Here is a 284,283-nt window from a genome sequence, read left to right as displayed (position 1 = left end):
GTTAGAGAAGAAGTTGCTACACCACCTCTCAGATCTCGCCTTAACCTTGCCCACTGATGCTGTATCCATCCGTCTTGCCATCTCTACGGTAATAACCTGATAAAATTGGAATTTATCACACATTTGCTTTTGTTCATGGTGTCTTATGGTCATCTCCTTTCTTTAGCCAGATGCACCTGCCACTCAAGATGGGGTAGAAAGCCTTCTACAGAAATTTGCTGCCCAGGAGTTGATTGAGGTAAAGCGAGGTCTCCTACAAGATGACGCACATCCCACTCTCGTAACCTATGCTGACCACTCCAAGCTGTCTGCCATGATGGGGGCTGTGGCAGAAAAGAAAGGCCTTGGAGAGGCAGCAGGGACTATCACAGGGCAGAAACGGCGTGCAGAGCAGGACTTGACTACAGTGGCTACCTTTACCAGCTCTTTAGCATCTGGTCTGGGCTCTTCAACATCAGAACCAGCTAAGGAGCCAGCTAAGAAATCAAGGAAGCACGCTGCCTCAGATGTTGACCTGGAGATAGAAAGTCTTTTGAACCAACAGTCAACTAAGGAACAGCAGAGCAAGAAGGTAGGGATTGTGTGAAAACACCCACATTCCTCAGTTACAGTCCTGACTTGTTACTGTTTGCACAAGGAATATTTCTTAGAATTAAGACATAGAGCAGTGGTTCTCAACGGGAATGATTTTCCTCTTCCCCAAGTGTTTAGTGGTGTCTGGGTCCAATGTTAACACAGTATGGTAGAGTGCTATTGGCACTGAATAGATAGAGGATCTGGAACGTAGGGGCTAAAACTTTTGCTAAACATGCTACAATGTATAGTAGGACCCCTTCTGTTCTTCCTTCCCCAAATAAAACTGTCTAGTCTTAAAATATCAATAATGCCATTTTGAAGAATTCCTTATTTACAGAATCTGGATGAATCCTCAAAAGAGGATTCAGAGAAAGCAGAAATTCAAATAAATACTCATTTGGACCAAGTTGGAAGTTGATGAAATTATCAATACAGTGGTTCTGATTTGAACTACATTGAATTCTTGTTTGCTGCTGACTTTTAATGTAGTTTTAAATAGTTTGGCCTTTGATGATGATAACCAGAGTTCTCCTTTACAGAATTATTGAATAGACTGAGTTAAGCAATAGAATACTCGCACTGTGCCTTTCTTAGTTACCCAGTCAATACTAATTAGCTTTTTTGAGGGAAAGTTACTCTTTTAGGGAGGTAAGATCCGCTTACTGCTCAGTTAAAGAAACCAGGCTTTTTGCATTTGAATTCCATTCTAAATGCTTGTGAGGAGGACGGAGCCCATTCCAACTCTCTACATGGTTTATTCACCTTATTCTTCAGACATTATGTGATTAGACTTGTGGAGGCAGTTCAAGGGCTGATTTATCTACAAACCCTTAAGACCAAGGCTACTTCTGTCACAGGTCAGTCAGGAGATCCTAGAGCTATTAAATACCACAACAGCCAAGGAACAGTCCATTGTTGAAAAGTTCCGCTCTCGAGGTCGGGCCCAGGTGCAAGAATTTTGTGACTATGGGACCAAGGAAGAGTGCATGAAAGCCAGTGACGCTGATCGGCCTTGTCGCAAGCTGCACTTCAGGTCTCTTGGGAGGGAACGAGGTGGGGAGGGTTTTCCAGAAGCAGTAACTCCTTTGCAGCACATTCTTCCTGCCTTTGGAATGGCTACTGTATGAGAAGGAATACAGGCTCACTTGCAAAAAGGAAAACTTTCTAGTCGAGCATCTGGGTCTCTGAGTAACGATGAAAGCTAAAGTCTGGAAGGAAGGTAGTCCTAGGAGAAATCAGGAACCTGGGCTTAGGGCCAGTGTTTTACCCTGAAGTAATGAGCCAAGGTCCTTCCTGGACTCTCTTCTTTCCTTTAGTGAGAGAAGAAGTCTGTATTCTGGTGTTGAGACAGGGTTTCATAGCTCAGGCCGCCGTGCCGAGGAGGACCTTTCTGATATCCGGCTCTAGTTATCAGTGCTGGGATGATAGCCCAAGCCACTGCCCCCCAGATAAGTCTTCATTCAGAAAAAGCTAAAGTGCTTTAGTGTAACAGTACAGAAAATTGGGGGAGAACAAGAAATTTTGCACTTGAATTGTATACTCTACTTCTGAGTACTGTCTTGATTCTGATTCCGTTTTATTTTCCCAGACGGATTATCAACAAGCACACTGATGAGTCTTTAGGTGATTGCTCTTTCCTGAACACCTGCTTCCACATGGACACCTGCAAGTATGTCCACTATGAAATTGACGCCTGTGTGGATTCTGAGAGTCCTGGCAGCAAGGAGCACATGCCGAGCCAGGAGCTTGCTCTTACACAGAGCGTTGGGGGCGACTCCAGTGCAGACCGACTCTTTCCACCCCAGGTACCACATGTCTGCACAGGCTGGGAAAGCCTACTTGAAGCTAGATACTTAAACTGAGTGGGATAGCCATACGTGTAGAAAAACAGGGAACAAGTTAGCAATCTGGCTTACTGATGGGAGGGGATAGGAGTGCTTGAGTTAGAGGGCTCGGGACCGTAGTCTGTGAAAGAAGGAAAGATGACCACCTACTACCTCATGCAGTGGATCTGTTGTGATATCCGCTACCTGGACGTCAGTATCTTGGGCAAATTTGCAGTTGTGATGGCTGACCCACCTTGGGATATTCACATGGAGCTACCGTATGGGACGTTAACAGATGACGAGATGCGCAGGCTCAATATACCAGTACTACAGGATGATGGCTTTCTTTTCCTCTGGGTCACAGGCAGGTAATATAATCCAGATATGTAGGTACGGGCAGAGTGAAAACTGGGTAAAACCCTGGGGCTGTCAGGCATTCGATTAAATGTGTCACAGACTTAGGAGGCCTGCCCCTTCCATGGGGTCTGATGTTTATAGCACTAATACTTGGGATTCTTGATTTTAGAAAAATAAGGTCTCTCAGATTAGCTGCTACTTCGTCTTTTCATTCTACTCAGTTGCCCCAGTGGTGTAAATGCTTCTGACATTTATAATACATAAGATATTCTGAAGGGAAATTATGGAAACATGGGCAAACTGTTTAACCTTCCATCTTTTAGGGCCATGGAATTGGGCAGAGAATGTCTGAACCTCTGGGGGTAAGTAGAAACTGTGTTTCCCTTTTTGAGGGAGATGTAATTTGAACTGTGAGATGCATGTCCCTTCTCTCAGTGCCTCTGCTTCTAGTGCTGTGCCTCAGTTGTGAGGCTGGTTAAGCTCACGTTCTCTCGTATGCTCCACAGTTACGAGCGGGTGGACGAGATCATCTGGGTGAAGACCAATCAGCTGCAGCGCATCATCAGGACAGGCCGGACAGGCCACTGGCTGAACCACGGGAAGGAGCACTGCTTGGTGAGTAACAGCAGGAGGAGGAACTGCTCAGGACAGAGAGCTGTGGCTTCATAAAGTAACCATGTTCTCTGTGATGAACAGGTTGGTGTCAAAGGAAATCCCCAAGGCTTCAACCAGGGTCTGGATTGCGATGTGATTGTAGCTGAGGTATGTGTCTAAAGTTTTCAGATTTTCAATTCAATACTCCTGTCAGATAGTCTCATTTGGATAACACAGACCAGGCTAGAATTGCAATCTTGAGTAACTTTTTAAAAATTTATTTCATGTGTATCAGTATTTTGCCTGCATGTATGTCTTTATGAGGGTGTCATGAGCTGCCATGTAGGTGCTGGGAATTGAACCCGAGTCCTCTGGAAGAGCAAGAAGTGCTCATAACCGTTGAGCTATTTCTCATCTATTGGGCAATCTTGAATAACTTAAAGTAGCTTGAGTTTTTATTTTCTAGGTTCGTTCCACCAGTCACAAACCAGATGAAATATATGGCATGATTGAGAGACTGTCCCCTGGCACCCGAAAGATTGAGTTATTTGGACGACCACACAATGTGCAGCCCAACTGGTAACATTACTAGACAACAGGCTAGTGCCTTCCCACCTCTGCCTCGCCCCCCCCCAAAAAAACCTGTATAGTCAAAGACAGAAATCACTGAGTTGTGTAATTTCTGGTAGTCTACAAATGGGCTTTAAAAACTCAGATGGCTTAAGCTTATGTTTAAATCATTTTACTGGAATCTACAACATTCATTAGAACGGAAAGGGCTGTTCTTAAAGTTATAACTGCCCAAGGATTTTCAGCTATTCTGTCGCATATATTAAATCTGCCCCCTAGTGGCTACTAAGTATTTAATCTGTCAGTTTTAATGCTTGACTCCAATGGCTGGCTTTTTTTTTTTTTTTTTTTTTTGTTCTTTTTTTCGGAGCTGGGGACCGAACCCAGGGCCTTGCGCTTCCTAGGCAAGCGCTCTACCACTGAGCTAAATCCCCAACCCCAATGGCTGGCATTTTTAATTATCCAAGGATTATTCACTAGCAATGACTGAATAAAATAGGTCTGGCTAGCATCAATTACTAATCCTTAGATATACAGATCCCGATCCAGCTGGATCTCAGGGCATGAGACTGAAGCAGGAGGATTGCAAAGTTAAGGTCTGCCTAGGCTACATAATGAATCCAATTTAGTTAGAAGTCTCAAAAGGGAAGGGGGCTGGCTGTGTAAGATGCCTAGGTTCAACCCCTAGGACCACCACCAAAGAAATTAAAATGAAAAATCCAGTCAGTTTTTCTTTTTTCCTTTTTCCTTTTTCTTTTTTTTTTCGGAGCTGGGGACCGAACCCAGGGCCTTGTGCTTGCTAGGCAAGCGCTCTACCCCTGAGCTAAATCCCCAACTCCGCTATGATCTTTTTAAAAATTGACATGGGCTGGGCATAGTGGAGTCTACCTTTAGCCCCAGCACTTGGGAGGCAGAGGCAAGTAGATCTCTGAGTTCAAGGTTAGCTTGGTCTACATGGAGAGTTCTAGGACAGCCTAAGAATACATAGAGAGACCCTGAGAGCTAAAGAAACAAAACCTGGCATGGCCATTTGGTGGCAGGAGGTGTCACCAGAATATTTTAACAGTATTAAGCCCTTACAGATTTGTTTGCCTTTTGTTCCCCCGTTTTAGGATTACTCTTGGAAACCAACTGGATGGGATACACCTTCTGGACCCAGATGTGGTTGCCCGGTTTAAGCACAGGTATCCAGATGGTGTCATCTCTAAACCTAAGAACTTATAGGAGACATTGAGAGCCGTGGCTCCACAGGCTGCCTGAAGAGAAGTGCTTATGCAGTGTCCCCCACCCTGTACATAAATAAAAGTCTGTATTATAATTGGCATTTTTGAAGTGAAATTCTGGTTTTCTACTTACTGTGTGTCCTTGTGCCACTCTTTTCTTAGCACGATTCATTATAAGTAAAAGAGGAATTCATTAGCTTTGAGTGTTCAAACTAGGTATATGGAGCAGCATTAGCATGTTAACTGTTGTACACCAGACTACACAGGTTCACAGCGCTCAGCAGTTAGTGCCATAAGCAGGGTTAGTTTGAATTCCACCATGCATATGATGTCCTACTTTTGCTGGTTTGTTAGTCGGCAGCTTCTTTCTAAGAAAGAATACCTTCAACTAAAAGAGCGGCCTATGCAGTATTGTAAATGAATGCACATTTAAAAGATGTTTCATCAAACACAGATTCTTTACTTTGTAAACCTCTTATTAGGGTTATAGAGTTCTGCTTCTTACATGCAAAACTGGTAACCAAGTCAGGTAAAGAAATACTTATAGAGAGAGAGTTCTGGATGATATCTTTCCCCTCTAGTTCAATGTGCTAAGACTGAGACAGAAGCAGAATTTGTTTCTGTCAAGGGCAGGGAGGGCAGGGAGGGCAGGGAGGGCAAAGATAGGACCTCACTAGGTAACCCTGGCTAACTTCAAACTCAGAGATCCAGCCTGCCACTGGCCTCCCAGGTTCTAGGAGTAGAGGAGAGCGCCACCACACCCAGTCTGTTTTTTGAGACAAAGTCTACTATGTAAGTTCAGATTGGCCTTTAACTCAAAAATCTTCCTATAGCCACCTCCAAAGTACTAGGATTAAAGGCATGGGCCACCATGTTTTGGATGACCTTGAGCTCCTGATCTTCCTGCCTGGGGTCTGAACTCAGAGCTTTGTAGTGCTAAGCCATAACTCCAGGTCTATAAGCCTTCATCCTTGAATCACTGTGTATATTAATAATAGTAGGTTATTACACATTTTATTTTAAATCAGTATTTTCATTTCTCCTTCATTTGGGATTTAAACCCAATGCACTTTACCACTGAGCTGTAATCCTAAGCCTTTATTATCTCAGTGCTGTTTCCTCCTAGAACAAAGCTAAGCACTCTCCCAATAACATTTAGTCAAGTCTTCTGACAATTTTACTGACATTTCTTCTAATAACCCCTATGATCTGCTCCCATCACCCTTCCCTGTGCTTGTGATAAGCTGGTAATTTTGTTTACAGTTGAGTAAAAAGCAATTCTAAATTACAGTAAATTTGCTGGCTCTGCGACATAGTCTGGCCTCTGCTGAAGAAAGAAAAGGGAGGTGGAGGCATGAAGGACTATTGGTAAAGGTCAGGCACTACCAGAAGCCCAGCTTATGTGTCAAAAGCAGGCTTTGGGACTCATGTCCGGCAGATGAATCTTCAAGGCTTGGAGAAGAGGAAGGCTACTTCACAAATACCACAGAGTTTGGATTTCTAGAGGCCACCCAGGCCAAGAATACATCCCTAAGAGAGAAAGATATACACAAACTTATTATAACAAAACCATATCCAAACATTCCCTACTCTCAAAAGTATAACATCATCAGGTAGCCTAAAAGGTACATGTGGTGGGTGGTGTTCGTCCTTCTCGTAGAGGGCACACATGCGGTTTCTCGGATATAGTACTTTCCTTGGGATATATTTGGTAGAAGGGCAAAGTTTTCACTTACTACTCTTTACACTTAGCATTTACTCTGCTGCTTTCCCCTTAACCATCCCTCACCAATTTCTTTGACACTGGTAACTGAAATCAGGACCTTACCCATGCCAGGTGAGCAGTTGTCAGTTGAGCTAAATACTCATCTCTAAGCAGATGGGAGCATCTCTAATCAGATATCCACCCATCCACCTACCCACCTACCCAGCCACCCAGCCAGCCACCCACATATATCAAGTGGCTCTGCCTAGTAAGGTCATGCCCAGTACACACTCACGGGTACCATGCTCCCCACCAGTTTAGCTTCCCTAACTTGAGTTAGAAGGACGGTTAGACTCACCTGCAGTGCTTCACCACACACTCATTGCTGCAATATTCGTTGTCCCAGTCCTTACTGATAACAGGAGGGTTCTCGCAACCAGACCTCACACATCGAGGCTGAGGGGACAGTGTCACAGGGGATCCACTCACCAATTCAACATCCATCTGGGAAGGGGACTCCACCTTAGAACAGGGAGCATGACAAGAACGGATTAGAGTGCTACTACCTCGTCAGAACATCTGCTACACCCCTTGTAGAAGGAGTTTCTCATTTATAACCAGGCTTACAGCTCCAGGAAGCAGAATGAAGTCTTATGAATTTCGTTTTAAAATAACTTTATAAAGTGAAGCTGACACGCAGAGGCAGGAGAATCAGGTTCAAGTCTATCTTTGGCTACACAGTGAGTCCACATGTCCTGGCCCACATGGGACCCTATCTTAAAAAAAAACCAAACAAACAAAAAAATTAAAAACAAACAAAAGAAAAACCAAAATAAGACTTACCTCAGGAACTACATCTGCAATCATTTCACAGATTGTCTCAGGAGAGGTTGCCTCTACTGTGTGGGCCTCGGGGCTGCTGTTCATAGGCTGCTCAGGGCTGCTTTCTACAGTTGGAGGGAGCACTGTAGCCTGCATTTTCAGAGCGGGTGGAGGCACGATCTTGCTCTGCAGAGGAGGCGGCTGCTGCTGTAGGTTGATTCTAACTTTCTGAGGTGGAGGCTGCTGCATGGCCTGAAGGGGAGGAGGTTGCTGGAGAATGGTGACTTGCTGTTGAGTTGGGGGCTGAGGCATCTGTTGCAATGGAGGAGGCTGCAGGCGGGGTGGAGGCAGTTGCATAGAAGCAGCGGCAGCTGCTGCTGCCTGCAACACTGACCGAGTGACAATCTGGGCCTGCTGGCTTGGCTGAATAGTAGCTGTACTTGTTTGGCCCAGCTGGAGCCCACGGGAGGTAACCACTGTGGCTGGGATAACAGTAACCATTCCTCCTTGAGACATGGTAATAGAAGAAGGCAACATTTGTTTGGTAATAATCAATTTGGTGATATTGGGCTGACCTCCAGGCCCAGAAGATGCCTGGTTTGCCACGTAAGATGAAAGCGTGGAATTAACTACAATGCAAGGGGACAAAGCAGGGGACTCCGTTGAGGCTGGTGCTGGAGATGCTGGGTCAGCAGTAGTCACAGGAGGTGGTGAAGGAGTCTGTGACTGTGGCACAGGATCCAATTCCACTGTTTCCACAGTAGCCTAAAAAAAAAAAAAGATCAAAACAAAAAGGCAGCAAGTAATTTACTCTCCACTGTAGCGCACATTCATTCTCATCACAACATGAAAAATTATCATGGAAAAATATTTTAAGTAAACACTGGAAATAATGGATAAACTAAAAGTGATTGTGCGTGTGTGTGTATGAATGATTTACCTGTAACAATTAGAAAAAAAGTAATTGCCTTAAGGCATGTATTTATTGTAACCTTACCTGACACTCCTGGTTGTCTTTATAAGCAGCTAGTGCCTTGAGATACTCTTTCTTGGCAGCTTCAGTTTTCCGCTTGTACACCTACAGGAAAGAGTGTTTCAGATGAACCCCTGCTAAGTCTGGTAAGTGTATTGTCCATCAGGAACTCAGTTCAACCTCTCACGGAGGTGAACAGCTCCATGGTCATATAAAGTGTAAAACCATTTCCAATAATTTACTTAGCTCAACACTGCCCAACTCAGGAACGTTTCCCCTAGGACATGTGTAAGCTGTCGACGATGACCGCGAGAGTCCTTACCTCTTGTATGTCTCTTCTCACACCAAAGCTGAAGGCTGTTTTCCCTGTTACTGAATCTGGGCTATCTCTGTGACTTGTTTGATCATTAGAATGTTAGATGTCTATGAATTTGAGGCCAGCCTGGTCTACAAAGCCAATTCCAGGACAGCCAGGATCCCACAGAAGCCCTGTCTTAAAAAACAAAACGCCCCAAAGCCACACGAAAGGCTACAAGGAATAACAACACAGCAACTAACAGATGGACGGAAGTATCTGCCAGCTCTAGCCAGCCACACTCCATCGTCTGCTTAAAACAAAGTCAGCCTTCTGTTTAGATATTGAGGATTTGCTTTGACAGAAGATACAGGCACAGAGGGTAATGATAATTACAGCTATCTTCAGTTTACATGCCTTGATGATTCATACCCTCAACCCCCGTCAACACACATACTCCACAAGCTAGCCTCGAAACTCATGATCCTCTCTCTGCCTCTGCCTCTGCCTCTGCCTCCTAAGTGCTAGAACCACAGCAGTTTCTCTTTCCTAAAGGCTAAAGAGATGGTGTATATGTGTCTCAGTGTTGTTGACGCCAAATAGCTATTCGACCCTGCCCTCCCCTCCCAAGTACAACTGGGACTACATGCATATGCCACTATTACCAGTTGATTTTTTTAAAATTCTGTTTGAATCTAGGGAACACACACACACACACACACACACACACACACACACACACACACACACACAAGGACACAAGGGAAAACACACACACAGTTTTCAAGCTTACACTTGATGAGAATACCATTAATGAAACTATACCTGAAACTTTGAGGGACAGTTTCAACGTGTAACTTACCAAGAAATATCTTAACTTTACAAATAGAAAAAACACAAGGCTTTGGAAAGTTAGCCTAAAAACTGAACAGTTAAAGACAGAAGAGCAGAAGAGAAATCAGGCACTACTGGATGTTATGTGGAATTTCAAGTTAAGGGGACAAGGCTGCCCAACTGTACCATTTAGAAGCTCTATGACCTTAACTGGGCAGAGAACCTCAGAACCCCTCTTTATATCTTTTCCTTCCTTCCTTCCTTCCTTCCTTCCTTCTCTCTTTTTTTTTCTTCTTTTTGAGACAGGGTTTCTCTGTGTAGCCGTGGCTGTCCTGGAACTTACTCTGTAGAGCAGGCTAGTTCAAACTCAAAAGGTCTGCTTGCCTCTGCCTCCTGAGATTAAAAGCATGCATCACCATACCTGGCAGAATTCACCATTAGTAAAAGGAGAATTATTTTACAGCTTTGGAAAGATGCAGTATTTTCATAATGAAATTTTATTAGTTACTTATTCTGTGTGTACATGCGTATGCTCTTGGGTATGCATGTAGAGATTAGAGGACAAGGTAATTCTTCCCTTTCACCATGAAGAATATTGGGTTCAAGATCATCAGATGCCTTTACACAGTGGGTGCCAATTTGCAGTCCCACGTACAGTTGGGATTTTTAGGGTAGAGATTTAGCTCAGGAAGAGAACAGACACTTAGCATGTATAAAGCCTTGGGTTTGTTATCCAGCACAACAACAATAACCAAATTAAAATGATTTTTTTTCCTGAATCTTCTAAGATAAAATGTGTGAGCCAGGCAGTGGTGACTTACAACTTCAATCCCAGCACTCAGGAGGTAGAGGCAGGTGGACCTCTATTTTAAGCTAGCCTGCTCTACAGAGTGAATTCCAGGACAGCTAGGGCTATACAGAGAAACCCTGTATGGAAAACAAATGTGTTTATGCCATTAACAAAGAGCCCTCTGACAGGTAAAGATGTGTGGTAGTTTGAATCAAGAATGGCCCTCATGGGCTGGAGAGATGGCTCAATGGTTAAGAGCACTGACTGCTCTTCCAGAGGTCCTGAGTTCAATTCCCAGCAACCACGTGGTGGCTCACAACCATCTGTAATAAGATCCATGCTCTCTTCTAGTGTCCACTGAAGATAGCAACAGTGTACACACATAAATCTTAAAAATAAATTAATCTTAAAAAAAAATTGTCGTGTCCCCCCCCCCCCCCCCCCCCCCCGCCACTTGAATGCTCACTTAGCCACCAGAGACTTGCACTGCTTGAGTAAGACTGGGCAGTGTGGCCTGTTGGAGGGAGCATGTCACTGGAAGTGGGCACTGAGGTTCTAAAGGCCAAGCTGGGCCCACTGTCCCTGTTTCTGCTGACAGCAGATCAGGATGTAGAACTCTCAGCTACTTCTATGCTGCATGCTCCATGATGAGAATGGACTAAACCTCCGAAACCATAAGCAAGCCCCAATTAAATGCTTTCTTTTACACGAGTTTTCTCATGGGCCGAAGGGATAGCTCAGTGGTTGAGAGCACTAACTGTTCTTCCAGCGGTCCTGAGTTCAATTCCCAGCAACCACATGGTGGCTCACAACCATCTGTAAAGAGATCTGATGCCCTCTTCTGGTGTATCTGAAGACAGCTACAGTATACTTATATATAATAAATGAATAAATCTTAAAAAAAAAAACCAAAGTGGGCTGGAGAAATGGTTCAGAGGTTAAGAGCACTGGCTGCTCTTCCAGAGGTCCTGAGTTCAATTCCCAGCAACCACATGGTGGCTCACAACCATCTGTAATGGGATCCAATGCCCTCTTGTGGCTCCCAGGTGTACATGCAGATAGAGTACTCATACATAAAATGATTAAATAAAAAATAGTTGCTGTGATCATGATGTCTCCACACGAACAGAGTACTGAATAAGGTTCTGTCCACTTAAAGATGTTTACTACCCACAATTCACCTGTTTTTGCTCTTCTCCAAGACTGTCCCACATGGAAGCCACAATCTTGGAAACCTCCCCAAAGGTTGCATTTGGGTTCTGTCCCTTGATGGCTGCCTGAGTATCTCGGAAGAACAGTGCATACGCAGAGACTGGCTTTTGAGGTTCATTAGGGTCTTTCTTTTTTCTCTTCTTGGGAGCCTTTTGCTTTTTCCCTGTTTCCACTACCACTGTCTTCTGGGCAGGAAGTTGCTGTCGGAGAAAAATGGAGAGAATTAAAAGTCAGCAGAAGGGGCTGGGGATTTAGCTCAGTGGTAGAGCGCTTGCCTAGGAAGCGCAAGGCCCTGGGTTCGGTCCCCAGCTCCGAAAAAAAGAACCAAAAAAAAAAAAAAAAAAGTCAGCAGAAGGGAAGAACTGGGTCTGGAGACCTTTAAGAAAAGGGTTTGGGGGGCTGGAGAGATGGCTCAACGGTTAAGAGCACCCGACTGCTCTTCCAGAGGTCATGAGTTCAATTCCCAGCAACCACATGGTGGCTCACAACCATCTGTAAAGAGATCCGATGCCCTCTTCTGGTGTATCTGAAGACAGCTACAGTGTACTTATATATAATAAATAAATAAATCTTAAAAAAAAAAAAAAGGGTTTGATAGGAGCAAACTATGCTGGAGATGGCTCAGCAGTCGGGGGGTGGGGGTGAGCACACACAGCCGTGGCATCTAAGAGAAACGGAAGCCATGGTTCTGAACGTCCTACTTGAGGCTCACTAAGGACAGTGATTGAGATGGGAACCCAGAACCAAGGACAGATGACTGGCCTTTGCATGACAAGCATTTCCCTAGAGTAACAGAAATTACTTTGGCAGGGAAGGCCTCACCCTCCGGAAATCATCAACACCATCCTCATGAAGTGAATTGGTAGGTGAAGGAGTAGTTGAAAGACGATCCTCAGGTGACTGGGCGGGTGGCAAGATGGTGCCACCTCCTAAACTCAAACCAAGTTGAGAACTCAGTTCTGACTGATCAATAGTGGTCAACTGGCTGTGTCCCATTAAGCCAGATGTCATGTCTGTCATCGGTACATCAATTGTAACAGGTGGGTTGGCACTATACTGAGTTCCTATGGAATGGTCCAGGTCCTGAGAGAAGCAGAAGGACTAATTAAACGCTAAGTATTAAAATACAATGTCCCCTCCTTATAAATCCCTGGGCTTATGTAGACTCTCATCATTTAAATCCTACAGAACAGGAGATAATCTGTCTGCATAAAAAACATGTTAGGGGCCAGGCTTGGCGTTACCGGCCCTGAACTCCAACACTGGGAGATAAGAGCCAGATGGTGAAAGCTCTGAGTGTGAGGGGCTAAACCCACTTGTATTTCTGAAATAACAGTTCTTGAAGTTGTAATGCATGGGCAATGACAGCAGAGAAGCTGAAGTGGAGACAGATGTCTGTTATCAAACAATAAGATGGAGACGTGCTACTGACGAACTGCTGGATACCCTAAAAGTTTATATTAGAGTCTACAACTGCTATATTTGGTTCAGCCCATTTTTTAATAAATCACTCAATGCGACACTTACACATTAGAATTCCAGAATATGAAGGCTATTACGAAAAACAAAACCCTTTTAAAACTTAAATAATTTTCATTACAGAATATCCAACATTGGATATTTTACAATTTAAAATTATTTTTTTCAAGAAAATCGCAATCAGGTAAAATGAAGTCTTTGTCGTTCAGTCTTTAGCTATAACACTAGGAAAGAGGTACCACCCATGTTTAGCAGGCAATAGGGATTAACTTTTGTCTTCCTTAAACCACTCCTATGAGCTTGGGTGAGCTTACCCCTCTGTTACTTCTTACCATAGTCAAGCCCCCACTCAGGAGCCCCCCGCCCTGCTCCATCAGGCCATGGGTCATGCCCACAGGCATGTCCAATGTCTGGACCCCGTATTGAGCTGAGAAGCTGCCATCCTGGGAAGAGGAGGGGTCTGCCAGGTCATCAAAGTGGCCAACCACATCTGAAACAGCCAGTGAGGGATCAGAGTCCAAGGAGATAGGTGGGATTTCAAATTCCTCATCGCCCAAGCTTGGTGTATGGAATGTCTGCATGAAAAAATGGGGAAAGAATTAGTAGGAAGAGGAGAAATACATCACTTTGTAACAAGATTCCGTAGACCACGGTTTACAAATAAAGCTCTTTTTAACCTTCAGATCTGTGGCCATGTCATACACCTGAGAATCCAACACCATTCACAATGGTCATTTATTTCCTCTCTTCAGCCTTTGCTAGCTTTGTCTTAAATTACTTCTCCTATTCTAGTAAAGTCAGCACAAAGAAGGAAACCGTCTACGATGCTTAATATCCACTACCGATGCTAACAGACGCCAGTTATTTCACAATGGTTACAACTTTAGACCACAGAAATTCGCTGTTCACCAACCAATCACTTTGTTGTTCTAGGGTTCATTTAGAGCAAATCCTAAAAGATAAAGCCATGGAAAACTTACCTACTCTGAAATATTTGCACTGAAGAGTTTCTTAGGACCTTACCATTATTTCAGTGTTAGCAACACAATTCTTAGTACATGATAATAAAAAGAGGATGGATATGAGCTACAGAGTGAAGTGAGGCCAGCACGCCTCACTCAACACAGTAAGACCCTGTTTAAAAAACCAAAAGGTAAACAAGGAGGAAAGATTAGTGCACCTGGCTAAAGACTGGTCCCTTCCTAAGTCAGACTATAAAATCAATCCTTTCTAGGTTTTGGGTTTGTTCCACTCTACCCTCTTTTTCTCTCCTCTCTCTACCCGCTCCTTCCTTCCTTCCTTCCTTTCTTTCACTTATTTATTTATGTTTAGTTTTTGTTTTTTGAGACAAAGTTTCTCTGTATCTTTGTATCTCTTTGTTCTTTGAGACAAAGTCTCTGTAGATAGCCTTAGCTATCTCAGGACTCATTTTGTACACTAGGCTGTCCTCAAATTTACAGAGATCCTCCAGCCTCTGTCTCCCTAGTGCTGGGATTAAAAGCATGTCCCATGACACCCAGGTTCTTTTAAAGACCTTGTCTTAAATGACAAGCTTCTTGACTGCTGGAATTATAATTCGTGTCATTACACCCAACTTCACCCCTATTCTGAATGGGGTCACTATTCCCAGAACTAACAGCAAATATACTACGATATATTAGACAGTTTCCTTGTGGCACTAAAAAACGGAAACAGAAGCATTTGGAGCAATAAAATGTTTTAAGTAACAAGCAAGAGGCTTTGTAGAAAGAGCTGTGGCTCACCAAGCTCATGACCTTGAACAGGTTTTCCTTATCTATAAAAATAGAGCCTATGGTCTGAACAATGTTGCACACTGGTTTTAGCCTGCAAGAGACGGAGCCAGGGAGGTGACCATGAGTTTCCACCCAGACAGGGCTGTATAGTTTGTTTCAAGCCATCCTGTGAAAGACCCTATCTCAAGAAAACAAAACCAAGCTGAGTGTGGCAGCACATACCTTTAGTCCTAGCACTCCAGGGGCAATGCCCTTAGTCTAAATGTTCCTAGACTCTGGGCTTCTTTGAGGGAAAAGCCAGTTTGAGGATTACATTTATAAGAAAGATGCCAAGGAGCTAGTGAGATAGCTCACTGGGTAAGGTGCATGCCACTATGCCTACCAACGTGAGTTCAATCCCTGGTCCTTAATGGGAGAGGGAGGGAGAGAGATGATGGGGGCGGGGGAGAGAGAGAGAGAGAGAGAGAGAGAGAGAGAGAGAGAGAGAGAGAGAGCACGTGCGCGTGCGCTCACCTGCCCTCCACCCCTCATCCCCCTTCAGGACATGTGAACACATATGTAGTAAGTAAATAAAATAAAATGCTATTAAAAATAAAAATAAAGATGATTATTGGTTGAAGGAAGGCAGAAGAGATGACAACAGTTGAGAACGTTTGCTGCTCTAGAAAAGGACACAGACTCAGTTTCAGCACCCGCTCTGCTCACAACTATCTTTAACTCTAACTCCAGGAGATCAGATGCCTTCTGTCCTCTGCATGCACACTTAGACACACAAAGCATGAAAACTAGCATTCCTCCCCTCTCCTCATCCTACCTCCTGGTGCTTCTCTATCCTCCTCCCTTTGTCTGGAGGCTCAAACTCGGAATCTTCCCATTACTAAGCAAAAACCCTTAAACTGACCTATATCCCAGTTATCTATTATTTTAAAGAATAGTTTCTTAGAGCTTCGTGGTTTAGAGCATTTGCTGCTCTTCCAGAAGACCAAGAAATGGATTCCCAGCACCCACATGGTGGCTTACAATGTGTATAAATGCAGACCCAGAGGAATCTCTTGCCCTCTTCTGACCTCCACGGGCACCAGGCACATGGTGCACAGACATAGATGCAGGCACAACACCCATACACATAAAACCTCCCCAGCCCCTATAATTATGTATTTGATATAAGTTCTTTTTTTTTTTTTCTTTTTTCTTTTTTTCGGAGCTGGGGACCGAACCCAGGGCCTTGCGCTTCCTAGGTAAGCGCTCTACCACTGAGCTAAATCCCCAGCCCCTTGATATAAGTTCTTAACTGGAACACAGCCAATTTTTTTCTATTATTTTATGCTCCATAGGGGCATTTTCTTTCTGATAATATAAAAACAAAAACCAAACAAACTTGAAAAATGACTGTTCTTCAGAAAGAATTGCTTTAAAAGGATCATCTATTTTTTAACTTGTCTGTGATGGCTCAAAATAAGGCTGGAAACACAAAACCCATACATTCATTAGCATAGAGGTTAAAAGCCAGGCATGGCGGTATATATTTTAATCCCAGGACTCAGGAAGAGAGGCAAATGAAGGCCAGCCTAGTCACACAGCAAGTTTGCTGTCAGCCAAGTGAAACAATTCCCCCTAAACAAAACGAAAACAAAGTTTAAAAATTCACTGAGAGGCAGAAACAAGTAGGTGGACAAGTTGTAAGCAACAAGAACAGAGTCCAGGCCTAAAGGAGGCTACTGAAATGGAGCTTAAAACTCAGCTGCATGTCCTCTCTTCTCAACAGAAACGTCACAAGCCGTAACAAAACAAAACAAAGGGCAGGAACAAGCCTGGAAAATCCTTCCTTTTTCTGCCAGTGCTGGATCAAGGGTCCAGCACACAGTAGGCCAGTGCTTCTCTCCCTAGTCCCTGGATGTTAAAAGTGCCATCACTCACTTTCCTATTCCCTTCTCTGCCTTTATAAAAATAAATGATTTGTGCAACTTGTAAAAAAAAAAAAAAAAAGTGCCATCACTCATGGAGTTAGTCTTTGATCAACTTCAGACACAAGACTAGTAGGAAAAATTGGAAAGCTGTGTTCACTTTTTTTCCCTTTTCGGAGACATGGTCTCTCTATGTAATTCTGGAACTTAAAGAGATACACACATGCTTCTGCCTCCCGAATGCTGGGATTACAATTATGGATGTGTAACACTACACCCAGCCTTGTATTTACTTTTAAAATGTACTTTCCTATAAATAAGGACAGTGTGACTTACAGCACTCCAAACAATGAAATTAGACCATAGAAGACCTCTTGGAAGGAACTCGAAATAAAATCACCAAGTGCAAGACTCAGTTTCTTTTCTAACTTTGCCATTCATTTGTGCCATCCCTTTGTTTAGGAAAATATTCAATAATAATAAGTTGAAAAAATAAACCAGCAGCCAGGAGAGCACACCTTTAATCCCAGAAAAGAGTTCTGTTTTGAATGGGAAGAATTCTTTACTGGAAAGGCAGAAGCAGGAGGATTTCTTTGAGTTTGAGGTCAGCCTGGCCTATATAGTGAGTTTCAGGACAGCCAGAGCTATGTAAGACTGTCTTTTATAAAAAAAAAAAAAAAAAAAAAAAAAACAACAACAACAAAAACAACCCAAAAGCAAACTAGCAATTACTTACTGTCAATCATCTCTCAACCATAGGATAAACCTACACAAAGGCAATGGACAACTACTTTTGGTGCAAAAAAACATACAAATGAATTCACAGCACTTTGGGGGGGGTAGTATATAATCCTCAAAAGAAGGACCCTGGCTCAAGTTCTCAAAAAATGGGAAAATTTCATACACTGCACCTTTTTTTTTTTTTTTCCCCAGAGCTGGGGACCGAACCCAGGGCCTTGTGCTTGCTAGGCAAGCGCTCTACCACTGAGCTAAATCCCCAACCCCACACTGCACCTTTTATACACTTTCATACACTGCTTGCCCAAATAAGTGTTATTATGCTTATAGTAGGAGAATCTGTCAACCAAAAGTTTTTCAGAATATCTTAGAGAAGTGGCTCTCAACGTTCCTAATGCTGCATGGACCCTTTACCACAGTTCTTCATGCTGTGGTGACCCCCAACCATAAAATTATTGTCGTTGCTATTTCATAACCATAAGTTTGCTACTATTATGAATCATAAAGTAAGCATGTTTTCCCATGGTCTTAGGCGACCCTTGTTGAAGGCCTTAGAACCTCTGACAACCATTATTTTCTACTTTACACCATCTTTAAAAAGCAAAACAAAACAAACAAACCCTCTTATTATGGTCATTTGACAACTGTAATCCAAAGGGGGAAGTAATCAGTTTGTGAAGAGAAACAGGAAACTGGGAAACAAGTGCTCTCTACTCCTTTTATGTTCTCTAGCAGCTATCTCTTTCCCTCGGTCCTTCCATAGCAAAGCAAACAGAAGCCACGTCAGTTAAGGTTAACCACTTCGATCAGAGAAGACCTTTCAAATGAAAGAGACCAACATAGAGTTCAAGAATTAACAACTGTCCGAGGTTAATCCCTGCTAGATAAACTACTTTCTATATCTTGATTTCTTTACTGAAAAAAATTTTTTTTCTTGCTGTCTCCCAAGACTGTTAATTATTTCACCCCAACCAAAGAACAATTCCATTCGTTCTTTCTACTCGGAACAGAGAAACTCTTTAAGGAAATAGGCTGTTTTTTCAACATCCTGGTTTTCTGATGACAGCCGCTTTCCGTTCTTCCCCCGTCCACAGTCCTTAGAGGTGCTCGAAGCCTCGGACACTGTCCCCCTTCAGCTCCCGCCAGCCCCCGCGCTCACCTCACCGTCCACCCCAACCGCTGCCTAGGCCCTCCGGCGCCCCAGCATCAGCAGCTTTTGCTCACCTCGGCCCCTGACAGGAAAGGGTGCGAGGGCCCAGTGATCGTCAGGTAATTGTCATTTCCTCCGGGAAACTGTAAACCAAAAGAAAGCCGCGGGGATAAGTGAGCGGAGTAGGGGCGTGCTGAGACTCCAGTCCTCCCAGCACTCCCGAGCCCCCCTCGCTCCTCAGCATTCTCGCTTCTGCTTCCACCAGTCGGCCACGAACCCTCATTAACCCTCCAGACTTAGCCCCTACCTCCATCTTCACAACACCACCACCAGCGTCTCAGCGACTCCGCGTCCGCATCGCTCCCACCGCCCCCACTAAGTTCCGAGAGCGTCACTTCCTCAAGGAGTAGCGTCGCTCTCCGGTGATTGGACCGAGTCAAGGGACGCAACCAGTCGCTAGCCGAGCTGCCCGAAGGTCGCTGTCGCCCCCTGGAGCTTGGTGGGATAATGGCATGTAGAAGAGCATGGGGCGGCCCTAGAGGCGGTGTCCTGGATTCGGGATCCGGCGAAGATTTCTGGGGAGAGCAATAGAGACGCAGCTTGAGCTAGAAGGGCTGGAGTGGAGGCAAATAAGGAGATCCGTAGATTGAGCGGCTAGAGAGGTCGGAGGTAAGTGGCTGTGGAAATCGGGAGGACCCGGAACACCGACACCTCGGGACCATGACTTACGCTTATCTCTTCAAGTACATCATCATCGGAGACACAGGTAACCCGCCAACGGACCGCCTTCGGGGCTGGGGCGGGGATCCTACCTCCAAAATCGGCTTGCGGGCGGGGCGGGGCGAGCGGAGTTGAGTGGAGGGGGCGGGGCGAGCTCCGGGGGCGGGGCTCTGCCCCTCCCTTAGACCCTGTGCCCCTCCTGGGAGCTTGCGGCTTCCTGGGTGACCTGCATCTAATGCACACCGTTATTTTTCAGGTGTGGGGAAGTCATGTCTCCTCCTTCAGTTTACCGACAAGCGGTTCCAGCCTGTGCACGACCTCACAATAGGTAAGCTTATCTCCTGGTCCCAGAACAGATAAAAGCTAGCTCGCAGAACTGCGAAAGGAGAAAGCTAACAGTCTCGGTATTCTAAATAAAAAGTTAACTTCTCGCTACCTTTGTCTGAAGTCATGGTATATGAAAAACGATAAAAGCTGGTAAGTGGAGAGTAAATGATTGAAAGGTAACTTTAGAGATGGGTGTAAGATACATACTAGTCGTAGGGTTTTTTTCTTCAAATGCAACTTGAATGCTTATGGAAAAATTCCACAGAAACATGCTTATTAAACTCATCCGTAGTTTGTGGTTAACTACCAGCCTCACATGCTTTTCAAAGGAAACACCGACCGATCCTTTTAGGACTGGAGAGGTAAAAGCCAATGTAAGGATCTTTCCAGTTCTTCCTCCACCTCTACCTCCTTTTTCCTCCACCTTTTCTTCTTTTGGAGGCAAATTCTGGCTATTTAGTTCATACTAGCCTCAGATTCACTATATAACCCACACCCGGCACGAACTCCCAGAAATCCTCCTGCGTTAGCCTCCAAGCACTGTGATTACAGGCATGTACCATCTCATGGGCTTTCTTAAGTTTATTTTTGTCCCGAGACTGGCTTTGAACTCCATGGGTAATCTGACAATGACTTTAAATAAGTCTTGATCTTCCTACCCCTACATCTTAAATGCTGGGATTAGATATGAAGCACTGTGCTCAGCCTGTTTTTTTTAGTTTCTTTCTTTTTTTTTTTTTTCTTTTTCTTCTTTTTCCCTTTTCTTTTTTTCGGAGCTAGGGACCGAACCCAGGGCCTTGCAAGCGCTCTACCACTGAGCTAAATCCCCAACCCCGTTTTTTTAGTTTCTTACTCATTGAAATTACATTCTTATTGTTCTAAAAAAAAAAAAAAGTTGACAGTGATTTTTCTTCAAAAAATATCTTTTGATTTTTGTTGAGGTAACAGGTATTTTATACAGCACCTTAAAGTAAAAATATTTATATAGAGAATATATTTACATAGGATGACTGAATCAGTACTGTATCATATCTAAAAGCAAGCTAGATTAGTAATCTTTCTTGGAAATATGAATTCAAATGCTATGTGCAAAATACTATTTTGAAAATAGAAAAGGGGATGAATTGTCTGCTTATGATGCAGTGAGGGTTTTTTTTTTGTTTGTTTGTTTTTGAAATATTGTCCTTGAAAGAGATGAATTTTTGCCTTGAAATAGAAAAATGCCAAAAGCTGTATCAGTTTTTCAATTTCTTTTTTTTTTTTTTTTTTTTTCGGAGCTGGGGACCGAACCCAGGGCCTTGTGCTTCCTAGGCAAGCGCTCTACCACTGAGCTAAATCCCCAACCCCAGTTTTTCAATTTCTATACTGCTTTGAGAGAGGTTATTACCAATGTACTCTGGGAATTACTGATGGTTGAAGATATTTTGTCCTTGAAGACCTGTTTCTTAGGCAGCTTCCTTAATTGCAAATGAAAATAGTTTTAGACTTGCAGTTAAGAAGTGCTACTTCAGACACAGAACTAGTAGTCAGCACTCTGAGACACTGTGAAGAAATGCTTTCAGCGGGGCTGGAGAGAGGATTCAGCAGTTAAGAGCACTGATTGCGCTTCCAAGGACAAGGGTTCAATTCCCAGCACCCACACTGAGGCTCATAATCATCCGTCCTTTAAGTTCCAGGGGATCTTTTGCTTCCTTCTGGCCTCCACAGGTAGCAGCCACATATGTTACACATACTGACAGGAAGGCAAAACCCATTTATAAAATTAAATAAGTCTAAAAAAATACTTTCAAACAGTTCAGAAGTTGTTTGGAAAAAAAAATAAAGAATTAAATATTATCCAGTCAGGGTTCAGAGTTCACCTCTTTTAAGTTTTATCTGTCCTGGAATTTTCAATTTTCTAGAATATTTTTCTATGAATTGTAGCTTTGCAATTCATTTTATGGAAACTGGTTGTCACAAAGCTTTCTTATAGTGGCTATACCGTTTTTTGTTTGTTTGTTTTGTTTTGTTTTTTGAGAAGAGTTTTTCGGTATAGCCCTGGCTGTCCTGGAACTTGCTTTGTCCTGAGTACACATTCTTCAGATACTATTTGTAAATCATTACAGTAACCGTGGTGCCACTTTTCTTAAGGCTAAGAAAAGATGATCAGCAGGGCCTGGAGAGATGGCTCAGTGGTTAAGAGCACTGACTGTGCTTCCAGAGGTCCTCAGTTCAAATCCCAGCAACCACATGGTCTTCAAAAGGCCTTAAAGTAAATCAACTAATTACATATAATCTAATAACTAATTACATATAATCTAATAATCTAAAACTAATTACATATAATTATATGTAATTAGTTGATTTACTTTAAGGCCTTTTGAAGACCTTAAATAAATCAAAGACCTTATTGAATAAATTGAAGACCTTAAATAAATCAAACTTAATTTATTACCAGAATTTGTAAAACCAGACATAGGAAAAGAACTAGCTCTGGCAACACATATGTGGTGTTTTTCACTCCTCAGATTTTTTAAATCTTTGTTTGTATGTATGTGCATATGTATTTGCACATGTTCATACAGGTGCCTGCAAACGCTAGAGATTGTCGAACCCCCTGCAGCAGGAGTTACAGGTAGTTGTGAGCCCCTGGACATGGATGTTGGGAATCAAACTCTGCTCTGCTCCTAACCACTGAGCCGCCTCTCCAGCCCCCGCCTTCCGTGGTCTTAATACAGCAAATGTTACCCTGACTATAAAATCAGAACCGAGACTACTTGTGTTTATTTTATCTTAATTAGCTCTGTTCCCTTATCTGCATCTGGGTATTCTCCTTAGGTCACTGTCACTTAGAATCCACTTGTTTCTTTTTGGTGCAGGGGATTAAACCTAGTGAGTTTTGCACTAAGCACTTGCACTGTCACTGAGTTCTACCTGGCGCTGTAGAGTAGCCTCAGGCCAACCTTGAGTTTGCTGTACATGTGATAACAACCTTGAACTCCCTAGCACTCCTACCTTTACCTCTTGAGAGCTGGGATTACATGCACTGCCATACCCGGTTAAGGGGTTCTTGGGGCATGTGTGTGGGCGCGCATGTGCATGAGTGCGCAGGTGCCCATTGAGCCCGGGAAAGGGCATTGGATCCCTTGGAGTTGGAGTTACAGCGATGAACTATCTGATGAGGGAGACCAGTTCCAGTCCAAGAAGATCATACACGCTTTGCTTTTACTGCTGAGCCATCTCTTCAGTCCTGTGCCCGGTTTTATGTGGTGCTGGGGATTGAATCCAGGGCTTCCTGCATTCTAGGCCAAGCACTGTGTCAAGTGAGCTATATCCCCCGTCCGTGGATTTTTAATTCTAGAAAAGAAACTAAAAGGAACACAGATTCAATTGGAGCAATAAGCATATTGGACTGGATGTCAGTGAGTGAAGACAAAGGACTTGCTATTTTAACAGTGGGGAACAGTATGAGCCTCTAGATTAATGTGTGTGTGTGTGTGTGTGTGTGTGTGTGTGTGTGTGTGTGTGTTCATCGAGGTCATAGTCATTCTCTTGACCTTCTCTGACAGGTGTGGAGTTTGGAGCACGTATGGTCAACATCGATGGAAAGCAAATCAAACTGCAAATCTGGGATACGGTAAGAGAAGGCAAAACAGTTTAGTACCAGACCAAGACCCAGCTATACCAATAAAAGCTAATGCAGCCATGTGCAGTGCTAAGACACCTGTAGTTTTTTGTTTGTTTGTTTTTTTGTTTTTTTGGAGCTGGGGACCAAACCCAGGACCTTAGGCAAGCGCTCTACCACTGAGCTAAATCCCCAACCCCGACACCTGTAGTTTTAAAACTGTAGGATGAGGCAAGAAGCCCAAGAAAGCCAGGAGGGATTACATACTGAGGAGATACTCAGGTCAAAAACCAAAAACCTTTTTTATTTTAAATGATTTGACTCACAGGAAGGTAGAAGCAAGTAGATCTCTAAGAGCAGCCTGGTCTACAAAGTGAGTTCCAGGATAGCCCAGGCTATACAGAGAAACCAAGTCTTAAAAAAAAAACAAAACAAATTAAAAAAGAATTAATACAGTAAAAAAAAAAATTAAAAAAAAAACAATAAAAGTGTATATAGCCAAAAGTGAGCATCCTCTTACATAGGCCCTTTTCCTTGTCACGTTGGTGCTATTCTGCTGGAAGAATCCACTATGATTCAGTGTGTATTCTTTCGCACTTCTGTGCATTGAAATTCCTAAGTAGTAGAACTTGTCACCCAGGCACTGGTGGCACTCGCCTTTAATCCCAGCACTGGGGATGCAGAGGTAGGCAGATCTTTCTGTGTTATTTTTTGTAGGACAGACTAGCTTACAAAGTGAGTTCCAGGCCAGCCAGGCTACAGAGTTAGACCTGTCTAACTTAAATAAAATGAATAGATACATAAAACAAACAAATAAATAAATAGGTAGATATAGATAGGATAGATAGGTAGGTAGATTAGAACAGATGCAAGTAATGTGTTTTTTTTTTTTTTAAGATTTATTTATTTATTTATTTCATGTAGTGGGTACACTGTCACTGTCTTCAGACACACCAGAAGACAGTATCAAATCCCCATAACAGATGGTTGTGAGCCACCATGTGGTTGCTGGAAATTGAACTCAGGACCTCTGGAAGAGCAGTCAGTGCTCTTAACCACTGAGCCACCTCTCCAGACTTTTTTTTTTTTTTAAATTAAAAAAATGTATTTTTTGCTGATGTGTTTGACAGTTTATGCATGTGACCCGGTGTGAGTGGAAGTCAGATGACAGTATTGTGGAGTGGGTATCATTGCATCTTTTCAAGAAAGGGTTCCGGGCTGGAGAGATGGCTCAGTGGTTAAGAGCACTGACTGCTTCATGAATTTGCGTGTCATCCTTGCGCAGGGGCCATGCTAATCTTCTCTGTATCGTTCCAATTTTATTATATGTGCTGCCGAAGCGAGCACTTCCAATTTTAGTATATGTGCAAAAAAAAAAATAAACAATTTAAAAAAAAAAAAAAAAAAAAAAGAGCACTGACTGCTCTTCCAGAGGTCCGGAGTTCAAATCCCAGCAACCACATGGTGGCTCACAACCATCTTTAATGGGATCCGATGCCCTCTTCTGCTGTGTCTAAAGACAGCTACAGTGTACTCATGCATAAAATAAATGAATAAATCTTTAAAAAAATTAAAAAAAAGAAAGGGTTCCAAGGACAATCTCAGGCTGTGTGGTTTGCATGACAAATACTTTGCTTACTGAGATATCTTGCCAGCCCAAGGTTTTTATTTTCATTAGTATTAATATGTATAGAATTGTGACAAGAGTAGACATAGGTGTGTTGTTTGTATAGTAGTTTTGATATTTTGGAGACATTTTCTTTTTTTTTTTCCGGAGCTGAGGACCGAACCCAGGGCCTTGCGCTTGCTAGGCAAGTGCTCTACCGCTGAGCTAAATCCCCAACCCCCTGGAGAAATTTTCTATCGGTAGTGCAGATCTGACTCTCTTCTTTTAACAAGCGCATAGTCACAGAGTGTATGTACCATGTATTTATTTATCTGGCCTCCGCTGCATTGATGGACATTCATTTTGTGTCGAGTTTTCAACCACCGCACAGCTTCATTAAACATTCTAATTTATGATTACAGTTTCATACAAATGTTTGGGAATCTCTGTGGACTATTTGCCCAGAAATGAGAATTGAAGGCAAAAGTTGCCGGTGTTTTAAATTTTAATCAATGCAGGACTCTCAAAGTTTGGCATGGTGTAGTGTAGTTTTGTCTAATCTCGATGGATTTTTTTTTGTGCGATATTTCATTTAATTTATATTGTTCTTTCTCCAAAGGAAACCATCATAGTTGCTGTTCTAGATAAAGAGAACTAGAAAATGGTTCATAGTATTTAGCTAAAATCTCTTCCTTTTTTGTTTATTTCTTATGATTTTATCACGTTTTTTCCCTCAGAACTCAGAGCCAGAACCTTCATACCTACAGGCATGTACAAGTTATTTTTCCTTTTCTTTTTTCTCTATTGTTTTCTTCTCTGTTCCAACCCTCTCTTCCCTGATCATAGACAGCCCTCTGTGGGCCACTTCCGGCAGAGCCCTTTTCTGGGAGTCTCCAAGTTTGCTGCCACTTTCGGATGCTTTATTAATCATGTGCTTTACACTTGGATGTAGTCTTTAAGTCTGTTGGCTGTGTCTCCACTGGTCAGGCTTTTTCATCTCACCCTTTTGGATCGCACTGTAAGATCATGGCTCACTTCCTGTCTGTCTCTAACAGTGTGTAACTCCAGACAGACAGCCCTAACTTTCAGACTTTGCCTCATTTGGCCAGATTTTCTTTTTTAACACTTTCCCCACACAGCCTAAGAAAGCTCACTTTATTGTCAGGGTTTCCGCTGTCTCTCCAGTCAGTTGTCAGGCACTCCCTTTTTTTTTTTTTTTTTTTTTTTCTTTTTTCTTTTTTTTTCGGGGCTGGGGATTGAACCCAGGACCTTGTGCTTCCTAGGCAAGTGCTCTACCACTGAGCCAAATCCCCAACCCCAGGCACTCCCTTTCTTCAGTGTTGTGAGTTAGGTCATTGTTATAATTCTCCCCCAACTAGATATTGCAGATATCCGTATGTTTTATTTCAGGTTTTATTATCTTTTAATTTTTGTATTTCTAAGAATGAACACCCCCTCCTCCCCAGGTCAAGATATAAGTTCTTACAAACTATCAAAGGGTGAAACCAGTGGGTATAAATTAGCTTCTATGTCTATTGCTGTGAGAAGACATTATGACTAAGACAACCCTTATAAAAGAAATACTTCGTTAGGGGCTTCTTTACCATTTTAGGGTCTATACTCAATGATCATCATGGTGGGAAGCAGACAAGCATGATAGTGGAGCAGTAGCTGAGAGCTTTACATACTGATCAGCAGGCCAAATGTCAAAACCCTAGTGATACACCTCCTGCCTCAAGGCCATACCCCTAATCCTTCCCAAACGTATGAACCTGGGAGGGGCCATTCTCATTCAAACAACCATAGGCCAGTGCTGAAAGCAGAGGGAGGAGCAACATGAATTCAAGGCTGGCCTGAGCTACATCAGGAGTTGTAAGCTAGTCAGAGCTACAGAATTCCACAAAATGAAACCAAACACGAAAACCCCACGTTAGCTATTTGCTGCTTTAGACATTTTTAGCTGATTGAGGACAAGAATATTTGAGGTCGATATGGACCCACTAAGTTGAACTAGACAGTCTTTTCAATCCACTGGCTCCTAAGTGCTCATGAACATGACTGACGTGAAAAAAGTGAAGTGTTGCTTTTCAAACAAAATCTCAGTCTTTGGATTTTACCAATGAAGAGCTCAGGAGTGAGAGGTGAAAACCCGAGAGCTCAGAGGGGCAGAGAAAGCGCCCAGAGGACCGTCTCCTCAGCCAAGGTCCCAGGAGGCATGCCCCTCTGTCAAAACTTGCTTCAAACGGACTGTCCCTCCTTTCCGCTTCCTGTGCATCTCCCTATCCGTTCCCCTGACTCCCTCTGACTCTCTATGGTTATTTCTTAAGAATCCTTTGTTCACTCCCTGTCGACTGTTTAATCTACTTATTTACAATATTCAGGCAGAAAGCTCTTTGATTACTGTGTGTGCTAAGGCTGAGCCACACCCCCAACTAAAACCAGGTTTTTCCCGTAAATAACCCAATCTCGGTGGTTCATAATGTGATCTAATAGCCTGGAGCAGTAGAGATTTGATGTTAAGTCTCCTGATTGTCAACTGGGAGCCGTCCCATGATTGTCTTTGTGTTTGTCATAAGCCCCTACCCCCACATCCTCCCACCCTTGCCTCCATTTTTGGGACTGGCTCACTGTGTAGCTTAGGCTGGCTAGGCGATCTCCTTTCCGTCTCAGCCTCCTAAGTACTGGGCTCCCAGTGTGTGCCAACTCACCCTATCAGGAGGACGGAGGAAGATTTGAGAGTAGAGCAGAAGAGAACAAAAGTAAGAAATAAAAGCAAAAACAGGACCCCAGAAGAGCAAATATAAAATTCTTCAGAGTTCTTGGTGGACAAAAGTGCTTTCCAAATCTTAAACGTGTCTCCAGAATTAATTCATAGTAATTTCTGGAAGATGTAGTAATTATAGAACTATCAGAATCCTAACAGGCTAAGGAACTGTTTGATGCCTTCAGAGGTGTGTGTGGGGAGAAAGTCCCTGGAAGTTAGTTAACATTTATACCCCAGTTTCGATTGAAATGCTTCTGTGCTGTGAACACCATGGCCCTGCATTTATAGCTCTACTGTGTGCTTTTTGGTCAGTTATTGAACTTGCCCCTTTAAGCCTTTTTCCCCCCTCCACTTTTGAAGAAGAATAATATCAATCTACTTTAGGGCTCCTAGGAGAGTTAAATGGGATAATTAATATATGTGATTATCTCTTAAGGTTTATGATACACTGCTAGGGAAAAATAATAGTTTACATGTTATTGTAGAGGCGAGGATGACTCAGTGTTTAAGAGGACTTGTTGCTCTTTCAAAAGACCTAAGCTTGATCCCCAGGACCCACGTGGTGGCTCATAGCTATCCATCTCTTTAGTCCCAGGGGAGGCAGTGCCAGCGTCCGAGCACCAGGGGCACCAGACGTACACATGATGTACACCAGGCATGCGTGCAAACACTCATGCATGTGAAGTTAAATAAAACGCAAGCAGCATTTTAATGTCACTGTAGTCTCAGCACCATTACCTGTTGATGGTGTACAATAAAAGCCACTTATGTTCCCGTGTTTCTATTACAGAATTCCTGGATAGAATAAGGATGACTTTTATTTCCTGAGTTTTATGAGGAGAAATTATTCCAAAAGTGTTAAAACTTTTCTAACAGGATGATTGAACATTTTGTGTGGCTTTCTGTTTTGTTTTTTTTTTTTTTGAGGCAGGGTCTTGCTTTGTAACCCAGGCCGGCCTCAAACTCAGGGTTCTTTGGCTTCAGTGTCCTAAGCTCTATGATGCTATATAACTTCTAGTGGTAGAAGCTGGCCCCAGCACACCAGGCTGTGTCCACGTGTGTGTGTGTGTGTGTGTGTGTGTGTGTGTGTGTGTGTGTGTGTGTGTGGTGTGTGTGTGTGTGTGTGTGTGTGTGTGTGTGTGTGTGTGTGCATGTATGTGTGAGGTGTTCATATAGGCCACACAAGTGCATTGGATCCTGTGGACCAGGACTTACAGACATTTGTAAGCTGCCCAGTGTAGGAACTGAGATTTGAACTCCCATCCTCTGATAGAGCAGTAAGAACTCTCAATACCTGAGCCATCTCAGCAGCCCAGTGTTTTTACTTAAATGACACCCGAGGTTCCACTAAACAAAAATAAAATAAACGAAATACTATGTTAAGAAAACAAAAGTAGGCCTGGAGAGATGGTTCAGTGGTTAAGAGCACTGGCTACTCTTCCAGAGGTCCTGAGTTCAGTTCCCAGCAACCACATGGTGGCTCACAGCCATCTGCAATGGGATCTGGTGGCCTCTTCTTGTGTGTCTGAAGACAGCTACAGTGTACTTATATATAATAAATAAATAAAAATAAATAAATCTATCTTTAAGAAAGAAAAGGTATCTAGTGTACAGGGGGTGAGGGTAGGGTGGGAGGGATTAATTGCTCAGTTATATATAAAGTAATATTTTGGACCCATCAAACATAAGATGAAATTATGAACAAATTTCTTTTCCTTTTCTTTCTTTTTTTTTTTTTTTCCTTTTTTGGTTTTTCGAGACAAGTTTCTCTGTGTAGTCCTGGCTGTCTTGGAACTCGCTCTGTACACCAATCTGGCCTCAAACTGACAGAGATGTGCCTGCCTCTCCCTCCTGAGTGCTGGGGTTAAAGGTGTGCACTGCCACCATACGTCCTGGGCATCATTTCCTATTGATGCCTTCTTGTTACTTCCCACCGCAGACAGGCTCTCATCGAGGAATGTCCAGATGTGCTTGCTGTTATCATAGAAGTGCAGGGATTACTCAGCATACGCTCAGTTGCTTAGCTCTTTGTTTCCGCATTGTTACATTGGAATTTGCCTTCCATTGCATAGGGTATTGGCATTCTAAAATTTTTTATAGATAATAAAAATAGAACAAGTAATAAAATGTAGGGCTTGGAGAGACGGCTGTTAAAGGCTAGGCTCACAACCAAAAATATAAGAGTAATGTAGTGTACTCGATGTCATATTTGGGATTGAGTTTCCAGTCCCATTTCCAGCTTGTCGGGTATTGGGAAATGTGTATGAAGGTCGTTGGTGTCATGCTCTTGGCATCGGGTGTATGGGACCTAAGGATAATAAAGATGTAACGGTTTGATGGACAATCTCATAAGTAGTACTTGACCTACCTGCAATCTCAGTCGAGTTCTTACTGAAAAATAGTCTACTTGGGCTTCTCCCTGTTCAGGCACCTTTTCCTCAGATGATGATGGTAGTTAGTGGTGGTGGTGGTGGTGGTGGTGGTGGTGGTGGTGGTGGTGGTGGTGGTGGTGATTTTTAACCTAGCACAAGTTCTTTCTTTAGTTAAACTCTTTGTTTTAGGGTGGCATGTGAGCAAGTCACTTCTTTGGAAATAACCTAGTTTTACTGGGATTTTTTGTTGCCATGTTGATGGTAAAGGCTGGGCAAGAGTCCTTCCGTTCTATCACCCGTTCCTACTACAGGGGAGCAGCTGGAGCCCTGCTGGTGTATGACATCACAAGGTGAGCTGGCTGGCATGTGGGAGGGTTCTTCCTGACTCCCCGAAGCTGTCCTCTGTCTATGGCCTCTGCTAAGGACATGGGGTTGGCCAGCTGCTTTTTGGCATCCATGTGACCACCCACTCTTTCTCATGCATTTGGAGCAACTTTGGCCTTTTGAAACAGGCTCCTGACCCACATTCTAAATTGTTCTGCTGCAGACGTGAAACCTTCAACCACCTGACCTCATGGTTAGAGGATGCCCGCCAGCACTCCAGCTCCAACATGGTTATAATGCTGATTGGGAATAAGAGGTAAATTCTAGCTTTGTAAATACCAGTTACCAGGAGGCATCGAACTTTCCCTGTAGATACTGAGTTTCTTTCTGCTCTGTTCTGTTCTGTTTGGTTTTAGAGACCAGGTCTCTGTGAAGTAGCCTTGGATGGCCTGGAACATGCTGCCATCCTCCTGCCTCTACCTCTCAAAGGCTGGGACTGTAGGCTTGTGCCATTTGATTGATATTAAATTTCTTGATACCCAGATTTTCTTTTTTTTTTTTTTTTTTTTTTTGGTTCTTTTTTTCGGAGCTGGGGACCGAACCCAGGGCCTTGCGCTTCCTAGGTAAGCGCTCTACCACTGAGCTAAATCCCCAGCCCCCCAGATTTTCTTAATATACAATCTTAGTAAGAAATGTTAGTATGGTAAGATATATATATATTATATAACATTTACAATTTTAAGTACTTCCTAGAGTATTCTATAGCCCTAAACATATAGAGTGGTTCTGCAAACCTTACCATTATTCATCTTAACAACTTTTCATTTTCTCAGATTTTAGAATCATTGAATCCATCCTGCCCTCAGGGTCTTCCTCAGCATCTTCTGTCTGTCTGTCTGTCTGTCTCTGTGTGTGTCTGTCTTTTTCCTTCTGTTATTTTTGAAACAGGGCCTCGTGTAGCTTAGGCTGGCTTCAGTCTCGCTACCCTAGCCTCACTAGAGAGCTGCACCATCACACTCCAGGCCCTACATTCTTTCCTTATAAATCCCTCATGTGAGTAGAGTTACACAGCACTTGTGCTTTTATGAGAGGCTTGTTTTATCTAGCATGGTGTCTTTGGAGCTCTGTACATGCTGTAGCATGTTTTAAAACTTGTTTTTTAGGGGTTGGGGATTTAGCTCAGTGGTAGAGCACTTGCCTAGCAAGCGCAAGGCTCTGGGTTCGGTCCCCAGCTCCGAAAAAAAAACAAAAAAAACAAAACAAACAAAAAAAAAAACCTTGTTTTTTGGGGGATTATACTGTGCACTGTTACCAGATTTCATTCATCCCTCTCTCTGTAGACACTTTGGGCTGCTGCCACTTGGCCAATATTGTCATGAACATGGGAACAAAGATATATATCTGTTCAGTTTTCTCCTTGTAGTTCTTCTGGCTACAGAATCAGCAGGATTACTGGATCACGTGGACTTTGTGTGTTGAAATTTTGAGGGACCACCACAGTGCTTTCCCTGCAGCAGTCCCATGTTGCATTCCTCCCAGTAGTTCACCAGCATTCCAGTTTACAGTTCGGCCACACTTTGTAGTTCTAGTTTCAGGGGAAAAAAATGTATTTATAGGACAAAAGAAACCCCTGGCTTAGATTTAATGTAGTGGTGCATATCTGTTTGCACTGTGGGGCAGAGGCATGAGATTCACAAGTTTGAGACCAGCCTGGGCTATATAGTGAGTTCTTGGCCAGATTGCCCTATATATCAAAACTCTGTCAGGGTCAGTGAGATGTTTTGGGGGCCTGCTACCAACCATGACAACCAGAGTTCAGTCCCTGGGCCCTGTATGGTATGGGCCCAGTTCTTCAGAGAACTGACTGCTGAAGGTTGTCCTATGATCTCCACCTGTACACCATGATGCAGATGATATGCATGTGTACACACACACACACACACACACACACACACACACACACACACACAGAGAGAGAGAGACAGAGACAGAGACAGAGTCAGAGACAAGAGACAGAGAGACAGACATAAATAGATAAACAAGGAAGTATATTTAAAAAAATCAAATCAATAGCCAGACACCACCATGTAATCCCAAGATGTGGTAGGTGGAGGCAGGTGGATCAGGGTTTTAAAGCCATCTTTGAATACATAGAGAGATGGACATTAGCCTGGGCTAGATGAACCCAAAAGCAGGCTGGAGAGATGGCTCAGGGCGTGAAGATTTCTTGCTCCTCTTCCTGAGGATCTGAGTTCTGTTCTCAGCTCCTTATCAGATAGCACACCATTGCCTGAATCTCCAGCCGCAGGAGATCCCATACCCCACACCCTCTTCTGGCCTCCCGGTACCCACACAAATGGCATTCACACATAAACAAATGCATACACATAATTTTTAAAAATGTCTTAAAGATGAAGTAAATTAGAACTGAGGCGCAGTTTGGGTTGTTGTGACAGTTCAGTAGCTGATGACACTTGCTGCCAAGCCTGATGACAAAGTTTCACCCGGATCATACATGGTAAAGAGAGCCAGCCTTGGGGTTGGGGATTTAGCTCAGTGGTAGAGCGCTTGCCTAGGAAGCGCAAGGCCCTGGGTTCAGTCCCCAGCTCCGAAAAAAAGAACCAAAAAAAAAAAAAAAAGAGAGCCAGCCTTGCCACATGCTGCCTTTTGACCTCTACATACATGCCAAGTCACATGTATGCCCACACAGGGAAAACATACACACACAACAAACAAACAAGTAAATAAATAATCAATAAATAAAATATATTGAAATTAACAGGCTTCTTTGGACACAGACTCAGGTGTTGCAAGCTGGCCTTGAACATACTAGCTGTGGGTAGTCTGGGTCTTCTATTCCTCCTGCTTTTATGTTCTAAGTGCAAGCTCCACACAGCTAGTCCTGACATGAACCCCGTTCTTTGTACGTGTTAGTCAAGCTGAGTTTAAAGGCATGCTCCAGCACACCCGGCATGGGACAATTTCTTAATAATCAATGGGAGAGGACTCAGGCCTTTGTGGGTGGTGCCATCCCTGGGCTGGTTCTAAAATACAGCGGTCTGAACAAGCCATGAAGAACAAGCCAGTAAGCAGCGCCCCTCTGTGGCCTGTGCATCAGCTCCTGCCTCCAAGTTCCTGCCTTGTTTAAGGAGTTCTGACTGACTTCCTTCAGTGACAGAGGATGATGTGGAAGCTTAAACTGGATAAACCTTTCTTCTCCTTGCTTATGGTCATGGTATTTCGTCACAGCAATAGTAACTCTGATTAAAGCAATAAACAACAGCAACTGTTACTACTGTACCACTTTCTCCTCCCTCCTCCTCTTCTCCCTTTTCTCCCTCTTCCTCTTCTTCCTCCTCCTCTCCCTCCTCTACTTCCTCCTTCTAAATGATTAAAAGGCTAGAATCTTCTTGGCAGAAATGTTGTACATCTTTAATCCCAGCTCTCAGGAGGTAGAGGCAGGTGGATATCTCAGTGTAAGCCAACTTGGTCTACAGTGCAAGTTTCCAGACAGCCAGAGCTACATAAAGAGACCCTGTCTCAACCAAACAAAACAAAATACAAAAATCCCATTTGAAAATAAAAGCCAGGGGGCTGGAGAGATAGCAATGACTAAAAGCACTGGATGCTCTTCCAGAGGTCCTGAGTTCAACTCCCAGCAACCACATGGTGGCTCACAACCATCTGTAATGAGATCTGATGCCCTCTTCTGGTGTGCCTGAAGACAGCTACAGTGTACTTATATATAATAAATAAGTAAATCTTAAAAAATAAATAAATAAAAAAGGCAGGTCAATCTTACTGTTTCCACCAGCTTTTTTAAAAAAAAAAAGTCTCGTATATATTACGTTCTTACCACAGTTTCCCCTCCATAGAGCTCGTAGTTCCCCCACTCCATCCACTCCTGTGTTTCTTCAGAGGGCAGGTCTCTCATGGATATCAACTAAACGTGGCATATCAAGTTGCTGTAAGAGTGGACAAGGCAGCCCAGGAGGAGGAAAAGAGTCTCAGAAGCAAGCAGTAGACTTGGAGATAGCCCCTGTTCCCACTGTTAGGAGAACACAGCACAAGCTACACAACCGTAACATGTATTCAGAGAGTCCAGGTTAGCTCCATGCCAGCTTCCTGGTTGTTGGTTCGTCTCTGTGAGCCCCTATGAGCCCAGGTCATTTGATCCTGTGCGTCCTGTGCGTTCTCACTAACTTGTTTGTCTTTCCTGGACTCTCCATGCAACTTTACTCATTTCTGGTTTGGGCTCCTTTTCTCCCTATATCACATAATTCCATCCTATCACTTTCTCTAATTCCGAAGTGCTAAGTCTTTTCCATACAAAGTAGAAACAAGACTAGCAAGAGTTAAGGTGACTCCTCTCTTAAGTCCTAGCTTAATCTCTCATGAGTTTATGCTAGGAAAAGAATCAGGCACGAAAGGGCATGCGCCTTTAATTGCAGCACTTGGAAGGCAGAGGCAAGCTGATCTCTGAGTTCAAGGCCACCCTGTCTACAGAGCAAGTTGCCAGGTCAGCTAGGGCTACACAGAGAAACCTTGTCTTGAAAAGAAAACAGAAAAGAACCCAGGAAATAGAAAAGAAAGAAAAAGAAAAGCGTCTTCTCTAGAGGATGAGAAATCCTTAGGCTTGAGCTTCTAGTAAATCACCACCCCACCCCCCCATCATCTCTGCCATGCTGTCCTTGATCCCACCTGGAAGGACATAGGGAACCTTGAGTGACTTGGGTTCTCTAAGCCTGTTCTCTGTAACAGAACGGTATTATCTTCAGTCATGCAGAAGCGATTATGAATATGAACATTATCTTCCAAGAGACTACAGAAGTCAATTAATTCTACACAAAAGAGTGTCATGTATGATCTACATGTTTCCAGCATCATTCGGCAGTTTTAAACTGCTGTGGGATCCTTTTAGAACTATGGTTACCCCCTTCTCTTAAATCTTTAAAGTGTCCTCCCTTATTAATGTCTTACAGTGATCTAGAATCTCGAAGGGATGTGAAAAGAGAAGAAGGAGAGGCCTTTGCTCGTGAGCATGGCCTTATATTCATGGAAACATCAGCCAAGACAGCCTGCAATGTCGAAGAGGTATTATTACAGAAGTGGGGAGTGTCTCAGAGGTGACACTATTCTGTTCACCATAGGACATGGGTAAACAAGAATGTACTGTGGTCAGAGTGACCGTCTCCTTCCAAGGGATTGCTCCCATTCTCTTTCACCCGAATTCCTAAGGCTTTACTTTTGCCTTAGATAAAATTAATTGGTACATATGGATTAGACACCACTGTTATTTACAAATCACCTTACTTGGGATCTGACAGAAACTATCCTGGTCGTGACAACGGGTGTTGACTGTATTGTCCAGCTGAGTGTATTTGTTTTAGTTGCGAGGCTGCTAACCTTATATGACCTAGGAACATCAGCACCTGTAACTATAGGATCACCTTTTTCTAACTGTACTCAATGTGTTTTATTGTGGTGGTGGCTTTGTTTCTTCAGGTGCTCTGTAGATCAGTCTACGCCAGAACTTGCTGTGTAGGGCAAGCTGGCCTCAAACTTGCATCCTCCTGCTTTAGTCCCTGGAGTATCGGGATGACAGGCATGCAACACCACATCTATTCAATGGCTTTTACAAGGACATTTGTGGAGATAAGTTTGTGTGGGGGTGGGGATGTGTGTTGAGACAGCCCTGATTGTCCTGAAACTCACTCTGTAGACCAAGCTGGCATTGAACTCAGAGATCCACTTGGCTCTAACCTCCCTCGTGCTGGGATTAAAGGAGTAGACCACCACCATCTGGCTGAGATTATCTTTTTTGGATTGATTTTTGTTGTTTTGAGACAGGATTTTACTGTGTAGCTGTGGTTGGCGTAGACAGGATTTTACTGTGTAGCTGTGGTTGGCGTAGACCTAGCTATGTATGTAGAGCAGGCTGGCCTTGAACTCACAGATGCACTTGCCACTACCTCCTTGGCGCTGGGATTAAAGGCATGCTCCATCACCATTTCTAGCTGGAATTCTTTGTATTACTCCTTTCTACTGTTTATTAATTATTCTCAGGTTTTATTTAGTCAGTTTGAGATAGAGTGTTTCTGGCTAACCCTGGCTGGTCTGGAATTCACTGTGTAGACCAGGCTGGCCTCAGACGTGTGATCTCCTTACCTCACCTCCTCAGTGCTGAGGTTCCAGATTCTTAATTCACCTTAGGAATCCAAATAAAAATATTTGTATTTCTCTCATTTCTTTACTTAAATTTAAGACTGATAAATGATTCCTATCTCCTCCAGGCCTACATTAATACAGCCAAAGAAATACATAGGAAGATCCAGCAAGGTTTATTTGATGTCCACAATGAGGTGAGAAGGATTTGGTGTTAGCCCTGGCAAATTTCTTGGTAGCAGCTTCCTGGAATGTCAGTATTCCTGCCCAATGTCACACTAACCACAGATTTTTTTTTATTTATTTTTATTTTTTTTTTAAGTACAGGGATCTAAGAACCCATCATTAGTTTCTGTTTTCTCTCAAGTCTGAACGTCATAATGTTGAAAGAGATGTTAGCAGTCTATAGACTTATGTAATATGAGAGTTTTTCTCCTTGACCTCAGTTTCTTTTTTTTTTTTTTTTTTTGGTTCTTTTTTTTTTTTCGGAGCTGGGGACCGAACCCAGGGCCTTGCGCTTCCTAGGTAAGCGCTCTACCACTGAGCTAAATCCCCAACCCCTTGACCTCAGTTTCTTACTAGTGTAGAATATATGAGAGAGAGAGTGAGGAGTTGGGGGAGAGTGCTTGAGAGGGAGTGAGAGGGAGTGAGCTCTGGGACAAAACCAAGAAGACTCATATGTTAATTTGCCACTTCTTCTCTTTTGCTTTGCTTACTCTTTAAAAAGAATTTTTTATCTTGTGTGTGTGATATGTATGCGTATATATGCATGTTCACATATGTGTAGGCAAAAGTGTGGGTGTCCATCTGGAGGCCCAAGGTTGGCAACAGGTGTCTTTCTCCATTGCTGTTCACCTTACATGTTGAGGGAGGGTTTGCTCTGGGAACTCCCTGTGTGTGTGTCTTTCTTCCAAGGACTGGGATTGCAGGTGAGTTGCCATGCCTATCTGGCTCCTGTCGGGTTTCTAGGGCTCTTAACTTGTGGTCCTGGTGCTTACGTGTGATGCTTACATGGCAAGCATTTCCCCTGCTGAACTCCCCCTCTGTCACACCTGACTTCTGCTGACAGCTATGAAATCTGTGTGCAGCAGTGACCTTGAAACAAGCAAACCCCACCCTCGTCAGCTGGTTCTCCTCACAGCCAGTCACCTCACTCTTCCTGTTGCATGTCATTCTCCCCCAGCAGCTGGCTGGAGAGCACCATTATGAGAATTTAAGTAAAGCGTTCTCCTTTATCTCTGTCTGTCCTTCCCATTCCCCTCAACTCTCACACAAGATTGTTGCCTTTTCTCTTTTATAGGCAAACGGCATCAAGATTGGGCCCCAGCAGTCGATCTCATTGGTGGGGCCATGCCCCTCTCAGCAGAACTCCTCCGACATAGGGCCTGACTCTGGCTGCTGCTGAACACCTGGCCTGAACTCTCTGTTTTTCCTCTCCTGGAACAGTTTCAGATCAGTCAGCTTAACAAAAGAGGTCTTCCTTGCTTTGGCTGAGAGCAGCCTCTTTTCAGTGCGATTTCACCCTTCCACTTAAAACACGAGGAGAAAACTGGGCCCTTTCAGACCTGTCCTCCTTTCGGGACATGAGCATTCTGCCTAGACTACGACTCTTTCATCCTCTAGTTTCTAAAATGTTAGGATCAAAGCTGATTGTCGCGGTAGTCAAGCAAACAACCTACTAAGATCAACATCTATCTGCTATGCGTGATGGCACATACCCATAATTCCAGCACTGGGGACTTTTGGCGGAAGGATTGCCAGGAGTTTTGAAGTCAGTCTGGACTACATAAGTTTCACTAGGCCATATGTTTAAAAAAGCCAAAAAGAAAAAAAAAAAAAAAAGAAAGAAAGAGAAAGTAAAAAAGAAAAAATACATATTTGTTCCTCACCCAATTTTTAGTAACTAAGGTGGGGGAATGTTCTGATTGAACATTTAGAATTAGGGATCTGAGTAGCCTTTGGATGATAGATCTATATACATAGTTATCTCATTACATTTATTTCCTTGCCTTGGAAACCTGCTCGTCATTTCATAAGCGTTTCCATAGAAGCTGAGGGCCTCCATACTGTCTCACTGCTAGTTTCTTTTCATTTGGTGTGTGTGTGTGTACAACCTTAAGCATCGTTCCTTAGGAGCCCACATCTCTTACAGGGACCTGGAGCGCCACGCTTAGGCTAGACCTGCTGGCCCTTTTCATTGCTAGTTCTGTTTCTTAACTACAGAACTTTGAGAGCAGTGGAGTTGGTACTGGACCTGTTGCCACATACCCTTACCTAAGAAAACACTAATTGTTCATTTTGCTTAAAGGACCAGTTCTAGCATTACAGTTTCTTTCATCAAATTGCTCTCTACTGTGTCATCATTCTTGTGCGTGCGTGAGCCATGTGTCATAGAAATTAAGATAGGTTCTTAAACATGCTAGGTAAGTGCTGTACCTCTGAGCTTTCCCCTCAGGAGCCTTCTCTTCTACTTTTTGTTTTGAGACAAGTTGCTGAGGCTGGCCTTGAACTTACAGGCCTTGAACTTGGGGTCCTGAGGCTTCAGACTCCCAGGCAGCTGTGCATTCTCCCTAATCAGATCTCTATTGAACGTTTACTCTAACCAAGCTAATTTGTCACTGAATATGACATATTTATACTAGCTTCTGTACCTTTGCACATGCTCTACCCTCTTACCCTCTGCTAACATTATACTGACACTTTTTTCCTTGAGGAAATGCTCACTGACTGACATAGGGAGCCCTAAGCAATTGTTAACACAATACTTGTTAGCATTCCTATGTTATTCATATGCATATTTATTTGTATGTGTTTTACTTTGTAAATATGTTTTATAGTGTTCTTTTGAGGAGGGTGAAGGGGGAGTATCTGTCTCCTGTAGGTTGTAAGCTCTACGAGAGCAGGTCCCTGTCACCTTAGTCCATACCACCATTCCGTTACTGTGCCCTGTGTAACTCACCATCTGGAATTTAAGTGACATGCTTTAAAACTTAAGACTTTAGAAGAAACAAAAGGCCTTGGAGTTGTCTCTGTGTAACTGTATCCTGGTTTTCCCCATCTCCTTACCTGGGTTCTCATTGCTCTTCTGTCCTGCCTCACTGTAACTGCCTTCATTCTGTGTGGCCTACAGTAAGAATGCCTGCTACCAAGACTCAGATAAGTAGGGACCTTTTTACCCACACCTTAGAATCTGTAACCCTGTCAGCCCAGTCTGCCTCTGCTTCACTCCTTGCCTGCTTCACCTCCTGGGACACCTGTCTTTTTTACTTGTCTCATTTTCTTTCACAGAACTGAGGTCTCACCAAATTTTCTAATTTTTATTGTTAATGACCATTTTACTATTAAATATATGCATGATCCAAGCTGCTTTTATTTCATGTGTCATTTCTGATTATACACTGAGTGTAAGTGGATACCATCCTCCTAGAATATCGCACCAAAGATACTTCCCTCCTAGAACTGGTGTTATTCTGAATACTACTCCTTATAGTAGAAAAGAAGTAGAATGCTACTCCGTATAGCAGTAAAGTTAACTCTATACCACAGGAAATGAGATGACATTTGACCATTGAGGTGATTATGCTTCTGGTCTTTGGGTTTTAACCTTACCTGATTTCACAAAGGTTTAGTGGTTGTTGAATTTATATTCAGCCTGTGTTTTTTACCAGGCACAAAACTGAGCATATAATTTAGCACTTTTCATTTTCCTTCTTTTCTTCCTCCTTTCTTTTCTCTCTTCCTTTCTTTTTAAGTCTGATTAGGTAGCCCAGGCTATCCTAGAACTCCTGATCCTCCTGTGTTAGCCTCCTGAGTACTGAATGTGCCAACTCTCCCATCAATGTTGTAGTTTCTGTTGAAAAGGTTTTGTTTTTCATTTTAGATATTTGTTTAATGTATATGAGTACACTCTTCAGACACACCACAAGAGGGCATCAGATCCCATTACAGATGGTTGTGAGCCACCATATAGTTGCTGGGAATTGAACTCAGGACCTCTGGAAGAGCAGTCAGTGCTCTTAACCACTGAGCCATTACTCCAGCCCAAAAAGTTTTTCTTTACTGTTCAAAATTTTTTTAGCAATTCACAAGCATTAGAAAATTGGCTGAAGTCAGTATTTTACCTACAGCTGTTACCCTCTGAGTGATGAAAGGGGACTATTCTCACTTTTTTTTTTTTTTTTGGAACATTAAGAAAAACCTAATTCTCAATCTAATTCTATTATATTTTATAACCTCTTATACTTGGTATTTTTGTCATTTTGAAAAGAAACAGAAAAAAATATGGCTATAAATTCATGATCTGAGTCAAGTGATCATGAATTAATACAGAAACATCTCCCACCCCATGTGCTGAATGGTAATTATGAGACATTTTAGGTGTCAATTGGCTTTTGAAATCATGAACTCTGAAAATCATAATTTATAGCAACAAATCAGTGTAATTAGCAGAAATCACTGGATCAGACACTCCAGCTTCCTACAATGCTTATAATGACTTCCTTTGTTGGCGGGTCTTACATTCTGTACCAGAAAATAACCAGAAGGATAATAGGCTCTTATTATAGAAACCATTAATAACTAAGATTATACCTCTTTGCATGTACACATAAACAGATTATTCTGGTAAATCCTAACAAATTTATACAGTGGTATTTAGAGCTAGGAAAGAATTTGACCAACAGATTATGTTCAGTATAGTCATATCTCCTCATAAAATATTGATTCAAACCCCTTTGGTTTTGTTGTTGTTTTGTTTTCCAAGACAGAATTTTTCTGTGTAGGCCTGGCTATCCTAGAATTTGCTCTATAAACCAAGCTGCCCTTGAACTCAATTTATTTGCCTCTGTCTTCCTACTGCTAGAATTAAAGGTGTGGGCACAGTTATGTTACTGCTTGGGAAATTATTTTAATTGTTGAAACGACTCTTGAAAAAAAATATATTCTAAAGATTTTTGAGGGGTGAGAGAGAGATGGCTCAGATCCTGAGCATGTTCTGGTCATGCAGAGGACTAGAGTTCAGTTCCCTGCCACATATGGGGATGGCTCATAGTACCCTGTAACTCCAGTCCGGTGGGGAACCCACACCTCTGCTCTCTGCCCCTACCAGTGCTCATGCACATACATATACACATAATTAAAAATATAATAGAAAAACTATTTTTCTTTGTGTAGCTCTGGCTGTCCTGGAACTAGCTCTGTAGAACAGAGGTTAGCCTCTATCTGCCTCCAAAATCCTAGGATTAAAGGCATGCCCTGAAATAAATCTCTTTAAAAACAAATTTTGTAGGTCTTGCCGTGTTGTTCAAACTTTCTGGAGTTTTCTAATACTGTTATTTAAATAACAACAACAAAAAACTTCTGGTATAGAAACGTAGTCGGCAGAACTTTAGAAAAGGCAGGAACACTTTTCTCAGTGCAGTTTGACCTATGATGAAATTTTCCTTCTTTCCAGAATAAATGACTCTTCTCAGTGTCCCTCTGTTAAGTCTTGTTTGCCCATTGTGTATTCGTGAGTAGTTTGGAACTATTAGTGAATTTAAGGTCCTTTGCTCTTTAAGTAAAATTCCCCACTCTTGTTATTACTAAATGACTCAGTATTTTGGGTTGCTAAAATCAGAACACCGGGCTAGGGCGTGGTAGCTCATGCCTTAAATATCATAGTAAAGCCAACCTTGGCGATATATCGAGACCCTGTCTCAAAAAAACTAATACTGAAAAATCTGTAACGTGCATAGACAAGCAAGTGGAATGGCTATATAACCTGTGTCGTTTATGTGTTGATAATCCTGAGTGTAAAGCATCACCCTAGCAAGTGCCATTCGAATAACTGTTGGCTTCCTTGATAAACCAGCATCATTCCTACATTTAAGAGGGTAGTGGGGCTTGTTTCCAGGAACGTTCAACATTTTTCCTGAGTTCCTGTCCCTGATTGACAGGTATCCTGAGTACATGAGAGGAGGGCATGTAGGGGCTGGGCCAAAACGGACCAACAGAACTCCAAAAAGGGCTTCACATCCCTATAAGTAATCGTGAGAGATCACCGAGCCAGTCGACCCAAGATGGCCTCCCGAGACAGGTAGCAGGTGCTGTCCTGGTTTGGAGCGCCCCCAGTGGTGGGGGTCAGAGGCGGGTCCTGCCATTCCGCCGCCGGTTCCTATTTCCAATCAGGCATATCTGCGGTTGCCTACGTACCCTTCCCAGCCTCAGGCCCGCCCACCCTTCTGAGACTTCCTGGATGGCGCCCGGTTCCGGCCGTACCATTGGTGGGTGGAGGGCGGTGGGCGGGCCCAGGAGCATGGAGGACTAGCAAGCTTGCTTGCGGCGAGGGTTGGCCGTGCTCCGCCGGAAGGCGCCTTGTTCTCCCGGACGGTGGGTTGCAACTCTTGCCCGGGGAAGGAAGCTGCAGGACTGGCTCAGGTAAGCCTGCGGCACACGCGCGGCTCCACCAAGCCTCGTCGGATACTGGGCGGGTAGTGGGTGGGGTAACGAGGTCCTCGCTCGCACCCATGCGGGTGCAGTTCTGAGTGATCAGGTGCGGGATGCTCGGGGCTGAACCACTCTCTTTGTGAGAGGCAGGCGCTGGGGACTGTACGGGCCGCGGGGCCGTGCTGGGACGGGCCGCGAGGGAGCTGCTGGGGCCAGCGTGGAGTTTCGGAGCTTGTCATTGCACCGCTGGGCGAGGCGCACATTCCAGGCAGTTGCCTTGTTCTCCTTCCTCCTTCACAAGAAGAAAAACTCCCCTGCTCGGTTAGGTTACTCCATACGTTGGAGTCCGAAGTGTGAGGCCAGGGTTTTATTTTGTTTGGCTGGATTTTAACCCCTCTCCCATCTTTAATGTTTTAGTAAACGTGGGTAGGGTAGCCTGGGGTGAACGTGTGCGGATTTATTATGTACCTCGTTTCTGTGGGGCTGTTGCAAAGTAGAGGTGATGGGGAAACTGCTCAAGTCTTGTGTCTTCCTTGACAGGTCTGCAGAGCTCTTTGGTTTTCTGACACATTATGTAAACTCTTCACTAGGAGAGGACCGACTCTTGGCGAATATTATTTAAAATTGTGTTTTTGTTTTGTTTTTAATTTACCTGTTTCTGATGTCTCAAAAAAATATGCCTGCCATTGCTGCAGCTGTGCATACGCAGCAGCGCCTCTTTAAGGGGCAGTCCTGACGTCGTTAAAGGCGTCCCAGAAGAGGTATGTAGTTTTGCAGTGAGTGAGCAAAGTGAGGCAGAAGTCGGCTGGTAAACACTACGTAATTTTCTTTCAAAGGCTAGACAGGTGAGATATCTTAGACACAAGTGAGCAAGTTGCTTTATCAATTTTGCAGCATTCTGCCATCAATCACATTGATGCCCACGGGATCTCTGTTCTGAGTTTGTGAACTCAGAGATTCTCATACTGGCTTAGTGCCAGTTGAGGTCGTTTTTGGAGCACATCAGATTCTAGATAGTGGACTTGCAATTTGACTGGTTTCCCTTTTGTTGTTGCTGTTGTTTTGGCTTTCCTTTTGTAGACCAGGCTGGCCTCTAACTCCCAGAGATCTTCCTGCCTCTGCCCGGATTAAAGGCATGCACCTCCGGCCACTGCTGGGGTATTGTCTTCTTAATTAGAGTGTGCCTTCTGCCTAGAAATATCTTTTTCTGGTCACCCAGCAGGTTCCACAATAAGTTGTAGTCAATTTCTTAGAGCAGGAAGTGGGTAACTTCTTTTTGTTAACTTGTTTTTCCTTGGGTGACATATCCTTTAGCAATGCTGGCCATTCCCAGCGGGGGACGACTCTGAGATGAGGGATCCAACGACAACCCCTGATCGGTTTTCTTCCTTCCTTCCTTCCTTCCTTCCTTCCTTCCTTTCTTTCTTTCTTGATCGATTTTCTTTCTTTCATTTTTTTTTTTTTTTTTGAGACCGTCTCTCATCTCTCAAAGTCCAGGTCGGTCTCCAACTCACCCTTCATGGAGATTGACTTTGAAGTCTTGTGTCTCTACCTCCCAAGTTCTTGGATTATATAAATTCACTACTACCAAAATCTTGAAAATGGAAAACATTACTTGAACTCTTTTAGAGTTATTCCAGCCATTAAGATAAAGATTATAATAAATATAGCATAATTCCACTTAAAAGCTGTTGCAAGAAATAGTGGTGTGACAAAGACTCTACCAGACAAGGCAAAGGATACTGGTTAGTGGAGAGAGAGGGAGAGGGAGAGGGAGAGGGAGAGGGAGAGAGAGAGACAGAGAGAGAGAGAGAGAGAGAAAATATGAATATGAATGAATTGTGTTCAGTCCTCTGAACTCTCCCCTCACCAAACAAAAGAGAAAGAGAAAAAGATAGGCTCACAGAAGATTTAAAGCTGAAACCACAGAAGAGCAAGAATAAAGGATTTGGTGGAGGGATGTATGGGTCCCAGCATAGCTCAGTGTTTGGCTCCTGGATTTTTTTCTTTTTCTTTTTTCTTTTTCCTTTTTTTTTTTTTTTTAATTCTCAGACTGCCCAAATCCTTTTAGAAGTAGATGGAGAATATATCTGCTGAACTGGTTTTGTATTACCAGGAAACGTACATCTAGTATTTCATAGGACAACCTTTTCTGTAATACTTCTGGATGATGGGACATGATACCCACTGGGGCAGAATTTTCTGTGAAAAATGACATTTTGTGTGAAGGAGTTGTGTCTGTTAGGTAATAGAGGGTAGAGAGGGGATTTTTTTTTTTTTTTTTGGTTCTTTTTTTTCAGAGCTGGGGACCGAACCCAGGGCCTTGCGCTTCCTAGGCAAGCGCTCTACCACTGAGCTAAATCCCCAACCCCGAGAGGGGATTCTTTAAGGGAAACCTTTATATATGTCAGCTTTGAAAAGAGAATTTGCTTAAGCAATACTGGGACTGAGGGTTAACTTGAGGCTTCCCGTTATTGAAAGAATAAGCTTAGGGGTTGGGGATTTAGCTCAGTGGTAGAGTGCTTGCCTAGTAAGCATAAGGCCCTGGGTTTGGTCCTCAGCTCCGGAAAAAAACAAAACAAAAAAACCTTGAAAGAATAAGCTTTAATGCTTTTATCCATGGAAGAACTACCACATTAAGGTGAATGTTAAATGGCTTTGTGAAATTATTTATCCATAGCCCTGAAATCTTCTATCTTCTGGGCTGAAATTCAGCGTAATACTTGGGAGGAAAAAAAAAAAGACAAAAACCTTTTCCCTGAGGCCTTGGGCTCTCCCTTAGAAGTCACCATTTACTCTGCTTGCCTATGGTCTCTCAGGTCTTTGAATGACCCCCCCCCCCCCCCCCCCCCCGTTCTTCTGTGGCCACTGTAGTGCTTGCTGTCTTTCCTTGGCGTTTGATTCACGGGTAGGTGCTCATGTTTCCTGTGTCACTCGGTTATGTTTTGTTCCCTCTCCAGTGATTTCTGCAGCATCCACGGTCTTCCTCTTAGGGTTTTGTTCACTTTTTATCATAATATACCAGTCGTGTGCTTCAGTCTAATCCCTAAGTGGCCGTTGTATTTTTATGTAAGAGACAGCAGTTATTTCCTATGGCCTAAAGACTTTATCCAACTCTGTACTGCATTCCAGACATGGTCCTAGATAACCTCTTCCCTTTTAACCTCGAATTTTGTTTTATGGGTATTTATGAAACCTAATTTAGCTCTTGTGTTTTCTTGCTCTACATTTTAAGTTTTTCATTGTAAGAGGTGAGGGATATAACTTGGTAGAGTGGGTGCTGGTCATATACAAAGTTAAATTCCGGGCTGGAGAGATGGCTCAGTGGTTAGAAGCACTGACTGCTCTTCCCTAGGTCCTGAGTTCAAATCCCAGCAACCACATGGTGGCTCACAACCATCTGCAATGATATCCGATGACCTCATCTGGTGTGTCTGAAGAAGGCAACAGTGTACTCACATACATAAAATAAATAAATCTTTTTAAAAAAAAAGTTAAATTCCGATAATACCTAAGAAGCCCCAAAAACCCAAAACTAAAATTTTGTGTTTTTGTGCAATATGTCTACCTCTGCAGAGTTACAGATGTTTACAGTTTAAGCTGTAGAGCATGTTAGTGCCGGAAGTTTCTTATTAGGCTGTTCTGAGCAGTTCTGTAGGTAATTTTCCTCTCTTTTAATTTTTTTATAATTTCATACTTATGCTCTGTATTTATATAATTTCCATCCTTCCTCTCTCCCAGTACCTCCCATTCCTTCCTTCGGCTCCCTCACACTATTGACCTTCTCTTTAATTATTACGTGTGTGTGTGAGTGAGTGTGAGTGTGTGTGTGTTTGTGAGTGTGTGTGTGAGTGTGAGTGTGAGTGTAGTGTGTGTATGTGTGTGTGAGTGTTTGTGAGTGTGTGTGTGAGTGTTTGTGAGTGTGAGTGTGGTGTGTGAGTGTGTGTGTGTGTGTGTATAAACCTACTGAGTCCATTCAGCCTTGCTTGTGTTATATGGACTCAGGACTGACTTTCTGCCGATGGCTAACCTCTGAGACTTGTCTTTAGACAGTCTTGATTCTACCTCTTTTAGCAGACATTAATTGCCTATAGCCCTTCATCAAGGACAGCAGGAGCTTGACTTTCTGGGGGCATTTTGGTTTTTTTGTTGTTTGTTTTTTGTTTTGAGACAAAAAAATAATATAGGTTAGGGTGGCATTGAATTCTGCTATATAATTCTGAGACTGGCTTTGAATTCCTAATCTTCCTGAATGTCCCTAAATATCAGCAAAACAAGTCTGTACCACTATACCCACCCTCTTCCTTTTCTTTTTTCTTTTTCTTTTTTCTTTTTTCCGGAGCTGGGGACCGAACCCAGGGCCTTGCGCTTCCTAGGTAAGCGCTCTACCACTGAGCTAAATCCCCAGCCCCCCCCCTTTTTCTTTTTAATTGAACATTATTTCCTGTCATTCAGCAGGATCCCTGAGTTATTTAATGTCACATGAAGCAAAATGTTCAACCTAAAGTATCTTATATTTAGCCTTCAGATTGTAGCAAGTCTTTAAATACAGAAACACTTAAATTCTGTCCAGTAATATCCATTATTTTATCCAGTTATCAAAGGTCCAGTAGGAGGGGCTGTGTGTAACACTTGCCTAATGTAACACTTGCCTAAAGGCCACGAGTGGAGTCTATATCACCACCAAAAACATCCAGAAAACATAGATAGCATAGATGTCATAGACTGCAGTGAACTGGCATAGACAATCGCTTCACATTCTCCCCAGGAGGAGATCCCAGGGTACATTCTTAGCAAGTGGAATACTTTGGGGAACTTAGACAGAATTCTACCCTCTTCAAGTTCAGGTTATCAGTATATGATCCAACTAGTTTATTTGAAAAGATGTCCAAAAATAATTATTTATTAGTATACATAATTACTAATAAGTTCTCTTTATTGTTGAAAGAGTGAAATATACCTGATTTTATTTCTTCTGCCTATCTCCAGAGAAACTTGTAATATATAACTTCATTGGGAAATGATAGTTCAGTAGCATTGTACTGAAATTACTTAGAAATAATTTCTAGAATTGTATCCTTCCCCATATATCAGCACCTAAAATGTGTCAGTGATAAACTTTTTAATTCCCCAACAGTCTAGTACAATGATTCCATAATAACCTTTTTGTTGTGAGAGTCTATAACTTTTTTTAAAAGAACATTAAGGTTTTAAATGTTATTTTATTTTATTATTTGTGTGTTTGAGACAGTCTTTCACATAGCTCTGCCTTTAACTCATTACGTAGACCAGGCTGACCTTGAACTCACAGAGAGTTCTACCTGCCCTCTATCTCCCAAGTGCTGGGATCGAAAGCATGTACCACATGCTGGGCACTTTTTTTTTTTTTTTTAAGATTTATTTACCTCTGTATGCGTATGTGTTTGTCTGTATTTGTATATGCACATATATCCCTGCTGTACACTTACAAAGTCCAGAAGAGGGCGCTAGAATCACAGACCTTTGCAGGAGGCCTGCCTTGTTAGGTGGATGCCGGATTTGAACTGTGGTCCTCTTGATTGTGCTGCAAGTGTTTTTAACCACTGAGCTATTACCATACAAACACCCATCTCCAGCACAAACACAACCCTTTTTTTTTTTTGGCAGAATCTCACTGTGTTACCCATGTTGGTCTGGAACCACTAAATAACCTAGACTGGCTTGTTTTGTTTGTTTGGTTTGTTTTGTTGTTTTTGGTTTTTTTCTTTTTTTTGGAGCTGGGGACCGAACCCAGGGCCTTGCGCTTGCTAGGCAAGCGCTCTACTGCTGAGCTAAATCCCCAACCCCTTTGTTTTGTTTTTAAGATTTATTTATTGTATTGTGTTTTTCTGTGCCTTAGAGAGAGAGAGAGAGTGTGTGTGTGTGTAATATATATATATATATATATATATATATATATATATATATATATATATATATATATATATATTACTTGCATGTTGGTGCCTGTGGAAGGCCAAAAGAATGCATCAGATTCCCTGGAACTAGAGTTACTACTAATTGTGAGCTGTTCAATGTGGGTACTAGGAATCAAATCCAGGCCTTCTGCAAGAGCAGCAAGTGCCATTAACCACAGAGCCATCTTTCCTGCCCCGTCTTGGAATTTTTAGCAGTCTTCCTGCCTCATCTTCCTGATAGCTGGGAAAGCCACCATGCTTACTCAGTTTATAACCTATGATATTAGGTCAATAACATTGTGAGAGCAGTTATATAGTAAGTAAATTCCTTTTATTTTTGGTGTACTCAGAGGCTGAACTCATGCTCTTGCTCTACTACTGAACTGCACCCTTAGCCATAGTAACTGAATTTAAAAAATATTATGTAGCTGTGCGGTGGTGGTGCATGTCTTTAATCCTGGCACTCAGAAGGCAGAGACAGGAGGATCTTTGAGTTTTGAGGCCAACCTTGTCTACCTGGTGAGTTCCAAGACAGCCAGGGAGCGCTACACAACCCTGTCTTGAAAAACCAGAGCCAAAACAAATAATTATGTATATGAATGTTGCCTGCATATATGTATGTAAGCACATGTATGCCTGATGCTCCAGGCAGCCAAAAGAAGGTGTTGAATCCCCGAGAACTAGACTAGATTGTAGGTGGCTGCGAGTTGCCTTGCGTGTACTGGGAACCAAACTAGGTCCTTTGTGAGAGCAACCAGTGTTAATAACCTCCGAGCTGTCCTTCCAGCCCATGTGAGCGAAGTCATAAATTCATTTGTGAGGAGACTCAGGCTATTGAACAGTAGTGAATCTTCAGGGTATTTTTGTTGTTGTTGTTGTTGGTGGTGGTGGTGGTGGTGGTGGTGGTTTGGTTTTTTTTTGTTTGTTTGTTTGTTTTTTGTTTTGGAATTGTCTCTCTCCTTTTAATTCCGCTGTATATTTTGAGAATGCAGTGCAGACATCTTTGAGGATTTTTTTTCCCCTGGGATGTAAGTATTTGTAAATATATTGTTCCATTAGAGATAGAATTGCTTTTTGGTTGGTTCTTTGAGAAATTAGTGTTTTTTGTAGCTTAGTTACTCATTTAGAGTTCAGATAACAAAATTTGGGGGGTTGGGGTGGGGGAATGTGGGGTTTGCCTAAGTGAAGGGTATGAATGAGAAGCTTTTTCTGATTTATTTTTACTTTTTGTGTGGTGCTATATAGGTGTGGGACCCACAGCCTTCCATGTGCTAGGCCACTGCTGTCTCCGTGAACTAGATCATTTATTTATGAATTTTCTGTTTTCCTTTTGTCAGTGTTTTGTTTTTGTTATTGTTTTATAGGGAAGTAGGACGTTTGGAGACAGGGTTACTTCATATCCTAGCTGTCCTGGAACTTACTGTGTAGACCAGGCTGTCCTTGAACTCACAGAGATCTGAGACAGCCTCTGCCTCCTAAGTGTTAGGTTTCTTTCTTTCTTTCTTTTTTAAAAGATTTATTTATTTTATGTATGTGAGTACACTGTCTCTATCTTCAGACACACCAGAAGAAGGTATCAGATCTCATTACAGATGGTTGTGAGCCACCATGTGGTTGCTGGAATTTGAACTCAGGACCTCTGGATGAGCAGTCAGTGCTCTTTAACTGCTAAGCCATCTCTCCAGCCCCAAGTGTTAGGATTTAAGGAGTGTGACACCAAGCCTGGTGTAGCTAGGGATTTTTTTAAACTAGGGACTAACAAAATCCAGGAGACAGAATTTCGGTGTTTTATTCTTCCTTGTTTCTCTTCTTTTTTTTTTTTTTTTTATTTTTTTTATTAACTTGAGTATTTCTTATATACATTTCGAGTGTTATTCCCTTTCCCGGTTTCCAGGCAAACATCCCCCTCCCCCCTCCTCTTCTTTATGGGTGTTCCCCTCCCCATCCTCCCCCCCTTGCCGCCCTCCCCCCAACAATCTAGTTCACTGGGGGTTCAGTCTTAGCAGGACCCAGGGCTTCCCCTTCCACTGGTGCTCTTACTAGGATATTCATTGCTACCTATGAGGTCAGAGTCCAGGGTCAGTCCATGTATAGTCTTTAGGTAGTGGCTTAGTCCCTGGACTTGTTTCTCTTCTATACTATTTTTTTTTCTTTCTGTAAAGATTTATTTTAACTTGTGTGTCTGTGTCTGTATGTAGGTATGGACACAGAGTGCAGGTGCCCACGGAGGTCAGGGTGTCACAGCCTTTTGGAGATGGAGTTATGAGTGATTGTGAGCCATTTCCTATGGATGCTGAGATTTTCAAAGATTTATTATTTATTTTATGTATATGAGTACACTAGCTGTCTTAAGACACACCAGAAGAGGGCATCAGATCCCATTACAGATGGTTGTGAGCTACCATGTGGTTGCTAGGAATTGAACTCAGGACCTCTGGAAGAGGAGCCAGCTCTCTTAACCGCTGAGCCATCTCTCCAGCCTGGAACTTTCTTTTAATGAGGCATTTAAGCAGTCTGTACAGGTTTGGCGGTTCCCTTTCACTTCTCTCCTGAACACTGACAGAGGCTCAGTCTGCTGGAGATGGGCCCGAGATCTACAAGGGACAGCCTAATAAACTGAGGAATTATAGTTTACCACAAAAGAGGTTTTGTGAAGTAAATGGAATAGCTACAGAATAGACGCTGAGATATTCCTGGAGATCTAAAAATGATGCATTGAGTTCCTCACTGGTGCCCTTTCTGCATATTAGTACCAGGGTCCCTTCACCCTGCTTCTCCAGCTTCAAAGCCTGTTTGTATGTTTTGGTTTCCCATCATTCTGCTTAGCAGATCAGCTCTGCTAAGTCTCTCATGAGTTGTGGTTGTTATTATTTGTTAGTTTGGCTTTTGAGACAGGGTTTCTTGGTAGCCCTGGCTGACCTGGAACTCTCAACCAGGCTGGCCTAGAACTCAAGAGATCTACCTGCCTCTGCCTCCTGAGTGCTGGGATTAAAATTTTGTATGATACAAACTTCCAGTGGTGCTATTTTAAAATATTGGCTAAGGAATGAATTCCTCTCTGTTTGCGCACTATGTGCCAAACATTTCATATTATCTTTTGCCGTGTAGGATTACTTTGAAATGCTCCAGTTTTATAGCATGTGATTCAATTAAGTAAACATTCACATTCTCTCCCAGGCCGAACACATGTAAGAAAAATGGCTTATTTAAAATAGGGAAAGCCGGGTTTCATGAAGGTAGAGACCACGGCGCTTACGCAGTGTCTGTCATTATTTACGTTGTATGTACATGGTAGTAACTATGTCGATCAAGCTAGATTTCTCCCCTGGAACTCAGCATCAGTTTCTTTACTTCATCATCGTCATGATTATGTGGGTGTTTATATCATGTGTATATGTGTGTGTGCATGTTTCTGATGTGCGTGGAGGTCAGAGGACAACCTCGTGGAGACAGTTCTCTGCTTCCGTACATGTGTTCCAGGAGTTTGAAGCCCTGTGGGGTCTATACTGTTGACATTCACTCTTTGCCTCATTCGATTGTTACCACTGTCACCATTCTGGACCTAAAAGAGATCACCGCGGCTTCCTTACTTCCAGTAGCCGTTATCGCACAAAGTCCTTTGGTTTTCATTTTATGTGTGTGCGTTTTGCCTGCATCACTTTGCTTGTTTAACTGTGGAGGCCAGAAAAAGAGCGTTGGACCCCTTGAAACTGGAGCTACAGACAGTCGTGAGCCTTCATCTGTATACTGGGGATTGACATGCAGCCAGTGCTCCTGAGCCATCTCTCGAGCCCTGTGTCTTCTTTTGCTCTATGTAAAGCAGTGTCTGCTACTAGTCCTAAAAAGTGAAGATACTTTTATGATGCCTTTTCTGAATGTTTCTGGAGGGAAGCATGTCCTTACTCATTTGTTGTCGTTCAGTAAGGGGACATTGCCCCCTCACACCTTTGGCTGGAAGTTTAATACGTTCTTCACCCAAGTACATTGAATGCCCATTACCACCAAAACACCTATTACCACCATGACAGGTTATAAATACTCTTTCCAGTTGAAGAACTTGCATTCTAATGGGGGAGGGAAAAACATCAAAAACAGCCCTTGGCGATGTAGCTCAGCAGTAGAGCAACTGGTTTGCAAAAACTATGTAATTGGTTATCCTGTCTCCACTTAAAAGGAAGAAGTATTGGCTATTAACAGAGACGCTATTGATTATTAAGTTGCTCTTGTTTTTTGAGTTGGGTTTTTCTTGTAATCCTACTTGTGGCCCAGGCTGTCTGCCTCCTGAGTGCTGGGATTATAGCCATAAACCATTGTGCCTGGCTGAGAGAAGTTATAGTAGGGCATATATGTAGGACACAGTATATTAGGGCGGTTGCAGTTAACATTGCCTAAATTTGAATCTGACACTGTTTTTTACTACTGTGGGATATTGGGCAAATGTCTTCTTTTTATTAGCTCTGGCCTTCTATTTCAGACTGCTTTGGCCTCCAGCTGAGTGTTGTTTAGTCTGCATAGTATTTAGTTGTCTGCACTTAAACATATGGATTATTCACATACAACTCTACATGTATAACTTTTGAAACATATGAATTTCTCCAGTTCGGATATATATTCCTCATAGTAGCTACTGTGTTTAAAACGGACCTAGGGAGGCCAGGTATGGCGCCCTAATGTGCTGTTTTACCTCCCAAAGCTAGGCAAGTGGATCTCGGAGTCCCAGGCTGTCTAGTGAAATCCTGGTTTCTCCAGTTCCTCATAAACACGTTTTCTAATCTCCCTTCAATGATAATAGAGCAATTTTTTTTTCTTTTTTCTTTTCTGTTTGTTGGCTTCATTTTTCAAGATAGGGTTTCTCTGTGTAGCCCTGGCTGCCTTGGAAATCCCTATGTAGACCAGGCTGGCCTCCAACTCAGAGAACTGCCCGCCTGCCTCTCCTCCTCAGTGTTGGGATTAAAGGTGTGTACCACCATGCCCAGCTTAGAACAGTTTTTCTTATACTTTGGTCTACTGCTCACATTTCTTAGATAATCTTCTTACACCTACCATTTAGAGAGTTAGGACAACTCTAAATCTGTCACCAAACTGGACTTTTCTGCAGCCGTTGAATATCACAATTTAACATGCTATATAAACAACTCATTTAGTATGGCTAAATTCCATGTCCTACTAATTTTATGTCAGTATTTCTGCTCTGGGTTCTGTTTCTCCCTCCCATAACATTTTGAATCACATTGCTATAGTTCACACCTTAGTCATCTTGTTAGGTAGTATTCAGAGGAGAAATTTATTGGAAGGTTATCAGGTGGGGTCTCAAAATTAAGAAGGTTTAAAGGTGATCTGAAAGCAAGGGAGGTATGCCCACAGAGACCAGAGTCATAACGCTCATCAGTCAGGCTCTGTGGGCGGAGCTTTCCGTCCAAGGTCTCATGCTCCGTTATCTCACAGAAAATAACAAAGGAGTCCATCTCCAGTGTCTGCCTCTTTTCTGGACTCCATAGCAGCCTCCTGACTGGCCCCATGTCTTCTGTTCTTCCATTCCACAAAGCCAGAGTTAGAAAACTAAACTTAGTTCTGTTGTGTCATTCGTTTGTCTCTGTGGCTTCCTATTAACCTGGAAGAAAATACTCTATAATGTCTGGCCCTTACTAGCCTCCGACTTTATCTCTGTTCAGTCTTCTGTGATTAATACTGTGGCAGGACTGAACCACAGAACCATGTGACTGACACACACTGCCTTTCATTTTCATGCTTTTGTTTCGCCTTCCCTCCCACCATCTCTGCTGCTTGAGTATTCCTTTCATATGGTCCACTTTAACCTATCTCTTACAATTTAAGAAACTACTTCCTGATCTTGTTCTCTTCAATTAATTCCCTTCTCACGTCCCTGCAGTGACCTCTGCTGTTATATCACCGTCTTGTGTTATAACTGTTTATACTGCCCACTTGGTATTTTTCTTATGGTGCTTACTGTTTACCTTCTTCAACATATACACGAATCTAACAGGAACAGGGATTATATCTTTTTCTTTCATCTTTCTCCTCTCCTCTCTGTCTTGTTTTTTGTTTGTATTTGGTTTTTTTAAAAAACAAAAAAACAGCAAAACAAGATCACATTTAACTCAAGCTAGCCTTGTTGCTGCCTCCCTCTCACGAGCTAGAATTACAGGCATATAGCATCGTGCTGATGGGCAGGGATTATTTATTTTTGGGAATACTATTACTTAGTAGTATACTGTCTACTCAGTAAATGTTTAGATAACTGGGCACAGTAGTTCTGAAATTATGGCTATTATCTCAGCACTAGGGAGGCTGAGGCAGGAGAAGTTTGTGGCAATCTTGAGATGCAATAGTGAGTTCCAAGGCAATCTGGACTGTGTACTGTGAGGCCTTGATTCAGACAACAAGAGTTGAGGTAATGAAAGAAGAGATGGAGATCTCAGGACATAAGATTTTGATGCAGGAAATGAAGGGTGGTATACAATTTAAATACAGCAGTATTGACTAGATCTGAAAGAGAAAAAATAAAGATATTGCAACTTCACATTTTGACTAGCATGTAAATGTATATATCAAATAACCGTGGAAGCTAGGACAAAGAAGACAAGGTGTGCTATTACATTTTGCTTTGTTTTCACTTAGCATCCTGAGTGTAGACTTGCCTCAGACAGCTACAGGAATAACAGGCCCTCTTTACAAGTTCTTTCTTTTTTTTTTTTTAATCATGTCAAGCCAGGAGAGGAAGAGAGGAAGAGAGGTAGAGAGGGAGGGAGGGAGGGAGGGAGGGAGGGAGGGAGGGAGAGAGAGAGAGAGAGAGAGAGAGAGAGAGAGAGAGAGAGAGATCTTTACAAGTTCTTAAGCATGAAGTTCATTTGGTCAAATTGTGAACTAGGGAATTAATGCAGTGACAGGATGGATTAGAAGGAAGAAAGATCAACTTTGAGACTTCTACGTAAGGAACTCAATAAAAAGAGTAGGCAGCAGAGTTAGAAGCCACAACTTTGCTGCTTAGTTCCTTAGTCGGATCCTTCCATGGCTCGGTTTTCTCGTCTATTCAAAGTGGTTGACTTATATAGCGCATTGCGGGCCCTGAAGTCTGTCCTAGTACATTGCAGTAGTGTCAGTAGGACTTGGCAGTTAATTGGATGCTAAGTACGAAGGAGGTTTCAGAGCCAAAGTGAATAGGAAGTCTTAACACTACTACAGTCTGAGAGTTCCTATTTAGTGGTAGTTAACACTGGGATCTTTAAAAGTAGCGGGTCTAAGTTCAAGTTGGTCCTTTTTTTTTTTTTTTTTTTCTGGTTCTGAGCCCAAAGTACAGAAAAATAAGATTCCCGTGTTCTTTCAGAGTAAACAGTGGTCCTGAGTGAAGCAGCTGTTTTTTTTACTTTGGAAGACTTAAGCTTCGATACCCTCACTATGGTGCTAGTCTGCTTCTCCACACCAGGAGTGGGCGGTGATAGCTAAGTCAAATGGACTGTTTGGAGAAAAGGAGGATGGGAGTAGGACTGGGTGTGTATTTGGGAGGGCACCGAGCCAGAGAATTGTTAGAGGCACCTGAGCTAACTTTATGGAAGCATAAGTGTCAGGCATGCAAGCCAGCTTCCTGGATTGTAGCACATAGTGTCTTATCTTGGAAAGGCGAAAGTCTGAGTCCCCAACTGTTCCTCCCCCACCCCACCCCAGTAGTGCCTGGGCACCTTGTGCTGGGGAGTGGGAGGGAGTGACAGGGCCGCCGGAAGACAGGGGTTCTAGAGGGAGGCGGAGCTGGCCTGGTGCAGAACACCTCCCTGGAGTTCTACTCGGATATTTGAGCGGTGTGGGTGTCAAGAATCAATCATTGGGATTGCTCTCCTGCACCTTCGTTTTCAGGCAAGCTGCAGGCTTGGTCTTGGCCCTAGAAACCGGATAGGCCTCTCTGTGCACTCTCAACCTAACCTGCGGGGGAAGGGAGCTGCTTCTAGTCCCGCCCTTGCGCTGTTTTGCGTTTCTGCGCCTTTGGTTGAGTGGCAGTGGGTCTTAGCCAATGAGAGTGTGGGGCGGGCAAGCGCATCAAGTTAGGTTGCGTAGAAGGAGGGGAACTGGTGCTGGAGAGACAGCGAGAAGGGAACCGGCCCCACGGCCACCGCAGGTAAAGCCACCTTTGCCTCCCACCGGGGTGAGGTGCAGGGCTTTTTCACCTTCAGGGCTTGCTCGGCCTCTCAGACTGCAGCTTGCGCCCTAACCTTGCTGCTTCCCTGGGCATCACACCCCCACCCCCACCCCTCGTATCTTCTCGTCTTGACCATCCCCACCTCGGAGGATGCCCCCGATAGCTCCCTCGCTCAAGTGCATGTACTTCAACTCCATTTGGTGGCTCCAGTTGCCCGAAGTCTTCCGCCGGAGCCTCTGCCTGCCTCTGCCGTATGGGCCTTAATGGCACTAACCCCGGCAGTGAGAGCAGGTAATGTACCCGGCCCCCTTGCCACCCCCACCTCCAGTAGCGTTTTCCTCTCCATCAATTCTACTTCCTTTCCCCTTCTGAGTAACATAATTTCTACAGTTTCCCTCTTGCCCTTTGAAAATACATGCTTTTAGGTTTCATGGTTGGCTATTTGGCTTTCCCTGTTTTTAACGAAGTGCTCTCTGTTACCAGCCATATTTGCCCTCAAATATCTACACCCTTAATTTAGTTGTGTCTTTTCCTTCAGTTATTAGAAAACAGAAACAGAGTTGCCACTCATTTGACAGAATGAGAAGGCAGAGAAAATGGCCCAAGATCTCCATTTATTTGAGGAAGCCTGAGGGCTCCAAGTTAATAGCTCCATTTCTTGTGTTCTGTGTCTTTCCATCCTGATCATTCTTTGACCTCAACTTAATAATTTCATTCACTTGGGTGTCTCTTGCTCATTTATCTTTAAGTTTTGAGATTCTCTGAGTTGCACAAATGTTTCAATGCTATAGTTTGTTTGTTTGTTTGTTTGTTTTTTAGTGCTCCCCTGCTATTACATATTTTTTTTTCTGCTGTCGTTATTTTATTTTCAAGGTATTTCTTGTTTAAGTCAAGCTTCCCCTATCTGTCCTGTGTTTTAATAGCTGGAGTTTATGTCTGTCTCTAGCTCATCCTTCTGAAAATGATTAACAAAGCTTATATTTTGAAGTAAAATACTTTTCCCCCTCTGAATCTGAGCACAGAGGTTAGGTAGGCATGAACAGTGCTTTCTAAACCTGTATACCACGGAAAAAGTATTGCTCAATGTGACATCTGTTCATTATTTTCTAAGGATGGATAGGATAGAGAAGTCTATCAATGGAGAATCTGTATCTGTAGTTTATATAAATGTTGAAATGATTTCTTTTATAGTGCTTCTCTTTCTTTGTAACAATCAACTATGATAAACGTCCTCTTGGGATAATGTAAGAACTCTTACCCCAGCCCTGAGATACTAGTGACTTTCTTCATGCAGCTGTCTTTCTTTCTACTTACATCAGCTCCCTGTTTACAGATCTTACAGATCACAATTTTGTACACTCGTGTTGCCAATAATTGAAACCACAAAATATAAAACTGCAAATACACTTAAAAACTACGCTTTTGACCACACCTTCCTGTGCCATAAGCCCTTTCTCGGTGCACATAGTGCATGTGCCTTCTACCCTATTTGCAGTCACTGTTTTGCTGGAAAGAATGAGGATGTTAGACTAGAATTTAAAGTCTGTTGTGATAAGACAGGCAAGGTTGAGGCAAAACACAAGGACCAGAGAGTTGGAACATGGAGGCTCCAGAAATAAAAGAACTGTGTGGAAGGTGGTAAGCCTGTAGAACAAGGACCTCCAAGACAACAGATACTGTTCTGCCAGTATCTGTTTGATTTAAAGTGTATAGATAGGTGTCCTTGGATTTCAACTGAACTTTTGTTCTTTTTCTTCTCCACTTCCAATCCCCAGGGTTTGTGTCATACAGGCTGTATACTAATTTTGATTATGGGAAGTTATTAAGTACAGCCACTAAATCCTAACTGTCCTTTAGGGCACATACATGTGCTTCTCCTTTGGCAGTGGTAGGTTAGGACTGTTGTCATTCTTAATAAGAGAAAAGTCTGATGTTACTTCATTCATTACCTACTAGTTGCTTTACATTAAAACCTCTACAACATCCATTCATTTTTATTTTACCAGTGTTTGAACTGTAGAAAGAAAATTCATAAAATATATATGCTTGTAAGCTAAGTTACATATTGTTGCAGGCAGGATGACACACAGGTAATAAAAGATCGGGAGCAATGAATAAAGTTAGAAGTGTGAGGAGTTTGAGATGGGAGCTAGGTTTTGCTTTGGTGCAATTGAAGGAATTGAGATGTAATAATACACTATCCTGTGGGATTATGTAGCTGCAAGGATTTGAGCTAGGGTTGTTTTTGAGACACTTTCGTTATATACCCTTGTCCTCAAACTCATAGAGGTCCTCCTGTCTCAGCCTCAAAAGTTCTGCAGTTGCAGGGTAAGCTACCACACCTGGCAAGACTTTTGAGTTCTTGAATCTAGACTGACCAAGTAGAGAGCACAAATTTGGTTAGAAAGCCAGGTAAGGGCTCATGCCTAGAATCTTAGCACTCAGGAAACTGAGGCAGGTGGCTGATTGTGAGTTTGTGGCTCCCCTGTGCTACAAAGACCATGGTTGTTTTTTTGTTTTTGTTTTGTTTTGTTTTGTTTTTAATTAAAGCCCAGCAGTGGTGGCAAATGTCTACAGAGTCCAGGACAGTTAAGGCTACATAGAGAAACCCCTGTCTCAAAAAACAAACAAAAAGAAATTGTCTCAAGGAATCTCATACCTGTGCTTTCTAGTGTGACTGTCTTTCTCTCTTAACCTTCATGCTTAAGCCTACACTTAAACATCTTTATTTCACACACACAAGTTTGGGAAGCAAGAACCAATGTTAATGCACTGATTTTTTTAAAGCTTAATAAATAATTGAGTCATATGTAGGTAAAGAAGTAACTCAGAAAAAAGTGCAATTACTGTTTCTTATTAAAAAGTGCCTTCTTTTTGCGGGGTGATGGTGGTGCACACCTTAATCCAGCACTTGGGAGGCAGAGGCAGGTGGAAATCTATGAGTTCAAGCCCAGCCTGATCTACAGAGTGAGTTCTAGGACAGCAGGGTACACAGAGAAACCCTGTCTTGAAAAACAAACCAAACAAAATAAAAAGTGCCATCTTTGGTCCTGTCTTGTAGTGCAGACCTGAAATCACGGGTCCTTGGGAAGCACATATAGGAAAAGCACAAGTTCAGGGCCTGCCTAGTCTACAGAGTGAGTTCAAGGCCAGCCTGTACAACTCAGTGAGAATGTCTAAATAAAGTCAAATGAGGGATGCAGACACAACTCATTCAGTAAGAGCTTTCCCGCTCCCACATGGAGTCTTACAGCTCCAGTTTCAAAAGATCTAATGCCCCCTTCTGACCTGCAGGCAGCAGGCATGCACGTGGTGCAGTGACATACATATAAACACAAATTTTAAAGAAATATATATTTTTGAGTCAGATCTCTGTTTAGCCTTGGTTATTTATCCTGGAATTCACTGTGTACAGTGGCCTAAAAATCAAAAATATCTTCCAGTCTCTGTTTCCCAAGTGCTGGGATTAAAAGTGTATGCTACCATTCTTGGTCCAAAATTTAAATTTAAATTTAAAAAAAAAAAAAAGGTCAGATTAGCTCTGTGGTGATGTTCTTTCTTGATGTCCTCAAAGCCTAGGTTCAGTTACCAGTATTGCAAATTGAAAAATGAAATTTCTTCTGGACAAAGTGACAGATGTATACTCTTAGACCTTTGAAGACCGATGCAGAAAGATTGTCAAAGCTCAGAGTCAGGAAGACTGTCTTACATAGAGTTTTCTTTTAAAGACCTTTGCTTGAATTTGGCCCCTTACTGGGGAGGTGGGAGTAGAATGCAGTAACAAGGTATTACGAAGTGTATATCTTTATATAAATTATCAGTGTGTAAAGTGTAGTTAGTAGAAGTTTTCACTGTACTAGTGTTTATGTCAGAACTATCAGCATACCCACCATACGAGTTCTTGTTGCTGTTTTAAAACAGCATTTAGCTAGAGGTGTCTACTGTAATTTCTCTGAGAGTGAGTAGATCTAAGATCATAGATGGCACAGTGGGGTATAACTAGTTTACAGAAAGGTGAGACTTAAGGAAATGTGTGAAATGACTGAATAGGTTTTTCATTAACTAAAGAAATATGCATAACTATGCTTGTTGCCATTTTGGGTAATTTGTGAGCAAATATTAGAAGTTGGAATGAGCTGCTGAAATATAGTTTGGCCAAGAATAGGAATTGATACAGATCTTAAGACTTGAAAAGTGTTCAGTTAATGCAAGCCCAGAATAGATACTGACCTACATTATATTTTATAAAGATAACTGGAAACCTATTATCTCAACACTTAGGAGGCTGAAGCAGGAGCATTACAAGTTTGAGGCTATCCTGGGATATCCTCTGTCTTCCCACCCCCACACACATGTGCACACCCACATACAGTTTTACTAACACATGCACACAGATAGTTGGAAATTATATTTATTATATTTATATCATTATATTTCTGACTGATTTCTTATTTGATGCCTTTAGATAGCTAGAAAAAGGATCTTATCAAGGAATGTTTTCTTGTAATGTCATCGACATTATATGCTCTTTTAAGAAATGCTTTAAAAGGTTTATTATTGTTATGGATGTTTGTGTGTGGGTGTACAAGCCATGGTGCATGAGTGGAGGTCATAGGACAACTTTGTTTAGTCAGTTCTCTCCTCTTACCTTTAAGTGAGTTTGGGGGATTGAACTCAGGTCACCAGGCTGTAGAGCAAGTACCTTCACCCACTGATCCATCTCACCAGCTCAAGGACAAATACCTTTTCCATGTATGTTGCTGTGCATATATTTCAGTTATTTGTTTTCTCTGTGTGGGTGTTTTGTCTCCATGTTTGTCTGTGCACCATGAGCATGCCTCATGGCCACAAAGGCCAGAAGAGGACAGTAGACACCCTGGGATCGAAGTTACAGGTGGTGGTGAGTCTCCTTGTGAGTGCTGGAAAACCTCGGTCCTCTGGAAAAGTAGTCAGTGCTCTTATGAGTCACCTCTCTCTCCTCTTTACCGTTTTTTCTGTATTACGTGGTTTTATACATTTCCTTTGTTTCTCCCTAAATGTTCATGAACTTAATGCCAAGGATATGGAATTTATCAATATATCATTTATGGGGCAGTTTTTCAAGATAGGAGGATTTTAAATTCTCATGTTAGTATCAAAGAATACAGTGAATAGTCAAGGATATCTGTGAAGACTGAATAGTTTATTCCAGTAATATGAACAGATATTATCATTGGGTCACTCCTGTGTGTTGTCCTGCAGCTTTCTTGGGGATCCACAGGAAGTAAGACAGTTTTCACCATCAAGGATCTTTCTCTTAGGAGCTGGGTCATAGCACATTCTTCTGGAGGGTGACCCATAATTGCTCATTTTTATAAACTTATGACACTTTCCTCAAACATGTCAGACAAGCCTCTTGAGAAGATGGTAATTTCTATAACTTGTACAAAGGAATGGCTTGGGCATTCTCAGAATATGGGCAAGAATCTCAAGTCACATATGCTTTGCTTTAAATAAGATGTACTGCTGTGGTATTTAAAGCGAGTATAAGATAGGGTCATCACAAATTGCTGGGTTAAAGAAGAGCTTTGGGGACTGGAGAGATGGCTCAGCGGTTAAGAGCACTGACTGCTCTTCCAAAGGTTCTGAGTCCAAATCCCAGCAACCACATGGTGGCTCACAACCATCTGTAATGGGATCTGATGCCCTCTTCTGGTGTGTCTGAAGACACCTGCAGTGTACTCATATATAATAAATAAATAAATCTTTAAAAAAAAAAAAAAAGAAGAAGAGCTTTGGGGTGATGGCTTCCTCTCCTGGGAAGGCCGTGTGGAATGGAGGGAAGGCGCGGAGGAGGCTGTGTTTCAAGTATAGACCAAAGTAGGCACAAGAATTTATCAAGTGAACTGTGCCAGGTAGGGATACAGGATATGTATAGGTAAGAGTTAAGAGAAAAACGTTGGGTATATAAGTTAGGATTGAAATGCTGAGTCTCTTGCAAAGAAAATTTTTAATCTTATTGGCACAACTCTAAAATATATAAATAACATTTCTATAAAGGTAGATTAAAGTTTCTGGATATACTGTTATAAATTTTCCTTTTGATCCAAGTACTTCTACCTATGACTGGTAAAACTAAGCCACCCATTAGGTATGTAAGAAAGACATTGAAAAATACATTAGCACAAAGTGCTGTATATAAACGTTCAGTAAGCAGTGTTGGGGAAACTATCCTGGGTTCAGCTCACATTGTGTTAGAATCTTGGTTACAGGTGGCTTTTATCAGTCTAGAAAGAAAGAAGTATCTGGATCAAAAGGAGAATTGATAACGGTATTTCCAGAAACTTTAATCTATATTGAAATGTTCTCGATATTTTTTAGAGTTGTGCCAGTGTAACAGTGGGTGAATATAAACTTCCTTATCATCATCATCTTAAAATAATTGTAGAAAGAAATGGACAAACAAATTTAATGTTTTTGGGGGGAGTTGGGGGAATTTTTTGTTTTTATTTCTCTGGCTTTTTGAGACAGTGCCTCACTTTGTAGCTCTGACTAGCCGACCTGGAACTTACAGGGAGCCTCCTGCCTCTGCCTCCCAAGTAATGAGCTCAAAGCATGGGCCACCACACCCAACAAGCTAAATGTTCTTGATAGACAGAAACATCAAGATGTGGAGATGTAAGGGTCTAAAGGGGGTTTGTTTCTTCTTAGTTTTTAGTTTTGAGACAGAAATGTGGGTTCTCTTTACCGTGTGTCCATCTACACAGTTCCTCATATTGTCCTCTTATTACTTTAATGTAAATGGATATTAAGGTGGTACCATAGAATTTTTCATTGAAATCACCAACTTTTCTTGTTTTTCATTTATATTCCATCACAGGAGTTCCATCTTCTCCCTCTGAAGACTTAGCTGTCTTGCTCCATGAAGTTCAGGACAATCTGACATGCCCTTGATTCTTGTCTCTTCATTTGAAGAATAGTCCTCATCCATTGTGTACATTTTTTTGTTAATAGGGAAGGGGAGGGGAGAAAGAGTTCCCCCCCTCCCCTTCCCTCCCCAGAACTTCAACAAATATCCTTTATTACTTTACCAAGATGGCAGACCCCATCATGGATCTGTTTGATGACCCAAACTTATTTGGCCTGGATTCTTTGACTGATGACAGCTTTAATCAGGTCACTCAAGACCCCATTGAAGAAGCACTTGGACTGCCAAGTTCTCTGGACTCCTTGGATCAGATGAACCAAGATGGTGGAAGTGGTGATGTGGGGAATTCATCAGCAAGTGACCTGGTTCCCCCACCAGAGGAAACAGCTTCCACTGAACTTCCCAAAGAATCCACAGCTCCAGCTCCAGAATCCTTAACCTTGCATGATTATACCACTCAGCCCACCAGCCAGGAGCAGCCAGCCCAACCTGTCTTGCAGACATCAACACCAACATCAGGACTTTTGCAGGTCTCTAAGAGCCAGGAGATCCTGAGCCAAGGGAATCCTTTCATGGGTGTCTCTGCCACAGCTGTCTCCCCCAGTAATACTGGAGGACAGCCATCTCAGTCAGCTCCTAAGATTGTTATTCTTAAAGCTCCACCAAACTCCTCAGTCACAGGTGCCCATGTGGCACAAATTCAGGCCCAAGGTATCACCAGTACAGCTCAGCCCCTAGTGGCTGGCACAGCCAATGGTGGAAAAGTCACTTTTACCAAAGTGCTTACTGGTACACCCCTCCGACCAGGTGTATCCATTGTCTCTGGTAATACAGTGCTGGCCACGAAGGTCCCTGGGAACCAGGCTGCTGTTCAGCGCATTGTCCAGCCAAGCCGACCAGTAAAGCAGCTAGTTCTCCAGCCAGTTAAGGGTTCCGCTCCTGCTGGAAATCCCGGGGCTACCGGGCCCCCCCTGAAGCCTGCAGTTACACTGACATCTACACCTGCCCAGGTGACTTGAGTGAAACAGGGAGGTGAATTGTTGTTTCATAGAGGACCTCAGAACAGTGATGGTGGGAAAGGAGGAACATAGTTTATAAGAACTGTTTATAGGAAAGTCTGTTTAGATCTGTCTTGCAGGGTATGAGGTGTTTGGGACAGTCTTCTAGCCAGGGCTGCTCTCAAATCCATGGCAGTCTTCCTGCCTTAGTCTCTAAGTGTTGGGGGGTTATAGGCACTAACCACTATGCCTTACTGCCTTTGTTTTTCACCAGTGAGCTTGGACAGTCACTTCCTTAATTGGTAGGTGGAGTAGTTAGTGTTAATGTGCCTCTCATCTCTTATCACATGCTGCACTGTACCTACCTGGTACTGTATACAGTGCACAGCTTAGTCTTCAGGGAGACATGGATATTAAGCAAAAATTCACAGTAAATGTATGCTGTAAGTTGTCATTGAAAATAGAGGATGTTCTGAGAACATATATTTGCAATACTTATAAGTGCTCTATCTTCCATTTATTGATTTATTTATTTATTGAGACAGATTCTTGTGGTGTAGCCCAGGCTGGCCTGGAATTCTATATAGCCAAGGAAGGCTGACCGCAAACTTGATCGACTTTCCTCCACCTTCTTACTGCTGGGATTAGAGGTGTGTGCTGTCACACCAGCTGTGGGGGTTTTGGTTTGTTTTTGAGAGGTTCTCACTATGTAGGAATCTAGGCTGACCTCAAGCTCGGCAGTCCTTCCTCTCAGCCTCCTGATGCTAAGATTACACACGCACAAGCCATTGCACCTTTTTCTCCTATTCTCAATAATACTCCTCTCCTCTTACTACTCAGCATCATAGAAAGCTCTGAATAGAGGATCAGAAGAGTTGGGAACTGTCGTGAGCATTAAGGCTAATGGAACCGATGTGGAGGCATGGTTTCATTTCACTTTATGGATTTTTGTCCTGATTTCCAAACATTAAATGACAGCCTTAGATAGCTATCAAGTTTTGTGTGTGGGGGTGTGTGTGTCTGTATCTGTGTCTGTGTATGTGATAGGCTTAATACCTACTGGGCAGAGGTGTTACAGAAAAGATGCTACTTTTCTGTATTCTCTGTAGAAAAGAAGAGATACTGGAAGGGCAACAAAAATTGATTTTCTGACATTCTGTTCTATGAGTCTCAAATGAAGAAAGCTGGTATAAATAGTTCTGTATGTAATATTCTTTAATGTTTCTCTTTGATTTCCTTTTTCATTGTAGGGTGAATCGAAACGCATCACTTTGGTCCTTCAGCAGCCACAGTCCGGAGGTCCCCAAGGACATCGGCATGTTGTGTTAGGGAGTCTACCCGGCAAGATAGTGTTACAGGGCAACCAACTGGCAGCCTTGACTCAAGCCAAGAGTGCTCAGGGGCAGCCTGCCAAAGTAGTCACCATCCAACTGCAGGTGCAGCAGCCACAGCAAAAGATCCAGATTGTACCACAGCCCCCATCATCACAGCCACAGCCACAGCCGCCACCCTCAGCCCAACCATTGACCCTGTCCTCTGTACAGCAGGCTCAGATAATGGGACCAGGCCAAAACCCAGGACAGAGACTTTCTGTACCGCTCAAGATGGTGCTGCAGCCACAGGTGAGTGACTTGAGAAGGAAGAGAAAGGAAACACCCCTTACTCTCTTGTCACTGCCTTCAGTAACCGTTGTTGCTTACGACAGGAAGTTCTAAACACCTTGGAACTGAGGTGTAGATTTTTACTTCACCCATGGAAACCTTGTTTTGATTAAATCATGCAAAGATTAAGAATTATTGTTGAGTTTGTGGTGATGATTTCTGTAATATTTGTCTTTAAAATATGTGTAGTCTTTTCTTTATTATAATACTGTGGGGGTTCGGAGGGGAGACTGGGCTTGAGCTGTTTTGCATAGAATGACTGTGTCCCCTCAAGAAAAAAAGAGGCAGGCATGGTCCTTAATTCCAGTCTTCAGTGGGGAGGCATAGGCAGATGCATCTGGGTTGAGGCCAGCCTGACCAATATAGTGAGTTGGAACAGCCATAGCTACATAATAGATTCTGTCTCAAATGAATGAATAGGTAAAAAATTAAGGAAAGGGTGATTTGAAATTACCTCTTGACACAGTTGATGGAAAAAACAATGCATTCTGTACAATGTGAAGAAGTTTGGATCTCAAGCACTAGTGTGAACAGCCTGTGATCTCAGCACCAAGGAGATGGTGTTGTGAGGGTCCACAGCGCTTTCTGGTCAGCTAGTCTAGCCAGTCAGTGAAGTGCAGTTAGAGAGCCTATCTTAAGTGAGGTGATTCACACCTTTAATCCCAGCACCTAGAAGGCAGAGCTCAGAGTACAAGGCCAGCCTGGTCTACATTTTATGCTCTAGGCCGGTTAGGACTATATAGGGAGATCATATCTTTTTGTTTTGTTCTGTTCTGTTTTGTTTCAGACAGGGTTTCTCTCTGTAGCCCCAGCTCTCTTGGAATTTACTTTGTAGACCAGGCTGGCTTTGAACTCAGAGATCCACCTACCTCTGCCTGAGAACATATCTTTAAAAAGAAATAAATAAAAATGGAAAGCAATTGAGGGAGACACAGAAAGGAAAGTTGTCCTTTAGTCCCCCATGTGCATGTACACACTCAAACATGTATGTACACATATAGCACACACAAATATATAAATGGGACTGAGTAAATGACTCTGTGGGTAAGAGTAATTGCTGTGCAAGCATGAGGGCCTGCATTCAGATGCTTAGCATCTGCAATAAAACTGTGTGTGTCAGGCAGTGGGGCACACGTATCTAATCCCAGAATTCAGGAAACAGAGGCAGGTGGATATCTGAGTTTGAGGCCATCCTGGTCTAAAGAATGAGTTCCAGGACAGCCAGAGCTACACAGAGAAACCTTGACTTAGAAAAAACAAAACCAAAAAAAAAAAAAAAAAAAAAGGTGGGTCTAGCAGAGACATAGACAGGTAATCCCTGTAGGAGGTTAAAGAGAAGATCTTTGGGACTTAGTTACTAGCTTATCTTCAGGTTTAGGGAGAAGCTGTCTTGATGGGAATTAGATCAACAAAGAACACCCATCATCCTAGTTTGTACCATGTACAAATTGATTTTTTAATGTAATTATGTCTAATTTAAAGGATGAAGAAATATTTAACAAGACTGGTAAAATGACTTAGTGATTAAGAGCACTTCCTGCTTTTTGAGAGGATCTGAGTTCAGTTCCCAGGACCCACATCAAGTGGCTGTAACTCCAGCTCCTAGGGATAGAATATAACTCTAACTCTGAGGGCACCTGCACAAAAGTGCATATGTACACACACACACACACACACACACACACACACACACACACACACACACACACGATAAAAGGACTCCAACGGAATGATTCGGACTTTTGAATATTTAGGACAAAGATCTCTGTTATTGTGTAAGTTGTAAGTCTTCTAAAATAGTGAATATGAAAACAATGACAAAAGCAAAAGAATATATAAAGTTCAATTTACTACAATTTTTTTTTTCTCATTGGAAACCACATGTTATTTTCAGATGGATCTAGGTTCAGTGAGTCTTAACCCTGGGCCTAATTTTTAAGCATATATACCTCGTTTGTGTTTTGTTCGTATGAGTGTGCATATGTGTAACAGACAGTATATCATCATGTAACCCTTTGCTGGCCTGGAACTTAACTATAGAGACCAGCTTGACCTTGAACTACTGGGCAATCAATTGTCTTTCCTCTGTCCCAAGTGCTGGGATTGCAGGCCTGTGCCCCCTTATCTGGCTGAGTATACCTAGTTTTATTTAGGCCATGATTTAAATTGCAAACATGTTGAAACTGTAGTGTCTTTGTTTTTCCAGGCTGGCTCTTCTCAGGGAGCCTCTTCTGGACTCTCTGTGGTTAAAGTTCTAAGTGCCAGTGAAGTGGCAGCCCTGTCATCACCAGCAAGCTGTGCCCCTCACACTGCAGGGAAGACTGGAATGGAGGAGAACCGCAGGCTTGAGCACCAGAAAAAGCAAGAAAAAGCAAATCGGATTGTGGCAGAGGCCATTGCTAGGGCCCGGGCCAGGGGTGAGCAAAACATACCTCGAGTCCTGAATGAGGATGAGCTGCCTAGTGTCCGGCCAGAAGAGGAGGGTGAAAAGAAACGCAGGAAGAAGAGCAGTGGAGAAAGGCTGAAGGAAGAGAAGCCAAAGAAAAGCAAGACTGCTGCTGCCTCCAAAACAAAGGGCAAGAGTAAGCTAAAGTGAGTGCTCCTGCTGCCCCTTGGTGCCGGGGAGCACCCTGCTGTGAAAACATCAGGACAGGCTGTGTACAGCAGCTACACAGCTCCCCGCAGGCCCATAAGAGAACCCAAAGGTGCAGGACACATCAATAGCTCAGACGCCACTTTGCACATTGCCAATATTTTATCACTGTCACATTAAAGAGATTTCTCAGTGTCCCTATCACCACCTCATAAGAGAGCTGCTGGACACTGCTTTCCTAGCCTTAAGGCTCAGTCACTGTCCCCAGTAGACCTCGTTTGAGGGAGTGTGACTTGTTGGTTCTTGTTGCAATCTTGATTTGTTTTTTTGTTTTTTTTTTTTTCTTTTATTACTTGGAGCTACTTTCTTATTAGCTTCTGCTCTGTATGTTCTTCAGGCTGTATAGCCTTTTCCACCTTATTAAAAAACCACGTTGGGTAGGCTGGAGAGATGATTCGGCAGTGAAGAATGCCGCAGCTCTTACAGACGTCCGGAATGCAGTTCCCAGTACTGTGTGGCAGCTTACAACCTATAACTCCTAGTGAGGGGATCTGATGCCCTCTTTCAGCTTCTGCAAGCACCAGGCATGCAGCTGGTACACCTACAGATATGCAGGCAAACACTTTCCATATAAAATAATACATCTTTAAAAAAGTAATAAGAAATAAAAGAATTAAGTTTCATCCCTGTTATTTGGTCCTCAGTAAAAAGTCAGGACAAAGTTATCCTTACAAGCTGAGGGCTACCTTCTCAGACAACTGTACTCTGCAGTGTTTGTACCATATAGACTGGAAAGTCAGATGTTTTTATTTTCTTTTAGACCCAGATGTTTCTGTCTGGAAGTTTAGTATATGACAGTTAGATTAATAATGTCTGCTTACCCATAAAGTATCCTTGCCTTCACTGAGAATGGACTTGGTCTTTCCTCTTAGCACCATCACTCCTGTAGTGGGCAAAAAGAGAAAGCGTAACACATCGTCTGACAACTCTGATGTGGAGGTCATGCCTGCACAGTCGCCCCGGGAGGACGAAGAGAGCAGCATCCAGGTAAGGGACCTTCAAGAAGGGTTGGGGATTTAGCTCAGTGGTAGAGTACTTGCCTAGCAAGCACAAGGCCCTGGGTTCGATCCTCAGCTCCGGGAAAAAAAAAAAAAAAAAAAAAGAAAGGGACCTTCAAGAACTTAGTGAAACATAATCATTCTGTCTCCGAGGGTCTGACATAAAATTAGTCAGTTCTCACTCCCCAAATCTCTTGTGTTCCAAAAACTGACAGACCATGCAAGTCCGTGATGCAGTGCAGGTGGCTGTAGGGAGTACTTTTCCTCCCTTGTAGAGCCGTTCAGCTATCCCTTTGCTGCACGTTTTCTGCACTTGCTGTTTCTGACAAGAGCTCTGGGTGGTTAGGCACAGAGTTTGGGTTGTCTGTCTTTCTGTCTATGAAGATGAAAGACAGAAGAAATGGAAAGCCAGACAGAAGAAGCTCAGCCTCCAGTTCTCATTTGCTGCCTGGCAGTGCTGTCTGTGGCTACAGTTTATAACCACAGAGAGAATTGAGATTTGCTGATTAAGACTGTTAGCATTGTGAAGTCCTTCCCTGTTGAGTGTGAGGTTCTAGGGAATCAGTAGGGCTTGTCCTCCAGTTTCTGGTCCTTGCTAATAGAACTCAGCTGGATTGAATTCAACATTAGTAAGAGGAAGTTTGGAGTAAATGAACAGATCGTCTCTCTTAACTTAAAAAACAAGTTATTTTATGTATATGAGTGCTTGCTTGCATATGTATATGTGTGTCTTGTGAATGCCTAGTACCCAGAGAGGTCACAAAGGGGAGTTGGGTCCACTGCAGTAGGGTATTACAGAATGCGTCACCATGTGGGCTGGGAATTGACTATGGGTCTTCTGGAAGACCAGCTAGTGCTCTTATAGCCCCTTTTCTGCTTTTTATATGGAATGTTTATTTTTCGTTTGTATGTACGTGTGTGTGTGTGTGTGTGTGTGTGTGTGTGTGTGTGTGTGTGTGTGTGTGTGTGTGTGTGTGTGTTGAAAAGACATAGGAGGATGTTGAGTGTCCTGTTCCTTTGAGACAGCATCTGTCAGTAACTTGAAGCGAAGGATAGCAGCCAGCAAGCCCTCTGCCCGCCCAGCTTTTTATGTGAATGCTAGGGTCTTGAATTCAGGCCATCATGCTTATAAGAGCAGCAAGTACCCTACCACTGAGCTGCTTTTTCAGCCCACATTTTCCTTCCTTTCCTTTTTTATCTTTTTCCCTTTCTTCCGGGCTTTGGACTGGTGTCCCACATCCCCGACTCTGCATGAAGCAGAGGTAAATGTGACCTGCCGCGTCTGCTCTCCTTCCAAGGCCAGGCGTAAGCCACCCTCCTGGCTGATTTTACACTGAAGTGATTTCCTGCCTCAGCCTTCCGCAGCCCTAGGTTTACAGGCTCGAGCCATCACATCCACCTCTCTCTTTAGACAGTCTTGCTTTGTTGCCCCCACAGGCCTCAAATTTATAATCTTTCTGCTTTATCATTCTAAGTGCTAAGATTACCCACGCCTTCTGGCCTCCAAGGTCACCAGGCACACACATGGTGTTTATAATACTTACAGACAAACACTCATACACACAAAATAAGAATAAACTTTTTAGAGTATTTTATTTTAGAGTATTTTATTTTTAGAGTATTTATTTATTTTTCTGTGTATTGGTGTTTTGTCTGCATGAGTATCTGTATACCACATGTGGGCAGTGCCAGTGGAAGCCAGAAGAGGTGTTACATCCCTAAAACTGGAGTTAGAGACGGTGGTCAGCTGCCATGTGAGTACCAGGCACTGAACCCAGGTCCTCTAGAAGAGCCACCAGTAACCACTGAGCCACCTCTCCAGCCAGTCTAAGATCAAGAAACGTGACTCAAAGAAAGATTGTTAGCTAAACTTACAGTTAGTGGCGCATGCCCATGATCTCTGTGCTCGGGGGCAGAGGCAAGTGGATCTCTGTGAGTTCAAGGTCACCCTATCTACAGAGTGAGTTTTAAGACAGCCTGGGTTATGTAGAGAAAGATCCTGCCTCAAAACAACCAATAAACAAAACTAAAAAGTTAAGAAATGAAGAAAGGAAAGAAGGAAGGAAGAAAAGAAAAAAAGAGAAAGAAAGGAGTGTTAACTAAAGAAGTGACATAATAGTACATATCAATTTGTATTTTGTCGAAACCTCAAGGACCAATGAGATGGTTCATAGGGTAAAAGTTTGCCATGCAGGCCTGACTACCCGAGTTTCACACCTAAACCCATGGTAGAAGAAGAGAACTGACATGCACATCCACAAAAGCTGTTCTCTGACACCTGAACTTAGACACACACAATATAACAAAAGTAAATAAGATACAGGAGAAAAAGGAAACAAAACCTCTAACTACAAACAGATGTGCCCGACGAGCTCCTGCTCTGTAGCATGTAGGGAGTCACTGTGGCGAGGCTCCTACTTGAATTCCTTAGAGCCCCTTAGCAGGCACTGACAGGGTAGGCTTCCTGACTGTTGTTAAAACAATCGTGCAGAAGTCTGTGTGAAGGCATAACTATGTCATTACCACAGTTTGGTTTATGTTTTCATGAGACTGTTGGAATCAAATGTACATCTATTAGCATAAGCAAATTAATACTTTTAAAAGTGTTTCCTTGGAAAGGTTGCATAGGTGTAATAACACCAGTACATGGGAGATAAGAGGCCTGAGAGTTCAGGGCTCACCTGGAGCACAGATACACAGCTCACTCTCTCAAAAACTGTTCTCACCTTGAGAGTCTGAGCAATTTACTATGTGTCCTCTACAGAAGAGACGTTCAAACCGCCAAGTTAAGCGAAAAAAATATACAGAGGACCTGGATATAAAGATAACAGATGATGAAGAGGAGGAGGAGGTCGATGTTACTGGTCCAATAAAACCCGAGCCCATCCTCCCAGAACCAGTGCCAGAGCCTGATGGGGAGACTCTGCCTTCCATGCAGTTCTTTGTGGTAAGCTGACGTTGGCTGTTTCAGAGCTTGCCTGTGTCTGTTTGTCTGTCTGTGTGTCTGTATGTCTGTATCTGCAACCCAGGCAGCAGTTCTCTTGCCTTTGTCTCAGCCTCTTACTGGAGTGAACTACCACACCCAGTTTTGTTTTTTCATCCACTAGTTGATTGACAGCATCTTTTGCCACAGGAGAATCCCAGTGAAGAAGACGCAGCTATTGTGGACAAAGTGCTTTCCATGCGAGTTGTGAAGAAAGAGGTGAGGCCTATCTGTCTTCAGTGTCATTTACAGTATCTTTAATGTAAGTCTTTACTTTTAAAGATTTACCTATTTTTCCAATTATGGGTATTCTCTACTAGTGAGTTAACATTCGTGGTTCCTAAGTTTTATTTAACGAGTACCTTTGAATCACAGAATAAATTGCTAGTGTGTAGTTACAAGAGATGCTATAAGGGCAGGTTGGTGGTGGCGCACACCTTTAGTCCCAGCACTAGGGAGGCAGAGGCAGGTTCTCTTGAGTTCAAGGACAGCCAGGGCTACACAGAGCAAAGCCCAGTCTTGACCCACCACCTTCCAGTAAAGCAGAGAGATGGTACATGAAAACCAGCTACAACAGTGTCATGGCCTCTTTCACTACTCCGCTGACAGTGCATGAAAACTTTATTTCTCAGCTCTCAGACCTTTAGTACTGGATTAGTTCCTTGACCAATGAAATATTCAGGAAACATGAGGATGAAGTACTGCCATGTGTAGGTGAAATTAAAAGATCTATCTTTGATAAGTATATGACTATCATTTCTGTATTTCTTCCCAGCTTCCTTCTGGACAGTACACTGAGGCTGAGGAATTCTTTGTCAAGTACAAGAACTAGTAAGTTACATGTAGTCAGAGCTGTTCACCCTGAATGTAGAGGCTATGGGAGGGCCTCTCATGGAGACTACTGCTCACTCTAAATCCACAGGCTGTGGAGGCCTTCCCTACCCCCTTATTTTATTCTGTTACAGTTTGTTTTCTAAGAGCTGGTCTGAAATTTTCAGTAGTTGCAATGAAAATTTGCAGAAAGTGGGGTGAGAGCAGTTTTAAAGGCCTTATTTCTCTGAACTGTAGTTTGGAAACAAACAGAATCAGCAACACTTAAGTGTGCTAATGTGGTATCTAGGTGTACCCCAGAAAAGGTGGTTTGTATGCATTCAGGTTTAAGGAACACTGACCTAAGCCGTCTCCTATTAAAGCCCACGTTTGTCTCACCTGTCGGCGAGGTCTGTGTGGTCTCCAGATCACAGTGCTAGAGTGCTGGGTTCCACTTCTCACAGAATGACCGGCTGTCTCCGCCCACTGCAGCTCCTATCTGCACTGTGAATGGGCAACTATCTCCCAGCTGGAGAAGGACAAGAGGATCCATCAGAAGCTAAAGCGCTTCAAGACGAAAATGGCTCAGATGAGGCACTTCTTTCATGAAGTAAGCAGACGGTGTCGACGTTCCATTTTAAGCTTTCACTGGTTTTGTTTCTGCTTAGTTTGGTTTGGGTTTGGGTTTTGTTGGGACAACAGGGTTTCACTGTATCATCCAGGCTGTCAGAGTTGCCTTCCTGCCTTTACCTCCCAAATGTTGGTACAGAAGTGTACACGTGGCCTTCCCTTTCTTTCCTAGCACAAATTAATTACCAGGCTGTCAGCCTGCAGAGACATGCTCTGTTTGTGTAGATTGTGTAGAGGTTTCCTTGTAATCGTTGCCATGCTTTTGTTTTCCTAGGTTTAATTATGGTCTGGATTAGCTCTAACAGTTCAGTACTGTGAGACAGTAGTAAGTCAGGCCGGGTGGAGTGTTTTTCAGGAGGAATGGTAAAGTAGCCTCGTCTTCAGCAGCTTCTCCTCTCTCGAATACTGCACTTAGCTAGCTTAGGCTCTTTAGAGACAGCTATCTTACTTTGAGAAAACATTTTTTTGTTTGTTTGGTTGGTTTGTTTATTAATGAGACAATCTTGTGTAGCCCAGGCTAACTCACTGACTCCCTTCTGGTCCTCTGTCCTCCGGTGTCGCCTTTACCTTACTGCTAGGATCATAGGCATTGCCCCGCCATTCATGCGTGGTGGGGATGTAGCCCATGGCTTTCTGCATGCCGAACAAGCACTCTATCAACTGAGCTTCCTCTCCAGTCTGAGAAAGCTTCTTAAATCAAATTTCTAATCTAGTATTGGTAAAAAATAGTAATAAAGGAACTTTAATTTCTTATATCTTCAGTTACTACCAAATAAACTTTGAAACTACATAAACAAGGAAATATATTTAACAATTTAGTAGTGGGTTTGGAGAGTTTGACTTTCAATCACAGTGTGTAAGCAGAAGAGGGAGTGAAAAACAGCTGAGGAAATGGAGGTGGCACTGCGGGAAACACTTGGGAAAGCTTGGATCTGAAGAAGTGTTAATTGCTTTATGAAATATATAGACACGTTTGTACGTTTCAGGCACTGTTTCAGCAGACAGAATGCTAAGAAGGCTAGGAGTCCAGGTCTTGTATGGAGACAGTAGCCCCTGTTAGGGAAAAGAGTCTATCTCTGGGAATAGGTGAAAGAATTGGTTTTAATGCTGTGAACCTACACAATTCCCATTAGTTTTTGTTTTTGTTTTTTTTTTTTTTTACCTGTAAAGATAAAATAGAAAGGTATAGGCAGGTTACTGGACAGTGGCAGTGGCTTTGCTGCCTTACCGTGTGGCTTCATAACTCACTAGGATGAAGAGCCTTTCAATCCAGACTACGTCGAGGTGGACAGGATACTGGACGAGTCTCACAGTGTGGACAAGGATAATGGTGAGGTGAGTTGGGCGCAGAGAGTATGAGAAGCCGCTGCAGATCTCGTCTGTTTGCTTGCCAATCCTTTATTTTTCAGATGTGGCCGAAAAATCCCTTGGACTGAAAAGGTATTTCTGAATTTCTTTTGTGGGTTTCTTAGCAATAAATACAGTGGGAAGGCAAAGGAGTAGAAGAGGCAGAAGTAGCTGTGCCAGGGATCTTAGAGCCTCCTCTAGGCTCTGAGGAAGATGCTCCACACTGATTCTTAAATCATTGAGTATAAAAGCACTTGAACAGGTTTCTAGCTTCTGTATTTCCTGATCTCACATTCGTCAGTACCTTTCATTTCTCATTTTGGCCCCATCCACATACTGTTTCAAGTTGCTTTTCTGGGAATTTTTTTTATTTTTCATAAAATGGTTTGGATTAAATCTACAGATTGAGGATATATTCTTTTTATTTTCAACTACTTGGAAGTCTTGTAGATTTCCTGTTTGATTCTCCAAAGAGTCACACAACATCTAAGCCAAAGATGAGCTCACTCATGTCTTAAAATTACAGTTGGACAACAAACTTCCTTTTTTTGAAAAGCTTCACTTTTTGCTTCAAGCCATTGCTGACTTAGCTTCACACTTCTTGTGACAGTGACAGAGAAGAGTGCCATCAGCACTAAGTTGTAAGCTAGATTTCCTAGCTATGCAATTCTACCACGTCACTCCAACAGGATCTGTAACATTTGCATGTTTTACGTTTCTCAGTCTTAAGAATAACTCAGAGCCTTAGATACACTGGGCCTGTTAATATTTTAATGTCTTCAGATTCTAGTAAGTATAGAATGTATATTCTCCTCATGGGTTGAGTGTGCACGGTGTTGTGTTCTGGAAGTGACTGGAGAATAGGCAAATCGTTAGGAAGTTTGCTGCCCCTAGATTCTCATCATTTTCAGGATCTCGACTTTTCCTACCTCGGCAGTCTTACGTTCCTATTGCCACACTTAGCCTTCCAAAAGTAATGGCCTTTTGTTCAAACCCTTAAAGTGCAGTTGGCATGTTACTAAAAGTGTTTTGGTGTTTTGATATTATAGTTAATGTTCCCAATATTTGACAGTAATATTTTGTGTATCCTTTCCCTCCTAAAATAGATTTGATTTTCATCTGTTTTGTATTAGCTAACAGTGGAACTAGTATATTCTTCACAAAAATAAGCTAATATGCTGGAAATAAGTGATTTATACAAAAGGTTTTGGCCAAGTGATGACTAAAATCATTGTAGTAAAGAAAGAAGGAGCCATTGGCACTCCTGTGACCTATGCCTGTTGAGGTATTTCACACTTAGTGGTAGCTATTTCAGAGAGGATCCTGTAAATTGATAATTAAGAGATTCCTATTGAGCACACTATGCCTAACACCCTGCTTCCCTTTGACTTTTTTGTTTTTGTTTTTTCTTTTTTTGAGAATGTGTTTCTTTGTCTCCTTGGCTGTCCTACACTTAGCTCTGTAGACCAGGTTAACCTAGGACTCATATCCTGTGTGCTGGGTTAGTGGTGTAGGCTATGCTTAGTATGTCTAATTGCTTTATATAAGCCTTTAGTAGAAATGCCATCACAGGAGTGAACGATCATCTTTTATTTTATTTTTGTAGTACCTGGGATCAAACCCAGGGCAGTAAACATGCTGGGTCCAGAGCCCCACGGTGACTATCTTGAGTTGCAAAAGCAGGAGTGGTATTACAAATACACACATCTGAGCACTTCCTGCAGTGGATGTGTAGGACAGGACTGGTTGGAGTGTCAGCATCTCTCCCTGGAGCCTGTGATTGGTGGATTCGGCCGGCGTTTAGCACTTTAAAACTGATACTTTGGAATCTGGTTTAGAGTCAAGTCTTACCCTTTAATCACTGCTGCACTGGCTTTCTTTTCTCCTAGCCTGTAATCTACTACCTGGTAAAATGGTGCTCTCTGCCCTATGAGGACAGTACGTGGGAGCTAAAAGAGGATGTTGACGAGGGCAAGATTCGGGAATTTAAACGGATCCAGTCAAGGCATCCAGAACTCAAAAGGGTGGTAGGTACATTTGGATTTAGAAGACAAATGTAGTGTAAAGGACTATTATATTAAGACTTTATTTTTCTTTTCCTATGTACAGAAGTTTTTATTGGTTTAGCTTTCTGTTATGGAAATTCTCTTAACATGTAAGAAAGGGTTATACCAGTCATTAAGGAAAAATTAATGGATGTTTGATCCTGTATCTTATTTTAAATCAAATTACACATCACATCTAGAGCTTCAACAGGCAGAAGTGGAAGACCAGTAAGCTTGCTCAGACACAATGGTCTTTACTTCAGTTTGGTTGTATTTTGTGATGTCCTCACTGTCTAGATTTAAGCTTTATAGCACATGTCTGCCTTTCAGCTACTTGAGATGTTGAGATGTTAAAAGCATAAGGTCAGCCTAGACAGGATAATGGAGATACTGTCCCCAGAACAGGGCACAAAGTGTCTTATTTATTTGGTTCATTGATTGTTTAGTTTTTAAGACAGGGTGGCTCTGTGTAGCCTTGCTGTCCTGGAACTCGCTCTATAAATCTGGCTGACCTAAAACCCAGAGATCCAGCTGCCTCTGCCTCCCGAGTCCTGAGATTAAAGGTGTATGCTATGAAGAGATTCTTCAAGGCTTGGAAACCAGGGTCCCTCCTGGTTCATCCCTGTGAGTACAGGGATTACAGGCATGCATCACTGAACCCAGTTTCCTTTAAGGACTTAAATTTCTTTCTTTCCCCTTTTTTTTTCTTTTTTAATATTTATTTTATGTATATGTGCGATTTCTCTGCATACCAGAAGAAGGCATTGAATCCATGGCTCTACAGTTATAAACTACTGAGAGCTGCTGTGTGAATGCTAGAATTCAATAAACTCAGAACCTCTGGAAGAGAAGGCAGTGAGTGGTCTTCACACTTGAACTCTCTCTCCAGCCCTCTAAATATTTTAAAAGTAGTTTTCTGGCATCATTCTGAAATATCCAGTGGGCTGTCTTTCTTTTAAAAATAATATACATTCATGAATACAAATGTATTTCACAAGTCATAACCCACTGTTCCACTAATTCAAAGTTTTTACTTTTTAGAATCGTCCACAGGCAAATGCCTGGAAGAAATTGGAGTTGTCACATGAATATAAAAACAGAAACCAATTACGGGAGTATCAGTTAGAAGGGGTCAACTGGCTTCTCTTTAATTGGTATAACAGGTAAAGAACAAAGTGAGCTCATAACATGGAGGCTTAGTCTGGGAATTATTTTTAGACATTTTCTAAAAATAATTTTTCCCTAGGTAGTTTTTTTAAAGATGATAAATTTTTGGCATGTTCTTCTCCCCATTCCCCAAAATCTACAGGCAGAACTGCATCCTGGCTGATGAAATGGGATTAGGCAAAACCATTCAGTCCATTGCCTTCTTGCAGGAGGTATATAATGTGGGCATCCATGGTCCCTTTTTGGTCATTGCTCCATTGTCCACCATTACTAACTGGGAGCGAGAATTTAATACCTGGACAGAGATGAACACTATTGTGTACCATGGCAGCCTGGCCAGCCGGCAGATGATTCAGCAATATGAAATGTACTGTAAAGATTCACGGGTGAGTTGTATGCCTTGGGAATGCTGTGCTTAGAGAAAATAAGGCCAGGGCCCAAGTGTCTCGGGGCCTACATGCAAGTTAAGTAAGGGTGCTCACTCAGGCGCATGATTCCATGATTTAAGGTCTTCTGTGTGGTGTGGGCAGACGTGGCATGTCACTGAGCATTCCGACTCAGTACATGAATACATTACTTAGGAGAGCTGGCTTGTTTGCTTTGAGTCAACCATCCTTGCTGTACAGCCTAGACTGGCCTCAGCTTCCTGAAGGCTGACGTGAAGGCGCCACAGCACCCCGCCGATACATGTGTTTTCAGTAGAGTTCTGGTGACATTGCTGTGTTTTGAAGTACTTTTTAGAGAAATAAGCTTAAGCATGGAAATAAACTAAAATGTGCATTTGCCCTTTATTTTTTAAACAACTGAAATTTTAACAGAAGATGCTTTTTCTAAGGGAAAAGTTTTGAATTACCCATTTCGTATTAACAGCAAACTTGATTAATTACTGCTTTGTTTCTATCATGATTTTTTTTTACTTCTAAGCTAAATTTTTCTCATATTGTACTCCTTTGTTGAAATTATCTGATTTTTGTCAGAATCCCATATTAACATTCTGTATTGGCTGCTACTACTTTATTTTTATTAGTTTTCGTGTTTTTTGAGATAAGGGCTCAGTGTGTAGCTCAGATTGGCCTCAAACTTGAGCTCCTTTTGTCTATGCGTCCTAAGTTAAGGTTACAGGAAGATACCTGGCCTCTGGCTTGACTTCCATTTTTTTCAGCATAGTTCAACATTTTGTGTATCTTACTGTTAACGAATGCACAATCTAGTACAGATTTACAGCAGCTAAGCATACAACAGTCAGAAATGTTAAGCTTCACTCAGTGAGGTAGTCCTGTTATTTTCCCAGGAAGCTGAATCTGTTGAGAAAAATGCGTATCGTGTTCAGTGACTTGGCACTGCCTATTGGGAGTGACAGACGTTGGTGGTACAGTGGTAGTTTATATTAAACTTTCTTAAATATAGCAAGGAAATTCAGAACTCTGCAGGTGGGCATGTGCTTCAGAGGCACCTCTTCTGACTGCACCAATTCCATGATTAGGGTCGCCTCATCCCAGGTGCATATAAGTTTGATGCCTTGATCACCACTTTTGAGATGATTTTGTCAGACTGTCCTGAACTTCGTGAAATTGAATGGCGTTGTGTTATCATTGATGAAGCCCATCGGCTAAAGAACCGTAATTGTAAGCTACTCGATAGCCTCAAGCACATGGACCTGGTGAGTTCCCAAAGTACTTGTGGACACTCTTGAAATTTAATCAGATTCACTGGGAAATGAAATTGTTCTAACTTAGCAGAGAACAATGGAACCTTGTACTAAGGGCCCTGAAGATCACGTAAACACTAAGTTTTAGATTTGGAAATGAACTGCGCATGGGTGCTTCTTAACCATGAGGAACAATAGAAACATACCTTAGTTAATCATCCCAGAGATTAATATTTTAAAAAAAAGTCTATTTTTCATGATTCCCTAATTGAACCATTTGAGCCATATTCATATAGTCTTTTCTTTGTTTGGTTTGGTCTTTTGGGACATGGTTTCTCTGTGTAGCCCTGGATGTCCTGGAACTCATTCTATAGAACAGGCTAGCCTTGAACTCAGAGATCCTGTGTCCCCAGTGCTGAGATTAAAGGCCTGCATCACCACATGCAGCCTTTCCTAGGATATTAATGTTGCTGCACCTGGCTGTTGATACTAGTTATTTTTTGGAGCACTTAGATTATATGCATGATACCTCTCATCTTCTAGTGGGCCAGATTAGGTGGGCTTCCCTACAAAGTGATCTCAGGACAGTATTGAAAAGGATCAAGTGGAGCTGCAGAGCCCTTGAGCTCTGAGACTCAGTGCATTCTTTTTATCAGAGGCAGCCAAAAGGGAAGCCTGAATTCAAGGGGGGTGAGTCTTATTGCAAAAACCTACGGATTCTTTAGTCTGGTATATTAGGATTTCTTTACGTAGTTAAACATGGAGAGACACGAATTTAGAAATAGTGTAATCTGAGTTGCTAATACTTTATTTGGTTTAAGTCAGTATTTACTTAGTTTCAATATATTAGATAAGGGCATTTCTTAAATGGTTTTTTGTTAATAAGTAAGCAAGAAAAAGAAAAGTTAAGACAGAAATCTGATCCATTACCTGTAGATAAACTAAAACTAACTGCATACTTGATAGGATCTCTGCAAATTCTGTCTTCTCGCTTACAGGAGCATAAAGTGTTACTTACAGGAACACCATTGCAAAATACTGTAGAGGAGCTGTTCAGCCTACTTCATTTCTTGGAACCTTCTCAGTTTCCCTCAGAATCAGAATTCCTTAAGGATTTTGGGGATCTGAAGACAGAGGAGCAGGTAAGACGTCTGTCTGATGAGGTATTACCTGAGGGCCTTCCTGAGGTTTGCCTGTATCACTTATCTGTAGTGATATTTTCAGATAGTGGGAAGCTATTTGTCTGCTCTCTCTTGATGATGTAAATAAGTGGTTTCTTTTTCTCTTTATGAAATAATGTAAAGTTAGTGATTTCTTTTCCTCTTCATAATGAACCACAGGTTCAAAAGCTTCAGGCCATTCTAAAGCCAATGATGCTGAGAAGACTCAAAGAGGATGTTGAAAAGAATTTGGCTCCCAAACAGGAGACTATTATTGAAGTAGAGCTGACCAACATCCAGAAGAAATACTACAGAGCTATTTTAGAGAAGAATTTCTCCTTCCTTTCCAAAGGAGCAGGGCATACCAATATGCCTAACCTCCTGAACACGATGATGGAGTTACGCAAGTGCTGCAACCACCCATACCTCATCAATGGTGAGCGGTGAAAGCCTTGAAGTGAAGTGCATCAGCTGAGCCTTACTGGGATGTGGGCGGTGGCTCAGGAGTCCCACATTATCTTAGTAGTTCTGGTTATTACATGTTTCAGCTAGTGTGTGTGTGTGTATGTGTGTGTGTGCGCGCATGTATGCGTGCGTGCGTGCATGTTTGCGTGTGCACACATGCCATAGCATACATGTGGAAGTCAGAGGACAATCCTGTAAAGTCTGTTCTTTCCCTCCACTGTCCTGTGGGTTATAGGGTCCAGACCCCAGATGTCAGGCTTGCACAGCAAACACCTTTATCTACTGAGCTATTTTGCCAACCCCTCTCTTATCATTTCTATTTCCTTGGTTTTACATAATCCCCCAAATTGAAAATGATTTTTTTTTTTCCTTTCTTTTTTTCGGAGCTGAGGACCGAACCCAGGGCCTTGCGCTTTCTAGGCAAGCGCTCTAGAAAATGATTTTCTATGTACAATTTTATGAGTTTATTACTCAAGTTATTCTGGATAAAATTTCCTGCACTTCATTTTGGATTTGGGGTGGGAATAGGTATTTTGCATTTTATTTCTTGTCCCTGTTAATTATATGTTTTGTTTTTTAAGACTTATTTACTTATTTTATGTATATGTGTACACTGTAGCTGTCTTCAGACACACCAGAAGAGGGCATAGGATCCCATTACAGATGGTTGTGAGCCACCATGTGGTTTCTGGGAATTGAACTCAGGACCTCTGGAAGAGCAGCCAGTGCTCTTAACCTCTGACTCTCCTCTCCAGCCCTATTTACATGTTCTTAAAATCCAGTTTACTCAGGAAAGCCTTACCGTAGGATGCTTTATATAAGAAGAATAGAAGATTAGTTTGAATATTTTGTTGATGAGCTTTTTGTGAGAAATGTTGATATTACTGTTAAAGGCGATGGATAAGAACATTTGCTGCACAAGCTTCAGGGCACAGATTTGAATTCCCAGTACCCATATAAACAAATTGGGCATGGCCACTTACACTTTACGTGCCACATGGAATAGCAGTAAGAAGACTTCACGTGCCAGCCTAGCTCCAGGATGTTCTGTATGAGACCCTCTGTCAGTAGACGGTGACAGAACGTGGTAGAGCAGAACACCTGACATCCTACTTTGACTTCTGAGTGAATTTAGACACACTCCCGGGCTCAGAGTCACATGGGCATGCAAGTGCTTGTATGTATGCATGTGTGTGTCTAGAGAGGTAGGAAAGAAGGGAGGGTAAAAGATCCTACTAAGCTGGGTCTGGTGGTACACACCTTTAGTCCCAGCACTCTGAGGCAGAAGCAGAGGCAGGAGGATTGCTGAGAGTTTTGAGGCCAGCCTGGTCTACAAAGTGAGTTCCAGGACAACTATGGCTACACAGGGGAACCCAGGGGCGGATAACAAAAAAGAGATCATGCTACTTTTTTCTTTGCATATTTCCTTCAAGCCACCGTATAAATAATACTATATGTTTTCACTTATTCCCAACATTAACTCTGTCTTTTTTTTATTTGCAGGTGCAGAAGAGAAAATCCTGATGGAATTTCGGGAAGCTTGCCATATTATACCTCAAGATTTCCATCTGCAGGCCATGGTTCGGTCAGCTGGCAAATTAGTTCTTATTGACAAGTTACTTCCAAAGCTTAAAGCTGGTGGCCATAAAGTTCTGATCTTCTCCCAGATGGTACGCTGTCTAGATATTCTGGAGGATTATCTGATCCAGAGGAGGTAGGACATGACTCATTCTACAGTGTCCTGTGGACATTATAAATGTTCATAAAGCCTCAAGCATAGATGGGGATAGCTCAGTAGTAGAATGTTTGCTCGGCACATGCAAGACCGACTTAGCCACTCTTATGACACCCTGCCCCCCTTAAACAGGTACTTATACGAACGCATTGATGGGCGAGTTAGAGGCAACCTTCGACAAGCTGCTATCGACCGCTTTAGCAAGCCTGACTCAGACCGCTTTGTCTTCTTGCTATGTACCCGTGCTGGTGGACTTGGTATTAATCTTACAGCTGCTGATACCTGTATTATTTTTGATTCAGACTGGAATCCACAGAATGACCTGCAGGTAAAGGAAATTATCCTCTTAAACTATCTGTTGTTTGTATTAGCTACTCACTTCTGCCCCTTTGGCACAAAAGCAGCAGTGGACAGCATGTAAGTGAATGGATCTATGTTTGAAATAAATTTCACTTATCGAAAAAGATAAACGCACAAGGTAGTTTGCTGACTCCTATTCCACAAGCTATGGCAGAGATTTCTTTTTGAAATTGACTTGGTTTTGAGAGTTGGAGTGTGAAGAACTGATTAGTATTCTGTATCTCTTTGTTCTCTTTTTAACCAGGCCCAAGCACGTTGTCATCGCATTGGACAGAGCAAAGCTGTAAAGGTGTACCGACTCATCACTCGCAATTCCTACGAGAGAGAGATGTTTGATAAAGCTAGCCTCAAGTTGGGGCTGGACAAAGCTGTGCTTCAGTCCATGAGTGGTCGGGATGGCAACATTACTGGAGTACGTGTATAGATAAGTCGGTGGTGGTTCATAGTAAAAGCAGGAGAGAGAAGCAGTTATTTAAGTATGATTACTGGGTATGCTGGTACGTGTGCATGCATCCAGAAGCTAGAGAGCTAGAGGACAGCTTGTGGCTTCAGGTCTCCTTCCTCCTTTATGGAAGTGAGTTCAGATCACCAGGCTTGCCTTGCAGTCAGCTTTACCTGTGAGGCATCTTGCACAAAAATGTGATTATCTTGTTTAGATTATCAATAATTGTACTGCTGATTATTTCTTACCATACAATAAAATGTCAACAAGACTTTATTCTTTTTGTAAGATTTTTATCTTTGTCTTGGATTTTGTAGATTCAACAGTTCTCCAAGAAAGAGATTGAAGATCTCTTAAGGAAAGGTGCATATGCAGCCATAATGGAGGAAGACGATGAGGGTTCTAAGTTTTGTGAAGAGGACATAGATCAGATCTTGCTGAGACGGACTACAACCATCACTATTGAGTCTGAAGGGAAAGGGTCTACTTTTGCCAAGGTACATTCTGTGGCAGATCCTACCTGTGCAGACAGAGATGAAGACAGCAACCTCCAAGATTTAATGTTTTTAAATACTTGTTAATTTCCCAGTGTACATAGAAGCATTGCAGCTAACTTTAGTCTATCTTTGTTTCTCCCTAGGCAAGCTTTGTTGCTTCTGAAAATAGGACAGATATTTCCCTGGATGATCCAAACTTTTGGCAAAAATGGGCCAAAAAGGCAGACCTAGACATGGATCTGCTGAATAGTAAGGTGAGCTCCCCTTTCCTTTGAGGGGAGGTCTGTAGATGACAAAAGCACTTGCACTCTTAAACACTTCCAACTCTCTAATGCTAACTGGAATTTAGGGTACAGTATTATATGCAAAGGATTTGGAAACTACCCTGGTACCCTCTAAACATACTTAGATGTTATCCGGGTGATGGTGGCACATGTCTTTAATCCCAGCACCCGGGAGACAGAGGCAAGCTAATCTCTGAGTTGCAGGCCATCATGAGTTCTAGGACAGCCAGGGCTACACACAGAGAAACCCAGTCTCAATTTATATGTTGTCTTAGTCACTGTTCTATTGCTGTGAAGAGACACCATGACCACAGCAACTCTTATAAAGGAAAGCATTTAATTGGTGCGCGCTTACAGTTTCAGAGGTTTAGTCCACTATTACCATGGCCAGAAGCGTGGTAGTAAGCAGGCAGCATGGCAGCTCAAAAGTTCCAAAAGGCAGCAGGAAACAGAGACACTGGCCGGGCCTAAGCTCTTCACTCTCAAGCTCATCCCAAATGACACACTTTTCCAACAAGGCCACATGTTCTTACCCTTTTTCATAGTGCCATTTCTCAGTTTCGGTGTTCAAAGCTATGAACTCACCTACACGGGCCATTCTTACTTAAACTACCAAAGATATCTACCGCTTTTTCTTCCTGAGCCTTGTAGATTGTTGTACAATCTTCTGAGTACATTGATGACTTATATTCAAGTTTGTCATATGAGCATATCATATCATATCTCCTTTTTCTATATAGAATAACTTAGTGATTGATACACCACGAGTTCGGAAACAGACTCGACACTTCAGCACTCTAAAAGATGACGACCTGGTTGAGTTTTCTGATTTAGAAAGTGAAGATGATGAACGTCCCCGTTCCCGAAGACATGACCGTCATCACACCTATGGGCGCACTGACTGCTTTCGGGTAGAAAAACATCTCCTGGTATATGGGTAAGAATGCAACGTGCCGTGAACAGAAAGGCATCTGCGTGCTGACTGACTCCTGACTCCCTCTTGACTTTCATAGTGGACAGTGTAGCCAAGAAGCATCACAGAAAAGACACTTTGCCATAAGGGAGCGTCTGTTTATTTTTTACTTTTGGAGGAGATGACAATTCTGGGAGCCAGGGAAATATCACTGAATTTGAATCTCTCCTAAAACATTTGTGTTGTTTGCTCCCCCTGTTTTGTTAGTTGGGGACGTTGGAGAGATATTCTGTCTCATGGACGATTTAAGCGGCGCATGACTGAAAGAGATGTGGAGACAATATGCCGAGCCATCCTTGTGTACTGTCTTCTACACTACCGTGGGGATGAAAACATCAAAAGCTTCATTTGGGACTTGATTAGCCCTGCTGAAAATGGCAAGACAAAAGAATTGCAGAATCATTCAGGTAATTATCAACTCCCACCTTTTCATCTTTCTACAGGGTATCTAGTCCTTTTCAGGTGTCAGGGTTTTTCTCAATCCAAGTCTTCCATGTCTCCCCTTTCCCAGGTCTGTCTATCCCTGTGCCCCGTGGGCGTAAGGGGAAAAAAGTGAAGTCACAAAGTACTTTTGACATTCATAAGGCAGACTGGATCCGGAAATATAACCCTGATACTCTGTTCCAAGACGAGAGCTATAAGAAGCACTTGAAACATCAGTGTAACAAGTAAGAGAGCTGTCCAGATGGTCCCCCGTGAAGGCTGGTTACACAGTTGCTAAGGTGTCTCTGTCCCTCCCTTCAGGGTACTGTTGAGAGTACGGATGCTGTACTACCTGAGACAGGAGGTCATTGGAGACCAAGCAGAGAAGGTGTTAGGGGGCGCCATAGCCAGGTAAAGCTTCTTTCTTACTTGAACATATATTCATTTATTGTCTGACTATCTATTACTTTGTGTTGTGGGAGGACAGGGACATGCACAACATGCATGTGACACTCAGAGGAAAAGTTGCCAGGGTAGTTTCTCTCCTGTGCGGGTTCCAGAGACTGAACTCAGGTTGTTGGACCTGGTTGCAAGTGGCTTTACCTACTGAGCCATCTCACCAGCCTTGCTTTTTTATTTATTCATTCATGTATTTTGTTTCCTTCCTTACTCCAGGAGTGACTGCTTTGCTTCTTCCTATACATACTGTTTTGTTTTGTTTTGTTTTTTTATACATACTGTTTTTAAGATATCTGATAATTAAATCTCTATGCCAGGCCTTTACTCCTACATTTAGCACTAGTTCATGGAAATAGGGCAAAATCGTAAACATTAAAGTAATGTATAAAACAAGCAACCTTTAATAATCTTTTGAAGGATTATCACTTCCTTTTCTAACATTGCTTTACCGACTTACACATTTAGTGAGATTGACATATGGTTCCCAGTAGTGGATCAGCTGGAGGTTCCAACAACATGGTGGGATAGTGAGGCTGACAAATCCCTGCTCATTGGCGTTTTTAAGCATGGTAGGTACCTTCTCCCATATTGCTTTTGTATTGAAGATATGTGCCAAGTAATAATACATTTAACAAAATGTTTGTTGTGAACTCATCACTAGAAATTTTTGTTTAAGTAAGAAACTAGTTCTTAAATGTCTGTAACAAACTAGTTAGTTCTATAATCAAGTGTTTAAGGAATTCGAGATGGACAGCTAAATCAAAGGCAGGAAGCCTTTGTTGTCCTCTAACCATGGTTACTATAATGTTACCTCCCTATGTATTATGGGATCTACATTAAGACTCTGCATGTCGGGGTTGGGGATTTAGCTCATGTCAGACGAAGTAATATATGTCAAGCCTTATTAATAACCATACTTAACTCCAGCAACTTTTCTTTTCTTTTCTTTTCTTTTTTTTTTTCTTTTTTTTTTTTTTTTTGGTTCTTTTTTTCGGAGCTGAGGACCGAACCCAGGGCCTTGAGCTTCCTAGGCAAGCGCTCTACCACTGAGCTAAATCCCCAACCCCTTCCAGCAACTTTTCTTAACGCATGCCCAAACAATCCTTTTTAATGTAAATCTCTCACTCATCTAAGGTTTAGTGGTCTGAGGTAGCAGTGAGTAGTAATTTCTTAGTAGTTTTTGCCTAATAAGAAATTCCAGGCATTAATATCAGTGAATATTAGCTTCATCCTTTGATGTATTTGAATGCATTTTCTTAAACATACTTTTTTGTTTACTTCCTAAAATAAAGGTTTTTATTTACATGTTCTTGAGAAGTCTAATGGGATTAAAAAAAAGTAAGCTAGGCAGGCATGAAGGTGCACACTTTTAATCACAGCACTGGGATACAGAGACAGGTATACCTCATGTGTTTTAGGCCATCTAGGGCTACACAAAGTGACCCTATCTGAGGGGGGGGGGGGAGCAAGCATTGATTTACTAGTAAGACACAGAAATGTAGAAGAGTCTGTTTCTTGTTCACTTGAGAGTGTGTGACAAGCCCCATAGATTATTAGCCTACTACTTCCTTCATCTTTGTGCTAAGAATGGTGACTTAAAGACTGTCACTCAAGTGACCAGTCACGTTAAGATGAGTTATTAAATTTTTAGCAATCACTACATGAAAACTCTAAAAAATTATAAATACAGTACTAATAACACTTATCCAAATTTTTTATTATGAGCAAAGTAGCCCACATACTCTAACAGAGAAATCTGAATTTCTTTAATCTTTGGCCCTTGGTCTTCTAGGCTATGAAAAATACAATACCATGAGGGCAGACCCTGCCTTGTGTTTCCTGGAAAAAGCTGGCAGGCCAGATGACAAAGCCATTGCAGCGGAGCACAGAGTTCTGGATAACTTCTCCGACCTGGTAGAAGGGTAAGCATGGTACTGCCTGTCTTCACCTCTGGAGCCGCTCTGTGCTGCTCGTGCTGATACTACCTAACTCTACCCTTGACTGATGAAGGAGGATTCCTTTTTGTTTGGCTTTATTTTTATTTTTGTTTTTGTTTGGGGACAGGGTCTCAAAGCGTTCCAGGGCTCTCTGGCAGTCTGTAACCTGCTTTGTTGACTAGGCTGACCTCAAACTCAAGAGATTTACCTACTCTGCATCCTGAGATCTGCGATTAGAGGCATGTGCCCCCATGCCTGGCCCATCACTAGGATTCTAAATGGTCATTATTTCTCTGTGTGCTAAAAGTTCTTACTCAAGAATAGGGCCAGCAGGGGTTGGGGATTTAGCTCAGTGGTAGAGCGCTTGCCTAACAAGCACAAGGCCCTGGGTTCGGTCCCCAGCTCCGGAAAAAAAAAGAAAAAGGGGAAAAAAAAAAAAGAATAGGGCCAGCAGATTGGAGTTCAGACACTGGCCTAGATCACACATTGCCATAACTACAGGCGAAGATCTGTGTTACTCCCAGAAGGTTTATACTGTGGACTCTGTGTAGCTATGTTCTAGTGACTGTTAAGAAATGGCAGCAGTTTTCAGGTCACTGACGCTGCAGAGCTCTAGACAGTTGTGGCCCTAACTCGTCATCTTCCTGTGGGGTCTGACACAGAAGTGCTCGTTTTGCCTGGGAATATGTCCCGATGATGAGTTGCCATGCTAATACTGAGTCACCAGGCAGGGCAGTGTTGCCCTGGTTTGGGTGCCAGTGAGTTTAACAAAACTTCTCATGTGGAGACCTGAGGGACATTGTGCAATGATGAGTTTTGTTGAAGATATATACATTTTGGCGCAAACAAGACTGTTGATCACATCTTTACTTTGGTTGGTATAGGAACAACAAAAGAAATATATTCATTGCAAATTATTCTGTCACCCTTCTGCTTATGAGCAAAGTAGAGAAAATTAATACATTTTTAAAAATATGAATAGGGTATGGTGGAGTGGGGAGATGGTGTCTTAGTTGGGGTTAGGATTGCAGTGATGAAACACCATGACCAAAAGCAACATAGGAAAGGGTTTATTTCACTCATAATATGATATAATAGTTATCCTCAAAAGCTCTGAGAGCAGGAACTCAAGCAGGGCAAACACCTGGAGGCAGTCCACCCAGTGTGGACTGGACCCTTTCCCATCTTCACTACTTTAAAGAAATGCCCTATAGGCTTGTCTGCAGTCTGGTCTGCGTTTTCTCCATTGAAGTTCCCACCACCCAGATGAATCTAGCTTATGTCAAGTTGATATAAAACTAGCCAACACAGGGGGTTGGAGATTTAGCTCAGGGTAGAGCGCTTGCCTAGCAAGCGCAAGGCCCTGGGTTCGGTCCCCAGCTCCGAAAAAAAAGGGGAGAAAAAAAGGGAGAAAAAAAAACCAACTAGCCAACACAGATGGCTCAGTAGTTGAGAGCACTTTCTGCTCTTCTGGAGGACCCAGTCTTGGTTCCAGCACTCATGTGGAAGCTCACAGTTGCCTACACATCCAGTTCTAAGGCATTTTATATCCTTCCCAACAACGGGCATTCACATGCTGCACAAAGGTGCATGCAGGTACTCGCACATAGACATAAAATCGTTCTGTAAAAGGGGGAGAGGGGCTGGACAGATGACTCAGCAGAGTTAAGAACATTGGCTGCCAGAGAACTCAGGTTCAGTTCCCAACACCCGCATGGGACCTCACAACTGTCTGTAACTCCAGTTCAGGGGATCTGACACTCTTGCACCAATACACATAAAATTAAATAGTTTTTTTAAAAAACACGTACACCATGCAAAATTAATAGATGTTGTGAGGAAGGGAAAAAGTAATTAAACAATAAAAGGGAAGGGTGTGGATTAGGGTGTTTGACTTCCTACTAGTTGTGGATGGCATGGACCTATAGTCCAGGAAGTCTGGAGGCTTAAATCAGAAGGATTATCTGAGTTGGGGATTTAGCTCAGTGGTAGAGCGCTTGCCTAGCAAGCACAAGGCCCTGGGTTTGGTCCTCAGCTCCGAAAAACAAAACAAAACAAAACAGAAGGATTATCTGAGCCTGACTGATTAAGACTAGTCTTAGCAACTGTTTGGCAAGATTTTGTCCCAAAAAGTTAGGGCCAGAGAAAGAGAGATGCTCAGAGGCTAAGAAAACTAATGGCTCTTCAAAAAGACCCAGATTCAGTTCCCTATGGTAACTACTATCTGCAACTTCTCACATAGTACACAGGTGTGCATGCAGTCAGAATACCCATACACATAAAAACTTATTTTAAAAAATGGTTAAAAGTTTTGTTTGACCAAGTCAGGCAACTTGGATATGTACTTTGTCAACTTCAAGTTATTTGTTGTTCCCTAGGAGAGGTTCTAAACATAACCACAGTTTTGAAGCTCGCCTACCCTCCATTCTGTAAAGCATGAAATTAAAGAACACTCTTTGTTAGACTGTATGCTTGGCCGGATCTCCTAGTGTAGAACACATATTCTTTTTCTTTGTTTCTGAATACTTCTAGGATTGACTTTGATAAGGATTGTGAAGATCCTGAATATAAACCCCTTCAGGGTCCCCCAAAGGACCCGGATGATGAGGTAAGAAATTGTTTTGAGTCTAACTTTTATCTATTAGTAAATCTTTTTACCATATCCCATTCTCTGAACCTTGAAGTATATTATTCTAATTATATCTGATGTATGTTAATTGCACTAATGTGTGTGTATATGGAAAATACATAAACTATAAAAAGGTAAATTACAAGGACTGGGGAGATAGTTCAATAGTTAAAGAGCTCTGACTGCTCTTCTGGAAGACTCAGATTTGATTCTCAGAACCCACATAGTGGCTCACACCTATCTATAACTCCAGTTCCATGGAATATGATGCCCTCTTCTGGTCTCCACAAACACCGGGCCATATGTAGTGCACAGATTTACTAGCAGACAATCACCCATTCATTTAAAAATAAATTAATCTTAAGAAAACAAAAGAATGTAAATTAAGAATGACAGGGATTATGGTGCCATCATAGGGCGTAGCTAAGCTAGTTATGGAGGAGCGGGACTGCAGCTCGTTACCAGCAGCTGTTATCTGTCTAGTCCCTGAGAACTGGCTGCTCAGGTTCTGCTTGTTCTGTTCTTCAGTTGCTTTCTGAGTTTTTGAGAGTTCCTTTCATTAGAAACTTTTCTTATCCCTTGGTGCCTCAGAAGGACATACAGCAGACAGTGATTTCAGAGTGCCAACTTCTCCCTTTCATTCCCTCTCCATCCTGTGGGGTGGATCTCCTTCTCTAGGGTGATCCCTTGATGATGATGGATGAGGAGATCTCAGTCATTGACGGAGATGAAGGTAAATTCTGGATCAAACAGTCTACCTTTTAAGGGTTAGGTTGGGGGATCATTGACTATAAAGTATGTCCTATCCTGGGATATCTAAAAAGCTTTACCTATTCATGGGTATTATCTCTACTCTTCTTTCTATGCTTCCTTCTTCCTTCTGCTTTCTCTCCACAGCCCCGGTGACTCAACAGCCAGGGCATTTATTCTGGCCTCCAGGCTCTGCCCTCACAGCTAGGCTCCGCCGCCTGGTAACCGCCTATCAACGCAGCTACAAGAGAGAACAAATGAAGATAGAGGCTGCGGAGCGTGGGGACCGGAGACGCCGACGTTGTGAAGCGGCCTTTAAGCTCAAAGAAATTGCAAGGCGGGAAAAACAACAACGGTATGGCATAGAAGTTTGGACTGACCTCTAAGTTTGTCATGAGCTATGGCTCCTGTACTGAGAAAGTGTAGGAGGAGTGAGTTCCTCGAAATGCTGACAGATGGAACATGTTACTGCCTTCATCTCTCCCTGGTACTGAAGAACTTCGCTGTGGGCTCGGGGTACTCTCGCTCAGGGGCACAGCCTGTAAAGGAAGGCCTTGGGCTCTGATGTCCTCCACTGACATAGAAACAGAGAAAAAGCTATTTGCTTAGGTTCAACAGCCAAAACAGCAGGAAAGTGCCTGTGTGGGTATCTGTTAGGATCTCTTTATTACTTCTTTTTCCAGTGTGTGTCTGTAGTTACTCATGGGGGCCAGAAGATGGCATTAGACGTTCTGGAGCCTGAGCTCTCTATGTGGCTGACACTGGATGCTGGACTTCCGCGGGCCATCTTAACTGCTGAGCCTTCTTCAGCCTGGTGTCCGGGTTGTTGTTGTTGTTGTTGTTGTTGTTGTTTGGTTTTTGTCCTTTTTTTTGTTTCTTTGTTTTTGTTTTTTGAGATGGTAATGTAGCCCCAGCTTGCCTGGAACTTACCATATAGACTAGGCTGTCTTTGAACTCACTAAGATCTGCCTGCCAAGTACTGGGATTAAAGATGTGAATGATCATGCCCAGAAAAAAAATTTTTTGACACATGTGCCTGTTGCCCAACAAGTTCAGGAGTGGCAGGCCCTTGGAACTGGAGTTATGAATAGTTATTTCGTATCGTGTAAGTGCTAGGAACCAAACCCATGTCGTCTGCAAAAGCAACAGTGTTCTTAACCACTAAGCCGTCTCTCCAGCCCTTTTTTTAATTTATTTTTTTACTAGAGCAGAGATGGAATTCATTATGAAAAGGATTTAGGGGGTTGGGGATTTAGCTCAGTGGTAGAGCGCTTGCCTAGGAAGCTGAAGGCCCTGGGTTCGGTCCCCAGCTCTGAAAAAAAGAAAAAAAAAAAAAAAAAAGAAAAAAGAAAAGGATTTAGTGTAGGTGTAGGCACTGTGTCTGAGCAAGAAGGGGATGGACAGAGGCGTGATAATGAGAGGGCAGCTGTACACCTGGTGGTCGGCATGCACCGTGTAAGAGAGTTGCCTGCTGTCCTCATTGAGTTTGCCTGCATCGTTTCCTGTTCACCTAGTAACTCACATGTTATAAACTGTCCTGCAAAGTAACCAGGTTTCTTCTGACACTTGCTTTACTTCCCTGTCACAGATGGACACGGCGCGAGCAAACTGATTTCTATCGAGTAGTGTCTACCTTTGGGGTAGAGTACGACCCTGACAACATGCAGTTTCACTGGGATCGCTTCCGTACTTTTGCTCGCCTGGACAAAAAAACAGATGAAAGCCTTACCAAGTACTTCCATGGTTTTGTGGCCATGTGTAGACAAGTGTGCCGCCTTCCCCCAGCTGCTGGTGATGGTGAGATTGTAGAGTCTAGGGTAAATGGGTCTGTGTAGTTAACAGATCAACCTTTGGTTACTTTCTTTTTTACCTGTTGGTTGCAGAACCTCCAGATCCTAATCTGTTTATTGAGCCCATCACTGAAGAGAGAGCATCACGGACTCTCTACCGAATCGAGTTGCTTCGACGCTTACGGGAACAAGTTTTATGCCACCCCCTTTTAGAAGATCGGCTGGCATTGTGTCAGCCTCCAGGTCTTGAATTGCCCAAATGGTGGGAACCTGTCCGTCACGATGGGGAGCTCCTCCGAGGAGCAGCCCGCCATGGGGTGAGCCAAACAGACTGCAACATCATGCAGGACCCAGACTTCTCTTTTCTGGCTGCCCGTATGAATTATATGCAGAACCATCAGGCAGGAGCATCAGCTGCATCCCTGTCACGATGCTCCACTCCACTGCTGCACCAGCAGTGTACCTCACGCACTGCTTCACCATCACCCCTGCGCCCAGATGTTCCTGCTGAAAAGTCACCTGAGGAGAATGCTGTTCAGGTCCCCAGTCTGGACAGTCTGACTTTAAAACTAGAGGATGAGGTGGTGGCTAGGAGCCGACTCACCCCACAAGACTATGAAATTCGTGTAGCCTCTTCAGATACAGCCCCTCTGTCCCGGAGTGTTCCGCCAGTCAAACTGGAGGATGACGATGATTCAGACTCTGAGCTGGACTTGAGCAAGTTGTCACCATCGTCCTCTTCATCTTCATCCTCCTCCAGCTCCAGCTCCAGCAGTGATGAGAGTGAAGATGAGAAGGAAGAGAAGTTAAGTGAGTGCATGTGACAGGTTGTGGGCCCTCCCCATTCCTGCTCTGCTCCTTCCCTTCTTTCTGTTAAGTACCGCCTCTTCAGAGAGACTTCACTTTATATTTGATAAAATGTCAGAGCACCTCTATTATTGGTCGGGCCTACTTCACATAATACCTTTCCAAGTTAACATTGTTCTGTTATCTTTGCTCACATATGCTGTGTGATCTCTAGCTGCTGACCGGTCCCGCCCAAAGCTCTATGATGAAGAGAGCCTTCTGTCCCTTACTATGTCCCAAGATGGATTCCCAAATGAAGATGGAGAACAAATGACCCCTGAGTTGCTGCTGCTGCAGGAAAGACAAAGAGCCTCTGAATGGCCCAAGGTACCAGTCTCATTTACATATACAGAGTGCAGAACAAAGCAGTGCTAAGGGGAATGAGGGATAGTGTTGATGCTTTTGTTTCTCCTTTGTTTAGAATTACCTATGTTTTTAAGAAACTCTATAGTTTATGTATGGATGTGATAGTATTTATTAATTACATCCTTTCAGTCTTCTCATTGCACCTGGTATAGTAATAATAGCATGATTATGCAGCTGAAGATTCTAAAAGGATTCAGACTCTAAAAATCTTATATCCTTTTTTTGCCACTCAGGATCGTGTTCTGATAAACCGCATTGACCTCGTCTGCCAGGCTGTACTCTCAGGGAAATGGCCTTCTAACCGCCGGAGCCAGGAAATGACAACAGGAGGAATTTTGGGGCCAGGAAACCATTTATTAGACAGTCCCTCTTTGACCCCAGGAGAATATGGGGACTCTCCGGTCCCCACACCACGAAGCAGCAGTGCAGCTTCCATGGTAGAGGAAGAAGCATCTGCGGTCACCACAGCAGCAGCCCAATTTACTAAACTTCGGCGAGGCATGGACGAGAAAGAGTTTACAGTTCAGATCAAAGATGTAAGCTCAGCATTTAGGCACCAAGAAGTCAGGGAGGAGGTGGGACTTGTTAACTAGTTTCATTAATAGCATGCTAGCACTTGGAAGGCCAAAACAGGTGGGTCACTGTGAATGCAAGGCTAGCACTTATTGAGTGCCATCCTAGATAGTGTGACCCTCTCTCTAAAAAAGAAAAGAAAAAGGGTTTAATCCCAGCACCTGGGAGGGAGAAGCAGGGGCATCTGAGTTTGAGGCCAGTCTGGTCTACAAAGAGATTTCTAGGACAGCCAAGGCTACACCAGGAAACTCTTAGGGGGAAAAAAATAATAAAACTTTATACACGTTTTGTTAGCTAATTTTAAAAATCAGAGCACATAACAATCCATTTAGGAAAAAATCTTTGGAGTAAAGGAAGGACGAATTCCTAAAAATTAAATAAAATCATAGGTTGTTCAATTAGAATCATTTTTTGGGGAAAAACAACCATTTTACAAGGGTTGCCTAAGACCATTGGAAAACAACGATATTTACATTATGATTCATAACACTAGCAAAATTACATTTATGAAGTAGCAACACAAATAATTTTATGGTTGGGTGTCACCATAACTTGAACTTATAGGAAGGCTGAGAACCACTGACATGCACACACTTAAGTACGCACACGCGCACACGCGCGTGAACAAGAGAGAGAGAGAGAGAGAGCGCGCGCACGAGCAAGCGAGCCTATACCATAAAGCTTCACCAACAGGACTAGCAAACAAGGAGGGCAGCAGGGAAGGCCCACAAGGCCTCAATCTTAGACCAAAGAACTGTAAACAAGGAAAGGCTGCTGAGGAATTGAAGAGATTTTAGTTCTTCCCAGGGAGCTGCACACGGACTACTTACCCAACAATAAATGATTAGCCCTGAAAAACATCTAAACAACATACATGCTCGTAACAACAATTAATGAAAAAGGAGGCCATGAATTTGAACAAGGAAAAATCTATCAGAGAGTTTGGAAGGAGGAAAGGGGAGGGAGAAATATTGGTAGTTATGTTTATAATCTCAAAAATAAAATTTTACAATGGGAACAAAAAATCCTGTATGGAGGCTGTTCGTTAAAAGGAAGGAATCTTTCTAAGGAACAGGTTTCATTCTATATCTGATTTCTGTTCTTCAGTCAAACAGCCAAAGTTCTCCAAGTCTAATCTTTACTTATTAAAAGAATGTTTCATGTGATGACTTGGATGGGTGCTTGTCTTCATAGGAAGAAGGATTGAAGTTAACATTCCAGAAGCATAGATTGATGGCTAATGGTGTAATGGGAGATGGACATCCACTGTTTCATAAGAAGAAGGGGAACAGGAAAAAGCTAGTAGAGGTAAGTGGTAGGGAACCAGTTACCTCATGATTAAATTACCTTGTGACTAGATAAGGTCTTTTTATTGTCAGTAATTGAAGGCAGTTGGGATTGAGGGACCAAAAGATTAAGTTTCCTCATGACTACCATTGGCCCTGCTTCCCTCCTTCCCCATTTCAAAGAAGTGTATGTGCTCATGGGGGTGGATTCTGGGTTTGCAGCTGGAGGTGGAGTGCATGGAAGAGCCTAATCACCTTGATGTGGACCTGGAGACCCGGATCCCTGTCATCAATAAGGTGGATGGTACTTTGCTGGTGGGTGATGAGGCCCCTCGCCGGGCGGAGCTGGACATGTGGTTACAGGGTCATCCAGAGTTTGCTGTTGATCCCCGATTTCTAGCGGTGAGTGGCAGTTCCATCCAGCCAGATTTAAAGTCTCTTGGTGCATGAGATCAAAAAAGCACGCCATATTTTATACCACTGTTTCTGCATCTGCAAAATAATACCCAGCCTTACTTCCTGTAAAGTCTCAGAGATTTAAAACACTAAATATCCAGGTACTTCTTAAACTAAGTGCTTAGAAAGTCTTACTGTCAAACTGTTCCAGAGATCACCCAGTTTGGAGTAATAGAACCCTTTCATAGCAGTTTTCCCCTCTGGACTAATCTAGATTTATAGAAGACAGGTTTATTGTCAAAACAGAAGGCAGTGGTATCAGAAATCAGTCCTGACATTTCCATTTCTCTTCTTTTCTATTACAGTATATGGAGGAACGTAGAAAACAGAAGTGGCAGAGATGTAAAAAAAATAATAAGACAGAATTGAACTGTTTGGGAATGGAACCAGTCCAGCCAGCCAACTCTAGAAATGGGAAAAAGGTGAGGCAATCGCACATTTTACTCTGCTGTCTCCATATTCTTAGAGATTCGATGGTGCTTGGCCTGTTACCCTTTTCCCCTGCGTGCTTTGGGTTTCAGCTCCCCAGAATGCTACTGGTGGTGTTTTCACCTGAAGTACTATTTTTGCATTAGAAGCATCAGGACTTAGCCTTCTCGTCTACATAATTATGGAATTTTTTTAAGTGGGTGTTTGAGAGTAAATACTAAAGATCGAACCCAGTACCTTAGGCTTACTAGGTAAAATACTTTATTATTGAGTTACATCATCAATTAAATAATCTTAAGTTTAATGGAAAAATTACCAGAAACCACATTTTACTTAATTTTATTTTTACCTTAAGTATATGATTGTTTGTCTTTATGTGTGTCTGCACCAAGTACATGCCTGATGATCTTAAAGGTCAGAAGAGGGTGTCAGATTATCTGGAACTGGGTCTCTGGAAGAGCAGCCAGTGCTCTTAACTACTGAATCATCATCTCTCCGGCCCCAAAAACATATTTTTCAAGTTAATACCAATTTTAGTCAATGACTATTTCATACTAAGCTTATATATAGACCATTTTGTAGATTAAGTGTGTATCATTTCTGTTTTCTACCAAAATATAACTCTGAGAATTCCTCTTTATCACTTACCTTAGTCTATATAGTTTGTTGTTATATATGTGTATGTATGTGATATGTGGTATATATGCTATACATGATGGGTACAGTTTATGATATAGTTATATACTATCATGTTATATATACTACATAGTGGTTATTGATATATATTATAGTCATTTAAAATGTAAAGGAATTAACTTTGATCATGTATGTTTAGTTTAACATGTTAACACATCGGGCTGATGGTAAAGTGCTTGCTGATAACCTAAGTCTGACAGTCTGTTCAATCCTCAGAGTACAGATAACGATGGAGAAAGAGAACCAACTCCACAGTTGTCTGTCCTCTGACCTCCATATGTGTTTCTGGTAAACTCCCATGGCCATATACATCATAAATGTATATAATAATTATATATACAAGATTGTAGCACACCACAGAAATATAAGTGTAAGACTACCTTTTTAAACTTTTTACTTTTTTGTTTTATGTTCATTGGCTGTTTGCCTGTATGTGTATCTGTGTGAATGTATCAGAAGTCTTGGAGATGGAGTTAACCCAGTTGTGAGCCTCTCATAAGGCTACTGGGAATTCAACCCCAGTTCTCTGGAAAAGTAGCCAGTGCTCTTAACTGTTGAGCCCCGCTTCCATTTTTTAAAAAAGGAAAAAAAAGATATTACTGTGTTGTCCAGGCTAGCTCCAAACTTAGAGGCTACAGTGACCCTCCTCCCTGTTTGCTCAATAACTGGGACTATAGATATATACCTCCTTGGCCAGGTACAATTCTTAGTTCTACAGCTCTTAGCTAGTGTAAAGTTGGCAGGGATTCTAGGGCTGTATTATTACTGAGGCCTGCAGGCATCTAGGCATTATTGTGCTCATATTTTGAAAGTATATGCCATAAGTGTTAAATGTGTGCTTTTTCAAGAATGTTTGCTTGTTCCATGTCAGGTGTTAGGTTTGGATTTTTTTTTTTTCCTTTTCTTTTTTTTTTTTTTTTTTTTTTTTTTTGGAGCTGGGGACTGAACCCAGGGCTTTGCGTTTGCTAGGCAAGCGCTCTACCACTGAGCTAAATCCCCAACCCCTAGGTTTGGATTTTAAGTCTTGTTATGTCCAGCAATATATATACCGATTGTTTGTGCTTAGTATTTAGTTCATCCTGTATGACACTTGGGCCACAAGGCAAAGGTCCTAACATAGTAGTTTCCAGTCTTGTTAAAAGTAATAAAAATAGGGGGAAAACATTTAAAATTCAGCAACTATATGATTTATTTTGTTGTAGAGGTTTGCGGGTGCTCTTTGTCCCTCTTTTGTTTGTTTTTGAGATAGAATCTCACTCAATGGCTCAATCTGGCTTAGAAACAACTGTAGTTGTGCGCAGTGGGGCATACACCTTTAATCCCAGCACTCAGGCGGGCATTGGCAGGTTCTCCGTGACTTTGAGGTCCACCTGGTCTACCCTGTTTTGAAGAAAACAAAACAAAACAAAAAGAAAAAGGCAAGGGAAAAAAAGAAAAAGCTGTATCCCAAGTTATCTTTGAACTCTTGGCAGTTACACTGCCTTACCCTCTAAAGGCCTGAAGCATGAGCCACCACACCCAAAAGATAATGTTTTTAATCGATGAGGAAAATTTGTATTAAATTTGGTAAGAAGTTTCCCATAATCTTCTTGGATATCCTAAACCCACCCTGCTCCTAAGTAATAATAAAGATAAATGTAAATGTCTTATGTAGTTGTGCTGCAGTCACATAAGATCATGCCAACAACCTGCTCTCAGCCTACACTCATGTACTGATTCATTCACTGTCTTACTCAGGTCCCTTACTAGCAAAGGAGAAGACATTTGTGAAAAAGTTGCAGAAAAGTATGTCATATGAAGCAGGGGAAAAACCTTACAGTTCGCATGGCTATCAATATCAAATTATTGATTTCAGCATCAATGATACCTCCATTAACACCAGTCAAAAAGCCAAATCTGATTATTGGGCAGTCATTTCCAAGCTAGGACACATGTGGTTTCTGGGTCAGGTCCTTTTTTCCCCTTTTCTCCCTCCCAAACCTCCATCTTTTTACTGTCTTCTTTTGTTTCTACCTCACAGGGTCACTATGCTGAAACTGCGTTCAACCGGGTTTTGCCAGGGCCTATTGCACCAGAAAACAGCAAGAAACGGGTCCGCAGGACAAGACCAGACCTTTCTAAGATGATGGCCCTGATGCAGGGTGGAAGCACTGGGTCCCTATCTCTGCATAACACCTTTCAACACAGCAGTAGTAACCTACAGTCTGTGTCGTCTCTGGGTCACAGCAGTGCCACTTCTGCATCTCTGCCTTTCATGCCGTTTGTGATGGGTGGTGCAGCAGCACCCCCTCATGTAGACTCCAGCACCATGCTTCATCATCACCACCACCACCCCCACCCCCACCATCACCACCATCACCATCCAGGCTTGAGAACCACTGGCTACCCTTCTTCACCAGCTACTACCACCTCTGGTACTGCCTTGCGGTTACCAACACTGCAGCATGAGGACGATGATGAAGAGGAGGATGAAGATGATGATGATTTATCTCAGGGCTATGATAGCTCAGAAAGGGACTTCTCACTCATTGATGACCCTATGATGCCAGCCAACTCAGACTCCAGTGATGATGCTGACGACTGAAGCCCTAATATAGACCCGTGCTGGGTGGCTGCTGGAATCCCTTACTCTGGCCCTTGGACTTTGGAAATGTGGGAGGGGCAGGGAACAATATGGGGAAACCCAAGACTTCAGGAGGTGAAAAGGAAAAGAAAAAAAAAAGGAAAAAAAAAAAAACAAAAAACTCGTACCCGATTGCTCCCAGTTTTGAGAGGATTGGGTGGGCAGGGGAACTCCTAAAAAATAATAAATGACCACTTCCTCGTTTCTGGGGGAGCAAAGGAGCTTAGAGCAGCTGGTGTGCTCACCCCTCCCCAGACACCTCCATTAACCACAGACTATGTAGCGCTGGCCCTAGCCTCTGGCAGAGCCTGTTCCTGGCCAAACTGTGGATACAGCTGGAGGGTCAGGGACTGTTACCTTCCTTCCCCTTGGCATTAATAAATTTAAGTTAATCCTTTTCCATTCTTCCTATGTTCTGTTTCCTCAAACAATATAAATACTAATTTTTTTGGGGTAATAGTGTAAACATCATTCTGTATTCAATACTGTTACCACGAATAGAAAAGTCACTTGTACCCCTCTAAAGGCATATATAATCAACCGTGGATTGTCCAGTTTGCTTAAGCCAGGGAAATGATACAAGATAAAGAGGTGAAATATATTGAGTTGTGCTCCACATTCTTAGACGAGGATGAATTTCAAGGACCATATATATTTTTCTCAATTAACCAAGATGACCATTCTCTTGGGGAAAACCAGAGGACAATGTTGCTTTTTATGAAATACAGCAAAGTACCCGCTGACAAAAAAAGGTGCCTTCATGACTTGGGTCCCCAGGGGGCTGGGAAGAACTACAAAGTTTAGGAGCCACTCCAAGCTATTTGTTTCCTTCCACCCTACCAGCACATCTCTTAAAGGAAACCTGAACATTTATCTTCCTACTCTGCTTCTGCCTTCCCCGCAGCTTATTTGCAAAGGTGGGCTCCGTTCTCTTGGGATGCAGAGTTTGGTTAAAAGTGCCTTCCCCTTGGCGTTCAAGGCCCTGCCCTGGGGCAGAGGACTCACTCCTCAGCGCTTGGTTGCTCGCGGGTCCCGCTCTTTCTGCTCCCCTCCCACCTCTGCCCGCGGCTTAGAGCGCCCCGAGCTCGAAAAGTGGGCGGGTCACGTGACGGTAGCCTCTGGCGGCGGAGAGAGGTTCCAGATCCCGCGAACCAGCTCTGCAACAGTATTCTGTTGATTTCTCCACTTTTGCGTCCTTCTCTGTTGCCTTTCCCCTACTACCCTACAGAGCGAGCTGGGTGGTGGGTTTTTTTTTGTTTGGGTTTTTTTGCTTTTTAAAATCTTCGACGCTATAGGGACCCGGAAGCGGAAGGGGATACCGAGCGGTCGGTACTTCCGGGTCACAGAGAGTGCGGGATTCCGGGCCGAGCGCGGGTGGCGGAGCTGGGACCTCGCGTGATTCTCGGAGCCCGACGGAAAGCGGCGTCCAGGGCTATGGCTGTGACTCTGGACAAAGACGCGTACTACCGGCGAGTTAAGAGACTGTACAGTAACTGGCGGGTAAGGAGCCCGGCGCCCCCGGGAGCCTCACATCCCATAATAGCCTGCTTCCCGGCGCCCTTTTCCCCTCAGCCAGAAATCTCCGGCTCCGCCGCGCTCCCGCCTGCTCCGGCAGCGGGAGTCCCGCTCGCCGCACAGCGCCTGCGGGGTCCGCACGCGCCTAGCCTGTCCCGCCGCCACACCGGCCCACCCAGGTCCCGCCAGAATTACCGTTTGCGGGAAAGGGGCGCGAAAGCTGTGCCCGGAGCTCTTGGCGCTCTCCGCTTGCGGGCCTCTGCTGGAGTTGAGAAATGCTGCTCCCGCGCTCCGCTGCTTCACGTTAGGCCCTGCGTGGGTAATAGACCCAGCGCTGGAAACCTGCGGGCTCTCATAAGAATTAAATTGATAGGACGCCTCAGACCTGGTTTCCCATGTCGGCATCATACCGGGGGCACGTGTTGAGGAAATCGTTGTGGAAGTTCCAGGGCTTCTCCAAAGATTGGACAGTTTCCCTGTTTTATAATCGCTCATAATTTAAAACTTACTTTTTTGCTAGTTAACTTCTCAAATGTTTGATTAATTTCATACTGTGATACTGTCTGAAACAGTCTATCATAGGTCTGGGCTCTGGACCTTGTGAGCGAGGGAAAATATAACTGCTAAAAAAGAAACCCGAAAACGTTCTGAAAAAATAACCAACTCTGGTTTCAGCGTTGTAACCTATCTTACCGATTGATCCTCTCCATTCTTGGCTCCTGCCTATAATCCCATGATTTCTGAGGCTGAGGCAGGAAAATGACTAGTTTCATGCCAGCCTGTGCTTCAAAGTGAGACTGTATCAATCAGCTCGTGGCTTAGTAAATAAAATTGAACCTTTACTGAAGTCGGTTGTTTACCTGCCTCATCAGAAAAAAAAGCCTGTGTATCTTTTAAGCAGGATGCATTGCATGCTGGAAATATGTTCTCTGCCACATTTTACTAAAAGCCATACTAGATAAACGCTGGCTTTTTTTTTTTTTTCACTTTATTAGCTAACTTTTTTGAAGATTTACTTATTTATTATACATAAGTACACTTGCAGCTGTCTTCGGACACACCAGAAGAGGGCATCAGATCTCATTACAGATGGTTGGTTGTGAGCCACCCACCATGTGCTTGTTGGAATTTGAACTCGGGACCTCTGGAAGAGCACTCAGTGCGACTTAATGGTCTCTATCACAAAATGATATTTGATCCAAAATAAGTTTTTGGTCCTGAGAATTGGTCCTACCACCTAGTGCTTTACCAGTAAGCTATATCTGCAATCTAGGGATATTTATTAATAGTCATTATATTATGATATATGTAATGTTGATAATCAAAAGCTCTCGTTTCCACAATCAACCCTGAAATAATGCACTGTTTTTAAAGCTTTTTTTTTTTTTTTTTTTATGCTTATGGGTAGTTTGCATTCATGTATGTATACCTTGCATGCGTTGCCGGAGAAGGCCAGAAGAGGGCATCGGATACCCTAGAACCGAAGTTTCAGAAGGTTATTAGTTGATGTTTGGGTCCATATGAATCCTAGTCTTCTGGAAGGACAACCAGTGACCTTAACCACTGAGCATCTTTCTAGGCCCTTAAAAAATACACTATTGGTGTATTCTCTAGTTCCAGAGTTCATCAAGCTATTTAAAGACTGTTTCAATAACATGGTTTTTAATTATAATTTTCATAACTTATGTCCCACATCAAGCACAGCATATCATCTTTTGAGTAGAAATGCCTGACACATTAAGCCTCCATCCTCCTTCAGTATTGGGTTCTTGGGGGTTTATTGTAGGAAGCCCTCCCAGATCAAGTGTGGTACATAAGTCTTTTAATGGTGAAATATTTGCATACAGTTTATGCACGTGTGCTATAAGTCATCAGGATACCAACTACGATGTCAGTGATGCCTGAGTGGATATAAGTGCCAGTGCTCACGGATAGGGGTCAGAAGATATCTTTGTCCAGTCATTTGTCTTCAAGTTGGGTACCTTTATCTGGGCTCTGGAGATCAAACTCACGTTGTACAGCAAGCACCTTTATCTACTGAGCCATCACCAGTCTGCTTTACATCATTCTTGAGACATTTGAGTCTAGTCCAGTCCTACCTTTTCTATTTTCAACATCAAAATAGGTTTTCAGTGCCTGTCTTGTTTCTGCTTTGGGAAATCCTAGGTGGTAGTGATAGATTATGAAAGTGGGTTACAGGGTCGTCCTGTGGGTTTTCTATTTATGGGATACATAGTTAGAGATTTCCAGCCCGTTCATTGTTGTGGTTGTTTTTAATCACTAAATCAATTTATTCTGCCTACTGGAGGGAGGTTAAACAAAGTTCCTCCCTAGATTTTTGACTATTTTTGAGGAGTAAGGGACACTGGATTCAGGCATTTCTACTAATAATTTGAGAGTTATTTTATTAAATCTTCCTGTGAACAGACCTCAACTCCTTTCTCTGCTTTTTGTCTTGAAGAGTTACACAAGGTGCCAGAATTGCAGCTGTTTTCAAAAGAAATAATAATCCAATGCATTTGTTTGCCAGCTGCTATGCTTGAGGTAATGGGTAGCTGTGACCCTTCCCCCAAAAGAAGAGTCCATTGCAGTGAGAGTGGGTAAGCTGTAGTATCAGGTCTTCTGTACTGCTTCCTGCTGTTTGCTGAGATTTGATTATGACTCTCTTTTCTTTTTCTGAATTTTCTCTGAGAGTAGGCAGTTATTTTCATAGTTACCTCCATTTCTCTCTGTTTTCTGTTAAGCATGCCACTGGTCTTAAACTCTCATAAGTCCTCCCTTCAAAGTGCTGGGATTAAAGCACCACTCCTGGCACCATGACAGGTTTCTTCTCCATCGTATTCTAAAATCCCTAGATTCTGTTTGATTTATTTACTTTCTTAAACTCCTTTTTCATGCTGTTTCCTCAGCCAGGTTGCTCTTTAGGCCTGTTGAATCATCGGATGTAACAGGCTGAATTGCCTCTATTCTTTTGCACCTGGTGTTGTTGTTGTTGTTGTTGTTGTTGTTGTTGCTTCTGCTGCTACTGCTGTTTTGATTGTTGTGTGTATAGGTTTTTTGCTTGCATGTATGGTCTGTTCGTGCGCCAACTTTGTGCAGGCAGTGCTGTGCTCATGGTGGCTTTATAAGGGGCATCACATGCTCTGGATCTGGAGTTTCAGACTGTTGTGACTACCATGTGGTGCTAGGAACCAAACCTGGGTCCTCTGCGGGAGCATTAAGTGCTCTTGGGGGAGCATAGGGGAAGGGAAGGCTTATGATTTTATTGTAAAATCTTATTAATAAGTAAGTTAAGAAGTTATTTTATCATCACAAAATCGGCTTAGAACTGGATTATCACGTGACCCTTTTTCTCTGGTCTCCTAGTTCAGATGCTTGCATCTCCTACTAGTGGCATTCACTCCGTTTGGCCTGCAGTTGGGCTCTACACACTCAAGTCTCAGCGATCTTTGCAGTTTTACCCTTTTTGTGGAGAGTAGGCTTAGTCTGTCCACCATAGACACTCCATATCCTGTTATAACACCACTTTCTCTGGGCATACAAAGAATCCTTGCCCTTGTACTATGTCACTCTGTGGGGCCAGTGCTTGCTATATTTCTGGCAGAAAGTCTCTGCAGGTCTTGGCAGGTCTTAGAAACAGTTCACCATGCTTTTGGCACAGAAAGTGTGACAACCACTAAGCTGTCTAGCCCCCTGACCTCTGCGTTTTGTTTTGAGAACATTTTAACCAAAAGTCTTAAAAGTAGAATAGGTAAAAAGAAAATCTCATGTCATATCTTCATGTGTTATTTTCATATCTTAAATGTTATTTTACGATAGGTAGATTTCTACCACTGTAATAAAATCTGAGATATAATAAGGAAAGGCTTACTTTTGGGTTCATGTTCACAGAGGTTCTATTTCATTGCACTTGGTCTGATTCCTTTTGGTATTATGACAAGTGAGTGTACACCAAAGCCAGAATACATAACCAAAGAGGCAAAGGAGGAGGGATCAAGGTTAAAATACTCCCTTCAAGGGTACACTTTACCTCACTTGCTTCCACTAGACCTATCTTCCAAAGGATAATGGAAGGAGGAGATCAGGCCTTTGGCACAGGGACTTTTTTGAGATTATATTTTTATTTTATGTGTGAATACATGTATATTCTGTACCATTTGCATGCATGATGCCCACAAAGGTCAGAAGAGAAGTTTAAATCTTTTGAAACTGGAGTACAATGGTTATGAACCATCAGAAGCTGCTGTAATTGGACTGCATTCTCCAGAAGAGCGGCCATTGCTCTTATATGCTGAGCTGTCTCTTCAGCCCACTTTGGATTAAAGAATTCAGTGGCCAGTTAAATGCCTCAGTAAATAAGACCATTCACTGACTGAGACTGACAACCTGAATTCACTCCCCAGATCTTACCATGGAAGGAGAGAGAATGACCTTTGAAAAGTTGTCCTCTGATCTCCACACCTGTTCCATCTATAGCACAGTATAATTATCAGACCAGTGAGAGCGCCCAGTGAGGCACTTGCTGTGCCAGAGTGGCCACCTAAGCGCACTTCCTATGCGCCACACAAAAGTGGAGGAGGAGAACTCCACAGATTGTTTTCTGACCTCCTCACTTGTGCACCATGGCATGCCACACATATGCACACACAAATACAGAAAATAAAATCTTCAGTGAAGACCTTGCCCTAGGGTGTTGCTGTGGCTTACTCAAAGCCAGTCTGAATTGTCTACACTTAAGCATTATTCCAGGGTTGAGCTGGTTTCCTCCAGATCCTTGCTGAGAGCCCTAAAAAAAATGATTCAGGATTGGGGATTTGGCTCAGTGGTAGAGCACTTGCCTAGCAAGCACAAGGCCCCAGGTTCGGTCCCCAGCTCCGGGAAGGGAAAAAAAAAAAAAATAAGGAAAATGATTCAAAATGTCCAGATTGGTAGCTTCAGAAACTCACTGTTAAAAGAAGTAGTGCAGGGCTGGAGAGATGGCTCAGCGGTTAAGAGCCCCGACTGCTCTTCCAGAGGTCCTGAGTTCAAATCCCAGCAACCACATGGTGGCTCACAACCATCTGTAAAGAGATCTGATGCCCTCTTCTGGTGTGTCTGAAGACAGCTACAGTGTACTTATATACAATAAATAAATAAATCTTTAAAAAAAAAAAAAAAAAAGAAGTAGTGCAGAATGTTGGTGGCCATTGAAGTGTGGGTATGGTTTTTATATTGAAGAGATCATAACCAGGCAAAATGACAGAGTTGTTGATAATGTTCAAAGTCCAAACTTTGACTTCTGATAATATTTGACTTATTTGAATATTCTTAGGTGGTAAGCAGATCTATCCTGAGAAAAAGAAAAATCGGTAGATGACATTCCTAAGTTGAGCAGGACATGGTGGCTCGTGCTTTTTATCCCAGCACTTCGGAGAGGCAGATGCAGGCAGATCTCTGTGTTATTCGAATAGGCCCCCTTTTAATTTTACTTTTTAAACTCTTGTCTTCTACTGTTTATTAATTTATTTTCATCTTTCAGTGATTGCTTTTTACTTGTGTTGTTTATTTCTGCCAGCTCCCTTATTCATGCCTCATGTGACTACTACACACTCCTAGACTCATAACAGTTGAATTGATCCTGAACTATAATGCAGTGCTCTTCATAGAAGGGAGCTCAGCTGGAAGTCCTGTCACTGAGTGCCATTGTAGCTTTTGTAGTGATGCAGCACACTGCTTACACAGTTTTACATGTCTGTAGTGATATGAATAAATAAATCCAGGCGGTGGTGATGCATGGCTTTAATTCCAGCTCTTGGGAGGTAGAGGCAGTCTGATCTCTGAGTTTGAGGCCAGCCTGGTCTACAGAGCCAGTTCCAGGGTAGCTAGGGCTACACAGGGAAATCCTGTCAGTCAATAAATAAATCCATATGTGCAGCTAGTTCTGTAAAGTGCAGTGTATGCAGTTCTGTTTAGTAAAAGACACCTGATAGTTGCTGATTGTGGTACTGGTTGTGAATTGTTGCACTACGTTTTTAGTGGTGTTTTGGTGTCCTTTTTTTTCTTTTTTTGAGACAGGAACTTCAGAACTCACAGCTATCCTCCTGCTTCTGTCTCCTAGACTGTTGAGATTAGATAAGCATGATCCAGCCACCCAGCTGTTGTAAGGCTTACTGGTGCTTAGATGGCTCAGCACTGGCTGCTCTTCCACAGGACCCAGGTTGGGTTCCCAACAACTGCATGACAACTCTCAACCAACTCTAAGTCGAGTTCCAAGGGATCCAGTGCCCTCTTCTGGCTTTCATGGGCACTGGTACAAGCATTGTGCAAAAACATAGAATAGAAGCAAGCAAAGTGCCCTTACTTTTTTTTTTTTTTTTTTTTTTTTAATCTCCCTGTAGCCAGTCGTGATGGCTCATACCTGTGATCTCATGTCTTGGGTTGTGGAAATGGGAGTGTTAGGTGTTCAAAGTCATCCTTAATTACGTAGGAAGATTGAGGTTACCTTGGGCTGCATGAAATCCTGTCTGGAAGGAAACTCCCTGTAAAACAATGTGTTTCTGTACCCTATTTTATTTTGTGTGAGTGTTTTGCTTGCATATATGTCTGTGTACCATGTTCATATCTGATGTCCGAGGAAATCAGAAAAGAGCATTGGCTCCCTTGTGGATGCTGAAAATGAACCTTGTCCTCTGGAAAAGCAACCACTACTCTTAATAACTGAGCCATCTCTCCAGCACCACCACCCTTCTTAATTATAGCAAGAGGCCATGTTCAGTGTTGTACTTGTACTGTCTATACATCACTAGCTTTGGAAGAGTGTGCTGTGATGTTCATACAACAGTGACATCACCTAGTGCTCATTTCTCATCAGTTTTATCCCTGTGTTAGTTCTTTCTTTTGCAGAGGCTTTTAATGAAAGATCGCCAGCTCTCCATCTTGTTTGCTTCCTATAGGCACGTTTGGCATTTCTCAGATCTAAGAAACCAAATGAAAGCCAAGCATGTTTGTGTCTCCCTGTGATCCAGCACTTGGGAAGCTGCGGATGGAGAGCCATGCGCCACATGGGCTACATACTATAAGACTCTGTTGCAAAGAAGAGAATAAGTTAGTTTCCACATTTAAAGTAAGGCAGAAAGGAACTGAACACTGCCTGAAGGGGACCTGTCATCTGGAAAGGGTAGATGGGCTAGGATTATTCCATAGAAATCCACCAGATGTCAGTATTAAGGGTTTTGTTTTTCTGTATTCAGTAAGAATGTTCAAACTTGAGCATTTCTTATCTTGACTCATCTTGTTATTTGTTTAAAAGTGTTGTTATCTGGAAATATGTAGAATTTTCACTTTCTGATAATTTAGAACATTTCTTCTACTAGGTCTAGTATTTGAGTTGAGCATTTCCAAACACATTTAGTGCTTCAATGGGTGCTTTCTAAAAAAAAATTAGATTATTTTGCAAAATGATTAGATGAGTGTTTGTAAGAATTAGAGATATGTCTGACCCTGTTAGTCCTGCTCTTATCTGCAGACTCCATTCCCCTTCTGTGGTGCGTCTATCTGTTCTGTGAGACCCCTTAGCATCTCTTCCCAGTGACAGCTTGTTAGTCACTTAGTACAGGTGTAGCTGGTTCTGCTTACTTAGTCATTTACTACTGCTGTTCTTGTGGGGGGAAAAACAGTGAACTCTTTAAATTATTTTTAAATGATATTGTGTATCAGTATAAGCAGAAAAGTGTATCATTTGTCAAAAATAAAAGTGATAAAAGTGCCAACAAATTATAGCAAGGGTTAGGGTGCAGCTCAAGCATATACATTTTTTATTCTCAATATGTAAGTCCCCAAAGAGCCCACATTGTACTTGTGATCAGGATCTTGTTTCTGGAGCTGGGAAACTGAGGTCTTATTCGTCAGGCTACTGCACGGTTCCCCTCTCAGACACATAGATACCATCCAAAAACTTCCTGATTGCCTTGTTTTAACTGTTGTGGCTTGCTGAATCAGAGCCGCTGGATTTGAAGCAAGTTCAATATCATTTCCTTCAAGGATTAGTTCATCCTTCTGGGCTTGAGAGACAGAACAGGCAACACCTGTCCTCATCCTAACCCTCCGGATGTATTTTTCACCCAAGAAATTTCAGATTTCAACCAAAGACCCGTTCTCCTGAATAACGACGTTGATAAGGAAGTGAGCATACACAGACCTCATCTTGTAATGGAAGCCCAGTGTCACACCCTTGATCATGTTCTGAACATGACTGCAGATGGTTCTAACAGTGGCCAGTTCTTTCTGTTACCCTACCACTTGTCAACACGGAGCCTTTTCTTTTTCTTTCCAATAAGACTCAGCACCACATTGATGTGATTGAAGTCCCTCCTCAGAGTTCCTCTGGGGCCCTTCACAATGGCTGTGCGCCCCTTCAGAGTGATGCCGACATTTTCTGGAACATGACAGACAGTCTGATTGCTGAAAATGGTCTTCGTTCTCACAGTAGATGGGGCAAAGAGCAAGCATATGCATTTTTATTTCGGAGCTGGGGACCGAACCCAGGGCCTTGCGCTTCCTAGGCAAGCGCTCTACCACTGAGCTAAATCCCCAACCCCAAGCATATGCATTTTTAATGTGGCCAAGATTAAGAGAAAACTGGAAACTGTAACTTTTACCCTGAATTTGAATACTTAAAGTCATGCGATTTCCTTTTGAGCTCTACAGGTTTTCAAAACCGGGGACACTATTTTGTGCTGGTTATATATCATGGCTGATCTTGATGGCAGTAACAGTAGCGTTCTGATTTGCACTGAGAGAGTTAAGCACTATTTTTTATGCTTTATTTATTTTTACACTCCAGATTTTATTCCCCTCCTTGTCCACCACCACCACAACCACCCCACCTCCCTACCTGCCCACACTCTCTCCCCACCCATCTCCAAAAAGATGTCCCCACCTCACCAGACCTCTAAACTTCCTGGAGCCTCCAGTCTTTTGAGAGTTAGGTACATCTTCTCTGACTGAACCCAGACCTGGGAGTCCTCTGCTATATATGTGTTGGAGGCCTCATTTTAGCTGGTGTATGCTGCCTGGTTGGTGATCCAGTGTCTGAGCGATCTCAGGGGTCCAAGTTAGTTAAGACTGCTGGTCCTCCTACAAGGTTGCCCTCTTCCTCAGCTTCCTTCAGCTTTTCCCTAGTTCAACCAGAGGGATCATCAGCTTCTGTTCATTGATTGAGCTAAACACTATTAAAGGCACATTAAATCTTACAATTCTCAGCATAATACTTGAGAAGGTAAAGACTATAGAGTACAAAAATTTAGGTCACAATTAAGTGGGGTTAGGTTTAAAACAAGAGTAGTCTGATCTTAGGAGTGTTTGTCCATTACACATATTGGTTCTCTAAATATAGAATACACATCAGCAACTTAATACCCATTACTTGGAATTTCTAAAAGGAATTATTCAGGATGCTAAGGTAGAGAATCATGAAGTTTAAGCCAATCTTAGCTACAAGTGAAATCAATCACCGTTGTTAATGTCCTAGCTGATAAAGCTTGTCAGAAACCTTTAATCCCATCACTTTGGAGTCAGAGGCAGGCAAGTCTGGAAGTTTGCAAGCAGCCTGATCTACAAAGAGTTCCAGGACATCCAGGTTTACACAGAGCAGCTCTGTCTCCAAAAACAAACAAGCAAAAAATGTAACAAAACAAATCAGAAACCTCCCAATAAAGCTTTTCAATGACTTTCATCTTTCATATCTCTGATAAAAATTCCCTGTTTGTTAACAAAGAAGAAAATGGTAACAGAAGAATAATGCCTGTTATTCTGTGTTATTTCTGTCTCTAAAAGTTTTAGGAGTGTATGTTACACATCTGCGAGAGGCCAGAGGTTACACTTGTGTGTTATTCTTTAGGTGTTGTTCACTTTGTTTTTTACAACAGGCTTTGAACATACTAAGCTAGGCTTGAGGAATCTACCTAGCTTTTGGTACAGATCCTTGGATTCAAATTCAGGCCCTCATGATTGTGTGGCAAACTTTTTACTAAGTTAGCTCACCATTTATATTTTAAACTTAGCATGTGTGGTTTTATTAGATTTTAACATTTTACTAGTTATCAGGAAAATTATACACTAAAACCCTGTTCCAGTTAGGATGCTATTAAAAATGCAGTATTCCATTAACAATGGGGAGGCAAAGGAAGTCAGATAGTGTTGGTAGGAATGTGAATTAATGTGGTCATTATGCAAAATAGTATCAAGATTCCTCAAAGGTTAAAGATCTGCCAAATGATGCTGCTATTCTTCCTGTAAGGATTATGTCTAAAACAAAGGCACATATCAAGGGAATACCTGCACTTGTGTTGAGATACTGTTCACAGTAGCTAAGATATACAGTGAGTCTACTTGTCTATAAAGGGATAAATACGTAACAAAATATGGTACATAAACACAGGGAATATTACTCAAGCCCAGAGAATAAACTAGGTATGGTAACACACAGTTGTAGCACTCAGTTGCTAGAGACAAAAGTTCACATCTAACCTGAGCTATACAGCATGAACATGTCCTTAAAAGGAAATAGAGGGACTAGAGAGATGGTTCGATCAGTGATTAAGGTATCTTGCTGCTGTTTTAGAGAATTTGAGTTTGGTTTCTAACACTTAGAATCAGGCAGCTTATAACTACCTGTAACCAGCTCCAGGGAATCTAAACATTTAAAAAGAAGAAGAATTAAATTTTGCCGTAGAATTATTTGACTTAACATTATGGTAAGTGAAATAAGCTGTGCACAGAAATCACACATTCTGTCATGTGGAAGGAAGCTTAAAGGTCCACCTGAATAATGTGTAGTGGTAACTTTTGGTTCAGAAAGGCAGAGGAATATGGACAAATTGAAGTTGGATAATAGATACCAAGACACAGAAGGGATATGGTCTGGTGCCCTACAACATGGTGACATGGTGAGAGTCAATCAGAATACCTGTATATTTTAGGAAGATGTGTTTTTAGTTGTTTTTGTTTTTTGTTTTTTTTTTTTTTTTTTGGTTTTTGTTTTGTTTTGTTTTTTAAAGAGGTTGAAAGCTCTAATGGGGAAGCCATGATTGCTATTCATTTGTTAGTGTGGGACTTTCCAAGAGTGGTTAGTAGACAGAAGAGCCTATATCTCTTGTCAAACTACAAAACTACAGTACAATGTGTTGGACAAGGGAGTCAACACAGTTCAGGGAGGAACTGAATGAGTGTACACATGCAAAGAGTTAAGTTGGACTTTCCCAACTATCATAAACATTATTTCAGAGTAAGGGGCTGGAAAGATGGCTGCATGGTTAAGACAGCTCGCTGTTCTTAAAGAAGACCTGGTTTCAGTTCCTAACACTACTCAGTTCATAAAGCCTGTAACTGCAATTCCAAGGGATCTGACACCCTTTCCTGCCTTCCCTGGGTACCTAGTCACACCTGGTTCTTCTGTAAACATTCTTTCAGTCATACACAAATACTCAAGAAATAAGTCTATTTAAGAACATTTGAGGGGCTGGAGAGATGGCTCAGCGGTTAAGAGCACCCGACTGCTCTTCCAGAGGTCCTGAATTCAATTCCCAGCAACCACATGGTGGCTCACAACCATCTGTAATGGGATCCGATTCCCTCTTCTGGTGTATCTGAAGATAGCTACAGTGTACTTATATATAATAAATGAATAAATAAATCTTAAAAAAAAAGAACATTTGAGTAAATTGCATCTAAATCTAAGAAACAAAAATAAACAATAAAATTCTTAATTTTTGTTTTTATATGGGAGAAGGGTAGTGTGTGTACCATGGTGCATTTGTGGAGGTCAGTGACAACTTGTGAATACCTAGCACACACATTGTACATTTAAATGCATGCAAAAAAATTAAAATACTAAAACCCTTGTAATTCAGTAACAAATGATAAATTATATAACAATCTAAATAGGCCTTCCCCCCACCACCACCACCAAAAAAAGGCACTGTCATAGATACAAATCATTAGCTACCAGGGAAAATTAAAACAACAGTAAGATACTAATTTATACTTAACAAAAAGATAGTATGGGCCAGAGAGGAGGCTCAGTGGTTAAAGGTGCTCACAGACAACTCTGATGACCTGAGTTCTAGAAGGAGCAAATCTTTATACAGTCTTGTAAAGAACATAAAATAGTGTAGTGGTTATGGTTCCTCAGAAAGTTAGAGATACCATATGACCAAGCAATTCCTCTCCTAAACATTTACCCACAATAACAATGCAAACAAAACCCTGTATACAAAAGCCATGGTAGTATTAGTCATAGTAGCACAAAGTGGAAACAATTTGCAGGATGGTTTAGGAGGCAGAGGCACTGCTGCACAAGCCTGGAAATCTGAGTACCATCCCACATGTATACTCCAGCCCACATTTGTCTCACACATGCACACACAATAAATAAATTTTAAAGCAGGAATAACTCAAATGTTGAAGCAACTACTGATTGGTTAAATAAAATGAAGTATGTCCGTATATTGGATATACAATTTGGCTGTAACAATGAAGTGTCAAGAGACTAGGGAGGTGGCTCTATTCTTTAAGTGCTTTCTGTGCATGCATGAGAACCTAAGTTCAGATTCTTGGCATCCAGGTAAAAGACAACGCAAGAGTCTGTGTATCCCAGTGCTGGAAATGGGGAGTTTAGATAGATACCCCTGGAGCTCATTGTCAGCTAGTCTAGCTGAATCAGTCAGCTCCAGGTTAAGAGAGAGACCATGGGGGCTGGAGAGATGGTGGTTAAGAGCACTGACTGTGGGGCTGGGGATTTAGCTCAGTGGTAGAGCGCTTACCTAGGAAGCGCAAGGCCCTGGGTTCGGTCCCCAGCTCCGAAAAAAAGAACCAAAAAAAAAAAAAAAAAAAAAAAAAAAGAGCACTGACTGCTCTTCCAGAGGTCCTGAGTTCAATTCCCAGCAACCATATGGTGGCTCACAACCATCTGTAATGAGCTCTGGTGCCCTCTTATGGTGTGTTTGGAGACAGCTACAGTGTACTTACATGTAATAAATAAATAAATCTAAAAAAAAAAAGAGAAAGAGAGAACATGACTCAAAGAATAAGTTTGCACACTCGGGAAGCAGAGAAGTAGAAGGACCTCTGTAAAAGTTTGAGACCCAGCCTGGTCCACAAAGTTCTGGATTAGGAACTTTGAGAACAGTAGGGAATGACACTGATATCTTGACCTCTGGCCTCCACACATACCCAGTGAAATACTGATAATACCAAAAGCTGATGAGCACAGAAAAGCATATTAAGTGAAAGGAACCACAAACAAATGCTGTATACTAATATGTCCAGAGTAGGCAAATCATTAGAAACAGATTACTGATTTCCAGTAGCTGGAGAGGGAGCAAAAAAGAGGATGAGATTATTGCTAATGAGTAAAAGTTTTCTTTTGGGATAAAGATGTTCTCAAGTTTGATGGTGATGACGGCTGCACATCCATCTGAGTGTGTTAAGGTGGCACTATAATGCAGGTGGGTGGCTTTTACTGTGTGTATCTCAAAGCTGAGTTTTTCTTTAAAGGTGACTAATAACTGTTGTTACTAAGCAGGCACTCATGTCAGATTACTGTTAGGAAAAATTATATGCTGAAATCTGTATTTCTATTACTAGTGTATAAAAAATAATAAGGTGATGGAAAGATGCACTTTTTCTGCACATGTGAGAACGTGAGTTCAGATCCCCACCACCTACATAAGAGGTCATCATAGAGCATTTAACTTCATATTGGGGCACAGAGACAGGTGGGTCCCAAGAGCGAAGAGCTCACTTTCTGGCCAGTCTAGTCAAATAGCAAGTTTCTAGTTCATTGACAGACCCTACTTCAAAGCAGTGAGGTAGAGAGTACTAAAAGATACCCCATACCCTGCTCTGCTCTGGCCTCCACGAACGCAGATAGGGGGAGCAATTAAATTACCCTCTCTTTTCAGAAAGGAGAAGATGAGTATGCCAGTATTGATGCCATTGTTGTATCGGTGGGTGTTGATGAAGAAATTGTATATGCCAAGTCAACTGCCTTACAGGTAAGTGGCTTACTGCTTCGTGGGTCTAGTGTGTAGCTCAGTAGTGAAAGATGGGCTTGGTATTTGAGAGGCTCTGTACTTTCTCTCCAGTATAGTCAGTTACTCAGTCCCATCCCAGGTCTGAGGCTCTCGGTGGTCCTGACTTAACAGGTGAGTAGATAGAGAGTGTCTGCACCATCACATAATTTCCATTGGATTTACCATTGAGTAGACTAGAACCTAAGGAAGAAAGGAATTGGTAGGAAAAAATTATTTAATTACATATAACAAAAATACCTAAGAACCAGTGGGTTGAACAAAGAATTTTTCTTTATGCAATTTTCAGGAACCCAGGCTTTTTCAATTCCCTGGTACTCCATTTTGCTTATATGAAGTAGCTGCTAAAATTCTGATCACTCTTTGTATAAGCTAAGCAGAAATACAGACAGTGACCTTCCTGTTTTAAAAAGGCTTGTGACATGGCATATTCAAGCATAACTCTCCCTGGACTTCTTTCATTGCCAAGGAAAAGTAGTTGAAACACAAAGTGTCCAGTTAGATGTTTTTAATCTATGAAATATTTTAAGCATATAAAAGCCAACGGAATCCTATGTCACATGTGTGCGCACACACACCACTCAGCCCCCATTATTCATCCCCTGATCCAGGTTGGTTTATTTCCATCCACATCAAAGTTACTCCATCCCAAATCTTAAAGTTAACTCAGATATTTTATCCTAAAATACGTTTATTTGTAATCCTTTAGTTACTATTGTTTTTTTCCATAGACGTGGCTCTTTGGTTATGAACTAACTGATACAATCATGGTCTTCTGTGATGACAAAATCATCTTCATGGCCAGCAAAAAGAAGGTGGAGTTTCTGAAACAGATTGCCAATACTAAAGGCAATGAGAATGCTAATGGAGCTCCTGCCATCACACTGCTTGTCAGAGAAAAGGTTGGGACCAATAAATGTTGTTACAAATATGGGATAGAATGTTAAATGTTGAGCACAAGTGCCTTTGCACTTTTAAAATGCTTGAAAAAGGATGACCAGACATGGCAAAACATGCCTTTAATCCCAGCACTTAGGAGACAAAAGCATACAGATCTCTTGAGTTCACGACCAGCCAGGGCAACATAGAAAGCCTGTGTTAAGGTGGGGGCTGGGGGGTTGTGACTCTGATTACAGAGCTGTGTGTTCAGTTGAGTAGGAAAAGGGCTCTGGAGGGGTTGGTTTGGTGGCAGTGGAGTATGAGCTGTGGGCTCTGGTGAGCACCACTACTTTACTGACGGTTTCTAAGGGCGCTACTTGTTTACATTGCAATAATTAATTACAACTCGTCACCTAGAAATCCTAAGAAAACTTAGATGTGCTCATTTCTCAGAATTTTGAGTATTTGAGTTTTCTGCTTCTTCCTAAAGCAAAATAATGTCTTGTCTTGTCAAAATACACAAAGAAAATATCTGTCAGCGTTCAGTATATGATAATCTGCCGTGAAGAAATAGGTGGAGGCTCAGAGAACTCATCCTCCATGGTTTAGGATATTACTCTCTGCTTACTGTTAAATAGAAAATAGAAGTCTAATTCTTGAAGTAACATCTCTTTTTCTATGGGATTGATAGAATGAAAGTAATAAGAGCAGCTTTGACAAAATGATTGAAGCCATTAAAGAAAGCAAGAACGGCAAGAAAATTGGAGTGTTCAGCAAAGACAAGTTCCCTGGAGAATTCATGAAGAGCTGGAGTGACTGTCTTAACAAGGAGGGCTTTGACAAAGTAAGGGTTCTGCTGGAAGCAGCACATTGAAAAGGAGACAGGAGGTGGAGTGGGGATAGCAGAGGATTTTCATTTGGGGAAATCCATGCTCATTCACATTTCATGTCTTTTGGCTAAATAATCCAGTTAGTTTTCAGTCAGAAAATAAGTATGTCAACCATATTAGACAGCTCATACTAGGTAACTGAGGAGAATCTCTTGTTCAAAATATATTTTGGGGTCATCTTTTTCCTGCCTGTCTTCCTTTGGCATTATAGTTATCTCTAGAAAGAAATTTGTTTTAAGTAGTGCATTAGCTTAATGTCATAGAATGCATGCGTTATAAATGCGTACTCACTTTGGGACGAGACTGAGCATTCTGAGTAGATAGCTTTACTGGTGAGTCGCAAGGGGTGTGTGTGTGTGTGTGTGTGTGTGTGAGCTCTGTGTGTATTAGAAGGCTATCACTTTGCTGCAGGTAGACATCAGCGCTGTTGTGGCATACACTATTGCTGTGAAAGAGGATGGTGAGCTCAACCTGATGAAGAAAGCAGCCAGCATTACCTCTGAGGTCTTCAACAAGTTCTTCAAGGAAAGAGTCATGGAAATAGTGGATGCAGATGAGGTAATGAAAGAGGGAGGCTCTTATTGGTGTATTCATAAAGCAGTCCTGAGTCCTGCTTGGCTTGTTTCACTTTTTGTTTTGCTTTTGAAATTGGTAACTGCCATCTCCTTCAAAGTAAATAAGCATGTCCTGTGGTTTATTGAGGCTGTTACTTGACTCAAACATAGACACGTGTTTTCAAAACATGAAAAGCTATGAATTCCATGTAAGCTCCACATTTCTTTTGTATATTGATATACTATGGTATATACACCAAAGATTATATCAGCATGTGCTGTGACTTTAGATGACTCATTAAATATCATGCACAGAATTCTGTGTACTACCCTTCAGTGAGTGTTACTGTATTCCTACGTCTCTAGAAAGTTCGGCATAGCAAATTGGCTGAGTCTGTGGAAAAGGCCATCGAAGAGAAAAAATACCTAGCCGGGGCAGACCCTTCTACTGTGGAAATGTGTTACCCTCCTATCATTCAGAGTGGTGGCAACTACAATCTCAAGTTCAGTGTGGTGAGGTAAGTGTGGACACTGCATAATAAGATGGCCTGTTTTTTCTTGTGACTTTTTGAAAAAGTCAAAAGAGATAAAATTATTAATCTGATTTACATATAGTCTTATATATGTGTATCTTGTTACTTCTTACATTAGCATTTGGTAATATTTTTTTCCAAATTATTAAATATGCTAGAAAAGTGGGGCTGAAGAGATAACCCGGTGCTAAAGAGCACATATTGCTGCTCTGTCATGAGGACCAGAGTTGAAATATCATCATCACCCTGTCAGGTGTCTCACAAATACCTGTACCAGCTCCAAGGGTCAGAGGCCTCCCTCCTCCTAACCGCATTGGCACATACATATAGCTAAAATGTTTTTAAACGATAAAAAGGTCAGGTGTAGCAAATGCTCTTTTTTTTTTTTTTTTTCTTTTCTTCGGAGCTGGGGACCGAACCCAGGGCCTTGTGCTCGCTAGGCAAGCGCTCTACCCCTGAGCTAAATCCCCAACCCCAGCAAATGCTTTTTTAGCGTTCAAAAGGCAGTGGAAAGTGGTTCTCTTAGTTCAAGGCCAGCCAGAGCTACATAGGGAGACCCTGGTGCCTCAGAATTGAGAATGGGCATGCTAGAAAAATGCAAAGTAAACTAAAAATAAACTAAAAGATTAGATATGCATCAGGTAATGTCTGTTTTAATTCTAAGGCATACTGTGTAGGAGACCCGTTGAGGCTGTAACTGTGCAGCAGAGCATTGCTCTATTTTCCATTTTTATAGTGCAGTATTCATCTTCCCTGATTGTGGATGTGTACCAATGACACTTTGCTGGATTTAGTGATAAATGCTTTCTTTCTTTGATCTCTAGTGATAAAAATCATATGCATTTTGGAGCCATTACTTGTGCCATGGGCATTCGCTTTAAATCATACTGCTCCAACCTTGTTCGCACTCTGATGGTTGACCCTACTCAGGAAGTTCAAGAAAATTACAACTTTTTACTTCAACTTCAAGAGGAGTTGCTAAAGGAATTAAGACATGGTAAGATTCCTCAGAAAAGATCTGGAAGTCCTGGTATTTCATGGAACCCCTGGACCAGTGAGTAGTGACTTTCAGAGACTGGGGATAGAACTTGGTGCACTCCTGTGCAAAGCCTGGATTCCATCCCCAGCACTGCCAAAAGAGGCTGACTTAAGTCTTCAGTACCACAAGAGAAACATGTGATTACATGCTTTCTTTTAAAAAAAAAAACAAACAAACAAAACTGTAGATTCCTAATTCCTATCATGGCAGACACTCCTCCTGAGAAACACAACTTTAAGGGACTTAGAAGGTGAAAACAGCCTGATTGCAGCATGATGTCATTTTGTTACTGTTGCCCTCTGAAAATTTCTTAATGTCTCTTTTCTATCTTTTTAGGTGTGAAGATATGTGATGTGTATAACTCTGTCATGGATGTGGTTAAGAAGCAGAAGCCAGAACTGCTGAACAAAATTACAAAAAACCTAGGGTGTGTTAGAGTGTGTGTTGTTTTTTCAGGACTAGCAACCTGTATTCTAACACTGATTTGGGCAGTATTTGGGCGTGTTTGGTTGTGCTTGGTTTTTGTGTTTTGAGATGGGGTTTCCAGCAATAACTCAGACTGACTTCCAACTCCTTATGTAGCCCACACTGGCCTTGAATTTCCAGACCCTCTGCCATCCTCAGTGACACAAAACTTCCCAAGTACAGAGGTTGCAGGCATGTGCCGTCACAATCGCCTAACCCACAGTTCTGTTTGCTTGGTTTTTTTCACCAGTATTTTGTACTAACAAGTTTGTGTATATTAATAAGTAAATGGTTTTACCAGAGAGAAAGATTTAGTTGCTTCCTCCAAGTTAATAGGATAGACTTTTCTAGACCATTAGAGGAATCCAGACCGTACTCTAGGATCAAATTAGCTTGTTTACAGTTAATGACCACAGGATGTCCAACTATATTTATTTTGAATTTAAAACATTTGCCTCTGCCTCCTAAGTGCTGCGATTGAAGGCTTGTGCCACCACTGCCCAGCTGAGGAACTTTTTCTGTCTTGATTTTTTTTTTCACATTTATTTGTATGTTGTGGAGGAGAATATGGTTGTGTAATGTTGTGCACGGGAGGGATCAGAGGGCAAATCATTAGGTACTTTTTTTTCCTTCTGTAGATATGCCCTCTCCCAGTGAACCACCTCACTGGTCTTGGGAATTATTCTTTAATATGAGATTATATAACTTTTAGAATCCTAAAACTGGTGTAGGTGTGTGCACGTGCTGTGCGTACTGTGTTTTTTTTCTGCTTTGTTTTGTTGTTAAACAGGGCCTCAGTCTGTACCCCAGGCTAATCTTGGACCTATGTTCCTTGATGCTCCTGCCTCAGCTTCCTGAATGCAAGCATTTCGAGCACGAGTCATGACACCCCATTTATTTTTCATTTCTTCCTCTGCTAATAGATGAAGGGCAATCACCCCCACCTGTTGACCTGCTGTATCTGAAAGTTGAAATTACGTCTGGGCCAAGTTACTGATGTTCTGTCCTACTGCTTATATTTAACTTTGTTTGTTTTTAGATTTGGGATGGGAATTGAATTCCGTGAAGGCTCTCTAGTGATCAATAGTAAAAATCAGTACAAGCTAAAGAAAGGTAATTTTTATATGCATGCAATAAGAAAATAAATTTTTGAATGCTTCACTGTCATTCCTTTTCTGTTAAATTTTACTCCTTTCTACCCTTCTGTAGCTACTGATTGATCCCCATGTTATTATTTTAGGGATGGTTTTCAGCATCAACCTAGGATTTTCAGACCTGACTAACAAAGAAGGGAAAAAACCAGAAGAGAAAACCTATGCCCTGTTTATTGGTGACACTGTGCTTGTAGATGAGGTGTGGTAATTCTTACGCTTTTGGTGTTCATGAACTAATCTTTGAATCTGTTGTGAACTCGGGTACTTCCAGTCTTTTTGTTAATGGTTGCTCGGTGGGGTAGTCCATGACGTGGACTTAATAGAACAGTTAAGAAGGAAGGGATTGGATGTCCTTATCACTCCCGTGTATTCCCTTGGAGCAGCGTTTCTCCTTGGATCTAGAACTGAAGTTTTACTGACTAGGCTTAGTAACAGCAATTCCCTGGAATCCTCTTGTCACACTCAGAACTGGGGTCACAGATATGCATGACTGTACCCAGCTTTTTTATGGGTTCCTTATTAACATGTACTGTCTAGCTGTCTCAACCCCAGAATTGATTTTTTTTTTCCCCAAGTATGTGCATGTATAGGGAGTACCCATGGAGGCCAGAGACCTTATCCACAAAGCTGGAGTTGCAAGCGGTTGTTGTTGCTCTGTGGGTGTGGTGTGTACTTGCACGCTCACGTTAGGACCTGAGCGCAGATCTTGCCTGTGTAACAGGAGTGTGCACGCTAAGCTGCTGAGCCTCGTCTCCAACCCCAGAAATGATTTGTAGTAATGATAAATTATTCCATGTTCATAGTAGAAAGGCAAACATCCGTTGTCAAATCTTTAGCACTCTGTCTGTATAAAGAAAGCAGTTTATTATTCCTATATACAAATAAAGACTTGTAAAAAGCACGGGTACCAGAGCTAAGTAAAGCCAGACTTGAAATAAAACATTGCTCAGGCTACAGCTCCTAAAGAGAAGATGGGAGAGTTAAAACTATTTGTTCCTCTTTAAAGTTTTTATAATCTAGAAAGTTCTTGATATTGCCCAGCTATGTGCCAAGTTAAAAGCAAGAGTTCACTTTAAATTGGAGGCTTAAATTCTCCATTTCTTCTAGGATGGTCCAGCCACTGTCCTTACATCTGTGAAGAAGAAGGTAAAGAACGTGGGCATTTTCCTCAAGGTAAGAAGATGAGACGTCACTGTTCAGGAATCGCAGTACAGTGAAGAAGTGAAGCAGCGTAGCTCTTTTAAAAAGTAAACAGTATTTTATTACACCTTGTTTCCACAGAATGAGGACGATGAGGAGGAGGAGGAGGAGAAAGATGAGGCGGAGGACCTTTTGGGAAGAGGTTCTAGAGCAGCGTTACTTACTGAAAGAACACGGGTGAGTTTCCTGTTTTAAATCGCATTCACCGTGTGCATCTGTGAATCCCAACACTCCGCAGCCCAGAGCATGAGTGTCACCAGTTCAAGTTCGTCTGGGGCCATGTGGAAGACTCGGGGAAACCATGGGGGCAGTAGGAAACTGGCAAAAGCACTGGTGCCCTTTCATATGTTCCACATGTTCTGGTGACTTGGTTCTCACTTTGCTAGAATGAGATGACTGCAGAAGAGAAGCGAAGAGCCCATCAGAAGGAACTGGCAGCACAGCTCAACGAGGAAGCGAAGAGGAGGCTGACAGAGCAGAAAGGGGAACAGCAGATTCAGAAGTAGGAGTCACACTGTGTGAGGCGATTGTCTAGAGATGGAACTGTAGAGATTTCTCAGTTGTCTTTTTTGCTTTGTTTTTAACCCCACTCCAGGGCTCGAAAATCTAATGTGTCCTATAAAAACCCATCTCTGATGCCTAAGGAACCACATATTCGGGAAATGAAGATCTATATTGATAAGAAATACGAGACTGTGATAATGCCTGTGTTTGGCATTGCCACACCCTTCCATATTGCCACAATCAAGGTACCAGTATTCCTCAAGTATCTAAGATTCCAGTGTGTCTGTCTAATTATCTCTGCTCTTCTTCCACCCTGACCTTTGACCCTCCACATCAGCCTGCCGATTGTCTCCTTTATCTCCTGCTGTTGCTCTCCTTCTCTTCCAGTGTTCACTCTGTAGGAAGCTAAATTAGTCCAGGAAAGGAATTTGTTTACCAGTTATTTGGGGTGGTGGTGGTTGTTGTGGTGGTGGTGGTGGTGGTGGTGGTGGTGGTGGTGGTGGTGGTGGTGGTGGTGGTGGTGTGCTGTATGTCTGACTGTGTGTGTGTGTGTGTGTGTGTGTGTGTGTGTGCCTGTGTGTGTGTGCCTGTGTGTGTGTGTGTGCCTCTAGGGGTATAAGATGCATGTACCATATGTCACTGTCTGGTGTCTAAGTTTATAGAGAGCGCGTGCTCTGTTTCTCTCTGTGTGTCTGTCTCTCTTCCACCCTCCCTCCCTCCCTCCCTTACTTTTTGAGACAGGATCTTTTATTGAGCCTTGAGCTCAGTGATTGGCTGGAGTCGTTAGCCACCAAGCTCTGGAAGTCCCTGTGTCTGCCCACCTTTAGCCCTAGGACTATAGACATACACATCACACTTGGACTTTATGTGGGTGTTAGGGCTTCAAACTTGGGTCCTTGTGTTTGTGCCATCTGAGCCATCTATCTCTCCAGGCCCTATTGTGTGTGTCTTTCTTTGAATTAGTAACCATTATTTAACCCTAAATTGTATTCCTGTCACAAGATACTTTTATAACTAGGTGATGGTTTTTTTTTTCTTCTTCTTTTGAGAAACAGTTTCTTTGTTATGTGAAAAGCATTGCTGAATATTTATATCTCAATTTTGCTTCAGTTTCATAGATTCAGCTCAAAGAACAGCCAGCTCTGGCCATTTTGTTCTGCCGCTAGGAATAGAGCCAAGACCTTGCACAACTCTAGATAAATGCTTTGCCCTCTTAGACCCTCAGACTCTTAACTGCTAATTTAATTTTAGCATCTTTATAATCTAGTACCAAAGCTAACTTACCTCTCTTTCTTTGAACAGAACATAAGTATGTCTGTCGAAGGAGACTATACTTACTTGCGAATCAACTTCTATTGTCCAGGAAGTGCTCTGGGCAGGAACGAGGGCAACATCTTTCCTAACCCTGAAGCTACTTTTGTCAAGGAAATGTGAGTCCCTAGGAAACAAGTGTCTCCAGCCTGCGCTTGTGGGGCAGTGACCTCACATGTCAATTCCCCTGCGTCCTTTCCCAAGAAGCCACTGAAAAGCCTTCCTTGGTGGCGTTTGTTTAGGATTACATTGCTCACTTTGTAATGTGTTAAGTGTGGATCCTAATTTACCTTCCTCGTACCTATTTACATTCACAGTACACATTTGACAATAGAACCCTCAGGTAAAGTACATGTGTGGGCCGACTGTGGCAACACACGGCACAACTTGAAGTGACTGAGGCAAAACATTTACAAATTCATCCTGGGCTACAAAGTTAATTCCAGGCAACCCTGAACTATAGTGAGAACGATCTCAAAATAGAAACATAACAAAGAAAGAAGAAAGAAAACGTGTGCTGAATTAGATTGTCTTCCATCATGGAGTGAGTGGTATGGAATATTGGAAAATACTATATCAAATTTGAAAAAATAAAAGTGTAATTTCCCTACTCCAGGGAATTAGCTATTAATACTTTCCACTTTAAAGAAAAAAAATTTTTTTCTGATTTCCTACCATTCCCATATTTAGTGGTAGTTTTTCTCTTTTAAAAAAAAAAAAACAAGCCATCTGGGTATGGTAACACTTAGGAGGTGAAGCAGGAAGATCAGTAGTTCAAGGCCAGCCTTTGAACATAGCAAGGTCAACGCCAATTTGAACTACAGAAGATGTCTTTTAAAAGATAGGCTTAAAAGAAATTGGTAAAGTGCTTATCACGCAAGCTTGAGGGCCTAAGGTCAGGTCTCCAAGACCCACATTGAAATACATAAATATGGGTGCAATAGGTGGCATCTGTAGTCCCAGCATTGGAGGGTGAAGACAAAGGAATTTGCTAACCAGCTCATCTAGGTAGATCTGAGAGAGAGCTTCTCCCAAAACAAGACAAGAGTTATTAAGAAAAACATTCAGTGTTGACCTGTGGATCCTCACAAACACATGGCACATACACACAATAGAAAAGTCAAATAACTTAAAAACTGTAATACTGGACTCACCTATCCTGATAAACATCTGTACAAATGTCCTACAGTACATACCGAGCTTCAAATATGAAAGCACCTGGGGAGCAGACTGTACCCGCCTTAAATCTTCAGAATGCTTTTCGAATTATAAAAGAAGTGCAGAAACGTTACAAGACCAGAGAAGCTGAAGAGAAAGAAAAAGAGGTGAGTCTGAGCACAGGCTAAGCACCTTTGTACCGGTGTTTGGAAGTTCGTGTGAGGATTACACACACAATACTGTTTTGTGATCCTTAGGGCATTGTAAAACAAGACTCACTGGTGATCAACCTAAACAGAAGTAATCCAAAGCTGAAAGATCTATACATTCGCCCAAACATTGCCCAAAAGAGAATGCAAGGCTCCCTGGAGGCTCACGTCAATGGTATGTATGGGTGACCTCTCAGTGCTGGCCTGTAGCTTCAAAGAATACAAGCATGCTACAGAGAGGCTGGGAGGAGTCAGATGACACGATGGCCAGAAACATGGCAACTTAATACATGGTGTTTCTCTGGCCTTGTTCAAGTCAGCTGAAGAGATAAGTGCACTGCCTTTGACCTAAGATGGCACTACTTAACCATTGGTGACCTGGCTCTTTGCCGCAGGTTTCCGCTTCACATCTGTTCGAGGAGACAAGGTGGATATTTTGTACAATAATATCAAGCACGCACTCTTCCAGCCCTGTGATGGCGAGATGATTATTGTTTTGCACTTTCACCTCAAGGTACATGTCTTCTACCAATGCTAGCATGATTAAGAATTCTCAGCAAAAACTGAGTTTTCCTCACTTATTAAATAAATAAATAAATAAATAGGTTTTTAAAACGTGTTTACAAAGTGCAGTAGCCTAGTGACTTTGAGTACAGTTGCATACAGGAGTGTGGTTGAGGTTATTTGCAGGAATCAGGGTACCCGTTAAGAGGCTTCACCACTAAAGGAAATGTATCTTCCTTGGCAGCCAAGATCCTTTCTCTTTCTGACGGGCTGTTGACAGGTGTACATAGTCCCTGAGGTCAGTAGTACAGTAGTTACGTCATTCAAAGAAGTCTACTCTGCCCCATCTTCCCATTCTCCCATTGTCTTCCTTTTCCTTTACAATGTCCTAAGCCGTGGAAGGGATGATGGGATGCTCCATTTATGGCTGAACATGCAACATCCACTGAGTCTTAGAACTGTGACTGATTATAAATTTCTGTACTTAATACTGCCCACTGCAAAAAGAAGCTCGTCTGACCCGGAAATGAGTCGGGATAGATGTGATTGTTTAGAAGGCAATGTGATGGATGTATCATTCATATCCACTAGCAAAACAACAGCTGTAGTTTGCTCACTAGGGCCTCTGACCTCCCCATTTCTGACTAGATTTTCAGTAGCACATGTGAATTCCCTCCTGTGATGTGAGCCTTAATTCCAGTTAAATAGTTGGTTATTCCATAACAGGTTTTTCTCTGTAACTCCGAAAGCTACATTCTACCTCTTCAGTCAGTAGTATAGTACTATGCGTATGTACCTGTCTTACGTACTTTGTTTCTTTAAGGATTTTGTCTTTGTAGGTTGAGTTGCCTAAATCTTCTAATTTTCCTGTTCTCTCTGGTTTATCATTAGAATGCTATCATGTTCGGGAAGAAGCGGCACACAGACGTACAGTTCTACACAGAAGTTGGAGAGATCACTACAGATTTGGGGAAACATCAACACATGCATGACCGAGATGACCTATATGCTGAGCAGGTCTGAGCAGAACCATATCTTCAGAGTAGCGTGGGGTAGGGTTAAGGATGAGCTCAAGATTATTTTATGCTCCGAAATACCAAATAATTTTAGTATCTGCTCTGGTGATCCAGTATATTGCCTTATGAATTAGGCGTAGATTAGAGAGATCTCCATGGTTTATGGAGTAAACCTTGAATAAGATCAAGTGTCAGAGTCAGGAGAATTGAGACTACAAAGGGATTTTGACCTTTTTGAGGGAACATACTATTAAGAAGTCACATGGTGGACTGAGAATAATACTGTTTTCCTCCACAGATGGAAAGAGAGATGAGACACAAACTGAAAACAGCCTTTAAGAACTTCATTGAAAAAGTAGAGGCTCTAACAAAGGAGGAACTGGAGTTTGAAGTACCATTCAGGGATCTGGGGTAATAAAACTTCTCCACCCTGCCCTCCAAAAGCTCCTGTGTCTGGCTTCAGGGAATGGGTTATTGTTCATAATTTAATACAACATAGATTCTTTTCTTTTTTTTCCTATGACTGATAACCTTAGAGATAACCGCTCGAAATCTTCAGGATTCTCTAGCCAGGCACCCACCAGTAATCCTAGCACTCAGGAGGTAGAGGCACACAGATCTCTGTTGAGGCCAGCCTGCTCTACAAGATGAGTTCAGGACAGCCAAGGCATAGAAAACCCTCTCTTTGTAGGCCAGGAAGACACCTCCAGGAGACCCTGGGACTTCTGACCTCGAAGGGTACCTGCACCTGTGTGCACATATTCACATGCAGACACAAACATCCAAATGCTTTCAAATGGATACATACATTTTAAGAATCTCAGAGGTTGGGCTGGAGGGATGGCTCAGCGGTTAAAAGCACTGACTGCTCTTCCAGAGGTCCTGAGTTCAATTCCCAGTAACCACATGGTGACTCACAGCCATCTGTAATGGGATCTGACACCTTCTTCTGGTGTGTCTGAAGACAGCTACAGTGTACTTATATGTTATAAATCAATCTTTTAAAAAAAGAAAAGAAAAGAAAAGAAAATAACCTCAGTGGTTTTCATAAGTAACTTCCTTGGGAGAGGCTTGTATTATGTCAACAGTAAGCTTATATGATCTTGAGGCTCATGTGTTTGTCTTCCTACTCTCAGGTTTAATGGGGCTCCCTACAGGAGTACCTGCCTCCTTCAGCCCACTAGTAGTGCACTGGTAAATGCTACAGAGTGGGTGAGTATTCTTGCCTCCTCTTATCGTTAATTTTAATTTTCCGATCCTTTGCAGTTAGTTTTCTTCTTACCCCACTGCTAAGATCCTGACCCCGGGGTCTGCAGAGCACATGCCCCACTCCTGAGTGACACCCACTTGCTTACTCTTCGTAATACAATCCTTAGAAAGGGGAAGGAAAGATCTTTTGATCCTAATTGTTTGATGCTTGGCCTGGATTTAAAATTCGTTCAACAAATGGTCTTTCTAAAGCCTCTGTAGTATTTAAAAACAGTTTCTTTTAGGATTCACTAAGTTTATTCTCTTTGAGAGAAGCAGTAAAAGTTCTTAGTATGTCACACTGAATTCATCTTTAAAAACAAGAACAGAAAACAGTTTTCCTCTGTGTGGTCATTTAGACTCTGAAAACATTTGAGAAGTGCGTGGAGGGAGAAGGTGCTTAACACGGTAATGATGCAGCTCCTGTGTTGACAGCCACCCTTTGTGGTGACACTGGATGAAGTGGAGCTGATCCACTTTGAGAGGGTCCAATTTCACCTGAAGAACTTTGACATGGTGATTGTCTACAAGGATTACAGCAAGAAAGTCACGATGATCAACGCCATTCCTGTTGCCTCTCTAGACCCCATCAAGGAGTGGCTAAAGTAAGTCCTGCCGGCCTCTTCTCCTTTACCTTGCACTATAAAATGCTATGTCTGTTACACCATGGTTTGTGCCTGTAGTCACAGCTACTCAGGTGACTGAGATAGAAGACAGAAATTTGGGTCTAGCCCACATGACATAAGAATCTTATCTCTAATTTTTTTAATCATTTATCTTTAGTTTTTTTAATAATTATTTAATGCATGTATATCCCCCCTCTCCTCCCTTTTATCTCCTTCATTCTCCTAAACAGGTGACTTCTGCTTTGATTTAATCTGTATTAAAACTGTGAGAAAACATCCTCTTAAGACTGGCCCAGTTCTCTTACATGTGATCTCCAGCTGCATTCACACATCTCACTTAGTTCCTCCCATTCCTGTACACCTGGGTCGGTTCCATAGCTTAGCTACTATGAAGAGGGCTGCAGTAAACACTGACCTGGTGGCTTATATTTTGACTAGAGTAAGACGAAATAATCATTATAGTTTTGCTACTCATTTCTCTGATGACCAATGAAACTGAACATTTTTTCATATTTTCATTAACAATTTATGTTTCCTCTTTTGTGCATCTGTGTGCCTGTGTTTGTACGTGTACTGTGTGTGCAAGAACCCATGGAAGCCAGAAAAGGGATAGATGGTTGGGAACTTAACCCAGGTCTGCTACAAGAGCAGTAAGCACTTTTTAACCTCTTAGCCATCCCTTCATCCCTTCAGCCTGTAATGTTCTAAATTTATTTATTTGTAGGGACAGGACATGCAGCATCTTGCTGGAACTAACATTTAGACTCAGCTCTTTCCTTCTACATGTGGATTCAAGGGATCAAACTCAGGTCCTCAGGCCTGGTGGCAAGTGCCCTTACCTGCAGAGTCATCTCACTAAGATAGAGCCAAGGCCAACCCCAACTCAATTATGACCAAAGATAACCTGGAATTTCTAATCCTACCTCTACCTCCTGAGTGTGGAGATTGCTGGTGTGTGCCCTCGCAGGTTGTTTTGTTTGTTTGGTTTGGTTGTTTGGTTTGCAGTGTTGGAGATAAAACCTAGGGCAAGTACTCTACCAACTAAGCCACATGCCCAGCCTCCTGTTTGTTCATTAACCCACTTATTGTGGATTTGTTTGATTTTGTGTTAGGTTTTGAGGTCTTATATTTTCTGTTTTGTTTTATTTATTTTTATATTTGGTTGTTTTGCTTCTGCGCTGCTTGTAAGTGTGGTGCCCATGGAGGCCAGAAGATGTCATCTTATCCCTTGGAACTGTACTTAGAGATACATGGTTGCTAGTACCCATGTGGGTGCTGGGGATTAAACCTAGGTCCTCTAGAAGAGCAGCTTCCAGCCACTTCTCTGTCTTTACTCTGGATACAAATCCTCTGTCCGGTAACAGGCAAAGGTTTTCCTCCTAGGCTCTTCACTCAACTAACTTGCTGTGTAGCTTTTTAATGTTATGAGGTCCTGTATGTCATTCTGTTTGTCTGTCTTTGTTCGCTTGTGTGTGGTGTGGGAGTATATGTTGAGAGTGAGATAAGGGTCTGGTTTCTTCATTTTTGTAAGTGAATAGTTTTTAAGATTTATTTTTGTTATTTTAATTATATATGTTTATATGGAGAGGTATACACACATGAATGCAAGTGTTCACAGAAGTCAGAGGTTCCAAATCCCTGGAGTAAGGAATTAAACTCCAGTTCTCAGGAAGAGCAGTATGTGCTTTTTAACCACTGAGCATTCTCCCCAACCCTTAATAATCTTTTTTTTTTTTTTTTAGGTTATTTTTGTTTTGTTTTGTTTTGTTTTGTTTGTTTTACATTTTTGTCAAAATGCATTGAAATTTTGACTGGGGTTATATTGAGTCTGTAGGTTGCTTTTGGTAAAATAGCCATTTACACAGTGTTGGTTTTCCAGTCCATTAGCATGACAGGTCTTTCATTATAGAGGTCTTTTATACCCTTGGGTTTGTTATTCTAAGGTTTAGAGGTGGAGGTAGGGGTGTTGGTTTGGGTTTGTTATGTGTTTTTGTTTTGAGACAGGGTCTCTGTACCCTGGCTGGCCTGGAACTCAGATTCACCTGCCTCTGCTTCCCCAGTGGTGGGATTAAAGCTGAGCACCACCACCACCCAGCAGAGTCTGGGTTTTTAAGATAGGTTCTAATAATTTCTAAATCTCATTGGTATAAAAATGACTTCCTTAATTTTTTTCTACTAATCTTGGGGTTGCTTCTTACTGTTTTTTTTTCAAGGGTGTATCATTAAGTTGTTTGTTTGAGCTTTCTGGTTTGTGTGTGTACACGTGAATGTGCATATAGGTGCAGACATACACACCATGCAGGTCCAGTTAAAGGCCAGGCGTTGATGTCAGAATGCAGTCTTAATTGCTTCTCCTCTTACTCTTTAAGATAAGGGAGTTTGAGGTAAGGAAGAGTTAGGGGCAAACAAACTTGGCAGCCACTGGGAGGAAGGAGATGAAGAAGAGAGAGATCCGACGTGTTCAGTAATGGGGATGGAAGGGGAAGAGGCTTTAGAGAAAGCGTGCCCAAGGTTTAATAGGCTAGCATCCTAGGCTAGCCTCCAGAAGGAAAAGAAAAGGTAAGCCTTTTGTACTCAAACTCAGAAAGCAAGCAGGTTTAGCAGTACTGTATAGCTGCCTCAACATTGTTTTGTTTTAGTTGGTGGGGGGTGAGAGAGAGAACACCCGTCCGTTGATGTAAGTGGAGTTTTCAAGTCACCCATAAACATTGGGTTTGAGTTAATCAGTAACTTTATATCTAATAATGTGTTTTATGGAATTGGGCACACCTGTGTTTAGTATGTCTGTGTTTATAACTGTCACGTCCTCCCTCAATTAGTATACCGTAACCATCTTTATTTCTTCTGACTTGTTTTGGTTTTAAGTCTGTTTTGTCAGATATTACAGCAGTAACACCTGCTTTTCCATTTGCTTGGAAACCTTTTCCATCCTCCCACCATGACTTAGCATCTCTCTTTTATGGTGAGGTGTACTTATTTTGACTGATTGGGTTTGGGTGGTGTTGGTGGTGGTGTTGTTGTTATTTTGTTGTCTTTGGATTTTTTTTTCTCACCTTATATTTTATTCAGCTAGCAATCTCATTACATCAAAAACTCAGAGAAGGGGCTGGGGATTTAGCTCAGTGGTAGAGCGCTTACCTAGGAAGCTCAAGGCCCTGTGTTCGGTCCCCAGCTCCGAAAAAAAGAATCAAAAAAAAAAAAAAAAAAAAAAAAACTCAGAGAAAATCAGATGTTGTTATTGGCCTTCAAACATCATAGTCCATGTTTGCCTATAGTCTCTCGAATATAAAACCACATTCACACCTCAGTGGCTACCAAACCACTTAGCATATCATCCATAACTGTGAGCTATTTGAAGCTACCAGTTTTCGCACTGTGAATTATTTTTTTCACTCTTCAAATAGGTATAGGTAGTTCAGCAGACATTGAGGGAAACCAGCTCAACCTTGGTGTAGTATCAAAATGTGGGCAGTTGAGGCTTTTCTTTTTTTTTTTTTTTTTGGGGGGGTGGGGTTCTTTTTTTGGTTCTTTTTTTCGGAGCTGGGGACCGAACCCAGGGCCTTGCACTTCCTAGGCAAGCGCTCTACCACTGAGCTAAATCCCCAACCCCGCAGTTGAGGCTTTTCAAGTAAGTCATATCAGAGTGTCCACCAGCACCAGGGCCTTCTCTAAGGTAGAAAGTATTTTAGTTTATTTGGGTATTTTTATTTTTTGTTTGTTTTTGTGGGTTGCTTTTTGAGACAAGGTATCTCTGTGTCGCCCTGCCTGTTCTGGAACTCTGTAGACTTAGGTTGGCCTGAGCTCTGCCTGCCTTTGCCTTGCAGGTGCGGGTATTAGAGGCGTGCACTGTTTGTACTGCTTAGTGTTTTCCTGCTCCTGCCTTAGTGTCCTGGAGTGTTTGGTTAGCTGCCGTCAAGGATGTGCTTATTTTTCTCTTCAGTCTGAAGGATCCCTTCTGGTATCTGACTTAAGTTTGGGATTCTTCAGTGTTCTCTCCTGGAATCCCTCTGTCATAGCTTATGTTCTCTTATTTCCTTCAGCAATGTTGTTATCTTGGGATTTGTGTGCTCTCTGCTCTCTGAGTTCTTTCTGGAATGTTGTCTAACCCACTCCCTACATCAGGCCGTCGCTGCAGCTTGGTTTGGAAGAATAACTGCTGCCCTGTTATTTTTATTGTTATCACCTTATATCACTTGTACTATGTTAGTAGTAAAGGGTTACTTTTAGTGCTGTATGTATGATACATTAGTTACTTTGGGTGTAAGTGGAAGGATGAAAAAAATATCTCAGAGTAACATAATGACTAATACTATTTTGACAGAAAAAGAAGAGGGCAGTGTGTCTAGAAAAGGGGATGGGGGCCTGTGGAGATCGGGGAGGGCAAAGTCCTACAACTCAAATGATGAGCTATTCCCTGCTCTCTGGGCTCAAATTCGGAGTTTCCCAAAACCTGACCAGCAAAGGACAACAGAAGAGAAATGTTGGGAGTGAAGAGATCATGGTGGTATAGAGTATGAAAGCAATCCAGTATGTTTCTTGATGTCCTGTATTCTGCCTTGAGAGCCATAAATCTGCCTTGAGAGAACTGAGACAGATTTAAAATAAACCTTTATTTTCATCTTCCAAAGAACTAGACCACACCAATACTGCGTTGATCAATCTCTAAAACCTTTGGCTCTCTACTTGTTTCAATATGGGAAGGACTGAAGTCCTTGCTTATCTTACTAAGAAGAGAAAAGGATGGTCTTACAAGCTCTTGCAGAAGACCCAGGTTAATTATTAAATCCATATAAATTAGCTAATTTATAAAACTATTCCTTGTAGAATTTCTGTTTGAGAAATTTTAGTTAAGTAGTAATTTAAAGTTATAAGCTTGCAGAAGGCCCAAGTTAATTATTAAAAATTATTAGAAAGTAGAAATTTTAGTGTAGGTAACATTCCTTAAAACAGGTTCTATCATTAGGTCTCGGGCAGAATGTGATTACTAATGATTCAGTTTATCCTCTAGTCACTTTTTCTACGTTTTATCTTGTTTTTAAATTTATTTAATTTCATGAGTATGAGTGTTTTGCCCTTGGATGAATGTAAGTGTACCACATGTGTGTCTGGTGCCCACAGAGTTTAAAAGAGAAAGTGAGACCCCCTGAAACCAGAGTGGCAGGTGTTTGTGAGCCACCATGTGGGTATTGAGAACTGACCTAGGTCCCCTGCAAGAGCTCATAGCTGCTGAGCCATCTCTGTAGTCCCTCCCTTTCTCTTCTCAGTCATCCACCCTAACTTAACCTACAATACAAGTGAGTAAGTCATTTAAGCACCTTATAAAGTGAGGACATTTTACATACTTAGACATGCCCTTGTCTTTATCAAATAAGCAGGTGGGAAATGGTGGGCAGGGCCAGTGGAATCTGCCCTCGTTTCTTCATTACAGGCAAATGAAGAGGAATATCTCAGAACTGGTTATAAGCTAAGATAATATCAGCGAGGGATGAGGGATCCTGGATGAGTCCTACAGAGACAAAAGAACCGGCTCATTGGTGCTGAAGAGGGAAAAAGGATGAAAATTGTTTGAGGAGCAAAGCTTGTGTTGGTTGCAATGCTTTTCTGACATAAGAATCAATGCTCTGGGGATTCAAATTACAGCCATTTAGGGCATGCCCAGTGCAAGCTAATGGTCATGATAATTTACATTGTCAGAAAATACAGAAGTTTAATTCACATTTTATAATGTCATTTTAGTTCCTGTGACCTAAAGTACACAGAAGGTGTTCAGTCCCTCAACTGGACTAAAATCATGAAGACCATCGTTGACGACCCTGAAGGCTTCTTTGAACAAGGTGGCTGGTCTTTCCTGGAACCTGAGGGTGAGGTGCGTGCATGAGTGTGGGCTTCTGGTTTTATTTAGGTATGCAGTGTTGCCTGATGTCATCTACATATTATGAGAGCAACGTCTATATGTAGTGTTTCTCTAGGTTAGTTTTACAGGTAAATCGTGAATTCGTTAGGAAAAGGTAGTCACTGCGCACATTCCTCAGAGTCTCTTACTGTTTGGAGGATTGGGTCATATTGCAAAAAAAAAAAAAACCACAGTCCTCCTGAGGGTGAAGAGGTGACTCAGTACTGCCTAATCCTCCAGAGGACCTGAGTTCAATTCCCAGCACCCACATGGCAGCTCACAACTCCCAAACTGCAGTTCAGAGAGTTTTGAAGCCTCTTCTATTCCCACAGCACTGCACACCTAGTGCACAGCCAGCCGCACATGACGGCAAAACACCCGATCACATAAAAAAAAGAAAGAAATGAACCTTTAGTGACTGAAGAGAGGGCTCTGTAGTAGAGCATCTTACAGAGGACCTGGGGTCAATTCCCAGCACCACATGGCATCTGGCAGCTGTCTGTGACCAGGAATCAACACCCTTACACAGACAGACCTGCAGGCAAGGCATGCACATAAAAAAATTTTAGTGAACCTTTAAAAAACAAAGTCACCAGGTTCTGTAATGTACACCTTTAATCACATCATTCAGGAGGAAGAAACAAGGAGATCTCTGTAGGTTCAAGACCAACCAGGACTACACAGGGATACCCTGTCTCAAAAATATAAAAAAGAAAAAACACTTTTTTAAAAATAGAGATCCTACCTTGGCGCAATGCATTAATACAATGTGTTTCTTCCATTAATTTTCACAAATAAGAATTGTCGGTTCCAGAATCTAGTAAGTGTACCTTAAAGTGTAATTTGAAGACAAATCCTTTGTCTCTTGGTGATTCAAGTCTGAGTTTTATATGTGAAGTGCTAGTGTGCGCAGCCCACTGAGTTAGTTGTTCATGTGAGAGGAGGAGTGACCAGGAGCTTCCTGTGCTTCACCAGGGCAGTGATGCTGAGGACGGGGACTCGGAGTCTGAAATTGAAGATGAGACCTTCAATCCTTCCGAGGATGACTATGAAGAGGAAGAAGAGGACAGTGATGAAGACTATTCATCAGAAGCTGAAGAATCAGGTTAAAGAATAGTTGCTGTACCGGAGAAATAGCTCAGTGTGTATGACAGCACTTGCTGTTACTGATCCTGAGCTTGGATTCTCTGCATGGATCTAAAAAGGCAGCCAAGCTTGCTCGTAACAGCACTAGGGTGTGGCAGCATTGGGGCTAGAAGCAGGAGGGCCATGGGGATTTACAAGCCACCAGTGTGGCCAATAAATAACCCTGACAGCTTCAGGCTCACTTGAGAGGCAAGCCCTGTTTGAAGGGAACAAGAAGAGGGGCAGTGAATATCCTCAGGCCTCCACATGCACAGGCCAGTGTACCTGTACACATAGGAAATAAATTTTAAAGGAGAAGACACATAATCCTAATCTGATAGCATTCCTAGAGACTATTTTTAAAAAGGGGAAATTTCTACATTTTGTTATATTTCTGCATGACTAATGTACAATCAATATTTTTCCAGATTATTCTAAGGAATCTCTGGGAAGTGAAGAAGAAAGCGGGAAAGACTGGGATGAGCTAGAAGAAGAAGCACGAAAAGGTTTTTTGAAAATATTGTTTTAAGTGACTTATTTTTCATTTATTTATTATGTGTGAATTTCTAACACAGTTCTCTGTTTTGAGGTGTTAATGTTGGAAGCCAATTAGAGTTGGAAATACCATTATAAAACTGTTAGGGTAGGAGGTTGGGGAGATGGCAGAGTTGTTAAGTGATTGCCATTCAAGCTTAACGTCTGCATTTGTATCTCCAGAGCCCTCACATAGAAACTGGGTACAGCATTGCATGCCTGTAAGTCCAGTGCTGGAGAGGCAAAGATAGGAAAATCCTTTCCTTGTGTTTCCTTGCATGGTCAGTCTAACCATATTAGTGGGTCCAAGTTCAGTCCAAACCCTGTCTCAAGGTGGAGAGCAGTTGCGCTAATTTTGACCTCTGCTCTCTGTGCTCCTCCAACACACAATACATACATACATATATAAAAACAACCTAAGTCACAGGCACCACTTAACCAAAGGAGGGCGAAGATCCTGACTGTACCCAGAGGCTACAGGTGGGCTTGATCCCATCTCTTCACACTTTTGATAGGTACCAGCATGGCCAGGCATCTTCTCCTTTTAAGTAAGGTGTGTCTAGGTCAGGTAACTAGTAACTGACAAGGTGAAGATTAACTGACACATTAGCTCGTGCTAGCCATTAACAGTAGGTATCTTAAGCTAACAAACACTCTGCCTTCTGCTTAGCGGACCGAGAAAGCCGTTATGAGGAGGAGGAAGAACAGAGCCGAAGTATGAGCCGGAAGAGGAAGGCGTCTGTACATAGTTCAGGCCGTGGCTCTAACCGCGGTTCCAGACACAGCTCTGCACCCCCGAAGAAAAAGAGAAAGTAATATGAACCTTGGGTCCTATGCTCCATTCTTTCTGCAAACAACTCCTAAAATGACATGACATAGAAACTGTTTTTCCTTTTGGTTCTGTTGAAGTTTTGCCGTTTGTGTTTATGGGTTTAGGGGCCATTTGTGCGGACCAAGCTACTCGGGGAATTCCAGGCCTACCAGGACATGTGCCAGTGGCCCCGATCAGATGGCTGGCAAGGGAGGCGGTGTTGAAGGGCAGGAGGCTCCTCCCACTGTTGATACCATTTATTCTTTTCTTCTGACAACTTATCTTTGGTATCTCAAAGCTGAATTACCAAGACAGTGGTATGAGCTCACCACTATTTCTACTATGGTTCTTTTTTCTTTACTTTTTTATTTTTCCTGGCTTTTTGAGACAGTCTTGCTATGCAGCCATGGCTGACCTTGAAGTCGATGTAAACCAGGCTAGCCTCAAATGTATGATCCTCTTACTCTGCCTCCCAAGTGCTGGGACTACAGGCCTGAGTCACCATACTTAGCCAAAGCGTGGTTCTGGCCCAGAGTCAGTCCTCCATCCGTCCCTTTATCAGTTTGAGATCTGAAGTTCTCAAGAAGGTTCTTGGGTTTGCTGATGGTTGTGATAAGCACAGCTGAGCTAAAGGCAGAGCGGGCTGGTGTCTGGTCTTAGGTTGTTCTGGTTTCTTGCCTGGTGCACATTCTGGGTGTTTTTGCTGCATTGGAAGACAAATACTGGCACTCCGTGGCTGGGTTTTTCCTCCTTACAAGTCCATATGTGGTACAGTGCTCGATCGCACATCACCACTGTCTCCTCTGATCCATCTAAGGAAGAATGGCCATGCCTCATCTGCTGCAGGTGAAATCTAGAGGGAGGCTTACAGGAGTCAACACGGATCTCGAAGAGTAAGTCATGTCTTGGCCTAGAATATCTTGACAAGAAGAGAAGCAGGAAGAAGGCCACACCCACAAGGCTGGGCTCTGCTGCTCCTCCCTTTCCTTTGTCTGCAGTGTCCTGTGTCGGTTGCTTCTGATGATGAGCTTTAAGATACTGGGGGGCTCTCTCTTGCCGTCCTCCCCTGCAGGTTCTCTGCATCCACCTGTCCCACTTTGCCTCCTCTGTTCTGTACCTTTATGAGAAGGGGCTTCTCGGATTTTATGTTTGTTTGTTTTCTCTCCTTAGCAGTAGGACTTGATATTTTGAATTTTGGAAGAACTAAAAGATAAATAAACTGGGATTTTTTTTGTTTTGTTTTGTTTTTTGTAAACTTGTCTTTTATGACCATTTCTTTGCAGTTTCTGAAGTCTTGCCTACTAAAGTGTTAAGGTGTTAGAAGAAAATGCCTTTGTCTTCAACTAGTACCATAAAAGTTCACTGATGGTTGTAAGCCTCGTCATTAGTTTGAGAAACAGATAGCAAGATAGCACAGGAGACCAGATTTATGGCATAGCATGTTATTTTATAAGACACGTTGAACTGTGATTCCCTCAAATTGTAGAGTGGAGTAGAACTTATGAAAACAGATCTTCAGTCATCTCCTTATAAATGCCATGGAGGGCAGCAGTTGCTTGGAGGGAAACCTTCAGCCTTCCAATTTGGATGGCCTGGTTTCCAGGGCTCACAACTGTGGACATGGGTGAAAAGACAGTTAGGCACCAGCAGTGTTCCATTTATACATGTTTGTCTGTCTGTCTATTTGTATCAGGGTCTCACTTTGGCCCTGGCTGGCTCATAACTCACTGTGTAGACGAGGCTGGCCTCCTCCAACTCACAGAGATCCTGCTTCTGTCTCCCAAGTTCCTTGGACTAAGGGTGTGTGCTAACACTGCCCAGCTGTTTATACTCTTTTTGTATACTTGGTGTTTGTCATATTGGAGCTACTCTCATGGGAAAGTGAAGCTGTTACAGTGTGCTCTACACACATGAAGAAAAGATTAAGATGCTTTGGAGATAAAAGCATGTAAGCCAGAATAGAGGAGAATTAAAAAGGACTTTTAGGGCTAACCAGACGACTCAGTGGTTAAAGATTCTTGCTCACAAGCTGAGGTAGTCAGACCACAGAATCTACATAATGAAAGGCAAGAAGAAACTAATAACTCCTATGGGTTGTCCCCTGACATTTATATGTGTGCATACATTACGTCAAATCTAGACAATCCTAGATATGGTCCAGAATGAATACAAAAAGCTGTCTGAAAGCCTTCGGAGGCATTTGTCTCTTCGGCTTCACAGATAATTGTCAACAAGTTACACAGGTGGGCTATTTTCTCTATGAATAAATAGAAGTATAAAATTTTATTACTTACTCTCTAGTTCTTGCTCTAGGATATCTTTTCCGGATTGAAATATCTGCCACAGTTCGAGGTATGCATAGCCTATATCTTGACATTCTTTTTTTTCTTCATCCAGAGGATCGCTTACCACTGTAAACTTTAAACTGAAAAAAGATAAAAATAAATCCATTTAACTCTGCACTGCTTGCTTACTAGCTCCTTATGTTTTCAAACTGAAGTTATACACACCTTTAATACCAGCACTCAGAAGGTAGAGGCAGGTGGATCTCTTGAGTTTGAAGCCAGCCCAGTCTACATAGAGTTCCAGAGCAATCAGATACACAGTGAAAACTCTCTCAAAGGTAATTGTGGGGGTTGGGGATTTAGCTCAGTGGTAAAGCACTTGCCTAGAAAGCGCAAGACCCTGGGTTCGGTCCCCAGCTCCGAAAAAAAGAAAAAAGAAAAAGAAAAAAAAAGGTAATTGTGGAATTTGAAGAGGTGGCTGATGGATTAAGAGCACTGGCTGCTCTTCTAGAGGACCTGAGTTTGACTCCTAACAAAATAATTCTTTTTGAAAAGTAATCACAATAGTGTTTTCCCTGTATCCAAATCCCTTCCCCCACCACTTTCAAGGGGAATAAGAGCAAAGGTGGAGAGTCAGTTTGGGGAAGAGTTAGGCACCCATACAAGTTGGAAGACAGCGTCAGAATAGGTTGCCTACTTCTTTGTGCCTTGTGTGTCCTGGGGATTGAATTCAAGTCATCAGTCCCAGAAGCACTTTCACACTTTCTGAGACAATCTCATGTAACCCAGTCTGACTTGCAACTCATTCTATCATCCAAGACTGGCCTGTGCCCACTTCTCAAGGGCAAGTACGTGCCACCTCTCCATACATTAATTTTTGAAAACCAAAAGTCGTTTGGTTTATTGTGATGACAGCAGAAATGGGGCTGAAAACTCGAGCTCCAGGACTCCACTGGCGGAGTCTTAGCCAGAGCAGATCAGCATTCGCTCTCGTTAGCCAATTCCAGTCCCCAAATCTACAGGAAGTCAGGTTACTGGCATTATTATGGGTAAGAGACTGTGGGCTGTGTGGGTAATGTGTGTCACACTTAGAAGAGCATTCAAAGAACATTGCAAAAACCACAAAGTTTGAAAGTAGAGGTTGGGATTCAAAACCTGCTCTGACAGCGCTGTCTGCTGCATGCACCACACTGGTGAGGACACCACAGGCTAAGTCAACTGGAGTCTGACACGACACAGAAGAGAAAGGAAAGCAATGCTTTGCTTTGCTTTGGTTTGGTTTGTTTTTTTTAAGCCAAAAGAAACACCCATAAATAAAAGTCTTGTAAAATTGTGTGTTTTGGGGGGCTGGAGAGATGGCTCAGTGGTTAAGAGCACCAACTACTCTTCCAGAGGTTCTGAATTCAATTCCCAGCAACCACATGGTGGCTCATGACCATCTGTAATGGGGTCTGGTGTGTTGGAAGACAGAGTGTGCTCATATTCATTAAATAAATAAATCTTTTTAAAAAATTGTGTTTTGTATTTTTTAAATACAATTATGAGATGGGTATTACAATGGCATAGTATTGGTGTGCCAGCATATATGAGAAATTAGCTGAGTAATCTTAGAATGTCCAAATGTTCTATCTGCCCCATGTAGGACTCTGGTAGGATTCAAGTTGCTGTCACACACGCAAGTCCCTGCCAACAGTGAAACAGGAACTAAACCTAAAATAACTGGTTAGGCAGTCAGACACATGAAGTAAGTGGATGGGAGATTCATCAAAAGAAAAGTTATTAAAATAGCATAAGCAAACAACTAAACTGAAACTTTGTAAATCATGTCTATGCATTGTCAGTATAAAAAGCAGAGAGGCTTACCGTCCCTCATCAGAATTTTGAGCTTGTAGCATGGCAAACAAAAACTGCCGTCGGTCTTGATGCTCCACTGGGTCCAGATCTATCACTGTGTGAAAGAAAGGTAAAAGAACAGAAAACAGATGTGGCTGTAGCTCCGTGGTAGCGTTTGCCTCCTGTGCATGAAGTTCAATCCTCAGTATTTGCAGGAAACGGACAAAAGGCTACTGTTGCTGTTTGCATTCAGGACTCCCATAACTGTGTCCAACAGTGATCCAAAGTAGACATCCTCAAAGGAGGTCTACAGGCTGGCTCCCCTGTTTTATAAGGTTTTGCTGAAAGCTGGTTGTAGTGGTGCAAGACTTTAATCCTAGCAAGCGTGAAGCAGAGCCAGACATATCTATGAGCTTGAGGCTAGCCTGGTCTATGTAGTGGATTCTAAGACAGCCAAAGCTACTGGTTCAAATTCCAGCATCCACTTGGTGGCTAATTCCATATCCAAGAGAGTCTGACACCTCTGCCTTTGGAGGCACTGCATGTGTGTGATGTACAGACATACATGTCGGAAAATGCCCAAATAATTTTTAAAAGAAAATAGCTAAAAGTATCTGCTGTGTGTGTGCATGTGAACACACGTGTGCAGATAGCAAATATTAAATATTTTGGAGTATTTGTCAAATAGTAGGGTAGAAAGATACTTCATGCCTGGCCTTCTCCAAAAAATACTTCCTTCCAATATCTCTTTCTGAGAAAGCTGAAGCTACAGGAAACATCTATTAAATCAAGAAGGGGGCGGGGGCTGGAGAGATGGCTCAGTGGTTAAGAGCACTGACTTCTTCCAGAGGTCCTGAGTTCAATTCCCAGGAACCACATGATGACTCATAACCATCTGTAATGAGCTCTGATGCCTTTCTAGTGTCTCTGAAGATAACAGTGTACTCATATAAACTAAGTAAATAAAATCTTAAAAGGAAACCAAGCCAGGTGTGGCGGCATATGCTTTTAACCCTAGCACTCTAAAGGCAGAGGCAGGCAGAAGATGTCAGAAGGAAAAATGAAGGAAGTAAAAGTACAAATGTCTGCTTAGTTAAATTCTGTTTTAGGCTTACTTGATCTTTTTGAACCATATGCCTGTACCACTGAGGTAAATATAACTAGAGGAAGTGGTGGGTTCACATTCCGTCGGTGGTGAGTAGATCTGACCCCAACTGAACGTGTGCTTGCCTCCCCTGCCCACTCACCATGCAGGAAAGCTCACCCTTGCTAAAGTGGAAGTGGATTTCTTCGCCTGCCCTTGGTTTCCTCAGGGACACTGGAGTCTCTGTCTCCGATAGAGGCAGATCACAGAATTTGTACTCCACATATACCTGCCGGATATTCTCATCCGCCATGACGTCAGCCTCAGGGCAGAAGGCCAGGGAGACTATTTCAATGCACATCTTCTCTGAATCCTGAAATGGAAATATTGATTTCCTAAAGGCTAATGAGACTTCAGTGTTAGCACATTATTCTAGAACCCCATCATGACACACTAGCGAGTCGTTTACTGAGAATTCACAGGCAAACTAGTTACAGCAGATGACTTGACTGAATTGCCACGGAGTCGCTGGGAAATGTGTAAGGGAGTCCAGTCTCTGTCTCCTACTGAGTCAATTACCAGGCCAGCCTTCCCCGGCTATTTCCACAAACAATGAAGAAGCTGGGAGTGGTGGTTCACTGGGGAGGAGCCTGAGTACAAGACTAGACTAGCTTGGACTATGGTGGTAAGATTTTTTGGGGGGGTGGTTGTTTGTTTTGGGGTTTTTAGGTTTGTTTTTGGATGTTTGGTTTTTCTGTTTTTGTTTTTATGGGGTTTTGGGGGGGTGATTTAGTTTGGTTTGGTTTTTCGAGACAGGGTTTCTCTGTAGTCCTGGCTGTCTTGGAACTTGCTCTGAAAATGAGGCTGGCCTCAAACTCAGAGATCTGCCTACCTCTGCCAGCTGAGTGCTGAGATTAAAGATGAACAATACCACCACCAGTGGCTGGGCTGCTTTTTCAAAATGACCTGTTTGCAGTTTTCCTCTCAGCCCACACAAGGAAACCATTGACTTCTGTTTGTTTGTTTCTCTGGGGTTTTTTTTACTAGCACTTTTAAAAATGAAAGTACAAGACAGATCAAAGGAGACACTTCTGGGGTCAAGGCTGTTCTTCCAGAGGACCTAGTTCAGATGCCCAGCGCCCCAGTTCCAGGGGACCTGGCTCCCACTTCAATGACACCTAGCAAGAATGTGGTACATGGACATACATGCAGGCAAAGCACCTTTACATAAAATAAAATCTTTTTTAAAAATTGTAATGGAATGCAATAGAGCCGCAACAACAGAGAACCCAGTTATTGAGATCAGCTTGTGTCCCACTCTAAGTGTAATGGAACGCAATAGAGCCGCAACAACAGAGAACCCAGTTATTGAGATCAGCTTGTGTCCCACTCTAAGTGTCTCCATACTATGTAAAACAGTGGTTGCCCTGAGAGACTCCATTTTGAGGTTGAAGAATAACTGTGCACCTGGATGAACATGTGACTGGCACCATATGTCCAGTAATAGCCTCACGTCATAGAATGATAAGCAATTATTCCTGGTCATAGAAGGGAAACCACCCTGTAAATGTATCAGGGCAAACTGAATCTCTCGAAGCACGTGGGCATACTAAAAGCATCTCATGAGACCAAGCTGGAGGATGCGTCAGAGATGCCAGACTGAGGAAACGTAACTCTCATCTGAGCCCCATAAAGGGAAGATAAGCCCCATCTGCCGCCTGAAAGTCCTGGCAGGTGCAGAGCTCCCAACGGTCCCGAGGGCTTCAGCTTGGCTGGTCCCTGCCGTATGAAGCAAACGACCTACTTTAACTGCTGTCAGCCAATCCGGCTCACCCATCTGAGCCTGTCATGCATGCATCGGCCTCCCTTCTCCTCACTCCCACCACTCAACAGTGCAGCCTGACTCTAGAAAAGCAGCTGCAGCACACTTCCCAAGACCCCTAGCGGCTTTGCTGTCTTGTGACCACGGAGGCTCTATTTGCTTCTGAAATCTCTTGAATTTTGTTGCAGCCTCTTCACCCTTTACAGTCTTTAAAGCAATGTACAATGTGTGGTTTGAGAATCGCTGTCAATAATCAACACTGAGATAAAAGAGCCTATGCTTGCCAGGTGACGGTAGTGCACGCCTTTAATCCCAGCGCTCGGGAGGCAGGGACAAGTGGATCTTTGTGAATTCGAGGGCTGATCCACAGAGGAAGCCCTGTCTCAAAAAACAAATTCTGAAAGTGTGGAAACACAAGTGTGTTCATCTGTGCTTCTGACAGTACGTTCATGACAGCAACAAGACACAACAGAACAGAGTGGAACGGGAAGGACTGGGAGGGAAGGCTCAGAGTGAAAAAGCAGACTGGGAGCTCAGGGCGCACAGGAAAGTAAGACTTGTTTCTTGAAACTCCGTATGTACAGGAGAGTATTAGGCACAGCATGCAGGCGATGCTGTTTGTTTTCAGTACCTGGGATCCAGAGGAGGGCCTTTTGCTTGCTAGGCAAATGCTCTGCCACTGAACCACAACCCTGGGTCTGCTTGCTTTTGCAGTGTTACTAACTAGACCCAGGGAACGAGTGGCTGCAGCTGGTGCTCCAGCACTGTACTATTTCCCCCAACACTCTTTTTATATGTATGTTTGTATGTGTATGTATGTACATGTGTAAGTATGTATGTATATGTGCACCCGTGTGTGTGCACCCAATATCTCCAGTGTTCCAGTATTCTCCTTATCCAGTCTGATACTTCTTATATTGCATTTCATAAACGGATGTTCTTAACAACTCCTCCCTCCCCCACAAAAAAAAAAGGAGGTCGTATGGGACAGTGAGAAGGCTCAACAGGTAAAGGAAGGTGCTAACTGCCAGGCCTGATGACCTGAGGTCTATCCTTAGGACATAGGCGGTGGAGAAAGAGCTCCTTAACCCAGATTGTATTCTGACATCCACACACATGTAGTGGCATGCACACTCACGTGTGCACATAATTAAAAAATAAATAATGTAATTTTCATGTTTCACATATCTGTACATCTATCCCGTCTTGTAATCAAATCACTTATTTGCCCTTGTTACCTGTACCATAAAGGTTATTTCCTTTTAGCCCAGGCTGGCCTTGAATTCCTTCTGTAGTGGGGATGACCTTGGTCCTCCCTCCATTGGTCAAGTGCTAGGATCTCAGGCACCACTACCAGGCCCTCATATGTTCTGGGTAAGGGATCTAGCAACTAAGGCATCCCTCCAGCCCTCCACTTCTCTGTGAATGTTTACTGCCCGTTTCCTGTGACCTTGCTCCTAACTGTCCTCCTCCTTCCCCTCTTGCATCCAGCCGGGAACATGAAGGAAGGTTGTAAAAAGAAGTGTTGAAGGACTAGGACTTAGACAGGGCCTTAATGACAGGCAGATAGGGCGATGAGCCACAGTCAGGTAGTAAAAATGCCCAACTTCCAAGATGGCAAAATTCTTTTTTCATCCTCATGATCTGAGTCAAAAACCTGGCAGCCGGGCTGGGGATTTAGCTCAGTGGTAGAGCGCTTGCCTAGGAAGCGCAAGGCCCTGGGTTCGGTCCCCAGCTCCGAAAAAAAGAACCAAAAAAAAAAAAAAAAAAAAAAAACCTGGCAGCCAGGCCACAGAGCCTGACAGCTTCAGTCTCGTGGTTCTGGAGTTAGAGCTGAGAAGGTACATGGAAGGGCCTGTGGAATCCTCCACTCCGGCTAAGGAGAGACACTGAGGCCAGGGATGTGTCAAGGGAGCCCCTGCACCGAGGCCCAGAGGACACCTGAGCCAAGAAGAGCTGCAGACAAGGTGTAGCCAGTGCAAGAGAAAGGTGTTTCCATCAACAAAACTGGAAAGACTGAGAGATATGGGTAGCTGTCTACTCAGCCCTTTGACATCAGGCATAGAAATAAAGAGTTTGGAGTCTGCCCTGCTGGGTCTGTCTTGTTTTGCTTCAGTATTTTTTACTGAGGCTCCTTCCCTCACTTCGGTAATGGGTTAATGGCAGTGTGTAGACTGTGCCATCTATGCTGGAAGTATGACATTTTCCTTTTACAGAGGGGCATAGTTAGAAATTGCCTTGAGTCTCGTAAGAGACCTTGGACTTTGAAAGCATGTTGAGACATGATAGACTGTGGGGACTTTTGAAGTTGGACTAAATGCACCTTTGCACTATGATATGGCTACAGCCTATGGGGACCAGGGAGTGGAATGTGGTGGTGTGAGTGAGTGAGAATGACCCCCATGGGCTCATAGGTTTGAATTCTTGGTCCCCTGTGTGGAAATGTTTAGGAAGCATGGCCTTATTGGAGGAGGTGTGTCACTGGAGGTGGATTTTAAGGTTTCAAAAGCCTATGCCAGGCCCAGCCTTGGTCTCTCTCCCTGGCAGTCTCGCTCCCAGGCGTGAGCTCTCAGCTATTTCTCCAATGCCATGCCTACCAGCCTGCTGCCATGCTCCACCCATAATGTTCATGGATCAGCCCTCCAAAGCCATAAGCAAATCCCCATTAAATGCTCATATTTCTTTTTAAAACCAAGCAACTTAAAATAGAGGCCTGGTGGACTCTTTCTCCTACCAATAGGCCCTATCTGATGATAGACCAGAGGCAAGATGAAGGATGCATTGGGACGTGTTTAGGTCAAATGTGTGGACTGGGCTGGAGAAATGTCTCAGATGTTAAGGCACAGGTTATGGGGTTGGGGATTTGGCTCAGTGGTAGAGCGCTTGCCTAGCAAGCGCAAGGCCCTGGGTTCGGTCCCCAGCTCCGGAAAAAAAAAAAAAAAAAAAAGGCACAGGTTAGTCTTCCAGAAGTCCTGAGTTCACTTCCCAGCAACCACCTATAGGATCTGATGCCCTCTTCTGACATGCAGACAGAGCACTGTATACTTAATAACTAAATAAATCTTTAAAAGAAAAAAAAAAACTGTAGACCTATCAGCCTCCCTCTCTCTGCTCTAACTGACTAACCCTAAGTTAAGAAGGAAGAGATCAAGAAAACGACCCACAGACATGCCCACAGGCCAATCTAATAGAAGAAATTATGCCGTTCCCTCCTTGCAAGTGACTCTATTTTGTGTAAGTTTGACAAACTTAACCGATACAGGGACCAAACCAGGCGTGCCTGTAATCCCAGGACTCAGGAGGCTTAGGCCAGACTCTACAAGTTTGAAACAAGCCCAGGCTCCAGTGTAAGCTCCTGTCTCGGACAAAATAAAACAAGAAAACGGAGTAAGCCTGACTTAAGAATCATTCACTAAGGGCTGAAGAGATGGCTCAGTGGTTAAGAGCACTGACTGCTCTTCCAGAGGTCCTGAGCTCAAATCCCAGCAACTACATGGTGGCTCACAACCATCTGTAATGGGATCCGATGCCCTCTTCTGGTGTGTCTGGGGATAGCGATGGTGCACTTATACATAATAAATAAATCTTTTTTAAAAAAAGAATCATTCACTAAGATGAGCATTCCATAATCACTTGTAAAAAGAAATAAGGAATGAGCAATTGCAAGGATTCCTGTGAGATAGTTAACATCAGGACTTGGTACACCGCCCAAAAACACAGTCAACATCACCTGGTAGAATTCTGTCTAAATTAAAGGTCATGTGTTACTCTGACTCATCGTGAAGAGAAAGAAAAGAAGGCCAGGCATCCAGAGGCAGAAGCAGGAGGATCTCTGTGAGTTCCTAGGCTAGCCTGGACTACATAGTAAGACTGTCTCAGTTGGTCACTGTTTTATTACCCATGAAGAAACACCAGGACCAAGGCAACTCTTATAAGAAGAGAAAGCACTTAATTTAATTGGAGGCTTGCCTACAGTCTCAGAGGCCATTATCATAATGGCAGAGCATGGCAACAAGCAGGTACGGTGCTGGGGAAGTAGCTGAGAGCTACATCCTGGTCCATAAGCAGAGACAGACAGACAGACAGACAGACACAGACAGGCAGACAGGGCCTGGCATGGGCTTTAGAAACCTCAAAGGTCCCCCCCCCTCCACCATGACACACTTCCTCCTCCTTGTAATCCTTCAGACAGCTCTAAGCATTCGAATCTAAGAGCCTCTGAGGGCCATCCTTATCCAAACCGCCACAGAGAACCTGTTGAAAGCTGGGGGGCCGGAGAGGTGTGTCGAAAAACTGCAGAAACTAAGACATTTCTCTAAGCCCTCCCACAAAGACTTCCTTCCTTTCTCACAATCTCCATCTCCTACAGTAAGGGTACTCACCTGAAAAAATGGCCTCCACCGAGCTGGGGGTTACCAAGTTTACAGTGACAGGCATGCGTGGCAAGGGATCCAAATAGGGGCGAGAAGCACAGAACTCAGCTGTCATTTGCATCAAACTAAGGAAGCGCTTTCATCGCCATAGCAACAGACTTCCACACCGATGCTCTTTCCATCCAGCCTGCATTTCTCAACAGGCTTCTTGAACCTCACATGTGTAGGCACTGAGCCCTCTCTTGCTAGGTCCCCTTCTCTAACAGGTAGGCTATCCCAGTTACTTACAGCTTTAGGACACGTCTGAGACTGGGGTGTCACTACGATATCATCGCTGTCAGGAGTGTGTGCTTCACTGACTTCAGAAGCTTGTTCACTGGATTCTTGGTCTGTTGGGGAGGAGGCTGAAACACACAATGCTTTCAAAACACTTTTTCCACTCCACACCACGAGCCAGAGCTCACAGCACTTTCACTGTCTGAGCACTGTTATTTCAGAACGGAACGCTGTGTTTCAAAGATTCCCTTATTCAGAAGTCTGTCATCACGGCAGACATTTTCCGTGGGGAAAAGGAGAAAAGGATGAACAGAAAAAAGGAGAGACAGAGACAGTGGAGGGAGACAGGGAGATAGGGGGAGGGGAGAGGAAGAGGGAGGAGGAGAGGAAGGGGAGAGGGAGGAGAAAGAAAAAGAAAATATGGGCCAGAGAGAGAATTCAGTTAAGAATGCTGGCTCCTCTTCCAGAAGACCTGAGTTCAGTTCCCAGCACTAACAGGGCTTCTCTCAACCATCTGTAACCCCAACTCTAGGGGGAAACTAACACCCTCTTCTGTTTGTGTGGGCACCAGGTGTTATGTGGTACACAGACGTACAGTACACACAGACTAAACATGCATACCCATAGAGAAAAATTAAAAAAAAAAATAAAAACTTATATAAAAGTAAAAGAAAGCAGGCGGGCAGGCAGGCTAACCTCTAATGTCCTTATGGGCTTGAAGAAAACAGCTAGGCTAAGGAGAAGCAAGCAAGACAGTGTGTGGGGACACATCCCCAAGACATCTATCTTCCAGCACTCTTCCCATCCTGGACTCCTCTCCCATGTGCCTGCCATGCCCTTCTTGTGGAGCGGTAGAGTGTACAATGCCCTCCTGCTGAGGGACAGCGTGGGACTCCTTCAAGTGAAAATGTTGAGACTCAGACACGGTGGTGCATGACTGTGATCCCAGCCCCAGGGAGGGGAAGGCAGGAAAACTGGGAGTTCAGGGTTATCCTCAGATACTTTGTGAGTTCAAGGCCAATGTGGGCTACGTGGGGCCTTCTCTTTTAAAAATGTATGTTCAATGGTTCGTGCTAATTGTCAACTGACAGAATCTTTAGTGCTTGAGGATGGACATCTGGTCTTGTCCCTAGGGGATCATCCTGATTAATTGATGTAGGAAACCTTCTTCTGCCTCTAGCCTTTAAGTTTCGTTTTTTGTTTTCTTTTTTTAAGATTTATTTTATGTGAGTACACTGTTGCTGTCTTCAGACACCAGAAGAGGGCATCAGATCCCATGACAGATGGTTGTGAGCCACCATGTGGTTGCTGGGATTTGAACTCAGGACCTCTGGAAGAGCAGTCAGTGCTCTTAACTGCTGAGCCATCTCTCCAGTTCCCTCATTTTTTTGTTTTTTATTTGTTTGTTTGTTGAGACAGGACCTCACTGTGTAGCCCTGGCTGGCCTGGATCTCATCATATAGACCAGACTGGACTCGAACTCACAGAAAGCCACTAGCCTTTGCCTCCTGAGTGAGGGTATTAAAGGTGTACCTTCCTGAGAATCTTTGTCGTTTTTTTGCGGGATAGGTTTTTAGTTACTTTTTGTCAAATATATCCCTAAATATTTTATTCTTTCTTGTGATACTCTGGAAAGAGTTATCTTCTGCATTTCATCTTCGGGTATTTCATTGTTGATGTATGGAAATATAGTTGATTTTGGGGAAGCAGTCTTTTGCTGAGCTGAGCTATCTTTTTAGCTAGCCCTTTTGTAGATTTGGTTTTATGACTTCTTAGAGACATGACTTTTCAGCAGCAAATAAAGGTAGGACCATTTGCTTTCCAACCTGTGCCATTTGACTACTTTTTCCCCTTTGGTTTCACTGGTTAGAATCTCCACTGTCCCAGGCATGGTGGCACACACCTTTAATCCCAGCATTTGGGAGGCAGAGGCATCAGTTCTCTGAGTTGAAGTCAGGTCTACAGAGCATGTTCCAGGACAGCTAAGGCTACACAGAGAAACCCCATCTTGGAAAAAAAATTCCTCCACTCTAATGTTCAATAGGAACAGTAAAAGGGGACACACCCCGTTCTTAGTCTTCAGGGTAAGTGTCCTCAAACTATGATGTTTGTTACGGGGTGTGTTATATTCAGTCATTTAAAGCAATTTCCTTACGGAGAGGTGGCTCAGTGGTTAAGAACACTGACTCTTCTTCCAGAGGTTCTGAGTTCAAATCCCCAGCCACCACATGGTTGCTCACAACCATCCGTAATGAGATCTGATGCCCTCTTCTGGTGTGTCTGAAGACAGCTACAGTGTGCTGACATAAAATAAAATAAAATAAAAAACTTTAAAAAAATAAAGCAATTTCCTTCTATTCCTAAGTTTCTGAGAATTTTTATTAAGAATGGAAGTTAGACTTTGTAAAACTGCTTTTCCTCAAAATAATGAAGTGATCTCAAAGTGTTCAGACTTTAATTACGAGGCATATTAAGCTGATTGCCTATCTTTGTCTGTTTCTATTTGAGACAGAGGATCACTGTGTAGCCCTGGGCTACCCGAAACACTCCATGCAGACAAAGTTTTTCTCATACTCATAAAGACCCACCTGCCTCTGCTTGGGACTGCTGGGCCACCAAACCTGGCTAAATCTCTGGTTTTGAAACTGATCTTGAGTTTATGGAAGTATTCTTACTTGCTCGTGGTATATAATCTACTTTAAAAAAGAAGTAAGGCCTGGAGAGACGGCTCAGCGGTTAAGAGCATCTGTAGCTCTTGCAGAGGACCCGGTTTAATTGCCCGGGTGCACATGGCAGCTCACAATTATCTATAACTACAGATCCAGAGGATCCTCTTTTGACTTCTGAGGTTCACAGACATCCATGAAAACATGACATTTACATACATAAAATACATGTTATTAGTTTATGCGTGTGGATGTATGCCTGCATGTATGTCACATGCCATATGAATGTCTGGTGCCCACAGAGGCCAGAAAAGAGTGCAGTGTCCTCTGGGACTGGAGTTCCGGGGGGTTGCGAGCTACCTTGTGGGTACTGAGAACCAAACCAGGGTCTGCAGGAACAGCAGCCTTGTCTCCAGCCCAGCCTTGCTCTATGTTAAAAGGAACTTGACTTCACAAGTGAACAATAACACCCCTCCTATTTTTAGACATATTTGGAAAGTTCTAGGGAAATAATATATTACAAACACCAAGAAACTAAGCTAGTTTGCGATCTAGCTATAAACATAGGGAGAGGTAACTTCCTTTGAGAATTCAAAGCCTTTGCTGGCCTAATTCTCACACTTATCAGAAGACCTTAGGAGCTTGGACACTAATTTTCCACTAACTGTTTATCACCACTGTGCGGTGCTTTGTTGGAAAGCAAATGGCCCCCATAGGCTCATACATTTGAATGCTTGGTTCTCCAGTTGGCGAAACTGCTTGGGGAAGATTAGGAGGCATGGCCTTGTTTGGGGAGGTGTGCCACTGGGGACGACTTTGAGATTTCAAAAGACTCAGGCCATTCCCAGTATTTCTTTCTGCTTCATGGTTGTGCCTTAAGATATGAGCTCTCAGCTACTTCTCAAGCGCCATGCCTGCCTGCCTGATGCCTGCCTCATGCCTGCCTCATGCCTGCCTCATGCCTACCTCATGCCCATCTACCACATGGTGGCTCACACCCATCTATAATGGGATCCGATGCCTTCTTCTGGTGTGTCTGAAGACAGCTACAGTATACTCATATAAAATAAATAAATAAATCTTAAAAATTAAAAAAAAGAAAAGTAACTAAGATACACTGTAAGATTAAAAAACAGTAAATAATTGGCTTTAAGAAAATAATTCAGGGGGTTGGGGATTTGGCTCAGTGGTAGAGCGCTTGACTAGCAACCACAAGGCCCTGGGTTTGGTCCCCAGCTCCGAAAAAAAAAAAAAAAAAAAGAAGAAGAAGAAGAAGAAAATAATTCAGGAGCTAGAGGAATGGCCCAGTGCTTAAGACTGCTCATTCCTCTAGAGGGCCTGAGTTCAGTTCCCAGCACCCATCTCAGGGGTCTCACAACCCCCTAACTCCAGGGGATTCGATGTATTCAGGATTCACATACCTATATCCACATGAAGACACACACACACACCGACGCATAATAAAAGTGACAAAAACTAACGTTATAAAAAGAAAGTAAGTCAATGGTGGAGTGGAAAAATTAGATCTTAAAGGACAATACCATTTATAGAATGTGAGGGTTGGTCCTGTCTCAGTGCTGAATGGGGTGATGGCTGTTCCTCTTCCTTCTGCTGAACTTTCAAACCATCATCCTCATACATCTTGAGCCCTGAGAACTTCCACTCAGTGTAACGCATCTGCTTCAGAGGAAGAGCAATGACACTATGTGAGTGGTAAGAGCTTATACTTCTTTAATGCCAGCCTTTGTGACTTTAAAAAGTCAGTCCCTTTTAAACAAGTCCATAGCGTATGTATTATTCATGTTCTAAGCCTAAGTTATAGTGTGCATATTAATGTGCTGGTTCCATGGATATGAAGCAATCATCTGGGGCTTTAAAAATGCATGTGGGGGCTGGAGAGATGGCTCAGTGGTTGGGAGCCCCGACTGATCTTCCAGAGGTCCTGAGTTCAATTCCCAGCAACCACATGGTGGCTCACAACCATCTGTAAAGAGATTCGATGCCCTCTCTTCTGGTGTGTCTGAAGACAGCTACAGTGTACTTATATATAATAAATGAATAAATCTTTTTAAAAAAATGCATATGGAAGCAGCTTGGGGCACTGTGGTCTTCCTGCCCTCACTGCTCCTCCCCTCTAATGACCACAGATGTTCGACTCTCCAAGGTCTCTGGGGTCCCACCTGCTGTCCCTCCAGGGTCTCTGGGGTCCCACCTGCTGTCCCTCCAGGGTCTCCGGGGTCCCACCTGCTGTCCCTCCAGGGTCTCCGGGGTCCCACCTGCTTGCTCTCTCTCCAGGGTCTCCGGGGTCCCACCTGCTGTCTCTCCAGGGTCTCCGGGGTCCCACCTGCTGTCTCTCCAGGGTCTCCGGGGTCCCACCTGCTGTCTCTCCAGGGTCTCTGGGGTCCCACCTGCTGTCTCTCCAGGGTCTCTGGGGTCCCACCTGCTGTCTCTCCAGGGTCTCTGGGGTCCCACCTGCTGTATGTCTCCATTCAAGATGTTACAGCTCAGATATTCCATTCTGTTTTTGCCTTGGACACCTGGTTTTTTGCTGTGTTTTCTTCGTGAGTAGCTTGTGACCTGCCGCTCTTTTTCCTTCCTTTCTGCTATTACAGGAGGTTTTCTCTTCTCTTGATACTGGCCAGCCTCTATGGGAATCTCTGTAGATGCTATCTGAGCCTGAACAGATTAATCAGAGACAGGGAGTCTTAGACAATGGCCGTTCAACCTCTAGCTCTCTCTCCTTCCTGCTCCTGCTCCCCTCCATGGTATCTCTGGTTACATATGCTACTCATGGAAGGAATTTCCCTTATCCACCCCTGAGACTAGCCGCTCCAATTGGTTTAATAGACTATGTAGAGGCTTCCTGTCGATGGAGTTCTGGAGAGTTACCTGGGGAAGAAAAGGGGTCTGCTCTTCTGTGAATGAGACCTCCAAGCCATCTTTGTTCTCCTTCTCCTTCTCCTTCTCCTTCTCCTCCTCCTTCTCTTCTTCCTTCTCTTCCTCCTTCTCTTCCTCCTCCTCTCCCTCATCCTCCTCTTCTTCCTCTTCCTCCTTCTCTTCCTCCTTCTCTTCTTCCTTCTCTTCCTCCTTCTCTTCTTCCTTCTCTTCCTCCTTCTCTTCCTCCTCTTCTTCCTCCTCCTCCTTCTCTTCCTCCTTCTCCTCCTCTTCCCTCTCTTCCTCCTTCTCTTCCTCCTTCTCTTCCTCCTTCTCTTCCTCCTTCTCTTTCTCTTTCTCTTCCTCCTTCTCTTCCTCCTTCTCTTCCTCCTTCTCTTCCTCCTTCTCTTTCTCTTTCTCTTCCTCCTTCTCTTCCTCCTTCTCTTCCTCCTTCTCTTCCTTCCTCTCTTCCTCCTTCTCTTCTACCTTCTCTTCCTCCTCCTCTTCCTCCTCCCCTTCCTCTTCCTCCCCTTCCTCTTCCTCATCTTCCTTCTCCTCATCCTCTTCTTCCTCCTCCTCTTCTTCCTCTGCCTCCTCCTCCTGAACCTCGTCCTTGTCTCCCTCCGCCTGCTTCTCAGCTTCTGACATCTGGAGGCTCTCTGGGGGCAGATGGTGAGACTTCCAGTCTAGCTGCACTTGGATGGAGCCATTGGACATCTCCCCAGCGTCTGTAAGGTTGAAATCACCTGAGAGACACAGAGCAACTGGTCAAACCTGGCCTCGTGAGATAGGCTACTGGGTATTTATGGGCATCTTTTCTATTTCTCCCCACTTAGAAATCTACTGCATTTTGTTAGTAATTTATTAAAACACACCAAGATTCATAACATATAAAAAAGTAAAACAGTGTAGTGAGATTCATAGAGGAAGACAGGCATTTCTGCTTTGGAAGACATGATCAAAAGGCGTAACCATGATGAAATCATCCTCACTGTCACTACATAATATGCTATGGCTGTCCCCAGAAAACCATCACTTATGCAAGCTGTACCAAGAAAAACACCACAGTGACTACTTCCTGAACGGCAGGCTTCCGGCTAGTCATCCTGATTAGCAGGTGTCTGGCCTGTCCTCTCAGGCAGAGGTGTCAAATACTGTCTTTTAAAGAACCATGAAACTGGCCAGAGAGAGGTCTTCGGTGCTCCTAAGGATGCTCAGAATCTTATTAAACATGGCTGGCACTGTCTATCTTGGTTATACTGCCTAATCAAAGTTTGGGAATCACTGCCTCCCTCTCTCCAGACAGCAGCCAGACAGACTGGCTTGGTGCCCCCCAGAGCCATGAGTGGGCAGAGACGGAAGACAGAATCACAGCTCCAGACAGCGGGAGTCTACCTTCGCTGTCAGCTGCCACAGCAATGTCTGAGGTTTTAGACAGCAATGAGATTGGGAGGAAGTGCTACATCCTGCTCAGATCTCTGCTCATGAACTAAGAAACAACAGTCTTTAAACAAAAGCAAATCCCGGGAATCACGGAAGGGGTCTTTTTGTTCGGTTTTTGGTTTTGCTTTTTTATCAGAGACAAGGTCTCGTGATATAGCCCCAGGTAGCCTGGACCACACTATGTAGACCAGGCTGTCCTCTGCCTCCAAGGTGCTGGGATCAAAGGCACGAGATACTACTACGCCCACTCCAAGTCTAAAGTAAGGTTTTCACACATAGAGGCATGCAATTCTGGAATTCAGTTGAAACGCCTTGGGATTCTTGACTATGTAGCTGAAACAGAGCTGAAGCCCCTGTTTTTGCATGAGCAAAGTGGCTATAAATCTCTCGTTCTGTTGCTCCTGACAACGTGCTGAAGTCTTTTCGGATTTTTTTTTTTTTTGGTTTTTTTTTCAGAGCTGGGGACCGAACCCAGGGCCTTGCGCTTCCTAGGCAAGCGCTCTACCACTGAGCTAAATCCCCAACCCCTCTTTTCGGATTTCAAGAGAGACTTTTCATGGCTGACATGTTTTAGCAGTAATAGGTACTCAAGTCTGGGAACCTGAATTCAATCTGAATTCTCCAGAACCCACTTAACAGTGGGAGGAAATAGCCAACACTGCAAAGCTGACCTCCAACCTCCACATGCATGTGGTGGCATGTTCACTCACAGACTCACAGCATGCATATACATACATGATCCAAATGCTATTTTTTTTATTTTTTTTAAATTTTTTTTTTTAGATTTATTTATTATACACTGTAGCTGTCTTCAAACACACCAGAAGAGGGCATCAGATCCCATTACAGATGGTTGTAAGCCACCATGTGGTTGCTGGGATTTGAACTCAGGACCTCTGGAAGAGCAGTTAGTGCTCTTAACCACTGAGCCATCTCTCCAGCCCCCAAATGCTATTTTTTAAGTGAAGGAATGACTGCTCCAAGCAAGTAAGCAAAGAAAAGCTGAATAAGGGCAGAGAGGTGATGCCGGGGAGAGGACCGGGAGGTGCGACGCCCACCTTTGAGAGATTTGTTTTGTGCAAGAGGCAGCAAGGGCACCTGGACTCGGCCGAGAAAGGAGCCAGGCTCTGGGTCTTCATCATCGAAAACATATAGAGACAGAGCTTCCCGCCTCAGGTACTCGTCCAGGTCAGAGGTCACAGGCACGGGGAACAGAGCCTGGTCTTTAAAGTACGGGTCACTGCTGGCCGGAATGACAGTGGTGGCATGGTCGGGAAAGGTGAAGAAGCGATACATGACGTACGGGCTGGGCTGCCTTCCTCCCCACCGACTCCGGAGGCCGCAGCACCTGGTGATTTCAATCCGCAGCTCATTCTGAGGTGCCCAGGCTTCGGATCTGGACTGGAAAGATGTTGACCTTGGACTAAGCTAAAGGGCAGCCTGAGCCATTGTTAAAAGTGAAGCCTACGTAGGCAAGAGGAACCGTGACCAAGAAACCTACTCTGCCGGGTCATAATGATGCGGAACTGCCTGCCCCCGGCTCTGGCCGCTGTTGGGAGGTGCTCACCCATAGGCTTATCCTACAGAATGATAGGGAACGGAGCTACCCACGTGGTAGGGGGAGAGAAACGACTCCTGCGCATTCCCTGACCTCCATATGCATGCCTTGGCATGTACCAGCACAATAAATAAATAATTAAATCAATCGATCAATCAATCTGTGCTAAAGTTATTCACTTCGATTGAATATTAGATTTTTAAAAAATTTTTTTACATTTATTTATTTATTTATTTATTTATTTATTTATTTTGTATACGTCATACAGTTTTCTGCCTGCATGTATGCCTGCAGGCCAGAAGAGGACACCAGACCTGATTATAGATGGTTGTAAGCTACCATGTGGTTGCTGGGAATTGAACTCAGGACCTCTGGAAGAGCAGTCAGTACTCTCAACCACTGAGCCATCTCTCCAGCCCGAATATTAGATTTAATATATATATATGTATATATATATACACATATGTATGTGTGTATATATATATGTATACACACACACACACACACACACACATATACATATATATATTCTGAGGACACCAGATCTCATTATAGGTGGGTGGTTGCTAGGAATTGAACTCAGGACCTCTGGAAGAACAGCCAGCACTCTTAACCTCTGAGCCATCTCTCCAGCCCTAGATTTTGTTTTGTAGAAAGCCAGTGAAACTATCGCAGTGGGAATGTCTGAACCAATGCTTGAGGGGGAAAATAAAAGAGGAGCAAAATGGGAAGAACCCAGCGGGACAGTGTCGCAAGCACTAATGGTTTGCATACGAGCCTATGGCTAGAGTGACAAGAGTATGTGAAAGGTAATGGCCCCAAATGTCCAACTTTGGTGAAAACAGACCCATGGGTACAGGAAGCTCACCAGGCTCAGGAGAATGAAGGCAGCGGGAGGGAGCCGCCAGGCAGACAGCTAGAAGCAGGGTGACAAGCAGGACTTGACTAGCAAGGGTGGAGTGGGAGTTCAGGGAATCTGAGTTTCCCTACTGGGGAACTGCAACAGACCTGCCCACCTCCAGTATCTGAAGGCATGGCCCCCACAGATCACCTGCATTTCCGTGCCAACCACTGATTATAATAAAAATCTCAATTAAAAAAAAAAAAGATGGAGAAAAAGTTGATTCGTTCACAACAAAGGAAAGCATCTAACCCGGGGCATGATTTCATTTCTTCTCGAGTTTTAGCACAGGAAGAATCTGGACTGGCTTTGCTATTGCAGTTTCTCACACTCAAGGGATACTCCTAGGGAACAGAAGAGCAAGCCCCTTTGGAGGGCTGCTGGCTGCTGTCATTCTGGGATGTGTGAGGACTTCTTCTCACCTCATCATTCTGCGCCTTCCAACCTCCAAGCACATTGACTGACAGGTAGGCCTGGGCTTTCTTTCGCTTATTGCATGCCTGGAGGCTGGATTTTAGGGGCAAGCACAGTCTCATCCAGTATTCTAACACCCCCAAGTCTTCTCCGCCAGCTCCTGAGTAGCAAAAGGTATGAAAGGCATAGAAAATAAAGTGTGATAAAAGTCAAGAATAGAACAAAAGAAGCCTGGATGATGAGATCCCTGAAATCCTAGCACTCGAGGGGCTGAAGCAGGAAGGTTGTCATGAGTCCAGGGCCAGTCCGTCCTGGGCAGGATGGAAAAAGGAAATTACCAGAAAGCAGCTCCAGGCTTTGGCCCTTTATTTTTCCAAAGCTTCGAATCCTAAGAACCACAAGAAGCCAAAAGCACTTACCAGTAAGTGTGGCCAAGCCATGGACTCGCTCCACAGTCTCTAGCACCTTGTCCAATGAAATCCATCCCGTAGCAAGGACCTGGTGCTCACTAGCCATGGCCTGATGGAGGTCAAGCCGTACTGAGGTTCCGTGAAGGTGGTGCAGGAAGAGGTAGTCGGTCTGCACTACATACTGGGAGGTGAAGTCATAGAGGGGCTGTGGCCCAGTACAGAATGGGGTGCAGTGTGTTTCAAAATCATAGAAGGAGTAAGTGCAGAAAGTGGTAGGCTGCGCATCCCCAGCCTGTATGAGGGCAGCGGGGGTCAGGAAGGCCTGGTGGATGTGCAGCTCAAAAAGGTTCTCGCTTGGATGCAGCAGAGACATGTCCACTTCATCCTCGCCTCTGTGGGCTGCCGGGGACTCCAGACACAGCGATGGTTGCCGAGTGCCATAAGCAACGTCTTTGAGCTGCTCTACAGGGGAAAGAACACTGCCTATCCATTAAAAGGTTGAGAGCTGGGGTTGGGGATTTAACTCAGTGGTAGAGCGCTTGCCTAGGAAGCGCAAGGCCCTGGGTTCGGTCCCCAGCTCCGAAAAAAAGAACCAAAAAAAAAAAAAAAAAGGTTGAGAGCTATCCTGACTGAGGGGGAAAGAGGATGAACAGGAAGAAGCTACATTGTGGAAATCCAAGATAAGGTTATTACAAGAAGCCACGTGATTCAAGAAGGAAGGCAGCCCAATTCCAACCAGAAGCATCGAGTTCTGAAGGCCAAATGACTGCTGCCCATACCATGGGAGGGGCTGTGAACTGAGCAGCACAGGAAATGCCACCGCACAAATGACACCGAACACCACACTTGGGAGACGCCATCACACAAATGACACCAAAGCACATCGACATCCCAAGAATTTAGGATACTCTACTAAAAAGGAGGCGTTAGAGACATACAGTGTGTCCCGAAAGAGAGCTATGCTGTCCTCGGAGAGAGTGATCCCTGCCACCTGCAAAGGCAACCTGGGGCAGTCCGGCTCGGTTACAGGAGGGCTCCTTTCCTGTTCAGATCTTGGTTTCATTAGGAGACATCAAGAAATCCACGTTGAATGGAAGGGTAATGACTTAAGAGCGAAGACAGAAAACTTAAGAGGAAAGAGGTTGAAAGTACAGCCCTTGGGATGCGAGACGTGGAGACGGAACCGCATCTGCACACTGTATTCGAAACCACATTGTTTTCAAAACCCACCAGTCAGAGAGATTCTCAGATGCAGGTTACCTCACACTGGGAACATCTGACTCCCTAGAGCGCATTGATGGCGAGTAACCTCCTTTAAGAGCTAAACCAGTAGAATAAAAATGTTCTTGATAGATCAGAGGTATTTATGTATTTATTTATTTATTATTTTATCTGGGGAGATGACTATGTGCGACCATGAAAGGCAGCATGGTCCTGGTTGAACTAAGGTTAGAGACCCCAATGACCCTGAAGGGACAATAGGCATTTCACCTGATCCTGGGCGCCAGGCCCCTGTCACTAGCCTCAGCCACCCATAGATTTGTGGCCATCAGTCATGTAAGGGCAGTACCCCAAGCCCCTCCACAGGTAAAGGACCTGACCACAGGTCATGTAGACCCAAGACGGATCTCAATTTTAGTGAGATACCTAAAGGCCTGGAGGGCTTGGCCAATGAACTTTCCTTCCCAGACACTCCTCCCTGCAAAAGGTATTTACACTCAGGCCCACCCTGAGCGTGGGGTATGGCTCAACACATCCACTTTCCGCCGTGACAATAAACGTCTTACAACCATGGGCTGCATTTTTTCATCGTGATCTGCCGTGGGGAGCCATGGAGAAGGCCTTTGCTTACAGAGCCACCATGTAATCTCCGTAGAAGGCCTCTCTGCGCTCCCAGCCACGACTGTCAAACCAAGCTCAAGCCTGCTGTAGTCAAACCAAGGACTCCTCCCCACACCCCACACAGGACCATCCAGACCTGCCCTCTTTTTGCCCTTGGCCCAGGCTCGATCCAGCACCATGGGCCCTCACTCCATTCTCAGCTCTTCCTCAGCATCCAGCAGTGCCTGAGAACCAGATGGCCCTGGCCCCAAAGACAGCTCCTGCTGTCCCTTGCCTCAGACTGCACTTCCCCATCCCTGAACGGTGTCCTGGGGCTTCCCTAGAGCCAGACATTCACCCGGCACCAGTGTGGGGTACGCACTGTCAACTTCCCATGTCCCGCCTCCCTGAGTGGGCAAGCCTTATGGCAGAACGGACACGGGACCCAAACCCTAAATGACTCTGTGGCTAAAAGCATGCAGTGCTCTTCCAGAGGACCTGTGTTTGATTTCTGACGCCCATTTCAGGTGGTTCACAACTGCCTGTGACTTCCGTTCCATCCGTCCAACATCCTCTTCTGTACTCCACAGGCACCTGCATATATATCTACACAGATATACAGGCATAGACTTAAATAAAACTAAAAATAATGATTTTTTTTCAAAATGTCTAAGATTTTTCTTTTATGTGCATGGATGCTTGACCTGGATATATTGTGTCTACTACATGCATAAAGCATGTCCACAAGGACAGAAGCTGCTGGATCCTCTGGAACTGGAGTTACTAACACTTGTTATCACCACATGAACTCTGGGAACTGAAACTAGGTATCCCGCAAGACCAACAGCTGCTCTTAACCCCGAGCCATCTCTCTAGCACGCCACGGTGTCTTAGTGTTTAAGTGGGCGGGGGAGGAGAGGCTGTCAGGATGGCGTAATAGGTAAGTGTGTTTGCTGCCAAGCCTAAGGACCTGAGATTGATTCTGTAGAAGTGTGCATGATGGGAGGAAAGAATCAGTTCCTGTAGGTTACCCTCTAATTCCCACAAGTGTGCCCCTTCTGTCTGTCTGTCTGTCTGTCTGTCTGTCTGTCTGTCTCACACAGTGAGAAAGAGAGAGAGAGGCCTGAGAGAGAGAGAGAGAGAGAGAGAGAGAGAGAGAGGGAGAGAGAGAGAGGGAGAGAGAGAGAGGGAGAGAGAGAGAGACAGAGACTTGAAAGAATAAATAAATATTATCTTTTAAATGGTAGTGAATGTTTAAACTCTCAGTACTTGGGAAACAGGCAGAAGAATTGCAATTTTGAGGCCAGCCTGGATTGTATAGCAAGAGCTCAGAAAACTGAGTGTGTGGGTGGAGATGATGATGAGGGTAGAGAGGGGGAGGCTCAGTGGTTCACACCTGTAAGCTCAACACTTGGGAGGCCGAAGCAAGTCAATCTCTGAGTTCAAGGCCATCCTGATTTACATAGTGATTTCCAGGACAGCTGGGGGGGGGGGATGTAACACAGAAAGTGACTAATTGATTAATTGATATTTTCCTTTTTGTTGTTTTGTTTTGTATTTGTTTGTTTTAGACAGGGTATCCGGCTGGCCTTGAACTCATAGAAATCTGCCCGCTTCTCCCTCCAAGTTCTGGGGATGAAGGCAAGTGCCACTTTACCCAGATAACTGATGTTTTCTTCAGCTATAAGATTTGACGTGGGGCTGGAGAGATGGCTCAGAGGTTAAGAGCACTGACTGCTCTTCCAGAGGTCCTGAGTTCAATTCCCAGCAACCACATGGTGGCTCACAACCATCTGTAATGAGATCTGATGCCTCTTCTGGTGTGTCTAAAGAGAGTTACAGTGTATTCACATATATAAAATAAATAAATAAATAAATAAATAAATAAATAAATAAATAAATAAATAAATAGATTTGACATAGCCTAGCAGCAGTAGGGCAAGTCTTTAATCCCACCACTCCAGAGGCAGATGTAGGCAGAGCTCTGTGAGTTTAAGGCCAGCCTTGTCTACAGATCAAGTTCCAGGACAGCCAGGGCTACATAGAGAAGAACCTAAATAAGTAAATAAATAAATAAATGATGTGACTAAGTACAATATGTTTAAATTGACATTACACGACACAAAGCTAATAGCCTTAAATAACAAGGACGTACAAATCAGTAAGATTCTATTAAATCCATGAGCAAAAGGTAGAGGTAGGAATAGGCAATTCTCAAAAGAAATACTATGGCTGCAGAGATGGCTCAGTGGTTAAGTGGCACTAGCTGCTCTTCCAGAGGTCCTGAGTTCAATTCCCACCAACCATAGGCGGATTCATAACCTATAGTGAAGTCTGATGCCTTCCTTCTTCAGGCATACAAATGGCACATTCACATAGGTAAATCTTAAGCAAATAATAAAATCTTAAGAAAAATAATATGTGGTAATATGTAGAAAAGCTGTCAGGATCTGCACGGAAAGTGAAAGCAAATGAACCTTCAGTCCTAGGTAAGGGTCTACCCTGAGATAGACCTTGACTAAGCCCTGAGGACTCAGTCCAAGGGAGGACTGCCTTTTTACTTGGCAGTAGCCTTACCTGGCTCACCCTGGTGTGGTAAGCACCCCATACCTCCCTGTACTCTAGGGCTGTCCTCACTAGGGAACCTGCTTATTACTGACTTACCAGGAAGGAGAATCATTTCACAGCAGTTCCCTGAATGCTGATGTTAGTGCCTTGCCTTCTGCTTGAAATATCAGACTGTGGTGAGTTCGGTTAGCATAAGCCATCTCTCTCCCGAGTGCATAATGACAAGGACTACTCCTTAAACTCAAGGTGGAGAGTAGACTCTGTTCTGAGGTAACCATTTGAATAGGAAGAACCTGAATCGGAAACATTGGCAACACCTCCCTTGTCTCTGCGTACAGCCTTAAATCTCCTCAAGTCGAAACAAAGATTCTATAGAGAAATCTCAGGAGGAAATGAGAGGAAATGCCCGGCAAGACCTGCCATAGGCTGAGAGGCATGGATTCAAGAAACGACAGAGAGGAAAGGAAAGATCCACCAGCCTTAGGGGCAGTCACCCTCCATGGCATTCTTCCAATCACCTGGAAGCACTGCTGGCCCTGTGGAGATTCTCCAGAAAAATCAACGGATTTGCACTGAGCAGAAGAGGAAAAGAAGTTACAGACCAACCGTGAGACAAGAGAGGATGAGAGCAGGAGGGAAAAGGTGAGGAGGATCCGATCGCTGTTAGTCACGTGACATCGGCCAAGATGGAAACAAAGTACTAAGACTTGCCAGATGTTGGAAGGCCGTGACTTCTTAAAATACCTTCCAGCTGCATTATGCGGCTGTTCTTGAAGTCTAGGAGGTGAGTCAGCCTCTCCATCGTCTCTTCGTGGTCCCTATTTTCCTTGTCAGCCTTTGTCAGCGTTGCCTCCAGCTCCTCCTGAAACAAAACAAGCACCGTACTCTCCTCTCCGAGTCTCAGAACCAAAGAGCCCTGACTTTAAAAGCCGGACCTTGCTGCAGAAGGGGATTGCCGCCTCCTCAGGAGGGCAGGTTTGACCCAGAAAGAAAGTTCAGGTTTTCCAAGAACCTTCCTGTCCTGCTGCACTTGTGGTACCTAGAGTGATTGATTCCCTAGGTCTATCTCTGGGGGCAAATGAAACCGGAAGTTTAGTCTTTGCCGTTTCACAAGTTCCCCCTTAGCTGACTTCTGGGGCCAGGTGTCTGTGTGAGGGAGTCCTGAGGCTCTGCATTAGGAAGCATGGTGCTAACACCAGCCCTGGAAACCCAGGTTGCTTCCCAGCGTGTGTGGTTCTCATATGCCCAGCTTCCTTTTCCTTCCTTTCCTTGCACCTGATAACACAAGTTGATCTTGCGCTGCAGAAGAAGCATGTCTCTGGTTTTCTCCAGCTCCAGTGCGGTCTCTGCGTGTGACACTTGCAGCTCATTCAGCACCTGGGACAGGCTACTCTCCTCTTGGACTCTTGGTTCACTGGACTGGAGAGCAGAAAACCTTGGTAAAAGCGGTTGCTGAGAGTTGTAAAAAAAAAAAAAAAAACCCGCAACAATGTTCTCTTCAGAATATACAGGAGTCGTGTCACTTCACAAGGGCTCTCTCCCTGCACTGCCCAGTCCCTCCCCCCCCCCCCAACCCTGTCAGTGTGTCACTTCAGAGTGATGACAGTTTTCAAAAGGCACTTTGGAGGCTAGCAGGATGTCTCAGGCTTGAACTGAGCAAGCTTGAGTTCAGTCTCTGAAACCCATATGGAAGTGTTAGGAGAGAAACGACTCCACGAAGGTGTCCTCTGACCTCCACAAATGCACCTCACGTGGCACATTTGCCCACACGAACTTGTCATATACACCTGCGAGGTTGTAATGAATAAAAGCAAAATGGCAGTTCGCCCTTCAGTAGATCATTTCAAGTTCATACCTGAAGACTCTAGGGACAGGAGACATGGCTCAGTGGTTAGGGGAACTGGCTGCTTTTTTGTCGAAAACCCAGATTCAATTCTCAGAACCCATCTGGCGGCTCCCAATTGTCTATAGCTCTAGTTTCAGCGGATTCAGTGTCCCCTTCTGCTCTCTGTGGGCATTGCACGCATGCAGGACACAAACATAGATGAAAGCCAGTGCTCATAAGCACAAAGTAAAAATAAATCTTTAAAAACTTAACAGAGGGACCGGAGAGATGGGTCAATGACCAAGAGCACTTACTGCTCTTGGAGAGCCCAGGTTTGGTTCCCAGCACCCACGTGGTAGTCCCCAAATATCCATAACTCCAGTCCTAGAGAATCTAATGTCCTCCTCTGGCTGCCAGGGGCTCCAAGTACACACATGATATGCAGACACAATACTCACGTTTTAAATAAAATAAACACAACTTTTAAAAAGTGTATTTTGGGGGCTGGGGATTTAGCTCAGTGGTAGAGCGCTTACCTAGGAAGCGCAAGGCCCTGGGTTCGGTCCCCAGCTCCGAAAAAAAGAACCAAAAAAAAAAAAAAAAAAAAAAAAAGTGTATTTTGAGAGCCCTACTGCATGTACACCTGCAGGCCAGAAGAGGGCATCAGATCCCATTACAGACGGTTGTGAACCACCACGTGGTTGCTGGGAATTGAACTCAGGATCTCTGGAAGAGCAGACAGTGTTTTGCCTGCATGTGTGTGTCTGTGAGGGTGTTGGATTTCCTGGAAGTGGTATTACAGACAGTTGCTCGACTGCCATGTTGATGCTAGGAATTGAACCTGGATCCCCTGGAAGAGCAGCCAGTACTCTTAACTGTTGAACCATCTCTCCAGCCCTCCTTTTAAAAACATTTAATGAGGGGTTGGGGATTTAGCTCAGTGGTAGAGCGCTTGCCTAGCAAGTGCAAGGCCCTAGGTTCGGTCCCCAGCTCCGGAAAAAAAAAAAGAAAGAAAAAAGAAAAAACATTTAATGAAAACTTTTAAGGAAGAGTTTACCTCTTCTAAAGCATAGGGTAATGGGTAGAGCTCACTAAACCCTGTCTGTCAGTGGGTCAGCACTCTTTAAATCCCATTCTCAATCAGGACAGAATGTTGCGCCCACAGTTTTCCCCTGGGGGTTTCTGCTAGAAACCTCTTAGCAGAGTGACTAATTTACCTCTCTCTGAACTGTCTGTGCGAGTAGAGTTGGCTGAACAGCCAGTTCAAACAGCTCTTCTGGAAACAGGGGTATGGTGGCTGTTGACTGAAGGTTCTCTTCTTCCTGTTTATGCTGGCAAAGGATGCTGGTGACTTGAAACGTCAACTGTTCATCTTGAGCTACTGAAAAAGGAATCCAGAGAATTGAACGCAGTTATTGGCCACCATAGTCAGAGTTGAATCACATATGAAGTAATGTTTGGCTCAGAACTTCATTTTATACTGAAAAACAGTTCCCTCTTGCTGAGACAAAAAGGCCTCTAGCCTGCTGACTCAGCCAATGGAGGTTGTACTTCTAAGGTAAGATCAAAGGATAGAAGAACACCCAAGGAACTGTGGGACGGGGAGGGAAACACAAACAACAAGACAGTCACGTGACTGACTGAGACAGGCCAGTGGCATGTTTTAGGGCAGGTGGGATGGGGTCAGGGGATGATGCAGAAAATGAACCCTAGGGTCATACGCCCTTCCAAAGCACTCTACCCACAGAACTAAATCCCCCACCAAATTTTACTTTTTTTGATAGCACCATCCAAGTCAGTCTCTCACCAACTTGACTCCGTTGTAACCTCTAGCCATTAGTTCTCAGTAGCCCCCATCTCCATACCCCCCATGGCTGGGAAAAGACTAGGTATTATCTGTATGTTTCAGGGAAGGGAGGCTACTGCTGTCCAGGGTGCAGAGCACTCCGTGGAACATCAGAGACATTACATCAGATTTCTTCTGATCTTACAAGACTTGGTTTACATGTATTGCATGGTGCTTGGTGTACACTCCTTAGCTTTCTTATTGTATGGCCTCTGCCTGAAGGCTCTTTCTTATTGCTTTGTTTTGTTTGAGACAGAGTCTTCCTACATAGCCCAGGCTAGCTTTGAACTCTCAGTCCTTCTGCCATGTCCTGGAGGGAGAAGGTTGGGGATCCTATTGTCCTTGTGTCATGTTTCTTCTTCTATACTTTTTAATTTAAATATACTAGAATCTAAAGAAAAAATTAAAAAGCCCATACAACAGGATCTATGACAGGATGAAGAGGATAATTTTGACAATGCTTAAAAATCAAATAACTATTTCCTCCTGTAACATGAGAGTTCATATGTGGGCTGGAGAGATGGCTCAGTGGTTAAAAGCACAGACTGCTCTTCCAGAGGTCCTGAGTTCAATTCCCAGCAACCAAATGGTGGCTCACAACCATCTGCTGTAGGATCTGATGCCCTCTTCTGGTGTGTCTGAAGATAGCAACAACTTATTCGTAGACATAAAATAAATAGTTCCAAACGGGAAGAGCTGTATGTGGAAAGGCATATGTAAGAGATAGGTAGGTAACATGGCTTCCTGGCTAAATCAGACCTAATTGCCCATGTTTAATCCTAGGTATCAATGACCACAGTTGAGAAGGTCAGTTGGGAAGACTGGAGAAGTAGAGGCCCAAGTTCCTGTCTCCCAAACCAGACGTAGATGGCACTGCCCTTGAGAACACTCGCTCCTTCAGACTCGACCCACCTTGGTTGGTTACTTGAAGCAAGACTTTGGTCTCCTCCAGCTCAGCGCCTACTTGGTCCAGCAGTGGACAGACTTGCTGTGGGAGCTGCTCCGCCATGAGCTCCCTGTTCCAGTGAGGCTGGTGACTGCTCTCCAGAGGCTGGTGACTGCTCTCCAGCATGCTGAAAACCCCAGGCACGGTGTCAGATGACTCCTCAAAGGAGTAGGCTCCAGCATCTTTGCTGCACAGCTTCAGCATCTTGGGGACCTAGCTGATCCTTCCTTTCTCCACATGTTTGTTCTGCTCAGGCTTCATTTGTAACTGTCACTTGCTAACTGCTTTGGAACTTTTGGGTGGCATTGGAGTTACTCGGTGTCACGTCTGCTTAAGTCTTGAGGGTTCCACTAGGCTAGCGCCTTAACCGTGCATTTCTCAAGGAACTTCTCCAAAGTGATGGCTTCCTTTGACAAGGGCCCACGTGTGAGGACAGGACGAGACCTCCTGAGTTAGTACCGAGAAACGAGATCTTTCTTTTCTCACCTTGTCCCCTGATATCCCCTTGCCAATGGCTACTTTAGAGAACATGTGCTCTACTCAAGAATGAAGGCAAGCTTTTCAACACCTGCAACTCTATTCCATGGTATTTAGCTGTTAGACGTGCCTTGAGTGTCAGACATACAAGACCAGGTCTTAGTCATTTATTCAAATAGAATGACACTGACATTAAAAACTTCCTGACCAAGAGCAGTAGTGGTAGCACATACCTTTAACCCCGACACTTGAGAGGCAGAAGTAGGTAGATCTCTGAGTTTGAGGCCAGTCTCAAACTCTACAAAGTGAGTTCCAGGACAGCCATGGCTGCACTGAGAAACCCTGACTCAAAAAACCCAAAATAAAATAAAATAAAATAAAAGTAGTAGTAGTAGTAGTTGTAGTAGTAGTAGTAGTAGTAGTAGTAGTAGTAGTAGTAGTAGTAGTAGTAGTAATAATATAAAGTAAAACTTCCTGGCCAAGAGTGGTGGCCCATGTCTTTTATCACAGCACCAGGAAGCAGAGGCAGGTACATTTCTGTGAATTTTAGGCTAACCTGGTCTACATAGGGAGGCCCTATGTAAAAAACAAACAAAACAACAAAAATGCCTAATGAGGGTGGGGTGGGTAGTGAGCTGGTACAGTGGGTATGGGCTCCTGCTGCCAAACCTGACAACCTGAATTCAAGTCCTAGGTACCACGTGATGAGAGGACAGAACTGACTCCTGCAAGTTGTCATCTGACCTCCAGTTGCACACTGCGGCATGTGACCTTCCTGATAAATAAATGTAAAAAGACTAAAAGAGGAGAATGAGGGCTATTCCTCCTATGGCTTCTGGAACTCAGAGCTAGCTTATCCCTAAAGATTAACGACTGGCATTTAGAAAGTGTCCTAAAACAAAAAAACAAAGACAAGCAAACAAACAGAAACCCTGGGGGCTAGCGAGATGGGTCAGTGGTTAGGACCACTTGTTTTTCTTGCAGGACACCCAGGTTCTATTCTAAGCACTCACAAGGTTCACAGCCACCCATCACTCCAGCTCAAGGAATCTCATGCCCTCTTTTGACCTCTGTAGGTGCCAGGCGCACATATCATCATATAAAAATACACATGCAGGCAAAACGCTCATACACATAAAATAAAACAAGTAAATTTAAGACAAATTTTAGAGAAAACTGTTTCTGAGCCACGTGGTGGTGGTATACACCTTTAATCCCAGAATTTGGGAGGCAGAGGCAGGAGGATCTCTGAGTTCTAGGCCAGCCTGGTCTACAGACTAAGGTTTAGGACAGGGGTACACAGAGGAAATTCTCTCTACAACAGAACAAACAAACAACAACAACAGCAGCAAGAACCCACAAGTGTTTCTGAATAAATGTCATATAAAAACTACGTGATTACCTAATTGTTACTACTTTTTAGGTCAGGTGTCAGTGGCACATGCCTTTAATCCTAACCCCCCACACTGGGAAGCAAAGGCAGATGAGTTTGAGATCCTTCTGAATTACATAGTAAATTCCAGGACAGCCTAGTCTACATAGAGAGACTGCATCTCAAAAAATAAAGTTTCTTAGGGGGCCGAGGATGTAACCAGAGTGCTCAACTAATGTGAACAAGGTCCCTGAGTTCAGTCCTCAGAACTGTGTGGATCAAACATGGTGGCACGCATCTGTAATTCTAACACCCTGGAGGTGGAGGCAAGAAGAGGAGTTCAAAGTCATTTTTTACTACACAGTGAGTTCAAGGCCTTCCTCTGCTGGGCCATTCATCCCATATAGACCCAGCCTCCTTCACTGCAAGGATCAAAGGTGCAGGATCCCACACCTGCCTTCCTTTGCTCTCTTTGACCAGGACCAAGGCATTTTTATTTTATTTATTTATTTATTTATTTATTTATTTATTTATTTATTTATTTATTTAATATACACAGCATTCTGCCAGCATATGTGATTGCAGGCCAGAAGAGGGCACCAGATCTCATTACAGATGGTTGTGAGACACAATGTGGTTGCTGGGAATTGACCTCTGGAAGAGCAGTCAGTGCTCTTAACTGCTGAGCCATCTCTCCAGCCCCAGATTTTCTTTCTATAAAGCCCTGGTTGTCCTGCAACTCACTCTGTAGACCAGGCTGGCCTTGTGGCTCAATCTTTGCCTGCCTTTACCTCCAGAATTCAGAACAAAAGTGTGGGTCACCATGCTTGGTCAGTGTGTTTAAAACTTGGAAGTTCCCATAGTTCTTTTACAAAGAACAATGCTCTGGAAACCAGACTTTGTACTCACTTTTCTAAGAGTCTGTCATAACTGTCACTCAGCAGTTTTCGTTCACTTTCCAAATCTTCAACTCTGACCTGAAACTGAGAAAGACAGAATCCTTGAGCTCACACTGGTCTTGCTTCCCATTACAGATTGGAGCTTGGGCGTGGGCTTTTCTATACTGGTTCCACAAGGTGTCATTTGAAAGATTGGTGGGCAGTGGTGTGCACGCCTTTAATCCCAGCACAGAGGCAGGTGAATCTCTGAGGTCAAGGCCAGCCTGGTCTACAGAGCAAGTTCTAGGACAGCCACAATTACACAGTAAAATCCTGTCTTGAAAAAAACCAAAGAAGGGAAGAAAGGAAGAGAGAGATAGAGATAGATAGAGAGAGAGAGAAAGAGAGAGAAAGAGCACAAAGAAGGAAGCAAAGAAAGAAAGAATAAAGAAGAAAGGTAAAAAAAAAAGATTGGAACCATTTGAAAGTGAAAGTGAGAACTTTTATTAGAAATAGTGAAAACTCTTTGAGCAAGTTTTCATCACGCCTCTGTTCCTAGCACCAGGGAAATGACAACACACTACAAAAGATAAAAGTGGTTAGTGAGATGCTCAGAAGAGAAGGGAGATGGCCACCAGGCTGGATGACTTGAGTTTGATCCTCTGAACCTACATGATAGTAAGAGGGGAAATGACCCTCAAACATTGTCCTAGGACTTCCACACTTGATTTGTGGTCTATGTATTTGTGCATACAAACACACAATAAACAAAAAGTGTAAGGAAAAAGTAAGAGCCGAAACTGGTGGTGCATATCATTAACCTCAGCAGGCAGCCCCAGGCAGAGGCAGGCCAATCTCTGTGAGCTCCAGGCCAGCCTGGTCTACGTGTACTGCATTCCAGACTAGCCAGAGCGACACAGTGAGAATCTGTCTCAAAAAAGCAATAAAAAAGGAAAAACAAATACTGGAGAAAGAAAGACAAACAAAAGCAGACAAGTATAAATCCTCAAATGCTGTAATCATCTCTTTTTTTAAAGATTTATTTATTTAATGTGTATGAGTACACTGGAGCTATCTTCATGTCCACCAGAAGAGGGCATCAGATCCCATTACAGATGGTTGTGAGCCACCATGTGGTTGCTGGGATTTGAACTCATAACCTCTGGAAGAGCAGTCAGTGCTCTTAACTGCTGAGCCATCTCTCCAGCCCCCTGTTGTAATCATCTTAACTATGAAGTTTAACCACTTTAGAGACTCACTGCCTGAATGTGAGAACATTATTAGGGCTGGAGAGACAGGTTAGTGACTAACAACACTGGCTGCTCTTCCCAAGCTAAGACGCTCACTTTTAACATCTCGAAGTTGGAATGCAGCAGTTTTTAATTTAAAAAAAAAATACCAGGGGCTGCAGAGATGGCTCGGCAGTTGGGAGCACTGGCCGCTCCTCTAGAGGACTGGGGTTCGAGTGCCAGCACCTCCATGGCCACACATTATAACTCTAGTTCCAGGGGATAGGCAAAAGCATGCAGGCAAAATAACCATACATTAAATAAAATAATCTTTTTTTAAATGCCCATCTCACATTGTATGTATGTATGTATGTATGTATGTATGTATGTATGTATGTATGTATGTATGTATTGGGTTGTTTTATCATGAACCCAAGCCGGTCTCAAACTTACTATATATCCAAAAAGGACCTACATGTCTCACTGTGTGTTTCCATCTTTAGATTGCTGAAGTGACAGGTGCATGTTAGCACATGTTTTGCTGTGGTTACAGGTTGATACATGTTTTGCTTTGAGTCAGGGTCTCGCCAAGAGGGACTGAATTCAGAGACCTCTGCCTCTCACGTGCTGGCGCTAAAGGCGCGTGACACCATGCCGTGCAGCACACCTGATTTATGCAGTGTTGCGGATCTAACCCAGAGCTTTAGGTGTGCATGGCCAGTACTCCACTGCTGAGGTCCACCCGAGCCTGCCGTATCACCCGTTTGATAGTGTCTTTGCACTACTATTATTTACCTCCTTCAGAGTTTTCTGCAGGATAGACACATCTCCCAGCTGGATCCTCAAGCTCACAGCCTTCTTGCTCTCTTCACTCAGTTCTGCTTTGAGTTCATTCACTTGGCTGAGGAAGGCATCATGGGTTGCATCCAAGATTCCCTGATTCTGCAGACAAAAGGAAATTCCTACAGGAATGATCACACGACTCAGGAAGCATGGTCTGTATTTCTTTCTTTCTTTCTATTTAATTTACAGACCTCAGGTTGTCTAGTACCTAGATTTTTTTTAAGATTTATTTATTTATTATATATTAAATACACTGTAGCTGTCTTCAGACACACCAGAAGAGGGCATCAGATCTTATTATAGATGGTTGTGAGCCGCCATGTGGTTGCTGGGATTTGAACTCAGGACCTCTGGAAGAGAGGTCAGTGCTCTTTAACCACTGAGCCATGTCTCCAGCCCACATCATATCTTTTAATGCTTGTTCATCAGGGAGTGGCACAACTTGAGAAGGGTTAGGAGGTGTGGCCTTGTTGGAGTAGGCATGACTCTGTGAGAGGAAGTTCAGCACTGGGAGTGGGCTTTGAATTTAGAAGCCCAAGCCGGGCCCAATGACTATCTTTCTTTTTCCTGGTGCCTGGGAATCTGTATGTAGAACTCTCAACTACTTCTCCAGCACCACCATACCTTGGCTGTGTGCTTCTATTCTCCCCACCATGATGAGAATGAACTACCATGACAATAATGAACCAATCCTCTACAACTGTAAGCAAGCCCCAGTTAATGATTACTTTTTTCTTTTTTTTCTTTTTTCTTTTTTTTTTTTTCAGAGCTGGGGACCGAACCCAGGGCCTTGCGCTTGCTAGGCAAGCACCTTACCACTGAGCTAAATCCCCAACCCGATTACTTTTTTAAAAAAAGATTTATTATATATAAGTATACTATAGCTGTCTTCAGACACACCAGAAGAGGGCATCAGGTCTCATTACAGATGGATGGTTCAGTTGCTGGGATTTGAACTCAGGGCCTTTGGAAGAGCAGTCAGTGCTCCTAACCACTGAGCCATCTCTCCAGCCCTATGCTTACTTTTATAAGAGCTGCTTTGCTCATGAGTCTCTTCACAGCAATAGAACACTAAGACAGACTTTGAGGATAATGAACTACACAATACCTGGTCCCGGGTAAAGTGACCTTTTTTTTTCTCTGCAAGTATAATTTTCCTTTTAGAGAGGACTTTCTTTCCATTCTGAACTTATCACTGGAGCTATAATTTTTCCAAGACCCAAATAATCCTTGGCTCTAAATCAGGTGCCATTTTCAAAAGCTGCCTTTATTTTCCAAGCTATTTGGCAGGTTTTTTATAATGATATTATTTCTCTTCTTGCCCCTCGGACGATACTGTGTCAACTCTAGAAGTCATGTGCCATTCTCTGTGGCTGCTTCTGTCTAGGCACAGCTGAACTCCTTGGTGACCCTCAGCCATAGGGACTTACCCAGTTTTGTCTGCACCCCACTCACAGTGAGTAAGGTCAAGACTGAAGATCAGATCAAGAACAGCCACAGGATATCTTGTTGCCTTATACATGTCAAGAGAATACTCCTAGGAATTTTTGAGTAAATGTTATAATTTACTGTTGTAATAAACTAATAAATACCACCTAACTCAGGACTTATATTTTGATTTTGCTGAAAACAATACAATAAATATCATTGATTATAGTAATAGCATAATTCATCTTACTAGCAACAATATGACCTGATAGCCAATTTAATTGCCTTAATTCTACTGACATATAACCCGCAGCAGCACACAGATTTCTTTGGATTTGATTTCTCTGGTTACTAAGAATAGAGCCAAAGATCTTCATTAATTACCTTCTGTTGCCAGGAGAGGTGGTGCACGCCGTTAGTCCCAGCACTCGGAGGCAGGTGCAGAGGGATCTCTGTGAGTTTGAGGCCAGCTTGGTCTACAGAGTGAGTTCCACGGTATTTAGGCCCTGTAGAGAGATCTTCTCTCGACAACCACAACAACAACAAAAATTACCTTCTGGAGCAAGTCTTCATATGCCTGGAAGAAATAAATAAGCATCATTTCACCAGTTCATCAATTTCGTGAGATACTTGACATCTCTGTAAGATAAATACAGTCAGGTGTGGCACCCCATGCCTGTCAACCCAGCACTCGGGAGGCAGAAGCAGGAAGATCTCTAGGAGTCTGAGTCAAGTCTAGTCTCCGTAACAAGTTCCAAGCTGGCCAGGGCTACAGTGAGACCTTATCTCAGAGAGAGAGGAAAAGAAAAGATGTGTTATGCTTCAGTCAAGTAGCCATGTCCTGGACACTGCAGATGCCACTGTGTCCACTCACCCAGAGCAGGAAGCTAGAAGCTACCTTCTCCACTGCCTTCACTCTCTCTCTCCTTTGGGAACAGAGTCCATTTTTTATGTCTGGAGCTTAAGATCCCTTTTTCTGCAGGCTTCTGTCCACCTGGGTCCTCATCTAGTGTCCTTGGTTCCCTGCCCTGGGCTTCTACAAGAGTTCTGTATCTACAATCTCGATCTGCTATTCCAGCCTTTATTCTGTTCTCCTGACTTCTGCGATTTCCTTTTTAGATTTAGTTATTGTATGTGTATGTGTGTTTTGCCTGCATGAATGTATATGCATATGTACCTGGTTCCTGAAGAGGTCAGAGGAGGACATCAGATCTCCTGGACCTGGAGTGAGAGACCTTTGTGAACTGCTAAGTGGGTGCTAGGAACTGAACCTGGATCTTATGCAAGAACAAGTGCTTTTAACCTCTGCACCATTTCTTCAGCCCCCTTTCCTAGTTTTGGTTGGTTTGTTTGCTTTTTTTTTTTTTGTGGGGAGGAGGGGGGCGGGATCTCATGTAGCCAGGTTGGCCAGAGGCTTGCTATGTAGTTGATGATTGCCTTGAGATATTGCAATTCTAGAGACATGGGAAGATTTCAGGACACAATATAAAAACTCTCCTACATTAGCAATATTCCTACCACTTGGAACTGGTAAGAAGAATTGGTACTTTGTAACCACTTCCCAAAAGATATTCATTATCTACCAAGATGGATTTCAATTCTCTTGCTTTTAAAAGCCTGTGAGGGGTTGGGGATTTAGCTCAGTGGTAGAGCACTTGCCTAGCAAGTGCAAGGCCCTGGGTTCGGTCCCCAGCTCCGGGGGGGAAAAAAAAAGGGGCTGGAGAGATGGCTCAGCGTTTAAGAGCACCTGACTACTCTTCCAGAGGTCCCGAGTTCAATTCCCAGCAACCACATGGTGGCTCACAACCATCTGTAATGAGATATGGTGCCCTCTTCTGGTGTGTCTGAAGACAGCAACAGTGTACTCATATACATTAAATAAAAAAGAAAAGAAAAGAAACGTTTTCCTTCTCTTTTTTTTTCTTTTTCTTTTTTTCGGAGCTGGGAACTGAACCCAGGGCCTTGCGTTTGCTAGGCAAGCGCTCTACCACTGAGCTAAATCCCCAACCCCCGTTTTCTTTCTCTTGCACACCTTGTACTCCATGATACTCTCCTGATATTTCAGAATTTAGTTCATAATGAGTCCTTTTAAAAAGGTTTTTAGGGGTTGGGGATTTAGCTCAGTGGTAGAGCGCTTGCCTAGGAAGCGCAAGGCCCTGGGTTTGGTCCCCAGCTCCGAAAAAAAGAACAACAACAAAAAAAAAGTTTTTAAATTTTAATTTCTAGTACATGTATACACGTTGTCTTGCCAGCATGTGTGTCTCTTTGAACCACTGCATGCCTAGTACTTACAGAGACCAGAGAGGGAGCTGGAGCCTCTGGAACTGGAGTTACTGATGATTGTGAATGTCTGCGTGAATTGCTGGGAATTTTTTTTTAATTTATCATTTATTTCATGTATATGAGTACACTGTTGCTGTTTTCAGACACACCAGAAGAGGGTATCAGATCCCATTACAGATGGTTGTGAGCCACCATGTGGTTGCTGGGAATTGAACTCAGGACCTCTGGAAGAGCAATCAGTGCTCTTAACCACTGAGCCATCTCTCCAGCCCTGCTGGGAATTTTTTTATGAATCTTCTTCTGCTTGCACAGCTGTCTCTGGGGGCTGGCCCACTCCTTTTCTTGATAGCTCCTTACCTCATGTAGAGTTGTTCTGTGAACTTGCTGCAATCTCACTCCTGCAACGACCTCAGAGACTAGCGCTGTGTCACTCTTCGATGTGATCTTTAATTTGGCTTACACCACCTTTAATTTGGCAAACACCACCAGCTGGGAGCAGACGCCTTCCTCAGTGTCCTCTAAGACCATTCATCTTAGTGCTTTGCGCGGTTTTCATACTCTGTATATACTGGCTCATTAAATGGACAATGCTGAATTCACTTAGACCTCAAGGCCTTATTTCCACCATCCTCACGGTAGTTTCTAGCCTGGTAAAGAGGAAAGCTATGGTTCTAACCTGAATCAATCCCTGCTGTGCTGGTTTGAATATGCTTGGCCTTAGAGTGGCACTATGAGAAGTGTGGCCTTGTTGGAGAAATTGTGTCACTGTGTGGGTGGGCTTTGAGGCCCTCCTCCTAGCCATGTGGGAGCCAGTCTTCCCCTGTTTGCCTTTGGAACAAGATGTTGAACTGCTCAGCACCTCCAGCACCATGCCTTTCCTGGACACTGCCATGATTCCTGCCTTGATGATACTGGACTGAACCTCAGAACCTATAAGCCAGCCCCAATTAAATGTTGTCCTTTATAAGAGTTGTCTTGGTCATGGTGTCTCTTCACAGCAGTAAAACCCTAAGACATCTGCTCAGCCTCTTTGTCCTTTTTGGTTTTTTGTTTTTTTTTTTTGTTTTTTCTTTTCTTTTTTTTCGGAGCTGGGGACCGAACCCAGGGCCTTGCAAGCCCAACCCCGCTCTTTGTCCTTTTATACCTCAGTCCAGTTGCTTGTCCTCCTTGGGGTGCAATTCCCTCAGTGATGTGTGTTCTTACCTCAGGTTTGTTGCGTTAGAACAGGGCATACCCTAAGTACCTAGGACAGGACCAGGTCCTCAGCATATAGAAATTGCTCGCCAAAGGCTTGCCTCCAGCCATGATGATTACAGAATTACATTCTGATCCCTAGGCTGGGGACCTAGCCCAGACACAAATTAACCCTGACAAATTCCATCTTACCAGGCAAGGGCCTAGGGCTTCTCTGTAACAGAACTAGCGAACAATATTGAGAAAGCAAGAGACTTGCAAGGTTTAGATTGAATACTGATACTGTCTATTATATGTCTGTCTATTATATGACCTGAGACAAGTAGCTTCGTGTCTTTGAATTATGAGATCACATAGGTAAAACAGAAAAAACAAAAATCCAGTTGGGTGTGGTGGGCACACTGGCAATCCCAGCATTTGAGGGGTAGGCAAAGAAAGGATCGTGGAAATTTGAGGCTAGCCTGAGGTACATAGTGAGTTTCAGTTGGCCTACTTTACAGAATAAGAGCCCATCACAAAGAAGGGGTGGATACAAAGGAGAGGAAGAACAGGAAGTGAAGGAAGAGAAGGAGGAAGAAGAAGGGGCTGGAACAAGTTTGTTTATTAACTAACTTCCCTCCCCTTTTTGCAGAGGTTGAGCTTAGGGCCTCATGCGCGAACTCATTGGCTTTCCCCTCTCTAAAAAGCACAGCTGATTATAGCAAGTCACCTCTTGAACTCGTGTCAGCTGGGCTTCTGTGGCTGCCAGCGAGGCACTCCTCTCGTATAAGAGCTTCTTAAGTCGAATCAGCTCCACGTTCTCTTTAATGGTAGCTCTGCAGATAGAAGACACTAACTGTTCATCTGCCGCCCAGGACCTCTGCTGTTTGTTTCCCATTATGCAAGCCCCCTACACACACACACACACATAACACATCGGAAATGTGAAGTCTGCAAAATAGCCTTTCTCCTGTTAATTGCGACAGCTGAGACATGAAGATCACCAACCTTAAACCTTGACTTCTAAAAAAAAAAAAAAATAGAGGGGTTGGGGGTTGGGGATTTAGCTCAGTGGTAGAGTGCTTGCCTAGCAAGCTCAAGGCTGCCCTGGGTTTGGTCCTCAGCTCCAAAAAAAAAAAAAGGAACTATCTTTTTTAATTATGGTTCTTATATTTTCTCAGAAGTCTTACAGAGTCCAACTAAATATATGCCTTATTCCCTTAGAAACATAAATATAAACACAATGGGAGTCTCTCTTTAAAAAAAAAAAGATTTACTTATTTAATATGTGTAAGTACACTGTAGCTGACTTCAGACACACCAGAAGAGGGCATCTAATCCCACTATAGATGGTTGTGAGCCACTATGTGGTTGCTGGGAATTGAACTCAGGACCTCTGGAAGAGCAGTCAGTGCTCTTAACCACTGAGCCATCTCTCCAGTCCCCAGGGGTCTCTTATTATTTCCAATCCTATGGGATGATGTTTCCAGGTATTCGATTTAATTTACATTTTTCAGACAATATCTCTAGATAGCACAAGCTGGCTGTTTTTCTTTCTTTTTTTTTTAAATGATTTTTAAAAATGATGGTGGCATATATTTTTAATCGTTAAGACTCAAACTTGGTGGGGTTGGGGATTTAGCTCAGTGCAGTGGTAGAGCGCTTGCCTAGGAAGCGCAAGGCCCTGGGTTCGGTCCCCAGCTCCGAAAAAAAGAACCAAAAAAAAAAAAAAAAAAGACTCAAACTTGGGGGTCCCCAGCTCCGAAAAAAAGATCCAAAAAAAAAAAAAAAAAGACTCAAACTTGGGAGGCAGAGGCAGGCAGATCTCTGAGTTGGAGGCCAGTCAGAGTTACAAAGAGATTTCTAGGACAGCCAGAGCTACACAGAGAAATCAAAGCCAAAACAAAACAAATTACTGGCACACACCTTTAATCTCAGCACTCTGGAGGAAGAGGCAGGGTCTTTGTGAGTTCAAGGTCAAACTAGTCTTCAAAGCAAGTTCCAAGGCAGCCAGAGCTACTTAGCTACTTAGGAAAACCTTGTCTCAAAAATAAAAAAAAAATAGATAATTAATTAATTAATAATTAATTAAAATATTTTAGGAAGGACTTAGGCTCACTCTGTCTCACTGACTCTCCTAGCTAGTTATGAAGGAGATCTTTAAATTACACTGCTGCTCGACTCCACCTTTACGTAATTAAATGGGGGGCTTAAGTATCCAGTGTTTAAGGATCTCCACAGGCTTGGGTTAGCTGTGCAGTGGGTAGGCAGAAGGACTTCCAAGCATGCAGGAGGTCCCAAGTTTGGTCCCAGGCACTGTGTAAAGCAGATGTGGTGGGGAATGGCTATAATCCCAGTGCTTGGCAGGGAGAAGCAGGAGGATCAAAGGTTCAAGGTTGTCCTCTGCACCTCAGTGAGTTTGGAGCAGCCAGAGTTACATGAAACCCTGTCTCAAAAAGAAAAATAAAACAAAACTTCACTGGACCGCCTGCTATTCAGCCTCAGGTAGTCGATGAAGGAGGGCTGCTGTCAAGTAATGGAAACCAGGTAGAATCCAACACGCATAAGTTTAAGAGAAAGGAGCTGTGTTTGAATAGTTTCAGCTGTACAGTAGTTTGGGGGCAAGGCAAAGCTATATACAGAGAGAAGAGAAGGATCAGGGTCGTCAGCGGTTGGGAAGGAGACACAAACAGGCAGAGCCCCGAGGATTTTTAATACAGTGAATATGCTGTGTTATGTAATGGCAGGTCCATGTAATAACACACTTGCCCAAACTCCCAGTATGCACAACAGCAAAGATGACATCAGCTTTTCCTCTGCCTTAAATTTGTTCATTTAAAAAAAATTTTTTTCTGGGCTGGAGAGATGGCTCAGCGGTTGGGAGCACCCAACTACTCTTCCAGAGGTCCTGAGTTCAATTCCCAGCAACCACATGGTGGCTCACAACCATCTGTAAAGAGATCCGATGCCCTCTTCTGGTATCTGAAGACAGCTACAGTGTACTTATATATAATAAATGAATAAATCTTTAAAAAATTTTTTTTTCTCTATTTTTCCTTGGCCTGCCTGGAATGCCCTAGTCTACACTGGCCTTGAACTCATAAACATGCACCTGCCTCTGCATCCCAAGTTCTGGGATTAAAGGAGTGTGCCCCCAGTTCTAGCTGTTAGCTCATTTTTGTAATGAAGACACCACTTCTGATTCAGTGGTAAAGAATATTTTCTGCTGTTGAAAGACATAAAGTCCCAGGGTAAACCAGCACTGAACCCCAATTCCAAGGGATATGGCGCCCTCTTCTGGCCTCTTTGGGCATCAGGCACAGAGTGCCTGCAGGCAAAAATCATTTGTACATACACAAGACACACATAAGTCTTTAAACTGTAAAGACCTGAAGAGTTGGCTTGGTTGTTAAGGCACTTGCTGCTCTTGTAGAGGATTGGGGTTCAGTTCCCAGCACCTAGATGCTGACTCCAACTCCCCTCTTCTGACCTCCACAGACACCAGGCACTCACATGGTACAGACACACTTGCAAGCAAGAACATTCATTCATGTGCAATGAAAATAAACTTAAGTTAAACATTTAAATGAAAACAAACTGAAGGGCTGTGGGCAGGAGTATATGATACTACCTATGACAGGGGTATATGATACTACCTATGACAGGGGTATATGATACTACCTATGACAGGGGTATATGATACTACCTATGACAGGGGTATATGATACTACCTATGACAGGGGTATAGGATACTACCTATGACAGGGGTATAGGATACTAGCTATGACAGGGGTATATGATACTACCTATGACAGGGGTATAGGATACTACCTATGACAGGGGTATATGATACTACCTATTCAATTTGGCTAGGAAACTGAACAACTAATCTAAACACTGCAATCTATTTTGTCTCTGTGTGTGCATGTGTGTGTGTGTGTGTGTGTGTGTGTGTGTGTGTGTGTGTGTGTGTAGTGTGTGTACACTCATACTCCCACACTCATTCTCACACACAGGCATGTGGGGCTGATGCTGGGTATCTTCCTCCACTTTAGGCAAGATCTCAGATCTCAGAGAACGTGGCTAGCCAATGCGCTTTAGGGAGTCCCTTGTGTCCCTTGTGCTGGACCTGTAGGAGCAGCTGCCACACCCCATTTTTCCTCGGCTGCTGAGGTTCCAAACTCCTGTCCTCATGCTTCTATGACAAGCAGTTTACTGACTGGGCTAATCTCCCTAGACTCTTTTTTTAAATTAGTTTCTTTCTTTGACAGGTGTGGTGAGTCTTGCCCTCAGTTCCAACACTTCTATGTAGACCAGGCTGGCCTTCAACACAGATCCAAGAGTCTGTTGCCTCTTGGGTGTTGGGATTAATACATAACCACAATGCCTAACGCACCTACTTCTTTACATGCAGGGATTTTTGTTTTGGGGGTGTTTTGTTTTGTTTTGGGGGCTTCTCTGTGTAGCCCTGGCTGTCCTGGCACTCACTCTGTAGACCAAGCTGGCCTCGAACTCAGAGATCTGCCTGCCTCCTGAGTGCTGGGATTAAAGGCATGCGCAAGCGCCACCACCACTGCTCTCTTATTTTGCTAGCTACTCCTACTGTGAAAGTAACTTATTTGCCGGATGTAATATCATCTTGGAGATTTACTGTCTCCGTCCGCTAGCCGAGGCCCAGTGCTGGAAGCTTCTCGCCTCCAAATCTAATTGAGGCCTAGAATGCTTTCGGCCTCTGAGGCTTGCTGCTGGATAAGCTCACCCTTTCTTCTTCTTTCTGATCACTTATTGGCTGGTCAACTTGCTGTTCTGGATCAAAGTCCTCTCCGTGATAACTAGTTCAATCTGGTTTCTCTTGGTTTCTCCTGAATTGCTCCGCTTGGCCTCAAACTATCTATCAACTGTTTTGATCTTCTTGCTCCTCATCCTCTGTCTCCTTCTGTCTTCACCTGTGTCAAGTCTAGCTTGTTCTCTCTGCAACCTCTCTGTACAACTGTCCCAGTAAAAGTGCCTCTTCTCTCCCTCTCCTTCTCCCCCTCCCTTTACCTCCCCTCCCTCTCTCCCCACTCCCTCTCCCCTAAATACCTTTCCTTTCTTCTCTTCGTGAGAGTTGGGCATGTCCTATTTTGTCGAAAGTTTTTCTGAGTCGTTATTTTGTCTGCCACTCAATTAGACATCACTTTCAAACATGGGTGTTTCCTTGTACAAAGTGGCTTTACCTTTGTTGTTTGGGATTAAAGGTGTGTACCAAGGGTGGGTCTGTATTTTAGTCAGAGGGAAGTCTTTTTTCCTCAGAAATGAAGAAAAGCCTCAGCTAGGAACCTTACTTTTTCTGCTCAGTGCTGTTGGAAGCACAGAATGTTAGCTCTCACCGAAGTTCTGCAGCCTTCTCAGCACACTCCAGTGAGCTTCTCTGTTCAAGCTTTTCAACTTTGGACATTTTCTCAGGAGACCTGGAGGTCTCTTCCGCATGTGTAGAGTCAGTAGTCATAATGTGAGTACTGTTAGGCATACAAAGACCAATGAATTTAGCCCAAATCAGGAATCTGCAGATAAAAACTATCCTGCTATAACTGAGAGAGATTAAACACAAACACAAAAGGGAGATGCAAAAAGGTTTTATAGGGCTTAGAACTCAGCTATTCACTTTCAAAAATTGTTAGGAAAGTCAGCTGGGCAGTGGGGGGCGCATGCCTTTTATCCCAGGGCTTGAGAAGCTGAGGCAGGTGGATCTCTGTGAGTTCGAAGCCAGCCTGGTCTACAAATCAAGTTCCAGGGCAGTTAGGGCTACTCAGAGAAATCCTGTCCAGAAAAAAAAAGTTAGAAAAGTCAGTTACCTTAGTAACTGGAGGATAATCTTACGAAATATAGCCTGCAAGTGTCAACACAGGAGACAAAAACTAAAAAGAAAGAAGAATCCTTTGTCATGAAAAGGACTTTTATTCTTCATTCAAAGGATGGAGAAATGCTTGTTTTACTAATGTAAATATGAACAGAAAAGTGAAATTTGACTGGAACTCACAGAGCTCCCCTGTCTCTGGGCTTGAGTGTTGGGACTAAGGGAATACCCGTCCTTTTGGCTCTTGTTTTGTATTTCTAAACAAGACGTTGCGAGATTTCGACTCAGAGCTGCCTTTCATCTTCTCTGATTATTATTGAAATCAGCAGTACTCACTGATCCTTAAGTGATAAATTCCCAACTAAAGCTTTGTTGGTACCAACTTGGGACCCTCCAGAGGCACTCACGGTTGGCTGGGCTCACTGGTTACTTCCATACTGGGGTTTTCATCCATCACATAGTCCTTAAATGTGGGAGGGGCTGTGTGGCTGCGTCTGTCATTTGGCCCTGAAAAGTTTGGGCAGGAAAGAAGAAAATGAAATGTAGCCATCACTGTACCTTCCAGAACACCACATGCTGAAACCTGGACACCAAGTGCTGGCCACTGAGAGCCTTGAGACTTGGGGAAAATCTTTATGTGACAATTAGCCACAGAGCACTTCTTTCCTTCTACATAAAATTGCAGCTGCAAATAGCTTCAGCCATAAATGCTGACTCAGTGAGTGGTACAAGTCGGAGGAAGAAAGACACAAGCTGTTCCAAGTCCGTGTGTCCAGCCTAACCTCGTTCACAACAGGTGGTCCATCATGCTTAAATGTATTCATTTATTGCATTTTGGTTGCTTGCTTGCTTGTTTTTTTTTCCAAGACAGAGCTGTGGCTGTCCTGGAAATAGATATGTAGACCAGGCTGGCGTCGAACTCGCAGAAATCCTCCAGCATCTACCTCTGGAATGCTGGGATTAAAGAATAAGCCGCCATGCCCAGGAGTCCCGATTTTTTCAATGTTTACTTTTTTATTAACATGTAACATAGCGGGTTCTGCAGTTTTACACATGGACCATCGTTCTGTGTATCCTCCTCCGCCTCCCACATGTCATGCCCTGATGGAATATCATCCTTCCCACAATCTTCCCTTATCACTGTTACCCTCTTTTTACTGCCTTTCTCCTCATTTATTGTTAGTTTTTTTTTTTTCTTTTTTTCGGAGCTGGGGACCGAACCCAGGGCCTTGTGCTTGCTAGGCAAGCGCTCTACCACTGAGCTAAATCCCCAACCCCCTTATTGTTAGTTTTTTTGCTGTTGTTTAGTTCTGTTTACTTTGGTGGTTCCCGAGATTTACCTACCGTGTTAAACCTGTTAAGTTTAAAGGTTAAACCTGTTAAACCTTTGCCACTGAGCTACATGCCAGTAAGGAATACAGAAATTTGGACCCAACTTAGGGTTAGGGGATGAGGAAGGATTTTAGGAAAGTAGAAAGATGAGAAAACAGAGATGGACTGTGACTGGCGCTTCAGCCCCCGGAGGGAAGACGGGAGGGGTTCCAGCTTCACTCTGCTTGGGTTTCTGCTGTAGTTACACACCAGGTCTGCGTCCCACGTGGACTCGAGACTGTGTACTGCCTGCTGCAGTCGAGGGACACTGGCGCTGCATATGTGCTTTCCTCCTAGGAACCTGGGCGTGCCGGGTCACCAAGGAGCGCAGGGATGCTGAGACCCACGGTGGCCTCTGCCTCACAGGCTCCTGGAGCACAGCAAGTGTCCGTAGGTCTGGTTGGGTAGTGGTGGACCGCTTCATGTTAGTCCTTGGCCTGTGGCAAAACAAACCACATGGGTTTCCCCACACACCAGCTCATGCCTAGGCTTGGTTCTAGCTGTGCAAGCCTCAGAGCTGGCCCCCAGCACTGATGTGGTAGGCTACTATCACTATGTGTTTGGCTTATATTTCTACATTGGGGTCCATGATTGAAGGTAGCCAGAACAAAAACTCAAACAGGGCATAACCTGGAGATAGGGGCAGAGGTAGGGGCCATAGAGAGATATTGCTTTCTGGCTTGCTCACTCCAGGGCTAGCACTACCGGCAGTGGTTCTCCCTTAAGGAAACGCCCTATAGCTGGATCTTCCTGTTTGTTTGTTTTCTTACTGTTGTTGTTTTTGTTTTGTTTTGTGTTTCAAGTCAGGATTTCTGTGTAGCCCTGCCTGCTCTCGCCCTCACACCCTAGAACCCCCTGGCTTGCTCCGGCTATCACAGCTTTTCTCCCACAGTTACAAATCATCCAAACACTTTGTCTACCCTGAGCTCTCTCCCTACCACCAAGTCCAGTCTACTGCTTTTTCTCTCTGCTCTGGCTGTCGTCCTGGAACTCACTCTGTAGACCACGCTGGCCTCCAACCTCTCCCTGCATCCCTCAATCCGTGTTTGTTACAGTGTCCCTCTGGCTGGCATACCCTGCCTCTTACCCTTAACTCTCCAGCCCAGGGTCTGGGCTGCCCTTCTCTATATAATCCAGCCATTTTGACTACACCAGTCTTTTTTTTTTTTTTCCTTGTCTAGGAAACAGATTTTTCTCCTTTATTCAGAAAGGATAGCAGGAAATAGGGTTTCCCTTTATCATAGACAGAGAAGGTACCAGCCCCTGTTTCTCTCTCTCTCTCTTTTTTATTTTTTATTAACTTGAGTATTTCTTATATACATTTCGAGTGTTATTCCCTTTCCCGGTTTCCGGGCAAACATCCCCCTAATCCCTCCCCCTCCCCTTCTTTATGGTGTTCCCCTCCCCATCCTCCTCCCATTGCCGCCCTCCCCCCAACAATCTAGTTCACTGGGAGTTCAGTCTTAGCAGGACCAAGGGCTTCCCCTTCCACTGGTGCTCTTACTAGGATATTCATTGCTACCTATGAGGTCAGAGTCCAGGGTCAGTCCATGTGTAGTCTTTAGGTAGTGGCTTAGTCCCTGGAAGCTCTGGTTGGTTGGCATTGTTGTTCATATGGGGTCTCGAGCCCCTTCAAGCTCTTCCAGTTCTTTCTCTGATTCCTTCAATGGGGGTCCTATTCTCAGTTCAGTGGTTTGCTGCTGGCATTCGCCTCTGTATTTGCTGTATTCTGGCTGTGTCTCTCGGGAGAGATCTACATCCGGCTCCTGTCGGCCTGCACTTCTTTGCTTCATCCATCTTGTCTAATTGGGTGGCTGTACATGTATGGGCCACATGTGGGGCAGGCTCTGAATGGGTGTTCCTTCTGTGTCTGTTTTAATCTTTGCCTCTCTTTTCACTGCCAAGGGTATTCTTGTTCCCCTTTTAAAGAAGGAGTGAAGCATTCACATTTTGTACACCAGTCTTTTTTTTAATATTTAATATTTTATTTATTTATTAATTTATTTTTTGGAGCTGAGTATTTATTTTATTTATATATGTACACTGTAGTTGTCTTCAGACACCAGAAGAGGGCATCAGATCTCATTACAGATGGTTGTGAGCCACCATGTGGTTGCTGGGATTTGAACTCAGGACCTCGGGAAGAGCAGTTGGTGCTCTTAACCACTGAGCCATCTCTCCAGCCCCTGTACACCAGTCTTTTAAAAACCCCTTTGCTCTCTTGGCCAGGCCCTCTTAGTCAGCAGCTCCGTTCTTGCTCTCCCTGCCCCTCTCTCCAGGACCCTTGGAGACACCGTTCCTCTTTATCCTCTCAGACATACCGACAGTGAAGCTTCTCCACCATAGCTAGGAACAGTCCCGTCCTCCTTTTTATTTTTTTTTTACATTCAATGCTAAACTAAGATTAGTGCCCTAAGCTAAAATTAATCTCTGAGTCAGGCTGGGTGATGCAGGCCTTCACTCCCAGCACTGGATTTAACTGCGGCTCAGTCTGCTGCTTGTAATCCCAGCCTCAGGGGCAGGATGCTTCAAATTCCAGCCCAGTCAGGTTACTTAACGGTAACTCAGTCTCAAAAAACAAGACTAAACAACAACAACAACAACAGCAACAAAAAGGGGCTGGGGGCTGGGGGTGGGGATGAGGTGGGGTGGGGGAGGGGACACCAGGGAGATGGCTTGGCAGCACTGGCTGCTCTTCCAGAGGATCTGGCTTTAATTCCCAGCACCCACCCTGCAGCTCACAACAGTCTAACTCCAGTTACAGGGGATCTGACACTCCTGCACCAATGCCATATAAAATAAAATTAGATAAATATTTAAAGGGGAGGGGGCTGGGCATCCTGGAACATTCCTTTGATATCAGTACTCAGGAACTAGAGGCAGGTAGAACTGTGTTCAAGGCCATAGTTGTCTACACAGAGCAGCAGTTCTCAACCTGTGAGTCTCCACAAATATTTACATTACAGTTTATAGCAATAGCAAAATTACAATTATGAAGTAGCAACAAAAATAATTTTATGGTTGGGGGTCACCACAACATGAGGAACTGTATTAAAGGGTCACAGCACTAGGACAGTTGAAAACCACTGACATAAAGGGTCCTAGGACAGCCAAGACTACATAATAAGACCCTGCTGTTAAGAATGGTCTCTGCCATGGGGTTGGGGATTTAGCTCAGTGGTAGAGCGCTTGCCTAGCAAGCACAAGGCCCTGGGTTCGGTCCCCAGCTCCGAAAAAAAAAATTAGAAAAAAAAAAAAAAAAAAAAGAATGGTCTCTGCCCTTCCAGAGGACCAGAGTTCAGTTCCTAGCACCCACATAGCACGTTCACCACCTGCAGTAACAAATCTCTTCTGGCCTTCTAGGGTATCTCCATGATATACACAGACGCATGCAAATAAATAAAATAAAATAAATCAGGGGCTGGAGAGATGACTCAGCGGTTAAGAGCACCGATTGCTCTTCCAGAGGTCCTGAGTTCAAGTCCCAGCAACCACATGGTGGCTCACAACCATCTGTAATGGGATCTGATGTCCTCTTCTGGTGTGTCTGAAGACAGCTACAGTGTACTTTATATATATTAAATAAATAAATATCTTCAGGGCTGACATCCTTGATCTTTGAATCATTTTTTAGTATATACATCTAAGCAACACATAATCCTTTCACTTGAGCATGGAGCCAATGCGGTGTAATTTGGAAATTTGAAGAACTCTGCGTACCTTCTGCTTTTATCTCGTTGCTTTGGAGAGAGTTCCTTCACCACCATGGGATCTTCATGGAGTTGAAAGGGTCTGTAGTTCAGTTTCTCTCGGTTCATCCTGCCCGAGCGTGACTGGGCCTTTACATTCTTACCTGAAGTCCCTGAAGAGAGTCATTGAAGAATATTTTTTACACATTTCCTTGTTTATTTACTTTATTTCATTTATTTTTAAAGAGTCTTGGGCCGGGGTTGGGGATTTAGCTCAGTGATAAAGCGCGCGCAAGGCCCTAGGTTCAGTCCCCAGCTCCGAAAAAAAAAAAAAAAGAGTCTTGGGCCTAGTACTGTTGCACATGCACTTAATCCCAGCACTCAGGAGGCAGAGGCAGTGGATTTCTGAGTATGAAGCCATCTTGGTCTACACAGTGAGTTCCAGACAGGGCTACATAGAGAAACCCTGTCTTGAAAAAATAATGATGGCCCACGTCTTTAATCCAGCACTCAGGAGACAGAGGCAAGCAGATATCTGTGGGCTCAAGGCCAGCCTGGTCTATGTAGAGTTCTAGGTCAGGCCAGCTATGGTAACACAGTGAGACCCTATCAACATATAAAACAAGCGAGTGGACAGAAGGCTTCCAAGTCCTTTCCTGGCAGGCTCTATACAACAAACACAGCATGCTTGAAAAGAGCTCCCCATATACAAATGTAGAAACACCAGGAGCTTTAACACAGCAGTTAAGAATGGTCTCTGCGGGGTTGGGGATTTAGCTCAGTGGTAGAGCGCTTGCCTAGCAAGCACAAGGCCCTGGGTTCGGTCTCCAGCTCCGAAAAAGAAAAAGAAAAAAAAAAAAAAAAAAAAAGAATGGTCTCTGCTCTTCCAGAGGACCAGAGTTCAGTTCCTAGCACCCACATAGCACGGTTCACTACCTGCAGTAACAAATCTCTTCTGGCCTTCTAGGGTATCTCCATGATGTACACAGACACATGCAAATAAATAAAATAAAATAAATCAGGGGCTGGAGAGATGACTCTCTGTCCAGGAACTTAGAGATCCACCTACCTCTACCTCCCAAGTGCTGGGACAAAAGGCATGAACTATCACTACCCAGCTACAATTTTTTATTATAAGAATTTCAGGCGGGGTTGGGGATTTAGTTCAGTGGTAGAGCGCTTGCCTAACAAGCGCAAGGCCCTGGGTTCGGTCCCCAGCTCCAGAAAAAAGAAAAGAAAAAAAATTCTTTAAAAAAAGAAAATTAAAAGAATTTTAGGGCACTCTGAGTGTCTCAGACTACGCACCCATCTCTTCCTTTTTAGGTTTCCCTTGAACAGGAGGCCAATGCATACAGGACTTGGTTGGTTTTATTTTTCTTTCTTTTTTTTTTTTTCTTTTTTCTTTTTTTCGGAGCTGGGGACCGAACCCAGGGCCTTGCGCTTGTTAGGCAAGCGCTCTACCACTGAGCTAAATCCCCAACCCCGGTTTTATTTTTCTAATAAAATTGTTTAAGTCTGAAAAAAATTGAAAGCCAAAAGCCAACGACTTCAATGGCGGAGAGATGAGTCAGTCTGTAAAGCCCTTGTCTCACATCATGAGGATCTGAGTGCAGCTCTCCAGAGCACAGGTGAAAGGTCGGTGGCAGCGGCATGTGCCTATGATAGCAACAGTGGCCAAGACGAGTGGATACCTGAAAATTCACAGGCAAGCCACCTCGCTTACATAGTCACGTCCTAAGTCAATAACTGACCCTGCCTTGAAACAAAAAGTGGAAGGTGACAACCACCAAGACTGTCCTTTGACCTCTAGGATGTGTACACAATATACACACAGAGAATCAGAATAAAATGTTAAGAAAACCTAATGTGGAGGGTTGAATAGGAATGGCCCTGTAGACTCATGTGTTTGAATGCTTGGTGCATAGCGACTAGACTGGCACTATTAGGAGGTGTGGTCTTGTTGGAGGAAGTGTGTCACGGGGGTGGGGCTTGGGGGGGGTCTTACATGCTCAAGCTGCACATAGTGTGGTACATAGTGTCCTGCTGCCTGTGGATCATGATGTAGAACTCTCAGCTTCTCCAGCACCACGTCTACCTGCATGCCACAATGTTTCCCGCCTAAACCTCTGACCGTAAGCCAGCCCGGAATAAAGATTCACCTTAGAAGAATTGCAATGGTCATGGTGTCTCTTCACAGATATAAGCCCTTAAAACATCTAAGAAGTGGGGCTGGAGAGATGGCTCAGTGGTTAAGAGCACTGACTGCTCTTCCAGAGTTCAAATCCCAGCAACCACATGGTGGCTCACAACCATCTGTAAAGAGATATGATGCCCTCTTCTGGTGTGTGTGAAGACAGCTACATCGTACTTATATATAACAAATGAATAAATCTTTAAAAAAAAAAAGACATCTGAGGCAGCTCAGTGGTTAAGAGCGCTTGCTGTTCTTGCAGGGGACTCTGGTTCAGTTCCCAACACCCACCATAACTCAACCATCCATAACTCCTGTCGGAGTGGATCTGATGCCTATTCTGAGCCTCAAAGCACCACTTGCAGGGGATGCATGGACTCCCTCATGTATCCACACCTCCACATATAATTAGGTAATATCTAAATAAAATGAAAATTTAAGAAAAGGGCTGAAAGAAAAGTCACCACTGTGAAGACTGTCATGGCAGACAAGGAATTCTCTCAGTCAGTGAAGACGTCCATATCCAGTCACTGGATGGCCTACCTTTCGACAAAGGAATGGAGTCTGTGTCTCTAACTGGCCGATCCTCTGGCATATGATCCAGGAGATGCAGCATCATCTCGATTACCGGGTTCTGAGAGAGTCTAGAAGACACTAAAGAAAGGGAAAGTCTTTATGAAATTATAACTTTGTCTTCTGTAGGGTCTCTCTAAATTGCAGGAGGAATTTTCCAATACTGTGTGGTAGTACTCGACACAGTTATATTGTGGTGGTGTGGACAAGTCTGAGGCCATGCACTCAGTCATCATGACATGGCCTGGAACTCACTTCCCCTTGCCTCCTGAGAGCCAGCATCAAAGGCTTGCACCGATAGGCTCAACTTCCATAGTTTATGACATTAGGTGTGTCTATTCCCTGTGTGAGGGCCCCTTCGGGAACACAAGAATGGAGATGGCTGCCTTGCTTGGCATTGGGGGAACTTTAGAAAGAGGCGTCTCCCCATTCTTATTAGAGACAGGGTGATAAGTTTAAGGTCAGTCTGGGTCACATAGTCAGACACTGCTTCACAAAATGATAATTAAGCTGGGTGTGGCGGCATATGCTTTAATCCCAGCACTCACTTGGGAGATAGAGGCAAATTGATTCCTATGAATCTGAGGCCAGTCTGATCTACATATTGAGTTCCAGGGCAGTCAGCTATGTAGAGAGACTCTGTCTATCTAAAAAACAAACAGTAGCAGCAGCAGCAGCAGCAGCAGCAACAACAACAACAACAAAAACCACCACCAACAACAAAGAGAGTCAAGAATCCCTCTCCCAGGGGCTGGGGATTTAGCTCAGTGGTAGAGCGCTTGCCTAGGAAGCGCAAGGCCCTGGGTTCGGTCCCCAGCTCCGAAAAAAAAAGAGCCCAAAAAAAAAAAAAAATCCCTCTCCCTTGAACAAACGAGCAATAGAGGCAAAAGTGTAGCCCTTTGTGAATTCTCAGGGGGCTGGGGATTTAGCTCAGTGGTAGAGCGCTTACCTAGGAAGCGCAAGGCCCCTGTCGTTGGTAAGTGGAAGAGAGTGCAGGGAAGCCTGGGTGTGATGGCATAGGCCGGGAAAGCCAGCTCTGAGGAGGACACAGTGGGGATAACCACAAATTCTGGGCTAACCTGGTCTACATTGTGAAGTCCAGGCTAGCCAGGGGTATGTCTACTGGAGACCCATCTCAAAGGTGGAAAGCATGGGGGAGAGAATGGTGCTAGGGAGGCCTTTGCTCAGCATGAGGCTGGGAAGGGTGGAGGTCGGAGACGGAGGAGCGGCACGCATCCTGCCGGCCCCAAAGCACTGAAAGTGATGGGATTAAAGGTGACTTGGTGGATACCTCCGAGAATGGTAGTCAGGGAGAAAATGAACACGCTTCTTTTGCCCTTCTCAAAAGCATCAAGGTGAAACATGGGAGATTATGAATATGCATCAGATAAAAAACTTACAGTCCTGGCTCCTTCCTGAGAGCTCTATGCTGTTCCTTCCCCTGGACTCTCTGCTGTCTCTAATACTCCTGCTTCCAATCCTCTTGTCCTCCCCGCTGGCCCAAGGAGACACTAATCCCAGCCTTTAACTGTTAATTCTTTGTGGCTGTTTTTAGCTTTCTTTCTAGAGAAGACTGTACTCCCTCCCCCACCCCCCAATAGCATGTTGGACTTGGAGAGAGAGCAGAGAAAGCGTTGCTTAACCCAGGGACTTCTCCACTAAAACTAAAGCTGAAAAAAACATACATGTTTGACTTAAGGTTAATAACAATGAGTTGGTATTGAGAAAATGACTTTTCCATCTGTTCTTAAAAGACTAGGTATGGGATCCCTTGCCTGTACTCCTCTGGCCAAGGCAGGAGCAGTGAGTCTGTAGCTAGCCTGAGCTACATAGCTATTGACTTTTAAAAAAAAGAGGCCAGGTAGTGGTGGTGCACGCCTTTAATTCTAGCATTTGGGAAGCAGAGGCAGGTGAGTCTCTATGAGTTCCAGGCTAGCCTGATCTACAAAATGAGTTCCAGGACAGCCAGGGCTCTTGCACAGAGATATCATCTCTAAAAGCAAAAACAAAAAACCAGTCACTGGAAGGCCGAGACAACTGGGAAAGGAATGAGTCCTGAGATCTCTTTAAGGAAAAAAGACCCTAGGGGAGCACTGTCTCCCGCCTAATACATGGCACCCAGAGCCTTCTCGAGTGAAAGATGAATTCAGATAATTTAATGTTTTCCCACTAGAGCTTAAAGCAGTCTACTGTTTGTTTTTGTTTGTTTTTGATTTTCAAGACAAGGTTTCTCTGTGTAGCCCTGACCATCTTGGACCAGGCTGGCCTCAAACTGCCTGCCTCTGCCTCCTAAATGCTGGGATTAAAAGTGTGTGCCACCACCCCTGGTTGCTTGTTTTGAGACAGGGTTTCACTTTACCACCCTGGCTGACTAGGGCTCAATAAAGGAGGCTGAGCAAATGCAGAGAGATTCCAAGTGTGGGATTAAAAAAGTGTGCAAGACCTGGCTATGCTTTTTTTCCCCTTTTCTTTTCTTTCTTTCTTTCTTTCTTTTTTGAATTAGGGTTTCTCTACATAGCCCTGGCTGTTCCAGAACTCACTATGAGACTCTGTCTTCAAAAATGTGTGAATTCTATAATGGCAGGCTATAATTTTATATTTTTAAATTAATTTTAATATAGAATTTCATATTAATATAATAAATATATCATTAATTTTATATTTCAAAGCTATACTTTCATATTTTACACTTTCTCCCAGGAAGTTCATGTAGTATTTTTTATAACATTTCGATGCTTGCTCAAAAGTCAGTCTCTGCTATCCTGGTAAAACGCTATGAATGAAGTGTAAATTTTATCAACCAAAAAGCACTTTGCAGTCTGTATGAAGATTAGTTGCAAGAAAAATTGCCAGAGGATGAAACCTCATACTTCAGACAGAAGAACAGATGGTGAATGCGTTAAAGAAGGATTAATTTATAAGAAGCTGGATTTAGGTCATTGCTGCGTGATGAAAGGAGACAAGAGAAAGAGAAAAACTTTTAGCATAAAGGAGACAAAAATTCGGCTGGGGAGATGGCTCAGTTGTAAAGTATTTGATACAGTAGCACGAGGACCTGAGTCCATTCAGAATTCACATAAAGGCCTGGTGCCAAAACCCAAACCAAACCAAACCAATGCTGGTACCATGGCATGTACCGATAATCACAGCGCTGATGTAAAAAAATTTTTTTGTCCCACTAGATAAGGTTTCTCTGTGTAACCTTGGTTATCCTGGAACTCACTCTGTAGACCAGGTTGGCCTACATCTCACAGAGATTCACCTGCCTCTGCCTCCTGAGTGCTGGGATTAAAGGCATCTGCCACTACCCTTCTGAAAAAGGGTTGTTTTTTTTTTTTTTTTTTGGAGCTAGGGACCGAACCCAGGGCCTTGTGCTTGCTAGGCAAGCGCTCTACCACTGAGCTAAATCCCCAACCCCCTGAGAAAGGTTTTTATTTTATTAAAAAGATTTATTTACTTATTATATAAGTACCTCCAACCCTAAAAAGTTTAAAAATATTTAAATTAAAAATAGCCATCTTTAGACGGTGATGTGGCCCACTGCTCTAATCCCAGGCTTGGAAGAAGAACAAGAGAATCTCTGAGTTAGAGGGTAACCTGGTCTACAGAGTTCCAGGAAACCCTGTCTCGCAAAAACAAAAATGAATGAATGAATGAATGAATGAATGGAGTTAACCTTTCATTTGGAAAAGCCAAAAATTCCATAGATCTCCCTCACTTTGTAAAATTTTTGGGCAAACCTTTCAATTTCTTTCACCTGGTAAATCATTTATTTACACATATGTTCCCTTTTTTGTATTTCTGGAGACTGATGGCCCGAAGCCATCCTGTTCTTCTTTTTTCTTCATGTCATTTTCTCCAAGTCTTTTAGAACCTGCATAGTCTTGAAAGGTCAAAACACTGCCCACGGGAAAGACACAGTCACCACCTGTGTCAGAATAAAAGTCAAGACCAGAAGTGGTTACACTATCATCGGATCTCAGCATGCTGAGGGCAGAGGTAGGAGGATCACTGTGGGATGGATGCCAGCCTGGTCTACATACAGGCTGCATAGTCTGACCCTGACTAAATAAGTAGCAAAAAAACCAAAGCGAACTTCCTGCTTGCTACTCTGGTTTGGATTCAGGTGCACCTCCCTCACCAAAGCCAACTTCTTTACAGAACTGCTTTGCCTGTGCTTAGGAGCTCTGTCAGAGGAGATCATTGCGTGTTTGTTCCTAACACCAGGGAAGTGAAAACAGAAGGAACCTGGGGTTCAATGGCCCGCAAGCCTAGCCATGAAGGGCTTCCCATTTGTCTGTCTACCTACCTACCTCTACCTAGGTACTTATATTTATTGTTTTTTCGACAGAGAGTTTCACTATACAGCCCTAGCTGTCCTGAAACTTGAGTAGACTGGCCTTGCACTAGAAATACCGCCTAGCCCAAACCTTTCTTTAAAGAAAAAAAAAATAAAATAAAATTGGGAACACATAAACTCGCTGGACTGGAACATTTAAAATAAATCCTTTGAAAATGTCAAAGGTTTAAAGGTCTAAAGAAGACCTAAAAGATTATTTTTTATTTTTAAATCAGGAAATTTCCTGGGGTACTCTTTCCCTTTCTCAGTAGGCTATATACATTTTTGGCCTGTTTAATGTTTCTACAGTGTAACCAGAGCTTTACTGGCCGAGCTGAGGGGGTTAAGTAGTATCAAGCTATTGCAGGAAGTGGGAAACTGAGGCGGCTGGCCATTGGTTTTGCAGATTGTGTGACGACTTGGGCCCAGGAAACGGGTTTATAGGGGTCTAGGCAATTGCTCTTATAGGAGAGAACTATGGAAACCAGTTGGTTTGGAGGGAGCTGTTCACTGACAAGGCCACGTCCTTCCAATAGCTTATAGAATCTGGCAATGAGAGGGGATCTGAATTTGAAAATAACTGCAGACCTGTTTAGTTTTTAACACTTCAGGCGGCCTAGGGATTACGATCCTCCCTTCTCTAAAGCTTGTTTGCACTTCCCTTTTTTTCCAAGGCCTGAGGCTAGGGCAGGCCCTTTGCACCCGCTACCAGACTCCACCCAGGCTTTCCCACCTCCGTGCCGCGGAAATGCGGTGATCTGGCCGGACCTAGGATCTCTAGGAAGCACTGATAGGACGACACGGCCGTCAGTCAGGTCCGCCGGATACCCGGATGAGAAGCTGTGCGCGATACAAAGGCGAAAATTCCACCCAGCTTTCCGTCTGGTACAGTGACCAATAACCATCCGTCAGACACTAAGTGATAGAAAGCTTAACCAATTACTAAGTAGCTTTTGTTACGCATGTGGAAATTCTCCCAATTAGCCCAACCCACCTCGTGTGATGATTGGACGGAATTGTGAGGAGCGGTAACGCTATCTAATTAGGAGCGGGAGCGAGAAAAGTCACAGCCAATAGAAACGCCTCCGGGAGCGGGGCGGGGGCTGGACTTTTGCCTCGGCGGCAGAGGAGCTCGGGGGCCATTTTGTGAAGAGACGGAGAGCGAACGGTCGTGTGGTTCCTTGCTGTTGTAGCTCCGGCTTCTCGGCGTAGACCCGCAGTAGGAGAGGCAGGCTCTTCTCTCTCTCTCCTTCCTCTTGGTAAGCGGAGAGGGCGAGGGCAGGGGAGGCCCTGGGTTGCTGGGCCCCGCGAGGGGGTTGTAGGCGAGAAAACGGCCTCGCGGCAGAAACCGAGGCCGCGTTTGTTCCTGTGCGTTGGGGATTGGGTCTAAGGCGGGAGGCAACAGGCCTCGGCCTTGGCGCAGGTTCAACCTAGTGACCTCTAGGCCACGGTGCGTACGAAAATACCCTCTTTGCGCGCTGGTGTTTAACGGCTACTTTCATTTCCTTCCCCCATTAGGATTCCAAGGGGGAGCAGGGGAGCAAGAAAGCGAAGAACGAAATGCTTGTTAATGTAATTGTAGTGAATCTCTTACTCCGTTATTGTCTTCTAAGCTAAATGTCGGGCGTGGGTGGGGGAGCGATAACATGGTGGTGTAGTACTGGAAGCTTCTAAATTCCAGGCCGGCCACATGGCATCTGAACGGCGTTTTAACAATAGATTAAGTAGTGATTACTTTTTTCTTCAAGGGATAGATGGGTAAAAGTCGGGAGTGCTTTTGGTTTGTAAAGGGAAGTGCCCAAGGTAAATTGTAATTGGAATAATTACAGCTTTTTATCTGCAGGTTACAAATCACATAAGTTAGTGGAACTTTGCTTGAGGTAGGTACTGCTGTCCTAGAGAGAAGTGAGACTTAAAAGTGGTTGACAGGACCGGACTAAATCAGTAGTAGAGAAACTAAGATATTTCTAGGCAGGTCAAGTTACTAGAATAGACTATACACAAGAAGAGACTTAGCCGGTAGGTGGTGACAGTGCACGCCAAATGCCTCCCACCACTTGGGAGGCAGAGACAGGCAGATCTCTCTGAGTTGTGGGCCAGCCTGGTCACAGAGAGAGAGTTCCAGGACAGCTCGGGCTACACAGAGAAGCCCTGTCTCAAAAAGGGGGGTGGGGTGGGAATGAGTTTTTCTTTTTAGAGGAACCTGATACCGAAATTTACAGGACATTTTCAATCTGGACTTGGGAACAATAATTAAAAGGCACAGAAATAGTTTACAGATACTCCAGTATTAATCCTACCCATCTAGAATGGAAAAAAAGCAGTTTACAGCTAGTTATGGTAGTGCAGGCCCGGAATGTTTGCATTCTGGAGGTTCAGAGACAGGAAGATCCTGAGCAAGATCCCATTGCAAGGCAGCCCAGGACTACATAGTAAAACATGTTTAAAAATTAAAGTAGTTGCTCTCTTGTAGGTGTTGAGTTCTTTTTTTTTTTTTTTTTAGATTTATTTATTCTATATAAGTACACTGTTGCTGTCTTCAGACACACCAGAAGAGGGCATCAGATCTCTTATTACTGATGGTTGTGAGCCACCATGTGGTTGCTGGGAATTGAACTCAGGACCTCTGGAAGAGCAGTCAGTGCTCTTAACCCCTGAGCCATCTCCTCCGTCCGAGTTCTTTTAAATATAGCTAGTGATAGTGCTTAGGATTCAAGATGCCCAGGATTCAATCTCCCATACTAATAAAGGGTTTTTGTGTCACATTAACTTACCTGGGAGTTATTTCATTAGATAAACTTATTATAAAATTGGTATTTCACTCTGGCACAGTTTTTAATCTCAGCACTAGGAAGGCAGGAGATCTGAATGTAGAGTAAATCTAGTAATTCTAGGACAGCCAGGGCTATACAGAAAACAATGGGTTTGATTAAGTGACAAAAATATGCTACTAATCTTAGTTTAAACTATACACACATTTTACTCTTAAGCATACTTCATGGAATGTGCATGGCCTACTCTTGTAATTTGAGCACTTGGGGGATAGAGGTAGGAAGAGTTCAAGGCCATCCTTGGTCCAGCTTGGAGTATTAAGACTGTCTAAAGAAGAACAAATGCAGACAAAGGAAAAAAAAACAGCCTCCCACATTTTTTGTTTGGTTTCTCTGTGCAATAGGCCTGGCTTTTCTGAACCCACTGTCTTGATTAGGCTGGCCTTGAACTCTGATCCACCTGCCTCCGCCTAAGTAAGAGATGGGATTAAAGGCATGTGCCTTTAAAAAGTAGATAGAGTACAGGGTTTTGCCTGGTGAACAGTGAAAACTAGGTAAGAGAAAGTATTATAAATGTCAGAAGTTATGCAAGGTTACTGGTAGTAGTTGATGTATACTTGCCATTAAGTGTTATAAATGTAGGCCAGGCTTGGTAGGCACCTTGTTCTGGTAGAACATGTGGATTTCTTGGAGTTTTGAGGCCAGACTCAAATTACATTTTTGATTTGACTTGGGAGGAAGCTGTTAAAATTGCAAGGTTTGGATCTCTCATTTGCCATGGTCAAGCCATTTTCCAAAATGGTTGGTAATGGTTACTATTTTTTCTGTAGAGTAATTATAACATGTTTGCAATTTGATCTCTAGATTTATTGGCTTGTGATCTTGTTATAAATGGGCATGGCTGTTCAAGCAAGTAAGGAATATATTCCTAAATAGTTCGTTACAGTCTTATAGATGATGAGTGGAAGTTACTAACTAGGGAAACTACAATTGAAAAATCTTGGCTGTGTAAAACTATGTAAGTATCCAGTAAATTAGACTTCTGGATTTGTTTTGAGATATAAAACAAGCTAAACTACTACTTTATATGGAAATTTTGAGTTCTCATTTAACCCTAGTCATTGCTGAAAGTAGTTGACAAAATACACAAAAAATTGTCCTACCCCACCCCCACCTCTGTTTCCTAAATTATTACTGCCTCTTATTGGTGGAGTATGCACCCCAGTACTTGGGAGGCAGGGGCAGGCAGAGTTGGAGGCTAGCTTAGCTTAAGTAGCTAGTTCCAGGGCAGCCAGTAACAAATGTTATTTTGCTATTGACTACCTTAACAAGAGTATTACTATAAATCGGTCAAGTATATTAGTATTTAGCATTATTTACTTACATTCAACTTTCATTGGAAGGGTTATGGTTTTGTATGAACTAGATTGAAGAATTGGCTGCTGGTGAAAAATAACTTAGGGGTAGCAAAACCTCAGTGTTAAATGTTTTTGAAGAGCTACATTGAGTATTGTTTCCCGTTATTAGTTTAAAAGAAGACCGCTGGGCTCTGGACTACCAATTTCCAGTTGAGTCATGTGGTTCTCTTGACTCATTGTGAGTATCCTTTTAAAAGAGCTCATCCAAACCTTAATGAGAGTTTTGATAGTATAGCCTAGAAATACTTACATTTTTATTTTTCTGTGTATTGCTTGCATGTATGTATATGTGTACACTGTGTATTCTGGACATGTAAGCCACAAAGAAAACATAGGATCCCCTGGAACAAGAATTAGGTTGTGAGCTAGCTTGTGGGTGCTGCAATTAAATGCTCCTGTGAGAGCATTGGCTGAACTATCTTTCCAACTCCTATATACACGCTCTTTATTAAAGGACAGTTTGTTTTTAAAAGTAGCTCATTAGTTCGATAACTTAGGTGAGATAATTTGTTGACATAAAACGTGTAATGCTTCCTTTTTATTTAGCTTTTTTTTTTTTTTGTTTTTGGCTTTTTTCCAGACAGGATTTCTATATAGCTTGGTGCTCTGGCGGGCTGTTCTTAGAATTCTCTATGTAGACCAGGGTGGCCTCCAACTCAGATCCTCTACCTGCCTCAGCCTCCCTAGTGGAGACTAAAGGAGTGCAAAGTTATGCACTGCTACTTTTTTATTAAGCCTATGTCTTGCATGTGTACTAACGATTTTTGTCTTTTAATTAGGTTAGTATCCTGAAGATTTTGGTACTGGGTTTATGGTAGAAGTACCAAATAAGAATTTCTCATTATGGGGTTGGGAATTTAGCTCAATGGTAGAGCGCTTGCCTAGCAAGCAAGCGCAAGACCCTGGGTTCATTCCCCAGCTCTGAAAAAAAAGAGAAAAAAAAAAAAGAATTTCTCATTATAATTACCTCCAAAATACAGATACCTTTCAAATATAAATGTTCTACCTAGAAACTTATTCTATAGTTTTTATATTTACATATGCTTGCCTACTTGAAATTGATACTTAGCCTTAATAGTTTATACTTGTTCTGTTGGTAGTCTTGCTATTTTGAAATAAGGGTTGCTTGATAAATACTTTTAAGTGTTCAGTTTAAAGTTTTAGCATGAAATTTGTAAGGGAAAATTAAGGCCTCTTGTCTTAATGAAATGCAACCAAGTCTTGCGTTTTTTTTTTTTTTTTTTTGGTTCTTTTTTTTCGGAGCTGGGGACCGAACCCAGGGCCTTGCGCTTCCTAGGTAAGCGCTCTACCACTGAGCTAAATCCCCAGCCCCCTTGCGTATTTTCACAATGAGTAGATACCGCATTTCTTTAGCTAATGAAACCATTTGTGTCATGTACATCATTTCAGTTTTCATTCTGTGTCAGCTTCTTCGTTCTTTGGGATCAGTTAGGTACACTAGATAAGATAAAAAATGGGACACATCCATTAGGGCGCAATTTTTATTACCTGTTTCATGACATAAGTTGTTCATGGACCCTCCATCTATCTGGTTTTTCACTGTCAGTGATGATGAATAAAAAGGGCTGGCTCCTTTTTAAGAACATCTTTCACTCTTGACTATAGAACCTTAGCAAAGTCTTACGGTCTTCACTCTTTGGTTTTGAGGATAGATAATCCCTTTTAGTATATTTTCATGGTAGATCATTCATTCACCTTTACTCTGTATTAGTCACAGGAAAAAAATACATGGCCTTAGGTTTTGAAACCCATGAATCTGTTTGACCTTTATTCACTTCATCTCCATTTGTTGGCCTGGTTTTTCTGTATTTTTGTTGCCCAAACTGCTGATTACAAAGTGAACATACATCGGTCCTCTTAAAGGGGATGCAGACTTAAGTTAACTTCAGCCACATATTGATGGTGAATTGTAAAAACAGTCACTTAATAAAAGTGATGATTCTCTAAAGGCTCTCTCCCTCCCAGTGAAATGTTAATGCTTTACCAAAATGTGTTAGATGCAACAGACAGTTTTCTGTCTTGGGTTTAGGGCACATTTCTGAGGAACTATGACTCAATCTGTCCCTTCTCCTTTCACAGGGCAGCAAGGCGAACCCCATCCTTACTCACTGGAGCTCAGCTTTGATTTTTAACTTCCCTTCCCCACCCTTCCAGAACACACACATTCCCATTCCAAAATTGATTTTATAAAGACATTTTAAACATACTGATGCAACTTGGTGTGCGCTACGGCAAACATACAGGTGTTTTTTTAAAAATTATTTCCAAAAAACAAAACAAAACAAACGGGACCTGGATTTAAGATGTAATTTTTAAAATTTCTATTTCTATTTTTTCTGCAGCAGTTGGGTTAGAGGAGGAGCCTTTTAGCCTCATAAACTGACCTCTCTACTTCCTCGTGTATTTTTAAGATTTAACTGATGATGTGGAAAGGGCTTTGCTTGTCTGCTATTTGAGAACATTATTACCCTTGCGGTTTTTGTGGAAACTGCTTTTGGAAAAGAAAAGAATTGAACTTTACTGACTTGACATTTTTAGACCTCCCGTTTTTCTAATCTGGGCTATTTTTATTTTTGTTTTTTTACAGTGAGATTTTTTTGATCTTCAGCTACAGTAAGTTATTACAATTTTTTTTTTACATTTTTCCTGACTTTCGCTGGTTTCCTTTTTATTGTTGTTACTTACTAGTTATTATTACTATACTTATAATGGTGATGATGATGATGATAATGATTTTTAAACGGATTAAAGTGGAGTTTTTCTGAATGTTAAGATTTCTTCAGCCTCCTGATTGACTTTGGAGTTTTCCATCTTGGGAGAGAAAGTGAAGGTGTTAGCATTTTTAAGTAGTTTGATCACATAAACCTTTTCTCTCCCAACCCACCCTTGCCCTCAACCCCTTCCCCACACTGGAAATAATTTTACTGGCTGTTAAGTCTTTGACCTTATTTTTCCTGATCTTTAACTTAACTGTTTTAGAGCATCTCTGGACGTCTGTATTTTTAATTTTTTTTATTTTTATTTTTTTTCTTTTTAATCTTTGATTTGTTAGATTTTTAAACTGTGCTGCAATAAAATGTGTGTGGTACTATTTAACACCTATAAGGGTGATGGCATTTTCCTAGAAAGCCATCTTCCTACTGTTTCCCTTGAAATCCCATCCTGCTTTTCCTGTACACTACCCCTCACAAACCACAAGCCGCAGCAACATGGATGCCCAGTCTGGAGCAGCAACAGCCAGGATGACCTGGAGCCAGGGGGGCCTTCGGAACAGATGTGCACCCTTCCTGGGTGATGGTAAGAGGTGTGAGGTCCACTTGGTTTCCTTTGGAAGACTAGGAAATAGACTCATTTAAATATAGTTGATGTGTAGGTAGAACCATGGAAATTAAAGTGCTTTCCTTCTATACAGTTCTTTGTCAGGTTATCTTTGAGCTGTTAAGAGTAATCATTGGGATCTGGGTATATAGCTTAGACTAGGGGTCCTTAGTCTGCATGAGGACCCTGAACTTTGATTCATTGGCACTCTATAAGCGGAGCTGGTGACAGCCACAACTATATGATCCATGCAGTAGTATAAGAAGTAAGTTCAAGGTCTTCCTTGGGTTTTTTATATAATTTGAGGCCAGTCTGAGATACATGAGACCTTGCCTAAAAACAATAAGTAATCTTTGTACAGTTTTAGATTATATTTATTTTAGAGCACAAGTTTTAAGGTGAATACTTGAATGCCTATAATGACAGCACTCAAAAGGAGTTTGAGGCTAGGGCTAGTGAGGAGTCACTCTGGAAAAAACCAAAAATGACATGGATCCAACCTTAAGAAATACAGTAATAATATCAATAGTATCAAAATCCTGTCTCACATAAGTATTTTTAAGAATTTAAGGAAAAGGTAGGCCTACTAAAGTTTATTTGTCCAGCAATGACTTGAAGCCCAGTTAGCTATTAACACAAGTGCCTTCTTGAGTGGTATAAGAATGCATCTGGAATAATGCAGTGGTTAAGAGGGCATAGGTAGTTGGAGTTAAATTTTTATGTGTATTTTTTGGTTCAAGGCCTCTACATAGCCCTGGCTGTCTTAGTACTCACTATGTAGAATAGCCTGGCCTAAAACTTAGATCTACTTGCTTCTCCTGAGTGCTAGGATTAAAAGCAAGCATCACATCTGGCTTAATAAGTTTTCAACCTAGAAAGATACCTTTGATATTTGGGTATATCGTATGCTTTCTCATACTTGAACAAAAAATCAGATCTAGGTCAAATGATCACTTAAGGTAGCATCAAAGAAACTACTGGAACATTAAAGCAGAAACTCTAGGATCTGGAAGAGAAATGAAGTCATTATTTTAAATATCGGTGCTTTACATGAAAACTTCTACCTTTCATTATGTATTGTGTTGCAGCTGCTCATTATAGGACCAGTTTGATTTCTTCATCTACAAGGTCATTTTTTAAGGTTATGTTTTTCTTGTTTGGGGATCAAGTATCTGTCAGAACCTCAGCCTACTCATTGGTGACAGATGGAGTGAGAAAATGGTACTATGTGAGATTTGCATACAGCTCTGTAGACTGCAGTAGTAGGTAAGGTAGGAGGTCAGTGACACCTTTTAAGAGGAAGTGGACTGGATCTTAGGATAAGGCCAGCTGATAAAAATTTGAGTACTTATGTTAGTTATTTCTAACAGTGAGCCAGTGAAGGGTAAAATAGGAAGTGACATGAAATTTTCACTTTTAGAAATTAAATTGGGTTTTTGCAATATGTATATGTCTGTTATTTTTTACATGCATGGTGTCCTCTGGTACCAGAAGTAGGCATTAGATCATCCCGGAACTGCAGTTATAATTTGATGTTATTGAACCTGGATCCTTAGAATGGGTTTGTAACTGCTGAGCTATCTATCGCTCTAGCCCAGAAAGCAAGCACTTTTTTTTTTTTTTAAAGATTTATTTATTTATTATATATAAGTACACTGTAGCTGTCTTTAGATACACCAGAAGAGGGCATCAGATCTCTTTACAGATGGTTGTGAGCCACCATGTGGTTGCTGGGAATTGAACTCATGACCTCTGGAAGAGCAGTCGGGTGCTCTTAACCGCTGAGCCATCTCTCCAGCCCGCAAGCACTTTTTAAAATAGATTTTATTTGGAAAAAAAAAAAAAGAAAATAATGGTTGAGATCTGTTACTAAATATATTGGTCTAATTTTCAATTCCCATCTCACTTGACATTTATCATTTATTTAACCTCCTAAACCAGTGGTTCTCAACCTTACTAATGCTGTATAACCTTTTAATAAAGTTTCGTGTTCTGGTCTACCCCAACCATAAAATTACTTTGTTGCTACTTTATAACTAATTTTGCTACTGTTATGAATCATAATGGAAATTTTTGATGTGATCTGATATGTGATCCCTGTAGGGGATCTCAACCCTCAGATTGAGAATCACAAACCTAAGCTATGTAAAGCTTTTAAACTTTGCTTTCAGGTTGCTGCTGTTTCTTTGGGATGTCTGCCCTTATTTTGTACTCATTCTAATTCCATGAGCTGTTCAGTCCTATGACTTTTGTATATTATCTGAAGTAATTGCCATTACTTAACAGTATAGACATTATTGATATGTATCTATTTAGTAACCTATCTGGTAGATTTGTTGAACCAACTTCAAGCAGGGTTTGTTGACTCACTCCTGATTCAGAACCAGAATTGCTACCTTGTTTTCAAGGCCAGCCTGGTGACCTAGAATGTGATACCTAATGTTTCAGAATAGGAAAATAATTATTTCAAAGGCAAACTATCTAGACAAGTATATATATATTTTTTTTCTTTTTTTTCGGAGCTGGGGACCGAACCCAGGGCCTTGCGGTTGCTAGGCAAGCGCTCTACCACTGAGCCAAATCCCCAACCCCTAGACAAGTATATTTTAAATAAAAAATTTTTAGTACTCTAAGATAGTCTGAAGATGCATTTGTTCCTTAAGTATGAGTGCCTTTGTATATTAACATTAAAAACTGGTGATCAACATTAGCAGAGGGGAGAGTGAAGGGAGCTTAACTGCTGGTCTTGAGGACTCTGTGCCAGAGTTAGAATTTATATTAACATTTTATCTCAAAGACAAACTGTATCTGGATTGTTTCTTCAAATTGGTTTGTTTTGAAATCTTCAGTTCAACAAATTACAGTTTCTTGTCACTTTTTCTTTCATGTCATCAGCTTTTCATTTGAAAGCATTTACTGCTGCCTAATTGGTCCAAGTTAGTTCATCATTGTCTCTATTGCAATTGGTGTTCATTTCTTTTTCTCCTACACATTAGTCTGTTCTGAAGCGGCAGCTACACTATATACTAAAAAATATTGTTTGAAAGCCTGGCACAGTTCAGTTGGCTATATCAGGAAGTAGTTCAAGGATATCTTGAGCTGTATATAGATAGGGTTCATAATGAGGCCTGTCTCCAAAAAAGTTTAAAAATGGGTTAGTTACAATTTTTGAAACTTAGTGGGCTCCTCTTCCTCCTCCTCCTCCTCCTCTTCTTTTTTCTGTATTTTCAGCTGGCTATCCTGGAATTTTTTTTTTTTTTTTTTTTTTTTTTGAGGACTAGACTGGTCTCAATACAGATCTGCCTGCCTATGCTCATCAGTGCTGGGATTGAAGGCATGGGCCACTCTTCATTCAGCTAGTGGATTATTTCAACACTAAAGTTAGAATTTTACTGTGATACTCTGATCTTTTTCCTTAATGTTAAAAATATCACTGAACTATGGTCCTGGCTAGCCTAGAACTCAGGTCAGATCCAGATGTATCTGCTTCTAGAATGCTGAGATGACAGATGCGTCCCTACTCGTGGAATACTGGCCTTGTTAAAGTAATTGGCAAGTGGTTGGAAAGATGGCTCAGCTCATTAGAGCTATTGTTACTCTTGCAGAATACCTTGGTTCAATTCTGAGTATACCAGAGTTAGAATTTAAATGTCATATTTTACATGTTTTATTGCCTGGTATGGAGGCTGAGGTAGGATTGTTGGTCAATTTAAGCCCAGCCTAAGCTACTTACATTGATTGTGCATCTATATTTATACACACTCATGTAAGCCCAGAATTAGGGGAAAATGAAACAGAAGGATTGTCAGTTTGAGGTTCATATAGCCACATAGGACAAAGGCCCTGTCTAAAAGAAATGAAAAAAAATACACTGTGTCTTGAATCATAGAAATCATAGAAATGTCTACAGATGTTTAGATAATGTATTTGACATGTAGGCTTTATTGACTATTTCTGTGTATATCATGGAGTTCATGTTTAAATTGTGTTTGGAGAATGTGTGCTCATGAGCACAGTTGGCCATGGAAGCCAGAAGAGGGTGTTAGAGCCCCTGAAGTTGGAATTGCAGGTGGCCCTGAACCACCTGTGGGTGCTGGGAACCAAACTCTGGAAGAGCAGCAAGTGTTCTTAACTATTAAGATATCTCTGTTAAGTGTGTATATTCATATTTGATTAATTTTTTTCTTAAGGAATTATCTTTTTCTTAAAGATTTATTTATTCTATATAAGTGCACTGTAGCTGTCTTCAGACACACCAGAAGAGGGCATCAGATCCCATAACAGATGGTTGTGAGCCACTATGTGGTTGCTGGGAACTGAACTCAGATCCTCTGGAAGAGCAGTCAGTGCTCTTAACCACTGAGCCATCTCTCCAGCCCTGATTGATGGTATAAAATTTTAATTTCTCTTACTTTTGTGATGAGGTCTCAGGTGAGTTTGTAGCCCTGACAGGCCTGTTATTTGCAAAAGTTGAACATTGAAGGTAGGACAGGTTGCTTTCAAACTCAAATCCATCAGCTTCTGTCTTCTCAGGGCTTTGCTCCACCATAAGCAGTTTTAAAAAAAATTTTTTTTTTTGGGCCTACATGTATGGTGTGTCTGGTATACCCAAGAAGATCAGAAGAGGAATGGGGTTTTTGTTTATTATTTTTTGAGACAGAGTTCCTAGGCTCAAGAAAAGGATTGAGATCTTTTTCCTCAATTTATCTTCAAGTACTTACATTTTATATATGGAAAATTTTCAAGCAGAACTCCACTCATAATAGAGGCACATACCTTTAATCCCAGGTTGATCTGAGTCTAGCCCAGTCTAGTTATACCAAATTCCAAGCTAGCCAGGGTTTTACAGTAATACCCTGATCAAACATATGTATATCCTTATATCTACCTTTGACAGTGTGGAAAGCTGGGTTTTCTTTTCTTTTCTTTTTTTTTTTTAAGATTCTTTTTTCTGTGAGTACACTGTCTTCAGACACACCAGACGAGGGCATCAGATCCTAGTAGGGATGGTTGTGAGCCACCGTGTGAGTGGTGGATATTGAACGAAAAACCTCTGGAAGAGTCACAGCTCTTTAACTACTGAACTATCTCCTGTCCAATTTTTTAAAATTTCTTAATACATTTATTTAGGTATGTTTGTGTCACATGTGTACAGGTTCCTTTAGAGGTTAGCAAAAGGTGTTAGATCCCCTGTAGCTGGACTTGTAGTCATTGTAAACTGCCTGATACAGGTTCTGGGAATTGTACTCAGGTCCTCCAGAAGAATAAGTGCTGATTGAGCCTTCTCCAGCCCTGGCTTTTTCTTACCTTGTTGTATATACTATGCATCCTCTGATTATGGGTATGTCCTAGAATGCCTACTTTTTCTTTTTAAGGTTTATTTTTATTTCATGTATATAGGTATTTTTCCTGTCTACTTGGTAACTGTGGAGACAAGAGGGAGTTGGGTTAATTGCAGCTAGAGTTGGAGACTTGATTTGAAACTACAATAAGGGTTCCAGGAATCAAACCCAGATCCTCTCCCCAGATCCTCTCGAGAGCAGCCAGTGCTCTTAACAGTTACCTTCCTAGCCTCAACAGTTTAATTCTTGATTAGTAATAGCTATAAATACATTTAAGGACTGATTTTGCAGATCATGGTAGTTTATTGTTTAGTCATTTTTCTTTAACCTGCTGTGTGCCTTGAGATAGGGAGAACTGAGGGTCTTTTTTAAGATTTATTTATTATATATAAGTACACTGTCACTGTTTGCACACACACCAGAAGAGGGCATCAGATCCCATCACAGATGGTTGTGAGCCACCATGTGGTTGCTGGGAATTGAACTCAGGACCTCTGGAAGAGCAATCAGTGCTCTTAACCGCTGAGCCATCTCTCCAGCCCAGAACTGAGGTTCTTAAGCATGTTTGACAAGTGTTCTACTGAGATACAATTGTAATCCTTTAATGCCTAAAATTTTATACTAGTATGTTAATTATACAAGGTGTATTATATACAATGCATTTTGATAATTTTCATCCTCCTGTCACCTATCCTCTCGTTGTCTCCCACTTTACTGATTTCCTTCCTCTTAGCTAGTCTGACCTTTAGCACTCAAACCTTATTTTCTGATATTTCCTGAGCATTCATGAGTTTTATTCTTGGCATCTTGTCCAATTAAGAGAGTGCAATTACAAACAATTTGACAGGCATATATAAGTAAGTAGCTTTTACTACTTTTGTCTATGACTTTCCCAATCTGGACTTTAGGAACGTTTACAGTACAAGACTTAGAATGACCTCAGATCCAGTGGGAATGTGATTAGTTACCACAATAACAGTCCTATCATTGTAGCAATAGGCAAGAGGAAAAGTAATTAGGCTTTTCCAGAAGACTCAGATTCAATTCCCAGCACCCAAGTGGTGGCTCACTGCTGTCATAGGGACTGTGAAGCCTCTAGTTCCAGGCCCAGACATAGAAGTGGTGTCCAGTCATGCAGACAAAACATCCCTACATAGGAGATAATTTTGTTATCAAGAGTATCTTTGGGGGTTGGATTTAGCTCAGTGGTAGAGCCTTTTTTTTTTTTTTTTTTTTTGACATAAAAATAGCATTTTTATGTCAGGTGTGATGGTGAACACATCTTATCCCAATACACTGAAGAGAGAGACAGAGGTAAGTAAGAGGACCTCTGAGTTTGATACCAGCATGATCTACAGAGCTAATATCAGGACATCCAGGGACATTCATTCTTTTTTTTTTTTTTTTTTTTTTTTTTTTTTTTTTTTTTTTTTGGTCATTCTTTTTTTTTGGAGCTGGGGACAGAACCCAGGGCCTTGCCTTTGCTAGGCAAGCGCTCTACCACTGAGCTAAATCCCTAACCCCGAAGTTAATTTTTTAAAAAGCTTATTTAGAACAATCTCTTAATAATGGCCTTGACTGTCCTGGAAACCACTGTGTAGACCCAGCTGGTTTAAGACTCAGGTTTTTTGCTTTCCTATAGTAGATTAAAGCCTGAGGCAGTCACACCCAGCCCAAACCTATGTTTTGAAACTAGGTTGAATGTATTAAATCTATACAAAGGAAGTATATGATTGTTCCTAGGTAAGGTGGAGGAAGTTTGTTGTAGATAAAATAGAGTACATAGCTGGGCCATGTAAGAGAGCAGAGGCGGGTAAAGGATGGATATAGAAAGGCCTAGGTAAACAAAATGGCTATATAGATAGAGAAAGGCAGTTCGGGAAGATCATCTCTGCCTCTGAGCTGGAAATAGAGTTTAGGGTGGTGGGTGGCATATGCTAGCCACAACTTGTACCAGGTGGTCCAGAAATAGGCGCCCGGCTTGACCTCATATGACAGGGTTTTTATTTATTTATTTATTTTAAAGAGTTACTGTCTCCATTAATATAATGTCCAGTAAACTTTGTTCCTGGTGTAATATATAGGTGGTGGTTTTGTCAAGCTAGTTCAGGGTAAGGCTTTTTTTTTTCCAAAACCATTTTGTGCCTGGCAAATTTTAAAGACTTCATATTTACAGTGTACTTTATGTTTTGTGTCCTTTTTGATAATTTTTGGACACAGAGTTTCTTTGTGTAGCTGTGGCTGTTCTGGAACTTACTTTGTAGAGCAGACTGGCCTTGAACCCAGAGGTCAGTCTGTTTCTGCTTCCCAGGTGTTGGGATTAAAGTCATGCTCCATATCACTGCCTGGCTTTGTGCCATTTTTAAAGCTGGTATTCATTCATTCATTCATTCATTCATTCATTCATTCATTCATCATGTGTATAGGACATAATCAAAATTTTCCGTTTAAGGCAGAAGATCGTGTTAAGTCCCTGGAGCTAAAAACTGAACTTTGGTCATATGGAAAAGCAGTACACACTTCTTTTTTTTTTTTTTTAATTGTTTTATTGTTTTTATGTTTGTTTTTTGAAACAGGAATTCTCTCCTTGTAGACCAGGCTGGACTCAAACTCAGAGATCAACTTACCTCTGCTTCCTGAGTGCTGGGATTAAAGCCATTCGCCATCATTGATTGCTCTGCCCATTGTGACATTTTAAAGAGGACTAATGCTGCCATTTGTTATCCCTTCCTCTTTACTTCTCTTTCCCTCTTTAGCATGTGACCTTAGATATGCCTGGAGATCTTATCACCCTCTAACTTTGGGATAAAAGGTGTATATTGACACAGGACAATAATGGAGGCTTGTGATTACAAAATTAAACTTGAAGTTCTGGCTTTGAAAAGATAAGGGGAGACAGTAATGGTAGAATAAAGGTGCATAGGAGGCAGCATACAAAGAAAAGAGCCAGAGAGTATGCAAATCAATTGTGAACATTCAACAAAGGAAATTAAGGATATCAGGGAAAAATGGGTGAAATAAAAATTCAGATATTAATGGTTGCCATAAATGAAATTCCTTATGTTCAAGAGTCTTGAAAAACAGGATGATGTGAAAAGCTAAACACTTGAATACATTTTCTTTAGAAAACTTAACTTATTGATGCAATTTTGTGTCACTAATTGTGGCTTTGGGGTTTCAGGCAATCCAGATTTGATTTCCATCACCCATACATACACAATCCCAGTCCCAGGGAAGGTACTTCTGACCTCAGGCAGTGGCACAAAGGAGAACATACATGCATATATATGTGCAGACAATCATGCATGCTGATAAAATATTTCCCAAGAAAGGAGAAATTACTATTTTTTTGAGGACAGAATTGGCCTGCATAGAATTAAATGGCAGCCAGTGTTACATAATAAGATATCGTCATAGGGTATGTACAGTACATTAGATAATAGTTTTTAATCTAATATGAATGTAGGCTAGTTTAGGTTGTAAGTAATTTAAAGAAATGCTCTAATTTGCTTAATCTGACTCAATTTGACATGCTGATTGCCATAACATGATTAATCTATGTGATCAAAGCAGAGAATTGTATTATATGCCTAATAGAAAGACTTGTATCTTTTTGTCTGCAGAAAATACTTTTTATCTCATATATTTATTTATTTATGTATTTATTTATTTATTTGTGGGCCACCATGTGGTTGCTGGGAATTGAACTTAGGATCTCGGGAAGAGCAGTCGGAGCTCTTAACTGCTGAGCCATCTCTCCAGCCCCCTAAAACACATTTTTAATGTAGACAATGCTGACCTTTGAACTGTCATGTCCATTTGCCACTTGAGTGGTAGTGATTGTCCCTAAACCCATACACTCTACCTATACACTCTACCTAAGAAGACATTATTGACAGTGGAACTTGTTAAGTCTTTAGCAATTTTGGCTATTTGCATTGTTGAAAATTTGGAAAATACATGAAAACTGGACATTAAACACAGGGCCTTGAAATTTTGGTTGAAATATATATACCTAACTCTTAAGGTGAACTCCATCCCCTGTCATTGAGACTATTCCACAGTGGGTTGGAATTCACTGTGTATTATTACAGGGTAAGATCAGATGGACAAAAATTCTGCTTCAGTCTTACCCCCAACCCCTCAAAAGTCAAGAACAGTTGAACCTGTGTTTTTCGTATAGGGGGTTGAGGTAGTGCTTAAGACCTATAGGCCTTTGCTTGCTGAGGTTATATGTCCTATTGTTCAGATATACCTTCAGCCTTTAGTTTTTAGTGAGGATTAATCACAAACCAATGTGATATAACCATTTTGGTAGAAGCAAGAGGTTACTGGGGTGTCATCTACAGTTGCTTGCCCCCATGGTTTAGAGAGTCTTGAAGTGGACCTGGATCTCCAGGTTTCAGGCCATTAGATTTTTTTCTCCCTTTAATGTGAGTGTCTTTCTAGTCCTGAAGGGTATTGGTTTTTCTATGGTAACATTTCACTGAACCCTGTTGTCCTAGGTGTATAATTTTTGTGAACCTCATTTATACCCTGTTAATTTTTTAATGTTAGAGTGTAGTAATCCAAGGGCTTTTCTTCCGCTAGGTAAGTGCTTCACCACTTATATCTCCAGGTCATATTTATGTATTGATTAAAGAATTTTCGATGTAGTACTTGTTTGTTTACTTAATAGTTGTTTACAGGTTCTCGGTACATATTCCTGCCTGACTTGAAACACACTGTTTAGACCAAGCTGACCTTGAGCCTGTAGATTTATTTAACCTGTCTCTACCTACACTTTGCTCAGCTATGTCAACGTTCTTTAATAAAGATTTGTTTATTTCATGTATGTGGTTACACTGTAACTGTCAGAAGAGGGCATCAGATCTCATGACAGATGATTGTGAGCCACCATGTGGTTGCTGGGAATTGAACTCAGGACCTCTGAAAGAGCAGTCAGTGCTCTTAAACACTCAGCCATCTCTCCAGTCCCCCATGTCAGCATTCTTAATACTGCTTAAAAGTTATCTGTATCGTTTTGTTTTCAAGACAGGGTTTCCTCTGTCCTGGATTTGGCTCTGTAGACTAGGCTGGTCTCTAATTTTTTAAAGACTGCCATAGCTAGGGATTTGTATGGGTCGTAATAAAAGATAAAAAATTTATTTGGCAGATGATGTAACACATCTAAATGCTGAGGGACCAGAGACTTGAGCACACTTTGGAAGGCTCTCTTTAAGTTTTCATTTATAAGAGAACCTTGGTTACTTTTGGGAACTACAGGTAAATGATCCTTAAACTTATCAAAAATATGACACCTATAATCTTAAGTACTCAGGGAAATAGGATCATGAATTTAATGCCAGTTTTGTCTCCATATATCTAAAAGAAAGGATGAGATATTACATACTCAGAACATCAAAGGGCATTTTAATGTGTACTGCATTACCTGGGGACAGTGACAGTATATTTAGATGACAGGTTTTTTTTTTTTTTTGTTTTTGTTTTTTTGTTTCCCATGTGTTTCCCTTAGTCACAATTTCTCTATAACCCTTGGAGTTCTGAAACTTGCTCTGTAGACCAGGGTGGCCTTAAATTCAGTTTTGCCTACCTGTTTATTCAGCTCTGGGATTAAGTTAATGTCCTGTGCCAGCCACTACTACCCAGCAATGTTTTGTGTTTCCTTATACTTCTCCCAAAGCTCATAAGTAATGTGTAATATTTGACTCTTCTTAACCATTTTGGAGTTTTGGTGACTGATGACTGCCTGAAATTAGGACATTATTTCTTTATTTTGTATGCATCATGGAGTATTTGACCTGTCCATCTTAGTAAAGTGTATGGGTAAGCAAGAACGTTTCGTGGGCAAGATGCTTACTGCGGAAGCATGACAACTTCAGCTGATTCTTGACAGTTGTTCTTTGACTTCTACATTAAAGCAAACCATGCATGCTAGAATGTGGCCTGAAAATCTTTTGGTTTCTAAAATTATTGAACTAGTTAGTAAAAAATTTAATAGCAGTGAGCTATATCTGTTGTGTTCTTGAAACATACAGAAAAACATCCACTGAGAATTTAGTTTGTCATGGTTTATAGATAGGAAAGATGAAAAATCTAAAGATTCTTCTTTTCAAAATCGGGGTCTATAAATTAATTACTGTTAGGAAAGGACATCAGTGGATAATCTATGAAACCATTGTCATTTTAAGAGGTTTGGGTTTTTACACAGTCTTCACAGTGAGAACTCTTTGCTCAAACAAAAAATTCCAGGATCCTAAGTATTCAGAATTTCAGTTTTCAGGCCAGCTTGGCTAGACTAGAGCTGTCTAGAAGAAACCAAGACTTGAAAAGTTGCATTTTCTTAGTGTTCTATGTCTTGCTTGGCTGGTTTATCATCATCACCATCCAATATTAATATTCTAGATGTAAAAATTAAGTAATTGTACCCTATGGATAGATGGCTTTATACTTCGTAGCATATGCTAAATCCAAGTGAATACTTTGACGAGTTTGAAATATTTGCCTTTGTATATTGGAGTATAGTTGAAGATAATTCAGTGTAGAATTTGGGGATAGTTAATTTTTAGAAAATTAAGACTTAATATCTTAGAATTAACTATAGGATTCTAACAACCAGGAAAGCCAAAAAACAGGCTGAAAACTGGTGTAGTTAAGGTTTTGGAGAATTCTCATGAATTTGCTTCAGGACTTCAATTTTCAGGAGGGTCATTTTGAATTAATTATATAGGAGGTTTGTGTTGCCAGTAAGTAAGATGGATAAAAGGGTATTAATATTTATGAGACTAAATGAAACTGGGTAGTCAAAGTGTTTCAAAAGAAACAACATTAATAACATCTGTTAATCTATGTGCTTCTCTTTCCTTCCAGTTTTCAGCTTTGTGAGAAACCTTACTATCAGAGGAGATGGCTAGCAATGTTACCAACAAGACAGATCCTCGATCCATGAATTCCCGTGTATTCATTGGGAATCTCAACACTCTGGTGGTCAAGAAGTCTGATGTGGAGGCCATCTTTTCAAAGTATGGCAAAATTGTGGGTTGCTCTGTGCATAAGGGCTTTGCCTTTGTCCAGTATGTTAATGAAAGAAATGCCCGAGCTGCTGTAGCTGGAGAGGATGGCAGAATGATTGCTGGCCAGGTTTTAGGTGAGTTTTTAAAAGTTAATTATCCTAAATATTGGTTTGTTTCTTTTTAAATATTGGGCTTTATTATGCATTTTGTACATTAATATCAAACTTTGCTTGTCAGATTTATAATCTCACACAGGCTAATAAGTAATCACTTAGTTTTAATTCTTGCATACAGTAAAATGATGAAATTTATGCCGCTTATTTGTTGAAGAAATCTTTAGATTTTCTAGATTGTAATTGCTTGTTTCCCTTTTATTTAGCATGTTCCTTTTCTAGTATCATGTTTTTGCAATTTTGGCAGATCTGGTGTAGTGTTACTAAAAATGTGTTGTGGGTGATTTTTTTTCTTTTTGTTTTGTTTTTAATCATATATTTAGGATGGCACTTGTTGTCAAGCCTAAAACCTGAGTTCAATATTTGGATCCCACAAGGTTGAAGAAGAGAAATAACAATCACAGATTTTACTGTGGCCTCGCAGATTTTATTTTGGCCGGTGTGCAATAATTTTGTTTCATAAAAAAAATTCTGCACAATGTCGTTGTACTATCCACCCCAAATGTATGCAGTTCTATACTTTTTTTTTTTCTTTTCTTTTTTTTTCGGAGCTGGGGACCGAACCCAGGGCCTTGCGCTTGCTAGGCAAGCGCTCTACCACTGAGCTAAATCCCCAACCCAGTTCTATACTTTTTTTTTTCCTTCCCTAACCCTAACCCTTGGGCATACTAAAGTTGTTTTGCCACAGATCTCAGCTGTAGCCCTTTTATGTGTTTCCGTCAATGCTTTATATAGGCTAACATTTTTCAAGTGACTCCTCCACAGAATCACTAACACTGTTAACTGTTTTGCTTCTATTAGTTTCCCATATCATCAGTATACTGGTCACTTAACCAAGATACTTCCCTGGAGGGGTGGGAGTATGTCTTTAACCCCCTTGCTGTCCTGAAACTTAATGTTGACCACACTGGTTTTGAATTCCAGTTGTGTTGAGATTAAAGCTGTATGCCATCATTCCTGGCTCAATTGGTCTTTTAAAGCAAGCCTGAATGTATTAAAACTACATAACATCTTCCCTGATTGTAAGCTCTCTGGTAACAATGCTAGGTTGCTGGTCTTTTTCTTTTTCTTTTTCTTTTTTCTTTTTTCTCCTCCAAAGCTGAGGACTGAACCCAGGGCTTGCACTTGCTAGGCAAGCGCTCTACCACTGAGCTGGTCTTAAGTGGCTCTGCCTGGCCTTGAATTCAGCCTGCTTCTGCTGGGATCAAATGTATAGCCTCTGGGACTTGAAATTTTTAATGAATTCTCTCTGTTATTTTCATGGGTAATGTCTGATCTAGTACAGTCTATGTTTGGCTGTGTTTTTTAGTTGGCTTTAGGTCATACTAGCTGTGCCTAATATGCAATTAAGGAAAATTCCATTTGTATTTCATTTAATTTATCTCCATACTGAAATATAAATGCTGACCAGTTTGCAAGGATAGAAACTATTATCCACTGTTGGTAGAGAACAAAACAGCAAAGAGAAAATGTTAGGATAGGACATTTTGGTATCTAACTGTAGAGAAATGACAGGCTAGACCTGTAAAAGCTTAACCTTTTCTAAGTAAGTGAAAAGGAAAGTTAATATTAGAAGATTATTCGTTAGATAACAAAGGGTTTAGGTTTGCTATGAATATATAGAGCCCAGTTTCATTGGCATGGAGTTCTGGGGTTGCTTCCTTTTTTCTAAACAAACCAGAAGAGAGCATCAGATGCCATTACAATTACAGATGGCCGTGAGCCACCATGTGGTTGCTGGGAATTGAAATCAGAACCTCTAGAAGAGCAGTCAGTGCTCTTAACTGCTGAGCCATGTCTCCAACCTGGTTATGTTGTTGTTAAATTCTATTTGACTTTGTTTTTCTTTTTTTCCAGATATTAACCTGGCTGCAGAGCCAAAAGTGAACCGAGGAAAAGCGGGTGTGAAACGATCTGCAGCGGAGATGTACGGGTCAGTACCAGAACACCCTTCTCCGTCCCCTCTACTCAGGTCCGGAACTTTATTATTTATAACTGCATTGTGTCCATCAGTGGGCATCTTCTCTGTGTTTTCTGGATGTGGGGAGGGTTAATGCAATGTGCTTTATGTGCAAAAGTGTAATTCTTATTAACTTGTGTTAGCATACTTCCCTCTCTGTTCTGTTTCCTAGCTCTGAGATTTTTGCTGTTTAGGAATAATTCTCTGTGTGTATAGTATAAAATGAGGAATTTGCTATGTTCTAGGAAGCTGGAAAATAAGGAAGGGCAGTTGTGGTGTGGCAATTGTATTGTTTCTTCCGTATTGCTAAGTTAATCACTGCATGTCCAGTGTCTAAGATTACATGGAAGGCAAATGATTTGTTTGAATGAGTGGGGATTATCTGTTGCTAATCTACTGATCTATTTGTTGTGGTTTGTTTGGCCTGTTTTCACCCCGCCTGCCTTTTGAATTAATAGCAGCTCCAAAATAATCTTTTTGAAATTTATCTTTCAGTTCCTCATTTGACTTGGACTATGACTTTCAACGCGATTATTATGACAGGTATTTATGAGGCTTATTTATTTAGTTGGTTAGTTAGAAAGCCAGTCACTAACTTTTTTCCTTTTCAAGTAATAAATGACATGTTTCAAATGCTGCTTTCCACCGAAGTAAAATTAATACTTTACCACTAAGGTGTTGGACATACAAATGGTACGTACACTTTTGATCAAATATAGCTTGTTGAAGAAGATGTAAGAAAGAATTCACAGAACTTCATGTTCTTGTTTAATTTTCTACAAAATCAGTGACAAGTGTCTGCCACCAATAAAGTGTATCAGCAGATCAAGCACATTGCAAATATGCTAGAGCAGGGAGAGTCAAAGCAGTTTATTTTCTGACAGGAAACAGTACATTAGCTATGCATCACAAACAGACTTACTTTATTTTGTATAGATTTGTTCCTGGTTCTTCCAGCTTCATGGTCCCTAAGTACGACTCATACTCAATATATTTACAAATACCTTGGCTTTATAGCTAGGCAATTCTCTGACTAGATCATAACCATGTGTCCGTTTTCACATCTTTCTGAGCAATTCTGTGTCTCATACTATCAAAATCCTTTCTGCCTGCTGGATGTCTGTCCTACCTCCTATTTCCTGCCCAATCAACAGATCATCAGATTATTACAGACAGAAGATACTTCCTCTATTGTTATATTAAGCTCTTATATCCACCTTCCAGCAACTAGAATTAGAGGTATATTCACCGTTCCTAGCTTTATTTATAATATTCTTTTTCCTCCTTGTGTTTCGTTTACACTATATAGCACGTGTAGACCTGGAACTCATTCAGTAGGCTATGCTGACCTTCTATTAACTATTAACTCTTAAAGGTTTTGAGGCTTTAGGTATACCATCATCATGGCTGACAGAATTTTACGAATTTTTATTTTTTTTAATTTTATTTTATTTATTTTTTTTTGTTTGTTTGTTCTTTTTTTCGGAGCTGGGGACTGAACCCAGGGCCTTGCGCTTCCTAGGTAAGCGCTCTACCACTGAGCTAAATCCCCAGCCCCACAACTTTTAATCCATATGTTTTCTTTATCAAGTTTGAAAACACACCTCAGATTCTAACTATATTAATAGTATTTTCTAGATGTTAGTTTTAAGAATAAGTAATCAGGGGGCTGGGGATTTAGCTCAGTGGTAGAGCGCTTACCTAGGAAGCGCAAGGCCCTGGGTTCGGTCCCCAGCTCCGAAAAAAAGAAAAAAAAAAGAATAAGTAATCAAAATATTTCCCTAGGAGACACTGTATTAAATTTGTCTGTCTTTCAAGAATTTTTTTAAATTAATATTTTAAATCTTTTGATTTTTCGAGACAGGATTTCTCTGTGATAGCCCTGCGTGTAACGAAACTAACTTTACAAATAAGGCCTACCTCTAACTCCTGCCTCAGTTTCCTGAGTGCTGGGATTAAAGGTGTGTGCCACCATATCCAGTTGAATTGCATGTCTTTTACTCTTGACTGTAGGGGTGATGAGGAAACATTTGGAAGATATAAGCAGCAAGAGACCTCATAATAGGAGCTGAAAGAATTATCTAGTTAGGACACAGGAGTGCTGGCAAAAATTGTGTTCAGTATAGAACTTATTTATCATTAATTTACCCTTGATCTAGATGCCACTTAGTATGCAGTTTGGGTGCCAAGATTTATGTACAGAATGCAAAGTCCTGTAACCTCTACAGTAACCAAGATGAGTCATTCTGAGGCTCATTCATTTATTAGTGAAATTGCACTAACGTTAATCCTGTTTCTTTGTAGTTCGCCTGGTGAGCTGTATAAGTGAAAGAGACCTTTTAATTTGGCTGAATGAATGGTCATTAATGTTACAATTTCATGGCTATTTGTTTTTAGAGACAATGTTTCTAGCTCTAGCTGGCATTGAACTCGCAGTTTGCCTCAGGGATTAAAGGGCAGCACTGCCGCCTGCTTTAAAACAACAGCAACCTTGCAAGTCAACATTTTTTTTTTTTAATTTTTTTTTAAGATTTATTCATTTATTATATATAAGTACACTGTAGCTGTCTTCACACACACCAGAAGAGGGCATCGGATCTCTTTACAGATGGTTGTGAGCCACCATGTGGTTGCTGGGAATTGAACTCATGACCTCTGGAAGAGCAGTCGGGTGCTCTTAACCGCTGAGCCATCTCTCCAGCCCGCAAGTCAACATTTAAGGATTGAGATAAAAGCATCCTCAGTTTGGTTACTAAGATTCTAGTTGATACCTTGTCTCACCCCTAAATTGGGATTGAGTAAGCAACTCTTTTTTTTTTTTTTTGGTTCTTTTTTTCCGGAGCTGGGGACCGAACCCAGGGCCTTGAGCTTCCTAGGCAAGCGCTCTACCACTGAGCTAAATCCCCAGCCCCTCACCCCTAAATTGGAATGAACACTGTTCTTGAAAAGATCTAACACCTATAAAGGACAATGAGACATACATAAGTAATGTTAAATTTTTTAAAAATTTATATGATTACACAGTAGCTGTCTTCAGGCACACCAGAAGAAGATGATTGTAAGCCAACATGTGGTTGATGTGAAGTGAACTCAACCTCTGGAAGAGCAGTCAGTGCTCTTGACTAACCCCTGAGCCATCTCTCTAACAATGTTAAATTTTTTAGCCCTTGGTCTGAGGTAAAAGCCAGGATATGATAATGAAGTTGGTGTTCAACAGTAGCCTAGATTATTTCATGGCTTGAAAGCCTTTCATGAAGACTTTAAATTTTTCTTCCATTAAGTATATCATTGATGCCTATTTACATTTATGCCTTTCATGTTTAGCTTTCGATAAAAATTGAGAAAAGTAGATTCAGATGGAGGATTCCAGAAGGCCTATAATCGGCATTGTTGCTCCTGCATATATTGGAGCCTGTCATTGACTTCTCTTTGTATGTAGTATAGATGTCTTAATCTAAACCACTATACTTCTTGAAGGCTTCTAAAATGTATAAGGTAACTGTGACCTTGTTATGTGTGTTTTGTTTAGACTTGGTCTTTGTTTTGACTTTGTTTAGACTTTGGTCTTGATTTGTTCTTACTGATATGAGCAGTCTCATGTAGCCCAGATCTGTCCAAGATCCTCCTTACCTCAGTCTCCTGAGATTAGAGGATCTACCTCTACACCTGGCTTTTGTCACTTTTCAAAGACTCGTTTACCATTCTTTTTTTTTTTTTTTTTAAGATTTATTTAGTATATATAAGTACACAGTAGCTGTCTTCAGACACACCAGAAGAGGGTACCAGATCTCATTATAGATGGTTGTGAGCCACCATATGTTTGCTGGGATTTGAACTCAGGACCACTGAAAGAGCAGTCAGTGCTCTTAACCACTGAGCCATCTCCCCAGCCCTTCGTTTACCATTCTTAACATTACTTGGTGAGGTGTTTGGTTTTAAGCTCCGTGTGACTACTGAAGCCTATTATGTAGATGAGTGGTGGTTCATATAAAACTGTGTATCCTTCTGTAGTACCTCAGAACTCTAGTCCTCTATTCCATACTTTAACTTTTCTCTAGATTATTTCAATACTTTAACTGAGTACGGATTAAACTGTATCACTTAGCAAGTAATTTGCAAATACTCTAATCTTTAATAAATACAATTTTAAAATTTCAGTTTACACTTATTTGCATATGTAGAGCTCACAAACCTCTAGGTAATGTGTTAGTAAGGAATAAGCTTTAGTAATTCACATGACAGGAATTGGGCAAAAATGACACTGGAATATTGGAATGTATGTAATACCAGCAATCAAAGAGCTGAGGTAGGGAAAGATGGCAACTTCTGGCAAAGAAACAAACTAAAGCAGAAGAAAGCGGAAGAGACTCTTGATTACAGAACATACTAGGTTTGAAACATTACTGTTTGTGCAGAAAGGGGCCTTAAGTTTTCATATTTTCTTGGCTTGTATGTATTAAAGTGGTTACACAGAAAAGAGATGATTAGTAGAATATTTTGGAGGTTTTTTTTCTGATCATACACTTCTGGTTGACCTATATTATGGTTTTTTTTTTTTTTTTTTTTTTTTTTTTTTTTGGTTCTTTTTTTCGGAGCTGGGGACCGAACCCAGGGCCTTGCGCTTCCTAGGCAAGCGCTCTACCACTGAGCTAAATCCCCAACCCCATAATTGTATTTCTACAAGCAAATTTAGAAAATGAATGCGTGACTTCCAAATAAGAAATTTCAGTCTTGGGGCTGGGGATTTAGCTCAGTGGTAGAGCGCTTACCTAGGAAGCGCAAGGCCCTGGGTTCGGTCCCCAGCTCCGAAAAAAAGAACCAAAAAAAAAAATTTCAGTCTCTATCCAGGATAGTTCAGATTAAGAGTGACTGGCATAGTTTTTGTAACTTCTGGATTTGTTTTTGTTTAGTTCTGTTCTGTTTTTGTCTTGGGAGGGGGCAAAGTGCTGGCTGTGCTGGGAGACTGTATGTAGAACTGTTAATGCATAGTGTATTAGGACCTTTCCAGGTATTTTCAGGCAGTTTATACTCGAAAGAAGTGCCTACAGAAAGTGTCCCACAGAAATTGATGAAACTGAAATGGGAACAAAATTGGTTATAGTAGAGAAAATAACATGTAACACTTAATTTTTCAATTACTCCCACAAATTATTCTGACTGGCCTCCAAGTAGCATTCATGCCTCTAAATAAATACTGAAACAAGCATGCAATAAGATGTTCACACAATTATGGTAGGACTCTTACGTGTAGAGGGGAAAGTAGTGTCAGACAGGTCACCTTTTGGGTTTCTTTTTTTTTGTTTTTTTTTTTTCTTTGATTATGTATATAAGTATACTGTCACTGTCTTCAGACACACCAGAAGAGGACACCAGATCCCATTACAGATGGTTGTGAGCCACCATATGGTTGCTGGGAATTCAACTCTGGACCTCTGGAAGAGCAGTCAGTGCTCTTCAATTTTTTTTTTTCCTTTTTCTTTTTCTCAGAGCTGGGGACCGAACCCAGCGCCTTGTGCTTGCTAGGCAGCAGCGCTCTACCACTGAGCTAAATCCCCAACCCCGCAGTCAGTGCTCTTAATAGCTTAGCTATCTCTCCAGCCCCACCTTTTGTGTTTCTAATCACACAAATTCTAGTCACCAAGCTTGGTAGCAGGCACCTTTATATAAAGTAGGTGAAAAGATGCTGTGTTGGTGACTCAAAGTCTAGTCAAGCCTATTATGAGTGTACGCGTGAGGGGGAGTCTTTCTCTTTGGAGCATTTTTCATCAAGATAAGTTTTAAATGTGACATCAAAAGAAAACTAGTAATTCTGTTGTTAAGCTCTGGTTGTATCTTTAGTTAATTTTTCACTTTGATTTTTTTTTTTTAACCCAACAGGATGTACAGTTACCCAGCACGTGTTCCTCCTCCTCCTCCCATTGCTCGAGCTGTGGTGCCTTCCAAACGCCAGCGTGTGTCGGGGAACACCTCACGAAGGGGCAAAAGTGGATTCAATTCAAAGAGTGGACAACGGGGATCTTCTTCCAAATCTGGAAAGTGTAAGCTGTTTTTTGTTTTCTTTTTTCCTGGCTTAGTGCTTTTTTATGCAGCACACACCACCTCCCAATTTGTTTTTATTTATATTTATGTGGGGGGGCAGTGTTGAGTTCAGAGAGAGTATTGGTTCTTCGGAAGCTGTAGTTGCAAGTGTGAGAACTGAACTTCCCTGAGAACTTCTGCAAAAATAGTAAACTAGCAAACTCAACTACTTAGCTACTCTCCTGCCTATGTTTTGGTAATTACTAGAGTTGGCATAACTAGAGCGTGAACTTGAGGGATCTGTGAGACATTCAGTTGGTAAAATTCCTGCTTCAGGGGTTGGGGATTTATAGCTCAGTGGTAGAACGCTTTCCTAGCAAAACGCAAGGCCCTGGGTTCAGTCCCCAGCTCCGAAAAAAAGAAAAAGAAAAAAAAAATTCCTGCTTCAAGGGTAAGACCCTTGGATCCTGAGCATATGTATAAAGCAGAGCATCTTAGATATCTTTTATTATAACTCTTGGGAGGCTGAGAAAGGAATAGCCCTGCACCTGCCTGCCACCTAACCTTACAAAATCAATGAGTTCACACTTCCTCAAAAATGAAGAGTTGGAGCCAGAGTAGTAATGGCTTTAAGCCCTGCATTACAGAGGCAGGGACACAGATAACACGTTTGTTAACCTCTTAAAACAACACCTGTGGGGCTGGGGATTTAGCTCAGTGGTAGAGCGCTTACCTAGGAAGCGCAAGGCCCTGGGTTCGGCCCCCAGCTCCGAAAAAAAAGAACCAAAAAAAAAAAAAAAACAAAAAAAAAACCACCTGTACCCTGTAATGGAGAGCACGGCAACACTAGGCATTGGCCTGTTTACCGAAGAACATCAACGGAGGAGGGGGAGAGGGAGGAGGAGGAAAGAGAAGTATAGTGTTGTGTAAGTGTTAGAGTCTGTGTTCTATGCTTAATATCTTGGTTAATTTTTCAATGTTAATGTTGAAGAACTAAATTTAGCTAGCACATACTCGTCAGGTTTCTGTATTGGTAGACATAATGCAGTATGTTAGTGTTGAAAGCCCAGAAAGCGAACATAGAATGCTATTTTTTCAGGACAATACATGTTTAAGTTAAAGTGATACTGTAAGACATAGTTTGTTTTTTTTATTTTTTTAATTTTTAAATCATTTACTGACTAAAGATATGGTCTAGTTACTATTGGAGTTGGTGCCTCTGTTATATCCTTTCAGCTTTTTGTGTAGTTACTAGAAAAACATTTCACCCTGTGGTTCTGAGAACTCAAAGACACCCAGTAGCTTTAAGAGAACAGTTTCATTTACTGGTAAATAAGATGTTTTATTCTAGTCTAACATTGTAGTTCTGTTACAGTGAAAGGTGATGACCTTCAGGCCATTAAAAAGGAGCTGACTCAGATAAAACAAAAAGTGGATTCTCTGCTGGAAAGCCTGGAAAAAATTGAAAAAGAACAAAGCAAACAAGCAGGTAATGGTCTTTCAATTATTTCAAGTATGTTTGGGTTATCTTCCGATAACCCAAATGGTTTAGTGCATATGCAAAATTAGGATGTTTGGGAGGGGCATTAATTAATTAATTTGGTAAACTTTACTTTTGTTCTTTGATGATTAATGGGAATTGTCTATATCCTGTGGGCAACACTTGCCCCTGGACAGACTTGTCCTTCTCGTCCCCAGTAGAAATGAAGAATGAAAAGTCTGAAGAGGAGCAGAGCAGTGCCTCTGTGAAGAAAGATGAGACTAATGTGAAAATGGAGTCTGAGGCAGGTGCAGATGACTCTGCTGAGGAGGGCGACCTGCTGGATGATGACGATAATGAAGATCGGGGGGATGACCAGGTAGGTGGTTGATCACCTTTGGAAAGAAGAAGGAAAGATGGGGTGGTGCGGCTCAGGGATGAGAAGAGTACCTCTAACTCTACCTTACTTGTCTCTTCCTCACAGCTGGAGTTGAAGGATGATGAAAAAGAGCCTGAGGAAGGAGAAGATGACAGAGATAGCGCCAATGGGGAGGATGACTCTTAAGCACATAGTGGAGCTTAGAAATCTTAACCCATTATTCACTTACCTAGGCGCTTGTGAGAGATCAAAGTAACACCAGATCCTCTCCCCTAGAATCTTCTGCACATTCTCACTGTTCTCCCTCCTTATCCTTCCTGTGTTCATTAATTCATAATTGCCCTGCGCCTAGTTCCATTTTCACTTCCTGTGATGCTCCTTAGTAGTTTTGTTAAGTCTTACCCTGTAAGTTTTGCTTTAATTTTGATACCTCTTTGACTTAACAATAAAAAGTTGTATGGTTTTTATCAACTGTCTCCAAAATAATCTCTCGTTATGCAGGGAGTACAGTTATTCCCGTTCACGATTGCAGTAGTCGCTTCCCTAACTGCAGAGGCATCTCCTTTACTTGTAACCCTGAGAGCAGCTTTGCATTAGAGGCGTGTGTTTTCCCTCACACGAGTGGGACTGTTACTACACAATGGAACCATGTATTTTTGTGAATGGGGTTGGCATGTCAAATGCATCTTACAGGAAAATAGTGTTATAGTCTTAATATTTGTTTTCTAAAGTTATACCATGGGTTATTTTTGTGAACAGCCTGATGTTTGGGATCTTTTTCTCAAAAATAAACAATTCCTTATTAAACCAGGAATTTGAAAGAAAGAAAATTTTTTAATTACAATTATTTACTTAAGTTTTTTAATAACAACCTCCACAAATCGTTAGGTTGTATTAAATGCAGTTTTCTTGAGTTATCATACATATATATATATATATATGAATAAAAGTCATATTGAGACCAGTGTTAATTTTAAATATTTTTGGCAATGGAGTGCTTGATTGTTTCAGTTACTGTTTAGAACCCAGGTTCCTTTATTGGATTCTCAATCTATGCCTCAAGAGTTACTCAAAATAGGAAAGCATTTGTCTTTACTGTTTTATACAGCATTTGCCTTCCTAAGAATTGAGACTATAGTGAGAGTTATTATTCATGTGAAATACTCTTAGCTTTTACCCCTTTTCTTGATTCGTATAAGACTCAACATTATAAGGCTAAAGGTATAAGCAGACTTTGGGGCTTGTGTGTTTATATTGTATAGCACACAGACTTTTCTATATATACAGACCCTAATCTGTATATAGCATATAGTGCAAGTTTGTGCTTTCATACTATGCATTGTAGGCAAAAGTCCCATTATTATAATACTCAGTATTATATGTAACTGATAATACTGAGTAGAGATTTATCTAGGAGCTACTCTTGGCTCCAGTATGCACAATACAAAAATGGCTTTTATTGTGGCTTCCTAGGACATCCCTGTCCCCAGAATCTTGATACTGTCTTGAGTTTTGACTGGTTTATTTCAAGAGTTCATGTGTGTGCATACACACTGTTGCTGTCTTCAGACTCACCAGAAGAGGGCAACAGATCTCATTACAGATGGTTGTGACCCAACATGTGGTTACTGGGAATTGAACTCAGGACCTCTAGAAGAGCAGTCTTAACCACTGAGCCATCTCTCCAGCCCGAATTTTAACTCTTTGAGGAATTGGCTAGATGTTTTTAGAAAGTATCAGAGGTCCAAGTGCTAATAAAACCTGTTTAAATACACTGCTAGAAGCTATGGTGTTTACAGCATGCTGGATGGGAGTCAGCTACTTCAGAACTGAGTGTCTATTTTCTGGAATTGCCTATTACATTTATTCAGGTGACTGCATTCCTGGAGAAAGCCCTCGAGAATTCTAAAAACTAGAGAATGTGGTTCTGTACCTCATGCATAGCTTGTATCACCAAAAGAATAAGGATCCTCAATCTTAAGAGGAGGAACAAACATTAAGTGCCATGCAGATTCCCACTGTGGCCAGAAGAGGGCGGCATCCCAGGCCTCGGATTGCTGGTGCTGTGTAGTGTTATATTTTGGAAACTATTTGGAACCTTATGTTTAAGTGTATTTTACTGGGATCATTGAAATGAGTTAATACTAAAACTTGTCAAGTTAAAATGTTCACAGAATGTTTGTAAGATTTGTTGACTTCTAGTTTCTTTTATAAAAGAGGTGGGAGGCTGAAAGGATTTTCTTTTTTTTTTTTTTAAGTTTTGTTTTTTGGACATGAGTACACTGTAGCTGTGCTCAAACACCAGAAGAGGGCATCAGATCCCATCATAGATGTCCCCCCCCCCCCCCCATGTGGCTTCTGGGACTTGAACTCAGGATGTTACTGCTCCCAACTTCTGAACCATCTCTCCAGGCTTGATTTCTAGTTGTTACAGAGAGCTGGTAAAACAGAGAATTAGAAAGTGTCTGTAAACTGGGACGGGTGTAATGGAAGGAGAGTTCCTAGGAATTATCAGATGAGCTGTCTGTAGTATGAAGACTGCTATTGCTGGCCGTACTGAGGTCAAGACAAAATTGTCATGTTTGTTACTTGAGTGTTATCCGAATATAACATTAATTATAGGGCAATTTTCTGGTGATTCAGGCTTCACTTCATGAAACCATCTGTTGGCCTTGGTATTTTGGTTTCTAAAATGTTTGGCTTAGCATACTTGGGTTCAATTTCCAGCACCCACATGCTGGCTCGTAACAATCACTTGTAATTCCACTTCCAGGGATTCTAATGCCCTCTTCTCCCTCAGCAGCAGGTACCAGGTGTGTAAATGCTACACAGATATAGACAGACACTGACACATTAAACATTATATAGTTGGAATAGAGATGATTTTGTATTGTTTTTTTAAAAAATGTATTCTATATGAACACACTGTAGCTGTCTTAAGACACACCAGAAGAGGGCATCAGATCTCATTACAAATGGTTGTGAGCCACCATGTGGTTGCTGAGAATTGAACTCAGGACCTCTGGAAGAGCAGTCTTAACAACTGAGCAATCTCTCCAACCCTTGTTTTCTTTTTCTGACATGAGGTTTCTTTGTATGCCCCTGGCCATCCTTGAACAAACTAGATTAGGCTGGCCTCAAAACCTGCCTGCCTCTACCTCCACACTCCTGTACCTGGCTGAAAGAAGTAAAACTAGTTGAGAGGTATATATTGGCAATTGCATGCAGGTGTGTAAGCACTGGTTTGTTCATTATGGTCAGTAAATGCAGAATAGGAAACAGTTGTTTTCTCATTTAGCTGACTTTAATATGAAGAAAATTCATTGTTGCAATGATATTGATTTTGTCACTTAATTCATATTTTGGCCAAGAAAATGGATTTAAATCTAAATGTAGGTACTTGGAAGGTCAAGTGTTCCAATAACCAGCTGGAAAGGATAGTGAATGTAAAATGTCCATATTAATCATTTAATGTACATTCAAGTCGGCTGCCAGGTGAGTCAGGCCATTGTAGTTCACTGACAGCAAGAACCATCTGTAGGATGATGTTGATTCCCAGTAGTAGGAAGTTGCTAGGTTTTAGTTCTTAGAAGAACATTGCAAAGTTTCTACAGTACTGTAGTTGCTTGTCTTAACCTATGGGTTGAGACCCTTGTTGAAGGTGTCACAGCCCTAACAGGTCACCTGAGACCATTTGAAACCAGGTATTTACATTATAATTCATTACAGCAAAACTAGTAGTGAAGTTGCAACAGAAATTTTATGTTTCAGGATCATAACACAGCTGTTCACAACATAATGTTGAGAGCCACTCATTAGCATCCTGTAAATGATGTGTGTCAGTCAACATTTGAACATGGGTAAATGCTTTCCAAATGTTTGAGATTTAGTCCCTAAAAAGCAAGCCGTGGACTGAGGTATAAAGTCTGTTCAGGATTTGATCCCCGGCATGCTTAAAAGAAACCAAAAAGGTTATAAAACGGGTTTAAAAGATGAAATTAACAAAAGGCTTTGGGTTTGTTGAGCCTATGTGGGCATGTGGGGCACATAAAGAGCCAGAGAGGAAAAACTGACATCTTTTGGAGCAGGTATTTTGTTATTTTACCTGAATAGATGTCTTAAACCATGTGTGTATGTGGTGCTCACAGGTGCCAGAAGATCATCAGATCAGTTACACAAATAGTTGCCAGCTGCCATGTTGGTGCTGGGAGTCAATGAGCTATCTCCTAAGCCTATTTCTACCCCTAGGAGTAGAGGTGTATGGGCCATGTTTGCTATTTTTTCATGTGAGTGCTAGAGATTCCAACTGTTTAAGTTACAACGTTTTGAACCACTTCCCATTTAGATGGCAAGTCTAGAGTATATGTATTTTTGTATTTTATATGTATTGGAGCTTGCATGGGTGGAGGTAGGTGTTTTGTTATTAACTCGTAGTTCTAGGTACGTCAGGTTTTGGGGAGCCAGGCATGGCGGTAGAAGCCTATAATTCCGGTAGAGATAGGCAGATTTCTTAAGTTTGAGACTAGCCTGATCCATAAAGGGCAGGCAATGCTGTTAGGAAAAGAAACTGTGTCCTGAAAAAATAATACAGACTTAGGAAATGCACTCCAGTTTTTACACACATGATTCCCCGATGTTATTTCCAGCGCTGTAGATCATGCACAAATAAAAAGGGAAATGTGGTATCTATGCATAGTTATTGAATTGTTGGACGGTTCTCCCTGGGAAATTTCAATCCCGAGTAACATACTCCGGACCAATTAAAGGAATGTTATTTTCAAGTTTTAATTCCATTCTGATATCAGTTAGCTAATTCTCCAGATGGGCAAAGCCAACCTTGGAAGGGAGACAAGTGGTTTATGGTCATAGGACTAGGAAAGGGCGTAGGACTAATAGTTTTTGTCTTTGTGCTTTTGGTCATTTAGGTAGGAGATTAATAAAATTTGCACATCTTGAAGTAACAGGTTAAGAACAGGAAACACGAAAGTGTAGTGACTACCCACTTTGACAGCTCTGCCTTGAGGAAACATCTTCACACACACCAGAAGAGGGCATCGGATCCCCATTACTGGCCGTGAGCCACCATGTGGTTGCTGGGAATTGAACTCAGAACCTCTAGAAGAGCAGTCAGTGCTCTTAACCTGAGTCATCTCTCCAGCCCAAGGGTTGAGATTTTCCCTTTCTTTCTTTCTTTCTTTCTTTCTTTCTTTCTTTCTTTTCTTTTCTTTTCTTTTCTTTCTTTTCTTTCTTTTCTTTCTTTTCTTTCTTTTCTTTCTTTTCTTTCCTTCTCCCCCTCCTCCTCTTATAAAGACAGGGCTTTTTTATGTAACCCTGTATGTCCTCAAACTCAGCCTCTGCCTCCTTGATGCTGTGGACTGCCAGGCCTGGCTGACAAATATTATTAACCTTGACAGTACAAACATGCTTTATCTCCTAGACCTGAGAGTGTCTGGGTTTTAAAGTTGTAGGTAAATTAGAGACTATTCAAAGTCAGAATTTTGATCCATTGTCTTGACTTGACCTTGGTTTTTCTTTGCTGAGAGTTTTTTGAGTTGCCCGGAATTTCCTGGAACTTTGATACACCAGAGCTGGGATTTGTAAAGGCATGCTCCACCATGTTTGGCTGCCCAGAATTATCAGCCTTAAAAGAGGACAGCTCTTGCTGTCCTGGACCTTGCTCTCTACAGCAGACTGGCCATGAACTCAGAGGTCCACCCACCTCTGCCCCCCAAGCATGGGGATTAAGGTCTGCCACTGCTTCCGTGCTACTGTCAAACGTAGTGGCCAGTTCATACATTCCTTTAGGAACTAAATGTAGCTGGGCAGCAGGGCAGTGCCTTCCTTAATCTTAGCACTAGGGAGGCAGAGCCAGCTGAACTCAGTTCAAGGCCAGCCTGGTCTACAGAGTGAATTCTAGAACAACCATGGCCACACAAAAACCTTGTCTAGAAAAAAGAAACAGAACAAGAACATACATATATATGTATGTGTGAAAATTTTTATATATATACAATATTTATACATATACACATATACAATATATACATACATATATATGTATATATATGTGTATATATATATATATATATTGTACGCACTTGGGAGACAGAGGCAGCCAGACCTCTGGTTTTGAGGTATACAGGGCAAGTTTCAGGACAGCAGACAGCCAGGGCTACAGAGAAACCCTGTTTCTTGGGAAAAGTTTAAATGTTCCCATCAGGACTGGAGAGGTGGCTCAGAGGTTAAGAGCACTGACTGCTCTTCCAGAGGTCCTGAGTTCAAATCCCAGCAACCACATGGTGGCTCACAACCATCCGTAATGAGATCTGATGCCCTCTTCTGGTGTGTCTGAAGACAGCTACTGTGCACTCACATATGATAAATAAAAAATAAAATATTTAAAAAAAATAAATAAATGTTCCCATCAAAGCTTAGGAATCTATGGGCTACGGAGTCTGACTTGTCTGTCCTAGTCATGGAATAAAGGCATATGGAATAAAGGCATAAGTATCTGTGTACCAAAGGTCTCTTGATTCTCGGCCAGTGGTCTTATTGGGATGACAGGCATAGACAGCCAGCTAGACTCAGCCCCAGTCACCTCCTCGGGCATCCGAGCTTTGGCAGTACCCTTCCTCTTCCCTATGCCCATATGCCTGCCCTTCCGTCAGGCCAAGGTGTTCTTCCGGCATCAAGCCTGGGAATGGACAGTCACAGGCTTCCGGCTGATCAAGCCATCTTTGATCAGCTTCCTGATCTGCTGACGGGAGTTGGCATTGGCGATTTTGTTGGTTTCATTGGGGTCCAACCAGCCCTTCTTTTTACCACAGTGGAGGACATAGAGGCAAGCCTCTCCTGTAGCCTGAGCAAACTCATGGCTGCAGATGCAGCAATGAAAGGAAAGGATGGTGTAGTGTTTGTTTGTTTGTTGTGGTCTCATTTGCCATCCTTATAGTGTCTTTGGCAAAAGTGGTATGCGTATTGCCTTTTGCCCGTTTTATACTTAGGTTTCTTTAACTGTAAGAGTTTAGCTGTGAGAGTTTCTTCCTTTAAAAACATTGTTCTATGGACATACAAAGTCTCCTTGGAGCAGCTGCCAATGTGTCTTAGGGTTTCCATTGCTGTGATGATACATCATTACCAACACACAAGCTGGGGAGAAAGTTCATTCAGCTTACACTGCTACAACACTTCATCACCAAGGGAAGTCAAGACAGGAACTCAAGGTGGGATGAAACCTGGAGGCAGGAGCTGATGCAGAAGCCATTGAGGGGTGCAGCTTACTGGCTTGCTCAGCCTGCTCTCTCTCACTCTTTTTTTTTTTTCCTCTTTCATAACTGAGATTGTATTGGTTGAGGAACAGAGTACACAGACATTCCAGTTCTTATCACACGTACCAAAAGAGTCACATTGTGTTCATGTGTGCAAATGAAGAGCTAAATGTTATCATAGTGATGCTCCAGCCTCAAAGTTTCCCTAAGACCTCTCGTAACAACCAAACGCTCATAATCCTCAGTTCCACCAATTCACCATTTTATTTCACACACAGAACATACTCAAAATCTCCATCTTTCACTGCGTTATCACAACTGTTAGGAAAACAGACTGCCATGACCACAAACAGGTGCCACAATTCCGACAGTTCAAGGACCAAAGACTGGTTTCTTACAAAATGGTTCTACTAGAAACACAGGACCAGATATAACTGAAAATATTCCAGATACAAATGCACAACGGAGACCCCAATTGCCATTTAGTATGCATTTAACCTCTTTTTTTTTTTTTCCTTTTTTTTTTTTTCTTTTTTTTCGGAGCTGGGGACCGAACCCAGGGCCTTGCACTTGCTAGGCAAGCGCTCTACCACTGAGCTAAATCCCCAGCCCCACTATTTAACCTCTTGTTTTTTTTTTTTTTTTTTTTATTTATTTATTATATATAAGTACACTGTAGCTGTCTTCAGATACACCAGAAGAGGGCATCGGATCTCTTTACAGATGGTTGTGAGCCACCATGTGGTTGCTGGGAATTGAACTCATGACCTCTGGAAGAGCAGTCGGGTGCTCTTAACCGCTGAGCCATCTCTCCAGCCCACTATTTAACCTCTTAAAAAATAATTTATACTTTAAAAAATGAGATGAGGTAGGATTCCCTCACCTTTTAAAAATGTTTCTAGAGCTACTAAAAAACCCGAATTTACAAAATAGTTGATAAAGATATTCCTCTGGATTGTACAAGAAGTGAGGCAGGGACCGCTGACAGACGTGATGGATGCTTAGTTGTACTTGGCTTCTTTTCAGAGGCTTGACTCTGGTTTTCCATCTCTCCATTTCCCGTAGGCAGATCTGTAGTTTGCTGGTCAGCCACTTCAGCCTGTTTGCTCTTTGCTCTGATCCAGGCGGTGGGGTGGGGTGGGGTGGAGTGGGGTGGGATGGGATGGGGTGGGAATTGAGGGTGGGTGGGTACTGCAACTCAATTGACACACCTGCCTATCTTTTAGGGGTTGGTTTGGTTTGTGTCAATGTCAGTGAGGAAGAGTTCTAAAAGTTCCTGTCTAGGAGTTTTGAGCAGATTCATCTCTGCTGATTTTAAGAATTAAAAAGCAGGAAAAACAAAAACAACAATGGCAACAGCAACAAAGCAAGAAAAACCTCAGACACAGCAGGTAGGAATAGGTAACAGACTTTGTAAATGGACACCAGGAGAGGAATATAAAGACTCAACCTCAGATGGCCAGAGCAGACCTCCATCAGGGTGAGAGGCAGCATTCCCTGAGATGCATTCTGTGTTCCAGGGAGGAGGACAGTGCAGGCTTTGAGAAAGTGTTTGCAGTTGAAAGTAGGGAGGGGAGAGCTCGGCTTTTCTGCTGTCCAAAACTGTGGCTGGGGAGCTAAGTCAGGCTGCCTGTTTCTAGCCTCTGGGCTCAGCGCACATGGTGGTGGTGGGGAACCTCAGCCGGTTCCAGACTCCATGCGTGGCAAATTTCCTGACGCCTTGGGCCTGTCTCAGGTCCTGGTTTTGGAAGGATTTTTCCTTTATCTCAGACCCTTTACATACAAAGGATAAGGGAGTGCACTTTTTAAAAAATATTATTTATTTAAAAATGTGTATGAGTACACTGTCGCTGTCTTCAGATCCCACTACAGATGGTCGCGAGCCACCATGTGGTTGCTGGGATTTGAACTCAGGACCTCTGGAAGAGCAGTCGGTGCTCTTAAACGCTGAGCCATCTCTGCAGCCCCAGGAATGCACTTTTGATCTGGTTACTTCCCATTGATGTAGGGGCTGTCATTTTAAGGTTCTTTAGGTCTGAAGTCACTCTGAAAGAAGATCATTTCGCGTGGTAAACCAGGTAGTGGCAGTGATGCAGGCCAGGAGGAACTTCTGTGAAACGTTTAAGGGCTAGAGAGATGGCTCAGGGGTTAAGAGGTCCTGAGTTCAATTCCCAGCCACCACATGGTGGCTCACAACCATCTATGATAGGATAGGATGCCCTCTTCAGGTGTGTCTGAAAACAGGTACAATGTGCTCATATACATAAAGTAAATAGATAAGTCTTTAAAAGAAGTTTAAAGGACAGTAAACATATAAGTTCCAGAACACTAAAGAGGAAGGGAGTGAGTAAAGACGAGCCAAAGTGGGAGGGAACCAAGAGCCCATACACAGAAGGCTTCCGGAATTCTCTATGCCTGGTACCTAAGTTTTTGGACCCTACTTTGAATCAATCTGTTCGCAGCGTTCCTGGAAGGGAGTGCGATCCTTCGTGGGATGCAGAGGTCTTGGTCTCTCCAATTTTGGAGTACCGTGGTGGCTAAAGAGTTGATCACAAAAGGCATCAGATTGATCTGAACTTTCTTTAATGTTCTCGCGGAGTTGTGAGACACAGAAGTTAATCGATGTAAGGAAACCTCCAGCCCTGCTATTCCCATTCCGAGTCCCAAAAGGATGCCCGTATTTCGGAGCTTTCCCGTGATCGCGCTCGAGGTCTAGTAAGACACGGAGGCATCCATAGAGTTTAAAGCTGTTGGCCTTTTGCTGGGGCAGTCTCTCAGCTACTAACCCATCCTGACTTCTCTGCCACTCTGTCTTCCCGTGTGGTTCTCACCGCACGCTTCGAGCTCCACCTCCCTTCTTCCTCCTTCCAGTTTCTTCCGCCTGCCGGAGTTTCCTGCATCTCTGCCAGGTCTCCGCCGTAATGTCCTGTCGGTTATGACATACAAAGCCACATTCCGGTCCGAAGCAATCAGCAGCAAGACAACGCCCAATCTTTCTCTTCCGGCTGCCCTTTGGTGCTGAGGGCTCTTGAACTGCACCGCCGAGGCACTTTGCTTTTTAACATGATTATCTCAGAGATTCATATTCTGGGCAGGGGAGATAGGACAAGCATTTACATATAGAAAACTGGTGATGGGCCATAGAAATGACAATAGCAAAATCCTGCCAGCCTTTAGGTCTCTGTGGGCACGGCAGTGAACAACCGAAGAATAAGGAACACATCTTCATAAGACTGAGGACAGGCTGCATGGCTCCTTCAGCTCCTATTGCAGTAGGCTTAGTGACAGGCCCTGGGTCCTTGTGGGGAGTGAGGGAGCCAGTAGGGGATGTAAAGACAAAGGCACCTTTCCAGTCAGAGGGTAAGGGCATAGGCATTTCTTCCGTTGTAGGACAGTCACCAGAGAAGACTGCTTGGACATGGCTTTAAGCCAATAGCTGGCGGTGACTACACTGGGTGTTCAGAATCCTGCTGTAGCTCGGAGCTTCTCTCAGGGTGAGATGTTAAGCACAAAACAAACATATCCTGGGTTGGCGTAGTTCATCTAACAAGAACAGTAGTCAGAAGCAGAAGTACAGAAGCCAAAAAGCAAGGTTGGGACATTTAGAGACTCTTCCAGAACTGTGGACTGTGATGGATTAATTGGGTCTTTGTCTTTGGCAGGTGGTGCTGTCTCCATGCTGAGTTTCACAGCCTGAATGGCACTCCCATCATGGAGTCAGTTGTACTAAGATCTGGAGGCCTGGTACAGGTCCACAACCCCCAAAGAAAGAGTCCTGTTTTCTGGGAAAGACAGGGGCACAGTCAAAAAGAGTTTCTGATGGACCTCTTCTTTGCCCAAAAGCTTTTCTTTCTGTTGAAATTCCACAGGGAAAACTCGTGTGCCAGAGACACAGTAATGAGAGGTTGTAGGTTAGCTGTAAATAATGGTTTATTTTAGGGTTTTCTAAGGCCACACCAGCCCCCACTATTAAATTCTTGCTTGATTCATATAAACAGAAAGATTCCAGAACAAGCAGAGGGAAGAATATCTTGGTTGACAGCAACAAGAGATTATGGCCCCTCAACCAATGTATAGACTTGAGCAGGTTTGTAATTCCAGAACTCAAATGAAGGGAAATCTGGGTCCTATCGAGGAAGGACATTGGTACCAAAAGTTTTACTGTTGATCTTTCTTCTGTCCTTTCCTCGGGGGATGTATGACCTTTTACCAAGGTAATTGCATAGTGGAGAAAGGTAAATAACAGGTGCCAAGGAAATAGGTCACTTGGTCAAGTGCTTGCCACTCAAGCATGAAGGCTTGGTGAATATACACGACCAGGCTCACTCACGTAGGTCTGACAGCACAAACAGGTGAAGAAGTGAGCCAACAGCCTCTGCTTTCTATTCCTTCTAAATGTCTCCTGCCCCAGAACACACCAGTGACCTCAGGGGGTGTGCCCTATGGCTGGTTGACTGTGGAAGAGGAGGTCCTGGTTTACAGATGGTTCTGTGTGATGTGTGGAACAGATAGAGGTGCAGCATTACAGCCTTTTCTGGGTCAACCCTAAAGGAAATGGCGAAGGGAAATCTTTGTAGGGGAAAGAACCTTGGGCAATGCACGCAGTCATGCATCTGGCTTAGAAAGAATATGTCCAGATGAGTGGTTACACACTGGTCATGGTCTGTGGCCAGTGGTTTGGCTGGGAAGTTGGGAACTTGGAAAGGACCATGACTAGGAAATTGGTGAGAGAGACGCTTGGGGATAGATCTCTCCAAATGGACAGAGGATACGAAGGTACCATGTTTCACTAGGTGCTCACCCAAAGGCGATGTCAGCAGAGGAGGACTTCAATTATCAAATGGATAGTGGAGTAGACACTATGATCTTTCTATGCATAGAAGCCAACCTTCACCCCACCCCCACCCATCCCTGTCATTGCCCAAACAGGCCCATGAACAAGGGTGGTGGTTATGCTTGGGTTCAACAACATGGACTTCTCCTCACCAAGGCTGAGGTCCAGGTTCACGGATTTTGTATCAAAAAGTTAAAATGGCCAGCAAGATGACTGAGAAGAAATTAGTCTAGTCTGTTAATAAAAACCATGTAGATGCTGACGAGGAGGTATACATCCGGAAGAAGGGGGCAGGGGTTGGGGATTTGGCTCAGTGGTAGAGCGCTTGCCTAGGAAGCGCAAGGTCCTGGGTTCAATCCCCAGCCCCGAAAAAAAGAAAAGAAAAAAAAAAAAAAGAAAGAAGGGGGCAAAGTTCTCCAGAATGCTGTCCTGCTCTGAACCAGCATCTGACCTCTGTTCCAGGGGCAGGAACCATGTCATGCTGTCCCTTACACATGGTCAAGCAGGACTGGGCACACCGTCAGAACCAATGTTATGAAAAAGGCCATGTTCCAAAAGCAGTCTACAGATCAAATATAATCCATATCAAGATTCCAATGATATAGAAAACTTATCCAAAGAAATAGGAAAACTTCTAAAATTTATATGGAAGCAAAATGACTTCAAATGATCAAAGCAAGCCTGAGCCAAATGAACAGTGCTGACAGAATCACAGAGCCTGATGTCAAACTTAAGTATGGAGGCCTCGTATCCAAAGCAGAAGGGCATAACAACAGAAATGTAAATCAATAAGTTAGAAATCCACAGGTACAGTGACCTAACCTTTGCTAAAAGTGTCACATTGGAGAAAAGAAATGAACCTGGTAACTCACATGCAGGAGACAAAAATTAGAGTCCTACTAGAATCAATTTAAATAAGTAAACGTAAGACTTGAAACTCTGAAGCTGTAGCAAGAGCACAGAGAAAACATTTTCAGATATGGACATAAAGGCAAGCAACATGTTAAGATGGCTTGCCTCCAAGCCTGCTGCCTTGAGTTCAAATCCCAGAATCACACAGTAGAAGGAAAGAAAAAAATTGTCCATCCCAGTTCTTTTGGAACTCTTATACCAAACATCCATATTTAATAAATATGTCTTCTATAATTATCATTTTTTCTTTTTTAAAGATTTTATTTATTTTATTTATATGAGTATACTATAGGTATCTTCATACATACCAGAAGAGGGCATCAGATCTCATTACAGATGGTTGTGAGCCACCATGTGGCTGCTGGGAATTGAACTCAGGACCTCTGGAAGAACAGTCAGTGCTCTTAAACGCTGAGCCATCTCTCCAGCCCTATAATTACCATTTTTAAAGATTTATTTATTTCATGTATGCGAGTACACTGTCACTGCCTTCAGACACACCAGAACAGGGCATCGGATCCCATTACAGCTACCATGTGGTTTCTGGGAATTGAACTCAGGACCTCTGGAAGAATAGTCAGTGCTCTTAAACGCTGAGCCATCTCTCCAGCCCTATAATTATCTTTTTTTTTAATGTGGAAGGGCCCAGCTTAACATTACAAACTCCATTTTTTGTTATCAGACTCCATTTTATGATTAACTTGCCCTCTGCATGAACTCAGCTATTAGCAAAACCCCAACTTGTTCCAGGAGCCATGTCGCTCTGATAACAATCATGAATCCTCTAGGCAAATAGCCACTCTGCTCTCGGTAACAACCAATCAGTCCTCAGGAGAAAGTGCCTAACGTCTAAAGTAGATCGACTAGACTAGCAACCATCGTTCACACCAAGCTGAAGTCATTACTAGCTAATAGAAGTGCACCAAGCAAATGTCAACCAATTATCTAACTGCCAGGTTGGAAAGTCCCTCACCCATGGTACCATGGTAAATAGGCAAGGCTTGTACCAGCTCAGGACCTTCCACACCTTCCACTGCTGGAGAGGTTGGAGGGTCTGAGCTCGAGCTTGAATAAAGACTTTTTACTTTTCCATATGAGTTTGACTCCTGGTGGTCTGTGGGGACCTCAAGATCTGGGCATAACAAATATATATGTGTGTGTGTGCACACATGTATGTGTGTGTGTGTGTATACACATGTATGTGTGTGTATATATATATATATTTTTTTTTTTTGCCTAATAAATCAAGAGGAGGTGTCAGGGGAGAGTCTGGGAGGAGTGAAGGGAGGAGAAACTGTGGTTGGCATGTAATATATGAGAGAAGAATAAAATATAGTGAATAGGCACATGCATACTGTGCATGAGCTTCCTCACTCTCTCTTGTACAGACAAATGCTCACAAAGGTTCACACACACACAGCAACAGTACAACACACCTATGCACACACACAAAGACCCATGTAGACATATGCAGACACACGTACACACAAAGTAAAGCATACAGACGATTGAAACTATTTTTCCTCTGGAGGATGAGAGTTTTAGGTATTTTTGGTGGTCTGGGATGTGTTCCTTTCCCCTAACCTTGGTTACCTTAGGCAAACATAGGGAAGCTGATGGATCTGGAGCTTCCAGTGGACATGTTTCTATTGTATCGGGAGAAGTCTCTCCCAAAAATTTGGGTTATTGAACTTAGACAAAGAAAGGGAAGACGTCTGGCCCACAGCTTCCAGTAAACAAGTTTAGGACACATCTAGAACATACCTTGTCATCCTTGACCAGTCAGTCAGATAGGTCCCTGCTGGTGGGAGAAAAAAAAAAAAACCTTTCAATCCTCTGACTGAGGTGGAAAACGTTAGTGATCTTTATTAACTGACCATGGACCATTTCTCTTTTTCTTTTTCTCTTTTTCTTTTTTTTCCCGGAGCTGGGGACCATGGACCATTTCTCTATCTTCTTCTGTCCAGAATCTGTCTACCTCCTGGTCCTTCAATCCCCCCTCTCAGAAGAGGTCACTGTAGCTGCAGTACGGTTTGGAGGATGGAGACTGTTTTGACTGCTTCAAGCTGACAAATGGAATGTGGGAGTGGGCAGTGGTTAGAATGCCTGCAAGGAAAGTAGGCCTAAGGGAGCGTAGTAAAACGTTGCCAACCGCAACAACATGGAAAGACCTTTGGAGTTAGCATGTCTTCGGAGTGATCTGTGCAGCTGAGGTAACAGCTGTAACATATACTGTTAATATAACTATAGTTTCTACTGAAAGCATTACGACAGTTGTGCAGTCTTTTCCTTATTAGAGGAAGAGGATTGGAAAAAAATATTCACCCAGAGAAGCCTCTGCTCCATTATATTAACATTTATTATTGGAATGCATGATATCTTTGTCACGGTTGTGTATTAGAAGGTGTGGACTGTGTTGAAGGTTATATATGATTTATGAGTATGAATTTATGGGGATTACCATATCATGTAGGAACCCACAGAGGCCAGCAGAGGGCATTAGATTCCCCTGAAACTGGAGTTGCAGTTTTCGAGAGGCCCTGTGGGTACTGGGAACTAAACTGTCTTTCTGCAAGGTCAGGATCGCTCCAGCCCCACTGCCTCTATATATTTAAGCCTTGCTTCAATGGCCTAAATTATTCCTGGTGTTCACATCCTGGTGTTGAAATTAAGGAGCCTTATGAAGGAGTCTAAGTATCAAGCTGCCTGACAGGATTCAAGTCCCTGTCGAGTAAGACGTTTTAGTATATAAATACATACCGAAAGATATATACTTTCTCTTTTCTTCCTGTCTCCTTGTATTGCCCCCCCCCCCTCCAAACACCTTTCTTTCTGAGAGAGGAGCTCATGTAGCCCGTGCTGGTCTGAACTTACAAATATATACTTTTCCCCAGTGTCGGTGGTCCAACACAGGATGCTGGGCAAGCATTCTGCGGAGTGAGCTACATCCCCAGATACACTACATGCTCTGAAGAGTCAGGAAGGGGTTGGGGATTTAGCTCAGTGGTAGAGCGCTTGCCTAGCAAGCTCAAGGCCCTGGGTTCGGTTCCCAGCTCCGGAAAAAAAAGAAAAGAAAAAAAGAAAGTCAGGAAAAGATGGTTCCTTAAATTTTAGTATTATTTTACCTCTGACTCTCTTATATAAGAGAAAAGAGAAACGGGGGACAAGAGGACCTCTGTAACTTGTCAAAAGCTTGAGCTCGAAAACTTGCTTTAGGCTGAAGACTTTTCACTCGTTACAAAGCTCGTGTTGGAGGACAGATATTCTGGAGGGTCCATTGCTGTAAGCATGCAGGATCATCTGCCCCACCGCCTGCTTCCATGATAGTTTATCTCCCATGGTCACCGCCCACGCGGCATCATTCGTTCTCAACCCTACCGTCCTACCTCAAGAGGCTAGCTCTAGCATCTGCTGTGGTCCGCTAAGGGACAAAGCTAGAACTAGCCATCCTGGTTTCCTCATTAAGAGGATCGCAAGCCAGGCATGACGGCTCATGCGCACTGTTGCAGTTAGGCTGTGCTAGTCCGTTTACGAGCAGCTTCGACTCCATCTTGAGGGCGGGAGGATGATTGTGTTCCTGGGTGGGCAAGCAGACAGCACCTGACACGACCTGACACGACCGTGCGGCACAGAGTAACAGTGAGTATTCCTGGGAGCAGGAAGAGTGCTACCCTGTAAATTTAGGAGGGTGAATGAGACTACTGGGCTCGTGAACATATTAAAATCATATCATGGAGTTCTGGAGAGATTATTCAGTAGTGAGAAACACTTTTTGTGACCCTAGTTTGATTCCCAGCACCTTGGTGGCACCTGACAACCATCTATAATTCCAGTTTTAGGGGACACAACTCTTTTCTGGCCTTCATGGGCACAAGGCATGGACATGGTAGACAGACATACACGTAGGCAAAACATTCATACACATACACTAAGCTAAATAACTATTTAAGTAAAAAAATTATAATACTGGCTGTGGTGGCACAGGCCTTTAATCCCAGCTCTCTGCAGGAGAAGCTCTGTGAGTTTGAGGGTAGCCTGGTCTATAGACCGAGTTCCAATACAACCAAGGCTGTTACACAAAACACACACACACACACACACACACACACACACACACACACACACGTGTACATGTGTAAATAAAATCATATCAGAGAAACTTAGCCCAAGAAGTTAAAGGACATACCAGAATGTAACTCTCACCTGGACCCAGAATGCCACGGATACCTAACACTAAGACAACATCCCATACGGAGCTGTTATTTGCTACCTAGTGTGCTCACCCGGAGAACTCCTGGCATATTCATACTCAGCTGCCATCTGTCCATCCATCTGCTCTCCCATTTGGACTTGAGCCCTCTGTTCTGCTCCAGTGATTCTAGTCTTTTATCTTGCAGAGGGACTTACCCATGAACCTTTGCTCTCCCCCTCGCCTCTCAGCCTGAACTGCAGCTTCCTTCCTGAGGTTGGTTTGGGTTTGTTATCTTATCAATATGGGCGCTAGTGCATTTCTATCAGCCCAGGTCTGGAACCTCGTGAAGGTCTGCTGTAGCCTCACTAAGCCTGTATTAATTCTGTAACTCAGATATATATATAGAGATTCACTGTGTGCTGTGTGATACAAGATTAATGCTAGGAATTAAGATTAGAATAAAATAACCTGGGGCCACCTCGGCCTGACTGCCAGTGTAGGTAGGATTATCTGGAAAATTGCTGCCTTTGAAATTCTTTACCTTGAGAAGTTTTTGTTAGGTAATGAATTGTGATATTGTGGATAGATAGATGTGTTTATCTATGTTTCTGGCAAACTGTGTTCACAATGCCTATCACAGCAGCGGATAAGAGGCGGAAAACAGGAAGATTAGAATTTCAAAGCCAGTTTGACTAGGTTGCAAGTTCAAAGCCAGCCTGGGCTACATGAGACTAAGTCTTAAATCAACAACCAAAAAGAGGTTCCTAATGGGGAAGAGGTTTGCTAGCCTCCTAGTGGGTTCTCCAGGAAAACACTGGCAGAGTTTTAGAAAATCTTGATCAGATCCAGTATGAAACAAAAATCTATCCTATTCCTTCCCAGACATGATGTAATGATAGTCTTGGTTCCTTGCTCTTACCTAATGGAGAAGGAACTGAAGATGTCAAACACAAACACACCGAGACCCTTGACGAGAAAGACCATGGTTGTGAGGTTCATGGGAAATGAATGGAGCATCTCTTATCTGTATGGCTGAGGTAGGTCTTCGTGTGCTCTCTGATCTAATATTACGTGCTCTTTTTGTTTCTTGTTAGTTTGTTCATGGTAATTGCCATTTCAATTGATACATTGGTCATTTAGATTACAATTTATCCTTCTCAGATCGCTCAGGGCTTTGAGGACTAGACTAGAACAAGAAGTAACTTCTTACCTGTCTAAAGGAAGTCAGTTTAGGTGACTGCTTCCAGTGGTCAACCACCTGGGTCTCATGGTGAATAACCGGAGAGGAAAAGTGTAAAGTTTAAAGTTTATGTAAGGTCTGATAATATAAAAGCTTCTAAGAAAGTGTTTGAGGGTCTAGGAAGGTGTTTTGAGGTTGATAAATGAAAGTTATGAAGGTTGGAGGTGAAAAACCTTGAATGGTATTAGGAGAGTGAGTTAAGAAACATGGGAGGGCTGGAGAGATGGCTCAGCGTTTAAAAGCACGAACTGCTCTTCCAGAGGTCCTGAGTTCAAATACCACAACCACATGGTGGCTCACAACCATCTGTAATGGGATCTGATACCTTCTTCTGGTGTGTTTGAGACAGCTACAGTATACTTGTGTATAATAAATAAATAAATAAATAAATAAATAAATAAATAAATAAATCTTAAAAAAAAAAAGGGACATGGGAAGAAGAAAAATGCTTCAGACCTCTTCCCCTCACTATGCTACTGCTGTACTGAGAGTTCAAGTTCAGAACTTTTATGTGGTAATACCAACATATCTGAAAATTATCTTTTTTCTTTTTTTTTTCTTTTTTTCGGAGCTGGGGACCGAACCCAGGGCCTTGCGCTTGCTAGGCAAGTACTCTACCACTGAGCTAAATCCCCAACCCCTTGAAAATTATCTTTTTGTAAACTTAAAAGGGTTCTTCTAAACTTCAGGGAATCCACTCAAACCCACCTCCCAAAGGTCAGATAGACTCCAGATAAGTACTGTTAATCAACAGCCTGTTTCCCTCCCCACCGCCTATCCTGAGGGTGGGGTCTATTCCCCTTTCCCCGACCCTGGACCAACTTCCCCATACCCATTTTCCTAGGTTTCCTAGAGACACATTGCCCCAAAGTCATCAGGAAGTAGCTAAAGATCACAACGACCTTATTCATAGCCCACCATCATCTTTTTCTAATTTTTCTTTTCTAAAAAATGATTTTTTTATGTATGTACATGAGTACACTGTAGCTGTCTTCAGACACACCAGAAGAGGGCATCTGATCCCATTACAGATGGTTGGGAGCCACCATGTAGTTGCTGGGTATTGAACTCAGGACCTCTGAAACAGTGGTCGGTGCTCTTAACCACTGAGCCATCTCTCCAGTCCCCTAATTTTTCTTTTTTAACCAAACCAAAATGGGAAATGTTGGCGTTTTGTCTAGGCTCTGCCCCACAGTTACCTGGCAACAGCCAGGTCTGCCTGACTCACTATAAAAGGGGCTGGCTGCTTGCCCCCTTCTCGCTCTCTTGCCTTCTTGCTCTAGCTCTGTCCCTCTCTCCTGCTCCCCCTCTCTCCCCATTCTCCTCCCCCGACTTCATGTACTCATGGTTGGCCTCTACTCCTCTACTGTCTCTCTGTCTTTCTATGTCTCTACTACCCTCTCAACTTCCCTCCTGTGTGTGCCCTGAATAAACTCTGTTCTATACTATACCATCATGTAGCTGGTCCCTCAGGGGGAAGGGAAGCCTCAGCATGGGCCTGCAAAGGCACTCCCTTCCCCCAACCTGACTACACATTTTCCTTCCCTCTTTATTTATTTATTTTTTTTATAAAACACAACACCCACCCCCACCTCCAACTTCCAAGACCACGGCTCTAAAACTTTCAAATGTATACCCAAGGGGGGGAAAAACCTTTTTATTTTCTGTCTCCAATGTCTGTCTGTCTGTCTGTCTGTCTGTCTGTCTGTCTATCTATCTATCTATCTATCTATCTATCTATCTATCTATCTATCTATCACAGCATCCTGCCAAGTCCAGGTGTTTCCTAGACCCTGCATGCAGTACAGTCCCTAACTGCCTACCCACAGGTGCTTCCAATGGGTCTTCATGTCCCTAGCCCCAGATGGTCCTACAACCTGGACATCAAGTAAAACAGCCTGCTCTTCCTAGTCTTGGCCAACATTCCATCTTTTTGCCATAACAATGCCCAAATGTCAGCAGGAAGCAGTCATAGCCGATTATATCACCCTTATTCATTCATTACCAACAGAAGGCTGGAAAGTTGGGATTCAAACCTGGGACAAACAGCTGAGGTGCATATTTAACCTACCAGAGTGAACCTGGCCTCCAGGTTCTCACAACATCCCTCAGGCCCTACCCAGCACACCCCTCCTGAACTTTGCAACTTCCTTCCTCTGGGCCAGTGTGTCTGCCCTAGAGCTTCTTCCCAATAAACCTGCATTTATATGGTCTAATCTGCTTCGAATTGGCTCATTTCACCAGCAGAGAATAACTTAGTAATTACTGAGTGGATGTAATTGATCACGAATCATTTTGTTTGTTTGATAACCTGTGTCTATAGTTAAGGCTGTTTGTTTTTTATGTGTGTGTGTATGTGTGTGTGTAAGTGTAAGTGTGTGTAAGTGTGTGTGTATATGTGTGTGTATGTGTGTGTGTTTGTGTATGTGTAAGTGTGTGCGTAAGAGTGTGTGTATGTGTGTGTAAGTGTGTGCATGTGTGTAAGTGTGTGTATGTGTGTATAAGTGTGTGTGTATGTGTAAGTGTGTAAGTGTATGTGTGTAAGTGTGTATGTGTGTAAGTGTATGCATGTGTGTGTAAGTGTGTGTGTGTAAGTGTGTGTATGTGTGTATGTATGTGTGTGTGAATGTTTGTGTGTCTGTGTGTGTCTGTGTGTATGTGTATGTGTGTGTGTATATGTGTAAGTGTATGTGTAAGTGTGTATGTATGTGTGTGTATGTGTGTGTATGTGTGTATGTATATGTGTGTGAATGTTGGTGTATGTATAAGTGTGTGTGCGTGTGTGTGTATGTGTGTGTATGTGTGTTTCTGTGTGTATGTGTGTGTGTGTATGTGTGTAAGTGCGTATGTGTGTAAGTGCGTATGTGTGTAAGTGTGTATGTATGTGTGTGTGAATGTTTGTGTGTGTCTGTGTGTATGTGTATGTGTGTAAGTGTGTGTATGTGTGTGTATGTGTGTATGTAAGTGTGTATGTATGTGTGTGTATGAATATGTGTGTATAAGTGTATGTGTATGTGTGTGTATGTTTGTGTGTTTCTGTGTATATGCATGTGTGTATGTTTGTGTGTTTCTGTGTGTGCGTGCATGCATGCGTGCATGCGTGTGTGTGTGTGTGTGTGTGTGTGTGTGTGTGTGTGTGTGTAAGCCTCCTTTAGACTATACTGCTGCAGAGGCCTTTTCTTCTCAGTCTTTTTTCCCCCCCTTTTCTGTTGCCACTTCTAAGAAAACATGTTAGTTAAAGGTTATCTCAAGGCATTCTTAGCTAAAATCAAACTGGCTTGGGTCTGAGAAAAAGGTATTCAGAAGACTTTTGTTTGTTTGTTTGTTTGTTTGGTTTTGAGACAGGGTTTCCTTTTGTAGCTTTGGCTGATCTGTAGTCTGGCCTCAAACTCTTGAAATCTACCAGCTTCTGCCTCCCAAGTGATGGGATTAAAGACGTGCATCAAAAGTCTTTTATTGGTTGGGGATTTAGCTCAGTGGTAGAGCGCTTGCCTAGCAAGCGCAAGGCCCTGAGTTCGGTCCCCAGCTCCGAATAAAAGAAAAAACAAACAACAACAACAAAAAAAGTCTTTTATTTTAGTGTGTGTGTGTGTGTGTTCACGCGCGCACGCTCACACATGCCATTGTGTCATGCATAGGGAGGTCAGAGGACAAGCTTATTGCATTAATTCTCTCTTTCTACTTTGATGTGTGTTCTAGGCTTGGATGGCCAGTGCATTTACCCACTGCAGCATCTTGACATCTCCAAGACTTATTTGTTTTTATTTTTGAGATAAGGTATCACACAGTATCTTAGCTTAACATGGAATATACGGAGTAAACCAGGCCTTAAACTCCCATCTGCCTAGTGTGAAGATTATAGGCGTGTCATGTGCCTGGCTGAAGTAGACAATTTAAAATCCAGGCAGGGATGGGTGGGGTAGTGCATACAGGAAACGAGGAGATACAGTAGAGGTTGTTGTTGTTGTTATTTTCTGAGACATGTTTGTTTGTTTGTTTGTTTGTTTGTTTGTTTTTCTGTGTAGCCCTGGCTGTCCTGGAACTTACTCTACAGGCCTTGTCTCGAACTCAGAGATCTATCTGCTTCTGTCTCCCTGGGGCTGGAATTAGGACACATTTGTGCCACCACAGCTGGCTCTACAGAGGAGATTTTTAAATCAAAGTCCAGAGAATCTCTACAAGGGCTCCCAAGAGAATCCATCTATTGGCTTCTACTCACTCCCACCCATTTGGTCTCTTGAGTGATGGCTGAGGATCTGCTTTGAGGCCCTTTAGTAGATGTTGGAAATGTTAGAATCAGTGTGAGGTCCCTTTCAGATGGCTTCCAGATAGGGAGAGGAAAGAAACTTAGCCATTGTTTAATTTTTAGCTTGCAACACTACTGGGCCCAAATCTCTTGGCTACAGGAGAGCCAAGGTCTGAAGTCTTAAATGTGAACAGCATTTTTTTTTTTAATCTGAAGGGGAATCATTAGTAGGAGTCTGAACAGCGCCGCAGGTGCGTTTAAGCCTGGCGTGCAGGCAGAGTCATCCTGGTGAGGAAACACACTCGGCATTTCAGTATTTGGTGCTACTTTCCCACAGCGTGTTTAAGACTCTGATGGTTAGGGTTCTCTAGAACAAAAGAAGTTATAGAATGAATCTCTCTACAGGCTATGGTCCAGCTAATTCTGTAATGGCTGCCTGTGAATGGAAGTTTCAAGAATCTAGTCCACAAGACTGGATGTCTTAGCTGCTTTCAGTAGATCAGCATTAAACCAGGCTGGGGTGGCAAGTAGGGTTGGGGTTTGGATTAGGCTACACAGTAAAACCCTGTCAGGGGTGGGGGAGGGTGGATTAAAAAAAAAGCTCTGGATTAAAGGCTTGTTTTCCTGTTTTTTTTTTTTTTAAAGATTTATTTATTACATATAAGTACACTGTAGCTGTCTTCAGACACACCAGAAGAGGGCATCAGATCTCATTACAGATGGTTGTGAGCCACCATGTGGTTGCTGGGATTTGAACTCAGGACCTCTGGAAGAGCAGCCAGTGCTCTTAACCACTGAGCCATCTCTCCAGCCCTTGTTTTCCTGTTTTAAAGGTCCAGATTAGAAGTGGATCTTTCCAACTTCAAATTAAGCAAGCAAGCAAACAAACAAATAAAAAAAAACCCTCACAGATGTTTCTCATTTTGGGGTTTTTGGTTAATTCCAATTGTAGTCAAGTTGACAACCAATAATAGCCATCACAAAGACCATGCAGGCAGCCAACATTATCTATCTATCTATCTATCTTTCTTTCTTTCTTTCTTTCTTTCTTTCTATCTATCTATCTATCATCTATCTATCTATCATGTATCTATCGTCTATCTGTCTATCATCTATCTATCATCTATCTGTCTATCATCTGTCTATCTATCTATCTATCTATCTATCTATCATCTGTCTATCTATCATTTATATATCTATCTATCATCTATCTGTCTGTCTATCTATCTACACATCATGCATACACACACACACACGATTTGTATTGTCAAGGTCAGCTGCCTTTGGGGGTCACTTGGGCTTGAGGGGAACCTCTGGCTCCTCTAGTTTTTCTTTTTCTTTTGTTTTGTTTTTTGCTGGGACAGGGTTTCTCTCCGTAACAGTCCTGGCTGCCCTATGGACCAGGCTGGCCTCGATCACACAGAATCCACCTGTCTGCCTCTTAGTGCTGGGGTTAAAGGTCTGCACCAGCATCTCCCTGCTCTGTTAGTCTTAATTTCACTAGTTGTTCTATCTATGTGGAGGACAAAACCTTGCTTGACTGTGGCCTTGCTTGAAAGTCTTCTGAGAATGAGAAAACAGGTGACTTCCCACACTTACAGGGCATTTTGAGAGATGCCCCACAGTCCCCGGGGACCTGGTTGACTTTGGAGGACAAGGTGGTGGGGGGTGCAGAGTGATTTCTCACTAGGAAGGCATGTTAGTTCTACAACACTCTGTTGGCTTATAGGCGATTCCACTAGGCTCCCCGAAGGGCTCTAGCAATGGCTTAGCTCATCACTGGCCGAAGCCAGGTGTTCTTCATATAAAACTCAGTGGTACACCTTGGCGTGAATCCGCTGGGTACTCCCTTACTGAGTTATATCTCATGGCACTCTGGGTCTTCCGTTCCCATGATCCCATTAGGCATTCAGGAAAGTGAAGAATCAAAAAGGACAAAAAAATCGGGAAGAGGTTTGGGACATGTGATTGAATGCTTGTGGTGCAGATCATTATAAGAGTAAGGCTGTTAAGTTCTATAAATGTTGCCACTTTGAATAATGCAGTGAGGTTGCAATTACCAAGATGCCGGTAAATGCACATGGTTGTCACTATTCTTTTTTTTTTTTTTTTTTTTAAAGATTTATTTATTTATTATATATAAGTACACTGTAGCTGTCTTCAGATACACCAGAAGAGGGCATCGGATCTCTTTACAGATGGTTGTGAGCCACCATGTGGTTGCTGGGAATTGAACTCATAACCTCTGGAAGAGCAGTCGGGTGCTCTTAACCGCTGAGCCATCTCTCCAGCCCGGTTGTCACTATTCTGATGTCACTGACCAAGATGGAGGTCAAGTCACATGGTCGTTGCCAGTTTGATGGTGTCACTGACCAACGGTGGCCAATTCATATGGCTGTTTCTACTTTGATGAGGTCATTAGATGGCAGCGAAGCCGCATGGCTTTTTTTTTTTTTTTTTTTTTTTTTTTTTTTTTTTTTTTTGCTAGTAGTGAGCTCAGCTTCATGATAAAACGAGCCCATCCCCCATCAGCACCCAAGTCCCTGTGGGATCCATGCATCCCTATAGAAGGCATGAGGTCCTCACACACATAGAGGAGCACTGGGAAAACCAGGAGTGTTAAACACACAGGGATGTCTCTTTAACCGAAGGGATGCATTCCTGTTTCCACAGGGAAAGCTGGTAGTTAGTTAATAGCCTGGTGATCTATCTGTGCTGTCTGCAGGGCCAGGCCACACCCGACTCACTCAGTTCATGTTTATTTCCTCCCTGGGATTTTATTCTGAGGGTGGTTTCTCAGTCAATAGAACCCATTCTTGGATGGCCAGTGGCATGTGTACTTTGCAAAAGAGTTTTTATGTAGTCATGCCTTAAACTTTATTGTAGCAACTGTCACTGGGAAACTTTCCCCCAAAGTAGTACTGTGCTTAAATATGCCTGAAAAAAACTGCCCGGGGCCAGACTTCAGCAGTTTAAACCACCACTTCCGAAGTCTTTTTATATTTATTTATTTATTTATTTATTTATTTGGTTCTTTTTTTCGGAGCTGGGGACCGAACCCAGGGCCTTGCGCTTCCTAGGTAAGCGCTCTACCACTGAGCTAAATCCCCAGCCCCCCGAAGTCTTTTTAAAATGGTTTTCTTTCTTGTCTCACACAGATCCTTACTCTTTGGACCATGATGTTTACAGAGACTCCCACACAACTCAAGGATTAAATGTGCAGGGTGGCTTTCTTTCTTTCTTCCTCTTTCTTTCTTTCTTTCTTTCTTTCTTTCTTTCTTTCTTTCTTTCTCTCTCTTTCTTTCATTCCTTTTTCTTTTTAAGATTTATCTATTTTATGTATATGAGTACACTGTAGCTGTCTGTCTTCAGACACCAGAAAAGGGCATCAAATCCCATTACAGATGGTTGTGAGCCACCTTGTGGTTGCTGGGATTTGAACTCAGGGCTGGCTCACTCATGACCACTCCACCAGGCTAGCTCTACATTGCTGCCCTGGTTAAGTGTGGGTTTGGGCATGGGAGAGGGGGAGGCACTCTCCTGAATGCTATATCCCTGAGGGGTAGGGACAGCTCTCCCACCTGCCACAAGCAGTTAGGAGTGGAATGCAGTATCTCCCCCTTGCCCGCATCACCACAGGGCTGATGAAGGGCAGTGCCAGCTTTCCTACTTCACACCCTCAGAAAGCAGGTTTTGCCCCTCATCAAGGGAAGACCCCCCCATGCTCAGGGATCAGTAGGATTAACATGCTAAAGATGGCCCTCCTACCAAAAGCAATCTATAAATTCAATGCGTTCCCCATCAAAATTCTAACACAGTTCTTCACAGACCTTGAAAGGACATTTTTCAATTTTATATGGAAAAACAAAAGAACCCAGGATAGCTAAAACAGCCCTGAACAATAAGAGAACTTTCCAGGGGTATCACCTCATCCCTGGTCTCAAGCTGTATTACAGAGCAATAGTAATTAAAAAATCCACATGATATTGGCACAAAAACAATCTGGTTGATCAATGGGATGGAATGGAAAACAGATATATAAGTCCACACACTTATGGAAGCCTGATTTTTGATAAAGAAGTCAGATATTCCCACTGGGGGAAAAAAAAAGACGGCATCTTCAACAAATGGTGCCGTTCAAATTGATGTCTCCAAGCAGAAGAATGCAAATAGACTACTGCTTAACCTGTACAAAATGCAGTTCCAACTGGATCAAAGGTCTCAACATAAAACCAGATACACTAACAGTGGGAGTGAAAGACCCCCCCAGAGTGGGGAGACCCTCACTCAAGTCTCTGGATGACTCGATCCCCCAATAACTCACACAAGAGGGTCCTTGCTGTAATCACATGAGGTTTATTGATAGGAACCAGTGCACTGGGGTAGAGACTCATATCCCACGCAAGGGCATAGGAGTTTGACCCCCAGTAGCTGGGAGAAGGGGTATTTAAAGGAAGAAGCCACAACCCAAGGGGGCAGGGATGGCGTCATTGGAAAATGTGGAGAATACCAGTGAAAAGTCACAAGGAGAAGCTTCCTGTCTCTCAAGATTGCTTTTAAGATTGTAATCTAACTTTATGGTCAGCTAGTTCCTGGGAGAAGCTTTCTGTTATCTTTACTAGGTCAGGATCACGTATCTAAGGGCCTTATCTTTAAGCCCTTTTATCTAGTTTCTGGGAGAGCAGGCTCAAGATATGTGACCTTTTACCTACTTACAGGTAGAGAGCAGGGTCTGGAATTTGAGGTTTTTAGGGCTTCTTAGGTGTGAGATAGCATTTTTAAACTTCTGACTTCTTGGCTATATTTTTTATTCTTTCAGGAGCAGGAGCTGCTTCTGACTCTTTTGCCTGCGTTTGGGACCGTTCCCCTCCTGCTGGGTTGCCTCATTCAGCTTTCGTTTGAGGGAAGATACCTGATCCCTTTTGCAACTTGATAAGCCGTCTTGGGTTGACAACCCTGGCAACTCCACCTTTTTCTGAAGGGAATTAACGAGGAGTGGATTTGGGGGAGAGGGGAGGAAAAGAAATGATGGTCAGGATGTAATAGATGAGAGAAGAATAAAGTTAAAAAATAATAATTAGAACTGGAGAGATGGCTCAGTGTTTAAGAGCACTGACTGCTCTTCCAGAGGTCCTGAGTTCAATTCCCAGTAACCACATGGTGGCTCACAATCATCTGTAATGAGATCTGATGCCCTCTTCTGGTCTGTCTAAAGACAGCTAAAGTGTACTTATATATAATAAATTAAAAAATAATAAAAAAGATAACAGTTTAAAACAAACATTCAAATGACCTAATGTGGTGGCTCTGTAAACCCAGCTCAGGAGGCAGAGGCAGGCAGCTTTCTGTGAAGTCAAGGCTAGCCAGTTTATGTAACGAGTTGTGAGACATCAGGGGTTATGTAGCAAGACCTTGTCTCAAAGAAAGAAAGAAAGAAAAAAAAAGAAGGAAAGAAGTAAAGAAGGAAAGAAGGAAAAAGGAAGAAAGAGAAAGAAAGAAAGAAGGGAAGAAAGAAGGAAAGAAGGAAGGAAGGAAGGAAGAAGGAAAGAAAGAAGGAAGGGAGAAAGAAGGAAAGAAAGAAGGAAGAAGGAAAGAGAGAGAGAAAGAGAGAGAGAGAGAGAGAGAGAGAGAGAGAGAGAGAGAGAGAGAGAGAGAGAAAGAAAGGGAGAACAACACAACAAAATCACCCAAAGGATATAAAGGAAAAGGTGTATAAAGGAAAAGGAGGAGCAACTCTCCTTTGAGAAAGCCACACACACACTGGGGGGCGTATCTTACATTCTCCCCGACTGCCTCTCTTTCTAAACCTTGTGCTTAAAATCTCCACAAAACCGCTAATCTCTATAAAACAGCTTTATATTAACTTCTTTTAGTCTATCCTATCCTGTAAAAATTTTTTTCTGCATCAAAGCCAACACTCCTGGGTTTGCCCGAGGGAAGGACTCTGAAGGACTCTTCAGCTGCTGCGGGTAACGGAGCCGGGCGATGGTAAGGCATCGCTCACTGGACACTGCCTTCTTTTACCGTTTCTTGGCAGGAGAGAAGCAAGTGTATCCAATAGGAGTTCTGTAGGATAAATCACAAAGCGTTTGATATAAATGGAATGAGCTGAATGCGCACATCAGGAAGACACATCGTGGGAATGAGGAGATCTGAGAAGACTGACGGTCACCTCTCAGTTTGCCTCTAGAAGAACGCTGACAACATCACGTGACTTCTGGGGGGGGTCCTAATTTGACCACTCCAATTATGTCAAGTCCAAAAGGTATTAGAACACTTGCAGTAAGTAATTTCGAGAATGTTCCTCACTGAAGATCAAGCAATGGAAAAGAAGGCTTGCCCGCCTGTGATAGTAACAGACTTTTCTGCGCTACGTTGCAGTGTGAATCCTATTCCCATGGGAACCCTGTTTGCTCTCCCACGCCTCCTCCAGCCGAAGGAATCTGATGGGCAGATACCGCGCCAAGCCCTGGCGAGACGGCCTAGTGTGTTCAAGGTCACTGTGCAAACAGCTCATTTAGGGCAGAGACCTCCCGAATCCTGAGCCCATCTGGGGAAAATAATGAGAAGTACTCTCCTTACAGGCACCTAGATTCTGATGGATCGCAAGTTCAACTCCACCACGATGCTCACTGTTGGGTCTCAATAGCTCAGTGTTCAAAGTGTTTTTGTTTTGTCTTGTTTTTACATTTACTTATTTAGTATGTTCTGTGAGTGTGGCTCAAGGACAACATATGAGAGCCAGTTTTCTCCTTCCACAGCGTGGGCGCCCCTGGAGACTAAATTCAGGTCTGCAGGCTTGGTAGCAAGTGCTCTTCTCAGTGAACTGTTTGCTGGCCTACCTCACAGGAATTTGAATCCTTTCAGCACCTGCCACCTCTCCCACAAGCACCACCACCACCATTCCCTGAGCTGGAAGACAAAAATCAGAGACACAGATCCTCCTCAAAAGCCAGGACTAGGGCTGGAGAGATGGCTCAGTGGTTAAGAGCACTGACTGCTCTTCCAGAGGTCCTGAGTTCAAATCCCAGCAACCACATGGTGGCTCACAACCATCTGAAATGAGATCTGATACCCTCTTCTGGTGTGTCTGAAGATAGTGACAGTGTAATCATAATATATAATAAATAAAATATTAAAAAAAAAAAGCCAGGACTAGCGGGCAGGTGGTACTTGGGTGTCTCCGTGGTGTGGAACATCCGTGTTCTGCCCGGGAAGACACTGTCTCTTCTTGTGCCTCGAGAATTCTGATAAGGTGACTTTGTAGAAAACTGGAGCAGTTATAGTTCGGCTACTCCCCATAATCTGTACTTAATCTCAGTTTTCAGGCTTCAACAAATGTCGTTTTATGGTCCCGCCGAAAGGCCAAAAATTTTGGGGTGATATGAACCATTTTTGTGCTATCAAATCTTTTTTCCTGGAACATTCTGAAGATTTTACCTAAAAGTTGTCAATAATTGCATGTTGTAGACATGTCACAAACGTGCTATTTTGTTTTCTCATATCTGAGCGTTTGTGTATGTTACACTGACACAGTCCTTGTACAAGGACAGCTCAGATTATGCATTCTTGGTGTGTGGGACAGTCCTCTTCTGGATAAGTGGCCTGTCGCCTCATGAATTTCTAATTTTCATTCAGTGTGTTCTGCCACTGTGTATGTTTTCAAACACACACTATCATCTATCCATGTTGCCAAGTTGTGTTGCTATGGTGACCGTGAAGCAGCTGCTTTTGTGAGAAACCCTACGACACACACTTCCACTCTTTCCTTTGTTGACAATCAGCTTGTGGCTACTGAGAAACCAGCCCTTTGCCGAGTCCGGGACATCCCTGACTATTTCTCTACCACAGTTTAAGGCAGATAAACATCTTCCCTTCTGTTAGAATTCTAAAAGGACCATTGATTTGTGTCTCTTTGCTTTATTTGCTTTTTATTTCTTTTCTGTCCACCTCAGTCATTTGGGAGTAGTTGAGAGGGTTCGCCCAAGTCTACACATATATAAGATCTTTAAAGCATCATGCATACTCTGTTGACAAAAACATGCACTGGCTTTTGAAAAAACATTTTCTAACGTGCTGTTTCAGTTGTTGAATTGTCTGGAGTAGAAATAAGACACTAATTTAATTACCTAGAATGCTGCTCTTTTTCTTTTCCCTGGCTTTTGTCAGGGCTCGGGGAGCGCAACCCTGAGGAGCTCTCATGGGTCCACCCTCCACACACACCTCACCACACACGGTGGAACCCTGAAGTGCGGTGAGAGCAGCCCCTACAATAGCAAGTGAACAGAGCAGACACGTGGTGAGTAGCTTGAGAGTTCAAACACGGGTCTTTGAAGTGGGCGCCCCCTCCTGGTGCACAGTGGGACTTCTGAGACGGAACTAAAGAACAGGGAGCAGGTTTTCTGAGCATTGTGTGAGTCCCATGACTCTAGTCATGCGTATGGTTATTGTTACTGTAAAACAAACAGAAACCAAACAGACAAAAACCAGAGGAAAGAATGCTCAATGCATACAGAAAAACAAGAGTAGTTCTGTGGCTTTGTAGTTGCTGCCGCTGGGACTGGGAAAACTCAGTTCACAGGGCAGTGGGTAAAGGGGTCAGGAAATTTTCTTCAGTCAGGGTGAATACTCACCCCTGATTTGAGGATTGCAGTGCCTAAGAAACTGTGAAAGATTAAAGAAGATAAGACTCTTTGTTGGCATTCCTTCTAGGCTGTGCCCAACAGTTACCTGGCAACAGCCAGGTAGGCCGGGCTTACTATAAAAGGGACAGTTTGGCCCCTCCTCTCTCTGACTCTCTTCTCTTCCTGACCCCTTTCTCTCTCCCCCACCCGACATGTTCCTGGCCGCTCCTTCCGCTTCTTCTCTTCTCTGTCTCTGTCTCTACTCCCCTCTCAACTCCCCTTCCCATGTCCTAAATAAACTCTATTCTAAACTATACCCGGTACAGGGCTGTTACCTCAGGGGGGAGGGATGCCTCAGCATGGGCCAGCGGAGACACCCCTCCCACCACACCGTACTGCGCTCTTCAAAACATATCCTTGGCTTTTTATAGAACTCAACACTCTTGCCAACGATTGCCAATGAACTCATATTACATCCCCGGAAAAGAAGAAACAAAAACATCCAGTCCCTACCAGGTGACAATGGGCAGTATGTCGCACCCCAACCAACTATTATGCATGTAAAGAGACGGGAAAATAGGACCAAAAAGAGGAGATTAGTGAAGCACCGGGGCAAGCCAGAACTGACATGTTAGTTAGCTCGGAAGATCATGAAAGCAGCTGTTCTCAGTAAATAAAAAGTACAAAAACTGAGCAAAGAAATGGAAACCAAAGGAAGATGCAATCAAAATCTAGATATGAAAATGACAGGTCCAAGTGAAAATACACATTAAACAGTAGCAGACTAGATACTGCAAAAGAAAAGATTAGTGCACTTGGAAGCCTAGCAGTTAAATGCACTGGAAGAGAAACCCTGAAAGATCTAAACGAGTAGATAAGAAAAATGGTGTTGGGTTTCAGACTGGGACAGGGCCCCCCACCAGGTGCATATTTTACATGTGTGATCTGGCCTCCAGGTTCTCCCAGCATCCCTCAGTCCCTACATGGCATACCACACCCTCTACTCTGAACTTTCCAACCCTGGGTCTGGGCTGCCCTTCCCCCAGAGGCTTTTCCCTATAGAATCCAGACAGTTTTGGTTTCTCTGACCCCCTTTCCTTCGATCTCTCTGTACATTCTTTCTCCCCCTCTCCTTGGTTTCTCTTCCCATGGTGACTTCCTTGTCCTTCCTTCAGTGAATTCATTTGCTCAAGAGCAGTTTCTCAATAAACTTGTGTGCCCGTGTGTGTGTGTGTGTGTGTGTGTGTGTGTGTGTGTGTATCTATATCTATATTATATATGTCTATCTATCTATCTATCTATCTATCTATCTATATCTTGGCTCATTTCATCGGCGGAGAAATAGCTCATCAAATAGAATATCATCCTCTTTGGAGTTCCAGCAGCTCGATGTACTGTGATTCCCAAGACAAAGAGAGAAGCATGAAAGTATGCTTAAATAAGATGTGGGGTTGGGGATTTAGCTCAGTGGTAGAGAGCCCTGGGTTCAGTCCTCGGCTCCAGGAAAAATAAAGACAAAATAATAAGACGTAACTTCAGCATTTCAAAACATAAGACCACAATACACTCACTGATTTAATAAATGTAACAAACCCCAAGTACAAGAAACATGAAGAAATCCACACAGGCCATATCAAACTGTTCAAAACAAGCCACAAAGCAGCTAGAGAAAGCAGCTTGTTACATAATGGAGAGACAAAGACAGCCGACTTCTCACCGGGAGCAGAGCCAGCAAGAAGACAATGATCTACACATACTGAAGGGAAAGGCTGCCTCCAGAATTCTAAACTTAACTTGATAAACACTTTTCAAACATGATGTTTTTAGATGTTCAGTATGGAAACAATTACCCACTAGTGGATTATCCCTATAACAAATGTTAAAGAAGTCATTCAGAGAGAAAATGAAAACAGCGAAGGAATTAAAAATACTGAATGTTAGCAGTCTGGGTCATTAAAGAAGGTTGTTGTCCTAGTTTTTAAAATCTCTTTAAATCAGATTGATTTTAAACTGTATTTTAGAAATGATAACAATGCATTGTGGGATTTAAGGCATGGGAAAATATATATGTGTAACAACAACATAGGCTGGAAGCAAAGAGGTAAAAGCCCACTGCTGGAGAACCCTAAGCTATATGAAGGATGTGTCACTGAGTTGACTGGGATGTAGAGATGTACACTATGAACTGCAAACAAAGTAACAAAAGATACAAAGCTACAGATACGAAACTGGAAAAGAATATAAATTTAACAGGAAGCAATAATCCAAGAAGAAGAAGAAGAAGAAGAAGAAGAAGAAGAAGAAGAAGAAGAAGAAGAAGAAGAAGAGCAAGAAGAAGAGGAAGAAGAGGAGGAAGAAGAAGAAGAGGAGGAGGAAGAAGAAGAGGAGGAGAAGAGGAGGAGGAGGAAGAAGAAGAGGAGGAGGAGAAGAGGAGGAGGAGGAAGAAGAGGAGGAGGAGGAGAAGAAGAGGAGGAGGAAGAAGAAGAGGAGGAGGAGAAGAGGAGGAGGAGGAAGAAGAGGAGGAGAAGAGGAGGAGGAGGAGAAGGAGGAAGAAGAGGAGGAGGAGAAAGAGGTTAAATCGGAAACCACAGCACACAGCATGACCACAGACTCAACTCCAAGTATGTCAAGTAAGAGCTGTATGATAGGGGTTGGGGATTTAGCTCAGTGGTAGAGCGCTTGCCTACGAAGCGCAAGGCCCTGGGTTCGGTCCCCAGCTCCGAAAAAAAGAAAAAAAAAAAAAAAAAGAAAGAGCTGTATGATAGCCCAGTAATTAAGAGTACTAGTTGCTCTCCCAGAAGACCCAGGTTCAGTTCTCAGCACCCACATAGTGGCTCAAAACTGCTTCGTCTTCTGTGCTCCTCAGGCACCAGGCACACTGGTTGTGCACAGACATACATGCAGATAAAACACCCAAACACATGAAAAGATCCTGTGGGGATTATTTACTTTAGTGATTGACCCTGAGTCACCAATAATACATCAGTGCTAGGTTAAGGAACAAACAAACAAAGAAGCAAACAAGTACTTCTGCTTGGAGTACTTTAATCAAGAGTGAACCTAGATTTAAATTCTACACTTCATGCTTTCCGTGTCTGCGTCTTATGTCCTATCTGTCTGTTGCATGACTTTGTGTCTGCGTCTGTGTGATTATGTGTGTAGAGACACACAAAATCCGTGTGTGCTATGAACTGTGTGGTATGAGCTGTGTGTGTCTCTGTGTCTGTCTGTGAGTGATATGACTGCCTATCCCTCACAAAAGGCTTTGATTTATGCATTGAGCAGCACAGAAAACACCACACGGGGAAGGAATGGATACTTTACAGGAATCTTTAACAGAGTTTTACACGGGATTATGTCACTGGCTCCAACCGATCCCAATTGACCAGATAACAAACACCATCGCTTATCAAGCAGTATCCATAAACAGTTGTCTTCAATCTGTACGGTGGGTTTTTAGGAAGTTGTTCTCAGTCTCTGTGTTTGCTGCTTTCAGCGAATGAGGCACCCGCAGACGAGGTCGTCACTTACAATTGCAGCTAGGCATCAGCTCCTACTGTAAAGACCACACAGGAAATCTAAGGTAAGTAGGGTCAGTTGCTACACTGTTCTCTTAAAGGCAGATTAGACAGTCTGAGTCCACAGTAGGGTAGGAGTCTGTGAGGTCCAGTAAGAGTTTCCGTCTCTTAGAATGTCAGAGATACCTTCAGAATATCCCATTGCCAGAAGAGCTAGTCATTTACTTCCCACCAGTAACGCACTTTCATTACAGATATGTAAACGCTCCAACAGTAAATGGATTTTAAAAGTCATGGAGCATTAACATTAGCCAAAACAAACTGATTGTGATTATTATTAATATCTGACAAAGTATGGTTAAAAATAAGAAATATCGGGCTGGGGATTTAGCTCAGTGGTAGAGCGCTTACCTAGGAAGCGCAAGGCCCTGGGTTCGATCCCCAGCTCCGAAAAAAAGAACCAAAAAAAAAAAAAAAAAAAAAAAGAAATATCAGGCTGGGAAAACGGCTCAGCCATTAAAGGCTAGGCTCACAACCAAAATAAAAAAATATCAGCACCGGGTGGTGGTGGCACAGGCCTTTAATCCCAGGACTCAGGAGGCAAAGGCAGGCAGATCTCTGAGTTTAAGGCCAGCCTGGTCTACAGAGTAAGTTCCAGGACAGCCAGGGTTGCGTTGAGAAATCCTATCTTGAAACAAACAAACAAACAAAAACCAACAGCCAGCAATCACCTTTTAAAAATATTTTTTAATTTTAATTATGTATATATTCGTGAATATGAGTGCAGGTGTCCACGGGGGCCAGAGGCATCAGGCGCCCCTGGAGCCGGTGTTACTTGGGTCCTCCGTAAGAGAAGCATTAACCTCTGAAATGTCTCTATAGGCCCAGCAAGCACTTTTGGTTCTCGACTTCTTAGTTTATCCAGTGGGAAGATGGTCAACAGGCACCTAGTAATGAGACTTCAGAATATAGTAGATAAAAATTGAAACGAATCCATGATTGCCAGGGATGGTGACCCATGTCTTTAATCCTAACATTTAGGAGGCAAAGTCAAGCTGTTCTCTAGGAGTTTGAGACTAGCCTGTACTACATAGTGCATTCTGGACCAGCCAGGGCTACATAGTGAGGTAGTACCTCAAAAGCAAAACATCCATTACATCGATGACCGAAGAAGAAGGGGCATATGACGACTGAGTGGATGTATTGTTCTTAATCTTGTTATCAACCAACTTAACCTAATTGGGATTTGTGGAGTACTCCACTACAAAGGAGAAGACATTCTTCTCAAATGGACATGGAACAGCCACCAACACAGGCTGCATTTTACTCAGTGAATTCTGCAACATCAAAGCCATACAGAGTATTTTCCCTGACCAGGTGCTATTAAATTGGAAACCAATAACAAAAGGTTGTTAGAAAATCCCCAAACATGTGGGAACTAAGTAGCTAGCTCTAACTTGTACTATTAATACAACCATGAAATCTCCAAACATGTGGAAACTAAGTAGCTAGCTCTAACTCGAACTATTAGCACGATGGTGAAGAGCAGAAAGTTTGTGTTGATGGAGGTTAAAGCACAGGTGTATACTAGTCAGCTCTTCTAGAAGGAAAACCTAGGTTTCTGTTACAGAGTAAACACAGTTAATAGTCAGTAGCTCTGTTTACATAAGGGAGAGCTTTTCTTTGAGGTAATGATCCACAAGTTGCTAGGAATCTGGTGGGGCTCATTCCCTCAACCCCAGCTTCTCAGTCACCTGACTCTGGGACAGAGACTCTGATAGATAACAAACACTTTAATGGGTCTTCATGGGACCAATTACTCCTTTTTCTCACTTGCCTCCTAAAACCCCACCATGAACACCTCTTCCCCAGTCGGGAGCTGCCCAGAGGGGACAGATGGCTCTGGGGAGTCTCTTGCCCATGAAAGCCTGGTGGTGAGGGTTCACAGGGAAGGGGGCTGTCTCATTCCTTACCCTCATGAGGTCCCCAGATTTAGTCAATGGACACAGAGTCTGCCTCTGTTTTCATTGTTCTTTCGAGGAAGGCTTGTGCTCGGAGCTCCAGTACCATCAAGTCATGTGCTAGGATTTGGCTTACAGAACATCTCATCTGGTTTTGATGACCACAAGGTAGCCCAGCTGTGTGAGAATTATCACCTACTGGCGTATCTATAGGAGGGAAGAGACTGATATCAGAACACTGAGAATTCTGGCAGGTTAGGAAAGGAAGTGTGGTTAGAAGGGTCTGTGTCCTTGTGTAAACACCTCACAGCTCAGTGTTCCTTAAAGTTCAAAGATCACCTGTTGTAAAAGCATCAGACTTCCGGGTTCATCTGTAGACCTATTGGATCAGATTTCTTGCAGTTGAAAACTGGGATCTTACATATAGTAAGGCTATCTAGTGACCTTTTGTTAGGAGTCACCATCGCCTAAGGATCTTAAAGGTCACTGGCTGTTCTGCTGGCTCATGTTCTTCATATATCCTTTTGCTCTTTGGTCTTCAGGGGGAGCATTGAGAAGTCAGGTATGAATAAAATCCCTTCCAACTCCTTCGTCTACTTCTAATCTTTCCTTTTTCGTCTTTCTTTTATGTGTATGGATGTTTTGCCCGAGTGTATTATCTATGAACCACTTTTGTGTCCAGAGGTGCCAGAAAAGGGCATTGGATCCTCTAGAACTGGAATTACAGACTGTTGTAAGCTACTATGTAGACTCTGGGAATCGAGCCTGGGTCTTCTGGAAGAGCAGCTAGTGCCACCGAGCCATCTCTCCAGCACTGAGCCAGCACCTCTTCCTTCTTTTAAAAATAATACTTGGGGGCTGGAGAGATGGCTCAGTGGTTAAGAGCACTGGCTGCTCTTCCAAAGGACCAAGGTTCAATTCCCAGCACCGCATGACAGCTCACACCAGCCTGTAACTCCAGTTCCAGGGGATCCAACACCCTCACAGATATATACGTAGGCAGAATAGCAATGCACATACAATAAAAATAAACATAGATAAACATAAATAAACAATAAAAAATAGAACTCACGTCGGATTTTCTTCTTCCAAGGTACAAACTGCCATCTCCAGGTTATTTCAAAATATGTCAGAGATCAACTTCTCTATAATCTGTTTTTTTGTCTAATTCGTTGTATTCTGGAGGATTTTTAAATTTAGTGCAGATTAGAGAAAAGTGATAAGCAATAAAAGGGGGAGGGAGAGGGAGAGGGAGACGGAGAGGGGGAGGGAGGAGAGGGGAAGGAAGAGGGAGAGGGGAAAAGAAGAGGGAGAGAGAGAGGAATAGAGAGGGAGAGGGAAATGGCAAACACTTGTCACAGTGGAGGGTCCCCTTCATCTGCACCACCCCAGGCATTGGACATGTTCCTAGTTTTGATTTTTTTTCTGGTTTTGTCTATTTTCCTTATCAGAGAAATACTACAGGTCTGTTACTTGAGCTAAAACAGGATTCTGAGGAAATAAGGAAAGAAGATGCGAAGCCAGAGGTCGAGTGGTTCTACTCTACTCTTAATGTCCCACTGGTGACTTCCTTGAAGTTCTGGTAAGTTATTTCCAGCCTGGATTTTCACAGTTATTTCTCCTGCAATTTGTCTTTGAGTTAAGGTGACTTTTGACCCCGTTAGGGTTGACAGCATTAGTGGCTCAACTCTAGAACCCCACATTCTTTAGTTTTCCTTAGTTCATTATAAAGTAGTCGCTCTTGGGCTACGGTAGCTTAATGTTACATCCCAGTAACTAGAAATAAATCAAGACACGCTGCGCTTCCAGATGCTCTGTGTTCAGGTCTGCTGGCTGTTTTTAGTGCATGTTTTCTCTGGGCATCACCCAAAGTGGCTTCTATTGTTACTATGGTTATGATGATGATGATGATGATGATGATGATGATGATGATGATGATGCATACGTGTACATGTGCTTCTGTATGCCTGTCATGGAAGTCAGTAGAGGGCATCAGAGCCCCTGAAACTGGAGTTACAGGTGGTTGTGAAGGTCTGAAATGCGTTTGTAGAACCGAACCCACATCCACTGGAACTCAGCACTTTTACACGCTGAGCCATCTCTCCAGCCCTCAAATGCTTTTCTTTTTCTTTTTTTTTTTTCTTTTTTTTTCGGAGCTGGGGACCGAACCCAGGGCCTTGTGCTTGCTAGGCAAGCGCTCTACCACTGAGCTAAATCCCCAACCCATATGCTTTTCTTATTATCACGCACAGCCCTCCCTTGATGAGCATGGTCTTTTAGTACTTACCCATAGCTAAGTCCAGTTATCTATATGGCTAGAATATTCTGCCTGGGTACTTTCACGATCCTGGAGATTCTGGCAGTGGGGATAACCAACATCTTGGTGTGCTCAGTTCAACTCTGGGCGCTCCCGAATCATCCAACATCTTTCACAGATGCAATCCTTACTCCCTGAACGACAAGGAGAAGAGCTCATATTGGCTGGTTTTGTCCTACCTAGTCATGTCTGCTGGCTTTAAAGTCTGCAAAACTGAGTCTTCAACAAAGCACTGGGTACTGAAACCACTGGTAATTCCTGACCGTGAGGGCAGAGGAGCTGACAGAGCAGGGATAGGGTGATGTTTACAAGACACATTCTCTAAATAGGAAAGACATTTTTACACACTTCAGCCTTAGAGGGGGCCTGATCTTGTCTACCAATAGCTCCCAATCTCAGGGCGGTTTTGTTGACTGAAAATGACGGAGACTTTCATAAACATGGGTGGGTATGTTCCCTGCCGAACAACCCCTAGTCCTCAATGTCGGCTTGCTCATTACACCACCCCTGTCTCTCTATATCCTCAGCCACTCTCGTCTTTACAAACAGCAGTAATTAAAATCAGATTATGCTGTACCCATAGGGGTGCATTTCCACCTGAGCCAAACAACCTCCTTCAGCTTCCCTGAAAGCCCGTCCTGTCACTGCTGCTTAGCATGTGCTCCTGTCTATGTCCTTGGGTGGTGGCTTTTGTGTTACATTTTGTTACTGTTTTATCTCACTTTCCCCATGTGTTTATGTGGTAGGCCTGTCTGCCCTGTGAGGACGGCCATTGCAAGCATTCCTTACATCTTAGTGTGCGCTCTGCGTTCAAGCGATTTGATTTGTGTTTCACTCACTGAGCCTTCACCATATTTCAGGCCAACTTCTGTTCTTCCTCTACAGATCAGAAAACTGAAATCCAGAGACGTTAGGTCCATCCCACAGGTGACACGTGTGGTTAGCGATGAAGCTTCTGCTCATTTTGTGCTCCCACAGAACGTATCGTCTATCACGTGCGATGTCCCTCCCTGTCACCAGGCACTGCAGACTTCCTTAGGAGGGAATCCAGAGTCATGTAGACAGAACACTAAATGTGGATTCCAAGAGAGAAGGCCTCATTATTTAGACTTTTCGACCTCCAAGAGTTTTCATATCGTTGTTCTATTTCCCGTTGCTTCTCACGGAAGGCTTGCTGATCAACCGACCAATCAAGAAGAGGAGGTCTTCTCTCATGACAGTCCCATCTACAAAGCCAGATCTCTCCAAAAGACCCCAACTCAGGAACGCTTGAGCAAATGGTGAGAGTCCCCGAGTGTTCAGTCTCACGTCTGTAGTCTGTCTGCGCTCCAGAGCTGAACAGATATGGAAAGAACAAACTTGAGCCAAGAGATGGAGTTTGAGCTCTTGGGCCTCACCAGTGACCCCCAGCTCCAAAAGCTGCTCTTTGTGGTGTTTCTGATCATGTACTCCATCACTGTGTTGGGAAACCTGGTCATGTTCTTTCTCATCCATGTGAGTACCACTCTGCACACACCCATGTATTCCCTCCTCAAGAGCCTTTCCTTCCTGGATTTCTGCTACTCTTCTACGGTGGTCCCCCAGACACTGATGAACTTCTTGGTTCAGAGGAAGGTAATCTCTTACTTTGGCTGCATGGCTCAGATGTTCTTTTACGCGGGCTTCGCCACCAGCGAGTGCTACCTCATTGCCGCGATGGCCTATGACCGCTACGTCGCTGTTTGCAACCCACTCCTCTATCCAACCATCGTGTCTCCTAACGTCTGTGCCTCTCTCATCGTTGGCTCCTATAGCGCCGGGTTTCTCAATTCTCTGATCCACACAAGCTGCATCTTCAGTCTGAACTTCTGTGGTGCTCACGTGGTCACTCATTTCTTCTGCGACGGACCGCCCATCCTGTCCCTGTCCTGCGTGGACACTTCGCTGTGTGAGATCTTGCTCTTCATTTTTGCGGGCTTTAACCTTCTGAGCTGCACTCTCACCATCTTGATTTCCTACTTCTTAATCTTCGTCGCCATCCTCCGAATGCATTCAACCCAGGGAAGGTTCAAAGCGCTCTCCACCTGCACTTCCCACCTCACGGCTGTGTGCTTCTTCTTTGGCACGACACTTTTTATGTACTTGCGCCCTAGGTCCAGCTACTCCTTGACCCAGGACCGCACAGTTGCCGTGATCTACACAGTGGTGATCCCAATGCTGAACCCCTTAATCTACTCTTTGAGAAACAAGGATGTGAAGGAGGCTTTAAGGAGGGTTTGGGGCTGGAAATCAATGCGATGACATTTTAGTTAGTTTCCATTGCTGTGGAATGGACCATGACCAAGGCAAGTCTTATAAAGGACAACATTTAACTGGGGCTGGCTTACAGGTTCAGAGGTTCAATCCATTGTCATCGGGGTGGGAATATGGCAGCATCCAGGTAGGCATGGTGTGGGGAAAGCTGAGAGTTCTACATCTTGTTTTGAGAGCAAACATGAGAGGCTTCCAGGAAGCTAGGAGAAGAATCTCAAAGCCAATTCTCAATGTGACACACTTCCTCTAACAAAGCCATGCCCACTCCAACAAGGCTACACTTCCTAATAGTGACACTTCCTGGTTTGCCAAAAATTCAAACCACCACAGAGGATCTTCTTGACTCACGTGTCTTTAGGAAGAAAAGAGAGCTGCCTCTTATGGGGTGTTGGCTCCAAGAATGTCCCCAAGCTCACCCTGTGAATCACACCCTCTGGTCTGGGGGTGCTTTTGCAACTATCCACAAGAAGAACTGTTGGTTTCACAGGGACTAAGAATCTAGAAAGATCTTCTGCTCTTGTTTAATTGGACTCATTGGTCAAGACTAATAATGGCTTTGATCTAATATTTTATCCATAATTTGAAATTTGTGAATAATTTATTTTCCTATTAGAAACAGACATTTTTGTTCTTCATATTAAGGTTATTTCCTGTGAGGCATAGTGACTCATACTTTTAATCCCGGCACTTGAAAGGAGACACAAGTCCAAAGGCAGCCTCAGCGACACAGTGAGACCCTGATGCAATGTGGTCATCATTAAATTAAGCAAAATAAGCGAGACAAAGAAAAACAAATGTTACATGCTTTCTTTCAATCATAGATCCCAGATTTCATGTAGATATATCAAATCACACACACACACACACACATACATACACATACACACACGCACATACATACATACATACACACACACGCACACATGCACACATACATACATACATACATACATACATACATATACACACACGCGCACACACACATACATACATACACACACACATACACACACATACACACACACACACACGGGAGGAGGACATGAAGATGAAAAGATTGTGGGAAATGAACAGGAACAAAGGGAGGGGAAACGGAGAGAGGAGGGGGGAGAAATGAATTTGGTCAAAGCACGTGATGTACTTGTTTCAAAATTATATACATCACTTACTGCAATGAATATAAGCAAATAAAATTTATATAAAATAAAAAAATACACATGCAAAGCATTCAGAAGTTCCTGAGTAGCTCCTGAGTAGTTCAGGCTCCTGTCTTCCCCTCATGTGAGCTCTGCGTCCATCAACCTCAGGCTACCTTAAGATGGGGCATCATGCCTTCAAGTAGCTGCAGAGTTCTAATGAAGAAATGTTTGAGATGATCGAAGGAGCCTGACCAACAATCTGTGACCATTGAGTCTGTGTTGGAAGACTTGGGAGTGGATGTTTAAGGACATAGCTACCAGCTCACTCTACCAAATGCCAATGAAGCAATGTTTCAAAGGTAACTCAGTGGGCAGGCATGGTGGTACACATAAAAGTGGTGTATCTGCCACGAAGATGGCCCAGAGGATGGTGGGAAGAAAGGAAAGTGGACTGATGTCCACCCCATGTGAACCCAGCAACTCCTGAAAATTTAGCAAGCAACATTTTTTAAAGTTCCTCTGACTGCAAACTATGTACACATCAAAGGTTCGCTTGACATGGCGTGCAAGATGCTACCAAGAAGATGGGGGTCTTCTGAGATTTACAGAATCCCTTGAAATAAATTGACCTTACTGGAGAGGAGGAAGCTGGCTGCGCAGAGTGCTGCATTGTTCAAACGCCAGCTGCACTGCTGGCCTATAACTGTTGCTGGCAGACACAGTTGGTACAGCTGCAGTCCAGCAAGACACTCTCCAGCACGACACACTCCAGCATGACTCGCTCCAGCATGATACACTCCAGCACGCTGCTGTCTCTACGCCAGGGCCAGTGCCAAATCCACACTGTTGCCAGCTGCTTCTCACAAGAGCAATGGCTTCTTTTACTTTTCAACAAAACTGAGCTATAGGGCCTCATTTATGTAATAGATTTTATGTGTGTGTGTGTGTGTGTGTTTGTGTGTGTGTATATGTGTGTGTGTTATATGCATTTCAGATTTCTTTTATGTGTGTATGTGTGTGTATGTGTGTGTGTATATGTGTGTGTGTTATATGCATTTCAGATTTCTTTTATGTGTATGAGTATGTGTGTGTGTATGTGTGTGTGTTGTATGCATTTCAGATTTCTTTTATGTGTATGAGTATGTGTGTGTGTGTGTGTGTGTGTGTGTGTGTGTGTGTGTTGTATGCATTTCAGATTTCTTTTTTTTTTTTTTGGAGCTGGGGCCTTGCGCTTGCTAGGCAAGCGCTCTACCACTGAGCTAAATCCCCAGCCCCTGTGTGTGTGTTTGTGTGTGCGTGTATGTGTGTGTGTGTGTGTATATGTGTGTGTTATATGCATTTCAGATTTCTTTTATGTGTATGAGTGTGTGTGTGTGTGTGTGTGTGTGTGTGTGTTGTATGCATTTCAGATTTCTTTTTTTTTTTTTTTTTTTCCGGAGCTGGGGCCTTGCGCTTGCTAGGCAAGCGCTCTACCACTGAGCTAAATCCCCAACCCCTCAGATTTCTTTTATGTTTATGAGTGCCTGATGCCTGAGGTCAGAAGCAAGTATCAGATCCCTCGGAGTGGGAGTTGCAGATGGTTATGAGCCACCATGTGGGTGCTGGGAGCAAACCTGGGTTCTTTGCAAGAGCAAGTGCTCCTCATTGATGAGCCAGTTCTCCAGCCCATTTTGTTTTTGAGTTAAGGTCCTATTATGTATTCCCAACTAACCTCAAAATCATAATCCCCCTGACTCAGCATACCAACTGCTAGGATCATACATCCACCAGGACTAGTTTTGGAGTTGGATCTCTTAACTGAATCTGAGGCTTTCCCCTCCACCGCCACACCCCAATTTAACCTTTTTTTTTTTTTTTTAAATTTAAACATGCTACCTACAGATTCAGTTACTACACAGTTTGTGGCTTGGGTTGAAGAAATACAGCTAGAACATCTCTTAGATTCTCAGTTTAAAAACCATTTTCAGGACAGGAGAGAGGGCTCAGCGGTTAAGAGCATTCACTGCTCTTCCAGAGGTCCTAAGTTCAATTCCCAGTAACCACATCTGTAATGAGATATGATGCCCTCTTTTGGTGTATCTGAAGACAGCCACAGTGTACTCATATACAATAAATAAATAAATAAATAAATAAATAAATAAATAAATAATAAATCTTTTTTTTAAAAGTTACTTCCAAAATAACTCACTCGGTTCTTGTTAAACTGTATGAATTGGTCCAGATATTTTCTGAGTCAGAGGGATTCCAGCTTTGTAGATCTATTATCTGTCTCTAGCTGTGTATCACGTTTATTTATTTATGTATGGTGGGTTGGGCACACATATGGTGGTATGTACATGGAGGTCACAGGACAGCCTGCAGGAGTTGGTTCTTTCTTTCCACCATGTGGGTCCTGGAGAACAAACTGAGATTGACAGATTTAGTGGCAAGCTCCCTTCCCTGCTTTTCTTTTAAAAAGATGTATTTTCATTTATGTATATGTGTGTGTCTGTGTGTTGGTACCTGTGTGTGAATGCTGGCACCCCTGGACGCCAGATGGGGGCACTGGGTCTCTTGAGGCTAGAGTTACAGGCGTTGTGAGCTGCCTGGTGTAGGTGCAGGGATCTAAATCAGCGAATGCTTGTAGCAGCTGAACTGCCTCTCACCTTGTAGCACTTTTGCCCCATCCCTCACTCTCTTACTGCTTTTGACTCTCGGCCCAGTGTCCACGGTGAAAAGCTGCTGGCCCTACTTTTGCCAACTTCCAAGTTGAATTAATTACATTGACTATTTTTTAAAAATATTTTTTGTTTTTATTTATGTACGTGTGCGTCACATATGTGAGGATGCCTACAGAAGCTAGAGTAGGGTGTTGAATCCTCTGGACCTGGAGTTGCTGGGGTCTGCACTAGGGTCCTCCGAAAGAGCCGCGTGTGCTTTTTAACCACTGCGAGGCCGCTCTGGCCCTATGTAAACGATTTTTAAATGTGAGGAGTCATTCAGCAAAAGCCCAATCAGGAATGATATTCTTGCGCTGCACCCTTTATTCGTCCATGAACAGTGACATTTATTGTTAAGGGAGGAAGAAGAGCTAGTGTGATCTCTTGGCTGTGCTTGAGCCCATGTTACTCTGACCAGGTCAGTGAAGACCACGTGGTTCTGCAGTTTAGTCTGATCCAGAGTGACCTCCTCTGCCACGCACACCTGCCAGTCAGCTCCCCTCTGCTCGCAGTCTACGCTTTCTGTCATTCAGAACCAGGAGGTCAAGGAGGGTGTAACACGCAGATAGAAAGATCACAATAAAATTGTACCTGGATTGAATTGGAACTAATCCTCTATAGTTGGCCTCCCTGTTTGTGTTGATCATATTTGGGTGTAGGGACTTCCCCTTTAGCTGTGGTCAGAGATTTTTCTTTTTTCTTTTTTTCTTTTTTTTTTTTTTCGGAGCTGGGGACCGAACCCAGGGCCTTGCGCTTGCTAGGCAAGCGCTCTATCACTGAGCTAAATCCCCAACCTGGTCAGAGATTTTTATTAGAAGAAATTTAGTGTCATTGTCCTGTGAGGCACTAAAGCCGTGCTGCCTTGGTTCACACTGAGATCTGTTATTTCCTGTGAGTGTGGTTATTTACCATTCCCTGCATTGGTTTCCTATTTTGTATAACAAGAATAAAAACAACAACCTGGAGAATTGTTTAGCCAGGCACGGGCGCACGCCTTTAATCCCAGCACTTGGGAGGCAGAGGCAGATGAACCCCTGTGAATTTGAGGCCAGATCTGTTCTACATAGTGAGTCCCAGGATGCCAGGGCTATACAGTGAGACCCTGTCTCAAACAAAACAAAACAGAAAACAATAAAGGACTGTTTTATGAGAATTAAGTCAGCTAACATGGGCAAGGCACTTAGGCCCGATGTGTAGCAAATTCTCGGTAACATGCTGCTCCTACTTTTAAATTTTTTAATAAAAATTCTTTTTAAAAAAGATTTATTTTTTAAAATTGGCACCATAAAAAAAAGATTTATTTCTATTTTACGCATGTGAGCACACTGTCGCTGTCTTCAGACACACCAGAAGAGGGCATCAGACCTCATTACAGATGGTTGTGAGCCACCATGTGTTGCTGGGAATTGAACTCAGGACCTCAGGAAGAGCAGTCAGTGCTCTTAACCACTGAGTCATCTCTCCAGCCCCAAAATTGCTTTTCTTTCCTTTAAGAATGTTTTTATTTATTCTTTGGGAACTTCATACAATATATTTTGACCATATTTACCCCCTCTTCCAACTCCTCCTAGATCCTCTCTAAATGCTTTTTCTTTCTAATTAATTTTTTTAAGTTAGCATACAAAGTAGTGGGTTTCATCATTCAAATCAAAAGAAGGTGGACTGAGGAGATGGTTTGAGTCCCAGCACCCATTGGTGGCTTACAAATATCTGTAATTACAGTTCCCAGGGATCTGACACCCTCTTCTGGCCACCTTGGGCACCAGGCACATGTGGTTCGCAGACATACATTTGAACAAAATATTCATACTCATAAAATAAATAAATAAAAATAAATGTTTTTCATATGAAAAAATATTTAAAGGACCCAGAATATTTCAAGGAACTATGAAGAACAAAATTTTAGGTCTAATACCACATGATTTAAAAATTAACTCTAAAACAACAGTAATTAAGTTAATGTTCTATCACTGTAAAGACTGTAAAATAAACCAGACATGATGGTATATGACCTTTTCCTCCCCACCCGACTTCTCTCCCCTCTCCTTTCTCTTCCTCCTCCTCTTCTTCTTCTTCTTTTTTTTTTTTTTTTTGGCAGTTCTGTAACTTTATTTGACATTCAGCAGTTAGTTCTCATCCATATTGACCATCTGTAGATTTTTGAATGTGGTAACAGGCACGTAAGTTACCAGTGTGTAGAGCTTGTTTGGTGAATCCTCATCTTCATTACGCTTTCTGGACAAACGCACTCGGATGCGGTACGGAACATTCCTTATTCCTTTGGCCCAGACACCTTTATTGAGCCTGGTGTCTATGCGCACATCTGGAGTCCCCATCTCCTTCATGGCAAATTTCTGAATTTCTTTGAATGCCCGAGGAGCACACTTCTTGAAGCCCACTCCATGGATGCGCTTGTGAATGTTGATGGTGTATTCTCGGGTCATCACCTTGTTGATGGAAGAACAGCCCTTCTTCTTCTCGCCACCCTTCTTTGTGGGAGCCATTCTGCCAGGCCCAAGTTGGACTCTTCCTCCTCTTCTTAAAATAAGGTTTATGTATCTCTGGCTGCCCTGGAAGTAAGTATGTAGACTACACTGGCTTTGATCTCACAGAGGTCTGCCTGCCTCAATCTTTAAAAATAAGTGTCTATATGCATATGCAAATGAATCAATCCAACAGAGCCCAGGAACGCTATGTAGAGCCCAGCTCCCAACTATGTAGACTCTTAATTTTATGCAAAGTTATCAAAGAAATTCATTTGGGGTTGATTAATGCCTGTAATCCCAGGACTCCGGAGTCTGGAGGTTTGTGAGTTCATGGCCAGTCTAGGCTACATAGTGAGACCCCATTTTCCAAAAATAATAACATAAAATAAAATAAACTTTGATTTTCACATCTCACAATATAAAAACAGTTATTAACCGATCTTAGTTTTAACTGTAAGCCTAAAACTATAAACACCTCCGGTTTACAAACCATTGCTTGCTTGCTTTTTTATTTCTGCAGCGTTAGTCTCCCTGTATTATTAATACTCCCTCTGTATTATTAATACTTTGGCAAAGTCAATCTGTTCTTAACATTTTATCCAGGATTGGGAGCATCGGTGTGTTATCGGCTCATTCATCTCACCTCCTGCTTCCTTCGGTGATGCCTGTGTGTGTATGAGTGTGCGTGTGTGTGTGTATGAGTGTGCATGTGTGCATGCGTGTGTGTGCACACACGCATGTGTGTGCTCATGATATGACGATTGTGCTGAAGTCACTTAGCCTCTTCTGCAGGCTCTAAGTCACGGTTTAGAGGTTTTAAAAACAGAGTCCAAAGATTCTTCCTTGGTGACAATTTCTCATTTTAGGACTCGTGTGGTTGGTGACAGAATGACATGCACTTTACGGTGCAGACAACAGTAAACCAGCACATTCAGGAGTGTGACCAGGGGGTGTCACTGTCACCTCTGCGGGAGTACAGGGAAGGACAAGAGCACCATCCTACTACAGCTACCTGTCAGGTTTGTCCTTCAGTCATTCTCAGCTTACCATCCCGCGGTAAGCAAATTTTTAATTTGAAGCCTCCCTCTGGCAAGAATCAATACCTTAGGAAGAGACCCAGCAGCGATCTTCATTTACACTATCACAATTAGAATTTCTCTCCTCCAGAGGAGGCCAGGGCATTTTCTTTCCTTGAAAAAAAAATTTCCCATTATTTATATTTATTCGTCTGTGGGAAGTGTGCACACGGCGGTCAGAGGACAGTTTGCAGGAGTCGCTTCGCTCCTTCCACCATGTGGGTCCCAGGGATTGAACCCAGTCACCAGCTTCGGCCGCAAGTACTGCTCCATCATGCCAGCCCAAGGGAAGCTTCTTTCACTTTTATTTCTAGCATAGAACATCTTTCATTTTTCCTTTATATTGTCTTCTTTGCCTATAATATTGGCCTACATAATGTCATCATGCTAGTTCACGTGGACTTTAATAGGTGTTATACATTAGATCCCCCTCTGGGTTTATAACTATTGCATCGATGACAGCAAATCAGTCTTGAGCACTGCGCTATTTAAAAATCAAAAGTCTCTCCAGGCCAAGCCGTCCTTTCAGTAATTGCATCTCCTAACAACTGCAGGAACCCATGCAGCCCCAACGTACCAATGACAGGAGAAGAGAGCAGACCAGCTCAGGCTGCTGGGTGGGTTCTTACTGAACTGTCGTGTAGAAAACTTGAGTAAGAAGGTGGTAGCACTGGGCCTAAGCATCTTCACTACTCTCCCTGTGAGGAAGCTCTTCAGGAGCTAGCATCTGGGATGAACAAGAGTGTGTGAAAAGTGTGGGAGCAGATGTGAGGGGAGACGAGGGGGGAGGGGAGGGGCAGGAGCTGGGGGAAGGAGAAGGTGGGGACCGAGGCCCCAATGGGAAGCAGAAGGGAGACTAGGTGGAGAAAAGCTTTCTTTTAAATGTTTGTTTGTATGTATGTATGCATGTATGTATGTATGTATTTAATGTGTACATATGTGCAACACGTGTGCTCCTTATGTCCTCATCTGATCCTCTGACACTGGAGACACAGACAATTCTGAGTCACTATGTGTGTGCTGGGAACTGAACCCAAGTCCTCTACAGAACAAGTGCTTTTAACCTCTGAGCCATCTCTCCAGTCCCAAGGAAATGGGCTCTCTCCTTTTTTCAAGTTTACTTTGCGACAGTTCCTGCCTGCCCCTTCACAGAGAGAACTACTCATATCAATTCACCAGGATTTCATTGTGGAAGAGTCCGATTTTTATCTATTACTTCTTCAGTATCTGCTTAGATGATCGTACAGATTTGTCTTTCTTCATGTGGCATAACGTACATATTGGTTTGTGTGTCCTTGCATCTGGCAATAAATTCCACTCAATCACGGCAAGTGACCCTTTTGTTGTTGTTGTTTGATTGCTTGTTGTTTTGTTTTGTTTTTGAGACAGGGTTCCTCTGTGTAGCCCTGACTGTCCTGAAACTCACTCTGTAGTCAGGGCTGGCCTTGAACTCAAAGAGATCTGCCTGCCTCTGCCTCCTGAGTACTGGGATTAAAGGCGTGTGCCACCACCACTGTGAATGACCCTTTAAATGTGCCAAGGAATCCGGTTTGCCACTATTTTGTTGAGGATGCATGCCTCCATAGTCACCAAGGATAATAGCCTATAATCTTTGTCTGGCTTTGTTAACAAGGTCACGGTGGCTTCATAAAAAGGAGTGTGAACCATGGAAAAAGAGGTAGAAAGAATGTAAAAGCCAGAAGATGAGCAGTGCTGTGAAGCCCTGTGCTCCGGACATGACGTAATTACACACCCATGAACTCAAAACCACTGTGGTTACTTGAACAAGATCAAGGCAGCCTAAATTCTGGCATAGATGGGAGGGGGGACAGGTCCTTCAGGCCCACCAGACTGAGAAACTATTTGAAGTTAATAGCTGTTGGGGAGGAGAGTCCTACTTTGAGTGTGTTGGCCACTGTCAGGTTAGATGGCTCTACACCATGGGCAGCAAGCGCTGAGCAGACTTAGTGGGTTAACAAAAAAAAAAAAAAAAAAAAGAAAAAGACTGGAGGCTGGAGGCTGGAAGCTGGGGGCGTGTTGAGGTTTGCCCTGGAGTTGTCTGTATTTTGATGCTAATTCACTGCCCCAAGGACAGCTGCCTAGTCACATGCTCAGGAATCAGGTGACTTCACCAGAACCTTCTCCCCACTGAATTTGTAAAATACAGGTGAGGGGCAGGTACAGGATAGAAGGAGGCCTGTCATTGGAGGAGAAGGAAGGATGGGCGGGAGAGAAGTTTGAAGGAAGAGGAGGAGACTAGAACGGAAAGGAAGAGGAGACAGGAGAGAGAGAGAGAGAGAGAGAGAGAGAGAGAGAGAGAGAGAGAGAATATGGCGGGTGACGTTAAGATTCCACGCTGCACCTTTACAGGTTGTTACAAAGTTTTTTTTTATAATTTATTAATATATTATTAACTTGAGTATTTCTTATATACATTTCGAGTGTTATTCCCTTTCCCGGTTTCCGGGCAAACATCCCCCTCCCCCCTCCCCTTCCTTATGGGTGTTCCCCTCCCCACCCTCCCCCCATTGCCGCCCTCCCCCCAACAGTCTAGTTCACTGGCGGTCCAGCCTTGGCAGGACCCAGGGCTTCCCCTGTTACAAATGTTTTTAAGGGATGGATGTGTATTGGGCTTAGTATGTTTAGGTGGGCAATTATATCTTACCAAATGGGTCAAAGATTATTGTGTTGTGTGTTCTTTTATGTGACGATTTGAGTGTAGCAAAGTGTGCGGTGGCAGGAGATACTGGGCCGCCGAGGAGTTGGGATGTGTTTCCTCCAAGATATCTAGCAGATACCTTGGGGCACCGAGGTGCTGGACCTAGCGAGGTAAAAGACAACAATACTTTTTTTATTTTATATTTTTACAACAGGGGTGGGGATAAGGAGGGGGTTGGAGCAGGGACATGAAGGTCGGATTGATCATCTTTCATTATACACGTCTATGAAGTCCTTAAGAATAAAGAAAATTACTTTAAAATGAGTAAGATGAGTTTGAGAGTGTTCCCTCCTCTTCAATGTTGCTAGAAGAGCTTGAGAGATTTGTATTCATTGTCCTTCAAGCGCTCAGTGGAATTCAGCAGCAAAGCCGTCACGTTAGGTCTCTCAATGGAAGATGCTTCATCACTGTGTCAATCTTGTCGTAATGTGCTTGCATTCGGTGGGATAAAACAGTGTCGCCAACAGCAACTTGGCAAGGAAAGGGTTTATTTATTTACAAATCCTAATGACAGTCCACCCAAAGGGAAGCCAGGGCTGGAGGTTAAGGCAGAAACCTGGAAGCAGAAAAACAAAACCAACCAACAAAACAAACAAAACTGAAGTAGAGGGACTGGAGAGATGGCTCAGCGGTTAAGAGCACTGACTGCTCTCCCAGAGGTCCTGAGTTCAAATCCCAGCAACCACATGGTGGCTCACAACCATTTGTCATGGGATCTGATGCCCTCTTCTGGTGTGTCTGAAGATAGCAACAGTGTAGTCATCCATAAAGTAAATAAACCTTCAAACAAATCAGAACAACAACTGGAGCAGACCCTGGTAATGGTGGTGCACACCTTTAATCCCAGCACTCAGGAGGCAGAGGCAGGCAGATCTCTGTCGAGTTTGAGGCCAGCCTGTCTATATAGCGCAGTCAGGGCTACACAGAGAAAGCCTGTCTTAAACCAAACAACGACAAAAAGCTGAAGCAGAGACCATGGAAGAAATATACGATCATATGAGAAAGCTGAGTAAGAGCCATGCCCAGGGTTGGCACCACCCAATCTGAGAGAGGCATTTTCTTTTTTTTTTTTTCTTTTTTCTTTTTTTTCGGAGCTGGGGACCGAACCCAGGGCCTTGCCACTGAGCTAAATCCCCAACCCCGAGAGGCATTTTCTTAACGAGGTCACCTCTACCTAGGTGAACTCTAGCTTGTGTCAAGTTAACAAAAAAACCTAACCAGCACACATATCATACTTCACGCTCACAGATCATTATTGGTTTGTTTGTCTTTTCTATTCTGTCATGGTTTTAAAGCTTTATTTCATTTTAAATCATTTTTATGTGTGTATGTGTGTGAGAGTATACACCACATATGTGTGGGTGCCTTCAGAGGCCAGAGGTGTCAGATCCCGGAAACTAAAGTCACAGGTGGATGTAAATCACCTGCTGTGGGGGCTAAGAATTGAACATGGGCCCTCTAGAAGAACAGCACACATTTAACCACTGAGACTCCTCTCCAGCCCCATTGCTTCATGATTTAATGTTGACTGGTACTATTAGTAATAATTCACCCATTCTTTGTAGTTTTCTCTTTCTCCTTTCCCCACTTTCTTCCTCCCTCCCTCCTTCCTTCCTTCCTTCCTTCCTTCCTTCCTTCCTTCCTTCCTTCTGTGAGACAGTGTCTCATGTATCCCAGGCTGGCTTTAAATTCTCTGTGTAGCCACAGATGCCTCAAACCTGTGATTCTGCCTTTACTGCCCAAGTGCTGGACTTACCGGCATAAGCTACTTCTGGCTCCCAAGTTTCTTATGTAATTGCTCATAACAGCCTCAGGACTCTGTATTTGGGTGGTAACAGCTTTTACTACGTTGAAGTGTGAGCTTTGTGTTCCTAGTTTCTTTAGGGCTCTTATGAAGAGATGTTTGAATTCTTTTCAAAGGCAGATGTACTTTTTATTTATGTGTCTCTGTGTCTTTTATTTATGTCATGTGTGTACACAGGTATCTATGGAGATCGGAAAAATGTATCTGATCCTCTGGAGCCAGAAGTACAGGTGGTTGTCAGCCACTGATGTGGGTTCTGGGAACTGAGCTGGGTCCTCTGGAAGACCAGTATGTCCCTTAACACTAGGTCATCTCTCTAGCTAGAGATATTGAGTTTTATAAGATTTCTTAAACATTTATGTCAAAGACATAATTTAAACCTTTTTTTTTGACAATTTCATATATATATTGTCTTAGTTTGGGTTTTACTGCTGTGAACAGACACCATGACCAAGGCAACTCTTATAAGGACAACATTTAATCAGGGCTGGCTTATGCATTCAGAGGTTCAGCCATTATCATCAAGGCAGGAGTACAGCAGCGTCCAGGCAGGCTGGTGCAGGGGGAGCTGAGAGTTCTACATCTTCATCTGAAGGCTGCTAATAGAAAACATACCTACTTCAACATGGCCATACCTTCTAATAGTAACACTCCCTGGGCTGAGCATATACAAACCATCTCTCACACACACACACACACACACACACACACACACACACACCATACACACACACGAACACACACACACACACACACACGAATGCATGCACGCATGCACGCAATGCATTCTGATCATAACTACCACCAACTCTCCAAGAGCACCCCTCAATGCATCCCTTTTCTACTTCAAGTCCTCTCCTTTGGGGGTTATATTTTGTTTTGTTTTGTTTTGAAAACCACTAAGTACTATTCACTGGAATGCTGAGTGATCCCGATTTTTGCTCATAACCATAGCTGCAGTGAGCTCACAAGTTTATGCCGTGTCTTCCGTGACAGGAAGAAAGCATATCACAGCTCTCCCCACCTTCCTCTAGCTCTTGGGCTCTCTCAGGATGCTCTGTCAGGATGCTCTGTCAGATGCTCCCTCAGGATGCTCTCCGAGTCTCAACTGGATTGATGATACAGATGCCCCACTAAGGGCCGAGCGCTAAGCAGTCACTGGGTCTCAGCACTTTGACCAGTCACCGGTCTCTACATTGACTGTGCCCACTGCAGAGAGAAGCTTCTTTGCCCAGGTTGAGTGTAGCAGTCATTGTGGGTAGCAGGCAGTTTGACAAAATGTCAATTCAGCCAAACTACAATGGTTTTTGGAGGAGTTATGCTGTCTTGGGTTTTTATGTTTTTGTGTTATCGAGTTGGGATTTATGCATCTGGTGTTATTTCCTTGCTTGGTTCATGTTTTAAAAGGCAGCTATATTATTTCAGTTGGAGTATTTGTTATGTCTGCATGGGACTTGGATGTGGCTGAGTTGAATGTGTAGCTCAGAAAATAATTCCCCAGTTCAGAAGCTCTGGATTCCTGGTGTAAGCTCTGTCCCCCACGAGTAGGATGTTAATTGACAGAACAAGCATGGACGGCTTCTGGATATTCCCACCATGCAATGGGATTGCATTAGTGCATCAATGCAGTAGTTACCAATTAGTAACAATGGCCCCTTGGGCTTCAGTTACAGCTGGAGGTTAAACAACTAAGTATCGTAGGGAGTGCACTCCCGTTTATGTTTATAAAATTAAAAGCAGGAGGCATGTAGGGTTGGTAAAGATAAGGATTCTTTATTATATTAATATCGGAAAGAAAAATTTGAGGTAGAAGGGGGTTTTAGAGATTGTTAAGCCTATGGAAGGTTATAATTGAGAAGTATAAAAGGCCAAATGTGATGGCACATTCTTTAAATCCCAGTACTAAGAGACAGCAGCAAGATGATTTCTGTGAGTTCAAGGCCAGGTGGAGCTGTGTAGAGACTGTCTCAAAAAAAAAAGGTGTGTGTGTGAGGGGCTGGTTAAGAACACAGACTGCTCTTCCAGAAGACCTGAGTTCAACAACCACCTGTAACTCCAGTTTCAGGGGTCTTAGTTATTTTCCTATTGCTACGCTGACACCATGACTGAGGCAACTTATAAAAGAAAATATTAAATTTGGAGCCCATGGTATAAGAGGGCTAAAGTCCCTGACTAGGATGGCAGCAAGCAGGCAGGCATGGGACTAGTTGTAGCTGAGGGCTTACGTCTGATCCACAAGCAAGAGGCAGAAAGCTAACGAGGAAAGACATGAATCTTTTGAAACTTCAAAGCCATCCCCCAGGGACCCACCTCCTTCAACAGGGCCATACCATTGTGTTTTATAGTGAGTCAGGCACACCTGGCTGTTGCCAGGTAACTGTGGGGTGGAGCCTAAGCTAAGTGCCAAGACATACCTCCTAGTCCTTCCCAAACAGTTCCACCAACCTGGCCAAGTGTTCAAACCAACGAGCTTATTGGGGCCATTCTCATTTGCAGGGTATCCAATACCCTGTCTGGCCTCCTTAGACATCGTATGCACACAGTACATAGGCACACATGCAGGCAAATACACGCATAGCTAAATCTAAAAAATGAAGTGGAAACTTAAGGGTTCTTTGGAAAGCTGTTGGATAGTGCTTTGCTGGGGCAAACACGTGAAGGAGTATTTTCCTGAAGTGGACACAGATGAAAGACTAAGACAGACTCGGGAAGGAACGTTTAGCTGAAGTAGACAGACATAGGTGAAAGGATGTTCTGCTAAAGCAAGCGTGTGAAGGGATACGTGGTGAAGGATTCTTTGCTAACAATAACAATATCAACACATGTATTGATCTGTCTTACACTGCGCAGTTGAACTGCATTGGTCGGGACTCCATAGAGAGAAATGCACCAAAAAAACTTCTGGTGGTGTGCTGCAGTTTCTTGTGGATTAGGGCTGAATGGCAGAGTCATCACTCTGAGACAGATGCTGAGCCTGG

The 284,283-nt window shown here is 42.8% G+C and overlaps 9 protein-coding genes, 2 long non-coding RNA genes, 3 other non-coding genes and 1 pseudogene across 65 annotated transcripts in view; 9 read left to right on the top strand and 6 right to left on the bottom strand.

Moving 5' to 3' along the window:
* Mettl3 (methyltransferase 3, N6-adenosine-methyltransferase complex catalytic subunit) overlaps window positions 1-5,247 on the top strand; it is a 14,476-nt gene extending 9,229 nt beyond the window's left edge. For 2 of the 3 annotated variants that reach the window (NM_001024794.1, XM_039093481.2), the window contains exons 2-11: window positions 1-88; window positions 167-571; window positions 1,434-1,609; window positions 2,165-2,381; window positions 2,583-2,770; window positions 3,083-3,121; window positions 3,266-3,374; window positions 3,456-3,521; window positions 3,820-3,932; window positions 5,036-5,247. The exon at window positions 1-88 is cut by the window's left edge and continues 130 nt beyond it. In NM_001024794.1, coding sequence (NP_001019965.1) covers window positions 1-88; window positions 167-571; window positions 1,434-1,609; window positions 2,165-2,381; window positions 2,583-2,770; window positions 3,083-3,121; window positions 3,266-3,374; window positions 3,456-3,521; window positions 3,820-3,932; window positions 5,036-5,147 — 1,513 coding nt within the window. In that variant the 3' untranslated portion in view covers window positions 5,148-5,247. Of the gene's footprint in view, window positions 89-166; window positions 572-1,433; window positions 1,610-2,164; window positions 2,382-2,582; window positions 2,771-3,082; window positions 3,122-3,265; window positions 3,375-3,455; window positions 3,522-3,819; window positions 3,953-5,035 lie in introns of all 3 variants that reach the window. The other variant, XM_008770555.4, reaches the window with a different exon arrangement.
* A 338-nt stretch (window positions 5,248-5,585) lies between these two features.
* On the bottom strand, window positions 5,586-19,171 carry Tox4 (TOX high mobility group box family member 4). The gene is made up of 9 exons (NM_173324.2): window positions 19,110-19,171; window positions 18,877-18,945; window positions 13,589-13,831; window positions 12,600-12,860; window positions 11,747-11,977; window positions 8,671-8,751; window positions 7,695-8,438; window positions 7,210-7,373; window positions 5,586-6,676 (listed from the first exon to the last, which is right to left on the bottom strand). The coding sequence occupies exons 1-9, from the start codon at window positions 19,113-19,115 to the stop codon at window positions 6,616-6,618; spliced, it is 1,860 nt and encodes a 619-aa protein (NP_775446.2). The 5' UTR covers window positions 19,116-19,171; the 3' UTR covers window positions 5,586-6,615.
* A 255-nt stretch (window positions 19,172-19,426) lies between these two features.
* On the top strand, window positions 19,427-40,046 carry Rab2b (RAB2B, member RAS oncogene family). Of its 5 annotated transcripts, XM_063274230.1 has the most exons (9): window positions 19,430-19,568; window positions 19,779-19,850; window positions 23,398-23,465; window positions 25,797-25,826; window positions 30,463-30,545; window positions 30,743-30,835; window positions 35,502-35,613; window positions 36,813-36,881; window positions 37,985-40,046. In XM_063274230.1, the coding sequence occupies exons 1-9, from the start codon at window positions 19,523-19,525 to the stop codon at window positions 38,087-38,089; spliced, it is 678 nt and encodes a 225-aa protein (XP_063130300.1). In that variant the 5' UTR covers window positions 19,430-19,522; the 3' UTR covers window positions 38,090-40,046.
* Window positions 22,275-22,367, bottom strand: Snora72 (Small nucleolar RNA SNORA72). Its single transcript, XR_005494444.1, has one exon. It is a non-coding gene; the product is annotated as a small nucleolar RNA SNORA72 (small nucleolar RNA).
* Window positions 24,694-24,800, bottom strand: LOC120097299 (U6 spliceosomal RNA). The gene has a single exon (XR_005494509.1). It is a non-coding gene; the product is annotated as a U6 spliceosomal RNA (small nuclear RNA).
* A 2,900-nt stretch (window positions 40,047-42,946) lies between the features above and the next one.
* On the top strand, window positions 42,947-102,621 carry Chd8 (chromodomain helicase DNA binding protein 8). Of its 7 annotated transcripts, none has more exons than XM_063274617.1 (38): window positions 42,948-43,101; window positions 64,055-65,112; window positions 66,351-66,722; window positions 68,968-69,353; window positions 70,287-70,401; window positions 73,177-73,359; window positions 73,546-73,614; window positions 74,171-74,226; window positions 74,698-74,815; window positions 76,087-76,170; window positions 78,072-78,209; window positions 79,269-79,390; window positions 79,537-79,780; window positions 80,878-81,054; window positions 82,041-82,184; window positions 82,383-82,638; window positions 84,171-84,381; window positions 84,535-84,730; window positions 85,007-85,174; window positions 85,522-85,701; window positions 85,845-85,955; window positions 86,726-86,922; window positions 87,166-87,365; window positions 87,470-87,626; window positions 87,703-87,792; window positions 88,306-88,409; window positions 89,633-89,762; window positions 92,310-92,385; window positions 93,085-93,139; window positions 93,304-93,511; window positions 94,745-94,953; window positions 95,040-95,756; window positions 95,968-96,119; window positions 96,392-96,694; window positions 97,926-98,039; window positions 98,240-98,419; window positions 98,779-98,895; window positions 101,619-102,618. In XM_063274617.1, the coding sequence occupies exons 2-38, from the start codon at window positions 64,270-64,272 to the stop codon at window positions 102,180-102,182; spliced, it is 7,746 nt and encodes a 2,581-aa protein (XP_063130687.1). In that variant the 5' UTR covers window positions 42,948-43,101; window positions 64,055-64,269; the 3' UTR covers window positions 102,183-102,618. The 7 variants fall into 7 exon arrangements, with proteins under 7 accessions (XP_038949571.1, XP_063130687.1, XP_006251970.1 ...); XM_006251908.5 differs by having other exon boundaries at window positions 87,446-87,626; XM_006251910.5 differs by lacking the exon at window positions 42,948-43,101 and adding an exon at window positions 56,328-57,486 and having other exon boundaries at window positions 87,446-87,626.
* Snord8 (small nucleolar RNA, C/D box 8) lies at window positions 90,466-90,575 on the top strand. The gene has a single exon (XR_005494450.1). It is a non-coding gene; the product is annotated as a small nucleolar RNA U6-53/MBII-28 (small nucleolar RNA).
* A 970-nt stretch (window positions 102,622-103,591) lies between the features above and the next one.
* Window positions 103,592-140,710, top strand: Supt16h (SPT16 homolog, facilitates chromatin remodeling subunit). Its single transcript, NM_001107261.1, has 26 exons — window positions 103,592-103,721; window positions 117,677-117,769; window positions 118,537-118,707; window positions 119,376-119,528; window positions 119,986-120,132; window positions 120,495-120,646; window positions 121,486-121,658; window positions 122,037-122,127; window positions 123,205-123,278; window positions 123,406-123,518; window positions 124,427-124,492; window positions 124,601-124,696; window positions 124,906-125,021; window positions 125,115-125,268; window positions 126,326-126,453; window positions 127,524-127,659; window positions 127,750-127,876; window positions 128,097-128,215; window positions 129,097-129,222; window positions 129,520-129,632; window positions 130,358-130,433; window positions 130,905-131,074; window positions 136,832-136,961; window positions 137,964-138,093; window positions 138,542-138,619; window positions 139,318-140,710. Exons 1-26 carry the CDS (start codon window positions 103,656-103,658, stop codon window positions 139,461-139,463), a joined length of 3,144 nt encoding a protein of 1,047 aa, NP_001100731.1. The 5' UTR covers window positions 103,592-103,655; the 3' UTR covers window positions 139,464-140,710.
* Window positions 111,388-114,652, bottom strand: Rpl9-ps29 (ribosomal protein L9, pseudogene 29; annotated as a pseudogene).
* A 174-nt stretch (window positions 140,711-140,884) lies between the features above and the next one.
* Rpgrip1 (RPGR interacting protein 1) lies at window positions 140,885-198,909 on the bottom strand. 6 transcript variants are annotated; one of them, NM_001427786.1, is made up of 26 exons: window positions 198,819-198,908; window positions 193,717-193,827; window positions 191,014-191,155; window positions 187,508-187,730; window positions 186,330-186,445; window positions 185,456-185,584; window positions 180,817-180,922; window positions 177,184-177,207; window positions 175,155-175,301; window positions 173,162-173,235; window positions 170,370-170,530; window positions 168,829-168,992; window positions 167,062-167,205; window positions 166,498-166,648; window positions 161,407-161,859; window positions 160,996-161,147; window positions 159,173-159,515; window positions 157,299-157,417; window positions 156,687-156,992; window positions 156,270-156,473; window positions 155,339-155,474; window positions 151,144-151,259; window positions 144,841-145,033; window positions 143,607-143,691; window positions 141,753-141,883; window positions 140,885-141,070 (listed from the first exon to the last, which is right to left on the bottom strand). In NM_001427786.1, the coding sequence occupies exons 2-26, from the start codon at window positions 193,790-193,792 to the stop codon at window positions 140,958-140,960; spliced, it is 4,008 nt and encodes a 1,335-aa protein (NP_001414715.1). In that variant the 5' UTR covers window positions 193,793-193,827; window positions 198,819-198,908; the 3' UTR covers window positions 140,885-140,957. The 6 variants fall into 6 exon arrangements, with proteins under 6 accessions (NP_001414715.1, XP_063130299.1, XP_063130295.1 ...); XM_063274229.1 differs by having other exon boundaries at window positions 156,687-157,417; window positions 186,330-186,429; window positions 187,504-187,730; window positions 198,819-198,909; XM_063274225.1 differs by lacking the exons at window positions 159,173-159,515; window positions 160,996-161,147; window positions 161,407-161,859; ... (8 more) ...; window positions 193,717-193,827; window positions 198,819-198,908 and having other exon boundaries at window positions 156,687-157,417; window positions 170,370-170,758.
* Window positions 170,636-176,798, top strand: LOC120096964 (uncharacterized). The gene is made up of 3 exons (XR_005493939.2): window positions 170,636-170,854; window positions 175,236-175,354; window positions 176,590-176,798. It is a non-coding gene; the product is annotated as an uncharacterized LOC120096964 (long non-coding RNA).
* A 217-nt stretch (window positions 198,910-199,126) lies between the features above and the next one.
* Hnrnpc (heterogeneous nuclear ribonucleoprotein C) lies at window positions 199,127-228,808 on the top strand. 32 transcript variants are annotated; one of them, XM_063274102.1, is made up of 11 exons: window positions 199,210-199,344; window positions 202,384-202,452; window positions 204,375-204,538; window positions 204,883-204,908; window positions 217,826-218,102; window positions 219,999-220,113; window positions 220,597-220,644; window positions 225,979-226,139; window positions 227,495-227,608; window positions 227,797-227,978; window positions 228,084-228,792. In XM_063274102.1, the coding sequence occupies exons 5-11, from the start codon at window positions 217,862-217,864 to the stop codon at window positions 228,162-228,164; spliced, it is 942 nt and encodes a 313-aa protein (XP_063130172.1). In that variant the 5' UTR covers window positions 199,210-199,344; window positions 202,384-202,452; window positions 204,375-204,538; window positions 204,883-204,908; window positions 217,826-217,861; the 3' UTR covers window positions 228,165-228,792. The 32 variants fall into 32 exon arrangements, with proteins under 32 accessions (XP_038949049.1, XP_038949053.1, XP_038949039.1 ...); XM_063274108.1 differs by having other exon boundaries at window positions 199,211-199,344; window positions 219,999-220,074; XM_063274109.1 differs by lacking the exon at window positions 204,375-204,538 and adding an exon at window positions 199,929-199,965 and having other exon boundaries at window positions 199,231-199,344; window positions 219,999-220,074.
* Window positions 228,809-236,432: 7,624 nt separating this feature from the next.
* On the top strand, window positions 236,433-265,554 carry LOC102553296 (uncharacterized). Of its 3 annotated transcripts, none has more exons than XR_005493938.2 (4): window positions 236,433-244,631; window positions 245,390-245,457; window positions 246,067-246,221; window positions 262,791-265,554. It is a non-coding gene; the product is annotated as an uncharacterized LOC102553296 (long non-coding RNA). The 3 variants fall into 3 exon arrangements; XR_005493937.2 differs by lacking the exon at window positions 262,791-265,554 and adding an exon at window positions 256,708-257,818; XR_005493936.2 differs by lacking the exon at window positions 262,791-265,554 and adding an exon at window positions 255,490-255,753 and having other exon boundaries at window positions 237,231-244,631.
* Window positions 265,555-266,077: 523 nt separating this feature from the next.
* Or5au1 (olfactory receptor family 5 subfamily AU member 1) lies at window positions 266,078-270,607 on the top strand. Of its 2 annotated transcripts, XM_008770559.4 has the most exons (2): window positions 266,078-266,355; window positions 267,976-270,607. In XM_008770559.4, the coding sequence occupies exon 2, from the start codon at window positions 268,435-268,437 to the stop codon at window positions 269,368-269,370; it is 936 nt and encodes a 311-aa protein (XP_008768781.1). In that variant the 5' UTR covers window positions 266,078-266,355; window positions 267,976-268,434; the 3' UTR covers window positions 269,371-270,607. The 2 variants fall into 2 exon arrangements, with proteins under 2 accessions (XP_008768781.1, NP_001000834.1); NM_001000834.1 differs by lacking the exon at window positions 266,078-266,355 and having other exon boundaries at window positions 268,435-269,370.
* Window positions 270,608-275,302: 4,695 nt separating this feature from the next.
* Window positions 275,303-275,733, bottom strand: Rpl31l10 (ribosomal protein L31 like 10). The gene has a single exon (XM_039094056.2). The coding sequence runs from the start codon at window positions 275,722-275,724 to the stop codon at window positions 275,347-275,349; it is 378 nt and encodes a 125-aa protein (XP_038949984.1). The 5' UTR covers window positions 275,725-275,733; the 3' UTR covers window positions 275,303-275,346.
* Window positions 275,734-284,283: the final 8,550 nt, after the last annotated feature.

This window comes from Rattus norvegicus, chromosome 15 (assembly GCF_036323735.1).
Source record: "Rattus norvegicus strain BN/NHsdMcwi chromosome 15, GRCr8, whole genome shotgun sequence".
NCBI lineage: Eukaryota > Metazoa > Chordata > Mammalia > Rodentia > Muridae > Rattus > Rattus norvegicus.
This window is presented reverse-complemented; position numbering and strand designations above follow the sequence as displayed.

Excerpts from the sequence above, each read along its gene's own strand:
- Tox4 (NM_173324.2), bottom strand. Across the intron at positions 12,861-13,588 it reads TGAGTGGGGGCTTGACTATG|GACCTGGACCATTCCATAGG; the intron begins GTAAGAAGTAAC and ends TGCTTCTCTCAG. Across the intron at positions 8,752-11,746 it reads TTGGAGAAGAGCAAAAACAG|GTGTACAAGCGGAAAACTGA; the intron begins GTGAATTGTGGG and ends TCTTTCCTGTAG.
- Rab2b (XM_063274230.1), top strand. The coding sequence starts at position 19,523 with ATGACTTACGCTTATCTCTTCAAGTACATCATCATCGGAGACACAG. Across the intron at positions 30,546-30,742 it reads CTGGTGTATGACATCACAAG|ACGTGAAACCTTCAACCACC; the intron begins GTGAGCTGGCTG and ends GTTCTGCTGCAG. Across the intron at positions 35,614-36,812 it reads CAGCCTGCAATGTCGAAGAG|GCCTACATTAATACAGCCAA; the intron begins GTATTATTACAG and ends TATCTCCTCCAG.
- Chd8 (XM_006251908.5), top strand. The coding sequence starts at position 64,270 with ATGGCAGACCCCATCATGGATCTGTTTGATGACCCAAACTTATTTGGC. Across the intron at positions 70,402-73,176 it reads ACGAAGAGAGCAGCATCCAG|AAGAGACGTTCAAACCGCCA; the intron begins GTAAGGGACCTT and ends TGTCCTCTACAG. Across the intron at positions 98,896-101,618 it reads ACTCTAGAAATGGGAAAAAG|GGTCACTATGCTGAAACTGC; the intron begins GTGAGGCAATCG and ends TCTACCTCACAG.
- Supt16h (NM_001107261.1), top strand. The coding sequence starts at position 103,656 with ATGGCTGTGACTCTGGACAAAGACGCGTACTACCGGCGAGTTAAGAGA. Across the intron at positions 129,633-130,357 it reads GTACCATTCAGGGATCTGGG|GTTTAATGGGGCTCCCTACA; the intron begins GTAATAAAACTT and ends TCCTACTCTCAG. Across the intron at positions 131,075-136,831 it reads CCCATCAAGGAGTGGCTAAA|TTCCTGTGACCTAAAGTACA; the intron begins GTAAGTCCTGCC and ends ATGTCATTTTAG.
- Rpgrip1 (XM_063274229.1), bottom strand. The coding sequence starts at position 193,792 with ATGATGCTGCATCTCCTGGATCATATGCCAGAGGATCGGCCAGTTAGA. Across the intron at positions 173,236-175,154 it reads TGCAGAAAACTCTGAAGGAG|TTTCAGGTCAGAGTTGAAGA; the intron begins GTAAATAATAGT and ends TGTCTTTCTCAG. Across the intron at positions 141,071-141,752 it reads CCTAGAGCAAGAACTAGAGA|TTGTGAGCCCTGGAAACCAG; the intron begins GTAAGTAATAAA and ends CCATGTCCACAG.
- Hnrnpc (NM_001277600.1), top strand. The coding sequence starts at position 217,862 with ATGGCTAGCAATGTTACCAACAAGACAGATCCTCGATCCATGAATTCC. Across the intron at positions 218,103-219,998 it reads GATTGCTGGCCAGGTTTTAG|ATATTAACCTGGCTGCAGAG; the intron begins GTGAGTTTTTAA and ends CTTTTTTTCCAG. Across the intron at positions 227,979-228,083 it reads AAGATCGGGGGGATGACCAG|CTGGAGTTGAAGGATGATGA; the intron begins GTAGGTGGTTGA and ends TCTTCCTCACAG.
- Or5au1 (XM_008770559.4), top strand. The coding sequence starts at position 268,435 with ATGGAAAGAACAAACTTGAGCCAAGAGATGGAGTTTGAGCTCTTGGGC.
- Rpl31l10 (XM_039094056.2), bottom strand. The coding sequence starts at position 275,724 with ATGGCTCCCACAAAGAAGGGTGGCGAGAAGAAGAAGGGCTGTTCTTCC.